This window comes from Aotus nancymaae, unplaced genomic scaffold (genome assembly GCF_030222135.1).
Source record: "Aotus nancymaae isolate 86718 unplaced genomic scaffold, 86718_ANA_hifiasm-v0.15.2.pri h1tg000067l, whole genome shotgun sequence".
In the NCBI taxonomy this organism is placed as follows: domain Eukaryota; kingdom Metazoa; phylum Chordata; class Mammalia; order Primates; family Aotidae; genus Aotus; species Aotus nancymaae.
In genome coordinates this window covers 19,193,846-19,455,027 of record NW_026988482.1, presented here as the reverse complement: position 1 = coordinate 19,455,027, position 261,182 = coordinate 19,193,846, and the positions used below count along the sequence as shown (strand labels likewise).

Sequence of the window (261,182 nt, the reverse complement as noted above, 5' to 3'; positions counted from 1 at the left end):
GGAGGCCAAGGTGGGCAGATCATCTGAGGTCAGGAGTTTGAGACCAGCCTGAACATGGTGAAACCCCACCTCTAGTAAAAATCAAAAAATTAGCCAGGCATGGTAGCGGGCACCTGTAATCCCAGCTATTCGGGAGGCTGAGACAGGAGAATCACTTGAACCTGGGAGGCAGAGGTTGTGGTGAGCTGAGATCATGCCACTGCACACCAGCCTGGGCGACAGAGTGGAAAAAACAAAAAAAGAATGATGAGTCTTAGCATCCCAGGAAGCTTTGGGTGGTGAGAGATGGAGAGTATCACTTTCCTTCCTGTGGCACTTCAGTTTCCAGTCTCCTTATTAGAATGCTGCAAAGCTGGCCTGCTGAGGTCTTCTGTGATCTCCTGTGCTTCCTGCACTTCCACCTGAAAACGAGCCTGCTGCAGGGATGAATCCATGAGCAGAATTTTAATGAAAAGGAAGCAGGCATGAAGGAATCCATGGTGTATGACTCTACCAACTTAAAGTGAAGAACACACACGACAAGGAACAGGCACAATGCTGCTTTGCCAGCTGTTCCCTGTTGGGCTCTGCCACCCAGGGATGTAAGAGGGAAGCTGGGATGCTGCAGGACTGGAGTGTGAGGATTAATTTTAGGTGTCAACTTGGCTGAGCCACAAGGTGCCCAGGTATTTGGTCAAACGTTATGCTGGGTGTTTCTGTCAGGTTGCTTTGGGTGAGATTAACATTTAAATTTGTGGACTTGGAGGAAAGCAGATTGCCTGCTATCATGTGGGTGGGCTTCATCCAATCACCTGAAGACCTGAAGAGAACAAAAAGTCTGGCTGCCCTGGCAGGAGAGAATTCTTCCACAGACTCTGCCTTTGGAGTTCATGCGCACCATCCGCCAGTCCTGCTCCACAGCAGGTGCCACTGGACTCTCACTGGACTATGTATTCTGGGTCTCCAGCCTGCTGCTCCACCGTGAAGATTTGGGACTTGCCAGCCTCCATAATTCTATGAGCTAATTCCTTATCATAAATCTTTCTCTCTCCCTCCAAACACACACACAATACACACACACACACAACACACACACACACACAGAAAGAGAGAGAAACAAATGAGTGTAGATGTGTTCCAATAAAACTTCATTTAGGGACATTGAACTTTAAATTTCAAGGGCTGGACATGGTGGCTCATGCCTGTAATCTCAGCACTTTGGGAGGCTGAGGTAACCGGATCACTTGAGGCCAGGAGTTCAAGACCAGCCTGGCCAACATGGCAAAACCTCATCTCTACGATAAACACACACACAAAAAAAAAAGAAAAAGAAAAAGAAAAAGAAAAAAAATGTAGCCACGTGTGGTGGCTCATGGCTGTAATCAGCTGGGAGGCTGAGGTGGGAGAATCGCTTGAACATGGGAGGCAGAGTTTGCTGTGAGCTGAGACGGCACCTGAGCAACAGAGCAAGACCCTGTCTCAAAAAAATCAAAAATAAATAAATTTTATATAATCTTCATGTATACTCATTCATTTACATCTTGTCTGTGGTTGTTTTCACCCTTCAGGTCAGAAGTAGCCCACGACCTTTACACAGTGTTTACCAGTGTTATAGACATCTTTTTGTGTGTATGTGTGTTTTTTTATTGTACTTTAGGTTCTAGGGTACATGTGCAGATCATGCAGGATTGTTGCATAGGTACATACATGGCAAGGTGGTTTGCTGCCTCCATCCCCCGTCACCTATATCTAACATTTCTCCCCATGTTATCCCTCCCCAACCTCCCTACCCCCGACATCTTTATAGTTTACTTTCACGTGTTTTTATATTTTATATAAATGAAATAATATTGTCTGTCTTGCATTTTTTTGCTCAAAATTATGTTTTTCAGTTTTATGCATGTCATTCATTGCATGTGGTGATGCTGTATTTTCATTATATTGTGGTATTCTGTGTATGATGATACACTGTGGAGCTCCAGCTCACTCTTTTTTTTTTTTTTTGAGATGGAGTCTCACTCTTTCATTCAAGCTGAAGTATAGTGGTACCATCTCAGCTCACTGCAACCTCCGCCTTCCAGGTTCAGGCAATTCTCCCGTCTCAGCCTCCTGAATAGCTGGAATTACAGACATGTACCACCACATCCGGCTAATTTTTGTATTTTTAGTAGAGACAAGGTTTCACCACGTTGGCCAGGCTGGTCTTGAACTCCTGACCTCAGGCGATCCACCAGCCTCGGCCTTCCAAAGTGCTGGGGTTACAGGCTGAGCCACTGCGCTCAGCCATCCAGCCCACTCTCTATGGACAGTGGGCTCTGCCTAGTTTTTGCCTGGCTCACTGGGGATGGCCTATGTCCAGCTCTATGAAGTAATGCCAAATTGCAGCAGGCCTTTGAGTTCCTTTTAGCAATGCTTGATTGTGTCAGAGCTCTCCATGTTCCCTAATATCACAGGCTTGCTATGAAAAGCGACGCCTGGAATCTTGTCTTTGCTAGCAGCACCAGGGTTGTCTCCTTCAAAGACTGTCTCTGAAGAGCCACAGCTCACAATGGCCTTGGCTGAGATGTATGAAGTGGCTGGTGTTTTCAGACTTGCAAGTTACCAAATTATTCAACTGTTGTGTGTGGCGGGCCAGTCAGGGGCCACCTTCATCAGCAACACTCTGGGTCCTTCCAGCTGTCCTTGCGCACTGGCCAGCTCCAGCCAGAGACTGCCTTTCCCACAGGACTTTGTTAAAGGTGGCCAAGAATGAGCCAACAAAACCACCATTCTGGATTCTCATCGTTTTCCTACTGCCCCAGATTTGGTTAAATTGGAGGGTTAAACCCTCCAAGCTAAAGCAGGCTGCAACCTGACCAAACATTTCACATGAGGTGCCAGCCTCCCGTCTCGAGGACAGAGATCGTGCTAAACATTCCACACTGCCCAGCCCTGTCCCAACAGCAAGGAATTATCCAGTCCCACATGTCAAGAGTGCCAACGTTAAGGAACACAGCTTTATTTTATTTTATTTTTTTTGAGGAAGAGTCTTGCCCTGTCGCCCTGGCTAAAGTGCAGTGATGCTATCCTAACTCACTGCAGCCTCAAACTCCTAGCCTCAAGTCATCCTCCCACCTTAGCCTCCTGAATAGCTAGTGCTACAGGTGTGTAACACCACACCCAGCTAATTGTTTTAAAAAACTTATTTTGTAGAGATGGGGGTCTTGCTGGGCAGGTCTTGAACTCCTGGACTCAAGTGATCCTTCTGTCTCAGCCTCCCAAAATGCTGGAATTACAGGCATGAGCCACAGTGCCAGCCAGAAACCGTGCTTTAGAAAGACATTCCTTTAGTCCAGGTCTGCTTCTGGTAAACTTTTTATCTGGAAAGTCTTCATAGTTCCCTAATTGTTGAATAATTAGCTGAATGTACAAATCTGAGGTGTCTGATTTTTTTTCAGTATGTTAAATATATTATTCCATTAAACTTTATCATTTTTAATCTCAAGTCATCAGTTAGGCATTTTCTCTAGCAGTTTTCAAGGTTTGTCTTCAGTGTTTCATGGCTTTGCTGCAATGTACCTAAGTGTGGATGTTTTCCATTATCCTCTGTGGGATTCAGTGGCTTCCCTCACTCTGAGAATTCCTGTCTTCCATCAATTTTGGGGAATCCTCAGCTTTATCTCTTGGATGTAGCCTCCCCTTTCCCTGCGTGATGCCCTAAAGCCTTGTCTGTGCTCTGTTGGAACTTTTCCTTAAGGAAGATTGCACTTCGGATCTTGTTCGAGTTCACTTGGCCCCTCTGCTGCTTGCATCGTGTGTGTGTGTGTGTGTGTGTGTGTGTGTGTGTGTGTGATGATGTTTTGCTCTGTCGCCCAGGCTGGAGTGGCGCGATCTCAGCTCACTGCAACCTGGAGGTTGCACCCGGCCTGCTACCTGCATCCTATCTGATGTTTAATCTGTCCATTGGGTTTTTATTTCTAATGGTATTGTTCATCTCCAAAACAGGAAAAGCACATGTTAGCACAAAAAATGGAACACTGGATATTGTTTTCTAAGACATTTATTTGAAAGAATTGTATCTATGGAAAATGATAAACATTTCAAAAAAACTCTGAATTTTAGATGTTGAGACATTTCAAAGGTCAAACCAGTGGGTCTGGGAGAAGGAAGGAAGGCAGTGAAGGGAAGGACCACGAGGAGGAGTGGCGGAACACTGGGAGTCCCTTCTCTACCCCACAGACCTGTGCTTCATTCTCCTGCAGCTGCCCCTGACCTTTGTGATATCGAGGTCCCAGCCAATCACAGCACTCACTCCTGCTTTCCCAACAGCCTTCAAGGCAAATCCCTGGAGACTCCACCCACTGAGCCCCTCCCCTGGGGTTCGCTAAGCACTGAATTCGTTGACAAAAGGCCCTTTACTATCAGCATAACTACATACTTCACTTTCACAAGTTGGAATGCCTGGGTGAGGACAATTATTTTAGTCATATGAGCTTCGATTTCTGAGAGATTTAAGTCAATTCAGTTTTTGAGAGTGCTCTATATTTTAAGGGTGAATTTACTTGTGCTATTTCATTTTATTTTATTTATTTTTGAGACAGGATCTCGCTGTCACTCAGGCTGGAGTGCAGTGGCACGATCTTGGCTCACTGCAGCCTCCGCCTCCCAGGTTCAAGTGATTCTCGTACCTCAGTCTCCCTAGTAGCTGAGACTACTGGCGTGCGCCACCACACCCAGCTAAGTTTTGTATTTTTGGTGTAGAGACTGGGTTTCACTATATTGGCCAGGCTGGTCTTGAACTCCTGACCTGAAGTGATCCACCTGCTTCGGCCTGCCAAAGTTCTGAGATTACAGGCATAAGCCACTATGCTCTGACAAAATTTTTAATTTTAAGTAAGTTATGGAAATGATGAAAAGATTTCATTTATAAAATCAATGTAGGCTGGGGTGGTATACATTTATAAAATAAATGTAGCCAGGCATGGTGGCACATGGCTGTAATCCTAGGTACTCGGGAGGCTGAGGCAGGAGAATTGCTTGAACCTGAGAGACGGAGGTTGCAGTGAGCTGAGATTGTGCCACTGCACTCCAGCCTGGGCAACAGAGGGAGGCTCCATCTCAAAAAAAAAATTAATAATAAATAAAATGAATATAGGAAATTTAGGAAGTCTGAATTATGAGAAATCTAATTTTGGTCTTGAACAAGCCAAAATATTGTACTAACATTTTTAAAAATGATAAATTAATAATTAAAGAGTGAATCATGCTAAGGTTTTCCTTTCTTTTGAAGTTGATGTCTTTTTTTATGTTATAGAGAGTTTAAAAAGTTATTAGGGAAATACACTTTCTAGTGTCCATAAAAAGAAACATAGTTTAATAACCTTTTTCTTTAGACAATTTAGACTTTATCTGAACTAAAAATTCCTAGAATATATGGATAACAGCTGAATGCAATTTTTGTTAATTCTTTCAAGTTTTCAAAAGAGGAAAAAAGAGAGGAAGTGAGATAGAAAAAAATGAGAGGGAGCTGGCTTTAGACAAATGATCATTTTTCTCTGCAAAAAGAGGCATGAAAGTTTAAACATCTGCACAATACATACACGAGAGTGTCCTATATCTGGCTTCAACATAAGTTCAGTTTGTGACAATTCTATCAAGCCATATGACTTTTTAAAAGCCAGAATGTATTAATCTCCAATGTATGGAAAGGAATGATGCCTCCCCTGTGAAACAAAATGATCTGCCATTTAGGCAAAGCAGACAAAGATTTTCCTCATGAGGGTTCTTTTATTCTTGGTATCCAGAGTCTCCGTAAGATGTTTAGCTAAATGTTGATGTTTGTACAATAGAGTGATTTGCCAGCCAACATTTTTGTTCACCTGACATAGCGACAGTTTTGAACTTGAAGCCTTCCATAAAATGTGGAAATGTCAGCATCTAAACACTAGTGCTTGGGCGCCGTGGCTCACGCGTGTAATCTCAGCATTTTGTGAGGCTGAGTTGGGTGGATCACTTGAGGTCAGGAGTTTGAGACCAGCCTGGCCAACATGGTGAAACCCTGTCTCTACTAAAAATACAGAAATTAGCTGGGCGTGGTTGTGCATGCCTGTAATCCCAACTACTCAGGAGGCTGAGGCGGGAGAAAATCGCTTGAACCCGGGAGGCAGAGGTTGCAGTGAGCCGAGATCAGACCACTGCACTCTAGCCTGGGCGACAGAGTGAGACTCCATCTAAAAAAAAACCAACAAAACCCAAAAAACAATAAAAAACAAAAAACAGATGCTCCTGAGAAAAAAGATGCTCCGATTTCTTATTAGTGATAGCTTAAGAATATTTTAGAGAGGCATTTTTTGAGTTCAGATCATACCAGTTGAAGACAGTAGACCACTGGACATTCAGAATTTTGCTTTGTTTTTGTTTTGTCTAAATCAGAGTTTCCCCAAAGTAATCACTATAATTCTAAATTATCCTTGGGGAAATTGTGCCAGTTAGAAAGTTATGCACAGGCATTAGTGTTAGAAAAAATGTAAAGGGGGCCAGTGTTTGGCCTGAAAGAAAAGACTCCATGGGAACTTCACCATGTCCACAGGTTGGTGCTTGTGTGACACTGCGTCTTGGAGCCAACCGAAGACTAATCAGTGTTCAGGGTTGTCCAAGGCTTGGAAGACAAAGCCCTCAGAACACACTGATCACGAGCTGGATGCCATGGTGGGAGCGATAAGTTGTCAAGCTTGCCAATATTCACAGCAAGGGGATTTCCAAGATCAAGTGGGGGAAGGTAATGGAATGAGTTACAGCTTCCTGGGGAAACTGCCCCTGTGTGGACCCAGCTGGAGAGGCCTTGGGGAGGAGGGGAAGAAGCACAACCAGCCTTACCAAGCGCAGTGCTGGAGCAGGCCAGCTGAGCCAGGGAGGGTCTCCTTCGCCTTAGCAATGGCCTCATGCTGAGGACAGGCCTGCCGCAGTCTCTGGGAAGGCCCAAGGCTGGTAGCGCCAACGCGGGAAGGCTGCTGGGGGAGCGCCTAGGGGCCGGGAAGGGATTCATTTCTCACTCAGCTCCAGCAGCGCTGTGGGCTGCCCCACATTGGGTAGGCACCACCAGGCAGGTAAGGAGAGGAAAAGCCTGCTTGGTTGACCTGGGGCCAGCCCAGGAGGACGCCGTTCCATCTTCTGCCAGCACCGTGGGCCGGATCCATGGGACACACAGCAGCTGCTGGGTCCACAGGTTGGGGAACCTGGTGAGGATTCAAGGTGTGCCTGGGCTGGGCGGTCCCAGTGAGCAGTGGCGACATGGGGGGCAGCATCTAATTCTCAGGGACATCAGGGTATGAAGAGGGTGTGAGGCCCAGCAAGCCAGACCCAGGGGAGTAGGGAGCAGATCGAGAGATGTTCCCAATCCAGGAAGCCCTGGCTTCCATCATGCTGAACACAAACCTACCCTCTCAGAGGACATCGCCCCTTGTTTGTAAATTCATGTTCTAGAAAATCCCCGATGCTGTTTTTGGAGCCATGTGATGGGACTGCCAGAAATCAGGCAGGGAAGGCAATGGCAGGCACACTTCCAGGTTGGGGGTGTCAGGCGCTGTGACAGAGAGAGGACGGGGCAGGGGCCAGAGTGGAGCTTCCCTGCAGGGTTCTGCGATCGCCAGGCAGAAGCTAGGCTGGGATAGGGTGGGACACGCTTTATACAATAAAGATTAGATTGCTAGGAACCTCAGCCTTCTAATGTTCTCCGTGCTCTCTGAAGCTCCCTCCACAGACTCCTCCACCCCAGAACCTTCCAACAGGTAATCTTCAAACCCTTCCTACCTGTCCAGTTCCTTAGCTCCTGGCCAGCCCCTCACTGTTGAGCCCCTCAAGCCCCTGTTTCCAACCACCCTGACTCTGGGCCTTGTGGCCACCAGGGGATGCTGGGAAATCGTCTCTGCCTGAGCAAATCAGAACTTCCTGTAGGATGCAGGTGTCAGGATCCGCTTCTGGTTGAGCTGGTTGATATTCTGGGTAGAGCACATTGAAGTTCCTCAGGATTGACAGTCGTTGTGTCCATTCTAAAGAAGATAAAGGAATTTGATGGAAAGAAAGTAGGAAGGGTCACCCAGACTTGCAGGCTGCCTCCTGTGCTGATCCTGAGAACTTGCTCACATGGCATATATGTTTCCTTTTGTGGCCATTTGTAAGAATAGGAAATGACCTATTCTTACAAATGACTGCAGGTGTGCTGCTTGATACAACACCCTTATTTATTTATTTAGAGACGCGTTCTCCCTCTGACATCCAGGCTGGATGGAGCATAGTGCTGCAATTTTGGCTCACTGCAGCCTTGACTGCCCTGGGCTTAAGTGACTCTCCCACCTCAGCCTCCCGAGTAGCTAGGACCACAGGTGCATGCCACCACCTGCAGCTAATTTATTTCTATTATTATTATTATTATTATTATTTTTGAGATGGAGTTTCGCTCTTATTACCCAGGCTGGAGTGCAGTGGCGTGATCTCGGCTCACCGCAACCTCCGCCTCCTGGGTTCAGGCAATTCTCCTGCCTCAGCCTCCTGAGTAGCTGGGATTACAGGCAAGCGCCACCATGCCCAGCTAATTTTTCGTATTTTTAGTAGAGACGGGGTTTCACCATGTTGACCAGGATGGTCTTGATCTCTTGACCTCGTGATCCACCCGCCTCGGCCTCCCAAGGTGCTGTGATTACAGGCGTGAGCCACCGTGCCCGGCCTATTATTATTATTTATAGAGATGAGTTCGCCCTATGTTGCCCAAGCTGGTCTGGAATTCCTGGGCTCAAGTGATCCTCCCACCTCCCAAATTGTTGGGATTACAGATATGAACCACCAAACCCAGCCACAACACCCATTCACTCTCATACAACTGAATTCCCTAAGTCAGCAAGCATGGCTTGGTACTCCACTTAGGGTCTCATAAGATCAATATCAAGGTTTTGTCTACCTTCAGCTTATATCGGGAGCTCTGGGAAAATCCACTTCCAGGCTCATTTTGTTGACACAGTTTCCATTAAGCCCTTTCCATTGTCAAGCCAGCAACAGTGGGTTGAGTCCTTCTCATGCTTAGAATCTCTCTCACTTCTCCTGCTGCATCTCCGTGATGCCTGTCAGAGAAAGCTCTCTGCTTTTTAGGGCTTAAGTGTTTAGATTGGGCCACTTGGATAATCCAGCATAATATTCCTAGTTTAAGGTCCATAATTTTAATTAATCTGCAGAATACCCTTTTGCCATATAATGAAACACAGTATGGGTTCCAAGGATTAGGGCAGGGCCATCTCTTTGGGGACCATTGTGCTGACCACACATGGTCATGTTTCTGTAAAATTTGCAAGAGTGATTTTTTTGGTCTTCTTTTGTATCAGATTCTCCATCCTTCTCTTAGTTGAAGACTATGTTTTTCAAGCTATGGTTCATCATTGTTGCTTTCCTTACGAAATGAATTTGAATGGCAATCATCATTTTATTAAGGAATATAGTAAATTTAATTACATAAAAAAGAGTGGAAAATATCAGAGACGATATCAGAGACAGTACATAACTATTCACATTCCATGTAATTGTTAGTATACACATACATCTCTGCACTAGGTCAGGACATAAGTATACTTAGCATACTTGGTTAAAATTAAAATATTTTGAAAAGACCATTTAAGGAAATGATCCTAGAATTCATCTGGAGCCTCCAGTTAGGCCTGTCCCTGTCCCAGGAAGGCTTAGAGCTCCTGGGGGAGAGAGAGCAAGTCCCCTGGTGAGAGGTTCAGGCTGAGGGAAGCCCCGGCCCCGCAGGTCCCTCTGACCCTCCACCCCACATGTGGAGACTGGAAGGCTCACCCGTGTTGTCTCACTTTTTTCCCTTTTAGGTATGTCTAGAAGTCAGTTTGGACAGGGGCAGAAACCTCTAGACACGTTTTTCTGGGTGAATGAGTTAAGTGGAGAAATCACCTACCCCCTGCGGAAGGCAGATGCAGCTGCGGTTTCTCCCGAGAGACACAAGAGAAGCCCCCATCTCGGCCCAGGAGTGCGCCGGGGGCTCCTTGCAGTCCCCAGGGCCTGCCTGAACAGAGGCCTGCCCCTGCACCTCCACCTAAGGCTTCTCTGAAAGACTCGGGCGCAAGAAACCCCACCCATCTGCGCCGACCTGGGGCCAGGCCAAAGCCGGAGGAGGGAGGAGCCCCCCACCGTTCTCAGCAATCCCTGTCACCATCTCATGACCAGGAGGGACTCTGCCCATACTCGGGCCCCGGGGACCAGCCCCTTAGCCACCAGTCTCCACCTTTCCTCTCAGCCCTTCTGCCCCCTGGGCCTTCACCTGTGAGCTGAAAAATGTCCCTACTAAGAATAACTGGTTTCGTTTTGAATCTTAAGAGAATTTGGCCATAGTCTTTAAGCACCTTCCTGAGTCACCTGTGGACAGAGTGGCCCCACCTGTACACCAGGCTCTGCAGGCCCCATCTGCCCTCCCCGGAAGCGCAGGCCTCACCCCAGGGGGCTCGCAGAAGTGCCCAGTGCTTTCAAGTCCAATACAGCTTTACTTCGATTTTGACATAACGTTCTCTAGAGCTTCCTTTCCCTTCCTTTAAAATAGCAAGCTGTCCTGGTATTTCACTCTTAATTCTTTGGGCTTCTGACGTTGGTGTCAAAGCAATATGCTTAGTTTCCAGCCAGCGCTTGGGGACCTCCTTGAGTGGGGATGGAAACAAGCCAGGATGACTGGGACCTGCAGGCCCAGGGTCCCTGGGGCCCAGCCTCGGGCTTCCAGGCTTGGGGACAGCTCTCAGGGCAGGGAGGGGCTGGGGACCTGCATGGAGCTCCCTTCTGAGGCAGCCTGAGGCTGGAGGAAGCCAGCAGGGGACACCGCCCTTTTAGGCAGAGTCACCCCCTTCCCCAGCTCTGTGCTTTCTCTGGGCACTGCCTCTCAGCCCTCCAGGCATGGAGTGACTCAGGCAATGTGGGAAGTGGCCCCCTCACAGACCTGGCCCTCCTGGATCAGGCTGGCCGAGGGCTGCAGGAAGCCCCAGGGGTGCAGGAATGCGTCCTGGAGGAAGGGCAGGCTTGGCCTGGGCACACAGAGTGACCTGGTTTGAGGAGGAGCTGCTGGAGAAGCTACTGGTGTCCCTGAACAGGTGCCAGGTGGCTCCAAGTTGTACCAGAGCATCTTCAGGTGAAATGTGTCATCAGGATGGACTATGAGTATCCCAGGAACACCAGAGAGGAGTGGTGCACACAGAGCAACATCAGGTCAGAAGCTGAAGCGCAGCCTGGCCAGCACCTCGGCGCCTTAGCCAGACTTGCAGCACGTTCTTGGCCTTGCCAGTGGGGCACTGTGCTCAGCCACATGGAGCTTGAGGTGCTGGGTATCAAGGAAGTGGACTTCCCAGGGCAAGGAAGAGCAGAGCTACCCAAAAGAGGAGACCCTGGTGCTCCCGGCTCATGGGTGTCTAACCACGGAGTCCTGGAGGAGAAACACCTCCCCTGCCCCTCAGCAGGCTGCACTAGCCCAGCCCTGGAATCATCACACCCAGGTGCCTCCCAGGTCTCATCTGATTCTTGGTGGGACCCAGGCCTCCAGGGCCCTTCATCCTAGGTGGGGCAGGTCAGAGGTCAAAGGTTAGGGTGGCTCTGTGTCTCTTTCTGACTAGGGCTTCCAAGTTATTCCAGGAAATGGGTCTATGGAGGACTCTGACCCTTCTGAGAGTTCTCTGAGCTGGGGACACGGGCCTGGGGTCCAGTCTCAAGTCGACCATTATGTTCTGTGACCACGACAGGATTCTGCCTATCTTGGCCTCATTCTCCCTCCCTGCACAGTATGGGAGTGAGCGAGCCAGTCTGTCAAGCCTGCAACCTACAATCTGTGACAAAACACTGGGTACAAGAGGTGGCATGGAGGTCAGGCCCATGCTGGGGTCAGCTGTCCCGAGCCTGGCTGCTTCTGAGGGTGGCAGAGGCCCTGCCCATCAGCTCCACAGGGTGGTGGGTGCTCTGCCCTTGGGCCATCAGCTCCACGGGGTGGGGGTGGGAGGACTGGTGTGCACTCCCTGTGCCCCGTGCAGGGCGGCCTTAATGAGTCCTTGGTGTCACTGCTGGTGGTGCTCCAGGACATCCACCTGTGTGTGGCAATGCAGCCAGCAAACAATGGAGAGCAGGCCAGGCTGAAGGGCAGAGGGAGGGCCGGAGCCTGCGAAGTCATCTGGACCCTGGGCCTTGCAGGGAAAGGTTGCCAGGGCAGGGGCTGTGGGTCTCTTGGGCAAGTGACTGGGACCAGGGCCTCCAATCCTAGAGCCCCAGCAAGTGTCATAGAGGCGCCCAGAGAGATATAAGCCCGGCCTGCAGTAGGAATCTGAGTTCACCTTGCGGTGGGGATCAGGGCTCAGTGTACACCAGCAGAGTCCCCAGGGCAACAAATCCCCTGCACAAGCCACCCAGAGCCCTTTTGGGACAGCATGGCTCAGTGCTCTGCCCTGGTGCCTGGCAGGGCCCCTTCTGCTGACAGTGGATGTATGAAAATGCCTGGGCAGCAGTTTCCACCCATTTCCAAGACAGTTATCAGTTTGAGCCCTCAGGGTCTCTAATCTGGAAAGGCAACTGGCAGTGGGCATGGACCCCCTCACGTGGGCTTGGTGCCCTGTGTTGGATGACAAGGGCCTTGCAGTTAATAAAATCAGTAACTTCACCCCAGGCTAGGATATGTGTGTGTGTGGTAGAGAGAGGGTAGGGGAGATGGAAGTGGGATGAGTAGGGATCTGTGAGTGATCTCATTCTTCCACTTTCTGAAAGATGAGGAGACTGAGGGTCAGAGTGGAGAGACCCTTTAGTCACACAACTGTGGAGAAAGGGGCTATTTGGTCATGGAATGCACATTCTGTCCCCAGTGGTAGGAGGAGTGGGAATTGGAGGGGATCTTGGGAAGTGTCCTTGGGGATCATAGACCATAGAGACAAAAGCTGTCAGGCCTGGGCAGGGAGAGTGCCCAGGCCACGCATTCAGCAGCCTTGCTTCTGGGGGTTTGTTTTGAGACTCCACTCAGGTGAGCTAAACTTGCTGCATTGTGGCTCTGATAGGGTGACGTTTTGAGTAAAGCCCAAATCTCAGGTTTTCATGTCTCCCAGGCAGAATTCGCGTTAGGGGGTGGTGTCCTGTTTGGGGCAGAGATGAGGGAAGGGTGAGGGGGTTCTAGGTCTATATTAGTCCATTTTCATGCTGTGATAAAGACATATCCAAGATTAGGTAATTTATAAAGAGAAAGAGGTTTGTTGGACTCAGTTCCATGTGGCTGGGGAGGCCTCACAATCATGGCGGAAGGGAAAAGGTATGCCTTACATGGTGGCAGGCAGAGAGAAAGAGTCAAGTGAAAAGGGAAACCCTTTATAAAAACATCAGATCTTGTGAGACTTACTCACTACCACAGAGCAGTATGGGGGAAACTGCTCCCGTGATGCAATTGTCTCCCACCTGGCCCCTCCCACAACACATGGGGATTATGGGAGTGACAATTCAAGATGAGATTTGGTTGGGGACACAGCCAGACCATATCAAGGGCATCTGAGGGTTGGGCCCTAAGGAGGTGATTCCTGGGGAAGAACTGAGTGTCCTGAGGCTGCCAGGTCTGGAGGAGGAGACACAGGTTCCGGCAGGGGCTATCCCGCAGGGACCATGGGGCCATCCCGCAGGGACCATGGGGCCAGTGGGGGCTCAGTGGGGAGCCCCAGGAGCAGATTTCAGTTCCATTTGGAAGAGGTTTTGTTTGTTCAGAACTGCACCCCACCTTGTGAGCTGCCTGTTAAGTGAGCTCTCTCTATCACTGCAGGCATGCAAGCAGAGTCTGGGCAAGCCCTGCTAGGGCCTCCCAGGCTGCAGATGGCCACGGGTCCTACAGATCACACACTCCTACCAGGGCTGGGGGTGGCCTGAGCTAAGCACCCTCCCATCCAAGGGTGTCCAGGTGCTGTCCCCCCACCCAACAGCTGCTGGGTACGTGTTTTCAGGTGTGGCTAAAGGATGGGGCTTTTAGGGAGAGACCCAGTCCTCTGCCCCTGGCCACACTATCTGCTCCCTCACCATCTCTAGTGCCTTCTGACTCAAGGACTGCTCACACATCTGCTCTTTCCCAACTCCGCGCCTCTCCCCCAGCCACTCACGTGGCTTATCCTGTGTGAAATACTCCCTCTTGCTCTCCTTTGCAGGCGTGGAGCCAAGGACAAGTCCCCCTGGGTCGGAGCTCCATGCAATGCAATTGCAGAGTTTGTGTGCCTGGCTCTGAGGGCCAAGGTGGGGCACAGGAGGAGCCACTGGCTCCTGAGGCATAGGGAGGGCACCCTGGAAGGCAGGAATAGCCTGAGCAAAGCTATGGAGGCCGGAAACTGAAACAGAGCAGGTCAGAGTGCTGGCTGGCCCAGCAGGCCCAGCTGCAGATATAGGCAGGAAGAGGTGAGGTGGGAGTGGGAGGGCTTTAAGAGACCCATTGAGGAGCTGCAACTGCTTCTTCTGTCCTGGGGAGCCACAGAGGGTCTTTGAGCAGGGAGTGCAGTTCTGAAGGTGTGAAGGGTGAGCAGGGGAGCGCTCTGTGGTCTGGGGCTGAGATGGTGTAGATATCTGCAGGGACAGGCCATTGCACAGGTAGATAGAGTAGGGGAGAGAGGACGGGACGCTGGGGCAGGGCTGACATGGAGGCCTGGAGTGCCTCCAGGGAGCAGGATGGAGAGGGCTGGGGAGAGTCTCCTTGGCCTCTGTCTCCACACTTTTCTTGAACAGGCCTTCTAGCAGCTCCTTTGACACTGGGGCTCTGGCAGAGGAAAATATTGGTGTGGTTAGAACCTGATCTGGTCCTGGTCCTCCAAACACCTGTAGCCTACAGTGGGCCACAGACCATAGGCCTTGAAGTGGTCTTTGCCGTGGGAGGGGGCTTTGCTACGAAGCTGGTGTTCGGGTGCCTAATGGTGGCCAGAGAGGGGCCCTGGGACAGTCGGCCAGGAGCCAAAGACAAGCACCCTCAGCTTGGAACTGGGTCTTGCTCCCCCAGAAAATAAACTCAGCAGGGCAGGGAAGCTCACTTCCTGGTGGTCTGCTAGAAACTGAAGGTGCCCATGACCCTCCCATGACCCCTCCCCAGTGTGGCTTCCAATGCCTGCTGGGCCAAGCCAAGAGAAGACATTCAGAGGGCCCTCGACAAAGGATGTTAAGGCCCTCCAGAGGGAGTGACTCCCCTTTGATCCCCAGGGCCCCTGTTCCTGCACTGTGCCAGGTCCCTGTGGGCTAGAGGTTGCTTTAGTGATGGCTTGATGCTGAGTCATGCTCCCTGGGCCTGTGTGTCCCCAACGGTGATCTACATGGATGGGAGCCTGGGGTGAGGGGAGGGGAACCCATGAACCCGGGTTACTCGGATACCATCCTCATGAACAAAGGCAAGTGGCCCTTGGGAGCCTGTCACAGCTCTCAGGCACACTGAGTGTGTGAGCAATAAGGCCAGAGACAGCCTCATGTGCTCAGCTGGGTGGTCATCGAGGTCCTGAGATGTATTATGGTGACTTATTCACTTCCCAAGTGATGGAATTATCCATATTCTAACTCTGATGAGGCCTCTGATATCCAGAAAATTCTTTCTGTCTTACCACTGCCTTGCCTGCTTTGGCTTAAACCAATATGGGTGCAGCTGGCCAACCATTCAGGATGAAGGACATTCTAACCTTGGGCTGTTAGGGGGAAGGTGGCTTCATGGACATCCAACTTCTCTGCTGTCCCATTGCGGAGCTCACCTTTCCTCAAGGAAGTGGTTCTGGTCAGAACAGAGGGTTCCAGCCAACCCAGGTGAGGGCTTGAGACAGAGGTCCCCAGTGAGCCCCAGACCTGGATGGGCTGGCCCTACAGATCAGGCAGTGGGGAGGGCCCTGGGCTGGGACACACCAGATGGCCCTGGCTGGCTCCTCTTACAATGATCCCTGGCCCTGGGTTTGAGGGATGTGGGAAGTACACACAACCCTGGCTCTGTCCAGTCCCTGTCACATGTGCGACGTCGCCTTGCTGGTCTGGTACACAGGGCCCTCTGCGCGGTTTCCCTGAACATGTGGCCTCCATCCTGTGGTGACCTCCATGCCTGGGCTGTGCTGGGTGTGCAGTCATTAGTGAGCACAGCACAGCATCGAGTTCTGGAGCCAGTAGGCCTTGATTTGGCGTCTTCACTTCACTTCACTGGCAAGCGAAGCTGAAGATGGGGATCCTGCACTTCTGGGTGGGGATAAAAGTGAGGCACCAGGGCTGGTACCCACACAGATTATCCCTGCCTCCCAATCACACTGCCCCTCCTGAGGCGTGTCTGCTGTCCTGCTGACCTAGACGTCTCTGGCTCATGCAGGCCACCAATAGTTCTAGGCCAGTGCCCATGCTAGTGACAAATGAGAAAGTAAGAAATACCAAACACCAGGTTGTAGTAGCTGAGACTTGGGGAAAGTGGGGTCCCACAGCACCGACGCAGGTCTCATCTATCTGGGGCACTGGCTGCTCCATTTCTGTCTTCTTGTGCTTGCCCAACTGCTATGGAATAAGGGGTACCCAGGCTGGTGGCCGAGGACCGCCATGTGAGCAGTCTGGCTTCCTGAGGCCGACTTGCTCAGGGTGGCAAGAACCTCCAGGAACATGCCTTGGTGCCTCCTTTTATAGGTAAGGAGACTGAGGCCAACTGAGGGGTGGGCCTTGCACCTGGGGCCACTCAGCATGTGCAGCCACTGGGACTCCATATCAGGGTCATGTTTTCCCCATGGGATGGAACCTGTTGTAACCCTGCCATGTCAGAGGGCCCGCTGTTGGGGTCTTTGGCCAGGTGGCACAGGTAGGGGGGTGGTCTTGGAACAGGGTGGGCACTTCATGGTTAGGCAGTTGCCAGGCCTCACTGAATGCCTCTGTGGCTCCTGTACCCTGGCCTGTGGGTGGGAAGCTGCCAGGACCATGGTCCCCTACAGAGGAGCCTGAAGCCTTGGGGCCCATCAGCCTCCATGGGACTCATTTGATCTGCTTGGTTTACTCCAGGGAAGCCTGGGCAGAATTCTCCAGGGAAGCTGGGGGTGGGGCAGCAGGCTCCATGAAAGAGGCCAAGTTAGTAAGGGGACGCAGGGGCATCAGGTTGCTGGGACAGTGACCTGAGCTGGAGGGGTTAGCTCCAGGGACCTCTGTCTGGGATGTATACTTAAGATGCCAAAGGTGAGCTGGCCTTGGAGATACCCCTGGCCCCTCTTATCCCACCTGCCCACTTCTGAAAGCCCAACACCCTCTCATTAGCTCAGGGAGGCTGCCTGGAGGTGGAGTCCTTTAAGAGAAGGAGGAAGTAGGGCCTGGGAAGAACCTGTCCTGGGGACACATACGCCTTCCTGCCAGGATAGCCTGGGCAGGGGAGGGCAGGCCTGTTTCTTCCTTGGGACAGGCCGAGTCCTGAGCTGGAGCTCAGGTCCCTTTGGAGACCACTTCTCACCTGAGGCTTTGTAGAAACAGTGAGAGGGGTCTGCTCCTGTGCCAGCTTTCAGTGGGGGACAGAATTTTCTCTTTCACGTTAGAGTGGGAGAGGAAGTCAAGTAGGCATATACAAGTACCAATTTCTTCTAATTTCCTGTTACACTGGAATACTTCTAAAACTACTAATAGTTGGGTAACAGACAAAAGTTATCTGGTTGATGTAGGTATTATTTATTATGTAACAATTAGTTCTGAGACAAAATCCAATTCAAAACATATTACTGAGGATTCTATATTACTATATTTTAGAAATGCTATAATACAAACCTAATTTTCCAATACATTTTCTTACATAACATTTAAGGAATTTTTCACTATCATTATTTGGCTCTGGAAAATCTTTACAGGAGACATTTGTTACACTAGAAAACAAAATTGAAGTATAGTTGTTACGCACGGTTAAAAGGGATGATACGCACAAACTATAATAATTACAAATCAGTGCTTCTTTTGAATACACATTTGAATGTAAACTTTTAAAATAATCAGTGTTTTAGATAAATATAAAACATACTTCAAGAACTGATTTTAACATCTCCTTTACTTTCTAATGCTCTTTAGAAAAAATTCCTTTCTGATTCATTCAGCAGCAAGAGCCCAAAAATGGTGTTCCAAACCAGGATTCACCTTGTCCTCTTCCGAAATGATCTGAAGAGGTTTTGGATTGGTTAAAGATATTGCCCAAAGGAATCGTAGGGTAAATCTGAGCTAGAAACACTGAATCCAGAGATCAGGTCTCTCGACCATGCCAGAGTCACCATCAACCACTTGGGGTTAAATTGCATTGCTATGAATGGAAGGTGACTCTGAGGGGCTTTAACCATGCCGGGGCTGATGAAAGGGTTTCAAACATCAGTAAGAACAGTAAGATCGTGGCTGAGAAGGGTGACAAGAAATCCTGAATGGTATGAACCATTTTACACTTGATTCTATTTCCTAGAGCTCTTTGGGAAACAAGCAAGAATTTTCCTGGATGGTGTTGGCCATGAAACAAATGAGTCACCTCATTAAATGATTTAAAAACATTTCCTGTTGATTTCATACTACCAACAGTTGAAATATTTTAATGGATAGGAGAAATTACAGGTTTAAAATTAAACTCTCCGTCACTGAAGATGTTTTAATAAACTGGTTATCAGACTGCTTATGACAATGTCAGTACCATATATTCAACTGCTTTTAGTCCTTCTAGTCTTTCTCTTGGCAAAATTTGTGGTTGTCTACTTTTTGCTACCTATCAATCACCTGTTTTGGACATTAACTGTCAATTACTGGCTGCAAAATATATATGTGTGTATTTACATGAGATGTAACTATACAGATGCATGTTGAATTGTAGACATGAGTTCTATTATTTCGGAGTTATACTCTATGAGACCTGTTTATATTTACACACATATACCTGTCCAGCCCCAACTCAACATTCATTCATATAAAAATATATGACTATTGTAGAATCTTTCATTTACCTATCACTAAAAATATGCTATTTCGTTCTAGCATCTTTTTATCTAGCCTCGCCAATCAACATTGTAAGACTGGAATATAAAATATTTTGATTTATTTAAAATTATTATTATTATTTTTTGAGACAGGGTCTTGCTCTGTCGCTCAGGCTGGCGGGCAGTGGCTCACCGTAGCCTTGGCATCATGGGCTCAAGTGATCCTCCTATCTTAGCCTCCCTAAGTAGTTGGGGACCACAGGCATGAGCCACCAAGTCTGGCTTATAAAACCTTTTTTAAAATACATTTCCTAGCAGAAATTATTTTATTTTAAAAGTCTACTTTTAAAGCAGCAGTTAGAAACTTTGTTCTTATAATATGTAAATAATACTGTTATATCAAATTGTGGATTTAAATATTTTTAATTTAAGTTCCTTTCTTATCTCTTAAAAAAATAAAACAGATTTCTGTGTTACTTAATGGCTTCTCCATTCTTCCAATTCCAAGGAATACAAAGGTCTCCGTCTTGCATAACAGAGTAAAAATGTGAAACGCAGAGGTGCATCCCATGTAGGTAAGGCAGTGATTGTTCTAGAAGTCTCTTACAACAATCCACCATTTGTATACTAGAAATGCTGGGCTCTTTATATAACTTCTCCAGAGAAAATTTCTTTGTTGACTCCTGTATCAATTCATTTTCAATAACCTTTAACCTATTATATAGAGAATAAAAATATTGCCATAAGCTATAACCAAATAAATTAACACACAATGTAAATATAGTCTTACATACTGGGGCTATAACTGCACTCACAACACTGAAAATGCCACCCACAAAGGCCACATTAAACATTTGGAAGGCATGTCGAAAATCATCATGCATTAAATCTTTTGAGTTACTGCCACGTGGATCTCTAAAAGTATTTGTTAATCTTTTTAGCAGTAAAGGGCTAAAAATAACATAAAATTTAAAAAGCTCTTATATTGCCTTACCTAGAAGCTGTTAGTGACCGAAGAAAGCAGAAAACGAAGAATATAAAACCTCTAGCTTTAGGAGCCACCTGAAGTTTTACCCTTGGGCAGTAATGCCATCTAAAGATTTCCCAGATAAACAGCAGGCTCACAGCAAACCAGGACCTGAGGAGGACAGGTTCTCTTCACTCTGACTCTCCTATCTCACCAGCCCCCTGTCTCTTTCTTCCCTCCCCTCTGCCTGAGGTTACAACTCTCTTATTCCATCAGGGGCTTCAGTTCAGGTCTACAAAGTATACAACTCTAGACAGAACTCAGTTTCTCAAATACTTTCTCCCACAGGTGGCAAGTGCCTAGGGATATGGTGCTTTGGTAAGTGAATTCAATGTGCTATATCTAGACCAACACATGAGTTACTCAGCAAGTCCATTTAACAAAGTGAGTCAAGCAAAACTGCCATGGTCATGTCCCTGAACCAGTCTATTTTAAATACTTCATTGGTTTAAGATGTCCAAATAGCTTATATTTAATCACTCTTAAACTCTGCATAGAAAATTAGGTACTATAAAATTTCCATGAACTAGACAGTAAAAAACAGAAATGGTCATAGCAGTTAGTTATCCTGGCCTATAATACTGAATCGCTTTCTCTAACAATACCCTGATCACTTCTCAAGTGCTGTTTGCTTTTTTTGTAAGATTACTCCCCTACGCAGTGCTGCTTAGAGATTTAAGACAGACAGACAGCAGTCAGGGCTGACGGTTCTGAAAATGCTCCAGCTGGGTCTGCTTCTCATCTCTCCAGGATTAGACAGGAATAACTCAAACTTCTATCAATAGAAGGGGATGAGTAACTTTTTCTGTAAAGGGATTTTTCACTTGTCAAGAAAAGAGATACTAACAACTAGGCTTAGAAATGAAAAGCCTTGCAGTGTGACCATGTTGCTACATAGTTCTCTAACAGTACATCTTTAAAATCTGGGCAAGACTCTCATTCTCATTCCTTTCAGGAGAAGCCTACAGTCTCATCCCCGGGTTTCCCAGACTCATGGGTCACAAGCTTTATATCAGGAGAATCCATCAGTTCTTCTGGGGTACAATCTTAGAGAAGCATCTAGTCCTGAGAAGGCAGCCCTTGGTAAGGTTCCCCAGGGCTGTCCTCTCAACAGGAAAATAACGTGTACCAGCCTCTCCTCATCCTTGGGTGCCTCTGCAGTCTGCAGGAGATTAAAAAATTTTTTTTTTTTTTTTCTGAGACACAGTCGCACTCTGTCACCCAGGCTGGAGTGCTGGATCTTGGCTCACTGCAACCTCTGTCTCCCAGGTTCAAGTGAGTCTCCTGCCTCAGCCTCCCAAGTAGCTGGCATTACATGCATGCACCACCATGCCAGATATTTTTGTATTTTTAGTAGGGATGGGGTTTCGCCATGTTGGCCATGCTGGTCTTCAACTCCTGACCTCAGGTGATCCGCCCACCTTGGCCCCCAAAAAGTGCTGGGATTACAGGCGTGAACCACTGTGCCCAGTTTAGGAAATATTTAAAATACTTTTAAAAATTATTTTTTGATTTTCCTTATAATTTTTTTGCTTTATTATATTAATACTTGAGAGAGAGAGAAGAGACAGGCTGAGAACACACAAGAGAAACACTGTAACGTGGGTGTCTGTGTGAGTACAGGGATTGTGGAACAGGCCTGGAACCAGAACAGAACTTCTGTTCTGTTGGTGAGAAGTTTTCTTCCAATGTTAAAAAATAGGCCACACATTTCCTAGGGGGAAATAAACCTCCTTTCTCTTAACAAAAGTTATATTTTATTTTATTTATTTTTTTATCTGTAGCTCAAAATCTTTTTTTTTTTGAAGAAAGAAAGAGAGAAAGAAAAAAAAAGAATGAAGAAGAGGAAGAAAAAGGAAGAGAAAGAGGGAGAGAGAACGGGAGTATTGCTTTATTGCCCAGGCTAGAATGCAGTCTAAAAATGGGAATTGAAAACCTCTTTTATGCCAATAATTGTGCTTAACAATGGAGACAGGAAGGAATAAGGGAAGAAAATAACAAACAAGCAGCCAACCAATATTTCATTGAAACCTATGAAATGCTATGCAATTATTGAGGAGTGATTTACTTCCAATTATGTAGTCACTTTTGGAATAGGTGTGCTATGGTACTGATAAGAATGTGTGTTTTGTGTATTTGAAGTGGAGAGTTCTATAAATGTTTTTTAAGTTTACTTGTTCCGGGTCTGAGTTCAAGTCCTGGATATCCTTGTTAATTTTCTATCTCATTGATCAGTCTAATATTGACAATGTGATGTTACAGTCTCCCACTATTATTGTGTGGGAGGCTAACTCTCTTTATAAGTCATTAAGAACTTGTCTTATGTATCTGGGTGCTCCTGTATTGGGTACGTGTATATATAGGATTGTTAGCTCTTCTTGTTGCATTGATCCTTTTACCACTATGTAATGTCCTCCTTTGCCTCTTTTGATCTTTGTTGCTTTAAAGTCTATTTTATCAGAGGTGAGAATTGCAACTCCTGCTTTTTATTTATTTATTTATGTTTGCTCTCCATTTGGTTAGTAAATCTTCCTCTGTCCCTTTGTTTTGAGTCTTTGTGTATCGTTGCATGTGAGATGGGTCTGGATACGGCATACCGATGGGTTTTGGCTTTTTATCCAGTTAATAATATATAGGAGTTTAATACTGCCATTTGATGCTAGCTGGATATATTTTTGGAAAGGCTGATACTGGTTGCTCCTTTATATGTATAGTGCTTCTTTCAGAAGATTCTGCAAAGCAGGCCTGGTGATGGTGAAATCTCTAAGTACTTGTTTGTTTGCAAAAAATTTTATTTTTCCTTCGCTTTTGGAAGCTCAGTTTGGCTGGATATGAAATTCTGGGTTGAAAGTTCTTTTCTTTAAGGATGTTGAGCCGGGCGCGGTGGCTCACGCCTGTAATCCCAGCACTTTGGGAGGCCGAGGCGGGTGGATCACGAGGTCAAGAGATCGAGACCATCCTGGTCAACAAGGTGAAACCCCGTCTCTACTAAAAATACAAAAAATTAGCTGGGCATGGTGGCGCGTACCTGTAATCCCAGCTACTCAGGAGGCTGAGGTAGGAGAATTGCCTGAACCCAGGAGGCGGAGGTTGTGGTGAGCCGAGATTGCACCATTGCACTCCAGCCTGGGTAACAAGAGCGAAACTCCGTCTCAAAAAAAAAAAAAAGGTCACTTTCTTTGGCCGGGCGCGGTGGCTCAAGCCTGTAATCTCAGCACTTTGGGAGGCCGAGGCGGGTGGATCATGAGGTCAAGAGATCGAGACCATCCTGGTCAACATGGTGAAACCCCGTCTCTACTAATACAAAAAATTAGCTGGGCATGGTGGCGCATGCCTGTAATCCCGGCTACCCAGGAGGCTGAGGCAGGAGAATTGCCTGAACCCAGGAGGCAGAGGTTGCAGTGAGCCGAGATCGTGCCATTGCACTCCAGCCTGGGTAACAAGAGTGAAACTCCGTCTCAAAAAAAAAAAAAAAAAAAAAAGGATATTGAATATTGGCCCCCACTCTTTTCTGGCTTGTAGGGTTTCTGCTGAGAGATTTGCTGTAAGTCTGATAGGCTACCCTTTGTGGGTAACCTGACCTTTCTCTCTGGCTGCTCTTAGTATTTTCTCCTTCATTTCAACTCTAATAAATCTGACGATTATGTGCCTTGGGGTTGGTCTTCTTGAGGAATATCTTTGTGGTGTTCTCTGTATTACCTGGAGTTGAATATTGTCCTGTCTTACTAGGCTGGGAAAGTTTTCCTAAATAATCTCCTGAAGAGTATTTTCCAACTTGGATTCATTCTCTTCGTCACATTCAGGTACACCTACCAAACGTAGATTAGGTATTTTCACATAGTCCCGTATTTCTTGGAGACTTTGCTCATTCTTTTTTATCCTTTTTTCTCTAATCTTGACTTCTCGTTTTATTTCATTAAGTTGGTCTTCGAACTCTGATATCCTTTCTTCTGCTTGATCAATTCGACTGTTAAAACTTGTGCATACTTTGCGAAGTTCTCGTGTTGTGTTTCTCAGTTCCATTAATTCACCTATATTCCTCTCCAAATTGTTTATTCGCATTAGCATTTCGTCAAACCTTTTTTCAAAGTTCTTAGTTTCTTCGCATTGGGTTAGAACAAGTTCTTTTAATTCACAGAAGTTTCTTATCATCCACCTTCTGAAGCCTACTTCTGTTAATGGAACGCACTCGTTCTCCATCAGGGCTTGTTCCGTTGCTGATGAGGAACTGTGATCCCCTGTAGAGGGAGAGGCATTCTGATTTTGGGTAGTCTCAGCCCCTCTATGCTGGCTTCCTCCCATCATTGTAAATTCATCCACCTGTCGTCTTTGTGATTTCGGACTTTCAAATTAGCTTTCTGAGTGGACGTCCAACCTGTTGATTCCCAGTGCCGAAATCTGAGCAATCCACTGCGCCGGCCAAAACAGTGGTGTTAAGATTGATGGTGCTTCCCTGCCCGGGAATTGGCCAAAAGGGGACCCAGTCCCACTCAGTCTGCACCAAGAACTGCTGCACTGAGGCGCCAGCAAAACCGCCGTGCCGGCCACAAGAGTCGTGCTGGCGACCCATGGGGCTCCTCCACTGGGAATCTCCTGGTCCGTGAGCAACAAAAATTCTTCTGAAAGTGTGGCGTCCTCTCGTTCTCTGCACTTCCACTGGGAGCTACAATCCCGAGCTGCTAGTGGTCAGCCATCTTGGATCTCTCTCCAGTTATATTTTAAAAATGTATTTATTACTTATTTATATTATTTTTACAGATATGGTCTTACTCTGTTGCCCAGGTTGGAGTGAAGTCATTGCAGCCTTGACCTCCTAGGCTCAAGCGAAGCTCTCACCTCAGCCTCCTGAGTAGCTGGGACCGCAGATGCAGACCAACATACTTAGCTAATTTTAAACTTGTCTGTAGAGACAGGGTTCCCCTGTTGCCCCGGCTGGTCTTGACCTCCTGGCCTCAACTACCTCAGCCTCCCAGAGTACTAAGATTACAGGTGTGAGCCACTGCACCCAGTCTATTTTCTAATATATATTTTTTAAAACACTAAGTTTAACGATTCTACCTTTAACATCAGAATGTGAGTTCCACAAGGGTATTTGTCCTGTTTGCCTGTATCAGCACTAGTGACTTTTTACGGTGCTTGGCAGGCATGTAAGTACTCATTAAATATTAGTTGAATGAATAAATGAACATTTTTTAAATGGTTGTTTTTTGTTTTTCTTTTTGAGACAGTCTCACTCTGTTGTCCAGGCTGGAGTGCAGTGGCATGATCTCTGCTCCTCTTCCGCCTCCTGGATCCAAGCAATTCTCCTACCTCAGCCTCCTGAGTAGCTGTGACTACAGGCGCCCGCCACCATGCCAGGCTAATTTGTGTATTTTTAATAAAGATGGGGTTTCACCATGTTGGCCAAGCTGGTCTCAAACTCCTGACCTCAGGTGATCCACCCACCTCAGCCTCCTAAAGTTCTGGGATTACAGGTGTGAGTCACTGCACCTGGCCTTGAGGTAGGGTCTTGCTGTTGCTCTGGCTGGAGTACAGGGGCATGACCATGGTTCACTGGAGTCTTGACCACCCAGGCTTAAGCAAACCTCCTGCCTCAGCTTCCCAAGTAGCTGAAACTACAGGTGCACACCACCATACCCAGCTAATTTTTAACTTTTTTGTAGAGATGAGGTCTCAACATATTGCCCAGGCTGATCTTCAACTCCAGGGCTCAAGTGATCCTCCTGCCTCAGTCTCCCAAAGTGCTGGGATTATAGGTGTGAGCCACCATGCCTGGTCTTTAGTCACTGTTTCTACTACATGCAAGTATCGGAACTACTTAAACATTCTTTTATTACTGTACATTTTGATTGTTTCCAACTTATCGAAGTGATTTTAAAATTTGAAATATATGATATAGAGTAAAAGGAAACATCTGAGTGGGTTACTATAAAAACATAAAGAAGTGTCCCTGCTAGAGAAAGGTGGTTGATTCTCAGGCACAGGTTACCCTGGGTTATTACTACCCTACAGAAAAACTATGAACTAGCTTATCACCAGCCTCCAAAGGACTAGGGGTTCCACAGGCAGCAAACACTGTCCACATGCCAGCCAGGCAATGCTAAGAGATAGGAGCTACAAGTCATACAGTCAGTCTTGGGATGGGCATGTGGGTTGTACATACTAGCTTAGAAGAGTGTGGGTTTTTTTCTCTTTTTTTAACTGTTCAGCAAGCTGAGGGTCCTGCAGAGCTACTCCGAGGGCCCTGTGAGTGTGGGTGGCCTCTAGTTCCTTTTCTCTTGAACTAGAACAGCTGAGAGCTTTAATCTTATCAGGCTGATGCAAAAGTAATTGTAGTTTTTGCCATTTTTTTAATGAACTGAAACTTAAGAATCCACCTTATAAGTTAAAAAGTATCTGAAAACTACTCTCTAGGAACATGCTTCATCAAAGGAAAGAAGTTAGTCTTCATCACTACCCTGCAAATATAATGAAGGTGTCTTACTAGGGCAGGGACAGCAGAGTAAAGGAAGGAAGGGGAGACTCCAAAGCAGAGGAGAGGCTCCTGGGCCCAGAGTCAGGGGCACCACGGTGATGACTGAGCAGGAAGGAAGGCTGGGACCAGCAACAAGTGCTTCCTCTTCTTGGGCACTAAATATAGGGATGAGGACTCTGGGGCCCAGAGCCAGAAAGAGGCTAAGGAAGCAAGTGAAAGGTCAAAGGGTATTTCCTGAAGGACCCCCTGTGTGCCAGGCACCCAACCCAGCTGGGCCTGGCACTGGAGGGCACAAAATAGACTGAATTCTGCCCTCAGCGGGTTTACCTTCTGTTGGGCGGGAAAGAGAGAGAGAATACATTAAGGAGGAAACAGCAAATTTGCCGAGGTGGACAGAGAAAGGCACGCCAGCTGAGGTGGAGAGGAAAGTACAGCAGAGGGTAGGGGCTCCATGCTGCGAGTTGTGTGGCCAGAGAAGGTGGAATGTGAGCAGGGCCTGAGGAAGCTGACATTTCTGAGGAAGGAGAGCCCCAGGCTGGGGGAAAGCACACAGGCCCAGGAGTGGATACACACCCAGAGTGCTCGAGGAGGGTAAAAACGATGGAGCAGAATGAGTGAGAGGAGAGTCCCAGTAGCTGAGCTGAGAGAAGCAGGGGAGTGGGCAGAGGGCCTTGTGGGCACCAGGCAGAGGAGTGGCAGCTCCAACTAGCTTCCCACTTCCGCTCTGAGAACAGTCCACTTCGGGTCGAGGAGGTGCTGAGTGTGGAAGCCTGAAGACCAGACAAGGGGCCATCAAAAAATGATGGAGGCTCAGACCAGGTACGGCAGGAAAGGAAAGCAGCGGTGAGTTTTTTTCCAGGTGTGCTCTGAAAGGTGGACTGGGGTCGGGAGTGAGATGGGAGATGAATCAAGATGACTCATGGGTTTATATTCGCCTGAGCAACTGACAGGATGGAACATTCAGAAATTGACCTATTTGAATTTTATTTCTTTTCACTTTCCTTTCTCAGTCTAATAGCATTACTCCAAAGCTATAAAATGGCCATAGAGAAAAAGAGGAAAAGCAGCCGATAGGTTACAGCAAACAAAATAATCAGTCTTAATGATGAACAGTTGGCTAGAATTGCCTTGAGGGTTAAAGCAGATGTAAAATTTAGAAAAGAAATAGCAGGAACAAATACTTAACAACCAATCAAGAGGTAGGTGTGATAGGATCCGGCCTACTGAGTTGTCATCAGTTCCATAAGGAAAAAAAAGGGATGCTGCTCCTTCATTTATTTTATACATAAAATTATCCCACTGTCTCGTGCTAAAAGGAGGGCTTTCACGGTTAGTTGCCATCTCTTCTCTCTCCTTACTTATTTATTTTTCAGAGATGGAGTCTCACTCTGTTGCCCAGGTTGGAGTGCAGTGGCTTGATCTCGGCTCATTGCAACCTCCGCCTGCTGAGTTCAAGTGTTTCTCCTGCCTCAGCCTCCTGAGTATCTGGGATTACAGGTGTGTGCCAGCACGCTCAGCTAAGTTTTGTATTTTTAGTGGAGACAGGGTTTTGCATGTTGGCCAGGCTGGTCTCAAACTCCTGACCTCAAGTGATCCTCCTGCCTCGGCCTCCCAAAGTGCTGGGATTACAGGTGTGAGCCACCGCACCCAGCCTCTCTCTATATTTAAAATTCCTGGCTTTTTAAATGAGCACTTTATGGAAACTGAGCCTCACATAAACAGTAAGGCAGAAGAACTGCTTTCACCAGCACTGTGCTAAAAAACCTGGTCCCATAACCCTGTCCTCTTCTCTCCTTGAAACATCCCTCCATGGACATGTGCAATGGCATCCTCTCCAGCTTCCATCCTGGTCCCATAACCCTGTCCTCTTCTCTCCTTGAAACGTCCCTCCATGGACACGTGCAATGGCATCCTCTCCAGCTTCCATCCTGTTCCCTGCTATTGCCTTCCCTTGTCCCCTGTGCTCCCAGGGTGTCAGCTTTAGCTCTTCCCACTCGACTGTGCTCCAGCGACCACTGACAAATTTACATCACTCACATTTCCTACTAGAAATAATTCCAGGAGGCAGAGACCATGTCTGAGTCTTTCTATCAATGGCACTGATCTCAGCTTTGGGTACATAACAGTCATAGTAAATGCTGGCTAAGTAAATGACCTCATTTCTTCACAGGTGATACATAAAATATTATCAAGCAATATCTTACCACCTACAAAATAGTAAACTGTTCGCTATAATAGCACTCCTTCAAAGATACAAACAACATAAAAACAACACTGCTTAGGAACTAAAATGATACATGTATTTTTTTGAGACAGGATTTTATTATGTCACCCAGGCTTGAGTGCAGGGGTGCGATCACAGCTCACTGCAGCCTTGACCACCTGGGCTCAATCAATCCTCCTACCTAGCTGGGATACAGGCATGTGCCACCATGCCTGGCTAATTTTTTTTTTCCGCATCATATTGCCCAGGGTTTCACCATGTTGCCTAGCCTGGTCTTGAACTCTTGGGCTCAAGTGATTCTCTCATCTCAGCCTCCCAAAGTGCTGAGATTACAGGCTTGAGCCACTGTGCTCGGCCTAAAATGCTTTTTAACTTTAAGTTTTCTTCTCAACATAACTAAAATGCAGATAAAGTTTTCTTTATATCAATAGTTAAAAGGTTTAGTTATTATTTATTATTTATTTTTTAAGAGACGGAGTCTAACTCTTTCGCCTAGGCTGGAGTGTAGTGGCGTGATCTTGGCTCACTGCAACCTCCCCACCTCCTGGGTTCTAGCAATTCTCCTGCCTCAGTCTCCCAAGTAGCTGGGACTATAGGCGCATGCTGCCAGCCTGGGTAATTTTTTTTTTTGTATTTTAGAGACAGGGTTTCACTGTGCTGCCAAGGCTGGCCTCAAACTCCTGTGCTCAGGCAATCCACCCACCTTGGCTTCCCAAAGTGCTAGGATTACAGGCATGAGCCACTGCGCCTGGCCTTTTTTTTTCTTTTTTTGAGACTGAGTCTCGCTCTGTCGTCCAGGCTAGAGTGCAGTGGCGTGATCTCTGCTCACTGCAACCTCCGCCTCCTGGGTTCAAGTCATTCTCCTGCCTCAGCCTCCTGAGTAGCTGGGGCTACAGGTGACTGCCACAACACCTGGATAATTTTTGTATTTTTAGTAGAGATGGGGTTTCACCATGTTAGCCAGGTTGATCTCAAACTCCTGACTTCAAGTGATCTGCCTATCTCGGCCTCCTGAAGTGCTGGGATTACAGGCGTGAGCCACTGCACCTGGCCTAAGATGATTTTTTACTTTAGGGTTTCTTCTCAACTTAATTAAGATACAGATAAAGTTCTGTTTTTTTTTTGAGACGGAGTTTCACTCTTGTTATCCAGGCTGGAGTGCAATGGTGCGATTTCGGCTCACCGCAACCTCCACCTTCTGGGTTCAGGCAATTCTCCTGCCTCAGCCTCCTGAGTAGCTGGGATTACAGGCACGCGCCACCATGCCCAGCTAATTTTTTGTATTTTTAGTAGAGATGGGGTTTCACCATATTGACCAGGATGGTCTCGATCTCTTGACCTCATGATCCACCCGCCTCAGCCTCCCAAAGTGCTGGGATTACAGGCGTGAGCCACCGCACCCAGCCCGATAAAGTTCTTTTTATATCAATAGTTAAAAAAAATTTAAACAATAAAGATTGCTGTTAATGAAGTAATAATCAGTATTTTTCCTTGTTGCCAGTCTTTTCCATCTGGAAAATTCCTTGCTGATATTCTTATTTTTCATTCTGTTCCTGAATTGACTTTTATATTAAGAAGCTGTCCTTCTCAAACTGAGGTCCATGGTGGTAACATAATTTACGTTATTATACTTATAAAACATGTAATCTCTTGCAGGTAGGGAATATGTAAATATGGAATATCTACAAATTAGTCAATTTCCTAAGCTTTACACAGTTTCCAAGTCCCATATTTATGAGTTCCAAATATCTGTCAGTTAGACTGAATGAAGTGACTTTACAGAGGACTGGCAGTACTTACTCTTCCTTTCTTTTCATGTTCTCTCTTGCCTGCTGAGCTTTGGTGAGAATAAACCACTGGAGATTTGCTGGATCGCAGAGTGTTGGAATATTAAAATGCCCGAGTTCATGCAAGCTTGGAGCATATCTGTCACTGCAATAAAATATACATTAAAGGAAAAACCGTTGACCCTCTCCTCTCCCCAACCAGGGAGAATTTTTATTAGTCTTTGGGAAAATTTAAAACAAAAATCATCAAGAAAAGTCACTTCGAAAGTATAGCAAACACTGATTAAAGCTTTGCTGCCCCCGAAGACACACTTCTTCAGGATTGTGACATGCTTGCAAGCCCTCTGATCTTTCTTATCTATCACATGCCAGGGGTGACCTGCTGCACAGTGAGGTTGTGAGAGTTAAAGACAGAATGCATGTAAATACCCAGCATAGTTCTCGGCAAACAGCGTATACACCACAAATGTTGGCTACCAATTTAATATTAGTTTAATCTTACAATGTTTTCCACTGGATTGACTTTGCCCAGTAAATCTGTTCAGCAATATATTCAAATAATGTTCTAGACATTAAATCCTTCAGTCCTCCCATGCTGGTATTTCTAGTATGTAGAAGAGGGTTGCTAACACAAGTAGTGGCATTCTTTTAATTCCTATGAACTACACATCAAAATACAAAACAATTTAATGCATTTGCACACACAACCCACCTAAGGGAAGGAATCGAATAATCCTTCTATCTTAGATATTTACCTGTTAAGGATCATTTGTAAACCACGCAAACTTCGAGGGTGAAAAAGTATTCTATTTTTCAACAGTCTATTATAAAACACATCAAGAAGAGAGTAATATTCTTCAAGTGTCAATACTGGTTGTAATTCTTCAATATAAACAACTTGTATGCCACCTAAAAGATAGCTTATTTGGTCTTCTAAAAGCATCAGCTTCCTCTGAAGGTCAAAGTAACTTGGCAATCTTTCAAAAAGCTACAGTATTAAAAAAAAGGAAATAAATAATTAATTTTATGTTACCATAATAATTTGATTTTAGAATTCCAATAAATGGCATTAAGACATTTTAACAAGAAAATTACTTTCACAGAAGGAAAGTTCAAGTAAGAGATTTAAAAAAAAAGACAATGTAATGCTGGAAATATTAATATTCAAAACAAGCCACTGTAAATCTTTTTTTTTTAAAAATTATTTGTTTTAGGTGAAATGTAAATCAAAACCACACTGAGATATCATCTCATGCCAGTTAGAATGGTGATCATTAAAAAATCTGGAGACAACAGATGCTGGAGAGGATGTGGAGAAATAGGAACACTCTTAGACAGTTGGTGGGAGTGTAAATTAGTTCAACCATTGTGGAAGACAGTCAGGCGATTTCTCAAGGATCTAGAAATAGAAATTCCATTTGACCCAGCAATCCCATTACTGGGTATATGCCCAAAGAACTATAAATCGTTCTACTATAAAGACACATGCACATGTATGTTCACTGAAGCCACTGTAAATCTTTGGGATTTTTAGATGGGAATTTGTGAGGTTCCAAAAAAATAACAATATGCTCCAAATAATGTAAGTCTTATTCCTAAGCACTAATATTTAAATATTTAGATAAGAATCTTAAATTGGTTTAGAATTATTAAATGGTATAATAAAGGTTTTAGAAATAAAGTGTATGTATTTCAACTCAGTGTATTCCTTGAAAATTTACTTTAAAGCAACTAAATGCAATAAACATGACTGTGCACCTACCATGTATGTAAGCACTGAGCTGGGCACTTGAAGTGTACAGAATATAAGAGTTTGTCCCTGTTTGGCTGGGACTCACAGTTGGGGTACAAGGACACAAAAATCCAAATTTAGCATACTAAATACCACATGAGGGTAAGTGGATACAGAGGAGGTTTAGGCAAAGGTTTCTAAGGGAGTCTAATTAGACCAATCTTAAACAGTAAGTAGGATTTAGAAATGGCGCATGAATGTGGGGGATGTTTTAGGGGAAGAAAAAAGAGCATGTGCAAATATGGAACCAAGAAAGGAACAGCCATGTTTGGAAACAATAAGGAGTTTGGTTTGGCTGGCATGTGACCTGCTGCAAGTGAGTGAAAAGAGAAGGGCTGAGGGAGGATGTAGAGGCTGGATCAGGGGAGGACCACTAAGGACTTAAGATTTTCTATTAAAAGCCAGGGCCTTTTAGAAGAGTTGGAAGGCATTAAAACCTCTGCTATAATAAACGCAATAGCTATGTAAAAATTCTACAAATTATTTATAATCTACTTTTAACATCTTGTGGAAAATAATTTTACTCCCTATTTTTCAATTTTTCTCTCTATGGGTTTTACTCATGTACATATGGTAACTACATTTTAAAAACTTTTTGAGATAATTGTAGATTCATATACCTTTCTCTCAACAGTACATCTTATACAATTATTGGTATAATACCACAACCAGGAAATTGACATTGATAGAATTCACTAATTTTACTCAGAGTTCATCAGTTTTACTTGCATGCATTTGTGTGTGTATTTAATTTTCACATGTGTATTCACTGTATTATATGTATATATAATATATAATTTTGACTGTGACACTGCCACAGTCAAAACACACATGAGTTCCATTACAGGGATCCCTTTTATAGCACCGACACCTCTGCTCCCCTGCTCTCTACCTCCTGGCAGCCACTAATCTGTTCTTTTCTATGATTTTATTATTCCAAGGATGTTATGTAAATAGAATCATACAGTTTGTAACTTTTTGAGACTTCTTCACTCACTGCAATGCCCTTGAGGTCCATCCAGTTGCTGCACGTATCAATAGCTCATTCCTTTTCACTGCTGAGTAGGATCCTATGGAATGGATGTACCAGTTTGTTCAGCTATTCACACACTGAACGACGTTCGTTTTTTTCCTAGTTTTTGGCTACCATGAACATTCATGTACAGGTGTTTGTGTGAACATAATTTTTCATTTCTCTGCTGTAAATGCCCAAGGGAAACTGCTGGGTCACATTTGGTTTTGTAAGAAACCATTATAGTCTTTTTTTCAGAATGCCTGTACCACTTTATATTCCCATCAGCAATGTATGAGTGACCCATATTTTTCTGCATTCTCACCAGCATGCCAACTATTTTTCATTTTAGCCATCCTGATAAGTGTGTAGTGATAATGCACTATAGTTTTAAATTGCATTTCCCTAATGGCTAATGATAAATATGTTTTGTTTTTTTTTTTTTGGGATGGAGTCTTGCTCTGTGGCTAGGCTGGAGTGCAGTGGCGCGACGTTGGCTCACTGCAACCTCTGCTTCCTGGATTCAAGTGAATCCCCTGCCTCAGCCTCTTTTTTTTTTGAGACGGAGTTTCGCTCTTGTTACCCAGGCTGGAGTGCAATGGCGCGGTCTCGGCTCACGGCAACCTCCGCCTCCTAGGTTCAAGTGATTCTGCCTCAGCCTCTTGAGTAGCTGGGACTACAGGCGTGCACCACCACACTGGCTTTTTTTTATTTTTTATTTTAGTAGAGACAGGGTTTCACCATGTTGGTCAGGATGGTCTCAATCTCCTGACCTCTTGATTTACCTGCCTCGGCCTCCAAAGATGGTGGGATTACAGGCGTAAGCCACTGTGCCTGGCTAATAAATGTTTTTATGTGCTTACATGTCATGTGTACATTCTCTTTGGTGACATGTCTTTTCATGTCACTTTTTTTGGTTGGATTGGTTTTTTTAGTTGTCCTTTTTGGTTGGATTTTTAACTGTTAAATTTTGAGAGTTTTACATTGCCCTTTTTTAGTTGGATTGGTTTTTTTTTTTTCCTGCTGAAATTTGAGAGTTTTAAAATATATTCTAGATACAATGTCTTTGTCAGATATGTGGTTTGCTAATATTTTCTACCAAATAAAGATTAGATTTGAACAGACACTTCACTAAAGAAGGTAGGTGGATGGCAAATAAGCACATGCAAAGACGTTCACTATTATTTATTATTAGAGAAATGCAAATTAAACTTACAATGAGATTGTACCACAATGAGATTGTACAATGAGATTGTACCACAATCTCATCGTAGGTTTAATTTGCATTAGACTGACTAAAATTAAAAAGATGACCATAGTAAGCGTTGGCAGTTTTTTAAAAAGTTAAAATACCATATGATTCAGCCATTCTATTCTAGGTATTAACCCAAGAGAAAGGAAATATATGTCCACATATTTGTACACAAATGTTCATAGCAGCTTTATTTATAATAGTCCCAAAGTGATACAACCCTATATCCATCAATAGGTGAATGAATAAACAAACTGTAGTATATTTATACAATAAAATAGTACATAGTAATAAAAAGGAATAAACTCCCAATACATGCAACAGCATGGATGAATCTCAAAATAAGTGAGTGAAAGAAACCAGACGCAAAAGTTTGCATGCCCTATGATTCCACTTACGTAAAACTCCAAAACTAATCCATAGTGACAGAAAACACACCAGTGGTTGCTTGGAGATGGGGGTGGTGGGATGGGAGGGAGAGCTTACAAAGGGCCATATGCTCACATATATGCCCAGGTGTTGGATACATTTGCTATCTTAACTTTAATAATGTCTTCATGGGCATACATATATGTCAAAACCTACCAAATAACACATAAGAAACATGTGCAGTTTACTAAATGCCAGTTATACCTCAATAAATCTGTTAAGAACAAGTAAAACAAAACAACAGAATATAAGCTTTCAGGCTGTGCTTCAGAAAAGAAGGCAACATTACCAGATAAAAACTGCCTTAAAAATCAGTCTTTCCTCTTAAGTATTTTAAGTACATGATACTTAAGCATCTAATCTGAAAACAGCTGACGCTATGATTAAAAACATTTTTTTTTTAGTTCACTGACATTATAGCATTGTTGGAAATGAAAGTATATGAGTGATAAGGAGTTTTTAATTTTAAGGCCCTTTCTTACCTTTGTCCAGTGATGATGGACATCCATAGTTCCTAGCATCACATGGCCCACTGCACTCATGCCGGAACGGTCTGTAAATATGACTGTACACCCTGATGATAAAACACAAAACCTTTGGTCATGGTCAAGGAGCTTCATTCTTTCAGCATTGTGCAAATAATTAAATTTAGTATATAAACTCAGGATTAAATTCAGTAGAAGCTTAAAGGTTAACTTTATGCCACTGCTTTATTCAAAGAACAGATTTAAAAGTTCAGCTGTGATAAAGTTACTTGGTTTTCCATTAAAATTTATAGATGTACATAGTAGCTAAGTGATATTTTAAAAGAAAGTGGAAAATGTTTACCTTTTGCTTTTTTAAGTGTTTCCAAATTCTGCTGTGCTAAGCGGCCTAAACTATGCAACTGGCTACAGCGGTGGGCAATGCCCCAGCTCCTCTGCCACCTAGACCAACAGAGCACACAGGAATGTTAACAAGTGGCACCCGAGGAACAACCGAGCACTCAGCACAACTGCCAGAGTCCTTGGGAAGTCAATGAGTTTCTTTCTGAAGCAGGCACGTAACACATTTTGATTGATCATATGCTTCTAAGCTAGCTACTTTTTAAAGAAGCAACCAAATGGAAAATGGATTGTTTACCAGAGGGCAGAAATATTACTACTATGTTCAGGTACTCAAGATTTAAAATAAGCAAATATACAATGTTTCTATTTAAAAATAAGATGATGAAATGGGAAACCTTTGAAAAAAATATTTTTCTTTTTCACATTGTTACAATGATAATGGTTTTGTTTTGTATTCAAGTTCCAAGTAGGAATTCCAGTTAGGTTTATCAGGTTCTCTTTATTGTTTTTGAGACAGGGTCTTGCTCTATCACTCAGGCAGGAGTGCAGTGGTGTAATCACGGCTCACTGCAGCCTTGACCTCCTCTACTCGAGCGATCCGCCTACCTCAGACTCACAAGTAGCTGGGACTACAGGTGTGCGCCACCATGGCTGGCTACTTTAAAAAAATTTCTTAGGCCAGGTGCGGTGGCTCATGTCTTTAATCCCAGCACTTTGGGAGGCCGAGGCAGGTGGATCACCAGGTCAAGAGATCGAGACCATCCTGGTCAACATGGTGAAACCCTGTCTCTACTAAAAATACAAAAATTAGCTGGGCATGGTGGCGCACGCCTGTAGTCCCAGCTACTCGGGAGGCTGAGGTAGGAGAATTGCTTGAACCCAGGAGGCGGAGGTTGCAGTGAACCGATACCGAGACATTGCACTCCAGCCTGGGTAACAAAAGCAAAACTCAGTCTCAAAAAAAAAAAATTTCTTGTAGAGACAGGGTTTCACCATGTTGCTCAGGCTGGTCTTGAACTCCTGGGTTGGGTCAAGCTATCTGCCCGCCTTGGCGTCCCAGAGTGTTGGGATTACAGGCATGAGCCACAGCGCCTGACCTCTGCTTCTTTTTATCTCATTCTAGAGAAAGTGATTTTGATGGAATCATGTAACCTGCTCATTTTATAAACTAATATTAAACCTCAGTAACACATGGAACCTGACAATGACATGATGACAGAGGCCCTGCTGTGTAACTGTGAAGAGTACTGGTCTCGAGTGATGTCAGAAAACCTACCTTGGAATTCTAATTCTGTGGTTTACCAGCTCTGTAACCTTGAACAAGCTGCTTTTAGCCTTCCTAAGGTTTTCACTTTCATGCATGCAAAGTGAGGATGTTTCCTGCTGCACAGGTAGTAGACATCAAATGAGGTAATGTGTGTGAAGGAGTCAGGCATTCAAAATGGGCTCTCAAGAAACTTAGGTTCTTCTTTTATCCTAATACTGATTTTGATGAATGTCATTTCTGATAAAATGAAAACTTGCTTAATAAATTGTTTTTTCTTTAAATTACAATTTAAAAAGTAATATAATTTCAAAGAATATTAATTTTTATTTGAAATTAAAAAATGTAAGTGATAAAGGTAGTAAATGCTGTTTTCATTAAAAATGGTTTATATAGGCTGTTTAGAATGAAAAACAATGCCATTAGTTAATGTTTCTGTTTGTTGGAGTTTTTGGCTAATTTTTTTTAGCAAGTAAAGAAGCCCTCATGCCTATGGTCCTCAAATGTTATGGTCTCAGGACCCTTTTATACCTTAAAAATGGAATACTCCAAAGAGCTTTTTTTTTTTTTTTGAGACAGAGTCTCACTCTGTCACACAGGTTGAAGTGCAGTCGCCTGATCTCAGCTCACTGCAACCTCCGCCTTTCAGGTTCAAGCGATTCTCCTGCCTCAGCCTCCTGAGTGGCTGGGATTATAGGCGTGTGCTACCACGCCTGGCTAATCTTTGTATTTTTAGTAGAGACAGGGTTCTACCATGTTGGTCAGGTTGGTCTCGAACTCCTGACCTCATGATTCACCTGCCTCAGCCTCCCAAAGTGCTGGGATTACAGGCGTGAGCCACCGCACCCGGCTGGGTTACATCTATTGACATTTACCATCATATAAATTAAAGCTGAGAAATTTCTCCATAATACTGTAAAATAATTCTTTTTATGTTTAAGAAATCCTTTCATTTTCCTTGCCCCAGTCCGCTCTGACAGATCTTTTAAAATTACTGTTAGAAAAAGTAATTTGCATGCACCTTGATTTATTTACCTTAAAAACTCTAAGAAATGATCTTACTATTTTGTTTTTAGTTAGAAAAGTTTATGCTAATAGACTATGAAATGGGAAGAACCCTCTATAATAAAAATTGAATCTGAAAATGATCAGGGTGACGATAAAATAACAGATAAATGCATACATACATTCAAACATTCCACACATGGAAGCCTAAAAGAATGCTTTGAAATTCTGAATTATCTTATAAAATGATGATTTGGCTATACAAGAATAGAACATGTAAATACCATCTGTACTCTGTAAACACAGGGAAAAAAGATGTTATTATGGTACACAAATAGTCATTTGGTTTAATATAAGAAAAAAAGTCCTAATAATGAGAACTGAAAACAACAAAACAGGCTATAGCAAAAAGTAACAAAGATGTTTAAACATGAAAACTGGATGATGATTTTTCTGAGTTCTAGAGATGGGAAGTCCATGACTGAATCACCTGATTCCTCCTATTCCCTCCTTACAGTTTTAAGAACTGTTAAATCTATTTTGCAATAAATTTCAGAATGGATCTTTATATAACTGCAATTTCCAAGTTTATGAATACTTACTGAAAAAGTTCTGCTATATAATATAGAACCAAGAATACAACATCCATTTTCTCTTTCCTCTCCTCTTTTTAAACTCAAATACCAATCTTTTAAAACACTTATAATTATTATTATTATTTAGAGATGGGGTCTTGCTGTGTTGTCCAGGCTGGTCTCAAACTCCTGGCCTCAAGTGATCCTCCCACGTTGGCCTCCCAAAGTGCTAGAATTACAGGTATGAGTCACTGTGTCTGGCCTTAATATCTTACAAGATGGGGGCATAATTACTTTTTATATATTACCTGTATATGGAAGAGGATATTTTTCTTACAAACTTATTATGTAAAAGTTTATTATACTAAAAAGTTTATTATGCTAAAAACTTAAACCTTACTTAAGTAACATACATATAATTTGAGATGAAGTCATGCTCTATCACCCAGGCTAGAGAGCAGTGATGCAATTATAGCTCGCTGCAGCCTCAAACTCCTGGGCTTAAGTGATCCTCTTGCCTCAGCCTCCCAAGTAGCTGAGACTACAGGTGCATGCCACAGTGCCTAGCTAATTTTTTAAGTTTTTGTAGAGATGGGGCCTCCATATGTTGCCTAGGCTAGTCTTGAACTCCTGGGCTCAAGTGATCCTCCCACCTTAGCCTCCCAAAATGCTGGGATTACAGGTAAGAGCCACTGTGCTCAGCCTTACTTCAATATTTAAAACAAGAAATTAATAAGAGTTTTCTTACATAGATGAACATTTCATTATGTTCATAAAGATAATTGAAGAGTACTCAGTTATCAGAATAACTGAAGTTAAAGATGCAAATATTTAGCTGCTGAAAAAGCTTATCAGTAGGTAATTCATATTCATTTTAATTTTTAAATTAGGTAATCTTTTCTATTACCTGATATCTGAGAGTTGCAATTGATGAGACAGCTCATCTTTTAAACGATCTAGTTCTTTTCTAAGTGGCAAACTGTTCTTCAGCTTTTTAACAGCACTTTTTCCATTGTTATCTAACCAGGATCTAGAAAGAAAAAGGAGAGAGATATATACTTTGCAATACTAACTATAATATAATATTTCTACTATTAAAAGACACATGCATGCACTTGAACATTCACAATATTAAAGATTTGGAATCAACCTAAATGACAATCAATGACAGATTGGGTAAAGAAAATGTGGTACATATATGCTATGAAATACTATGCAGCCATAAAAAAGAATGAGTTCATGTATTTCATGGGAACATGGATGGAGCTAGAGGCTATTATCCTTAGCAAATTAATACAGGAACAGAAAACCAAATACTGCATGTTCTCACCTATAAATGGGAGCTAAATGATGAGACCACATGGACACAAATGCGGGAACAAGAGACACTGGGGTTCACTTGAGGGTAGAGGATGGCAGGAGGGAGAGGATCAGTAAAAATAACTATTAGGTACTAGGGTTAGTACCTAGGTAATGAAATAAACAGCACAACAAACCCCTATGATGCGAGTTTATTTATATAACACACCTGCACATGTACCCCTGAACCTAAAAGTTAAAAAAAAAATTGTGGCCAAGTGCGATGGCTCATGCCTGTGATCCCAGCACTTTGGGAGGCTGAGGCAGGTGGATCATGAGGTCAAGAGATCAAGACCATCCTGGCCAACATGGTGAAACCCCATCTCTACTATAAATACCAAAATTAGCTGGGTGTGGTGGCACATGCCTGTAGTCCCAGCTACTCAGGATGCTGAGGCAGGAGAATCACTTGAACTGGGGAGGTGGAGGTTGCAGTGAGCTGAGATGGCGCCACTGCACTCCAGTCTGGGCAACAGAGCAAGACTCCATCTCAGAAAAAAAAAAAAAAATTGTACTCAGAAAAAAAAAGGACACATACATTATCTTAAAGCAGACCCAGTGCTAAACTGAGTTTTCAATCAAACCTTTACTTCTATGTATTCTTTCTTGGAACACCTACTTTTAAAATAAGTTGCTTGGAGAACTGCCAACACCTGTCAAATCATATTCTAGCTATGACAACTTCCTTCACATATTAAAAAATTAAATTTTAGTTACATCAAACCAGTCACTAGATTTATAGAGATAGAATAATTTTTTAAAAATTAAAAATACTTCAAAGAATGTTTATTACAACCTTCAGTAGGCTACACTAGATCTTCACTGATGTCAGTCATACACATAGGGGAGCATAGAACTGATACGAATTATGAAGCAAGTGAGGAAATGTAATGGAGCTAAACAGGTGTAAAAGTCAAACTTGACAGACATATCCGACGGGACTAGTGACAATTAAGAGGCAATGGGTCCTGATGAAGGAACATGAAGATTACTTTGTAGATTCTTGCTGGGTGGACTCCAGTTTCCCCTTTATTTTAGTTTTGGATATTACTACCCTGAGCTCCCAATGCTGATTCCCACATCCCTGTAACCTAGTCCCTCCACTGGTCAGACTTTGCCAATCCAGTCATTTGCCACAGTCTTCTTCCAGATGGGTCTCTTCACTGCCCTGGTGCTCACTGACACCTCCATTCCTTTCTACCCAACCAAATGTCCAGTTTCAGTCTCATCTCAACTGTATTAACTCTATAATAAGCTCAGCAGAAAGACGTTCTCTAAACCTGTATTTCTTAGAATGTTTACCTCAATTGTCTTACAAGAAGAAATAAATATTAAAAATGCTTTAAGGATTAGGAAGAATAGCTTTCAGAAAAGAGCTGAAAGCCTGTGTGGCCTTCTAGAGAGCAGCACTGCCTCTGTAGAAACTGTCTCTCACTTGGTGCTATAATCGTCATGACACAGGGGTGCTTGTTACTGCTCGGGGTCACTGGCTCCCCAAGGGGAGTCCAGAGAAATGAGTGACCTGGACGGAGTCCTGGGAGGCTGAAGAGCTGTTGCAGGAGTTGGGGGTGGGGGGTAGGATGGCAAAGTGACTCTGGGCTGAGGGGAACATTTCAGATTCCAAAACAAAGTGGTGGGGGTGGGCCCTAGGCATTACTATGCAAGAGAAAACTCCAAGAAAACCAGAGGCTCCCTTTCTTCTTCTTCTTTTTTTTTTAAATAGAGACTGGGTCTCATTTTGTTGCTGGGCTCAAACTTCTGGGCTCAAGTGATCCTCCTGCCTCAGCCTGCCAAAATGCTGGGACTACAGGCATGAGCCGCCGCGCCTGGCCACTTTTTCTTTAAGAAAATTTTTTTTTGGCCGGGTGTGGTAGCTCACGCCTGTAATCTCAGCACTTTGGGAGGCTGAGGCGGGTGGATCATGAGGTCAGGAGATTGAGACTATCCTGGCTAACACGGTAAAACCCCGTCTCTGCCAAAAATACAAAAAAAATTAGAGTCCCAGTCACTTGGGAGGCTGAGGCAGGAGAATCGCCTGAACCTAGGAAGTAGAGGTTTCAGTGAGCTGATAACACACGACTGCACTCCAACCTGGGTGACAGAGCGAGACTCCATCTCAAAAAACAAACAAGGGCCAGGCGCGGTGGCTCACGCCTGTAATCCCAGCACTTTGGGAGGCCGAGGCAGGTCGATCATGAGGTCAAGAGATTGAGACCATCCTGGTCAACATGGTGAAACCCCGTCTCTACTAAAAATACAAAAAATTAGCTGGGCATGGTGGTGCGTGCCTGTAATCCCAGCTACTCAGGAGGCTGAGGCAGGAGAATTGCCTGAACCGAGGAGGTGGAGGTTGCGGTGAGCCGGGATCGCGCCATTGCACTCCAGCCTGGGTAACAAGAGCGAAACTCCGTCTCAAACAAACAAACAAACAAACAAACAAAATTCATGGGCCATGCTAATCTTCTCTGTTTTGTTCTAATTTTTTTGAGATGGGGGTCTCCCTATGTTGCCCAGGCTGGTGTGATCATGGCTCACTGCAGCCTCGACCTCCTGGGCTCAAGCTATCCTCTAGCCTTAGCCTGGTGTGATCAATCTCCTGGGCTCAAGTGATTCTCTTGCCTTAGCCTCTCTACTAGCTGGGACTACAAGCATGTGCTACCATGGCCACCTAATTTTTTAAAGTTATTATTTGTAGAGATGAGGTCTTGCTATGTTGCTCAAACTGCTCTTGAGCTCCTGGGCTCAAGTGATGCCCCCACCTTGGCCTCCCAAAGTGCTGGCATTACAGACGTGACCCACTGTGCCTGGCCTCATTCCATTTTTAGTATATGTACTGCTGGAGCGAGCACTAGGTTTCTTAGTAGTCACTTTAAATGTTTTAGATGTTGTGATCTAAAGCATTTAAAAATTATAAGGTTAGAATATTGAAACTGACAAATCATTATGCAAGGAAGATAAAGTCCCTGTTTTAAAGGAAGACAGATCTAACAAGGAATATAGAAATAAGCAATTAGAATAGAATATAAGAACTACCATGAGAAAAGAAGAAGTAATTATTCCTGGAAGATTCTATAGAACAGGTAATATGTGATCTGGAACCTGAGAGATACATCAGATCTTTCCAGGTAGGTGAGAGAGAATGGCATGTCAATCATATTAGTACATAAGGATCTATGAGATGAACTCATATGCCCAGATGACAGGATGCTTAGAGGGAGAGAAGGGCATAGAAGAGACTGTAGAGGCACTGGGGGTGAAGTGTGGTCAGACCATGAAGGGTCTTGCACATTGAGAAATGGAATTGGAAGCTTATCCTCTAGGTGAAAGTGTTCAATTTTTTTTAATCCACTGACTTTGTGTAGCAATTAATAATCCTTCCTATATCCTCTTTAAGAATATTGGTAAAAATTTTGTCACTTCTGCATGGTGTGTAATCAAGTAGGTAAAAATACCTTAATTTACATTACTACTGTTGATATGGCATTACAATTTTCTAACTTTTCCTCACTCATTAATACATGTTACTCAACTTACTTTAAATCATGTAAGAGAAAGCATGATTTACTGACATACGAATTACTAAATGACACACCATGTTTGGTTTGGGGCCCAAATGTTCTACAACATAGATTCAAATATGATCTTATAATTACACAGTCATGAATTGATTTTTGGAATTCTTACACTTAATGTATAAAAATCACTGGTCTAGCTTAACAGTACTTGTGTTTTGTTTCTAAACACTGAAGTAAAAACAAAGGCTCTAAACATGGTTGTTAATATATACAGGTATAAAGATGAAGATACCTGTTTCCTAGCTTTGGCCACTGAGAGGATTAGTAGCAACTGAGCACACGTAGCACTGAGATGTTGGTGTTTACACACCATTCCCTACTAGAAAGAACCAGAGCTTCCTGGAAAAACTGCTGAATCAAACTTTGGGGCAGGAACAGTCCAGATGATTCTGGAACAATTTGGTGAACCAGAAAGTAAGGGAGTACTCAAGGGAGGATGGGGACATAGGCACCACCCTGAAGAGATGTGAAATGAGGAAATCAACATGTGGCAACCAGCAGAGTAATATGTCATTCAAGCAAGAATCATCAATGAATATTAAAGCGAGCAAGGGAGTAAAAATCTAATGAGTAAAAGGATATTTACATAGCCCTAAGTATCTCCTTAAAAGAAAATAATTAGAGTAAAAAACCTGTAACTTTCTAGAAGAAATTAGTATCACTGGTAATGGGTTACATATACATCACACGCCTCCTATATAATCCACTGAAAACAACACAACACCACTTCTGGGGTATGCCTGTAAAAAACTGAATAATCTGATTCTAATTATGAGGAAACATCAGATAAACAAATGGAAAGGCATTCTACAAAATAACTGGCTTGTATTCATCAAGGTAATGAAAGACAAAAAAACACTGAGGAACTGTTCCAGATTAAAGAAGACTAGAGATTTGACAATCAAATGTGGCTCATGATTTGGGATTTTCTTCTCCTAATAAAGGGCAGTGCTTAGAAAATGAGTGACATTTGAGGAACATCTAGGGGTTAGCTAATACTATTGTCATAAGTGTTAATTTCTTGATTTTTGTTATTTTCTTTTTTTTCTAACGGTTTAGAAAAGCAATTTTAAAAAATTATTTTCTTATATAAGAAAATGTTTTTATTTTAAAAAGTACAACCTAGGTATTTAAAGGGCTATTGTGGCTGCAACTTACTCAAATGATTCAGGGAAAAATGTGTGTGCGTGTGCATGCATATATATATATATACACACACATATATAGTTTCTATAGTTAAAATGAATATATAAGGCTGGGTGCAGTGGCTCACTCCTGTAATCCCAGCACTTTGGGAGGCTGAGGCAGGTGGATCACAAGGTCAGATCAAGACCATCCTGGCCAACATGGTGAAACACCGTCTCTACTAAAAATACAAAAATTAGCTGGGCATGGTGGTATGTGCCTGTAATCCCAGCTACTCGGGAGGCTGAGGCAGAAGAACTGCTTGAACCAGGGAGTAGAGGTTGCAGTGAGCCAAGACCACACCACTGCACTCCAGCCAGATGACAGAGCAAGACTCCGTCTCAAAAAAAAAAAGTATATTTATATAGAGAATGATAAAGCAAATGTGGTATAAAATTAACATCTGAGGAATCTGGGTGGATGTTACATGGGACTTCTTTATATTATTTCTGCAAATTTTCTCTATTTTAGAGTCAGGGACTTGCTCTGTTGCCCAGGCTGGAGTGCAACAGCACAATCATAGTGTCATGGGATCCTTGGGGTCACTTTTCCATTTGGAAACCTCTATGGTCAGTGGTGTCTTTGTCCAAGTTTTGCTTGTGCCCACTGGGCTCATTCTGCCCACCTGGCCTGGCAGGATGCACTCAGCTTACACTACTGACCCAGATTCCACATCTGCCAAGGGCCAGCCAGGTGCAGAGTGGCAAGGGGTGTGTGAACGAGCACAAGGTCCAGCCACTACGCACAGCCAGGCGTGCTGGCTGCAGCAGAGTGAGCAACTCCATGTGCTGGCACAGGTGCTAGCTCTATGCAAGACTGCAGCTAGACCAAGTGTACCATAAGCAGCTAATACTGTGGGAACCAAGGAACGTGGTGGTGCCCGGAAGCTTGGAGGCACTGGGAACTGCAGAGCCCCAAAGAGTGTGTCATAGCCCAGATTTGGGAAGCCCCTAGGTCTGGGCTCCTTGAAGGGCTGCAGTTTTTCTCTTCTTTTGCCCATAATGTGGTGAGCAGGGGGTGTGTTTCAGCCCTGTTCATGCTACAGCTCTTTAAGTCTTGCCATTAGGTGGTCCCAAGTTCTTGTCCCACGTCCAGGAAGAATGAGGTACGTGAACAACTGGAGGGGGAGCAAGTTGGAGAGGAGCTTCCTTGAGCGACAGAACAGTTCTCAGGAGACCTGAAGTGAGTAGCTCCTTTCTGCAGGCAGGTCGTCCCGAGTGTCCAACTCTCAGCAGAGAGAAGATCACAGTGGGTAGCTCCTTTCTGCAGGCAGGTTGCCTCAACATAATGGAGAACTGAAGTGGGTAACTCTTTCCCACAGCTGGTAGTCCTGATGTCTGAGTGTGTGTGAGTTCTGGGTTTTTATGGGCTCAGAAAGGTGCTTTTTCCTGGTGGGCCTGGAAAAAGCATCATCTGATTGGCTGAATGGTCGTCAATGAAGTCCTCACTTTGGGCCAAGGACTTCACCTAGAAGTGAAGTGTCTGAGCCTCAGGAGCTTTCCCCTCCCACTTCGCCCATCCCCTCCTCCTGCTTGAGCCTTGAGCCTTGACTGGGAGCTGAAAGGAGTTGCAGCTTTTGGCATGAGACCTCCTTCTCCCCGACTTGGGGAGGTGAGGACCAGCAGATAATCCCACCCTTCCTTGAGCTGTCACTGTACCCTGAAGCTCAGCCAGCTCAGATTTTATAAAAATGAATTAAAACCTCAAAAAAAAAAAAAACAAAAAAAAAACCTGGCAGCCCAAACCTGAAGCTTCAGGCTGTTTCTGGCTTGAAGGTGGGGTTTCATCGGGGATCTCCTGCCATCAATATGCCATCCATGGTGCCTAGGGTGTTTGTGCTGAGGGGTGCCTGCAGGCCTGGACCGATGCTGCCCTTAGCCACCCTCACCATGACTCCTTCCCATGCTCATCAGCACCCAAAGTCTGGAGGGGACCAAGACAGCAGGGGACTGGCATATCAGCGCCACTCTGAGTGTGCACGCACATGGCCAGGTTGCGATAGTGCCCAGGCTCTGCCGCAAGTTTGCTCTGCCCCTGAGCGGGCACTGGGAGTGGGGAGAGGCCAGGGAGTAGGAGCAGACACTTCCGAGTCAGTGGAGGCGGGGGTTCCCAGAACCCTGAGAGCCCAGAGATGTCCCAGTCCAGAGTAGGTGGCTGGGCAGCTGCAGCTGTGCTGGGGAGCATGGGGCTCCCACCCCAACAATTCAGTAGCGGGTGGGGCTCCTGACTGTTCCCAGCCCACACCAGCTCTGTGGAGCACACAGGCCCCACCAGGTCTCTCCTTCTGCAGCCAGTGTCTTGGCAGTGGCCACTCCAGATGGGCCACTGCTGCCATCAATAGCTCACTGTAACTTTTAACTCCTGGGCTCAAACAATCCTCCCACTCAGCCTCGGGAGTAGAAAGAACTACAGGTGTTGCTAATTTTTAAGTGTGTGCGTTTTTTTTTTTTTTTTTTTTTGCAAGATCTGGCTCTGTTGCCCAGGCTGAAGTGCAGTGGTGCAATCTCAGCTCACTGCAACCTTTGCCTCCTGGCTCAAGTGATTCTCTTGTCTCAACCTCTTGAGTAGCTGGGATTATAGGTGTGAGCCACTCTGCCTGGCCCTATTCCTGCAAATTTTATGTAGGTCTGAAATTATGTCAAAATTAAAATTAAAAAATAGCTTAAAAAAAAGAAAGTATAAGTTGCTGGCTAGTTTGTAAGCATTTCTCTAGAGAAAAAAAATTGTAGAGAATATCTTTATTCTTGAGTATGTGAAAAACAAAACCGAAAATAAAATCAGCAAAAGATTTTCTTTTTAGTTTTGGTGCTTATGTACAAGAGACACCATCATGTGCTTCTGAATTTTGATCAAATCAATGCAACTAACTGGTCAGGTGAAGGTAATCAGAGATAAATGTTCAGAATTATTTTTTATGCTCATTAGCTTTTTCAGGATCAGTAGTCCCTATATTTTCTTTAAAACAATTTAAATGCTGGGCGTGGTGGCGCGTGCCTGTAGTCCCAGCTACTCGGGAGGCTGAAGTGGGAGGATCGCTTGAGCCCAGGAGTTCTGGGCTGTAGTGCGCTATGCCAATCAGGTGTCTGCACTAAGTTTGGCATCAATAATGGTGACCTCCTGGGAGCGGGGGACCACCAGGTTGCCTAAGGAGGGGTGCACCGGCCCAGGTCGGAAACGGAGCAGGTCAAAACTTCCGTGCTGTTCAGTAGTGGGATCACGCCTGTGAATAGCCACTGCACTCCAGCCTGGGCAACATAGCAAGACCCCATCTCTTAAAAAACAAACAAACCAATTTAAATAAGTATATGGATCTACCTTTTTTTTTTTTAGGGTAAAAACACTCTGCACAAAAGTATTTAAAGTAAAGTGAGAGTCTCTTCTCAGCTCATATGCATCTGGACATTTTCTCAACCATGTTCTCCAATCTTCTGTAAATATGACCAGAGACTTGATATCCTTGCGGTTTTCTACTTACATTAGATAGAGCTGGTTTCTTTTGTTGGCAACCAAAAACTCTTGACTAATAAAATTCCCTTGGATTTTTTTTTTTTTTGCTTTTTTTGAGACAGAGTCTCACACTGTTGCCTGGGCTGGAGTTCAGTGGAGTGATCTTGGCTCACTGCAACCTCTGCCTCCTGGGTTCAAGCAATTTTCCTGCCTCAGCCTCCCAAGTAGCCATGCGTCACCATGCCTGGCTAATTTTGTATTTTTAGTAGAGACAAGGTTTCTCCATGTTGGTCAGGCTGGTCTCACTCCTGACCTCAAGTGATCCACCCGCCTTGGCCTCCCAAAGTGCTGGGATTACAGGGGTGAACCACTGTGCCCAGCCTTCCTTGGATTTTCTTACTGACAATTGTAAATAGTGTAAGTGTATCTCTGCCTTTCCAATATTTATATCTCCCATTTCTGTTTCTAATTATGCATTGGACAGACTCTCCAGGACAAATACATTATAGAAGTGATAGCAGGCATTCTAGCTGGCTTGTTTCTCCACAGTTCTGAACCCGTCTGCTTTCTATCTTTCAAAAATTCCCCAAAAATGTGTCTATTATTAGTATTTTCTTATTTATCAAGTTCCATGAAATTTAATAAATCACTGAGTATTTGCAGGCTACAACTGGGATCTCCTCTAAATAATGCATGTGCTATTAAGGGGAGTAATGTGATCAAAGCCTATGGTAAAGTTGGGAACATAGAGGGAATGTAGAATCCAGGTTGCAAGGAAGAGAAACTGGTGGCAGAAAGATCCTTAGCAAGTTATTCCAATAGTCTAGAGAAAAATGAATGTGGCGATGAGGATTCCCATTAAACAACTCTGAATTATCTTTTCCCACATGAAGCAAAAACTATGAAAAATGCAAGTAAGCCAAGAGCTATATTTACTTCAGACTCTTTCTGAGCTCCCAAATGTCCTGTGATTGGCTGTAATACTTGTTCAGTATTCCTTTTTGAGCCAATCATAGCTTGTTTGTATAATAATTTGTCTCCACATGATGTACCCCATTACCCTATTACCCCTATGAGGGAAAGATGAGTCCTTTATTATCTAATATGTACTTAATTTGAATGTCACCATAGTAAGATCACTAGATGGTATGCAATTTGACTACCCAAATTAAATCATAAGGTAAAGAGAAGAGCACCTTCCTGACCGATGTGGAAACACATGGTTACCTTGTCTAACCATACTTTAGGTCAGAGATAAAGTTCTAAATTACTCTCTAAATGAGAATACTCTATTGGATTTTAAAAGGATCATTACTGCCTGAATTTGCCACATAAATCATTTTAATTCTTAGCTTAAATTTTATAATCATAGACATTTAAAAATTCAGAGCCTCTGTTTTCAATGGTGAGAAGTCCAATTAATTACTATTGAGATAAAATAGAGAAATCGCATACTTATTCAATAGTAAAATACCAAGTAAGCTAGACTGTTTAACCTCTACTAAGCAATAACTTTTAAAAAATGCTAATTTTATTTAAAATGAAATTACCTATAAACAAGTAAATATTAGTAATCACTAATATATTTTTCCCAATCTTTTTTTTAAAGACAGGGTCTTACTTTGTTGTGGTGTGATCATGTCTGGCTAATTAGCTTGGCTAATTTAAAAGTTTTTTTCTTTTTTTTTTTTTTTAGAGACAGGGTCTTACTATGATGCCCATGCTGGTCTTGACCTCCTAAGCTCAAGTGATCCTCTCACCTCGGCCTTCCAAAGTGCTGGGATTACAGGCATAAGCCACTGCACCCAGCCCCTTAGTCATTTTCAAGTGTACAGTTCAGTGGTCTTAAGTACATTCACATTGTTGTGCAACTATCACCACCAGCAATCGTCACAACTCTTTTCATTTTGCACAACTCAACTCTGTACCCATTAAACACTAACACCCCTTCCCCTCCCTCCAGCCCCTGGCAACCACCATTCTATTTTCTGTCTCTATGAATTTGAATACTCCTTGTACTTCACATAAGTAGAATCATATACTCTTTGTCGTTTTGTGACTGGTTTATTTCATGTAGCATGAAGGTTCATGTGTTGTAGCCTGTGGCAGAATTTCTTCCTTTTTAAGGCTAACATTCCACTGTTAGAATATATCAAATTTTGCTGTAGTTTTAATTTGCATTTCCCTAATGATTAATGATGTTGAGTATCTTTTCATGGGCTTATTGGCCATTTATATACCTTCTTTGAAGAAATGTCTATTCAAGTCCTTTGCCCATTTTTTGAATTTGGCTGTTTGCTGGTTGTTGAGTTTTAAGAGTTCTCTATCTATTCTGGATATTAATTCCTTTATCAGATATATGAGTTGCAAATATTTTCTCCCATTCTGTGAACTGCCATTTCACTCTGTTGATAGTCTTTTAGTGCAGAAACTTTAAAAATGTTAATGAAGTCCAATTTGTCTATTTTTCTTTTGTTGCCTGTGCTTTAGATTTTATATCCTAGAAATCACTGGCAGATCCAATAAAATGAATCTTTTGCCCTAGGATTTCCTCTAAGAGTTTTATAGTTTAGGTATTACATTTAGGTCAAAGATCCATTCTGAGTTATTTTTAGTATATGGTACAAAGTTGGTGTCCAACTTCATTCTTTTGCGTGTGGCCTGTTTTCCCAGTACCTTTTATTGAAAATATTTTTTCCCCATTCAGTGGTCTTGGCATCCTTGTTGAAAATCAGTTGACCATACATGCAAGGATTTATTGCTGTATTCTCTATTCTATTCCATTAGCCTATATGTTTGTGTATTTTTCTTTTTATAGAGATGGGGTCTCACTATGGTGCCCAGGCTAGTCTCAAACTCCTGGACTCACGTAATCCTCCTGCTTCAGTCTCCCAAAGTCCTGGGATTACAGAATTGAGCCACACCATGCCTGGCCTATATGCCAGTATCACAATGCTTTGTTTACTATAGCTTTGTAGTAAGTTTTGAAATGAGGAAATGTGAATTCTCCAGCTTTGCTCTTCTTTTTCAGGATTGTTTTGGTTATTTGAGGTCCCCTGAGATTCTAATTTTAGAATGGGTTTTCTATTTGTGCAAAAAATGTCATTGGAATTTTGATAGGGAGTGCATTAAATCTGTACATTGCTTTGGGTATTGACATCTTAATAATATTATCTTCTGACCCAGGATCATAGAATGCCTTTCCATTTATTTGTATCATCTCTAATTTCTTTCAGAAATGTTTTATAGTTTTCATTGTACTACAAGTCTTTCATCTCTTCAGTCAATTCCTAAGCATTTAGTCCTCTGTGATGCTATTGTATATGGAATTGTTTTTGTAATTCCCTTTTTGGACACGTTGCTAGTATACAGAAATACAACTGATTTTTGTGTATTGATTTTGTATCTTGCTAATTTGCTGAATTTGCTTATTAGTTCTAATAGATTCTTCAGTGGAATCTTCAGAATTTTCTATGTATAAGACCATTATCATCTGTGAACAGGTAATTTTACCTCGTCCTTTCCAATTACATGACTTTAATTTCTTTTTCTTACCTAATTGCTCTGGCAAAGACTTCCAGTAGTATGTTGAATACAAGTGCTGAAAGTAGGCATCCTTGCCTACTTCCTTATGTTACATAAAAAATTTAAGTCTTTTACTATTGAGAATGATGTTTGCTGTGGGTTTTCATATATAGCTTTTATTATGTTGATGTAGTTTCCTTTATTTCTAGTTTGTTGAATGTCTTTAGGATGAAAGGATGTTAAATTTTGTCAAATGCTTTTCTCTGCATTATGATCATTCTGTATGATTTAAATGATCATGTGGGTTTTCTCCATTCTGTTAATGTGTTATCATACCAATCGATTTTGTATATTGAACCATCCTTGTACTCTAGGAATACATCCCACTTGGTTATGGCATAGGATCCTTTTAATATGCTGAATTCATTTTTCTAGGATTTTGTTGAAGCTTTTTGCATTAACATTCATAAAGGATATTGATTTGTGGTTTTTTCTTGCAGTGTCTTTGTCTGTCTTTGGTATCAGGGTAATGCTGGTCTCACAGAATGAGTTAGGGAGTGTTTTCTTCAGTTTCTTTTTGAAAAGATTGCGAAGTATGGCTGTTAATGTTTGGTAGAATTTGCCAGTGAAGCCATCCAGTTCAGGTCTTTCCTTTGTTGGGAAATTTAAAATTACTGACTCAGTCTCATTATTTTCTATTTCTTTGTGGTTTAGTTTTGGTAGATTTTGTGTTTCTAGAAATTTCTCCATTTTATCTAGGTTACCCAACTTGTTGGTGTACAACTGCCCACGGTACTCTTTTATAATTGTTATTTCTGTGGAATTGGTACTAATTGGTACTTTCATTTTTGATTTTAGTAATTTGAGTCTTCTTTCTTTCTTAGTCCATCTAGCTAAAGGTTTGTCAATTTTGTTGATCTTTTCAAAGAATCAATTTTTGGTTTTGTTGATTTTATCATTTTTTTTCTATTATCTGTTTATCTAATATCTATTTTGATTATCTGCTCTAATCTTTATTATTTCCCTCCTTCTACTAGTTTTGCATTTATTCTTCTTTCTCTAATCCCATAAGGTGTAAAGTTAGATTGCTGATTTGAGATCTTTCTTGTTTTTTAAATGTGTTACACTTAAAATAGATATACACTTCCCCCTTAGCACTGCTTGGCTGAATTTGCTGTGTCCCATAAGTTTTGGTATATTGTGTTTTTATTTTCATTCATCTGTATTTTCTTTTTTTTCCTCAAAATTGTTAATCAAACATTTTATTTTAAAAAATTTTCAGGGTACATTCAGTAATTTAATATTCATATGATTTGTAAAAATAAAATCAGTGTAATTGGTATATCCATCACCTTAAATATTTCTTTTTTATGCTAGACATTCCAATTATTCTCTTCTAGCTATTCTGAAATACACGACTGATGATAGTAAACTATAGTCACCTTACTGATCTATCAGACAGATCTTATTTTTTTCTGAGCTGAAGTCCCACTCTGTCTCCCAGGCTGGAGTGCAGTGGCACAATCTTGGCTCACTGCAACCCCCGACTCCTGGTTTCAAGTGATTCTCTTGCCTCAGCCTCCTGAGCAGCTGGGATTATAGGCACCTGCCACCATGCCTGGCTACTTTTTTTGTATTTTTAGTAGAGATGGCATTTCACCATGTTGGCCAGGCTGATCTCAAACTTCTGACCTCAGGTGATCTGCCCTCCTCGGCTTCCCAAAGTGCTGGGATTATAGGCGTGAGCCACCGTGCCTGGCAGATCTTATTTTTTTCTATCAAACTGTATATCTGGACCCATTAATCAACCTCTCTTCATATCCCCCCTGAAGATCTTCCCCTCCTTTTTCTTCTAAGAGTCTTAGTACTTTATGTTTTACATTTAAGTCTATGATCTGTTTTGAGTTAAAATTCTTAATTTTTTTAACTTGTATTTTAGGTCTGGGGCACATGGGCAGGTTAACATATGCAAACTTGTTAATGTAGGCAAACTCATGTCACGGGGATCTCATGTACAGACCATTTCATCACCCAGGTACTAAGCATAGTACCTGATGGTTATTGTTCCTGATCCTCTCCCTCCTCCCACTCTCCTCTCTCCTCCTCTCCTCCCTAGATATAATTTTGACTTTTATTTTAGATTCAGGAGTACATGTGCAGGTTTGTTACATGGGTATATTGCAACATGCTGGGGTTTGGTGTATGATTGATCCTGTCACCCAGGTATTGAGTGTAGCACCTGACAGTTACTGTTTCAACCCCTTCCCCTCTCTCTTCCTCCCCACCCTAGTTGTCCCCAGTGTCTGTTGTTTTCTTTGTTGTGCCCATTGGTTCTCATTAATTTGTTCCCACTTATAAGTGAGAACATGTAGTATTTGGTTTTCTGATGCTGCATTAGTTTGGTAAGGATAATGGCCTCCAGTTCCATCTATGTTCCTGCAAAGGACACAATCTCATTCCTTTTTATGGCCACATACTGTTCCATTATATATATGTACCACATTTTCTTTAACCAGTCCCAGTCCATTGATGTGCATTAGGTTGATTCCATGTCTTTGCTTTTGTGAACAGTGCTGCAATGAAGATATGACAGCATGTGTACTTATGGTAGAATGATTTGTATTTCTATGGGTATATACCCTGTCTTAAGATTGCTCAGTTGAATGGTAGTTGTTTTAAGTTGAGAAATTGCCACACTACTTTCCACAATGGTTTAACTAATATACACTCCTACCAACACTGAATAAGCATTCCCTTTTCTCTGCGACCTGACTACAGTATCTATTATTTATTAATTTTTTTTGAGACAGAGCCTTGCTCTGTCACCCAGACTGGAGTGCAATGGTACAATCTTGGTTCATTGCAACTTCTGCATCCCTCCTCCCTGCTGGCCCAGGCTCAAGCGATCCTCTTGCCTCAGCCTCCCCAACAGCTGGGACCATAGGTGTACACCACCAAGCCTCGTTATTTTTTTGTATTTATTTCTGGTAGAGACAGGGTCTTGTCATGTTGACCAGGCTGGTCATAAACTCTCCTGAGTTCAAGCAATCTGCCCACTTTGGCCTCCCAAAGTGCTGGGATTACAGGTGTGAGCAACTGTGCCTGGCCTGACTTTTTAATACTAGCCATTCTAACTGGTGTGAGATGGTAACTCATTGTGGTTTTAATTTGCATTTTTCTTATGATTAGTGATACTGAGCATTTTTTCATATAACCGTTGGCTTCATGTACATCTTCTTCTGAAAAGTGTCTGTTCATGTCTTTGCCCACTTTTTAATGGGGCTGTTTTTTGCTTGTAAAATTTTTTTTTTTTTGGGGGGGACAGAGTCTCACTGTCACCCAGGCTGCAGTGCAGTGGCATGATCTTGGCACACTGCAACCTTCACTTCCTGGGTTCAAGTGATTCTTGTGCCTCAGCCTCCCCTGAGCTGGGATTACAGGCATGTGCCACCATGTCCAGTGAATTTTTGTATTTTTAGTAGAGTTGGGGTTTCACCATGTTGGCCAGGCTGGTCTCAAACTGCGGACCTCAGGTGATGTGCCCACCTCAGCCTCCCAAAGTGCTGGGGTTACAGGTGTGAGTCACCGTGCCCAACAGTTTGTAAATCTTAAGTTCTTGATAGATTCTGTATATCAGACCTTTGTCAAATGTATAGTTTGCAAGTATTTTCTCTCATTCTGTAGGCTGTTTGCTCTATTGATACATTGTTTCTTTTGCTCTGCAGAAGCTCTAGTTTAATTAGATCACATTTGTCAATTTTTGCTTTTGTTGGAATTGCTTTTGGTGTCTTCAGCATGAAATCTTTGCCAGCCCCTATGTCCAGAATGGTATTTTATATATTCCCTTGTGATTTCTTTTTATTTTCAATTTTCATAGGTACATAGTAGGTATATATATTTATGTGGTACATGGCACCTTCTTTGATCTGCTGGTTAAGAGTGCTTTAATTTCCACAATTTTGTTAAATTTCCAGTTTTACTTCTGTTGTTGATTTCTAACTTCATCCCATTGTGGTCAGAGAAAATGCTTTGTGTGATATTTTTCTTTTAAAATCCATTGAGACTTTAGTTTGCAGCCTAAAATATGGTCCATCCTAAAAAATGTTCTATATAGACTCGAGAAGAATGTGTATGCTGTTCTTGTTAGGTAGAGTGTCTTATGTATGTCTGTTAGATCCAGCTGGTTAAATTGTGCTATGCAAGTCCTCTGTTTCCTTACTTATTCCTATTTGATTTTTCTAAACACTATTGAGAGTGGAGTTTTAAAGTGTCCAGCCATTACTGTAGAACTTTCAATTTCTCTCTTCAATTCAGTCCACTTTTGCTTCATATATTTTGAGGATCAGTTATTTGGTAGATAAATATTTATAGCTGCTATCTCTTGTTGCTGTATGGAGGCTTTTATTAATATGTGATGTCCTTCTTTATCTCTTATAATCTTTTTTGATTTAATGTCTATTTTGTCTGATTTTAGTATAACTCTCTTTTGGTTAATATTTGCATAGAATACTATCCTTTTCCATCCTTTCATTTTCAACTCTGGATCTAAAGTGAGTCTCCTGTAGACAGCATATAGTTGAATCATGTTTTTAAAATTCACTCTGCCAATATTTGTCTTTTGGAAAGTTTAATCCATTTATATTTAAAGTAATTACTTGAAAGAGGGGACTTAATGAGTGACTTCTCACTGTTAGTTTCCAAAAAATCTGATTGTTGAAAATAGCCTGGTGCCTCCTCCCCTCTTGCCACATGATGTTGTTCTTCTTTCCCTTCTACCATGACTGGAAGCTTTCTGAAGTCCTTACCAGAAGCAGATGCTGATGCCATACTTCTCGTACAGCCTGCAGAACCATGAGCTAAACAAATCTCTTTTCTTTATAAATTACCCAGCCTCTAGTATTCCTTTATATTATAGCAATGCAAAATGAACTAAGACAGGTTGGTTAAAAATGATTTCACTGTTTCTACAGCAAATATATATATATATATATATATATATAAAATACACATATTGCATGTATTATTATAAGATCCAAGTAAAAAGAAAAACCCCGATAATAAAATGAAGCCAAAAGAACATTAAAAGGTACATAAAAATGAATGCCAGAATGCCAGGTACAAGGACTAATGTTGGACTGTGCAATCATTTGGTTTAGTTTCTAGTGTCATGAAGTTTTTGAAATAAAATACTTTAGTAACTCAAGCAAGGCTCAGTTTTCCATGGATTTAAGAGAACAACAACAAAAAAAGAGCCATGATCTAAATTACAATAAAGTTAAAATTGCATAAATTTTACACTCCTAGGCCTCAAACTGTATAAAACAAAGTAAGGATTTTAGATCAATAATACCCTTTATTTTCACGGACCTGAAGCTAACAGAGCAATAGTTTTGTTTTCTTTTTGAGAGACAAGGTCTCACTCTGTCACCCAGGCTGGAGTGCAGTGGTGCGATCATGGATCACTGCAGCCTTGACCTCCTGGGATCAGGTTATCCTCCTGCCGTAGCCTCCTGAGTAGCTAAGAGTACAGGCACATGCTGTCACATCTGGTTAATTTTTTGATTTTTATTTTTCTAGAGACAGGGTCTTACTATGTTGCCCAAGCTGGTCTTAAACTCCTGGCCTCAAGCAATTCTCCTGCCTTGGCCTCCCAAAGTGCTGGGATTACAGTCTGGAGCCACTGTATCTGGCACCAAAAGCTTTTTCTACTTCTCTGATGGCAACCCATGGTGAGAAATACTTCACATAGTGAACCAGCATATGTACACGCACTTGTATTTATGTGTATGAAACTAAACCAAGTATTTTGAGAAATAATACTTAAACTTACTAGTAGAAATACGTTCACAATATATAGTTAAAATTATAAAAAAGAAACAAAGCAAAGCAAAATAACTTTGCTGGTCCTGAGTCACTAAACTGTGCATTATAACTTGTAATTTTAAAAACAATGACTTAGCTTATAAACAAGGGGAAGAGTAAACAAATGCATGACATGAGTTAAATCATGACTATCAAATCCCAAACATTCTATGAAATAGTTTCAATGTGTAGGTGTCCAATATGGTATTTCATGAACACAAAAATTGATTCTAAGTTTAGATACCGAAAGTGAAATATAAATATATTTGAGGTAAGGTCAAATAGAGAAAATGGAACTCTGACATTCACTGGTATCTTTGTGGCTGTAAGAATAGTAATTCAATGGTTTTTTTTTATAGTTCAATGACATGCTTGTTCAGTGAGATAGACATTTCATATGGAATTGTTTTGTTTATATAAAATGGATCTGGTTAGCTCCTCTCAAATACAAGCTATTTTTGTTTTAATATGATAATCTAAGACTATACCCAAAATATAGAACTACAAAAATTAACAACACAGAACAGAATTTCCTAATTTTTTAAAAAACTGGAACATTCCTTTTATAATTGTATATAATTTTCAAAAACTACTTAGGTATTAACATTTTCTTTTCTTTTCTTTTTTTAGACAGAGTCTCACTCTGTCACCCAGGATAGAGTACAGTGGCACAATCTTGGTTTATGCAGTCTCTGCCTCCGGGATTCAAGCAGTTCTCCTGCCTCAGCCACCCAAATAGCTGGGACTACAGGCATGTGCCATTACGCCTGGCTAATTTTTTTTTTTTTTTTTTTTTTTAGTAGAGATGGGGTTTCACTATGTTGGCCAGGCTAGTCTTGAACTCCTGACCTCAAGTGATCTGCCCACCTCAGCTTCCCAAAGTACTGAGATTACAGGTGTGAGCTACCACACCCGGCCTAAAACTTTTATTTTATCATCTTTATATGGTATATAACAAAGGAATGTTGAAGTAAGATAAAACACAATTTGCTGAGAAATTCAAAATTATAAAGCATGACCTAAAATATACATTAAAATGTAATTAATGAGTATAAAAGAAGATTAAATAGAGTTTTTATGACCTAATAAATCTCTCATTTTGTTTTTAAAAAATTCCTCTATCCTGGGCAACCAAATAAGACCCTGTTTCAAAAAATATTAAAAAATAAAAATAAGGCTGGGCATGGTGGCTCACACCTGTAATCCCAGGACTTTAGGAGGCTGAGGTGGGCAGATCATGAGGTCAGGAGATCGAGACCATCCTGGCTAACATGGTGAAATCCCATCTGTACTAAAAATACAAAAAATTAGCTGGGCATGGTAGCATGCACTTGTAGTCACAGCTACTTGGGAGGCTGAGGCAGGAGAATCGTTTGAACCTGGGAGGCAGAGGTTGCAGTGAGCCGAGATGGCACCACTGCACTCCAGCCTGGGTGACAGAGCGAGACTCTATCTCAAACAACAACAACAACAAACAAAACAAAAAAACTCAACTGATTTATTTTTATGATTTCTTATTTTAATTTAAAAATGCTAAGACAATTTTACCCTGCACTTCTTAGCAAAACCAAAAACAGATAAAATTATTTTGAAAGTTAAAAGTCTATACTAAATAATACTGTAATTATATTTTCTTGTTTCACATAGTGTTCAGAAACATTAAAACCATCTTAACTTCCTTTCAAGATTTAATTTAAAAGAAAATTTTGACCCAATGAATGCAATTTGTAAATCAGGAGATCAGACTGATACAAATTTGAAGAACTGTCACTTTTATGCTCCTTCTGAACTATAATTCAGCATATGCTCCTTATGATTTTTCTCTATAGTCTATATATGTAATGAAGATGAATTAAACAATACAAGAATAAAACTTAAACTCCATATGGCCAAAATGACCATGGTGGCTAACAGGTTTTAGTAGACTTACAGGCAGCCTGAATCTCCCTACTAGGCAGTCACTTGATTCACTTGATTTGAAAGCTCTGAAATGGTTAAAAAATTTTACAATTATTTGTAAAGTAATTACAGATATTTTAAAAAATCAGTACAGTGGTCTCTTGCTATACATGAGGCATTAGTTCCAAGCCCACCCATGGGTACCAAAATCTGTGTATACTCAGATCTTGTAGTTGGCCCTGCCAAACCTGCATATACCAAAAGTCGGCCTTCCCTATATATACGTTTCACATCTTGTTAATAGTATATTTTCTTTTATTATTATTTCAATAGTTTTGGGGGCGCAAATATGATATTTTCAATATGCTTTTGGTTGAAAAAAATCCTGTGAGAATGGACCTGCACAGTTCAAACACATATTCTTCATGGGTTAACTGTAATTGAAATGACCAATTGATAAGAGATACCATCTGGCTTTTATGATATAATCTCCTGGAACCCTTACTAGGAAAAACTACCATATACCAAAATGTTGAACAAATCCTCAGCACAGATTCCTTCAAACTGGGCAATGACCATGCTTTGGGAAAGGTCAAGGGGCTCTGGGCCTATGTGAACATGCTAGAACTGGGAAACCAGGTTATGTTAGGGAAATAAGAGACATGAAATCTTTCAGATGAGTACATGTGTTATAATGCTACATCAGCACTGTAAGATATGCTGGTAAAGGCATTTAGCCTACGCTGCAATTCACTCTACTCTAAGGGCCCAATGATCAGTATTACTTGTCTTGTCTTGTCTTTGTTCAGTGTAGTGCTCTTCTACCCAGCCTGGACTTTTGGCTCTAAAATTACGCATTCTTAAGCTAAACTCGTACTCCATGAGGTGTGATGATCTGGTTCAGGTAAATCAATAAGATGTCAATGCTTAAGAAATACAATCTGGCTGGGCACGGTGGCTCACGTCTGTAATCCCAGCACTTTGGGAGGCTGAGGCAGGAGGATCACTTGAGTTCAGGAGTTTGAGATCAGCCTAGGCAACACAGTGAGACCTTGTCTCTACTAAAAATTAAAAAATTAGCCAGGTATGGTGTCACATGCCTGCAGTCCCAGCTACTCCGAAGGCTGAGGTGGGAGGATCACTTGAGCCCAGGAGTTTTGAGGCTACAGTGAGCTGTAATCATGCCACTGTACTCTAGCCTGACAGAGTGACACCCTGTCTCAAAAAAAAAAAATAAAAAGAAATTAAAAAAGAAACACAATCTAAGGGCCTTCAATATAGGCATTAAAAACAAACAAACAAAAATACCTATTTACTGTAATGCTATGTCACTATTTCACTTTATGAAGCTAAATAAGGCTCTAACTGTTTAATAATGGGGTTTACTTTAATTTCTGTAAAGATAAAACAGGTATTGACAACAGGATTCGATAATAATAATCAATGAATTCGAAAGTTAAATTTCTACTGACTTCAATTTCTAAAACAGTGGTCTATTTTTAAATATAAGTTGTTATCCTCTTAAAAGGTTGACAAGTCAAAGTGACTTGTTTTTTTAGCCTGTCATCATAACTGTCAAAATGAGAGCTTGAATTTAAAACAAAGCTGACTTTCGAGGAAATCAAGAATTCATAGCAACATATCTATGCACAGAAAATTTCCTTAAGACAATGTATCTTTCACTAAAAATAGCAGATTTTTTTAGTTAACATTAATGAAATTAACAGAGGCACTTAAGAAAAAATAGCCCTCTAAATTCATTGCTAAGTCACTTCTATTACTACCCTATGTGTTATGTCACTCAGCGTTTCCATATTAAAGCCTGAGTTCTTTATACCGAGCCTCTAGCACGTCACATTCGGTTATTCAACAGTTCTTAAGTTCAGTTCAATGAAAATACCGGATGGGTTCTATGAATCTATGAAGTAGATTAGTAGACACAGAGATTACCAACACATATTCTCTACTCTTAAGAACTCATATAGTATAATGTAATACAAGAAAGTCTACTTTTACTAATGACTGAGGAGTTTTATTGGATGAATGACATACAAATAAAAAAATTATAAATACTGAGCTTAGACAAGGAACCCAGTTGAATATCACTTTATCTTGTTGAGTTGGCTTTCTATAGTTTCAATCTGTTTTCATTACTTTACCGAATGTCTAAGTCCAGATCTAGGTCCTTGGGGCACTCTTCATGATGGCTGTACATACAGCTCCAGATAAAAACTGTGCTCTATGAAATACTCAACTGAACCACAGACCAACTGCTTCTTGGAAATCCTTTAATACATTATTCTTAAACCCTTTAGCTAAAGTCCAACAACTGATATTTTTGCAGTTTTGGCTTGACTTATTCAATCTCATTGTTTTCTATACCATTTAGGCCAGTAATCCCCAACTTTTTGTTCATCTAGACACAGTGCAAGATGAGTACAACAATATCCTCCTGTGGGTGTAAGCAGTTTTATGTGCTGTATCCCACATAAAACTTGAATGCAAGGCTGAGAACCTCTCTTCCAGTCTGTGCTCAGAGAAATCAACTACCACCATAGCTGCTGGTGCAGTTAACCTTAAATGATCTCTTTTGTTTTTCTATACCAGATTTTCAATTCAGCAACCTCTATGCCACCACGACTCTGCCATTTATTTATTTATTTATTGGAGATAGGGTCTTACTTTGTCACCCAGGCTGGAGTGCAGTGGCACGATCATAGTTCACCACAGCCTCAAACTCCTGGGTTCAAGGGATCTTTCCACCTCAGCCTTCCAGGTAGCTAGAACTACAGATGTATACAACCATACCTGGCTAATTTTTGTATTTTTTGTAGAGATGGGGTCTCACTATGTGGCTCAGGCTGGACTTGAACTCCTGACCTCAAGCAATCCTTCCACTTTAGCCTCCCAAAATGCTGCTGGGATTATAGGCACAACCCACTGTACTGGGCTCTTCTTCATTTTTTATCCTACTTCTTACTGTGCCATTACTTCTGGCCCATCATTAAATTATCATTCCCAAACCCACATTTCCATCTCAGTTTTGTTTATAGAAGATAATCTGAACAATTAAAGCAAACATACTTAGGGAAGTGATTTATCCATCAGTTATGCATATAGACAAATACCACAGACTACCATATGTAGGTACGTACATACATGTCTTCAGACACATACTTCTGTCCTTTTCTGTACTGAACTCTGCTACCTCCCTATCTTTTCAGCCTTATTTGGAATCTAGCTAGGTAACAAGGGGAAGAATCCCTTCATATAGATAATCCACAAAGCAGATACTATGCCAGTGGATAATTAAGGATCATTTACTATGCCATAATGAGAGAATCCTCTTATAAGCCACTGGACTTTTTAGATACAATCATAGGAACAGAATGTGCTGGGTCTTTATGAAATCCAAAAATGACTTTAAAAACATTAAAGGTGGCTTTACAAGTAAGGTATGCCAAATAACAGAAAACATTTTACATATGGTTTTTATCATTAAAAAAATTACTCTTTAAAGAAGCTATTCTAGATGATATTTAATAATGTTGTCACTATGTGTTTTTCTTATGTATAGATTATTACACTAAAATACATTACTATTGAACTGCAAAAGAGTAAAAAATATTTGTATGGTCTTAGGTATAGACTTTCTCCATGTACTGGGTAACTTGAATAGAATTTTAAAAACTTAGACAAAACAATCTCCTGCATGTGTTTGGTATCAAAAGACCACAATTTTAAATACAGTTGGAAGTATTTTGGCAACTTTAAGAAACATGAAATATCTTTTTCATAATGGTTACTGGATTAACTAGATTGATAGTATTATTTTTCCTGGAAAATTAGGCTTTAATTTTAAACATGAACTACACTTTTTATTTATAAAAAAATGTTTTTGCCATCTAAATAAATCAGTGTCATAAACACCAACTACAAATAAGAGTTTAATTAAATAGAAAGTTTTACATACGTGAGAGTTGTTTCCATTCTCCAGACTTGTTCAAGGTCTTCATCAGGGTCCTTGAATCCAGTAAAGGAGTAATAAGACTTATTCCATTTGATGGGCCTGTCAGGCATCCTTTTAGCTTCTTTGAGAGGCTGGGTATGCACATTAGTATTCAAGCTTTGGATATGTTCAACAGATAAACTGCAGGAGTTGAGAATATATAATACTGTGCTTAGCAGATCTCTGGTGTGCAAAGTAAATTTGACTGCTCGAAATCCTAGAGAATATAATTCCCCCAAACAATTAATACAGGTGATTATTTGCTCTATTTCAACATTTATACAATCAAAATTTTTTAAAACATTCCATTACTGATTTAAATTTGTCCTATTGGCAAACCACCTGCAAATGGAAAATGACTTCCTTTTTCCGAAACTATACCACACTATTTTTACCTTCATGAATTCCTTCAATCATCAGCTCCATTTTCTAGTTTGGCCCCAGTGACCAAACCCATCCCAGCCCAAGGAGGGGATTCAGAATATTCTCAATTCTGTCGATAAATCTGGTCTCTTAAGAGAGAGAAAAGCTCTCCTATAAGCAGGTGTCCACCAAACATAGTCTCTAGTGGAGAGAGGACAGAGAATATAGGTATGTACTGTGACAGTGGGTTAGATAAGAGGGGCCATATAATCTAGTCTCAGTGGTCACAGAAACTGATCTTGAATTTTCTCTATGATTGAAGCAGATGGTCCTCATACTTGATCACTTAACTAGGTAGTAACTCAATATTTTCAGGAGTGATTTAAAATTCTCTAATTGTTTAAAAGTTATTGATTTTGATGTTGGGTAATCATTGGGCTAAGGTAAGTAATCTAAATTGTTAAGTCATCAGTAGAAAATCCACTGGTTTAGTTTTTTTTTTCTTTCTTTTCTGGGTGTTAGGCATGGTTCCAGCTGAATTTACATACCTTTTCAGTCAACACTACTACCAACTATGCCATTGTCATTTCTCTTATCAAAAGTGAAGAAACATAGATTAAGAATGAAACCAGGGCTTAAATCTGTGTTGACACTAAGCCAAATATTTTCTCCACTACAACATGCTGACTTCTTGCTTCTTAAAACACATTTTTAATTAGTTTTGGAAATTACACATGTATAAGTACATTCTTATTATAAAATTAGAGATACATATAGTAAAAGTGAAAGTCTCATGTTAACAGGCATATAACTTTACATCTTTACTTGAGGTAATCAATATTAACAGGTACATATTCTAAGATGGTAGCCACTAGCACATGGGGCAATTTAAAATTAAATTGACTGATATGAAGTAAAAATTCAAAATTAAGTTCTTTGGCCACATTGGTCACATTTCAAGTGCTCAATAAGCACATGGGGCTAGGGCCTGCCATATTAGATGATGCAGATATGGAACATTGCCCTCATCACAGAAAGTTCTCTTGGACAGCACTGTTCTTTGACCTTTTCCATCTATGTGCTTGCGTGTATCATGTATGATATATATGCATGTGCGTTTATATGAACACATACACAGTTTGAATTATTTCTTAATATATAAGTGGATTCTAGATATATTAGCTTGAACATGCTTTTGTCACTTAAACTGGGTGGCCCTTCCATATCTGTATGTATAGATCAACCTCATTCTTTTTAGCAGCTGCATACTAGTCTTTATTTTTTTGTCTTTGCGGATGACAGACATCACAATTTAAATCATTCTCAGAGATACACATTCTGCTTGCCAAACCAACTTATGAGATTCAGAACATGCCAATGAAGAAAGATTTTTTTTTTCAGTTCAATAATTTGGGTAAACAGAGAACTACCAGCAAGGGAATTATTCTAGTCAGTGAAGGAGGAAAGGAAAATCCAAATCGCTGCACTGGAGGTTAAGAAAAAATAGCTCATTCTCAGAATTGCAAAGTCAAGGAGTAAATCTATTTCTATCTCAATTTATCAGCTTCATTATTTAATCCAACATAAGAGCTGCTACACAGTGAGGACTGCCTGTACCACACTGCAAATATCCTTTACTGGTTCCTCGGGACATATTCCACGAAGAATTTTGTGGCTTTGGGAAGAGAATTCCAAGCTGCAGAGTTTGCACTAATTTATACACCCGTCAATAATGTGGGAAAATGCATTTGTACCATCTATGGGTATTACCAGCAAGAAAAAAAAATTAATAGGCAAAAAATAGTACCTAATTATTTCAGTTTGCATTCGAATACGGAGGCTAAAGATTTATTGATTTTTTATTTTAATTTTTTTAGACAGGGTCTCACTCTGTCACCCAGGCTGGAGGGCAATGGTGCCTGCCATCTTGGCTCACTGCAACCTCTACCTCCTGGGCTCAGGTGATTCTCCTACCTTAGCCTCCTGAGTAGCTGGGACTATAGGCACATGCCTCCATGCCTGATTAATTTTTTGCATTTTTTAGTAGAGATGGGGTTTCTCTATGTTTGCCAGGCTGGTCTGGAACTCCTGGACTCAAGCAATTTGCCTGCCTTGGCCTCTCAGAGTGCTGGGATTATAGGCATGAGCCACCATGTATGGCCTAAAGATTTTAATATACTTAACTGACCATTTATATGTATTATTTCCTGAACTGTGTATTCATCATCTTGACCCATTTTTGCAATGGAGCTACTCTGGTTTCTCTTTAATTTGTAAAAACTCTTTATATATTAGCATTATCTTTTTGTCATATATGCTATATCTTTTCTCCCATTTCTAGTTTAATTTTTTCTATAACCTTTACATTTTTGTTTTTAAAGACAGTCTCGGCCAGGGATAGTGGCTCACACCTGTAATCCCAGCACTTTGGGAAGCCCAGGTAGGTGGAACACAAGGTCAAGAGATCGAGACAATCCTGGCCAACATGGTGAAACCCCATCTCTACTAAAAATACAAAGATTAGCTGGGTGTGGTGGCATGTACCTGTAGTCCCAGCTACTCGGGAGGCTGAGGCAGGAGAACTGCTTGAACCTGGAAGGTGGAGGTGGCAGTGAGCTAAGATCACGCTATTGCACTCCAGCTTGGTGACAGAGCGAGACTCTAGCTCAAAAAAAAAAAAAAGACAGACAAGTCTCTCTGTGTTTTCCAGGCTAGCTTCAAACTCCTGGACTCGAGTGAATCTGCCATCTCTGTCTTCTGAGTAGCTGGGAGTACAGGCTTGTGTCACCATGCCCAGCTATAAGCTATTTTTGTGTAAAAAAAATCATTAAAAGTTCACCATTAACTGAAAGTAAAGGATTCTGTTTTTACTCAGCCAGAGCTGGCTACAGCTATTTGTCTTAGTGTTAATTCACAGAAAGTTCTTAGTAAATCTTTAACTTGTTTTAAAATTTATTCTAATAACAGCATTTATTTCCCCATGAACCACCAAAAAGATATGGAGCTGAAGAAATAATTTCAGCCTTTAATGATTTCAATGTATTAATAATGCCAAAGACTCATAAAATTTCATATTGAAAATCATTAGTAAATATTTAACCTTATCACCATCTTAATTACTGAAAGCTGATTAATGATTTCTAGTGTTCTAGAAATAAAAGTTTTTTAAAAACCTACTTGATTTTAATTTTATAAACAGGCAAAAATGTTACAGAAGTAAAAATGTTTTTAATCTTTGTCAGAGGGCCAATTTTTGTTATAAAGGCAAAAGGAAAAATGATTAACTGCAATATTTTAAAAGAAGAATAAATAAATATGCAGTATACAAGTAAAAACACTGGACTAGGGATAAGGAAACATTAGTTCTAGTACCGGCTCTGTCCCTAATTTGCTGTGTGAAACTGCCTAAGTTTTCCACTAAGCTTTCAAATTCAGTTTACTCTTTAACTCCATGTATATTCAATATTTAAGACAAATCCAGCTGACAGTGATAGTAGAAGTAGTAGTTGTAGCTGTAGGAATGAGCTTGACTCCCTCAACCACATACAAATAAAAACAGATTGATGATAATATTTTTATTTTAAAAACTATAAAGGATGTAATCTGCCTCTAAAAATTCCATCTGTCCTCCTGAAGAAATCAAGAAACCTAAGTAGACCACTACATATAAGTAAGGTTTTATTTAATTCCTAGCCTAACCTTGATCCTGAGTAACAGGCGCATATATATATTTAAAATATCCATGAATATTTGGTTTTACACAAGTAACAATGTATCTCAGTTGCTTATGAGACTCTTATGGCTACAAACAGCACATTCATAATGGATTTAAACTTTCAAACAGAATTGTGCCACTCAGAGTGATCAACATGCTTATTATTCATTATTTACAGCATTCTTCAGTACAGCTGTTCCTTCACAAAAGGGCTATGAGTTGACTTTCTGTTTTTAAGTATTGAAGAATAGGACTATTTTAATAAAAACTGTAAGTCAGAGGTAGATGGGGAAACTGCCAAAAAAAAAAGAATCTGTGACTCCCGATCTCCCATATTCAATTATGAGAGAATAAAAGGTAGGAGACTGTATATTATCAAATACTAGTCCCTGCAGAGACTGGGTGAGGAGTTGTCTTCAACATAAACATCCTACTTCAGCACTCTTCAGATCAAGCTCTTCCTCCTTCCATTTGAGGTCCTGAGAGCGGTGGGAGAGTAAGATGTAAGGTAGGGATCTTTCATGTGAGTGCCCTCTACACAGTTCTCCAACTCTTTCATTTTAATAAATGAAGACCCAAAAGTTAAGGTCACACAGCTAGGTCACTGGCAGAGCTAGAAATGGATTTTAGATTCCAAAGACCTATCAAATTCTGAGTTTTGTAATAGTTTGTTTCAAAAAAATTACAGTGTATCCTCTAACTGTTTTATCTTAACTCATAGAAAGCACTCAGCAAATATTTAAATCGTCTTAAGTTCATTCTAAAAATATAGTTATTTCCTCAAGGATCATCAAAAGCATGTATAATTAGAGAAATGATAGGCCTTTAGTGATCTTTACCTCAATATTTGTCCTTAATTTTAAATATGGGAAAGTAGTGACAAAAGGTAGTGAAAAAAAGGTTGTCTGCTAAGATCAAATGGATTTTAGAAGTAGCATTAGGTTGAAGTTAAAAGACCTGGGTTCAAGACCTATATTCTTTCTCTCTGGTCTTGGGAAAGGCATTGAACAAAACTAAGTTACAATTGGGTAAATACTGCCAGCCTCACAGTATTTGCAGGACTAAATAAGAGAATGCAAGCTATAGTTTTTAGAAATATATATTGTTATAGACATGTTTAACACTTAAAGTAACACTGAACTGGGAAAGGGACAAACAGGAACACTTCAGTTTTACACACAAAAAAGTTTAAACGTGCAAAAAAATTGTTGATTCAAACACAATATAGCTAGGAATAGAATCTAATTCTAAGAAAACAATCAATTAAATGCTATTATTTTTCTATGACCAAAGTTTTGATCCAAAGGCATTCTGACAATGTCAAAATTAATGAATACATTTAACATGAAGCTTGCAAGGGACACAGCAGAAATAAAAAACGTACCAGAAGTACTAAAAGGTTCCTGGCCATCAGAGGAACTCTGGTCTGTTTCTCTTACGTAAAACGTAAGCTGAGTTGGTTTCAAAGACTTGAAGCCTGGTTTCTGGAGGTTTTCTAAGTAGACACTTAACCTCTTAAGAGAATTTTCATTGACTTCCTGGAAAAAATCATTACGGGCATTTACACACAAAATAGAACAAGAAAATATCATAAATTATATCTATCTGACCTTTTAGACACATTACTGAATATTAAATAATTTAGTATTTAAAATGTTGGGACTTCATAGCTCTTTGGTAAAAGATAAAACTGGATCTACATCTCACAACATGTAATAGAATGAACTCCATATGGATAAGATGTAAAAAGATGTAACCACATAATAGAAGAAAACATGGTTGAATTCCTTTATAACCTAAATTCAGAAAACGTCAATGATTAAATATCCCAAAGTAATAAATGTTTGTTTAATTTATTATAATATGATGTTCTTAGCCGTATGAGTCCCGTAGGCAAGTGTGGTACATTTATCGCCAGTGTAAGACTAAATCGTCATCATTATTTTTTGATAAACATTTCTATTTTTGCTAAAAAGCAACAAAAGAAGGCTAAACGTGGTGGTTCACGTCTATAATCCCAGAACTCTTTGGGAGGCTGACGTGGGCAGATCGCCTGAACTCAGGATTCTAAGAACAGCCCGTGCAACATGGTGAAACTCCAACTCTACAAAAAATGCAAAAATTAGTTGGGCATGGTGATATGTGCTTGTAGTCCCAGCTACTCAGGAGGCTGAGGTAGGAGGATCACTTGAGCCCAGGAGTTCAATGTTGCTGTGAGCCCCTTGATGGTGCCACTGCACTCCCCACCCGAGTGACAGAGCAAGACTCTGTCTCCAAAAAAAATGAAATAAATAAATAAATAAATAATGATTATGTATAGGAATTGAATAGGAATTGGGTAAAGGAAATAGGAATATACAAGCAACTTCTCATTAAACTTGGTATTTAGTTTTAATTTTTTTTTCTTTGAAATCTACAACTGTTCTGCAGATTTTTAAGTTAAATCAAAGAGGATTTAAAAAGAAAAAAACTCTGTGCATCACTGTGAAACCCTGGACTTTTGAGTCCGATGCTATGAATAGATGGGACTTTAAGCCAGTCTTCCTTAGAAAAGGGCAAGGGTATTCTCTAATAGTGGGAAGAAGACTGAATTGAACATGTGGTGACAAGAAGAGTGAAAGGCCTTCATGGAGCTTGCAGTTTAGTGAGGGGAGAAAAATAAACAACAAACCTAAAAAATAAGGAAATAGGGTACATGGAAAGGAAAAAAAAAAAAAACCAGAAGTACTACAGGGTAAAGAGGAGAGGGAATGCTAGAGAAGGAAAGTAGAGATCGCAATTTAAAATAGGGTAGTTGGCCAGGTGTGGTAGCTCATGCCTGTAATCCCAGCACTTTGGAAGGCTGAGGTGGGCAGATCGCAAGGTCAAGAGATCGAGATCATCCTGGCTAACATGGTGAAACCCCATCTCTATTAAAATACAAAAATTAGCTGGGTGTGGTGGTGCATGCCTGTAGTTCCAGCTATTCGGGAGGCGAGGCAGAAGAATTGCTTGAACCAGGGAGGCGGAGGTTGCAGTGAGCTAAGATCACGCCACTGCACTCCAGCCTGGCGCCTGGCGACAAAGTGAGACTCTGTCTCAAAAAAATAAAAATAAAATAAAATAAAATAGGGTATTTTAAACAAAACAAAACAAATACAAGTAAAGTAGGATAGTCGGGGAGAGCCTCACTGAAAGGTGACACTTCAGTGAGAAAGTAAAGGACAAGCCATATCTGGGATATCTGGGAAAAGGATGCTCTAAGCAGAGGGAGCAGCTAGGGCAAAGGCTCAACACAGATGAGGAGCGTTAAAGGAACATGAAAATGTAAACTTATCAGAACCATTGAGCCCTAGGCACATTGTGTCAGGGGTCCCCAAAACCACTCTCAGGTTCAATGATTTACTAGAAGGATTCATAGAACTCAGACAAGCTGTTTTACTCACCGTTATGGTTTATTACAACAAAAAAATAATGCAGATTAAAATTAACAAAGGGAAAAGATATAGAGAGCAGAATCAGGAGAGACAGGTCCAAGTTTCTAGTTGTCACTTCGTGGTGGAATTTTATAGACAGTGCTTAATCCCCCCAGCAAAGGTGTGTGACAATATGTGAGAAGTGTTGCCAACAAGGCAATTTCATCCAAGTCTGGATGTTCAGAATTTTACTGGGGGTCAGTAAGGTAAGCATTTAGTGCTTATGTAACTCACTTTAGCTATTTAGTCTCAGCTCACCAAATCCCCCAGGTCAAAAGAATACAGTGCAGCCCAGGGCCGTAGACACAGGAAAACAGGTATTCACTATAAATCATATTGTTAGCATAAACTATCTGGCATGGTCCAAGGCCTCAGGCAAGCAGAAACAGTCCTATCAGGTAGGACATTCCAAGGACTCAGAGCTCATCTCCCAGGGGCCAGTCAAAGGTTAGCGGTGAGGTCAGACCTTTCTTTAGAATGTGCAAAGTTTAAGCAATCCAAGCTCGCTGAGTTAACCCTTTACCACACATAGAAGTTTTTGTTGTTTGTTTTTTAAATTTAAGAGATGAGGTCTCACTATTGCCCAGGCTCAAATTCCTGAGCTCGAGTAATCCTCTTGCCTCAGTCTCCCTAGTAGCTGGGACTACAAGTGTGCTACCATGTCCTGCTGCATACAGAAGTCTTAATTTTAAAAAATACATTGGTAGAAGAACATTAAAGTATTACTAAGCTTGATTTTTCCATACATGTTGAATATTAACATGTCAAATTATTAATGCATCCCCAAAGTAATGAGTATTTTTCTGTTGATTGAAGTTACTGATTACTTAGAAAAGTTCTGACTTTGAGTAACTAACATATGTACCAAATATCATAATCAGAATATTTTCCTAGAAACAAAAAAGCAAAATAGATTTATTTTCCATTGCAAGTAGAAAAATATAACAATGTTCTAATTTTCAAGATTTTAAGCTGGTTTTCATATTAAACTAGATATCAGTGTTAATAAAAATAAAAGGAATCAATGAAGTAATTGCAAAGCACATGGCTTTGTAATATATAGTAGTCCCTTGGTATCCATGGGGGATTTGTTCTGGGACCTTCTGTGGACACCAAAATCCACAAATGCTCAAGTGTCTCATATAAAATAGGGTAGTATTTGCAAATAACCTATGTATATCCTCCCATATACTTCAAATCATTTCTAGATTGCTTATAATACCTAAAATAATGTAAGTGCTATGGAAGTAGTTGTTATCCTGTGTTGTTCAGGGAATAATGACAAGAAGGAGAAGTCTGTTCATGTGTAGTACAGATGCTTTTTTTTTCCCCCTAATATTTTCAGCCTGAGGTTGGTTAAATCCATGGATGCAAAACCCATGGATATGAAGGGCTGACTGTATTTTCTAATGTTAAAATATATTGACTGTTTTAACTGCATCTACTGTAAGTCATTTTTCATTTCAGTTTGTATTTCTGGAGCACACATTAACTGATGTTGTAGGGAAGTGGTCCAGCAGCATGCATCATAAGGAAAAATCACTAGAGCACTGAAAACTCTTCCATGCATCATCCTTTAAAAAAAAAAAAAGAGATTGATCATGATAACAGAGGTCTCAGGTTTTCTTTCAAACCCTCAACTGTATTTCAAAAATTGGTACCAAAAACATGATTGCTAGTACTCTAAAGAGTTTAAATGACAGCTCTATTGCCTGCACAAAACAATGACAGCTTTCACAAAAAAAGCTATATTTTCAATTTTCAGTATCTACATTTCAAATTAGTTCAAAGCATTGATCATATCACCACAACAGAATAATCCAAATTTATAAAACTCTATGTATTCTACTGTATCAAAGGTAAATAAACTAAACAGAAATGTACACTAATGGTTAAAAAATAAATAGATGTTTACCCTTTCTATGGGGTGCTGTCCAAAGAAATCTGGATGTACTGCAAAATAGAAAGGCCTCAAGGCATTGACTGCTTCAGCTCCTGATAAAGCTCTTGAATAGGGAAACCAGTGTGGAAATATCTTCTCTAGACATAACCTTTTAAAAAGATGCGGACTGGTTATTCATTGAGGCACTCATACACACACAAATCCTCCATGTATAAAGTGAGAATAAAACTAAAAAGTACTATGCACAGCAGAAACAAGATAGATATTTTATGGTTTTCTGAAATCTATTAGTTTTACAAGTGGTGAGTGCCACATGGTTTCTAAAACCATGGTTATAAATTTTTCTGGTGGAATACGAGAAATATTAAATCTTCCTCTCAATACTCCACTTTGAAATTCAGCTAACTTCATTGCAAATAACAATTTTCTTTATAATTGTCTTATTCAGATAAAAAAATCTTAATATCCAATAGTGTATTCCTTTCCTTTTCACTTTCCTTTCTTTTTCTTTCCTCTTTTTGTTTCTTCCTTTTTTTCTCTCTCCCTCTCTCCCTCCCCTTCTCCCTCTTTCCCTCCCTCCAACCTCTCTCCCCCTTTCTGTCTTCTGTCCCTCCCTCCCTCTCTCCCTCCCTTCCTTCTCTCTCTCTCTCTCTCTCTCTCTCTTTCATTCTTTCTGACAGAGTCTTGCTTGTCACCTAGGCTGGAGTACAGCCATGCGATCAGGGATCGCTGCAGCCTTGACCTCTGGGGCTCAAGTGATCCACCCACTTAACCTTCAAGTAGCTGGGACTACAGGTGCATGCCACCACACTCAATTAGTTTTTTTGCTGATCTCAAACTGCTGGCCTCAAGGAGTCCTCCCGCCTTGCCCTCCAAAAGCAATGGGATTACAGTCATAAGCCACCATAACTGGCTCAAATTTTTTCTTTCTAGCAGCAAACATTTTGATAATTATTATACTTCAAAAGAGATACAGATGTCTATTAGTTCATTCCCTCATTATTAGCACACTAAAATTATACTAGTTGGATAACTTGATATTCTTTTTTTTGAGACAGAGTCTCACTCTGTCGCCCAGGCTAGAGTGCAATGGTGTGATCTCAGCTCACTGCAACCTCTGCCTCCTAGGTTCAAGCAATTCTCCTGCCTCAGCCTCCTGAGTAGCTGGGATTACAGGCATGCGCCACCATGCCTGGCTAATATTTTTATTTTCAGTAGAGATGGGTTTCATCATGGTCCGGTGAAACTCAAACTCCTGATTTCATGATCTGCCTGTCTCGGACTCTGAAAGTATTGGGATTACAGGCGTGAGCCACTGTGCCCAGCCTATTTGCAGTTTTTTGAAAGCACTTCCATGACACCTATTTTAAAACATTGTAATTTACCTTTTCCATCCTAAGCTTCTTTTTTTTTTTTGACACAGAATCTCACTCTGTCGCCCAGGCTGGAGTGCAGTGGCGCGATCTTGACTAAACCTCCGCCCCCTTCGCTCAAGCAATTCTCCTGCCTCACCCTCAGAAGTAGCTGGGATTACAGGCATGTGTCACCATGCCCGATTAATTGTTGTATTTTTAGGAGAGATGGGGTTTTGCCATGTTGGCCCTACTGGTCTTCAACTTCTGACCTCAGAAGATCTGCCCGCCTCCCAAAGTGCTGGGATTACAGGCATGAGCCACTGCACCTGGTCCAACCAAAGCTTTTTATAATGAAGTCTCCAGACATTGCACATGCTTTTGTTCTCATACATGAGGTGTGCCAAGTGTTTAGAAAAGTTTTATGTTTTTAAAATCGTAAAGATTGTGGAATCATTCCTGGTGATTTTTAAACAATCTGGAGGACCACTAACCTATTTTCAGATTATCTTTTGTTTTCCCCATACATCTGAACCTTTTATAAAGTCAGTATATGGATTTGTACATGAAGGAACAGAACAGGAGTTTAAAGTAAACAATCAGCCAAGATTAATAAATATGAGCTAGTCTAAGTAAACCACAGTGGCAACTCCGCTTATCCCTCTGAGCTTCTGTTCTCATTTCCCAACGTCTGACATATACTTAGCTCTCCTGCCAGCTGCTCAAATTTTATATATCTAAAAAAAAGGAGTACAGGTCATTATTATCTTTCTAAACTCAGCCTGGTTACTGAAGGCCAGGGAACAGTTAACAACTCAATCCAGGATTATCTTATTTTTGTTATTGTGGTACCACCTTTCTCAATGCGGCAAAGCACAAAACCCAGGTTAGTTCACTACCCTCATTCACTTTCAGTTAGTACAGTCTTCTCACTTTACAATGTTCAATGAAATAATTCCTTCTTTCTACTTTCTCTGCTATCAATTATTATCACTATAAAACTGGACAGTAGAGTCTCATAATTAGTCTACTCTGCTGTCCCTTTCTCTGACCATATTGGGTATCACCAACAGATTAACTTTCCTAAAATGCCACCATCACTGTATTCTTCACTCAAATAGCTTTGGTGGTGCCCTAATTCCTGCAGAATAAATCCACTCCTTAGTCTGGTATTTGAAGCCCTCTTTGATTGTTTCCCCATCAATCTTTCCAACTTGATCTCCAATCACTCTGTATAGAAACCCCCAGTTCCAGCTCCCAAGAAGCTTCCTCATTCTTCCCTTTTGGTCCTACATAATTTCTAAGCCCTAATGCACCCTCCCTGACCTGCGTTTTTACCTATCTAAACTGTACTGTCACTGAACAATTAACTGCACACCTCCATGTGCCAGGAGGCACTGTATCTGTTCCCCAGAACCTTTCCTTTTGTATTCTCATTAGTCTACCCCTCTTTTAAACTCTAAAGAAAAGAAACTGTGTGCCTGAGTGAACTGAAACGTAAGACCAAAAAGTGAATTGTGTTAAGAGGAAACTTGATCTATTTTTAGGCTTTTCACACCTAACTATTCTGAAAGACAGTATTATTTTTATCTTCTACCCTGAATGTACTCTTGGAGGACCTGTCTGCTCATTTAAATTTTCTTTCCTTTTTTGTTCTAGCTTTTGACCATAATATAACTTCAAAATTAGAAAAATAATAACACACTGAAATTAACCAAATGCATAACAGACCTCCCCCCACCAATACTAATTACAGATTGGACCATGATGCTTACCTCCTCATAGGTCTCAGGTGGCAAAACATTTCTGAATATATATGGACGTCAACTTCCAGGCATCCATTAATTGCTTAAAAGTTAAGCAGATACCACAAATGAACAAGTGGAATTTGAAATGTAAAACACATTATGATTTATATTATCACCCCAAAATATGAAATACTTTGTTATTAATCTTATAAAACATGTATAAGATCTAGATAAGGAAAACTACAAAACGCAGATGAAGGAAATAGGAAGGCTAAATAAATGCAGCGATACTCCATGTTCATGGATAGGAAGACTCAATATTGTCAAGATGTCATTCTTCCCAACTTGATCTATAGATTCAATGAAATTCCAATCAAAATCCCAGCAAGTTAATTTGTGGATATGACAAATGGATTCTAAAGTTTATAAGGAGAGGCAAAAGACCCAGAGAGTAGCCAACTTAATTAATAAGGAAGGAGAACAAAGGTGGGAAAACTGACACTACTTTATTTCAAGACTTACTCTAAAGCTAGAGTAATCAAGACGGCATGGTGTTGGTGAAAGAATGAATAGATCCACGGAACAGAATAGAGAGCCCAGAAATAAATTCATACAAATAAAGTCAACTAATCTTTGGCAAAGGAACAAAGGTAATCCAGTGGAGCAAAGACAGTTTGTTCAACAAATGACACTAAAACAACTGGACATCCACATGCAAAAAAATTAACCTGGACACAGATCTTATATTTTTCACAAAAATGAGATCAAAATGGGTCATAGACCTAAATATAAAATGCTATACAACTCCTAGAAGATAACAAAAGAGAAAATCTAGATGACCTTGGGGAAAGAGATGACTATTTGGATATAACACCAAAGGCACTATCCAGCTTAAGTGATAAGCTGGACTTCGTTAAAACTGAAAACTTCTTCTCTGTGAAACACAATGTTAAGAGAATGAGAAGACAAGCTGCACACTTGAAGAAAATATTTGCAAAATACTGTTAACCAAAGTATACAAAGAACTTCTAAAGCTTCACAATGAGAAAACAAGGAACCCAATTAAAAATGGTCAAAAAACCTTAACACTTTGGCATACAGATGGCAAATAAGCATATGAAATGCAGTTTAATATCATCAGACAATTGCAAATTAAAACAACGAGATGCCATTGCACATCTATTAGAATGGCCAAAATCCAAAACACTGACAGCAACACCTGCTGGTAAGGATGTACAGCCACAGCAACTCATTCACTGCTAGTGGAAAGTGGGCAGTTTCTTATGAAAGTAAACATACTATTACAATACTCTCCAGCAATAGTAGTCCTTCGTAATTTACAAAACAAACTGAAAACAATGTCTACACAAAAACCTGTGTACAGGTGTTTATAGAGGCTTTATTTACAACTGCTAAAACCTGGAAGCAACCAAGATGTCCTTTAGTTAAGTAAATGGATAAACTGTGGCACATCCAGACAATTGAATATTATTCAGGATTAAGAAAAAAGTCAGGGAGGAAACTTAACTGCATACTATTAAGTTAAAGAAGTTGGCCGGGCACAGTGGCTCACACCTGTAGTCCTAGCACTTTGGGAGGCCGAGGTGGGGGAATCACCTGAGGTCAGGAGTTTGAGAATAGTCTGGCCAATATGGTAAAACCTTGTCTCTACTAAAAATACAAAAATTAGCCGGGTATGGTGGTGGGCGACTGTAATCCCAGCTACTAGCGAGGCTGAGGCAGGAGAACTGCTTGAACCCAGGAGGCAGAGGTTGCAGTGAGCCGAGATCACGCCACTGCACTCCAGTTTGGGCAACATGAGCAAAAACTCCATCTCAAAAAAAAAGAAAAGAAGTCAATCTGAAAAGGCTGCATTCTCTATGATTCCAAGCATATGAACTAAGCAGTCTGGGAAAGGCAAAAGGTCTGAAGACAGTATAAAAAGATCTGTGGTTGCCATGGGTTAATCGGTAGGGAGGGAGGAACAGGCAGACAGCAGAGGATTTTTAGGGCAGTGAAACTATTCTGTATGAATACTACAGTGGTGGAAGCATCATTTGCCAACATTTGTCAAAATCCTTAGTATGTACACCGAGTGAATCCTAATGTAAAGCATGGATTTTGGGTGATAAGGATATGTCAATGTAGATCGACTGTAATAAAGATACCATTTTGGTGTGGATGCTGATAGTGAGGGAGGTTATGCGTCAGCAGGGATGGGAGTATATGAAACTCTCTTTACTTTCTGCTTAATTTTGCTGTGAACCTAAAATTGCTCTGAAAATTAAAGTCTATTTTTAAAACGAGCTATAGAGAGAAAAGTGGGGGAAAGGATTTGTATCATATGAACTTTTCCAACTTTTCTAGCAAGACATTGGAGTATACTGTGGTCTCCCTATCAACTGACCAAGTGATTTTTAAATCCTATGAGCAGTACCTTATTAAAGTCTTACAAGGCCATTTTATTCACATAACCACCAGGTAAAAAATTATTTTCTTCCCTATGTAATTGAGCTCTGAGCTTTTTCTATTATCCATTATTCCATTCTTGTAGAGATCTGTTGAGCAGCACATTCTCATCAAACAAATCACCATATGGCTAAAGTCCTATTCTGTAACATCTTAAGCACCGTGTGTGTGTGTGTGTGTGTGTGTGTGTGTGTGTGTGAGAAGCAGCCAATATAGGTGAAATAAAGTAACGTAATGAAACATAACTGTCATTAATAGAATGAGAGAAAATTTGAAATGAAAAATCAGAAATATCTTTTTAAAAAGTACATTCTCAAACAAAAACAGATAATTCATTTCTAGGTTGAATGATGTGGCAAAAGTTTCTTAGAAACAATGTGTTTATAGATATCTATTTAAATATTTAAAAGGTGGGCCAAGTGCAGTGGCTCACACCTGTAATCCCAGCACTTTGCGAGGCCGAGGCAGGAGGATCACCTGAGGTCAGGGGTTTGAGACCAGCCTGGCAAACACAGCAAAACCCCGTTTCTACTAAAAATATAAAAATTAGCCAGATGTGGTTGCAGGAGCCTGTAATCCAAGCTATTTGGGAGGCTGAGGCAGCAGAATCACTTGAACCCAGGAGGCAGAGGTTGCAGTGAGCCAAGATCACGCCACTGCACTCCAGCCTGGACAACAGAGCAAGACTGTCTCAAAAACTAAATAAAAATAAAATAAAATAAATATTAAAAGGTGATTTTATTTAACCATGCACATTGATATTTTGTTTGAGACAAATACACAGATAACAAAATACTTCTACCACTTCAAAGAGTTCTGAGATCAAATGGAGATACAATGAGAAAAAAAAATAAAAAACCATTTGGGGCCAGGCACAGTGGCTCATGCCTATAATCCCAGCACTTTGGGAGGCTGAGGCGGGCAGATCACCTGAGGTCAGGAGTTTGAGACCAGCCTGGCCAACATGGAGAAACTCTGTCTCTACCAAAAACACAAAAATTAGCTGGCCATGGTGGTGTGTGCCTGTAGTCCCAGCTCCTCGGGAGGCTGAGGCAAGAGAATGGCTTCAACCCGGGAGGCAGATGTTGCAGTGAGCCAAGATCACACCATTGCACTCCAGCCTGAGCGACAGAGTGAGATTCTGTCTCAAAAAACAAAACAAAACAAAACAAAATTTGGACTATTTGAAGTTTTAATGTTACCTGTGAGGAACTGAATTCTCACCAAACTTCATCATAAGGTAAACAAAATAATCTAGATTTAGTTAAGACAGCACAAGTGCAAGCCCTCAAGCTTGCAAAGAGAAAAAAGACTAGAAAAATATGCAATCTGTAACAATGGCTATCCCTAGGTTGTAGGATATTAAATATTTAATTTTGTTTCTTATTTCCTAGATTATTTACAACAAACATGTGAAATATGTTCTTTAAAAAAAATCGGGCCGGGTGTGGTGGCTCATGCCTGTAATCCAAGCACTTTGGAGGCCAAGGCAGGTGGATCACCTGAGGTTGGGAGTTCAAGACCAACCTGACCAACATGGTGAAACCCCGTCTTAAAAAAAAAAAAATCATCTGCATATGATGGTTCTCACTTGTAATCCCTGTAATTCAGGAGACTGCAGCAGGTGTATTGCTTGAGGCCAGGAGTTCAAGACCAGCCTCTGGGCAACATGGTGAGACCCTGTCTCTAAAAAACAAAAAAGTAGCTGGGTGGTGGTGTTGGTTTGTAGCCTCAGCTAACCGGGAAGCTGAAGTGAGGATGGCTTGACTCTGGGAAGTAGAGACTACAGTGAGCTACAGTTGTGCCACTGTACTCCAGCCTGGGAGTGAGACCAGTGTCTCAAAAAAAAAAAGAAAGAAAGAAAGAAAGAGAAGGAAATGGGGCCTTTGGGAGGTAATAAGGTCATTAGTGCCCTTATAAAAAGTCCTGTTCTCTGATCAGAGCTATCAAAAAAAGGTAAATTACAAAAAAGGAAAATGAAAAGAGCCCCAGAGAGCTGCCTTGCCACCTACCATGTGAAGTTACAGCAAGACAACAAATCCAACAAAAAATGCTGGATTTCCCAGACTCCAGAACTGCGAGAAATGTTTCTGTTGTTTTTAAGCTATCTGGTTTATGATAGTTTGACACAGCAGCTGAACAAAGATAGTATCCTTAACGACTTTTAATCATGGAGGATAAAGTCTGTTGTGTGTAAGATGGAATTATGTAGCATATCTGAGAAACATTTCTAAGGCTGAGTGTGGTGGCTCATGCCTGTAATCCTAGCACTTTGGGAGGCCAAGATGGGCAGATCACTTGAGGCCAGGAGTTCAAGACCAGCCTGGCCAACATGGCAAAACCCTATCTGCTAAAAATACAAAATTAGCTGGGTGTGGTGACGCATGCCTGTAATCCCAGACACTTGGGAGCAGCATGAGAATTGCTTGAGCCTGGGAGGTGGAGGCTACAGTGAGCCGAGATTGCACCACTGCACTCCAGCCTGGGCAATGGAGTGAGACTGTCTTTAAAAAAAAAAAAAAAAAGCATTTCCATTAAAAAGAATAAATAATAAAATTACAATTCTGCAAAGTACTAAGTCTTCAGTTATTCAGTTATCCAGAAAAAATAATTCATCTACTATTCACTTTGTAATCAAAGAGTATAAGTAAACTACTACTGAGCAATGATTAATAAAGGACATTAGACATGCTTGGACATGTGACAATAGATTTTCCCAACAAAAATAAAATGTTAAATACAAATCTAAACATTAAATCATGGTTTCCAGATTTCAAAAGAGAGCATTAAAAAAAATTACAGGTTGAGAATTAGGTGTTTTCTACATGCTTATTTTGTGAGTAAGCTATTTCCTAAAAAGTATTACATTGCAGTACAGTACTAGAATTAGAATTTAGGCCTTTTCCTGTCTAAAATGGTAGCCAGCCACTAGCCACATGTAGCTACTGAGCACTTGAAATGTGGTTAGTCTAACGTACCCACTGGATTTAAAAGATTTAGTACAAAAAATGGAAAGTATCTCAGCAATAATTTTTTTTATATGTGTTGAAATTATAATTTATTAATTTCAATTTTACTTTTTACAAAGTAAAACATTGCCGAGCACAGTGGCTCATGCCTGTAATCCCAGCATTTTGGAAGGCTGAGGCTGGCGGATCACTTGTAGTCAGGAGTTTGAGACCACCCTGGCCAACATGATGAAACCCCGTCTCTACTAAAAATACAAAAAAATTAGTTGAACATGGTGGTGCACACCTGTAATCCCAGCTAGTTGGGAGGCTGAGGCAGGAGAATCTCTTGAACCTGATAGGTAGAGGTTGCAGTGAGCCGAGAATATGCCATTGCACTCTAGCCTGGGTGGCTGAGCGAGACTCCGTTTCAAAAAATAAAAAAGTAAAACATCTAGTTTTAATTGTCTTTAGCAATATACTATTAGAAAATTTCAAATTATATCTGAGGCTTACATTCTATTTTTATTGGACTGTGCTGATCTAAACACTTTAAGTTAATGTAACTCTTAAAGTAGGTAGTTTGCACAATGGTTAAGAAAGGGAGGCTTGTAATCCCAGCACTTTGGGAGGCCGAGGCAGGTGGATCACGAGGTCAAGAGATCGAGACCATCCTGGTCAACATGGTGAAACCCCGTCTCTACTAATACAAAAAATTAGCTGGGCATGGTGGCGCATGCCTGTAATCCCAGCTACTCAGGAGGCTGAGGCAGGAGAATTGCCTGAACCCAGGAGGCGGAGGTTGCGGTGAGCTGAGATCGCGCCATTGCAATCCAGCCTGGGTAACAAGAGAGAAACTCTGTCTCAAAAAAAAAAAAAAAAAGAAAGGGAGGCTTAGGGAGCTTCAGATCTGTATTCAAATCTTGACATCTTCAGTGACTGTGTGAGCAAGGGCAAGTTACATTACCTTCTGGAGTCTGTTTCCTCATTTCTTAAATAACACAAATGGTTAAGAAAAGTCTGTTGTACTACCAAAAGATACATACATACATACATACATTCATTCCATTCATTTGGAGACACAGTCTTGCTCTGTCGCCCACGTTGCAGTACAGTGGCATGATCTCTGCTCACTGCAACCTCTGCCTCCCAGGTTCAAGTGATTCTCCTGTCTCAGCTTCCTGAGTAGCTGAGATTACTGTTGCCTGCCACCACGCCCAGCTATTTTTGCATAGTTAGCAGAGATGGCGTTTCCCCATATTTGCCAGGCTGGTCTCAAACTCCTGACCTCGGATGATCCATCCATCTCAGCCTCCCAAAATGGTGGGATTACAAGTGCGAGTCACTGTGTCTGGCCCCAAAACGTTTCTTTAATGTGAATTAGCTTATGTGCAATTGGTCAATAGGGGAAAGATATTATACATGCATTTCCCCCAACATATTACTGATTTGAAGTGATCAGAGGTGGGCTTTCCACAATTTAAAAAAAGGCTTTAGTGATATGTAAAAACTTTAAGGAAAAAAATAAAATGTCCCAGGTGTTCTTTCTTCTGGTTTAAGATGATGTTTAGTGGCTTCATGTCTGGCTGCATTTTCCACTTCATCAAACCATCTGGTAATGTGCTAGGATAAATAAAAAAGCTAGAGATTTCCAAGTCTTTTTTTAAAAAATGTGATTTATAAATCAGGCTACTCCTAGATTAGAATGTTAATTTTGATAAAACTGGTCTAAACTAGATTTAATTGTACTAGTATGTTTATTAGGGTTATGGTTTTTGTTAGGGCTCTTATAAAATTTTGTTAAGTTTTGAGTGGTGTGTGTTTTTTCTCCATAAACTGTTATTTTGCTTATTGTTTGGCAGAATATCAGGATTTCCAAAAATGCAAGTATGGCATTACAGCAGAAACATCTGGATATATATAAACATACTGTCCCCCTTCCAAACTGCCTTTTAATTCTGAACTTTAAGTTTTCATTAACTGAGAGAATACTTTGAGCTAACAACGCTACTCTGCTAGACAGGAGTACAGTTTAGTCAATGAAATTAGTGAATATTTTATTGAATTTTGTCTTTATTTAAAAAATTACAATTCTAGTACTAGTAATAAAGAATACAAAATTAAATACAAATAAGAAAACGGTATCTGTATTGCTATTTGGTCTGTATCTGATGCTCACTGGACAGATAAAATGCTAGAAATATTCAATAAGACTTTTCTAAAAGGTGAAATCTAATTTAGAACCTAATAATGATGTTTTACTTCTCTGGATGTGGAATCCCACATCTGACTTTGTGTACATGTCTTTGGGGGTACATTACTTATGAAAGTAGGGGCTATGTTTTTCATAGGATTTTTGTGAAGCTTAAGTGAAATAATATGCATAAGGGATTTAGCCACATTTGGTAAATAGAAAATTCATAAAAATGACAACTATTATTATGTCAGAGTGTATTAAAAAAATGGCATAATTATTTTTTCCGCCTAATGTCGGATCAGATGTAAAACATTCAGTTAAATACATTTTATCTGAAAACAAATTTTGAAAAACTTTCTTGAAAAACGCAGAATTATCACAATAAGGAGTCAATGTCTGAAAGTCTTAAAAAATACAAGGTAGTAGGCAATTTTGCCAAGGCTACATACAGTTCAAAAAGTATAAATGAATAATCTAATTTCATAAAATTTTCTCTAGAAAAATACTTTTAGTTCATCAGAATTAAAAAATTAATGATTGTTTATTTTTACTCTTTGAAAACAAAGTTAGCACTTGCTAATAAATAAAAACACAAGTTTTGATGGAAATAGCATTTATCTCTTCAAAATAAAAACCTAAAGTGAGTATAATAAAGTCATATTGTGCTGTGGGAATTACCTTTTTTATGAATTAATACTTTTTAAAGACAAGTGTTCCTGGGGCATGGAGAAACAACAAGAGCAATAGAGGAGAAATGACAGGGAATGTGACTTTTCTTTTTTCCAGCAATTCTCCTCTCTCCCACAATGGTAGCTAGTTCCTATTTCTAGAGGAAAATGCCTATATACATAAAATATATTTAGTTAATAATTCTGCGATCCATTCAACAAAATTATGGCTCTAAGATGATCACTTTCTATACAAATCATTGGAGAAAATTAAAAATATATTTTCTGGTTCTGTTCAAGAATAAGAATGAGGCCGGGCGTGGTGGCTCACACCTGTAATCCCAGCACTTTGGGAGGCCGAGGTGGGTGGATCACGAGGTCAAGAGATCGAGACCATCCTGGTCAACATGGTGAAACCCCGTCTCTACTAAAAATACAAAAAATTAGCTGGGCATGGTGGTGCGTGCCTGTAATCCTAGCTACTCAGGAAGCTGAGGCAGGAGAATTGCCTGAACCCAGGAGGCGGAGGTTGTGGTGAGCCGAGATCGCGCCATTGCACTCCAGCCTGGGTAACAAGAGCGAAACTCCGTCTCAAAAAATAAATAAATAAATAAATAAATAAATAAATAATAAGAATGAACAACCAATGTTTCCCTTTGGAGTCCTATGAGCTCTTTTTTAAGAACGGGCTCTGAAAACTAAGTGACAGATCAAGATCCAGTTTTCAGGAAAGGGATACGGTAGGAAAGAGAGAAAGAAACAACTCAGGGCAGTGGTTCTCAAAGCAGCAACAGCATGAGTAAGAAATGCAAATTATCAGGTCCCACCCTAGTTCTGCAGAATCAGAAACTGGGTGGGATTCAGGAATCTGTTTCAACACACTTGGGGGGATTCTGATGCGAACTCAAGTTTGAGAACCACTCTATTAGGGAATCCTGATTCTATTACCACACAGGATTCTGGGGCATCTGTTAATGTTTACCCTTTAATTCTTTAAAAATAATTTAATACGAACTTGGATTTTTAGATACCCAATTTATGATAAAAATCAAAGGAGGATTTCAAGTTTTTGCTTGAATTAGTTGTTTCCTGCATGGTTTATGTACTTTTCAGATTAAAAAATTAAAATTCTAAGTAAAGACAATGTTAGAGTCCAGCAGGTTGGCAGGCATGGCTGCTTACCTCTTCATAAAGCCCAGATCTTGGGTTAGTCTTCAACCCTGTAAGTCCAGAACCCAATTTTATCACTTCAAGGCAGAAATATGCGGGCCTTGGGAAAGCTAAATCAGAAGGCCTGACTGATAACTAGAAAGTCAACTTTTAAATTTACTTTGAGATTATAACTGCTAAAATGACTAGAAGATTCAGATCTAATGTTCTTCTTTCAGGGCTAGCTACACAGAAAATCAAATTACTATCGGCTGACTGAAGACACACTGCTTCAGAGTAGAGTTGGGTGCTCTCATTTAGACACTAGCTCCAAAAGCCTGGGGCATCCACATCAACTGCAGCCTCCTAGTCTTCAGGCAAATTCTTACATAGGTGGTTCCTGCCCATAGGGCACTTAACCTACTATACTTCCATTTGGAAAATGCTATAAAACAACTAAAGAGGTTGCACTCACTGTCTTATCAGACTTGGGAGGTACACTGAGTCCTTAACTCACCCATTCATTACCACTTATGGGCCAGGTCCTGCGTAAAGCATAGGGACTAGAAAAATATTAAGACAATTCTAACACTCAGAAGACTTTTAGGCCGGGCGCGGTGGCTCACGCCTATAATCCCAGCACTTTGGGAGGCCGAGGCGGGTGGATCACGAGGTCAAGAGATTGAGACCATCCTGGTCAACATGGTGAAACCCCGTCTCTACTAAAAATACAAAAAATTAGCTGGGCATGGTGGCCTGAGCCTGTAGTCCCAGCTACTCGGGAGGCTGAGGCAGGAGAATTGCTTGAACCCAGGAGGCGGAGGTTGCGGTGAGCCGAGATCGCTCCATTGCACTCCAGTATATATTACTTTGTAACTATAAAACAATGCAGTAAATGCAATAATACAAACATACACAGAATATGAGAAACTCCCAGATGCTACACTTAGAATGGGGCGGGGGACGCTCAGGAAGGTCTTCTCTAAGGAGATGGTGCCCTTCCCGGATGGGGGCAGAAGACCGGGAAAGATACAATTTATTTACCATTGTAATGATTACTTTGTAATGACTGTAAATGTAAACCATTGTAAATGATTACTTCAATGTACTTAATAGTGATAGTAGCTTTTTTCATAAAATGAAAATTTCTAATTTCTAAAATCTGTGCTAAGTGAGGCATTAAATCTTCTGTGCAGTTTCAAACTGAATTTGGTGGAAAGCTATGTAAATCGGCGAAAAATCCAAATTATGAAAGTACAAAACGGTTTTGTTTTGCTTAAATTACTTTCGACTAACAGAGAAAGAATCAAAGTGTGTGCCAAATAGAGCTCTCAGGATTGAGTTTTGACCATTTGGCACAATTTTTATTTGCAAGTAATTTATTTGAACAAAATTAATCTCATGCCACTCTCATTTGAACAGTGACTTCCCTTAGTGGCTATCTCGTAAGGTTTCTGAAAGCAGTTTGTTACATCAAGGAGGGATAAAAGCGGTAATTTTCATGGTTTTTCAGTTTAATATGTACTTCTTAGAGTAGGGGAAAAAGGCAAAGAAAAAGAGCAAAAGCAGGAAATACTATTAGATAAATTAGCTTAGATTCTGTGGCTTCGTTTTCTAAATCTCTTGCTATGAGATTTAGTTCGTAACAATTTCCTGTAAATAAAGACCTCGGTAAAACGTTAACTCGCAAACAATAAAACCTAAATCGTCTTTGCATTCTCATTTTCAAAGCGAGTGAAAACATAGATGCGATGCGGTTACTGCGGCCCCTGGCACTCTGCCTCAATTCAAAAGTTAGCACGTTGCGCTAAGGTGGCTCTCAGCACTCCCCTCAGACCCCGCTTCCCCCCGAGAGGAGCAAGGATGCACCACCGGAGCCCCTCCCCTCCTACTCCTTACAGTTCCAGCACCGGTCCGACGCGAGGGCTTTGTCCGACCTGTTCCACCTCCCACCCAGTACACCAGGAGGGTAGACAGTCGCTCCTCCCGCAGGGCTGCGCGGGCGCGCATGCGCACCGAGGCGCCAGCCGGCCAACCAGCGCGCGCCGCACTGTCCGGCTCTCCCACCTGCCCTCGCCCCGCTGGGCGACAGGTTCTAGCTTCAGTGCTCTCTGAGACCCTCCTAACCCTGAATTCTCAGCTGGGCACGCACAGCTCCACCCTCCCCCAACACCCTCCTCGCTCCGGCGGCGGCAGAACGCTGAAGGCAAGCCCGGGCAAGGGGACGGGCTGCAGCTGACGCCCTCTTTGGGCTGGAGCGTGCCAGGCCTTCCCCCTACAGCGCCTGCGCGCAGCCAGTGACCTTCGGTGGTGCCCTACCCCTAGCTGACGTCAGCACCCTGGTGACGGCTCCACCTTCCTCGCGCGCTCTGAGGACCCCGCTCCTCCGTGTTCCTACCGGCCACCCTGAGGGGTCTCGGCGTGCTCGGCTGAAAGCTTTAGGAGGCGCGAGCTAGCGCTCCAACTAGGCCTGAGGGAATCGGAAAATGATTGGCCAGCAGGGGATGGGTCCTGACCCAAGGCCGGCAGGGAACGGAGAAGGGCAACCGAACACGCGCTGGATCCTGGGGAAGAAAAGGAAAGCGGGTGCTGGAGGACGCGCGCACGCGCCATACGGTCCCTCGCCCCGGGCTCCCTAGGGGGCAAGCGAGGCTCTGCGGGACTCCTGGAGCTGGTGCCGGGGGACAACTCTCAGTGGAGAGCCTCAATTTTACATGTCTCATTTAAGTATCCCTTTTGGTTTTCATTGTATAAATATAGCTAACTTTTAAACATTTATTTTCCGGCCTACGTTGACTTTGGCCCTTTCAACACTTATTTTAAACGTTAAGCATTCTCCAGTCAGCATGAGCGTTTTACTGTTTTTATTTTGTTCCTGTAACTTTGATTTTACCCCCAGAAACTGCCACAGATAAAATCAAGCAAATAGAATTGAGAACTAAGATCGCCTGTGGCCATCAAGCAGACCATCCTTAGGCAAAAACTCCTTATTTGGGGAATTTAGAAGTAACTAAACTTCCCTGTTATCTAAAGCCAGCATCTGGTACCAGGTTTCTTCCCCCCAAATTTAAAAGTAACTAGAATTTCTAAACTAACTAGAATCTCCAGAATGCATGCGTGTCAAAACTCGTCATGCACCTCTGGCCATCTGCTCCATGCCCCAATCATCCCCCGCCCCCACCATCCAGATACGCTATCACCCTCACATACTTGCGCAGAAGTTACACATGCGCCACTAGTACAGAGTCCTCAGAAAATTCCCCCACATATTTTGCCTCTCCACAAGGTGGCAAATGGAGATTTGGGAACAATTCCAGTTCATGTCCCTTTTTCAATGTCTGATCTTTGGCAAATTCAATCCAAGTTGGGTTTAGTCAGGATCCCTCTAAGTTCATTCAAGAATGTTGGGCTTTATTGCCTTTGATTCAACCTGGCAAAACACATTTGTAGGTATTAATTATATGGTGTTCCCACGAAGAAAAATAACGCATATGGTCTTTAGCTCAAGCTTGAGCGGACAAAGCTCAGCTGGCAACCCTAATAATAGAGGCGGGGCAGAAGCTGTCCATGACACAGAACCCAATTGGCAATACCAGGCTGCCAATGCCAGTCCAAACAGAGATGGGCAGACAAGATTATGTAACTGGTTTGTTAGAAGGAAAAAGACTGTAATAAAACATGTTAATTTTTCTAAATTATGAGAGATCACTCAGGAGCCAAGAACCCTGCCCTTTTGTCTAAGCTATGCTGATGGAGACCATATATAAATATACAAATTTAGACCCTGAAAGCCCTGAGGGCCAATTCTTTCTGGCCATATATAAGTCAGCCTTCCCAGGACATCAGATAAAAACTCCAAAAATGAGAGCAAGGCCCATAAACTCCCTTTCGTACTTTATTAAAAGCAGCCTTTAGGGCCGGGCGCGGTGGCTCACGCCTGTAATCCCAGCACTTTGGGAGGCCGAGGCGGGTGGATCACGAGGTCAAGAGATCGAGACCATCCTGGTCAACATGGTGAAACCCCGTCTCTACTAAAAATACAAAAAATTAGCTGGGCATGGTGGCGCGTGCCTGTAATCCCAGCTACTCGGGAGGCTGAGGCAGGAGAATTGCCTGAACCCAGGAGGCGGAGGTTGCGGTGAGCCGAGATCGCGCCATTGCACTCCAGCCTGGGTAACAAGAGCGAAACTCCGTCTCAGAAGAAAAAAAAAAAAAAAGCTGCCTTTAAAGTTTTCAATAACCAGGAGGAAACATCAAAAAGAAAAAAAAAAGGCTCAATTAGAGGAGGAAAAATGCTGTCACCAAGCTAATTACAATGAGACAGCTAATGCTCATTCTTTTTCGTTAGCCAATAACCCCAAGGCTCATCCCCATAACACTAACAGAATGGGGAGGTCTGTCATTACTGCAGGAATCAAGGACACTGAAGTTGAGAATGTCCCAAACCTCCAGGTTACAAGCCATCCCTAGGACCCTGTCTTCACTGCAAACAGGACCCGTCCTCACTGCAGATTGGAAGAGTGTCCCTCCCTCCCTCATGAAGGCGGGCCACCTCTTCCTTCTAGGCTATGACAGCCTCAACCTCACCAACCTACCTGACAAGGGGGTCCTGCAGAATGAGGGTGAGGGCAAGGGCAAGCACCTCTAACTCTATTCCTGGATTATGATCAAGTCTCTGAAATGTCAGTCATCCATCCTCTAGATGACTGATGGGGCCTTGAAGCCATCCAGGCCCCTGTATTTTCCATCGCTATGGATGAGCACAGGGTAAATCTGATTGTGGCTGAATATGAGTAACAGGTAATGTTACTCATAGATACAAGGGCCAGTTATTCAGCTTTAAACATTTACTATGGCCCAATATGCCAGTCCTCCATTTTCCTCATGGGCATTGATGGAAAACCCCAATGAGGCTGTTTCACACAGGCACTTCCTGGTAAAATGAAAGGCTATTCCTTTACTCCTTTTTGGCCAAGCTGCTCTGTTCCATTATTAGGTTGTGACTTACAAAATGACAGGCTAATTTACAGCTAAGGCCCCACCATCTAACTGTATTAACACTTCACCAAAAGAGCTCCTGCAGCTTCTCCCAGATAGTAATCTACTTCAGTATGTGGATGACTTACTAATCTGTAGTCCTAACAAGGCTGTTCCAGACCAAAATACAGTATTAGTACTAAACAGACTTGCTAATTGTGGGTATGTGGGGATCGCTCCAGCGTAGAGACCCCTAAGTGTCTCCGCCATAATGGAGTTTGAGCCCAGACACATTTCTCCCCTCCTGGATGCAGTCGAGCTAAGGGAAAGAAGGAAGTGCAAGAAGCTTGATTTTGCAGAAGTTTTCTGGTTCACTGATCTAACAGCTTGGCTGGGTGAAGGCTGTGTGGTTTCACTGCACATGTTATTTCTTGAAGTTTCTGCTCTGGGCTTGTTTTATGACTCCGTTACCAGGTACTCACTGAAACTTGTGACTATTCATATGACATTTGAAATTGTTACCTCTAAGATTTATACCTTGGTTTGACCATTGTAAAATTGATCTTGTTTCTGTGTTTCTGATTATCGGATAAGTAGAAAAGGTCACCTGTTTGTTTTATGACTTCTTGATCAATCTTTATGACAGTTGATTGTATGCTTCTCCTTTTGCTAGTTTTAACTTGAACCCTAGGCTTGTAATGTTGTGATTTTCCCTTCTCCTTTGTTGTAGTTACCTCACTAAGTAACCTGATGTCAGCCACTGCAGGCTAAAGGGTATATAATGAGACCCTGTGCACAAAATAAATCGCTGACTTGGGCAATCCTCGTCAGTCCTCCAGACCCCAAAACTTTCCTGTCGTTCCTTTCTTCTGCGCACTCTCTCTTCCAGGTATTGGGACCCTCTTGCTGGTCAAGAGACCCCCGGCAGACGTGCCGATCTCACGGACCACAACATCTGGCGACCACGACGTGGGGCCTGGACACGGGAGATCAAAGTGACGCTCAATTCAATTAAGAGTGAGGTGCCGGCTGTTCAGTAAGTGAGTTTTTGGTTAATTTTTAATCTTGTATATATAAGTTTTGATTTTTAATTCAAGTCTTCAATCTGGAGTAAAACCATGGGGAATATTGAGTCAAAGGAGCATAACATGTTTATTCAATTGTTACAGTCTATGATTAAGTCTCATGGTCATAATGTTAAACAGAAAACTGTGGAGGAATTTGTGCACATTGTTCGTGAAATTTGTCCATGGGTCCCTGAGGGTGGATTTTTGGACGAGGCTACTTGGCTTGTCATTGGTGAAAAGATTGATCAGTTTTGTCTCTTTAATAAGTCTCTACCTCAGTGTGAAGTTTTACTTTCTGTTTGGTCTAAATTGCGTGACTGTGTTTGTAAATCTTCTACTGCTACTGCTGTTCCTGATACTTCTCTATCTTTTTCTGCACTGCATTCCCCACCCCCTGCATCTTCCCCACCCGATCCTCATGATCTTGCTGAAAGAGGTTCGGTTTCTCTTGGCCCTTGCACTTCGCTCCTTGATAATGAGCCTCTTACGGAGGTTCTGGTGGATACCACACACCAGCAACAACTCCCTCAATGGTCCCCTGGCCCTGTTACCTTTACAATGCCACCTGATCTTGCCAAACAGTTTCATGATGTGCTGTCACTTTGTTCAAGGGCACTCACGGCTCAACAGCCACAATCCTGCTACCCGGTTACATGTCAGGCTTCTTTGCCTGCCTCTCCCGGTTCCTTGGTTCCTGTCCCTCTGAGATCAACAGCTGCTTCCCCAATCTCTCCCTTATCACATGCCTTAATGGCTATGGACAGAGGCTTTACCGAATCTGATAATTTATTCCCAGTTCTGTATCCTATTCTTGAGGTTGTGGATAATCAAGGTAATGCTGTCCGGAATTATGAGCCCATTGCTCCAAAAACCTTAAGGGAGCTTAAGGAGGCCGTTGCCCAGTATGGCCCTACAGCACCTTACACTTTAACTCTCCTTGATAATCTTTCTTTTCTTGCACTGCCACCTACTGATTGGACTCGCTTGGCCAGAGCTTGTTTGTCTGGTGGAGATTTTTTACTGTGGAAAGCTTATTATGAGGAAGCTGCTTTTGACCAGGCACAGCGTAATCGCCAACAACAATCTCCTGTTACTCTTGAGATGCTTATGGGTCGTGGCAATCACGAAGACCTCAACAACTCGGGCAATCTCCCACTCACCAAAATCCGTTTCTCAGCTCTTCCGAGCAACGCCAAACAGTGCAGGACTTGACCTCTGTCCCTCCACCACACAAATATTAACTCCTGATATGGGACCACAGGCTATATCTACTGGTGTCTTTGGCCCTTTGCCTTCTAATCACGTGGGTCTTATTTTGGGTCGCAGTAGTTGCTCTTTGAATGGTCTTCATGTTCTCCCTGGTGTTATTGATTTTGACTATACAGGTGAAATTAAAGTTATGATCTGGTCTCCTGCTGGTGTTTATACTCTCACCCCTGATCAACCCTTTGCTCAACTTTTACTCATACCTGTTAATTTGCGGATTGGCTCCCCACTTGTAACTGATCCCAGAGGAGATCGTGGTTTTGGATCTTCCTCTTATGCTTATTGGGTACAATCAATTTCTACCACTAGGCCTGAATTGTGTCTCACAATTAATGGCAAATTTTTTAGAGGCCTTTTGGATACTGGGGCTGATGTGTCTGTAATTTCTTCCAAATTTTGGCCTTCTTCTTGGCCAGCCACCCCTACCATGACAGCCCTACAAGGTATAGGTATGAGTAATCATCCCTTACAATCTGCTGACTTACTTTCCTGGACAGATCATGAGGGCCATTCTGGCTCTTTTCGCCCGTACATTGTTGCTGGAATTCCTCTCAACCTCTGGGGCCGTGATGTCTTGGAGGCTATGGGAGCTCATTTGGTTACTGGCAGTAAGGCTTTAAACATGATGTTACAACAAGGATATCAGCCTTCTAAGGGACTAGGAAAATGTTTGCAAGGCATGCCTGAGCCGCTTTCCTTGCCACAAAAATCTGACCGCTCTGGACTAGGTTATTTTTCCTAGGGACCACTGTGATTCCCGATGCTCATGCTGACGCCATCACATGGAAATCTGATGTCCCAGTATGGGTAGAACAGTGGCCCCTGTCCTCTGAAAAGATTTCTGCAGCTCGTGAGTTGGTTCGGGAACAACTTGCTGCCGGACATATTCGTCCTACTAACAGTCCTTGGAATTCTCCTGTTTTTGTCATTAAGAAAAAATCTGGTAAATGGCGCTTGCTGCAGGACCTTAGAAAGGTCAATGAAACTATGGAAATTATGGGACCTTTACAACCTGGTTTGCCTTCACCTGTTGTTGTTCCACAACACTGGCATTTGATTGTCATTGATTTAAAGGACTGCTTTTTTACTATTCCTTTGTCACCTGCTGATTGCAAGCGGTTTGCTTTTAGTGTTCCTTCAACCAATTTTGAACGTCCTTACGATCGATATGAGTGGGTCGTTCTTCCGCAAGGCATGGCTAATAGTCCCACCTTATGTCAGTCCTATGTGGCTAAAGCCATTTCCCCTGTACGCCAGGAATTTCCTGATGTCCTTCTTTTACATTATATGGATGATCTATTATTGGCAGCTTCATCACAATTTTTGTTGTCTCAGGCATTTCTGTCTTTACAGCAATGCCTCAACAAAGCTCATCTTGTCATTGCCCCTGAGAAAATTCAAACTGTTACTCCTTACCATTATCTTGGTCGTTTAATTGAACATAATCACGTGTCATTTAAAACCCCAGTTTTATCTACAACCAACCTTAAAACGTTAAATGATTTTCAAAAATTTCTAGGAGACATTAATTGGATTCGTCCTAGCTTGAGGCTTACTACAGGTCAACTAAAACCTTTATTTGATACTCTTAAAGGCTCCTCCAATCCAACATCCCCTAGAATCTTGTCACTGCAAGCTTCAGAAGCCTTACAGTTAGTTCATCAGGCTTTGTCACAACAAAAGTTGTCTAGAATTAAACATAATGTCTCATGGTGTTACTGTGTCCTTCGTACTTCCTATACCCCTACTGGTGTTTTTTGGCAACAGGGTGTCTTGGAATGGATACATCTTCCTGCCACCCGCTCTAAAGTTATTTCTCCATATTTTGACCTTGTGGCTATTTTAATTACCAAAGGCAGACAGCGTGCTCTTACTTTGTTTGGTTTTGAGCCACCTGTTATTATTATTCCTTATTCTGCTGCACAACAGCAATGGCTTTGGCACTTTTGTGATTCTTGGCAATTGGCATTTGCAGGATATCCTGGTCAGATCTCCTGCCATTATCCAGCTGACAAGATTTTACATTTTTATTCTCAATGTTCTCTCATTTTCCCTCAAAATTGTGTTACAGCTCCTTTGCCTTCAGCAGTCCTAGCTTTCACTGATGGCTCTTCTACCGGTCTCGCTGCTGGCATGGTTAATCAACAACCCTTTTCTTTTCAGACTAATGAAACATCTGCCCAGCGCGTGGAATTACTTGCGGTTCAACACGTTCTTACTGAATGGGATGTGCCTTTAAACTTATATTCTGACAGTCAATATGTAGTTAATTTAGTTCAGCATCTTGAAACTGCTCCCCTTTCTCTTTCAGATTCTTCTTCCATAATTCATCTTCTTCTTCCTTTACAGCAGGCCATCCGGCAACGTCTCTCTCCATTTTTTATAGGACATATCAGAGCTCACTCTTCCCTCCCAGGACCTCTGGCTGAAGGCAATGCCTTCGCTGATCAACTTACCCAACAAGTTTTTCCTGTTTTAACATCTATTCAGCATGCACAGGCCTCTCATGCTATCCATCATCAAAATGCTCGCAGTCTCAGGTTACAGTTTAAGATTTCCAGAGAACAAGCTCGTCACATAGTTAAATCTTGTGCGACTTGTGCTCCACATTTGCCTGTTACTCATCACTTGGGAATTAACCCTCGAGGCCTCTTGCCTGCTCATATTTTTCAGATGGACGTTACTCATTTTCCTCCCTTTGGCAAACTGCAATTTGTTCATGTTACCATTGACACTTATTCTCATTTTGCTGTTGCCTCTGCCCATACTGGGGAGGCTGTTAAAGATGTTGTTGCTCACTGCTTACGAGTCTTTTCCATTTTAGGTGTTCCTAAAATTCTGAAGACAGATAATGCACCAGCTTATGCCAGCAAGTCTTTTGCCTCTTTCTGTTCTCAATTTCAAATTTCTCATCGTACAGGTATTCCATACAATCCACAGGGCCAAGGAATCATTGAGCGTTTCCATTCTGTTTTGAAGATTCTTTTACAGAAATTACAGCATGAACCTTCCTCTGCCCTTTTACTTAAGTCATCTCACAATTGGCTGAACCATGCCCTATATGTTCTTAATTTTTTGACTTTAGATGCTGACGGACGTTCTGCAGCTGACCGTTTTTGGCATCCTCAGCATACAGCTACAGCTGAGGTTTTGTGGAAAGATTCTCTTTCTAACCAGTGGCATGGCCCTGATCCCGTCCTCATTTGGGGACGAGGACATGTTTGTGTTTTTCCTAGGTCTGCAAGCTCTCCCATCTGGGTTCCTGAACGCCTGGTGAAGCATGGCCCACCGCGGCAACACACACAGCCTCATCCCTCACCTTCGCCGTCTTTACCTGACGTCTCAGCCACCACGCAGACGCCGTCGCCCCCGTCACCGCTCCCTGTCTCTGACGCCACCTCGAGGAGCGCCTCTCCCGACGTGGGCCCACATGAGGCGTCTCAGTGCTGAGGCCTCCCGACTACTTGCTGAAAATGGACAATCTCGAACACCTTCTGTTTTGTTCCTTGCCATGTTAGCCATTTTATCATGCCAACCCAATGCCCATGCTCAACTACCAACTGATTCTCAGGTTCTTTGGGCTTATGTCCCTGATCCTCCTGTTCTTCGTCCTGTCACTTGGAATGATCCTGCCTTCCCTGTTTATCTCAATGACACCTCTATTCTTGGTTTTCCTTCCTCTACTCATATCACTCCTCAATCTGCCACTTACTCTTATATGGCTCAAGCTGCCAGTCCTCCCATGTGTTTTCATGCCCCTGCCCTTTCAGATACTCCTCCATCTACTTCTTTACCTGTTACCCCTTTCAAAACCTCTCCTTACTGCTTTGATTTGGCCTTAAAACGACTTTCTACCTATGAAGGTCCTTCTCATTTACTCCCTGGTGAATCCTCTTTTACTCGGGATTGGTCTTTGATTTATTATGGCATTAAGGAATCCTGGAATCTTACTTCTCCTAATTTCCCTGATAAGGATAGACCCCGTTGCAAACCTACTAATCACTCTTTTGATCCTTCTCCTCCATGGAGAACCTGTTTCACAAAGCGTCAGGCTTTACGGTATACCTTGTCTACTGGTTTTACTTTATATGATTGGTCTATCCCCATTCCTCTTAGTAACTCTGCTTCTCATTATCAAGTTCCCGGTGGCTGGAGCACTCCCCTTGTCTCCACTCCATCTGGCCGCCTGTTCCCCTCCCTGTGGCGACTCTTCCCTGCTTTGGTGCCTACTTATCGTACAGTTGGCTCCCGTAGCCCTGCCTTCATGTACTCCTCCCCTTCTTATCACCATGTTAAGGCCTGTGTGGCCGCCCCATATGCCCTTCTCTGTGGCTCTATTAATGTTACTGTTGTCTCTGGACAATATTTTATTTCTTGTTCCTCCTGCACCCTTACCAATTGTTTGGATTCCTCTGTGTTTCTGACTTCCACCATCCTTGTTGTTCACCAACCACCTTATGTGATGCTCCCTGTTAATATTTCTGGTTCTTGGTATGATGAACAAAGCATGCAAATTCTCCATCAAATTCGGGACCTCATTGTCCGTCCTAAACGTTTTATTGGTCTTCTCATTGCTAGTATTTTGGCTATTGTTTCTATTGTAGCTACTGCTGCTACAGCTGCAGTTAGTCTAGCTCACAGTGTTCAAACTGCTACCTATGTTAACCATTTGGCTCAAAACATTTCTGTTTCCATGGGTACTCAAATTGATATTGATCAAAAATTGGAAGCCAAACTTAATGCTTTGGAACAAACAGTTACCGTTTTGGGAGATAAAGTGTATAATATGCAATCTCGCCTGCTACTACGCTGTCATGTTGATTTTAAATATATCTGTGTTACCAATACACCTTATAATGACACTGAATGGAGTTGGCCTTTAGTCAAGGCCCACTTACAAGGTATTTGGAGTCATAATAACTTGTCCCTTGATGTTCTCAAACTTCAACACCAAATTCATGCTATTGATTTTTCACGCCAGGATCTTCCGCGGGATGATACTATTGCCCGTGATATTGTTAATACTTTGTTTTCCTGGACCCGTGGTTTTCACCTGCCATCCTTTTCCACCATTCTGGCCGTTGCTGGCTGTGTCCTTCTGCTTGTCATCCTTCTGCCGTTTTTCTTTCGCCTTGTGTTCTCCTCCCTCCAGCGTTTGCAGCTCAAAATATTTGAACTGCATTTAAAAAATAAATCGGGGGGAGATGTGGGGATCGCTCCAGCGTAGAGACCCCTAAGTGTCTCCGCCATAATGGAGTTTGAGCCCAGACACATTTCTCCCCTCCTGGATGCAGTCGAGCTAAGGGAAAGAAGGAAGTGCAAGAAGCTTGATTTTGCAGAAGTTTTCTGGTTCACTGATCTAACAGCTTGGCTGGGTGAAGGCTGTGTGGTTTCACTGCACATGTTATTTCTTGAAGTTTCTGCTCTGGGCTTGTTTTATGACTCCGTTACCAGGTACTCACTGAAACTTGTGACTATTCATATGACATTTGAAATTGTTACCTCTAAGATTTATACCTTGGTTTGACCATTGTAAAATTGATCTTGTTTCTGTGTTTCTGATTATCGGATAAGTAGAAAAGGTCACCTGTTTGTTTTATGACTTCTTGATCAATCTTTATGACAGTTGATTGTATGCTTCTCCTTTTGCTAGTTTTAACTTGAACCCTAGGCTTGTAATGTTGTGATTTTCTCTTCTCCTTTGTTGTAGTTACCTCACTAAGTAACCTGATGTCAGCCACTGCAGGCTAAAGGGTATATAATGAGACCCTGTGCACAAAATAAATCGCTGACTTGGGCAATCCTCGTCAGTCCTCCAGACCCCAAAACTTTCCTGTCGTTCCTTTCTTCTGCGCACTCTCTCTTCCAGGTATTGGGACCCTCTTGCTGGTCAAGAGACCCCCGGCAGACGTGCCGATCTCACGGACCACAACATGGGTACAAAGTATCTCCTTCTAAAGCACAAATATCCACACACAGAGTTCAATTTTGGGGTCTTATTTTAATCCCCAGTGAAAAAGCCTTTGTAGTGCTTGTAAATATCTTAAACATGACAACTGTGGCAACTAAACAGCTTCAGTCATTTTTGGGTAAGGCTAGGTTTTGCAGAATATGGATTCCTTCCTTTGGGTTCATAGCAAAACCTTTATATGAAGCCCTCAAGGGAACTGAGGAATAGCCTCTATTCTGGACTAATGATATGAAGCATGCTCTAAACACTTTAAAACAGGCTTTAAAATTACCCTTAAGCTCCTGCTTTAAGGTCTACAAATACTCCTAAGGAAAAATCCACTGAGGCGAGCTCAGTCCTCTCTTGCTGAAGCACCCTGCTGCATCTTTCTGCAGCATTCTATCTAATGAAACTTCCTTTTCAAACCTATACTGTTGTCAGTAAATTCTTCTTACTACCCGAGAGCCTACACTTTTTGTTGCCGGGGCTCTGACACCTCACCCAGCAATTAACGCTCCTTTCCCTTTTCTATCATTTGGCACTGCTGATAGGCAAAAATGCCTCTATTTGTTCCAGCAGTAAGCCTCTTATCATTAGAAACCAGTCTAGTCACTTGTGATCCATTCCATCCAATCCCATTTTTCCTAAAAGCTTAATTTATCATCCCTTCCCTCCTGCATCTTCATCCTAACACATCTTTGCCACCAGCATTTCAGCAGTCACTTATTTCTCTAATTCCTTTCTTAGGGTTTCAGTTATCATTTGTAGAAATGACTAATTACAAATTGCCCACTTTCTATTCTCCCCTTGCTTTCAAAGGTGCCTCAAAATGATCTCTAAACCTAATTCATTTCCTAGGGGCTCCACTGAAGTAATGGCAGGTTATAGTCACCCAGCTCCTTCATACTAAATAACTGGGTATCTTTCTAGACGTCTCTTGCCTCACTTCCCCATATCCCATTTGTGATAATATTCATTCCACATTTCATCCATAGTTATCAGGCATTCTGGCAAGAGCTAGGATTTAACTTTCCTAGTATTGTGATGTTGCAGACTTACTCCAATGATGCTGCTATTTACCATATTTTGAGAACTCTCTTAAGAAATACTTTTGGTCCAGGCAGGCATGGTAGTCCACGCCTATAATCCCAGCACTTTGGGAGGCCAAGGTGGGCAGATCGCTTGAGTCCAGGAGTTCAAGACCAGCCTGGGCAACCAGATAGCAAAACCCCATCTCAAAAAAAAAACCAAAAAACAAAAAAACTCAAAACCCACAAAAATTAGCCGGGCATGGTGGCGCATACCTGTAGTCTCAGCTACCTGGGAAGCTGAGATGTGAGAATCGTTTGAGCCCAGGAGGTTGAGTCAGCAGTGAACCGTGATCATGCCACTGCGCTCCAACCTGGGCACAGAGTAAGACACTTTCTCAAGGGGGAAAAAAAAAAAAAAGAAAGAAATACTTTCAGTCCGCTTAGTCACAACTTGTTACTCACCTTATTCATACTTTTTTCTCTAAACAATTTTAAATTACGGTTTAAAGTATCAAATTAAAGATGAAGACTACCACCTTGGAGAATTTGCTACAGATTCTGAATATGACTTCTAAAGAGGAGTTTTAACTTCCTAAATTGGTTTGAAAGGAATAATCTTTGTTTAACTAATTAAGTTCTGGGTATATTTGTTTAAAATAATTGCTTTTAGTCATATCTACTGTAATGTACATACATTTTCAAAACTCATCTAGTATTCTAAGATACACTAAAGGAAAACCATTTTGAGGGTAATTTAAACTTTTTTGGTATAATTCAGAAAGCATTCTGAATTTTAGTGTTCATTTTCACTATTATTCTCTATTACAGATGTAGTATAGCTTCAGAGACTGGACTGAAAACATCTAAACCTATTTTACACCTCTAAATGTTTTTCTGAAAACTTCAGTTACCTGCTTGCATATTTTCCCAGTTATGTTTCCCACTTATTAAATGCTGCACAGTATTCAGTTTTGGATTTCAGAATAAATAGGGATTTATCATACTTAGTTTCTCTGAAAGTCAAAAAGTAACCTGAAAAGTCACTTTTCAGTGTGAATAAAATCACTGAAAATTAAATATCAATAACAATTTTTAGTGCTTTAAAACTATTAACTTGCTATAAGTCAAAGTCGAAAAGCTGAATATAGTGAAACTGTCTTTATTTTTATTGTCTTTTATTTTCAACAATGATTACTTGAACTTAAAAAAAAAAAAAAAGAGCAGACTTTATTAACTAATGGTTACTGAAAAGCCAAACCTTTCCAGCCCACTTCATATTCTCTTTTAACCATTTCAGGGCAGAACAATGTTCCAAACTATAAACCTGTTCCTTATTAACATTGACAGTCATGTGTTTGATGAAAAGCTTTGGATCCGATATACGAGCAGCCATAATTAACCTTTCTACTGCGGCTTGATAATCATCATTCCTCTGAGACTGGTTGTTTTCACACCTATAAAATGAATACCTCATAAAGTCAGAAACTCTTTAAACAGATACGCTATATAGTTCCTTCAAAAGATAGTCATTTACATTTATTGGTACTAAGCTATGATAGTCTTTTCACTATATTCTTCTAAAAGTGGCTTTCAAACTTTTTTGATCATGACCCACAGTAAGAAAGGCATTTTGCCCAAGGGTGGTGGTATAATCCCAGCGCTTGGAGGCTCAGGTTGCGGGGGATCGCTTGAGGTCAGCAGTTCAAGACCAGCCTGAGCAACATAGTGAGACCTTCATCTCTACAAAAAATTTAAAAACTAGCTGGGTATGATGATGTGGGCCTGTAGTCTCAGCTGCTCAGGAGGTTGAGGTGGGAGGATGGCTTGAGCCCTGGAAGTTAAGGTTGCAGTTAGCTATGATTGCACCACTGCACTCCAGCCTGAGTGACAGAGCAAGACTCTTAAAAAAAAGACATATTATGACCCAGTATATACCTTCATACATAAACAATAAAAAGTTTCACAAAACAAGACTTACCCTGATGACAAAAACCCTGATTTAAAAAATAATGCTGGTTGTAAAACCCTAAATTGATTTCACCACACAAATAGTCTGCAACCCAGTTTGAAAAATACTGATCTAGAACACAGCTAATTACCTATATCTTTGTATTCTGAAAGTTAATAACTGCATAATTATTCATGAGAATGCATAAAATACTAAATGTAATCCGGTTTAGAATTAACATTCACATGTTAGTTTTACTTTGACACTGACTAATTTTAGTTATAAGCAAATACTTAATATGTAGCTAACGTTTGGTAATAAATTGTATAGCTATAGGGCCTTTATTACATTTCTGGTTATTTTCTTCAATCCTGATTTAAAGTGCTTTCTTAAGTGCTATAATTTATTTTTCTAATAATTATTCTACCAGCTCTATCTGCAATCAATTGTGACTGCACTGACTTGCATAAAATTCACACCTTATGTTGGTTTTTCTTCTGGGGCAGGGAGTGGGAACTATTTAAAATAGAGATGTGGCTGTTACATTAAGCATCACTTTCTTTGTGTTCACTGCTTCCTACTCTTGGTACCTATGTGGTCCAGAGTGACAGCAGTAAGGACTTGCACTTGAAACAGGAACCAGTGGTTACAGGGAGGAAAGACTGGTCAGGTGCCTTCTAGTACATTTTAGCTTAGAAAGAGGTACCCAGGAATCTGGTAGGTGGTACAGATGCCAACCATGTGTAGTTTTAAAAGTCTAAAGATGAATAACATTATCATAGAGGTAAATGTAACAAGGCAGGGCTCAGCATGATTATAACAATAGAGAAAATATATTGGCTTGGACAAAATCAAAGATTAATTAGGCATGTCACTAGTTATGCACTACAGTTACAAATACCTTCCAAATTCAAAAGATAAATAAAGAAGTTATATGTGTGTGGGGAATAGAAAGCTATGAGGAAAAACATGACCTAATTAGGATGATGAGGAGCTTAGATGCCTTAGCCACCATAGTGCATGGTGGTAAATAAGGAAGCCCTCGGGGGGTGGGGAGTAGACATCTATAAGAAAAAAGGAGAATTTTAGTTTTTTTTTTGAAGGTAGAATAAAAATAATTTAATTCCTAATTCTCCTCTCCTTAAGTGTGGGTTGGACCAAAAGACTCACCTACACCAAACAAAGGAGAGCAGAAGTGACAGGATGTAACTTTGGATACTAGGTTGTTGGATGACAACTCTCCATAGGTCTTCTGAGTTTGTGAAGTTTTCCAAGAGTCACTGCCTACCCTTTGTTCTAAATTACAAGGATTATACAGTGAACAACCTTGAAAGATTAAGATAGTTTCTTCTTCTGGAGCAAAGGGCAGGTATGCTCACAGTCTTAGAAGATGGAGATAGTACCTCCCTGCAAAGCAAAGGGCAGGCATGCTTATTACTCATAAAAGATTTGGGTCTCCTAAGTTGGGCACTCCTCTCCTGTTACAGAACTCATGGCATATGTAGGTATCCATGTGGGCCCATCTATGGGACGTAGGAGCAAGAGGAAATGATGCAAATATGTAGATAATCATGCTGTTTGCTGTACCACAAGTAATAAAATCCTCTGTTTCCAACACAGGAGTCTTATGTCTTATACTACCATCTATGAAACTGTGGCAGGTTAGCTTGTAGCTTGCAATTAGGGTAAAATCTCAAACTCTTTGAAGTTTTTGTTTGATATAGGTCACAAAAGACCTTGTAGCTTCCTCCTTGCTTTTTCTTTCTTGGATCACTCATTCTGGGAGAAATTAGCTGTCAGTAATGTCACTTAACACTTAACCAACCTATGGAGAGGCCCATGTGGTGAACTGTGGCTTCCACCCAACAAGTAGGGAAGGATCCTCTAGCTCCAGCGAGCTATCACGTAGGTGACTGAAGTTTCTGACAACATCCTGACTCCAACTATGTGCAAAAACTGAGTCATATGAAAATCCCTGAGCCAGTACCATCCAGCTAAACCTCTCTGAAATTTCTGACCGACAGATACTAAGATACCATTTGCTGTTTTAAGCCATTGGGGCCAGGGATAATTTATTCCACAGCAATAGATAACTAATGTAATTTTCAACCAGAGGATCTGGTTTGTCACACCAGTAAACTGAAGCAAAATTCTTGTCAAAAATCTCTAAAACAGGATTCCCAGGAGATCTTTATATTGCAAGTTTCCTGGATAAAGCTGACAAGAAATCATATGGCATACCACCACTTAGGCACACCATCTACTGTATGCCTAAATTATAGGACTCCAAACAAAATTATGTGAAAGGGTGTCACTCTGGTACAGTACCTACTTTATAATATTTATGCATATATAGCATTATAAAATGTAGAAACTAGGCTGATGGCTTTATTTTCAATGGTATTCGTAACTGAACCTGATAAATGATCACGTATTTCCCTTTTAGATCCTAGTTCTTTGATCTTTTGAGATGACCAGAGATAAAGATTTTTATAGGTACTGATCTCTAAACACAAGAAAGGTTGGTACCTAAAAGGATCCATCTCTTTGAACATCTTTATCTTTGAAGTTGCTAAAGTGTTTACCGAATGCTACTAACTTGTTTGGTTTTAAGCCTCAAACAGGTCTAATCCTTTCTCAATTTAAATGATAACAGAGTTTGCAATATGTGCGCGCGCACACACACACACACACACATACACAAAGTACATATATAAATATACACATAAATAAATATATATGTATATATAAAAATACATAAAACATTTGCATCCTAGGGTGGGTGTGGGGAGCCATGATCTACATTCAGAATGCAGTTAAAGCTATGTCAACCAACCTTTTCAAAACTATCTGTAGTATCTGTGTAGAAGTTCCAGGACTCTGAATACTACTAGCATTAGACACCATGAAGATTTCAATTGCTAAAAGCATTTCAATCTCAGATAAATAAGATGGAATTAGAAGAAGTTTTCGGTATAAATTTCCTTCCAGTCGTGGGTAGCAACCCAAGGAAAGAGCACCTGAAAAATCAAATAATAGGTCAAATTTTACTAAAACCCAATAGGAAAAAACTAGATTTCTGAAATACCTACAGGTGATAATTATTTACACAGAATAAACCTTCACATTAGAAGTAGATTAACAAATTACATGATAGTGAGAGCTTATACTCGTATATCTGACATTATTCTTTGTAAAGTGCTTTTGAAATATTAAATAAAAAGTGAGAAGGGCTGGGCGGGTGACTCATGCCTGTAATCCCAGCACTTTGGGAGGCTGAGGTGGGCAGATCACAAGGTCAAGAGATCGAGACCATCCTGGCCAACATGGTGAAACCCCATCTCTACCAAAAATACAAAAATTAGCTGGGCGTGCTGGTGCGTGCCTGTAGCCCCAGCTACTTGGGAGGCTGAGGCAGGAGAACTGCTTGAACCTGGGAGATGGAGGCTGCAGTGAGCCGAGACTGCACCATTGCACTCCAGCCTGGGCAACAAGAGCGAAACTCTGTTTCAGAAAAAAAAAAAATGTTTTGTTAGGATAAGTTTCTTGAAGGAATCTTTCTAATGTGGGTAATGGCTAATGTTTGAATACCTGCTATGATGTGCCAGGTACATGTGCTAAACACATAGGTTTTACCCCATTTTAACCTGACAATCTGCTACCTTTGAAATTAGGTACAATTACTCCCATGTTATAGATGAGGTACTGTGGTAAGCACTCAGGCTCTCCAAGCCTTCATTGGTGCCCACTTTCTGGCTCCAGATTTTGGATTCCTAACCACTAGGTATTCCTACCTCACTAGGTCACTGGCAGGAGCAACAAACTGTTAACTCATTAATTTTACTAGTTTTTGGTAAGTATAATTTACATATATTCTTATTTAAATTTTCTTACCAGAATTTAAAAATAGAAAATAACAAATTAAGTAGAAATCTACCAATATGATTTTTTTCACTTGAAATGTGAAAAGAAAAATACATTTGATTTTGGGGATGGGAAGTAATGGAAAGACACACTAATAACATCTCTCTCCTCATTTCTCAGTTCTGAGAGAAAAGCAGTATTTTTAGGACAAGGGAGAACAAATCAGGAACATGGGGAAGGCAACTTTGCTGTCCCTGGACAATCTCCTCCTGATTAGTCTGGCATAAAAGCAAGGCAAAGCCATCAAGAAAGTAACAGACAACTCAGAGGATGGACAAAATATCTGTAATTCATATATCTGAAAAGGGATTTGTATCCAGAGTGTATATAAATGCATATGTACACATGTATGTATGTATGAATACAGTCTTACAACCAAAAGAACCCAATCAAAAAAGCGCAAAGGATTTCATAGACACTCTTTTTTTTTTTTGAGATGGAGTTTCGCTCTTGTTACCCAGGCTGGAGTGCAACGGCGCGATCTCGGCTCACTGCAACCTCCGCCTCCTGGGTTCAGGCAATTCTCCTGCCTCAGCCTCCTGAGTAGCTGGGATTACAGGCACGCGCCACCATGCCCAGCTAATTTTTTGTATTTTTAGTAGAGATGGGGTTTCACCATGTTGACCAGGATGGTCTCGATCTCTTGACCTCGTGATCCACCCGCCTCGGCCTCCCAAAGTGCTGGGATTACAGGCGTGAGCCACCGTGCCCGGTCAACACTCTTAAAAGAAAATATACGAATGACCAATAACTGTATGAAAAGGTCCTCAACATCATTAGTCATTAAGGATATGAAAACCAAAACCATACTGATATATTACTTAGCACCCACTAGGAGGAAGGCTAAAATAAAAAACACAGTAACAACTGTTGGTGAAGATATAAAGAAACAGGAAATCCCATACATGGCTGGTGGGAGTATAAATACAAAATGGTGCAGCTTCTTCGGGAAACAGTTTGGGAGTTTGGCAAAAAGCTAAATATAGATTTACTGTATTAGTCAGCAATTCTCCCAAGAGAAATGAATGCATATATAACCAAAAACTTAGTGTAAATATTCAAAGTAGCACAATTCACAATAGCCAAAAAGTGAAAACAACTCAAATGTTCATCAACCAAAGAATAAACAAATTCTATTCTATAGAATATTGTCTAGCAATAAAAAGGAATACAGTATTGATACATGCTACAACATTGAAATTTGAAAATACTAGTCTAAGAAGCCAGTCACAGCTAGGTGTGGTGGCTCACCCACGTAATTGCAGCACTTTGGGAGGCTGAGGCAGGAGGATCACCTGAGCTCAGGAGTTCGAGATCAGCCTGGCTAACATGGTGAAACCTTGTCTCTACTAAAAATACAAAATTAGCTAGGCATGGTGGTGCGCATCTGTAATCCCAGCTGCTCGGGAGGCTGAAGCAGGAGAATCTCTTGAACCTGGGAGGCGGAGGTTGCAGTGAGTGGAGATTGCACCACTGTACTTCAGCCTGGGTGACAGAGTGAGACTGGGTCTCCAAAAATAAAAATAAAAAAGCCTGTCACTAAAACCCATGTATTGAATGAGTCCATTATGTGATCTGTCTAGAATGGGCAAATTCATGAAGACAGAGAATAAATTAGTTGTTGTAGGACTAGGGTGGAAGAGGAGACAACCAGGGAATGGAGAAGAAATGCTTATACAAAGTTTATTTTTCTGGAGGTGTTAAAGATGTTTTAAACTTAAATGGTGGCGATGGCTGCATGACTCTGTGACTATACAAAAACAATGTATTGTATACTTTAAGTGAATGAATTTCATTATATGTGAAATTATCTCAATAAAGCCATAAAAAATACTAAAAGAAAAAAAGTTCTAAAAAAGTCAAAACAAAGGCACCGGCACCAAGTCTTAACAGTGTCTTGAAGAAAGCCAGCCTTAAGCCCCAAATAAAGTACTACTAGACATTATTATATGCCATTGAAAGGCTCTTCTTGCAAGTGTTAAGCTGTCTGAAGTAAATCCAAAAGGAGTTCCAATACCATTTTAATGTCAATGTTGTTAGGAAATGAGACATTTTGAAGACTGATCGGTGGCTATACATTACTCATTTGGCTATAAATTACTCATTTTTATTCATGGTATATAATTCAGGTACATTCTTTAAAAAACAAAAAGACTTTTTGCTCTGTAACCTCACTTGCATAAGTCTCAGATGTTATACTGCATATGAAATAAGAAACCTGAGTGATTAGATAAAAGAAAAAGTTCCTTTGGGAGGCCGAGGCAGGTGGATAACGAGGTGAGGAGATCGAGACCATCCTGGCCAACACTGTGAAACTCCATCTCTGTGCATTTCACAATGTTGTGAATTAGCTGGGTGGGGTGGCACATGCCTGTAATCTCAGCTACTTGGGAGGCTGAGGTAGGATAATCGCGTTTGAAACAGGGAGTTGGAGGCTGCAGTGAGCCGACAACAGAGTCTGGCAACAGAGCAAGACTCCGTCTCAAAAAAAGAAAAAAAAAAAGTTCCAATAACAAAGGTACTGTATTGTACATAGACATTAATTGCTTTAACATTGCTAAAAAAAAATCTTTAAAAGTAATTCTTACTAGGACTGAACAGATTTGCAGGAATGAGGAATGACAGCTAATGGATATGAGGTTTCTTTCTGGTGTGAAGAAAATATTCTAAAATTGATTATGGTGATGGTTAAACAACTCTGTAAATACAATAAAACTATTGACTTGTATACATTAAATGGGTGAGTTATATGGCATTTGAATTATACTTCTATAAAGTTGTTAAAATTTTTTAAAATAAATGATTGTTAGGATCCTTTAATATAAAATTTTATTTCCAACTACAAAATAGAAATATGTATAGAAATCTCATTTAAATGTCTGAGCTTATACTTGTTCCTGTGGCATATAAACACCTTCTGATGGCATCTCCCCCAAGTTGCACAGTTATATAAAAAATAAATTATTCTCATTAACTTCAATTCTAGAAACTAAAATCACATACACACACGTGTACATACACACACAGAAACATACACACACGTATATATGTGTGTGTATGGTTTCTAGAAGTCTGAAGGTAAATAGTATAACGAGTTGAAACATAACCACAAAACTGAAATTAGGTATCATGAACAAACAGTTTTATCTTTCCTCTAAATTTCGGATCACCCTTTTTAAAAAACTCAGCTTAAAACTTTTTTGATTATAACCTACAAGAAACACATTTTAGATAATGACCCAGCATACATATGTGCATATATGCAACTAAAGTGAAAATTTTATCAAACAATTAACCTTACTACTCATAATGTGCCCTAATATTTTCTTTCCCATTTCATTGGGGAAAAAAAGTTACCACGTGCTAAACTGATCACAGCTGGTTGTCTGAAAAACAGGTAGCAGTGGCTAGGATGTTTGAAACACCTGGTACAGGGTGACACAGAATAGGCACACAAATATTTGTTATATACATGAAAGTGGTAGAAATGGTAACTGAAGACAAATCAATGCATGAAGGCAAAAAAAAAACCAATTCTTTTCTAGCTCTAGAACCTACATGGAATTACTTTCTAATTAAAATACCTGCGAGGTGGCTTGGACTAGAGAAAGCACTAGTTTTCCAGGCTTATTTGTTAGAGAACAACAGCTGTCAATAGATTAACAAAGTTCTATTACTAAAAGCCATGTGAAAAACATACCATGTTGCATTGTTATGGCAGCCTTTGTGCTTCTGATGTGACCTGCTATTGAATATTCTTAGTTATAACAATTAGGGATATAGCAGAGATAAATGAAAACACAGATATTCTTTAAACTTCATTCTACCCAATTGTTTCACTCCTGTATTATTTATAAGGTATGACAAACTGGTTCAATCCTGTCATTTTTTCCCTTTGCTCGCCCTCTAGTGGAAAAGCTAGTGTGCAAGAAATAAAGATTAAAAATTGGAAAGACTGGAAACAAGGAAAACAACTGGAAACCAGAGAAACAATAGGTTTCAAAAGAGAGCACAGATCTGTTGAGACCACTACATTTGAATACGTATTAATGCTCTTTTAATATATATAAATATATAATCTTAAATATTATAAATTCTGTCAGATAATAAAATTATAAACCAATATATCAAAACATTTTAAAAGTAACTTACTTTTGTAGTGGGCTCTGGCTTTGAGCCATAAACAACTCCTTCCTAAAGAAGTAATTAATCTTCTAAGAAAGGAAAAATCAATAGGTATGCTCTTTGAAATCATGAATTCTGCCACAGAGGATGACATACCAAGACTGTTGCTTTCTATACAGGAATCTAGAAGCTTATTAAAAAGAATGCTATATTGTGAGACTTCCACAGTTTCTGAAATGAAAAAAATGATATAATAAAATTGATTTATCTTAGTATCTCAAACTTTCATCTTATACTCCTTTTTCTTTCTCCTCTCCTTGACCTTTTCTTACCCATTATAGGAGTCACAGTCACTAAAATACAATCATCTTATATATTCTCTTTAGTTTTCTCCTCCTTTTCTGAGATAGGGTCTCGCTTTGTTGGCCAGGCTGGAGTGCAGTGGCATGATCTTGGTTCACTGCAATCTTCACCTCCTGGGCTCAAGTCATCCCCTAGCCTTAGTCTCCTAAGTAAGTTGGGTCTACAGGTGCACACCACCAGGCTTGGCTAATTTTTATATTTTTTGTAGAGACAGGCTTTCACCATGTTGCCCAGACTAGTTTCAAATTCCTGGGCTAAAGTGAACTGCCTGCCTTGGCCTCCCAAAGTGCTGGGATTACAGCCATGAGCCACCATGCCCAACCTACCTTACATATTCTCTAAGTAAGAAACAAAAAAGCATTTGACAAAAGCAAAACCATTAACTTCCTTTGCAATGGAGAAGAGAAAAAGAAATTTGACAAAAATTTCAGAGGCTGCATTAAGACCTCTGTATTTGATCCCCACATGTGACTGTATCCATAGTGTCTTGAATAATTTCTCGACTCTGTTTGCATTGTATACAGTTCAGGCCTTAAAGCCTTATATATCCCTTGACTAAAAATAAATCATCCTCTAATAAATATTTACTCTCAAATTTAAAACAATCCTTTAATGGGTTTTCTATTCCTTTAGTCACTCTTAAAGAGAAGTCATCTTAGAGACTTTTTTTGTATTCCCTATATTCAGTCAGCTGTGTTTGTGAGCTAGACTGTAGTTCTTTATAGTTTTAGAATCCTTTAGTTATCCAGGCCTTATCAGGAAGTTAATCTCTCTACTTTAAGTCTTTCCCTGAACACTATTGCCAGAGGAACTTTCCTGAAACACCAACTTCATTATCTCACTCCCTAGACCCAAAACTCTAGTGATCCCTTTTTATTATACACAAAAGAAGAAAACTCCTTTAGGTCTTCCAAAATCTGGCACAACTATCTGTCTAATCTCCCTATTACTACTTTGTTTTATTACCAACTAATTGTATATTAAGAGATTGCTAGATAGCAGCCATTAGGCCAGGAATGCCAAGGTAAAGAAAATATTACCACCTTGATTGAGCTCACTCTGTAGAAGGAGAAACAGATAAGAATGCTAATTACAATACAGGAGCATAGTGGAATTAAGTGGAAAAATGAAAATTTATAAATAATATGATGAAAGTATTGAGGGGAGGCCCTGAAGTTAATGTTTTCATCATCCTCTGAACCTATCACACAGCTCATTCTTGACCCAAAGCTTTTGCTCACGGATACCCAACATTCAACAGTACTAACTACCATAGCCTACACTGGTATTTTTTTGAGCTTGGCATCTGTTTCATTTCCTCCATTTCATTCTGGTTTACCTGTGTTCCTGGTTAATGTAAACTAAGTTCTGTATTTATTCAGTGATGAGAGAAAAAACTTGCTCAGGGCATTTAAACATATTGTTTGCCGATGACTTGACAGAAGTAGGAAAAAAGGAATGAAAAAAATGCTTGTCTTAGGAACTGCTGGCAAACAATCCAAAGATAAGCATCTCTGATTTTTTTAAACATCAGGAAAACGTATTCAATTTGCAGAGAACACATTGTACAGAAAACTACTTCATTAAAAAATATGCTGGAATAGAAAACTCAATAAAAAAAGGTGGACAACTGTTTCTTATTAACAGTTAAACACCAGATGGGCAAACAGATAATTAAGTTAGACTTTTAAAAAACATACCTTGAGAATTCTGAAAAGCTGGTAGATTCCGCAAAACTTCAAATGCCTGTCTAAAAAGGCTCTTGGCTAAGATGTCATGTGCAATTGTACAGAGCAAATTATGTCGATTAAGCACATCCAGCCTATCACAAGGCCACAGAGGCGTATTGATTATCCATTCTGACTCTTACAAAAAGAAAAAAATATGAATATTTTATACCATTAAAATGACACTTAACAGTATAATCACAACTAATATTTCAAAATATCTTTTGGAGAAATAGGCAAAACTTAAATATGTGTACTCAGAGAAGATAACCATGGCTCAAATTTATTAGAAATAACTGATATAGTGATAATCATCATTGGAAGAAGATGCAAACTAATGGCCACTTTCTTATACTTATTTTTAATTAATTCTTCTTCTAAGTGTACTAGCCAATTACAAATTTTAAAGGTAATGTTTATTTTTATACAAAAAGTTCAGATTATCATATTTGCTTTAATATAAAATATTCATCTGGACAAGTTTAACAATTTCACAATAAATACATAATTTAGCTAGTTTTGGTGTTACTGGGGAATACATTTTTTTTTCTTTTTTTTGAGACAGAGTTTTGCTCTGTCACCCAGGCTAGAGTGCAGTGTAGTGGTGTGATCTTGGCTCACTTCAACCTCCGTCTCCCAGGTTCAAGTGATTCTCCTGTCTCAGTCTCCCGAGAGCTAGTACTACAGGCGCATGCCACCATGCCCAGCTAATTTTTTGTATTTTTAGTAGAGATGGTGTTTCACCGTGTTAGCTAGGATTGTCTCCATCTCCTGACCTTGTGATCCACCCACCTTGGCCTCCCAAAGTGGTGGGATTACCAGGCGTGAGGCACCACGCCTGTCCAGCCAGGGAATAGATTTTATTAACAATTTCTGTCTATTTTAAAAACAATTTCTATTATGAAATCATTGTTGTATATAGAAGAATATCTAATATATGTTATAAAAGCATAACAATAAAATTAACTCCTAAGTACCCATCACACCCATCCTAGGACTCTCAGACCAACAGATCTCAGAGCTTCTTTTAAAAAAGAGAATATTACCTATAATGCTGAAGTTCCTTAATTTCTGCCCTGATTTTCACATTGAGAAAAACAATGGGAGACTGTAGTACAGAACACTGAAGTGCGAAAATGTTAGAAATGTAAATATTTTATCGCTTAATTTACTCAATCATTCATTATACACACAATGAAACATTACTATACATAACATTCAAATCACATTTTGGTGCTCTTTTTCAACTGGACTAAGTATAGACGTAATCCTTTTCTTTTGTGGTCTTCCCAGCACAGTGAATATAAAAAGTATTGAAGAAAAAGTTGATAATTCAAATACATAATAACAAAAGAAAGCTTTCAGTATCCAGTTTATAAAGCTTTAAAAAGGAGCTTGTTTTTCAATTACTGGAGCTCACTTGATTGACTGATTGACTTAACAGAGTTTATACTATGTGTTAGGAATGTTCTAAGTGTTTTAAGAATATTAACTCACTTAGACACTTTCATTAATTTACTCCTACATTTGCTGAAATTTTAATATATGGAGAAATGTAAATGAACTTAATATCTTCAAAGACCGTATGATCATCTGTTAAACATAATTCCCATTAAAAGTAAAACTGTTAGTTCACTATTCCTTATAAAGTGAATTTTACTTTAAGTTCAATTCTTTTTTATCTGTTAGCTATATCCAACATACAAAAAGTAGACTATGTAAACCTTTTCTCATGAAAATTGCATCGTTTTTCTTTAATACTTATTTCTTATATTTAAGGTAGGGTAATGGTCACATTTTTTGACACATATATACGATATTTTATGAGATTCATTTAAAATTTTTTATCAAACTGTTTAGCTATATAAGAAAATCTGACCTTGCATGCTCTCTCCCCACATTGTCTCCCTGTCTGAGTTTTTGGGTTTTTCTGTGTTTTCTTTTTTTTTTTTTTAAACCTGTTCGGTGCTGCCAATCAACCGAGGATCTGTGAGTGGCAGCATGGGATCAGGCAGCAGGGTTTTCCCCACCCCTTGCCTTGGTTCCTTTGCAGGATTGAGCCATCTGGCCATGGGGGAAGGGGCCAAGCTGTATCCCAATGCGTGTAGGGTAAGGGTCCCTGCTGGCACATCTAGGTTGTGGGCCAAGTTGCACTGGGGAGAAGAGACCTGGACATGGAAGGGAATTGGTCCCCAAAAGTTTTCAGTTGCCTCTCCTCTTCCCCCTTTTGTCAGCAGATCAGTTTGTGGTTTCTGTACCCGCAAAAGCTTCAGGAATTATTAACAAAAGAAAAAAATATATATTTTTTCCCCAAGGAATGGGGTGGGGACAGTGGAAAGGTTGCTGGGAAATAAGTCCCCTGGGAGAGGGGGCACAGCCATGATGCTAAAATATCTCAGGCTTCTGAAGGGCTGGATTTTCCTAGGACCCTCAGATCCATAGGCCTCAGACCCTCAGACCTGCCCCGGGGCCTGGTGGGGAAATTGAGGCTCATACAAGGCAGTGGAATTCTGAGTTGTTGGGGCTAAGTCTGACCCCCTCTCTATGCTAATCCCCCAGCCCCACCGTGGCTTTCAATAGGTTTTTTTTGAGATGGAGTCTCGCTCTATCGCCCAGGTTGGAGTGCAGTGGCGCGATCCCAGCTCACTGCAACCTCTGCCTCCCAGGTTCAAGCAATTCTCCTGCCTCAGCCTCCTGAGTAGCTGAGACTACAGGCATGCACCACCACGCCCAGCTCATTTTTGTATTTTTAGTAGAGGCCGGGTTTCCCCATGTTGGTCAGGCTGGTCTCGAACTCCTGACGTTAAGTGATCTGCCTGCCTCAGCCTCCCAAAGTGCTGGGATTACAGGCGTGAGCCATCATGCCTGGCCCCTCAGTAGGTTTTAAGGAGCCCCCAGCCCTCCTTCTCCCCTTCTGGGCCTGACCAGCTATACTGCTTTGTCACCCCCAGCCACACGCCCCACCAAGTACTGCACAGGGACTCCCATTTCAGGGGCCATGTACCATGAAATAATGTGAAATACCGACTGTGGACCAAACACAATAAAACCGCTGCTTTTAAGAAGAAAAAAAATCTGAGTAAGCTGATTATTCTATGTATCAAAGTTAACTGATAACTGAGAAGTCACTTGGAAATTAATAGCTTTAAATTTAATCCAGCTAGTTCACAATTTTACCAACATAAATACTATTATGAATATTTTATGACAATTCTTATGAGAATTAAATTCCCAAGAATAAGAAACAGTTTACTAGTGGACTTAATACTAGTTTTACAGCAATAAAAGTTAATACTGCATTCATCTTCATGCTTCTCTCTATTTCATATTTGGGAAATATTTTCTATTTGTCTGAAGTCTTAGAATCAAAGGGAGAGCATATTTTCTATAATAGCCTGTCTTTTTATCCACTTACTTTCCAACAGATGCACATTCAATCATTATTCATGCAAGATTTTGAACACACACACTGGCAACATTAAAACTACTAAATGAATTTTCAGATTAGTCAGTGAGACTATCAAACAATTATCCTTTACAATAGTGAACACTAAAATGTGGGACTATGTAAAGATACCTATTCTTCCCTTAAGGTATACATTTATTTTATTTTCTTGAGACTCAGTCTTGCTCTATTGTCCAGGTTGAAGTGCAGTGGTGCAATTTCGGCTTACTGCAACCTCCTGCTCCCGAGTTTAAGTGATTCTCATGCCTCAGACTCCCAAGTAGCTGGGATTACAGATGCCCGCCACAACACTCTGCTAATTTTTGTATTTTTAGTAGAGATGGGATTTCACAACATTGGCCAGGCTGGTCTCAAACTCCTGACCTCAAGTGATCTGCCCGCCTCGGCCTCCCAAAGTGCTGGGATTACAGGCATGAGCCACCAAGCCCAGCCAAGGTATACATTTAATATAATCCCAATCAAATTTCCTACAGAACTGGATTAAAACATGATTCAGTAATTCTGAAATTCATTCGAAGAATGAACACTTGAGAATAGCAAAGAATAATTTAGAAGAAGAGTGAAAGTGGTCTTGCCTAAATAGACAGATATCGCATATTCTAGGATTATATTAAATGAAAAGAGCATCATGTTAGCATAGAAACACAGAGATTCTTGGGAGAAAGGTGCAGAAACAGACCCAACAGAATCAAGATTCTAATATATGATAAAAATGGCATTTCAAGTAAGTGATTAAAAGATGAAATGCGAAAACATTTGGGGGAAATAAATAAAATTAAGTTCCTATCTCATACCAAAACTTAAACTAACAAGAAATGAAAAAATTGAAAGAACGTATAGATGAATATGTAACTTTGAGATGATTAAGGACTGCCTAAAAGCATGATACAAAACAGAAATTATTAAATATTTAAAAAGCAGTTTATATTAAGTAGAAAAAACATCAGTGGGCAAAAGAAAACAAACAAAAATGCAAAAAACATCATAAAATTAAAGAAAAATGAAAAGGTAGGAAAAATATTTGTAAATACCCAAGAGATCAAGGATTAGTATCTTTAATATGTAAAACTACTGCAATATAAAAGGGACATTATTGTACAGTGTGATATTTCCTAAGTGTAATATACACATCACTGATAGTACCTGAAAATTTCAAGTATTACATTATAATTTTAATAATTTAATTGTATATTTAAAAATTATAAAGATCACATTAAATATGAAAATCACAGTGAATCTGTGATTTCACAAATATTTCGATGAGGCCAAGTTGCTTGATCTACTTAAAAAAAAAAAAAAAGTTTTTTTTTTTTGAGACAGGGTCTCACTCTGTTGCCCAGGCTGGAGTGTAGTGGCGTGATCACTGCTCACTGCAGACTTGACCTCTGGGGCTCAAGCAGCCCTCCCACCTCAGCCTCCTGAGTAGCTGAGACTGTGCCACCACACCTGACTAATCAAAAAAAAATTTTTTTTTTGGAGAAGAGTCTCGCTCTGTTGCCAGGCGCCAGGCTGGAGTGCAGTGGCATGATCTTGGCTTACTGCAACCTCCACCTCCCAGGTTCAAGCAATTCTCCTGCCTCAGTCTCTTGAGTAGCTGGGACTACAGGCGTGTGCCACCACACCCAGCTAATTTTTGTATTTTAGTAGAGACAGGGTTTCACTATGTTGCCCAGCTGGTCTCCTGAGCCCAAGTTATCCAACTGCCTTGGCCTCCCAAAGTGCTGGGATTACAGGCATGAGCCACTATGCTTGGCGTTAAGTATTTATTTTTAAAATATAAATGTTTACTATAAAAAAACTCAAGCAAAATAGAAAAGTACAAAGAAGAATTCTAGAAATAACTGAAAATCTCATGATTGTAAATGATTAGGATTCACATCTGGTAAAAATTATTCGAGAAAGAGGTGTTAATAATTTAAGCAGTAGGTCTTGATGAGTAGATATAAGTGGAACGGTGGTATTAAATCAGAGACTGAAGATGGCCTGGCCTAACACAGCTTTGTGCTGGGGAGATCCATCCACTGATTGAAAATGAAGACAACACATTTTTTCTTAAATATTAACATTGTTTATATGCTTATATTAGTACTGTAATCATAGGCACTGGTCCACATGTGTGAGCTAATCTTTATGCTAAATTTCATAGTATAAACAAAAAAAAAAAACCACACACACACTTTCAAAACCTCTATTTCCTCCTTGGAAGGTATAAAGATACATAAATGAAGAAAATCCATCCATCAATCCATCTACTCACCTCAACTAATATTTACTAAATATTTACTCTGTGCCAGGTACTACCACAGGTGAAATACTCTAAATGTAATTAACTTAAAAAATAATAAAAATGGTAGTGTTTATAACAGTGGTTAATAAAGGCGGGGGAGTGACTTGAGTGAGTATGGTTTAAGAACACAGGTAAGGAATGAGAAAATGTCACTGTGAGAGTGCTGTAGGGCAGTGGTCCTCAAAGTGAGGTCACCAGATCAGCAGCATCAATAACATTTAAAAACTTCACAGACATGCAAATTTTTAGGACCCACCCCAGACTTAATGAATCAGAAAATCTGGAGGTGGGCCCAGTAATAAGCGTTTTAACAAGCCCTCTAGAAAATTCTGATGGTCAAGCTTGAGAACCACTGTCTTAGATTTACCAAAACAAGCTCAGTATCACCATTTTGCTCAGGAAGCTGACTATCTTAGATCTGGATTTATTTGTGTAGTTTGTGCTTCTGCTCTAGTTGCAATTTTATGAAGTCTATTTAGAGGAGAAACTAGGAAAATAATAGTACTGGTGTAGTAATTAAAAATATGGACTTTGGGGCCAGGCGCGGTGGCTCACGCCTGTAATCCCAGCACTTTGGGAGGCTGAGGCGGGTGGATAACAAGGTCAAGAGATTGAGACCATCCTGGTCAACATGGTGAAACCCCGTCTCTACTAAAAATACAAAAAATTAGCTGGGCATGTTGTCGCATGCCTGTAATCCCAGCTACTCAAGAGGCTGGGGCAGGAGAATTGCCTGAACCCAGGAGGCAGAGGTTGCGGTGAGCCGAGATCGCGCCATTGCACTCCAGCCTGGGTAACAAGAGTGAAACGCCGTCTCAAAAAAAAAAAAAAAAAAAAAAAATATGGACTTTGCAGTCAGACAGACCTGGATTGGAATTCCTGGTCTACACTTATTTGTTGTGTGATGTTCTCTGAACCTCAGCGTCCTCATCTTGGGATACCATTACCTACATTATGGGGTTAGTATTGATTAGACAAGAAGACACAAGTAATACATTTAACACAATGCTTGGTAGGCAGTGAATACTCACATTATTATGAAACCAGTAATGAACAGAAATGTTAAATTCAGAAAACAGACCAAGAATATAAACTGGCAATTCACAAAAAAATAAGGTATAGATGGGCAAAAAATTAATAATTAAATGCAAAGTAAAGCTGTGAATATAACTTTTGCCCTATTAAATTAGCACAGAAATAAGAAAAATAATAGGCCGGGCGCGGTGGCTCAAGCCTGTAATCCCAGCACTTTGGGAGGCCGAGGTGGGTAGATCACGAGGTCAAGAGATCGAGACCATCCTGGTCAACACGGTGAAACCCGGTCTCTACTAATACAAAAAAAATTAGCTGGGCATGGTGGCGCATGCCTGTAATCCCAGCTACTCAGGAGGCTGAGGCAGGAGAATTGCCTGAACCCAGGAGGCGGAGGTTGTGGTGAGCCGAGATCACGCCAGTGCACTCCAGCCTGGGTAACAAGAGCGAAACTCCGTCTCAAAAAAAAAAAAAAAAGAAAAATACTACTACTCATTGTTGGCAAGGGCATTTCATAAGCTGCATCTTCATACACTGCTAAGAAGACTATAATTACTATAACCTAACTGAAGGTGTAGAGGACTTTTATACACTATTCACAGAGAAAAAACCTGGAATGGAATGTACTAAATAGGTAGATTAGGGTTTGCATAACCTGTAATGTACCAGTCTGCCTGTCTGATAAACAAAAACCATAATATCAGGCACTAACATCTGGAACTGACAACTAACATCTGCACCTGTGATCCCTAAAGGCTATGTATGTATAGAAACTATACTTAAATGCAATAGCTTTCTAGTAATTTCTCATAAAGGAGAGACTTTCTAATAAACCTGAAATAACATCTGCAAATCTGAATAGCAATGAGGGAAAATTTGCTGACATTTACCAAAAAGCTTTAAAATACCTTTACCCTTTAACACAGCAATTCCATCAGAATTTATCCTTAAGGAAAGTAAGATTTAGCAGTGATGTTTAGCAGGGATTATTGTTTATAAGTAACATCTAAAAACAAGCCAGTTCAGTAAAAGTGGATTCACGAATCAAAAGATGGATCTATCCAACTGTCTGTTTATAAGATAGAAAACCATGCAGCCCATTAAGTGATGCTGTAGAAGAAATTTTCATCGAAAGGCTACTGCCTGAAAAAAAATGCACAGTATAAAAGAGTCTATATAACAACATTAAAGTGGATAATGGCAATTTCTGGGTGATCAAATGATATGGGATTTTTATCATTAGTTTTGCTTATCTACCTTTTCATATTTATTAATATGTATTATTTATATAAAGGCAATAAGTTATGTCAAAATTCAAAGTCAGTTTCTCAATAAATGGCATTTTTTTTTTTTTTTTTTTTTTTTTTTACAAAATTTATATTATAGAGAGCCAAGATACTTATTTTTCAGCCTCTGAACAAAGATTATAAAACGATGGTTTTAAGACTTTTTAGGTTGGTATGGGAGAAGGCATGGTAGGAATCTGTTGCTCATTTGCAGGATAAAAAGCACTAGTGCTAAGAGTTTGAAATGTCAAAGTGAAATGCCAAAACAATAGACTTCTTTTTGCCATCAAGTCTGCCACCCACCAAACAAAAAAATGTGTGAGATATTCTGCATTTCTCAAACTTGAGTAATGTATATAACCCCATCTTTTACAAATTCAGTAGGTAATAAAGATATATTTTTAAAAAGATAAAATATATGCAAAAAGTTAACTGGTTGCCCTGTCCTCCAAGCACTCAATTTCTCCTCCCACAGGCAGAGGCAGCGGCAGCCACTATTACTAGTTTCTTGTGCATCCTTCTAAAAATATTTTAAGGGATATAAGCAAATATGTATTTATCTATTGTATTATTATTTTTATTCAAATGGTAGTAACTGCTCTGTACATTCTTTTTTTTTTTTTTTTTTTTTTTGCTTTGCAATAGATCTTGGAGATCATTCCAAATGAGCACCTACAGATCCGCCTCATTCTACTTTATCATTTAGCTATAACACAGTTCAACTGGTATGAGGATTTAAGCTACCTGGAATCCTTTGTTACCATTGTTGGTGAAACAAAAAGATTCCAGATAATTTAATATGCATACCTTTGTATACAGGTATAAATGTATATGCAGTACAAATTCCTAGAAATGGAATTAGTAAATGAAAAAAATGCATTTTAAACTTCTGATATTTATTTTGCCAAAAAGCTCCTACAGACAACCTCTGTGAATGTCTATTTCTCTATAACCTCATGAAAAGCATATCACCAAACTTTGATCTTTGATAAGTCTAATGGGTTCAAAAATGGTATTTGTAATTGTAATGTACATTTCTCTTATTACCAGTGAGTATTAATCTCACTTATTATCAGTGAGATTGGGCCATTTGTATTTCCTTTCTTGGGAATGGCCTGTTCGTTACAGAACCCTTTTAAGAATTAAAAAATTCTAGGAACAACAGAGCATACTTCTGTGGGCTCTTCTTTTGTAGAAATAAAATTTTACTTATGAAAATTACTTTTAGTTGAAACTGTCACTGCAAAAAAAAGAATTGATAGAAGTTTAAAGTTAGTCTAAAAATGGCAACATTGAAATGTAAAACAAAATCTCCACAGATCACTCCACATCCCTCCTAAAACTCCCCCAGTTTCTAGTTTGAGAAAGACTGGTTTTACTACAAACTTTTAGGCAGGTGGTTCCTATTGTAAGGTGACTGAAGCTCATTTTTATCTACTATTTTCCCCTTCCCATTTCCTGCCACATTGCTTCTTTCCTCACAAAGTTTGTGAGCTCTGGCTTATATTTCACTAATTTATATTTCTGTATTTTGGCACTCTTCCCACTTAGGAAACCTCACTAATCATGTTTAAGTTGAAGAATACCTTTCCAAACAATCTTTTGAATAAAGCCTACTCACAATCTCTGTATTAAACTCACAGCACTGAACATATACAAGGTATTTTATACACATATATTTCCCATATATGAATCATGTGTTCATATATGTGCCTATGTGAATTACATGTATTCATACATATGTGCTAGTATGTGTGTTAGTGTGTTTTAAAGTTCTCCATTTGCTTTATTTATTGATTCTATCTTCCCACCTAAACTCTTGTTATCCTTGAAGTTTCTTCGTTCTTATCCCACTTTATCAAATAAAATCTGCCTGATGGTCCGAATAGCCAGAGCTATCATTAGCTTCATTAGTGTCATAATACTATTGTGCTCTTTTATTTTTCTCATACCAAACTAACCTTATTTGTTCCTGCTGGCTTAATGTCATTGTAATTTCTGCTTAGAAAAATTGCCTTACCAAGGAAAGTAAGCTCTACTCATCTTGGTTTGAAGTCCTGTATGTGTGAAGACAGAGTTTATGCATACTACAATCAGGATTTCTGTTTTACATAGCTGCTGAAGCCTGGGCTCCAAAGCTGGATTGTCTGGGTTTGAATCTGGCCTCCATTCCTTACTTGTTATGTCATTTTGGGCAAGTTGGTCAATATCTTTGGCAACATTTTCTTATCAATAAAATGGGGATTTTAATAGTTCCAAACTCAGTGTTCTACGAAAATTAATTAGGATAATTCAGGGCAAGCAGTTAGTATGGTGCCCAGGCCATAGAAAGAACTAGTTTCTAAATCCACAAAGGCTCAATAATTTCTTCTTTAAGGCTAACTTTTCCCTTTCAGTTTACATAACAACCTTTCCTACCCCGTATCTTCACTAGGGTTTAGACCAAACTATTAACCACAGTTCAATAGCAACTTAAACTAATTACATAGACAAAAATGCATAACAAGTCTAACAAATTATTTTATGCTTACATATATCAGAACTTACCCCTCATTACCCAAATGGCACCATCTAGGCTTCCACTTTTTAGAAAAATTTCTGCTGCAACATTCACAATCTGACATCTTGATGCTAACATCTCAGGCCCTGTAAGTCCTTTTAAACTTGTAAAGTGTATTTTTAATTCATATAGTTTATCTAAGACCTTCCTTCCCTAGAATAAAAACAAAGAATGCTAATTGGGTATCAATCAATTATAGACACACAAAGCCACTGATAATTATTCACAAGCCAGTTATCCAGTTTCAATCAACATTCTAGACTGCTGAACTGCTCCAAGACTCTTTCCTTAAGCCCCTTACTGTTCACAGATGAAAGGTAAAGAGGAACAAGCAAGGTTATTACTCATATTAACCACCCTTCCCACCAATATCACAAGACCCCCTTTATCAGCAGCCTCCTTTTTGTTTTATACACTGTACTTCTCCTTAAGATTTCATTTGACAAAAGGATTCCATTTAACATTAGAAAACTACTGATTATATGTTTTTGCTTCTCTTCTGTTGGTCAATCTGGGATCTAAGAGGGAGAGACAATAAAAATGAAAATAATTTGTTATTAAATTTAGACACACTTAGGAGGAGGCTGAAATAGGATGATCACTAGATCCCAGAAGTTCGAGACCAGCCTGGGCAGTGTGGTAAAACCCCTGCCCTACCTCCCAAAAAATTTAGAAAAAGAATGATAGTGAAAAGTAAAATAAAATTATTAGCTAAAATTATTAATTGAGTAGATTAATTATTTCATGTATTCTACATGAAAATTACCTTTGGTTTAGACATCAGAAATTGGACATATATAATTATTTTATACCATGGGTCAGCAAGCTTTTCCTGTAAATGGCCAGATAGTAAACAGTTTAGGCTTTGCAGGCCACATTTAGTCTGCTGTATATTCTTTTTGATTGTTGTTTTTTAAATTTATAACTCTTTAAAAACGTAAAAAAATTCTTAGTTTGAGGACTGTATAAAAACAGGCTTTGGGTAAATTCCGGCCCATGGGCCTTAGTATATAGACCCTTGTTTTATATCCTATACTATTTGAATCAAATGCTTATTATGACGTGAAGGTACTTTCAAGGTGACTGTATAAATGAGTACATTTTTAAAGGGATACGTTTAAATTTCAATGATTTTACTTTTACATTAAAAAAGGAATAGCTTTCATTAAAAAATTCATACTAAGGTGATAAAATACTTTTCTAAATAAATTGGCTAAAATTTTAATTAAAATAGATAAAATTCACCAATCTACTGTCTTAAGAAATAATAACCAAATAAAATTTAAAAATACTCTAAAATTTCAGCAAAATTAGTCTTTCTTTTTTTTTTTTTAACTTGAGATGGAGTCTCACTCTGTCACCCAGGCTGGAATGCAGTGGTGTGATCTCGGTTCACTGCAACCTCCGCCTCCCAGGTTCAAGCAATTCTCCTGCCTCAGCCTCCCAAGTAGCTGGGATTACAGGCATGCACAACCATGCCCAGCTAATTTTTGTATGTTTTAGTAGAGATGGGGTTTCATGTTGGCCAGGCTGGTCTTGAACTCCTGACCTCAAGTGATCTGCCCACCTCGGCCTCCCAAAATGCTGGGATTACAGGCATGAGCCACCACTCCTGGCCCAGTCTGAGTTTTTATAAAGGATCTTCTTGTTAGGTAGTCCTTAAATTCCCAAGCATTAAATAGTCAGGATATTAATGCTATGACCAACCTTAAGTTCGATTATGAGAGCAGACACAAGGTACACCTTGCCCACTCCAGGCCTACCACACAATAAAAGCAAAGGCTCCTGGAGACTTTTGAGCCTGAAGACTTTCTATTTAACCATTCTAGGTTAAAAAAATTTTTTTTTAATTCATGAATTTTGTAGGTATACAAGTGACCATGTACTTAAATGGTATTGAACCTATTCAATTGTGAAATAACCTCTTTATAAAAGTAGCAAGTAACAAAAGATATACTTTAATAGTTAAATCAATAGTGACTACAATCTCTACTCCACTCTCTATATAACTCCATCCCTGAGCACTTCCTCCCTATTTTGGATTTCCCTGTCCTCTACTTGAACTCTATTGAGTCTATAACTCCACCTGCCACCTCAGGAATATCTAAAGAATGGTAATACAATATGGTCTTGAGTCACTAAACCACCTCTATCTATGGTAAGCTAAGCCTCAAAGACATCAAGATATATTGTATATAGTGTTCTGGGGTATTCTAAGAGGTGAATTTTAAGAAGTTCTGTTAATTGTGAGTATTCTGAGTTCATCTTAAGAAATGTGTCTTAGCTGGGTGCAGTGGCTCACAACTGTAATCCCAGCATTTTGGGAGGCTGAAGCAGGTGGATCACCTGAGGTTGGGAGTTCGAGACCAGCCTGACCAACATGGAGAAACCCTGTCTCTACTAAAAATACAAAATTAGCTGAATGTAGTGGCACATGCCTGTAACCCCAGCTACTTGGGAGGCTGAGGCAGGAGAATTGCTTGAACCCAGGAGGCAGAGGTTCTGGTGAGCCAAGATCGTGCCATTACACTCTAGTCTGGGCAGCAAGAGTGAAACTCCATCACAAAGGAAAAAAAGAAATGTATCTTGAACTCTTCTAAAATTACAATATAACTGATACTCATGTGTTGGTAAAATAATATGAGTTGAAAGTTACTTCAAATAAATATGACATTTAGCATGGGTTCTTAATCCATTTATGCCTAGTGTTAAGTTTGTGGGAGTTATTTACATCCTACTGCTCAAGGTCATCACCAAGGTCTGATTTTTTCCACAAAAAAATTTGCAACTTCCGGCATAAATGGGTTAAGTGTTCTCTATACTGAGATTTTATCTATTTTTATAATAACAACTATTTTTAAAGACAGGAATCTGTCCATGCTGCCCAGGCTGGCCTTGAACTCAGCTTCCTGAGTAGCTGGAACTATAGGTACACGCCACTGCATCCAGTTTGAGATTTTAAATAGTAGCTATTTGCTTAATATACCATCTAATAAAGCACTCACTAGTCTGGGTCCCATTTTATCAATTGTAATGAATATTAGCAAGCTCCTAATTTGCAGGGTTAACTTATATTCTGTTCATAATTTTAAAGCTAATGCTCTTTATACCAAGCTAAGACAAAAGTTCAATGAAGTACCTTGGACCACTGCAACAGCTTGTGATAGAAGTACAAAGCACTGATTCCGATTCTTCCCAGCACACTTTTATCTACTTTACTCTTTTGGGGATCTTTGCTAACTGAAACAAAAAGTAGGCATACAAAAGAAAACAAAGTAGTCACTTAAAATGATGGAAGAGGCAAACTAATGCAGAATTATTGATACTACCACAAAGACCAGGTGTTGGCAAACTGTGCCCTGCTTTTGTATAGCCTATGAGCCAACCATGGTTTTCCTGTTTTCAAAGCATCGTTTAAAAAGAAAATAAAACAATGTGATAGAGATCACATGTGGTGTGTTCAAAGCCTAAAATATTTACTATATGGCTTTTTACAGAAAAAGTTTGCCAACCCCTGATAAAGGCTACAGTAGTAAAGAACTCAGGTCAAAAACAAAATAAATTCAAAACTATATAAATTCTGTTTACTTGTAATAGTAAAGAGAATAACAACTTAAATAATTAAAAAATTCAGGTGCTCCAGTATAATTTGCTAGCAATAGTTTTACCAATTTTAGTGAAAAGAAAAATAAGAATATAAAACATCTGATACTAAAACACCAATTCCTCACCTTTTATCATTATAATCTAACTTAACAATAAATAGATGGAAAACTTCAGAAACAGAAGGAAGAGTATCTGAAACCTGCATTAATTTATTCACAACCTGGAAAATATTAAAGAGTTTTACATTCTTGTTAAGAACACTGCCACTGGCCAAGCTGTGCCTTATGTCTACAATACCAGTGCTTTGAGAGGCTGAGGTGGGAGGATCCCTTAAGCGCAAGAGTTTGAGACTAGCCTGGGCAATGAAGCAAGACCCTGTCTCTACAAAAAATAAAAAAATTAGCTGGGTATAGTGACATGTGCTTGTAGTCCCAGCTCCTTGGGAGGCTGAGGCAGTAGAATTTCTTGAGCCCAGGAGTTTGGGGCTGCAGTGAGCTATGACTGCACTCCTGTACTCCAGCCTGGGTAAGAGAGGAAGACCCTGTCTCTAAAAAACAAAAAAGAACACCACATCATCCTCATACACAATATTCAGGCCAAAAATTACATTTTACCTGTTTCAGCAAATTCACAAAAGGGAACATCTGGTCTTTCTTCTTCATGGTTTTTTGTGAGTGTTTTAGCAATGCAAACACAAAATGTCTCAAAATCTGCAAATTTTTCACAGCCCATTTTTACGTTAAGGTATAATTTTCCCAATGTGGTCCAGTCACCTTTTGCTTTACAATACTATCAAAATTATTAAAAACAAAACAAAAAAGGAAAAAAAGAATGAAAACTATGTCATTTATGCAAACATGGTTTTAGGGTCAAGCATGTTTATGCATTAGATATACATATATTAGTAAGACAAATTTGCAGATCTTATAAACTTATTGACAAGCACCACATCAATAATACACTATTGTAATTTTGCTTTTCTGGCTATACTAAAGCCTCTATAAATTCCAAATAGCAATGCGCATTTGTTTTAATTATCCAGGTCTTAAAGTGTTTAACTATATTCACCCCCAAACCTGAACTTGACAGTGGAGATGGATTTTATGGAAAACAGATGATGAGTAGCATGATTTGAGCTATCTCCAGGGCAATGCATTATTTCACCACTTTTAGAAATTGCATTTTAATGTTATGTGGGCCCAAATTATAAATGGCCAAATATCATTTTGGACATTACATTCTACAAAAGTGGCTACAAAGTAAATTTCAGTAAACTTATTATCTTTCTATAATTTCTGTTAAAAACTAAAAAAGGTTTTCACACCAACAAAAAAGTAGTCTAAAGGATATAAAAGTACTAATTAAAACCAGAGCAACGATTACTACATAAATACAAAAATGATATTAAATTTAAAAGTAATAATCATCCTTAAGGTCCTCATTTCTTATACTCTAAATGGTTGGAGAGTTCTGTGTGATCTGGGCTTTCTTCCACCATTTCATGTACTGTAGCCATCGATGACAAGTACCTCAGCTTTCTTGTGAACTGAGTGAGTCTGCCCACCCTCAAGAATTAAAGGCTAAGTTTTGAATTATTATTTTACTTTAATGTAAGTTAATTTTGAAACTAAACAATTATTTTTAGAATTATTTTTAAAACAGTCTACAACTCTAGAAATTAAAATGTTTGCATTTCAAAATATTAACTTGGAAGAAAAATAAAACTTCCTTTTCTTGAGCATTTTCTCTGTATAACAGCCACATTTCTAAAACTTTTCATAAAATGGAGTTATTACTCAAAACTATTTGGTTGCTATTGATTTTCAGAGATCCCAGCGATGTATTTAAAATAATAAATGTCTTTTTTTTTCTTTTCTCCTAGACAGAACTGTGGTTCAGAAGGATAAAATAATAAATGTCATACCTCTAATTTATTCAAGGCTGAATCTAAATCACACTTCCAGTTCTTTTTAAATTGCCTCATCTGTAACCTTTAACAACAGAAAAGGGTTAATTATACTATATTCAACCCTTAAAAGTCACTGCCGCTTCTAATTAATCTTTTCTGTAGTTTATACCTAAGAAACCAGAGGAAAAAAAATCAATGTATATAATATGCTATAAACATTCTTCAGAGCTTAAAAAAAAAGGCAGCGATATAGATACCTACTTCATACTATTTCCTCCCCAAAACAATAAGAAGGAAAAAGCAAATTTCACATGAAATCATACCTTCAGCCTAACTTGAAGACAGAAGATGCCGAAACTTCAAAATAACTGTGACTAAAAGGAGAAAAAAAAAGACCAATACATGATCTCTATTGCTCCTACCCTACCCTTACTGCTCCACGGGATTTGTGGCAAGCAAAGACAGACCAAAACAAAAACAGAGCAAGTAAACACATAAAACCTGATGGGGAGAACTGAAGAGGAAACTACCAGAAAGATCTAACATTGATTTAAAATACTGACACAAAGACTTAAGTCCACATTAAATCTGAAAATGCTAAAAAACAAAAAGCATCTGGGTAGATCAGAACACAGACCACAAGGAATGATCTTAAAAGTCTGTGTGAGGCCGGGCGCGGTGGCTCACGCCTGTAATCCCAGCACTTTGGGAGGCCAAGGCGGGTGGATCACGAGGTCAAGAGATCGAGACCATCCTGGTCAACACAGTGAAACCCTGTCTCTACTAAAAATACAAAAAATTAGCTGGGCACGGTGGCGCGTGCCTGTAATCCCAGCTACTCAGGAGGCTGAGGCAGGAGAATTGCCTGAACCCAGGAGGCGGAGGTTGCGGTGAGCCGAGATCGTGCCATTGCATTCCAGCCTGGGTAATAAAAGCGAAACTCCGTCTCAAAAAAAAAAAAAAAAAAAAAAAGTCTGTATGATTTAAAGGAAGCAATTTTTGAAATGCATAGTTTTTGGAAAAGAAAAAAAGACAAAAATGAAATAAACACCCTTTGGCAATTAGAAAAGAAAAAAAGGCAGAAGGAGTAAGAAGGTACCATTGAACTAGGAGTATTATGTAATACCCAACTACGGGTTCATCAATTTTGGCAATTTGTCTAGAGCATTAAGAAGGAAGAACGTGGAGTGATCCAAGATGGCTGATCACTAGCAGCTTGGGATCATAGCTCCCAGTGAAAACGCAGAGAACGAGAGGACGCCACACTTTCAGATGAATTTTTGTTGCTCACGGACCAAGAGATTCCCAGTGGAGGAGTCCCATGGGTCGCCAGGGCAACTCTTGTGGCTGGTGCGGCAGTTTTGCTGGCGCCTCAGCGCGGCAGTTCTTGGTGCGAGTCCGGAGATTCCCGGGCAGAAAAGCACCATCAATGTTAACACCGCTGTTTTGGCCGGCGCAGTGGATTACTCAGATTTCGGCACTGGGAACCAACAAGTTGGACGTCCGCTCAGAGACCTAGTTAGAAAGTCGGTAATTACAAAGACGACAGAGGGATAAATATATAATGAAGGGAAGAAACCATACTAAAAAGGCAGAGAATACTCAAAATCAGAATGCCTCTCCCTCTACACGGGATTATATTATCAGAAGCATGTTTCAAAAGGTGGGTGATAAGAAACTTCTGTGAATTAAAAGAACTTGTTCTAACCCAATGCAAAGAAACTAAGAACCTTGAAAAAAGGTTTGACGAAATGCTAACGAGAATGGACAATTTAGAGAGGAATATAAGTGAATTGATGGAGCTAAAAAACACAACACGAGAACTTCGCGAAGTGTGCACAAGTTTAAACAGTCGAATTGATCAAGCAGAAGAAAGGATATCAGAAGTCGAGGACCGGCTCAGTGAAATGAAATGAGAAGACAAGATTGTAGAAAAAAGGATAAAAAGGAATGAGCAAAGTCTCCAGGAAATATGAGACTATGTGAAAAGACCTAATTTACGTTTGATAGGTGAACCTGAATGTGACAAAGAGAATGAATCCAAGTTGGAAAATACTCTTCAGGATATCATTCAGGAAAACTTTCCCAACCTAGCAAGGTAGGGTAATATTCAACTCCAGGTAATACAGAGAACACCACAAAGATATTCTTCAAGAAGACCAGCCCCAAGGCACATAATCGCCAGATTTATCAGGGTTGAAATGAAGGAGAAAATACTAAGGGCAGCCAGAGAGAAAGGTCAGGTTACCCACAAAGGGAAACCTATCAGACTTACAGCAGATCTCTCAGCAGAAACCCTACAAGCCAGAAAAGAGTGGGGACCAATATTTAACATCCTTAAAGAAAAGAACTTTCAACCCAGAATTTCATATCCAGCCAAACTAAGCTTTACAAGCGAAGGAAAAATTAAATCTTTTGCGAACAAGCAAGTACTTAGAGACTTCACCACCACCAGGCCTATTTTACAAGAGCTTCTGAAAGAAGCACTATACATATAAAGGAACAACCAATATCAGCCTTTCCAAAAATATATCAAAAAGCAAAGAGCATCAACACAATGAAAAATTTACACCAACTAATGGGCAAAACAGCCAGCTAGCATCAAATGGCAGTATTAAACTCATATATATTAAAATTGGACAAAAAGCCAAAACCCATTGGTATGCTGCATCCAGATCCATCTCACATGCAACGATACACAAAGACTCAAAATAAAGGGATGGAGGAAGATTTATCAACCAAACAGAGAGTAAAAATGAACAAATAAATAAAAAGTAGGAGATGCAATTTTCGCCTCTGATAAAATAGACTTTAAAGCAACAGAGATCAAAAGAGGCAAAGAAGGACATTACATAATGGCAAAAGGATCAATGCAACAAGAAGAACTAACGATTCTATAGATCAACGAGACAGAAAATTAACAAGGACATCCAGGACTTGAACTCAGACCCGGAACAAGTAAACTTAATAAACCTTTATAGAACTCTCCACTTTAAATACACAAAACACACATTACCACCTCACACCTATTCCAAAAGAGACTACATAATTGGAAGTAAATCACTCCTCAGCAATTGCATAGCATTTCATAGGTTTAAATGAAATATTGGTTGGCTGCTTGTTTGTTATTTTCTTCCCTTATTACTTCCTGTCTACATCATTAGTGTAATTATTGGTATAAAAGAGGTTTTCAATACCCATTTCTAAAATGCATTCTAGCCTGGGCAAGAAAGCAATACTCTCATTCTCTCTCTCTCTTTCTCTTCCTTTTTATTCCTCTTCTTCATTCTTTTTTCTTTCTTCCTTTCTTCCTAAAAAAAAACCAAAAAACAAAAAAACTCTGTCTCGAAAAAAAAAAAAAGAAGGAAGAACATACTGTTACATTTGGGATTAAGAAAAAAAATGAAAAACAATGTTCTAACTCCTTTTACAAAGCAAGTATAACTGATATTTAAACTAGATAGACAGGCTGTGTGAGGTGGCTCACACCAGAAATCTCAGCACTCTGGAAGGCTGAGGTGGGCAGATCCCTTGAGCCCAGTAGTTTGAGACAGCCTGGTCAATATGGTGAATCCTACCTCTGCAAAAAGTAGCCAGGCATGGTGGCAAGCACCTGTAATACCAGCTACCTGGGAGACTGAGGTGGGAGGATTACCTGAGCCCTGGTAATCCTGGGCTGCAGTGAGCTGTAACTGCACCACTGTACTCCAGCCTGGGAAACAGAGCAAGATCCTGCCTCAATCGATCAACAGTCAAACAAAAAACAATAGTTTTTATAAATACAAAAAACAATACATAAAATGATACAGAAAACCTCATTTATAATGGCACCCAAAATATTAAGTACTATTATAAAACACTCCTGAAAGACACATTACTACTACATGGAGTTAGGAAGTTGACACTAAATATATGGAAAAGCATACATGCAAGAAGATCCAGGAAAACACTGAAAAACTATGAAAAAGAATTATCCCTACCAAACATTAAAATATACTATTAAAACTTCTATAGTTACTACAGTGTGGTTCCAGTGCAGGAGTAGGCAAACAGTTCAGTGGAATAAAATACAAAGTCGAGAAACAGACACCATCATATACAGAATTTAGAATATGATAAAGGTGGCATCTCAAATAACTGGAGGTAAAGATGAACACTTTAATACATGTTGTTGGGAAAGGTGGATAATCATTAGAAAAAGCTATAACTGGATCCATATCATACAACATACCTAAGAGAAAAAACTTCACGTAGATTAAAAACCTAACTGTAAAAATGAAATCATACAAATAGTAGAGGAAAACATGTGCCAGTCTGCCTAAAACATTCGTGTAGAGAAATGATGACCCAAAATCCACATGCAATAAAATATAACCTTGACTCAAAACTGAGAAAAAGATTGAAATATAAGATTGCGTAAAAATAAAACCTTTTGCATGGTAAAAAACGCCAGAAGGTCAAAAGACAACTGACAAACTGGAAGAAAAATTACAATATTTACTACAAAAGCCTAATACCTGTAATATGTTAAGAACTCTAAACGTTTAAGGACTGAAGAACAAAAACCTAATAGAAAGAGGGGAAAAAGAGCGAACAGTTCATACAAAACATGTAAAAATAGTCCTCAAGTATATGAACAGAAAATGCTCAAATTCATTCATGAGAGAAATGCAAACTAAAAGACCATTTGTCACCTAATAGATTAGCAAACATTAAAAAGTATTATAACACGTTATGTTAGAAAGCTGGGCTGAAATAGGCAGTCTCATATTTCTGATGGGAACACAAATGGGTACAACTGTTCTGGAGGGAAATTTGGCAATACCTAACCAAAGTTATATACACTTACCTTTAAAAGTTATAAACTTATCTTTAAAAATTGTTGATTTTTAAATAAGCTCACAGGAATTTCCAAAAATAGTACATAATGTCCTGTGTATGCTTCACCTAGCTTTTTCTAATAGTGACATCTTATATACTACCAGGAAACTGACATTGGTACAATATTGTTTACTACAGGCCTTATTCAGTTTTTGCCAATTTTTACATATATTTGTGTGTGCGTGTATGTAACCACAACTGTTCCATTTCCACAAAGGAATTTTCTCATGCTACCCTTTTATACTCATCCCCTCTCCACTGTCCCTGTCCCCTGGCAACCACTAATCAGTTCTCCACTTCTTAGTTTTGTCATTTTGGGGATATTACCTAAATGAAATGTATGCATTGTGCAGCATGTAGCCTTTTGAGATTAGCTTTTAAAATTCAACATAATTCCCTTGAGATCAATACAATCTGTTGCACATTTCAATAGTTTCTCCCTCTTTTTCCTGAATAGTATTCCATGGTATGTACCACAGTTTAACTATAACTATTCATTCACCTATTGAAGGATATATGAGTTTCTTTCCAGTTTCTGGTTATTACAATTTAAAGCTGCTAAGAACATTTATGTATAAGTTTTGATGTGATCACAAGTTTTCATTTCTCTAGGATAATGCCCAGCAGTTCAATAGCTGTTTTTGGTATGTGCATGTTTAGTTTGTAGAGAAACTGTTGAACTGCTTTTTGGAGTGGCTCTATCATTTTATATTCTCACCAACAGCATATGATCCAGTTTATCCATACCCTCCCCAGCATTTGGTGTTACCTATTAAAAAAAAAATTTCTGTCATTCTGATAGGTGTGTGGTGATACCTCATATGGTTTTATTTTACATTTCTCTTGTGGCTAACAATGTTGAACTTATTTTCATGTGCTTAGCTGCCATCTGCATACCCTCAATGGTGAAACATGTTTATGTCTTTAGCCTGTTTTCTTTTTGGAGACCTTCTCACTCTGTCACTCAGGCTGGAATGCAGTGGCACGATCTCGGTTCACTGCAACCTCCACTTCCTGCATTCATGTGATTCTCCTGTCTCAGCCTCTCATGTAGCTGGGACTAGAGGTATGCGCCACCACACCTAATTTTTCTATTTTTAGTAGAGTCGGGGTTTCACCATGTTGGCCAGGCTGCTTTCAAACTCCTGACCTCAAGTGATCTGCCCACCTTGGCCTCCCTAAGTGCTGGGATTACAGATGTAAGCCACCATGGCTGGCACCCATTTTCTAATAGTATCATTTGTTTGTTTACTATTGAATTTTGAGACTTTTAAAATATATTCTCGGCTGGGTACGAGAATATATTTTAAAATATATTCACAGTGTCTCATGCCTGCAATCCCAGTATTTTGGGAGGCTGAGGCAGGTGGATCATGAGGTCAGGAGTTCAAGACTAGCCTGGCCAACATGGTAAAACCCCATCTCTATTAAAAATACAAAAATTAGCTGGGTGTGGTGGTGTGCATCTGTAAGTCTAGCTACTCAGGAGACTGAGACAGAAAAATTGCTTGAACCCAGGAGGTGGAGGATGCAGTGAGCTGAGACTGTGCCACTGCACTCCAGCCTGGGTGACAGAGCAAGACTCCATTTTGAAAAAAAAAATGTATATATATATATTTACATATATGTCGTATCTAGAATTGTGTGTATATATATACACATACATATATATTCTAGATACAACATACCTTGTGAAAATGTTGTTTACAAATATTTTTCCCTAGTCTATGGCTTATCAACACTTTATTTGATAGGTTGCTTTTGGTGTCATCCCTTAGTCTTCTTCATTCAGCCCTGGGTCTCCAAATTTTCCCCTATTTTTCCTAAAAGTTTTATAGTTTTATGTTTAAATTCATGATTCATTTTGAATTAATTTTTGTATAAGTGTCAGGTTTGGGTCAGTTTTTTTATTTTTTTACTATGGAGGTTTAGTTGTTTCTGCATCATTTGTTTAAAAACTAGCTTTCTTCCACAGAATTGCTTTTGTACCTTATAAAATCAATTGAACATCTAGTAGTGTTGTTTATTTCTGGATTCTCTCTTTTCCTTTGATCTATATGTCTCTCCCTTCGTCCAATAACAGTGTCTTAATTACTTGATTACTGTAAGTCTTAACATTAAATAGAGTGAATCCTTTTACTTTATCCTAATTTTTTTTTTTTTGGGACAGGGTCTCAATCTGTCATCCAGGCTGGAGTGCAGTGGTGCAATCACAGCTCACTGCAGCCTCTATCTCTGGGGCTCAAGTGATCCTCCCACCTCGGCCTCCCAAGTAGCTGGAACTACAGATGTGTGCCACCATGCCCAGCTAATTTTTTATATTGTTCTGTAGACATGGGGTTTTGCCACATTGTCCAGGCTAGTCTTGAATTCCTGGGCTTAAGTAATCTGCCTGCCTCACTCTCCCAAAGTGTTGTGATTACAGGTGTGAGCCACTGCACCCAGCCTATTCTTTTCTAAAAGTTGTCTTAGCTATTCTAGTTCTTTTATCTTTGCACATAAATTTTAGAATAAATCTTTTTATACCTACAAAAAAATCCTGCCAAAGGGATTCTGATAGGAATTAAGTTAAACCAATAATGAAATTTTGGGGGACTGATACCCTTACTATGTTGAGTCTCCCAATCCATGAACATAGTATGTCTCTCCATTTATTTAATCTTTTGATTTCTTTCATCAACATTTTGTAACTTCCAACATACAAGTTTAGCATGTGTTCAGTCAGATTTCTACCTAATTTTTAAATTATTGTAACTTTACAAATTGTTTTTAAACTTTTTGACTTTTGTAATAACATCCAGCTTAAAACATAAGCACACTGTATATCTCTACAAAAACATGTTCTCTATATCCTTATTCTATAAGCTTTTTTCTATTTTTAAAAATTTTTATTTTTATCTTTTTTTTACTTTTTAAACTGTTTTGCTAAAAATGAAGACACAAATACACACATTAGCCTAGGCCTACAGATAATAATGATCATTAATATCACTGTCTTCCACCTCCACATCTTGTCTCACTGGAAGGTCTTTGGGTCAATCACACATATAGAGGTGTCATCTCCTCGGATAACAATGCCTACTTCTGGAATACCTTCTGGAGGACCTGCCTGAGTCTGTTTCACACTTAACTTTTTAAAAATATAAGTAGGAATACACTGTAAAATAATAATAAAGTATAGTAAACACATAAACCAGTAACAGTAATATATTATCATTACCAAATATTATATACTGTACAGTTGTATATGCTATACTTTTATATGACTGGCAGCGCAGTAAGTTTGTTTACATGAGTACCACTACAAACATACCAGTAGTGCATTGTGCTTTGACATTACAACAGCTAAGATGTCACTAGGAGACAGGAATTTTTCAGCTCCATTAACGCAATTTCTATGGGATCACCATGGTATATGGTATATGTCCATGGTTAACCAAAACATCATTATGGGGCACATAACTATAATGGTTTTGAAGTGGGAGCACAGAAGGGGCAGAGGGTATAAAGACCCAATTTTCAAAGTTATATGCTGTAAAACAGACTAAGAATATTTGTGATTGTGTTGCTTGTGTTTGAAAGCACAGTAGAGCAACTGTAGTTAACAGGAATGTACAGTATATTTCAAACAGCCAGAAAAGAAGATCTGGAAGGTCCCTAATACAAAGAAATGATAAATGTTTGAAATGATGAATATCCCAGTTACCCGGATTTGATCATTATACATTGTATCCACATATCATTAAAACTCATGTACTCCATAAATACATACAATTATTATGCATCAATAAAAAAATGTGAAAAGCTGGTTTGTTCCGGAGTCTGCCTATATACTAACAAGGTCTGCCATCAATCATTGCCTGAAGGGTGAAGTTCAGTAGCTGTTTAGGGCACAAGATACTGCTATTCTCTTGACCCTTGATGCATATGCTTTTTCTCTGTGCCTACTGCTACTGAATCTGGTGGGAGATTAACATCTGCTAGTCACGTGAGCTCTCTGCCATAGCTGCCACTGCCCAAAATGGGAAAAGTTTTTCACATATCACTCTGGAGAAGAATGAACTCAATGTTTGGAAGACAATATCAATGCACCCTACTTAAAAACAAATAGACTCCAGGACTATATGCTGGATGAATTATACTTTTCTTGCAAAAATTTGTTTCCTAGGTAGTCCCAAAAATCTATTTAGTCTATACAGTGTTACAATTTTCATGGAAAACATGAATATTGTTAATTATCAGTAATTAAATTAAAAAAATCATAAAACTTGGAAAACTCTAATTTCAATGCTAGTGATTGAAGAGAAGTAGTACTACTTAGAGCTGCAGTTCTTTTAACTGCACCAAGCCATCTAGGACACAATGGCAAACTCACCAGGACACCACAGGTTATTTTAAATTTTCAGGCTGACATCTGTCAGACACTGAACAAATTACTACTATTAATTGTTTGGACTTAACTAATAAATGGGACTGTTAAGATCTTTCCTTTGGCCTATGGACACAGAAAGAAGAAAGTCTGGGAACCTCTGCATTACAGGGTAATGAGAAATGAGATAAAAATAGTGATGGAAGCTCCATATTGGAGATTTCTGGGTATTCTGAAGGATCTCAGTGGTTGATTTGCTGTTTATAAAATCTATACATTTAAAAAGTTACAAGCCATTTAAGCATATAATTTATATTTTTATGTATGTTATACTTCAATAATTTTTTTAAAGTCATGTATATTTTGGTACTACTTGTTAAAGGTCTTTGGAGGCCCATAAGCTGAATACGGAAAGTAAATAAAGGAGGGGCACAAAAGTATTTTATTAAGCTAACAACAAAAAGTGAGTCAAAGAGAAAAAACGATGAAGGTAATTTGTACAGATATAAGAAAATACATTAAGTGTAATTAAGTAGTGAAACAGAAGATAAAAAGACACTCTTTTTATACTTGATGAGCAGGACATTGAGAGTAAATGACGTACTAAGAAAATGAGGTGAGGCTGGCTAGAGGCAGCCTGACTAGAGTAGGATTTAGCCAAGAATTGGGAGAAGGTTTTATGACGGGAAACTACCTAAATGTTTGAGCATGTAAACAGTTATTAGGGCTTTGCCTTCAGCTTTTATAAGTCCCCACCAAGACACATATATTTTGGCTTAAATAATAATGATGTTTCTCACCTGGATTTCATTTCCAGAACTGCAGTTATTTCTTGTTTGGAAGCTTGTACTTGGTATAAGAGCTTAACAATATAGTTAAAGTGCTCTGGGTCAAGCACCATCCCAGCTTCAATAAGCTGTAGAAGAGAAAAGAGTGGTTATTCTTATAAAAATGTGACAGAATTGAGGAGCCCTGTGTGAAATGTGTGTGAAACGACCTAGACACTGATGGAAGAAGTGAAACATGGAGACAAGTGGAATAAAACTCATTTAAAAAGTTTGAGGCACAGAACCACAAAAGGATATCCTACTTTAAGAATTTAAAGCAAAAAAGGAAAATATTAAGTTTTTTAATTTTCTTCCTGTTGTCTAAGTTATCTCAACCACTTTATCATTTATACCTCTTATTTGGTACTCAGTCTATCTTCTAGTCTAAGACTGGTGTTCATACCTTATCCCTGTACTCAGTCTATCTTCTAGTCTAAGACTGGTGTTCATACCTTATCCCTGATTGCAAACTTCCTGAGAAATACTGTTCCTGTGCCTCGCACAGAGTCATGGCCAGAGAAGAGTCAGTGATTCCTTGATAAATTAATAACTCAGGTTGACTAACTGCCCACATGTAATACAGCACTTAATTAAAAAAAATTAACACAAAGGTTTTATCCATCATTCACATATGACTCATTTCCTGTCTTCTTCATGAGCCCCAGCTCTAATGAAGAGGGCCAACAAGGGAATATCTGGATACTTCTAGTGTGAGAATGGATGAATGAGAGGCAGGCCTTCTCTGACAGCTCTTTTGCATGACATTATCCTGGAAGAGTGGAAAGGTATAAGGTTGTGAGCTAGCAGTCTTCTTAGTTGCCCCAGCTCAAATGACCCTCTTAATCTTTATTTGAAGGTATTATGACTAGGTCCTTCAATGCTACCCTGGACAAAGGTTTAGAGAGTTAAGAATGACTCAACTGAGTGGTGTTTGAAATTCTGTGAGCAGTATTTTTGCTGAGATTTTTCTGTGGTTCTATTCTGGTTTTCAGAAAAATTCCCCCTTTAAAAAATTACTGAAATATCAAAATATTTTTTGAATGTTTGGGAGAATGTATGCTTTATGTCTCCAGTATAGATTTGAAGGGAGTACTAGGAAATAAGAATTTGGGGTAGGATAACAAAACAATACCAGGGGAAAGTGGAAAAGCTACCTGTTCCAAGGTATAATGTGAAATGTTGTAATTTGGCTGTTAGAACTTACAATTATATATTTTGAGACAAAATTTCTTTTAGCGAAAGGTAAGAGTAATAAGCTGCTGAGAGATTTTCCCCCACTTTGAACTCCAAGGAAAACTGTCGCAAATTTAGTGGTACTAGGCCGCCGTTGAATGGGTCATAGAAATGCTACCCTAAGCCATGTGATTAAACAACTTAAACTAAAAATAGTTTTGGTGAAAAATTCTGTAAAAATGACTATTTGAAGCCTATTCTAAAGATTAGGCTCTAATCCTTAAGCTCTATTAGCTCCTCTTGATTCAAAGCATGTTCAAATTTATTTTAAAAGAGGAAGACAGCTCCTCTCCTAAACCTACCAATCCACTACCTTAACAAATAGTTTTCCAAACATTATGAAGTAAAGGAGTGGGCATCATGACTTTTTTACTGTTATGCTCTATAACATTTGAAAGGACCATTGGTGGTCTAACTGTATTTACTGACCTTGCAGTGATTTTTGACTAAATAGATAAGGCCAACTATAAATAAACCTGCAAGAGAACAAATCAGTTATCTGGTAACTGACATGCTTTAAAAACTCTGCCCTTTAACACTACTTAAAAACCAGGGTAAATATAATTGTTTTGTAACAGAGTAGGTAACAATCTAATGCAGTATAAAAATAAGATGTTAATGATCTTTTCTCAGTGATATTTATGTTAAATACATGAAGTATGGTACACTGCTAAAATAAAGAGGAGGAAAAGCATATTTCTCCATGATGATATTATGGTGTTATCACCGAACCTGAAATAGTCTTAACAGGGAAAATTGGTACTGGTTTTAAACAACTTCCAGAATGGATGGCTCCATATTAGCCATGCAAAGATGAAAATTATTGTCTTTGTTAGACATTCTCCACTAAGGGTAATTTTATTTGGACAGTCACTGGGATACATTTTGCAGAAAGCCAAGTTATTAAGTATTAAACAATTTATGGGATCCTTACTGAGATTTTCTACAACCACTATGGGTTATCAGTAACTTTTGATTCAAAAAAAATTTCTAGACAAGCAATTGTTAAGTTTTGTAATGTGAAACCTAAGGTATTTACTCAAATGTCTGTTTATCTGCTAGAATTCTTCCAATGTTGCTTCTGAAAGAAAATTGGCAGTTTTCCTTTCAGGCCTATTCTGAAATAGATGACTGAGTAGTCTCAAATATTAGGAAGCATTTAACAAAAGTTGAATTTGACATTTTTGTGAGTCTTTTTTGGTTTGTTTTTTAAAATTTCTGTTATAAATGATCTCAATTCTTTTAGAGAAAGAAAATTTTATTTAATCATCCTTATGGAGTAGAGACAAAGACAATTCATACATCAAAAAGCAATCACCTGAGTGCTTGAAACTATTTAAGGGGAAGACTTAACGGCCACTGGAGTCTTTTTTCAAAAACCTATTTCAAGAGAAAAGGAATACTTCTGGAAATAGAATTCTTTGGCATCCAGAATGTGAATAAAAGGCAGCTCAAGGGTATACATGGAAACAAAATTATTTTCTTGGTTACTCGGCATCAGAGAATAAAAGAGAGAAAATAAAATCATACCTTGCAAAATATATCAGTTAAAGCAGGTACAGCATTCCTTAATTTCATAGTTGCCACATGCTCAAACACGTTTAGTAATATTTTCAGAGAAGGCTAGATAAAACAAAAAAATTACACTCATTTTCAGATCTTCTTTAGTACAACTTAAATTTCTCAAATTCATTTATGTTGAAAAACACAGGTGGCCTCTAGGAAGTATACAGAAATACAACAAATACAGAAATTCAACTGCTAAATTCAAACAATGAATATGACAGAGAAATTAACATAAAACATTAAATAACATATATTTTCAGGCTACTTACCCGTATTTTAACCATTATGCTGAGGTTCACTATTTGAAATACTTCTTTCAATAAGCAATGTTTAAGTAAAGAATTTAGAAGGTCATTTAGCACTTGTAAATCAAAGTGTATACCTGGGGGAAACTTTCTGTAGTATTCCATAAATATGTTTACTGCAAATGAAAATATATATAATAAAGTCATTTGCTGCTTTAGATAGTCATATTTCTTAAATTAGATAATTTTTCTATATTTAAAGATAAAACAGTATGAATTCGATATAAATTCTTGAAAGGTACAGTTCTAGTATTAGAAATATTTGATGGAAATTAAAACAAAAGTCAAAATGGCAACAATATGTGAAGTCAACCAAGCATGTTTAGCATGGAGTAACTCACTTGCTACCTACAAAAAATAGGTCCAAACTGCCATTCCCATACATCATAATGTCAATACGAACTCCTAGGGAGTCAAGCTCCAAGGCGGTCTTGAGGTGGTGGCCTTGGTACACATATGAAGTTGTTTAGTTTGGTATTGGATGCAGACTGTTTTGACACATACCCATTCTTGTTGCTTTAAACCAACCAACATGTTGACATTGAGTATTTTTTTTAAACCTCTCCCTGCCATGTCATGGATGGGAATGTTTTTGATTTCAGTTTGTGGTTGTGAAAATTCTACTAAAAATTACAATGCTGATTAGTTTTCTTTGAGGAAGTACTTTCTCTTTTTTTTTTTGAGATGGAGTCTTGCTCTGTTGCCCACGCTGGAGTGCAGTGGCGCGATCTTGGCTCACTGCCACCTCCGACTCCCTCATTCAAGCGATTCTTCTGCCTCAGCCTCCTGAGTAGCTGGGATTACAGGCAGGCACTACCACACCCAGCTAATTTTTGTATTTTTAGTAGAGACAGGGTTTCACCATGTTGACCAGGATGGTCTCGATCTCCTGATCTTGTGATCTGCCCACCTCAGCCTTCCACAGTGTTGGGATTATAGGCATGAGCCACCACGCCTGGCCTAAATCCTTAATTTTCTATGTAACATGATATTTCCAATTTTTCCCCATTACTTTTACTAAAATTATTTAAATTGGGATTCTTTCATTGATCATTTTTTCCTCATTTCAAAATTTCCCAAATTAAAATCTGTATACCTTAACTGCCTTAGTAAAAATACTTTTGGTTTTATTTTGTGTTGATTATTTCTCCTAGAAATACTCATTACTAGCTGGATTACCTGGTGTTGTTTGGGAAAACCAGTAGCTACTGACAAAGTTCAGTGGCACAAGTGAAAAATTAAAGCATCCAGATACATAAAGCAAGTTCTTAATGACCTACAAAGAGACTTAGACTCCCACACAGTAACAGTGGGAGACTTTAACATCCCACTGTCAATATTAGACGGATCAACAAGACAGAAAATTAACAAGGATATCCAGGACTTGAACTCAGTTCTGGACCAAGCACCTGGGCACATACAAATACATTCTTGCTGCTATACATTTTTTTTTTTTTTTGAGACAGAGTCTCTCTGTGTCGCCAGGCTGGAGTGCAGTGGCGCAATCTCCAACCTCCGTCTCCCGGGTTCAAGTAATTCTGCCTCAGCCTGCTGCGATACTTTTGGCAGTATTTATACAGCTGCCTGTACAGAAGCAGATTGACTGATAAAATAGTAAACCCAGAGTATAATAAGCTATAATAATAGCTTATTAATACAACTGAAATTATAGACATTCAAAAAAGGTGCAGTTAAATCTATGTTAGCCAGTGTGTAGTCTACTAATTGACATGCAACCTTCCTCCTTTTTGTCATTATTTATTTATTTATTTGAGATAGAGTCTTGCTCTGTCACCCAGGCCGGAGTGCAGTGGCACGATCTCAGCTCACAACCTCTGCCTTTCTGGTTCAAGTGGCTCTCCTGCCTCAGTCTCCCAAGTAGCTGGGATTACAGGTGTGTGCCACCATGCCTGGCTGTTTTTCTTGTATTCTGAGTAGAGATAGGGTTTCACCATGTGGGCCAGGTTGGTCTTGAACTCCTGACCTCAGGTGATCTGCCTGCCTCAGCCTCCCAAATGCTGAAATTACAGGCGTGAGGCATCACACCTGAACTCATTATTTTTAAAATATTAATATATTTTCTGCATTGAAAATAATAATCCTCTTGTTCAGGTGTGGTGGCTCAGGCCTATAATCCTAGCACTTTGGGAGGTTGAGGTGGGTGGACCACCTGAGGTCAAGAGTTTGAGACCAGCCTGGCCAACATGGTGAAACCTCATCTCTACTAAAAATGCAAAAAAATTAGCCAGACATGGTGGTTCACGCCTGTAGTCACAGCTACTTGGGGAGGTACTGAGGCAGGAGAATTGCTTGAACCCAGGAGGCAGAGGTTGCAGTGAGCCAAGATCGAGCCACTGCACTCCAGCCTGGGGGACAGAGGGAGACTCCGTCTCAAAACAAAACCAAAAACAAATAACGATCCTCTCTTGTTAAACTGCTGGGTAGAAACTGTCTGAATATTTTAATAAATTTTAACACAAACTGCCATATTGTCTTTTATTTCATTTTTTTTTTTGAGACATGGCCTTGTTTTGTCACCCAGGGCTGGAGTGCAGTGTTGTGATCTTGGCTCACAGCAACCTCTACTTCCCGGGCTCAAGTGACCTTCCCACCTCAGCTTCCAAGTAGTTGGGACTACAGGTGTGCACCACCATGCCTGGATAATTTTTTAAATTTATTTTTGTAGAGATGGGGTTTTGCCATTTTGCCCAGGCTGGTTTAAACTCCTGGGCTCAAGCAATCCACCTACCTTAGCCTCCCAAAGTGCTGAGATTACAGGTGTGAGCCACTACCCCCAGCCTACCTTGCTTTTTAAAAAGGTTTGTCAATTCATAATGCTACTTTACCAATTACTCACCAGAATCAGGTACCTTTACTCCTTTCTTTGGTTAGGAATGCATAATTCTAGTGAATCATTAACCACTGGATTTTCCTCTTGAAATGTTTCTAATTTTCACAAGAAGAAACAATATTCATGCCTTTCTAAACAGCTGATAGAACTCATTATTCTTATATATTGAAATATTTTTATATATTACCAGTGGTAAATCTAAAATATTGAAGATAATAGCTCTTTAGTTCAAATTTATGTGATCAAATTTCTATCTTTTATATTCCCTTTGATTACTTTAAACCACAGAAATCTTCATCTTTCTAAAAATCTGATTTAAAAAATTTTTCTACTGAATTGCTAATATACTTCATTGATTCATTCTGGTATAAGCTAAATAGCAGCTGTTTTAAAACGTCTTTGGCCATAAAACTTCTGGAAAGGAAATTTTTATGTGGAAATTCAAATATAAAACAGATAAAAAGGACCTATATTTTTACTCTTAGATATATACCCAAAAGAACTGAAAAGAAGAACTCAAATAGAGACTTATATGTCAAGGTTCTTGGCAACATTACTCTAATACCCAAAAGGAGAAAACAACCCAAGTGCCCATCAACAGATGAATATATAAACAAAATGTGATATACATCCATAATAGGACATTATTCAGCCTTAAAAAGGAAGGAAATTCTGATACATGTTATAATATAGACAAACCTTAAGGACATTATACTAAGTGAAATAATCCAGACACAAAAGGACAAATATTGTATGATTTTACTTATATGAAATACCTAGAAATAGACAAATTCATAGAGTCAGAAAGTAGATTAGAGATTATCAAGGGCTGAGAATGAGGGTAATGAGGGTTATTGTTTAATGGGTACAGAATTTCTGTTTGGGATGAGAAAGTTCTGGGAATGGATATGGTGATGGTTATACAACACTGAATGTACTTAATGCCAGTGAATTTTACACTTAAAAATGTTTAAAATGGTAAATTTTATGTATATTTAATCACACACATGCTCCCAAAATGTCCAAGATAGACTGTGGAAATGTTCTAGATTAAAGGAAGCTACAGAGTCATGACAACTAAATGCACACCTGATCTTGGACTGGATCCCAAACTAGAGGGAAAAATGCTATAAAAGGCCATTATTGGGTCAACTGACAAAATCTGAATATAAATAATAGATTAGACAAAACTATTGTACTCATGTTAAATTTACTAATGTGGATAAATGTACCATGGTTATATAAAAGGATAGCCTGTTTTTCAGAAATATGCATTAAAGTATTTAGTGATAAAGGGCCATGATGTGTGCAACTTAACTTTAAGTGGTTCAGGAAAAAATGTGTGTGTATGGCCATGCACATATGTGCACAAGTGTGTACACACACACATACATGGAAAGGAGGAGAGAGAACAAATCCAAATGATAAAGTAAGCATATGACTATTGTTTGTATTATTTTTATTTTAACAGATTTTTGTAAATTTAAAATTATTTCTAAATCATAACTTAAAATTTAAAAACTTCTCAAAAGAATTTTATGTGGAAAGTCAAATATAAAATAGATAAACAAGAAACTATGGTTAAACAGGGGGTGGGGGGGTCCGCTAACTCAGCTCCCTTCCCTTGTGCACCAAAATGGTTCCTGAGGCCTCTCTGTAGAGCCTGAGCAGCTAAATCCATACCTTATACTATGGTATTCATAGTTTCTTTAAGTTGCTATCTAGTTAGCATTTTTAAAGTGATTCCTCTTGTCTCAAATCCTATGGTCTTTCTAAACACTAAACCCCTCATATATATCAGGTCTATTCTGAGCTGTCTATTCTTTCCTACTGATCTAAGTTTTTATTTTTGTTTTACACCAAAAAATTTCCACAGGTCCTTGACAACTTTCTACATTTATTCTTTGCTACAGGCTCTTATTTTCGTTCTGTATTAATTGTTTTAAAGCAAAATTCAGATGTATTTCTCCTGTGGCCATATTGGATCTTTACACAGTCAGAATTATATTGTGGGGAGTTTTGCATCTTTTTCATGACATCCTCTTTTCTACCACATCTCATATGTTATGGAATTATTTCTGGAATTTAAAAGTTCATCCACATCTAACCTATAAAGTTTCTCCTCCTTGGCTATCAAAATCCCTCAGGTCACAAGTACGTTCCCATATAGGCTCCTATTACTTCCCCTTAACTACTACTTCTTTGTTATAGTTAGATGAAGTTCATACTAGCAATTCCCTTAGGTGTTTCCTTTAATCCTTGGGGAGATGATATCACCAGCCAAACAAAACAATAAACCGGTCAGAGACTTTTTTTTTTTTTCTTTTTTTTTTTTTAGCAGAATGAGATCTCAAACAGAAATATATGAAATAAAGGTGCTCTATTACCACATCTATGTGGCTTTGGTGGTTGTGTGAGGGTGACAAATACAAATTAAGCATGGTCTCCATCCTCTTGCAGCTTACTATTAGTATGAAGAGAAGGTAGCAAAGAATGGGATGGGGTTGTGGAATCAGATAAGGGCCTAATAGAGGAGGTAATCCTATTTCCTATGTCTTAGCCTCAGAGTCTGAATAGTTCTTTGCCATGAGGAAAGGGGATGGAACTAGAAGCATCCCTGACAGAGAGAAGTGGTAATAGTAGCCTTGAAGTTTTAACACAGCCTGGCATGTATAGAGAACTGCAGAGAACTCACTGGATGGTGCACTGGCCACAAGAGGTAAATGTAAAAAGAGAAGAAGGATGAAGAAGTAGGAAAGATTTAGCTTCTGAAAAATCCCTTTAGATAGAGTTAAAGACTAATTAACAATACCATTCTATCTTACACTTGTAAATAAAATTTCTAAGTCATGAAAATATTAGTGTGCAAGGGAATTACAGTGTTAGGTCGTTTATCATTTTTTTAAATTAATCAAAATATCTCATTTATTTTCAATCCTTTCTTAGGCCAACAGAGCCATTCTTGGGTAAGGCATTCAGTTTTCAAAGTTACAAATTATTGAATTTAAACTATTTTCAAACAACAGCACATTACTTAATATCTCCACATTAATAGCTTTATACTAATCATTTAATTGTTTCATACCTGCACGCTGTAGCAAACACAGTTCATTGATATTTATATATTTCTTAAACACATCCATGCAAACCTGCAAAAGTCATGAAAAATGTAAAATAACCTTTTAAAAATATTTTGTAAGAACTACACAAATTTCAATCCAATCTTTTTACTTATACTGAAATTTTTAAATGATCTCAAAGCATTGGAGTAAAGATGCTGATGTTTGGTTAACTCACAGATATGAAGTACATACATATTGAATTCATTAAAAAATCTTATGTTATTTTTTAAATAACCATTTCCTGGTGCAAGGATAAACACACTGACCAACATATTAGAACAGAGAGCCCAGAAACAGACCCACTCATACAGAGTCAGCTGATTTATAACATGGTGTCACTGTAGTGCACTGGGGAATAGATGGTCTTTTTGATAAACGGTAATGTGTCACCTGAAGATCCACATGGGAAAAAATTGTATCTTGATTCTCTTCTTATATCATAAACAAAAATCAATTCTAGCTGATTTGATTCTGCAAGAGGTAAAACAAACTTTTAAAGGAAAAACACAGAAGAACATCTTCATGCTCGTGGCAATCTTCGACAGGACACAAAAAGTTACCACCACAAAAGAAAACTGACAAATTGGACTATAAAAATGAAGAAATTCTATTTTTCAAAAGATACTTTAAAGAGGGTAAAAAGGGGTTTCTGACTACCATAGCACTGCAGTGAGGATCCAATGCCTGAAGACTTGGCCTTGGACCAGCCATTTCAGTGGAGAAGTGATGGCATGGTGAGCCAAATGGATGAAAGCATTTCAGTGGGATTTTGCTAGAAAGTGGAAGAAAATGCATTTGTTTAGTTTGTATTACACAGAGAAAGACTCTCATCAGTATTAAAACCTACTAGTGGAGTTAGAGAGTCTCCCTAATACAGGGAAAGGGTAAATGAGAGACCTCCAGTGGTCCACACTCTGGCTGCAGACTCCTACAATCCCAGCCATGAGAGAGTCCCTCAGCCCTTGTGGGTCCTGAGACTATCATAGGACACTGCCTGGAAAAGCATTGCTCCAGAGAAGAAGAGCTCATGTTGAGTCCCACAAACTCCTAAGTCCTAAGCAGCTGCTAAAAAAGCTGCTAATTAACAATACTCTGGTGCCATCTCGGAAGCCCAGCCCCCAGAGACTGTGCCCTGCCCTGGGGCCCAGTGGAAAATCCCTGGAGCCCCACTGACACTCCTGGCCTGAAGCTGCTGCTGCCAGGGCTAAGGTGGGAGTCAATAGCAGTGACCTAGCCCCTCAGCAGAAAGATGGCTGTGCATTTTCATATGCCAGAAGGACAAATTTTACTGTTTGTACCCATCACTGCTGTGAGCTGCTAAAACAACTTTTGAAAAAGAAGAATAGGCTGGGCACAGTGGCTCACATCTGTAATCCCAGCACTTTGGAAGGCCAAGGTGGGTGGATTGCTTGAGTCTAGGGGCTCAAGACCAGCCTGGGCAACATGGTGAAACCCTATCTCTACTAAAAATATAAAAATTAGCTGGGCATGGTGGCATGCACCGGTAGTCCCAGCTACTTGGAGGCTGAAGTGGGAGGATCACCTGAGCCCAGGAGGCAGAAGTTGCAGCGAGTTGAAATCATGCCACTGCACTCCAGCCTGGGTGACAGATCAAGAGGGGAGAGGAGGAGAGTGGAGGGGAGAGGAGGAGAGTGGAGGGGAGGGGAGGGAAAAGGAGAAGGAAAGAAAAAGGAAAGGGAAGGGAAAAAGAAGGGGAAAGGAAAAGGAAAGGGAAGGAAAAAGGGAAGACAAGGAAAAATGGAAGGGAAGAAAAAAGGGAAAGGAAGGGAAAAAGGTAGGGAAGGGAAGGGGAAAGGAAAGGAAAGGAGAAAAGGAAAGGAAAGGAAAGGAAAAAAAAAGCATCTAGTTACTTATAAAGATATCTTCATCAGACTAACAGTGGATTTCTCAGCAGAAACCTTAAGAGAATAGGATGATGTATCTTAAGTGTGCTAAGAGAAAAGATGGATATTAATTGATATTATACTCAGCAAAGTTATTCTTTATAAATGACAAGAAATAAAGCCTTTCCCAGACAAGCAAAAGCTGAGGGAGTTCACTACCACTACACCAGCCCTACAAGAAATGCTTAAGGGAATCCTACACCTAGAAGTGAAAAGAATGATATCTACCATCATGCAAATATAAATGCCACCGATAAAGCAAAACATACAAACAAGAAAGAGAAAAGAATCAAATGTTAGCACTACAGATAAGCAATAAGAGAGAAAGAAAGGAATACAGAATATACAAAACAACCAGATATCAATTAATAAGATGACAGGAATAAGCCCTCACACATCAATAATAACGTTGAATGTAAAGGAGTTAAACTTTTCACTTAAAAGATACAGACTGGCTAAATGAATTAAACAAACATGATCCAATTATATGCTACTTACCAGAAACTCATCTCACCTGTAAAGACACATACAAATTGAAAGTAAAGGGATGGAAAAAGATATTCCATGCAAACAAAAGCCAAAAGCAAGCAGGAGCAGTTATACTTATCAGATGAAACAGACTTTAAGTAAAAAACAACAACAACAACAAAAAAAAGATAAAGAAAGCCATTATTTAAAGACAAATGGATCAATTCAACAACAGGATATAACAACTTAAAACACGTGCATGTATCAATGGAGCACCCAGACACATAAAGCAAACATTATCACATAAAGCAACTATTATTATATCTAAAGGGAGAGACAGACTCCAATATAATAATAGTTGGAGACTTCAACACCTTACTCTACGCATTAGACAGAAAGTATAGACAGAAAATTAACAAAGAAACATTGGACTTAAACTGCACATTAAATCAAAGGACCTAACAGACATTTACAGAACATTTCATCCAACAGCTACAGAACACACATTTTTCTCATCAGCATATGTAACATTTTTTAGAACATATGTTAGAATACAAAACGTATCAGCAATTTTTTAAAAAAATCAAAATCGTATCAAATATCTTCTCAGACACAATAAAATTGAACTAGAAATCAGTAACAAGAGGAACTCTGGCAACTGTGCAAATATATGGAAACTAAACAACATGCTCCTGAATGACCATCAGGTCAAGAAAGAAATTAAGAAAATACAAAAATTTATTGAAGCAAATGAGAAAACAAAATACCAAAATACATGAGATACAGCAAAAACTGTTCTAAAAGGGAAATTTATAGCATTAAATGCCTACATTAAAAAGGTATCAAATTAAATTAAAAGATATCAAATAATCAATCTAATAATGTATCTCAAGAAACTAGAAAAGCAAGAACAAACCAAATTCAAGACTAGTAGAAGGAAAGAAATAAGATCAGAGCAGGGCTAAACAAAATAGAGATTAAAAAAAAAAAAAAGAAGGATCAACACGTTGAAAAGTTGGTTTCTCAAAATGATAAACAAAACTGATAAACTGCTAGCTAGACTAATCAAGGAAAAGACCCAAATAAACAAAATCTGAAATGAGAAAGCAGACTTTACAATGGATACTATGGAAATACAAAAGATCATCAGAGATTATTATGAACAACTAACTATGTAAAAGTAGAAAATCTAGAGGAAATGGATAAATTCCTAGATACATACAACCCACTGAGATTTAATCAGGAAGAAACAGAAAACAGGACCAAAAACAAGTATGAGATTGCATTTGTAATAAAAACTCTCTGAACAAAAAAAAGTCCAGGACCAGATGGCTTCATTGCTGAATTCCAAACCTTCAAAGAAGAACTAATACCAATTCTCCTCAAACTATTCCAAAAAATAGAAGAGAAAGGAATTGTTCCTAACTCATACTATAAGGCCAGCATTACCCTGATAACAAAACCAGACAAGGCTACAACAACAACAGAAAAAACTGTAGGCCAATATCCCTGATAACACAGACTCAAAAATTCTCAAAATATTAGCAAACGAAATCTAACATAGCACATCAAAACAAAACAAAACAACAAAACATCATGATCAAGTGATGTATTCTAGGAATATAAATTTGGCACAACACACACAAATAAATAAACATACATCACATTAACAGAATGAAGGACAAAAATTATATGATCATCTCAATAAATGCAGAAAAAGCATTTAATAAAACTCAATATCCCTTCATGATAAAAACTCTCAATAAACTAGGCACAGGAGGAATATCCCTCAATATAATAAAGGCCACTGTATTATTAGGTTATTCTTGCACTGCTATAAAGAAATATCTGAGATTGGGTAATTTATAAAGGAAAGAGGTTTAATTGGCCCATGGTTCTGCAGGCTTTAAAGGAGGCATGGTGTTGGCATCTGCTCAACTTCTAGGGAGGCCTCAGAAAGTTTACAATCTTGGCAGAAGGTAAAGGTGGAGCAGGCACATCACATGGTGAAAGCAGGAACAAGAGAGCAAGAGAGAGTGCAGCAGAAGGTGCCACACACTTTTAAATGACTAGATCTCATGAGAACTCACTTACTATAGTTAAGAATCCACCCCCATCACCCAAACACCTCCCACCACCCCCTACCTCCAGAATAGATTACAATTCAATGTGAGATTTGGGCAGGGACAAATATCCAAACTCTATCATCCATATAAGGCAAATCTGCAGTTAACATCATACCGAATGACCAAGACAAAAATGCCTACTTTGACCACTCTTATTCAACATAGTACCAGACGTTCTGGCCAGAGCAAGCAAGCAAGAAAAAGAAATAACAGGCATCCAAGTTGGAGAGGTCAAATTGTCACTCTTTTCTGATAATATAATTTTATATTTAAAAATGACTAAAGAATATACCAGAAAACTCTTAGATCTGAGAAATAAATCAGTACATTTTTGCAGGACAAAAATCAAAATACAAAAATTAATAGTGTTCCTATACGCCAATAAAGAACTAGCTAAGAGAGAAATCAAGAAGGCACTTCCATTTATAAAAGTTACCAAAAAAAAAAACAACCTAGAAATAAATTTACTCAAGGAGATAAAAGATCTCTACAAGGAAAACCACAAGGCACTGATGAAAGATACTGAAGATGACATAAACAAATGGAAAGACATCCCAAGCTTATAAATTAGAAGGATTAATGTCATTAAAATGACCATACTGGGCAGGGCTTGGTGGCTCATGCCTGTAATCCCAGCACTTTGGGAGGCTGAGACAGGTGGATCACAAGGTCAGGAGACGGAGACCATCCTGGCCAACATGGTGAAACTCGTCTTTACTAAAAATACAAAAAAATTAGCTGGGCATGGTGGTGCACACTTGTAGTTCCAGTGACTCGGAAGGCTGAGGCAGGAGAATCGCTTGAACCTGGGAGGCGAAGGTTGCAGTGAGCCAAGATTGTGCCACTGCACTGCAGCCAGGTGACAGAGTGAGACTCTGTCTCAAAATACAAACAAACAAAAAAATCCAACATATTGCCCAAAGCAATCTACAGATTCAATGCAATCTCTATTAAAATACCAATGTCATTTTTCACAGACATAGAAAAAAAAAAATCCTAAAATTTACGTGGAACCAAGAAAGAGCCAGAATAGGCAAAGCAATTCTGAGAAATGGAACAAAGCTAGAGGTATTACACTACCTCACTTTAACCTACATTATAAGGATACAGTAAACCAAAAAGTATGGCATTAATATAAAAACAGACATTGATATAAAAACAGACCAATGGAACAGAACAGAGAATCCAGAAATAAATTTATGTATTTACAGCCAATTTATTTTTGACAAAGGTGCCAAGAATGTACATTAAGGAAAGAACCCTCTTCAATAAATGGTGCTGGGAAAATTAAGCTATCTATATCCAGAAGAATAAAACTGGACTTCTCTCTCTCACCATACACAAAACAACTCAAGATGGATTAAAACTTAACACCTAAAACCATAAAACCACTAGAATAAAACATATAGGAGATACTATAGGACATTGGTCTAGGCAAAGATTCTATGGCAAAAACTGCAAAAACAGACAACAAAACAAAAAATAGACAAATGGGACTATATTAAACCAGAAAGCTTCTGCATAGCAAACAACAGAGTGAGGAGAATCTGTTGACTGAAAGAAAATATTTGTAAACTATTCATGTGACAAAGGACTAATATGCAGAATGTATAAGGAACTCAAACAATTCAACAATAAAAAAGGAAATAATCTCATTAAAAAGTGGGCAAAGAACATGAACAGACATTTCTCAAAAGAAGACAAACAAATGGCTAACAGATATATGAAAGAATGCTCAACAGTACTATGTAAGAAGGAAATGCAAATCTAAACCACAGTAAGATATCATCTTACCCCAGTTAGAGTGCCTATTACTAAGAAGACAGAAAATAACAAATGTCGGTGAGGATGCAGAGAAAAAAGAACTGTTACACACTGTTGGTGCAAATGTAAATTGGTACATCCTCTATGGAAAACAGTATGGAGATTTCTTAAAAAACTAAAACTACCATATGATCCAGCAATCCCACTACTGGGTATTTATCCAAAGAAAAGAAATCAGTAAATCAAAGGGATACCTGTACTCACATGTTTATTCCAGCACTATTCACAATAGCAAAGATATGGAATCAACCCAAGTGTCTGTCAATAGATCAATGAATAAAGAAAATGTGGTATATACATGCAATGGAATATTATTTGGTCATAAGAGAATTAAATCATGTAATCTGCAGCAATATGGATGAACTGTAGGTCATTACGTTAAGTGGTAATAAGCCAGGCACAAAGACACATATACCATATTCTGACTCTTACTGGGAGCTAAAAAAGTTGGGGTAGAGAGAAGAATGATAGATACAGATGCTGGGAAGAATGGGTAAGTAGGAGGGGTATAAAGAGTGGTTGGTCAAATACTATAAACATACAGTTAGATAGAAGGCATAAATTTTAATGTTTGATAGCAATGTAGGATGACTATAGTTAGCAAGAATGTATTATGTATTTCAAAGTAGCTAGAAAGAATTTGAAATGTTCTCAATATACAGAAATGCTAAACACTCAAGGCAATGGATACACCAAATATCCTTTGATTGATCATTATGATCTTGATTCATAATATTTTACATATTTATGGGGTATATGTGATATTTTGCTATATCTATGCATGTAAGCTGTGTAGATGTATAATATATAAATTTTACGTATTTATGAGGTATATGTGACATTTTGCTACATGCATAGATATACAAAAGATCACATGCATAGATGTAACAAAATATCACATATACCCCATAAATATGTAAAATATTATGAATCAAGAGCAATTAAAAAAAAAACCTACCAGTGGAGGCATGAAATAAGAACTGCCATCTCTCACTTAAAAAAATAAAGGCTTATTCCTTCTGAAACAATTCCAAATAATTGAAAAAGAGGGAATCCTCCCTAACTCATTTTAAGAGGCCTACATCATCCTGATTCCAAAACCTGGCAGAGACACAACTGAAAAAGAAAATTTCAGGCCAATATCCCCGATGAACACTGAGGCGAAAATCCTCAATAAAATACTGGCAAACCGAATCCAACAGCACATCAAGGAGTTTATCCATCATGATCAAGTTGGCTTCATCCCTGAGATGCAAGGCTGGTTCGGCTCACCCGAATCAATAAATGTAATCCATCACATAAACAGAACCAAAGACAAAAACCACATGATTATCTCAATAGATGCAGAGAAGGCCTTCGACAAAATTCCACAGCCCTTCATGCTAAAAACTATTCATGTGACAATAAACTAGGTACTGATGGAATGTACCTCAAAATAATAAGCGCTATTTATGACAAACCCACAGCCAATGTCATACTGAATGGGCCCAAACTGGAAGCATTCCCTTTGAAAACCAGCACGAGACAAGGATGTCCTCTCTCACCACTCCTATTCAACATAGTATTGGAAGTTCTGGCCAGGGCAATCAGGCAAGAGAAAGAAATAAAGGGTATTCAAATAGGTAAAAAAGAAGTCAAATTGTCTCTATTTGCAGACAACATGATTCTATATTTAGAAGACCCCATGGTCTCAGCCCCAAATCTCCTTAAGCTGATAAGCAGGTTCAGCAAAGTCTCAGAATACAAAATCAATTGCAAAAATCACAAGTATTCCTATACACCAATAACAGACAAGCAGCCAAATCATGCGTGAACTCCCATTCACAAAGAGAAGAGAATTAAATACCTAGGGATACAACTAACAAGGGAATTAAATACCTAGGAATACAACTAACAAGGGGTGTGAAGGACCTCTTCAAGGAGAACTACAAACCACTGCTCAAGGAAGTAAGAGAGGACACAAACAGAAGGAAAAACATTCCATGCTCATGGTTAGGAAGAATCAATATCGTGAAAATGGCCATACTGCCCAAAATAATCTATAGATTCGATGCTATCCCCATCTGATAGCACTGATTTTCTTTACAGAATTGGAAAAAAACGCCTTAAATTTCATATGGAATCAAAAAAGAGCCTGCATAGCCAAGACAATTCTAAGCAAAAAAACAAAAACAAAACAAAACAAACAAACAAAAAAAACAAAGCTGGAGGCATCATCATGCTACCTGACTTCAAACTATACTATAAGGCTACAGTAATCAAAACAGCATGGTATTGGTACTAAAACAGAGATGAAGACCAATGGAACACAACAGAGGCCTCAGAAATCATGCCACACATCTACAACCATCTGATCTTTGACAAATCTGACAAAAACATGCAATGGGGAAAGGATTCCCTATTTAATAAGTGGTGGGAAAACTGGCTAGCCATATGCAGAAAGCTGAAACTGGATCCCTTCCCTACACTTATATAAAAATTAACTCAAGATGGATTAAAGATTTAAATGTAAGACCTAAAACCATAAAAACCCTAGAAGTAAACCTAGGCAATAGCATTTAGGACAGAGGCATAGGCAAGGACTTCATGACTAAAACACCAAAAGCAACGGCAACAAAAGCCAAAATAGACAAATGGGATCTAATTAGACTAAAGGGCTTCTGCACAGCAAAAGAAACTATCATCAGAATGAACAGGCAACCTACAGAATGGGAGAAAATGTTTGCAGTCTACCCATCTGACAAAGGGCTGATATACAGAATCTACAAAGAACTTACACAAATTTACAGGAAAAAAACAACCCCATCAGAAAGTGGGCAAAGGATACGAACAGATACTTCTCAAAAGAAGACATTTATGCAGCCAACAAACATATGACAAAAAGCTCATCACCACTGGTCATTAGAGAAATGCAAATCAAAACCATAGAAATATACCATCTCACACCAGTTAGAATGACAATCATTAAAAAGTCAGGAAAAAAACAGATGCTGGAGAGGATGTGGAGAAATAGGAATGCTTTTACACTGTTGGTGGAAGTGTAAATTAGTTCAACCATTGTGGAAGACTGTGTGGCAATTCCTCAAGGATCTAGAACCAAAAATACCATTTGACCCAGCAATCCCATTACTGGGTATATACCCAAAGGATTATAAATCATTCTATTATAAAGACACATGCACACGTATGTTTATTGCAGCACTGTTAACAATAGCAAAGACTTGGAACCAACCCAAATGTCCATCAATGATAGGCTGGATAAGGAAAATGTGGCACATATATACCATGGAATACTATGAAGCCATAAAAAAGATGAGTTCATGTCCTTTGCAGGGACATGGATGAAGCTAGAAACCATCATTCTCAGCAAACTAACACAAGAACAGAAAAACCACACACTGCATGTTCTCACCCATAAGTGAGAGCTGAACAAGGAGAACACATGGTCACAGGGAGGGGAACATCACACACCGGGGACTGTCGGTGTGGGGTTAGCATTAGGAGAAATACCTAATGTAGATGACGAGGTGATGGATCCAGACAACCACCATGGCATGTGTATATCTATGTTAACAAACCTGCATGCTCTGCACATGTACCGCAGAATTTAAAGTATAATAAAAAAAGTGATTGAAGGCTTTACTTCCATTTTGTTCCTTTTCAGTGCTTAGCACAGTGCCTGGTATGTTGTAAATAAATGGTAGTTATTATTATGTTTCTTTTTATTAAACTCTTTTTGTCTCTCATTTTCATCATCAAAGAAAATGGGGATAAAATCATTAATATACGTAAAGCATTTCAAACAGAAACTGGCATATATGGTAAGTGTTGACTATTATTCTTTCACCCATGAATATCTTTTAATTTTTTTCTGATCTTGTTGCCTATATGTACTCTCCTTGTATTTTATACCACATCCTTTATATTAAATAACATTGATTTGTTTGCTTGTGTGTCTCTCTGCCAAATGTGGTTCTTGATAGCTGGGACCTATCACTTATCTCAGTGGTCTTAGTGCATAGTCTTTTCTTGCCACATATTATTGTGGCTTTGAGCTGGGTTTTAAAGGATGAAAATGATGGTGTGACTGGAGCATGGGGGGTGGTACATCAGTGAGAACTCAAATTTGACAAATATACTGACACATGATTGTAAGTTGTTGAATGCCAAACTAAAGAATTTGAATTTATTTCGTATACTGAAGGGAGATATATTTTTTAAAATTATTGACCAGATTAATTCCATATTTAAGGAAGATAATTCTGAATGCAGAGTAGAAGATACAATGTAAAGAGGAAAAGAGATTAAAAACAAAAAGAAGATATAAGAAACTCTGGCTCTTGCTGTATTAGAGAGTTCTTATTTTAGCTGAGGTCTTCTAGCACATAGCCTTTTACAATCATGTAACCTTTTAAGCCTTATCACAGAAAGACTTCAGTGTGTCCCTGCTAACTTTGTTTTGACTTCTGTTAAAAGAAACACTTCAGAAAATATAAATCTAAGAGTTTATTTGAGCATTAAAAGATTCACAAATGGGGAAGCACCCCAAACTAGAGAAGTTCAGAGAGTTCTATTTTAACAGTATGAACAGTGGGCTTTCTTATAGACTGAATGTGGAAGCAAAGTAGAGAAATTACGTGATTGGCTATAGCTAGGTGTTTGCCTTATCTGGGCATAATCTGGTGTTAAGTCCCTCATTAGAGGATAGTGGTTGATTTGATTAAGTTTTGACAATCTATATATTGGGAGAAAATATTTGTAAGCCATATATTTGATAAGGGGTTAGTATCCAAAATATATAAGGAATTCAAATAACTTTATAGAAAGAATACAAGTAATCCAATTTGAAAATGGGCAAGGGAGTTGAACAAACATTCCTCAAAAGAAGACATACAAATGGCTAATAAATGTACAAAAAAGTCTCAACATCACTAATTAGAGAAATGCAAATTATAAACCTCAATGAGCTATCACTTGACATCTGTCAGAATGACAATTATCAAAAAGACAAATGATAACAAGTGCTGGCGAAGATGTGGAGAAAGGAATCTTTGTATACTGCTGTGGTGATGTAAATTAGTATAGCCATTATGGAAAACTGTATGGTCACTCCTCAAACTAAAAACAGAATCACCATATGATCCAGCAATCTCACTTCTTGGTATTTACCCAAAGGATATGAAATCAGTACGTTGAAGAGATCCTGCAATTCCATGTTCACTGCAGCACTATTCACAATAGCCAAGGTATGGAATTAACCTAAGTGCCACCGACGGATGAATGGATTAAGAAAAGATTAAGAAAATGTGGTACATATACACAGTGAAATACTTATTCAGCCTCAAAAAAAGAAAGAAGTTTTGTCGCTATAACATGGATAGACTGGAGAACATGCTAAGTGAAATAAGCCAAGTACAGAAAGACAAATGCTATATATGTTCTCACTTATGTATGGAATATAAAACAATCAAACTCAAAGAAGCAGAGAGTAGAACAGCGGTTACCAGAAGACAGGGGTCGGGGGGTGGTTAGGGGAACTGGGAGATGATGATCAAAGGGTACAAAATCTCAATTAAACAGGAAGAAAAAGTGTTTTTTTCTTTGATATCTATTATATGGTGTGGTGACTACAGCAAATAATAATGTACACTTCATAAATGCTAAGAGTAAATTTCAAATATTCTCACCACAAAAAAATGATAGTATCTTATGTGACAGATATGTTATTAGCTTAATTATTCCATACCATATTCATAAATCAAAACATCACACTGCACCCCATATCATTTTCAATTTATAATTTAAAAATGAAAATTAAAAAACAAAATAAAAAAGGTGCAAAGGCAACTTCTAATATAGTGAATGATTTTATATAGATAGATATATATACACACAAACAGAACCAAGAACTTGTATACAGATTATATGAGTTATTGTAGACAGAGAAGAATCCCATAGAATATAGGGAAAATATCTGCATACTTCCAAAAAGAGCATATCCCACTAATGCCCAATAAACATTCTGAAAAGTGCTCAATTTCATCAGTCATCAGGGGAAGTATCACTACCCCCACCAGAATGGCTAAATGCAAAGGGCCAATAATATTGAGAGCTGGGTAGGGTATGAAACAACCAGAACTCTCAGACATTGCTGGTGAGAGTGTAATTTGGTAAAACCCCTCTGGAAACCTGTTTGGCTGTTACCTACTAAGGCTGAATATACGCAAACCCTATGACACAGCAGTTCCAGTTTTAAGTATAACCTATCAGAATGTATACATATGTTCACCAAGAGACATGTAGAACACTGATAGTATCACAATTGAAATATCCAGATCTGCTCTACCCAATATTCCATTTTGATATACTCACAAAATGGTATATTAACTATTATATAACAATGAGAAACATCTAAAATAGGTGTTTCCTCAAAAATATTGAGCAAAACAAGACAGACAAAAAAATACACGTATGATTCCATTTATATAAAGAACAGAAGCAAGCAAAACTCCCATCTACGCTATTACAAGTCAATGAAAATCTAAATTAAAATGTGTGACTGAGATAGTTATTAAAACAATCTCTACTTTAAAGACTTTATGTGTTTTACCTTTTCATCCCCTTGTTCAGGCACATGAACAAACTTGCACAGTGGACGCTCACAGCCACGTAACGTATTAAAATGAAATTTGCAATATTTATAGGGTATCATCAACCCCAGGGACTTCTGGAACACCTAGAAAATTAGAAAGATTCCCTTTCTGTATTAACTGTAAAGCACTTACATAGTCAAGCAAGAGAGCATTTGAAGCAACACAAATAACATATATTCCAAAGAGTATCAAGATAACTTGTTTGATAATTTGATAAGAAAAAATAAAACTTCAAACAATTTATATTTTTAAAAATAATAAAAAATCAATTCAGAGTGATTTGTCCAGATTTAAAAAAATTTATCTTTATGTAAAATATTCCATCAAGGTTATTCTCTTTTGTGTCTCATCTTTAAGACTATTTTTTTAGAGCAGCTTTAGGTTCACAGAAAAATTAAGGAACAGAGATATCCTATGGACTCCCTGCCCCCACATACTTTACATATTTCAAAAAACGTACACATTCATCCTCCCTTTCATGCACCTGCTTCTGCTTTTACAAAAAGTTAATTCTATTATAATATGCACTATACTTCAGATACATTTATTAGAACCAAAATTCTTAGTTTTTCTGATTAATAGAAAAAAGCAAATGACAGAGTCAAAGTTTCTTACAACAAACTTTCCCCATAAAACTGCTTTATATCAGCAGCTTTCTCTTTCATCACAGGAAACTATTCATCCTGTATTTTCTGTTTTGGATGCTCTCCCTCTGATGTTTTCTTTTCTTTTTTTTTTTTGAGAGGGAGTCTCACTCTGTTACAGCCCAGGCTGGTCAATTAACTGCCTCAGCCTCCTGAGTAGCTGGGATTACAGGCACCTGCCACCATGCCTGGCTAATTTTTGTATTTTTAGTAGAGACGGGGGTTGGTCAGGCTAGTCTTGAATGCCTGACCTTGTGATCCACCCACCTTGGCCTCCCAAAGTGCTGGGATTACAGGTATGAGCCACCAAGGCGGCTCCCTCTGCTGTTTTCAACCTCTTATGCTATTTGTGATTATCCTCTAAGTCACTACTTACCCATTACCACCAGCCTTTATTCAAAATCCATATAATATCTGGAACTGCTTAAAAAATGATGATACTCAAGGAAATATAATCAGAAGGTCCAAAGTACTGGTTTTATGAGATGATTTTTTTTTAAGGGGAGGGTAAGGGAAGGAGTGAAGGTAGGTGAGGAACAGGAGGGAGGAGAAGGAGGAAGAGGGGGAAGAGAAAGAAACAGATAATTTTTTAAAGTAGACTTACCCCCACATTTTTTTCCCTCTTAAATATTTCACAAGTTGCAGGATTCTGCAGGTTTAGGACAGAATGTTTTCCCAAAAATCTGAAATCTAGAAATGATTTAGAGTGACATTACAAACCAATATGTTACAACTTAGTCTCTTCATAACAATGAAATAGATGATCACTACTATCTGCTTTAAAGTTTCACTTTAGAATATTCATGTTCAGTTCAATTCACAGACTGTGCTGCCATGTGTGTTCCTGTGAAATACAGTATGATTTACATCTTAGGTACTCTCAAGTATTTCTAGACCTGAATTTAAAATTTTAAACTCACTATAAGCTGCAGACAACTTTCTTAAAAACCTCACATAGGAGCATTGGGCACTGCATTCAAATGATATGTCTCTAAGTAAAACATACAAATTTTATACACAATAAACATTTTTAAGAGAAGAAAACTAGTGACAAATCCAGGTGCAATGGACTGAACTGTGTCCTCACAAAATTCACGTTGAAGCCCTAACCCTCAACATATGACTATATTTGGAGATAGGATTTATAGAAGTTAATAAGGTTAAATGAGGTCATAAAGGTGGAGTCCTGAGTCAACAGAATTAATGTCCTTATAAGAATAGGTACTGGCCTGGCACAGTGGTTCATGCCTGTAATCTCAGCAGTTTGGGCAGCCTGGTGGGTGGATTGCCTGAGGTCAGGAGTTTGAGATGAGCCTGGCCAACATGGTAAAACCCCGTCTCTACTAAAAATACAAAAATTAGCTGGGCATGGTGGTATGTGCCTGTAATCCCAGCTACCTGGGAGGCTGAAGCAGGGGAATCGCCTGAACCCAGGAGGCAGAGGTTGCAGTAAGCTGAGATTGTGCCACTGTACTCCAGTGTGGGCTACAGAGCAAGACTCTGTCTCAAAAAAAAAAAAAAAAAAGAATAGGCACCACAGAGCTTACACTCTTTCCAAGAACACACCAAGGAAAAGTTATGTGAGGGCTAAGCAAGAAGGTAGCCATCTGCAAGCCAGAAACAGAGCCCACATCAGAAAATGAACCCTTCTAGAACCTTAGTCTTAAACTTCCAGCACTGTGCAAAATACATTTCTGTTGTTTGAGCCCTCTAATCTTTGGCATTTTGTTATGGCAGCCCAAGCAGAATAATACACCAGGCATCATATCCTTTAATGTTGGTCTTTAAAAAAGATAACTAGGGCATTTAAAAATGTTCTTTTCTAAAGATAAAAATAACAAATAAATATAAAAGTATTTTTAATTTTAAATCATTTATTTTTTACTTTGGCAGCATCCAGCTACAATCTGAAACAAGCTGAAGTTTTTGCTGCACAGCTTTGCAGTAATTTACATTATGAAAACTGTAAGACTTTTTAAGATAAAACACATGACCAACATGGGCTTGCTGTTATAGTACACAACATGAGGCAGCATGAAGTAAGTACCGGGTAGGTATAGAAAAGTTAGGTGTGTGCTATAACATGATTTTATAGATTCTAAATTCATCCTCTAATGTAGTTTATTTTGTTCAAAGTATTGTTAATTATCAAAAAACTGACACAATTTCTAAAATACATATACAAATACACTCCATCAAAATATATTTTAAATATAATCTGTAATTTATTTGGACTACCACTATCACATAAATACAGATATTTCACACATTGTTCTATCAAAAGTACTAAGTAGGCCAGGTACAGTGGCTCACACTGGTAATCTCAGCACTTTTGGAGGCCAAGGCGGTCGGATCATGAGGTCAGGAGTTCAAGACCAGCCTAGCCAAAATAGTGAAATCCTGTCTCTACTAAAAATACAAAAAATTAGCCAGGCATGGTAGTGGGCACCTATAATCTCAGCTACTCGGGAGGCTGAGGCAGGAGAATCGCTTGAACCCAGGAGGCGGAGGTTGCAGTGAGCTGAGATTGTGCCACTGCACTCAAACCTGGGAGACAGTGTGAGACTCCATCTCAAAAAAAAAAAAAAAAAAACTAAGTAAAGGTGCACAAATCTTCTAATTTTAACATATTCTACATGTTTCCATTTTTCCTAATCTTTTTTTTTTTTTGGTAGAAAAATCTCCTAGTTTCTATTTTACCAAAAGCTAACAGGATTTCATTAAGAAAACCAATAGTACCATTTGTCCAGGTATTCAGTATTGTTTCTTCTTGATGACCACTTAGATTCAAAGGAGGTACTAATAAGCACAGAGGTTTCGGGACTGGTGCTGCAAACTGACATTCATCAACCATAATGTCTGCATTTCTAGAATCTTTGCTGTGTGAACAAAAATACTAACATCAGAATTTAAATGCATTTTTACACATTAAAGCAATGCTTTGCAGATATTTTTCTTATTTAAAATTTTTATTTTTTATTTTATAAATTGAAGGACTGTGGCAACCCTGAGTTGAACAAGTCTAATTCGTGCCATTTTTAAACAGCATATGCTCACCTACATCTCTGTGTCACATTTTGGTAATTCTCACAATATTTCAAATTTTTTCATTATTATTTTATCTGTTATGGTGATCTGTGAACCCATAACAACGTTACTACTGATATTGTTTTGGGGCATCATGAAAACTAAGCCCTTATAAGAGGGTGAACTTAATCAATGAATGATGTTTGTGTTCTGACTGCTCCACCAACTGGCTGTTCCCCTATCTTTCTCCCTCTTCTTAGGCCTCCCTATTTCCTGAGACAAAACAATACTGAAATTAGACAGTTAATGATCCTACAATGTCCTCTAAGTAGTCAAGTGAAAGAAGGAGTCTCACATCCCTCACTTTAAATCAAAAGCTAGAAATGATTAAACTTAGTGAGGAAGGCATGTTGACGGATAAGACAGACCAAAAGGTAGGCCTCTTGTACCAAATAGTTAACCAAGCCGTCAATGCAAAGGAAAAGTTCTTCAAGGAAATTAAAAGTGCTACTCCAGTAAACATACAAATGAAAAGAAAGTGAAATAGCCTTATGGCAGAAATGGAGAAAGTTTGAGTGATCTAGATGGAAGATCAAACCAGTCACAACATTCCCTTAAGCCAAAGCCTATTACAGAGCAAGGCCCTAACTCTTAAATTCTGTGAGGACTGAGAGAGATAAGAAAGCTACAGAAGAAAGTTTGAAGCTAGCAAAATTGGTTCACAAGGTTTAATGAAACAAGCCATCTCTGTAACATAGAAGTGCGAGGTCAGATAGGAAGTGCTAATAGAAAAGTTGCAGCAAGTTATCTGGAAGATCTGGTTAGGATAACTGATAAAAGAAGCTATACCAACCTGATTTTTAATGTAGACAAAACTGCCTTATACTGGAAGAAGATGCCATCTAGGACTCTCATAGCTAGAGAAAAGTTAATGCCTGGCTTCAAAGATTCAAAGAATAGACTGGCTCTCTTGTTAGAGGATAATGCAGCTGGCAACTTTAACCATTTCAAAAATCCTAGGGCCCTTAAGAATTATGCTAAATCTATTCTTTCTGTGCTCCATAAATGAAACATCAAAGCCTGCATGACAGCACATCTGTTTAAAGCATGGTTTACTGAGTATTTTAAGCCTTCTGTTGAGACCTACCGCTCAAAAAAAGATTCCTTTCAAAACACTACTGCTCATTGACAATGTATTTTGTCACCTAAGAACTCTGCTGGACATGTTCAAGGAGATAAATGTTGTTTTCATGCCTGCTAACACATCTATTCTGCAATCTATGAATCAAGAAGTAGTTTTGACTTTTAAGCCTTATTATTTAAGAAATACATTTCATTAGGCTCTGTCTGCCACAGTGATTTCTCTGATGGATCTGGGAAAAGTGAATTGAAAACATTCTAGAAAGAATCCACCATTCTAGATGCCATTAAAAACATTTGTGATTTATAGGAGGTCAACATATCAACATTAACAGTCTGGAAGAAGTTGATTCCAACCCTCATAGTGACTTTCAGCGGTTAAATACTTTAGTGGTGGAAGTCACTGCAAATGTGGAAGACATGGCAAGACAACTAGAACTAGAAGTGGAGCCTAAAGTTGTAACTGAATTGCTGCAATCTCACGATAAAACTTGAACAGATGAAGAGTTGCTTCTTAGGCATGAGAAAAGAAAGTAGTTTCTTTCTTTCTTTCTTTTTTTTTTTTTTGAGATGTAGTTTTGCTCTTGTTGCCCAAGCTGGAATGCAATAGTGTGAACTCAGCTCACTGCAACCTCCACCTCCCAGTTCAAGCAATTCTCCTGCCTCAGCCTCCCAAGATGGGATTACAGGCATGTGCCACCAAGCCAGGCTATTTTTTAATTTTTAGTAGAGACGGGGTTTCTTCATGTTGGTAAGGCTGGCCAAGAAAGTGATATTTTGAGATGAAATCTACTCCTGATGAAGAAGCCATGAATATTGTTTAAGTGACAAAAGACTCAGAATATCAAACTAGTTGATAAAGCAGAGGTAGGGTTTGAGAGGATTGACTCCGATTTTGAAAGTTGTTCTACTGTCTGTAAAATGCTGTCACATAGTATCACATGCTACAGAGAAATCTTTTGTGAAAAGAAGTGTCAACTGATGTAGCAAACTTCACTGTTGTCTTATTTTAAGAAATTGCCACAACCACCTCAACCTTCAACCTTCACCCCAATCTTCAACCACCCTATTCAGTAAGCAGCCACCTGGATGTTGATCCAGGTGAGACTATGACTCACGGAGGGCTCAGATGATATAATCACTTTTTGGCAATAAAATATTTTAAAATGAACGTATGTACATTTTAAAAAGACATAATGCTATTGCAGACAATAAAGTATAGTGTAAGCATAACTTTTATACACACTGGAAAACAAAAAAATTTGTATGACTCATTTTATCGCAATATTTGCTTTACAGTGGTTGTCTGAACTTAAACCTGCAATATCTACAAGGTATACCTGTATATATTACAATTCTTCAATATCTCCAATAGGTTGTTCCTGCCTTCTTAACTAGAAAACCAAAACTTCTTAAGTGGCTGGAGTAAAGGAAGGAATGGGGTGGAATGAGCAAAATATTTTTGACCATGCCAAACAAAAGATATGAGGAAAAGTCAGGCTAGTTTCTAATCCAGAAGAGGTCATTCAATTATTCTACTGATAATGCAATTAAATGAATTTTAAGTTATTCTTCAGGAAAAGTATATACAATAAACCTATAAAGGTCTCTGAGAGCTTTCCTGGGGAAAAGGTGTTAAAAATGTTATTGTTCCAGGGTGGCTGATTTAAACAGCTTAAATTGTATTCTAATATGCAAGATCTTACATAACCAATTTTACAAAAATATAATTTGGACACTACTTATGTAGAAAAATAACTTAAGCAAGGGGAGGGAAAGAAGTATTTCAGAGAATACTAGTAAATACAAATGCATTTACTTTTTAGGAGAAAGGTTTACACCAACATTCAGATACTATAATCTTTTGCCTTAAAAATAATTCTAATATGTTTTATCAGCTTGGGTTTTCTGGGCCAGAGGACAGTAAAATTAGCAAGAAGAGGGACCCATACTTACAAGAGTTGAAATTTAGTGGCATTAATAGAATTTAAGATTTCCATACAAAATAAAGATATTCACTTCTCTCTCCAACTTGGGATGTCATTGATATGTATAATCCCTATGTCCCCCGCCAAATAAAACAAAAATGGCAACATAAAGAAATAGAAATTATGAATTTTTATAGACAGAAGAGATTATCTTTTATTTTTGATCAGATGACTGAGTAATGACTTAACCAATCAATGTCACACTGGTGATTGCTATGATAGAGTCAAGTTGATAAACCTTTGCAGGCTGCAATTACATTATCTTAGTTTGTAAGCAAAATGCTTTCAACAGGAAAAAAAATAGTTAACCTTGTTACTCTTGCTTTTTCTTTAGTATCTCCAAATGGTCATGAACCATAATGAAACTTCTGTGGCAATAATCTAATTGTTGTCTAGCCTTCCCCTTAACACAGTAGTCCTCAAACTTGAGCATGCATCAAAATCAGCTGGTGGCCTTGTTAAAAACAGATTGATAGGCCCATCCCCAAAGTTTGATTCAGTAGGTCTCAGATGAGACCTACTAATTTCCATTTCTGACAAGTTCCTACATGATGCTGCTTCTCCAAGGATCACCACTTTGAAAATTAGTGCCTTAACATTAAAGAACTCAAATATATCCATCACCTGCCCTGGGTAAGCCTTGCCTCAAATGCAAAATGAGGGTGGTGGATGATGGATCAGATGATTTCTAAGGTGGATCAGATGATCTCCAATTCTAAATGTGGTGATTTTATATGTTCCAGCGAGTGTGCTATAACTTTCAGTACGAATCACTGCATCCATGTAAGATCCTTGCAAAGTGCAATGTGAATCTGATTTCAGCCACCTTTATCTTCATGAAAGTGAAACACACATTATTTTTTCTTTTTATCACTACTCCTTATCTTTCCTCAACAAAATATTTTAATGGCTCAAAAAACTTAGTGACAGCTTTACAGTAACTTACAACATCCCTTACACCTGAATACACCTGACACATTAATTAAATGATACCTATATATGGCTTATGGCATATAGCCCAAGCATATACACAGCAGAGAATAAAAAACATACTCAAGATACAAATTAGATGAGTGACTATTTTAAGTTATGTAATTAAAAATTATGTTACAGACCTTTTGCACACTTCATAAATGTTTTCTTTTTCTTCTTTGGTAATCACTTTGCCTGTAAATCTATGCTGTGAAGAGATTATGGTTAAATAAGTACAAGTGAATGTCTGTGTAATACATATTAAGCTATGAGGCTTACTGGATTTATTATAATGTATTAGATGTTAATTAAACAACTAGTTTATGGCCAATCCTTAAAAACAATTATATTCTACATAATTTAAAATACTGAATACTGACTTAAAAATTTCCACTGCTGCTTAAGAGAAAAATTAAATAGCCAAAATATTTGTCCAGTTTTTGATATCACTTTTAATTACACAAGTCACTATTTCAAATTATTAGGGAAAACTAAATTTGAGCTTCTTTTTATTCAGAAAAAAGCTTGAGCTTTGAGTTATTTTTAAATGGTATTTATGAATATAAAATTTATCTTTTATAAGAAATATTTAAATGTGTTTTAAATATAACTACACTTACATTTCACAAGTAGCTGTTTGGAAATAGTGATTTTCTTTTTTTTTTTTTTTTTTTGAGATGGAGTTTCGCTCGTTACCCAGGCTGGAGTGCAATGGCGCGATCTCGGCTCACTGCAACCTCCGCCTCCTGGGTTCAGGCAATTCTCCTGCCTCAGCCTCCTGAGTAGCTGGGATTACAGGCACGTGCCACCATGCCCAGCTAATTTTTGTATTTTTGGTAGAGACGGGGTTTCACCATGTTGACCAGGATGGTCTCGATCTCTTGACCTCGTGATCCACCCGCCTCGGCCTCCCAAAGTGCTAGGATTACAGGCTTGAGCCACCGCGCCCGGCCGGAAATAGTGATTTTCTATTCATAAGGTTATACATGTTTAAATATTAAACTTTTGAAAAAACAGGCATCCACTAAAAGAATTAAAAAAACAGGCATCCACTAAAAGAATAAAATACCTAGGAATACAGCTAACCAGAGAAGTGAAAGATCTCTATGATGAGAATTATAAAACACTGCTCAAAGAAATCAGAGATGACATCAACAAATGAAAAACATTCCATGATCATGGATAGGAAGAAGGAATATCATTAAATTGGGCATACTGCCCAAAGCAATTTATGGATTTAATGTTATTCCTATCAAGCTTCCGATGATATTCTTCACGGAACTAGAACAACTATTTTAAAATTTATATGAAACCAAAAAGAGCTCAAATAGACAAGGCAATCCTAAGCAAAAAGAACAAAGCTGGAGGCATGATGTTACTGACTTCAAATTACACTACAGGACTACAGTAACCAAAATTGCATGGTACTGGTACAAAAACAGATACATAGACCAATAGAACATAATACATAGCCCAGGAATAAGGCTGCACACCTATAACCATCCGATCTTCAACAAAGCTGACAAAAGCAATGGGGAAAGGACTTTCTATTCAATAAATGGTGCTGGGTAACTGGCTAGCCACATGCAGAAAACTGAAACTGGACCCCTTCCTTATACCATATACAAAAATCAGCTCAAGATCGATTAAATACTTAAATGTAAAACCCAAAAATATAAAAGCCTTGGAAGTCAACCTAGAACTCTTAGGGAACTACAAAAATCAACTGAGAAACATAAAACATAACAAACTGAAGGACCTACCATGTTCCTGGATAAGACTACTCGAGTTAAAGATGTTAATTCTCCCCAAATTAATTTATACATTAAAAAACTACAATGTGAGTTTAAAGCACTCTTTAAAAAAATACATGAGAGAGAACCATCAAAAATATTTTAGATTTATAATACATCTTAGTATCTTTAAAAGCAAGCCTTCCTATTATTTCTTCCTTACTATTTTCCAAATAATTGACAATATGCTATGGGTACAAGGACTAGAACTCAATGAAACAAAAGAGAAGAAACAGATCTATACACAAAATTCTGAAAACATTAGATATGGCACTTGAAACTTATGAGGAAATGATTCAACAAATGGAAGAACTGGCTAGTTAACTGGAACAACAGATCTATACATAAAATTTTGAAAACATTAGATATGGCACTTGAAACTTATGAGGAAATGATTCAACAAATGGAAGAACCGGCTAGTTAACTGGATGGAAGGTAAGTGTGCTCCCAACTCACCATATGCCAAAATACCTTTTAGGATCATTAAATTAAAAATGAATTCTAAAAGTAGCAAAAGAAAATAAAATAGCAAAACAATCAAATATATAAAGGAGTATATAATTTGGAGGGTTGGGAAAGCCTAAGCATGACACCAAAGGCAGAAACCATGAAGTATGATATCAATAGGTTTGATCACAGATATTTTAAATATTTTCATGTTAAGAGAATAAAAAGTACAAAGTGCAATCTGCTAAAATAAAGTTACATTGTTTCTATATTCCTTCTATTAAGATAAATTTTAGTTTGATAAAAAAATTTAAACATAATAAACACCACCACAAAACCCTAAAAGAAAATATGGGAGAAAAATTTAAATCTTGAGATGGGGAAGGGTTTCTCCAAATGTGACTTGTAACTCCTATTATAAAAGAAAACTGACATATTTGATTAAATAAAAATAAAAGGCTTTTACAAGGTGAAAAGCTCCTAAACTAAGTCAAAACAAATGAAATCCAGAAAAAAGTATAGTCATATATGACAAGGAACAGATATGTTTATTACATGAAAAGTTCCTACAAGCAAAAAAGATAAAATCTGGAAGACAATGGGCAAAGGAGCATGTATTAGTCCATTTTCACACTACTATAAAGAACTGCCCAAGACTGAGTAATTTATAAAGGAAAGAGGTTTAATTGACTCGCAGTTCAGCACAGCTGGGGAGGCAACAGGAAACTTAAAAGTCATGGTGGAAGGTGAAGGGGAAGCTAGGCACCTTCTTCACAAGGTGGCAGGAAGGACAGAGAATGAATGAATACCAAACACTAATAAAACTAACAGATTTCATGAGAACTCACTATCACAAAACAGCATGGGGGAACTGCCTCCATGATTCAATTACCTCCATCTGGTCTCTCCCTTGACATACAGGAATTATGGGGATTATGTGGATTCCAGATGAGATTTTGGGTGGGGACAGAGCCGAACCCTATCAGGACATAAATAGGAAGTTCACAGAAAACAATGTAAATGGCTTCTAAAGATGTTTAACTAGACTTATAAAAGAAATTCATAATAAAACTAAAAGTCATTTGTAAAAATAAGCAGATGGACAAAAAATTAATAATGAATTAGTGTGTGGGGAGAAAATGGCACTCTCACACAATGTTGTTGAAAGTATAAATCAAAGCAATCTCTATGAAGGACAATTTGACAACTCCACTTCTAGGAATTAATCCAAAAATGCGTGCACATATGCAAAATGCCTTATGCTCAAGGATGCATAATGCAGAAATATTTAAATAGCAAAAAAATGGAAACAAACCAAGTGTCCATCAATAGTGGGACTTGTTAGAGTATATTCGTATAGTAGATAATTATACAACTACAAAAACAAGACATCATTACATACATTGAAAGGAAAAACATCTCAAGCAAGGTAAAGAACAGTATGCTACCATCTGGATGAAATTCAAAAGAATATCACAATGGGTCTACTTTGGGAAATGGGAGACTCTTCTATTGGGCTAACTCTTTTGCAGATAACAACCATAAACTTTGGATAAAATATTTTTAAATTACCTGAAAACCCTGTAGAGATATGAAAAGCAGGCAGAACCTAGAGGGAAGTCTACACTCAGAAAAACAGAATGCCACTGGGTAACTGTCTTGCTTTTATGGCTGTATAGTTGGAACCACTTAGGGAGGACAACAATTTGCCCTACTGACAAAGAACCTGAAAAACAGAGTTTGGGGCAAAATCAGAAATTGGAAAGTGAGGTGAGGAATCTGGGAGAAAGCATAACAAAGTCCTCAAATCTACTTATAACTTGGCCCAAATCTCTAGCTGATCTTTGAACTACATGTATGTAACATGGACTCTAAACAGCCCCGCTAAGACTCAAAGAACTGAACAAACATGTCCACTGACTCCAACCACAGGAGGGTAATCTGGAGGTTGAGTTCACCCAAGTTAAAACCTAACAATTAACTACTATAGAGCTCAGCAGTTACAGCCCATTTATCCCAGAAAAATTGAGACAACATAGTTACACAAAAACCTGTACATGAATGTTTGTAGATAGCAGCTTTATCCTGTAACAGTCCCAAACTAGACACAATCTAGATATCCATCAATGAGCAAATACCTAAACAAACTGTGGTACATTCATACCATGGAGTATTACTAAACAGTAAAAATGAATGAACTATTGATATATGCAATGACTTGGTTGAATATCCACAGGATTATGCCAGGTGGAAAAAAAAAGAGAAACCAATCTGAAGAGGTTACATACTCTATGATTCCATTTATATAATATTCTTGAAATGACAGAATTACAGAAATGCAGAATAGATTAGTGGTTGTCCAGAGTTAAGGAATAGGTGATGGAGGAAAGAGAGAAGAAAGCAGGTTGCCCTATAAAAGGCCAACATGAGGGATCAATGTGGTGATGGAAATGTTCTGTAATATCTTGACTGTATTAATGTCAATATTCTGGTTGTGATATTGTAGTATGATTTTGCAATACATTACAATTGGGAGAAACTGGGTAAAGGGTGCATAGTTATCTACGTATTATTTCTTATAACTGCATGTGAATCCACAATTATTTTAACAAAAAGTGGGATGCTGCTGAAACAGTATTTATGGATAAATTATAGCACTAACTGCTTCTATTAGAAAATAATAAAGGTTTCCAATCAATGACTTCAGCTGCCATTTTAGGAAACTACAAAAAGAACAACAAATTAATCCAAAGTAAGTATATAAAAAACAAGAAATAACCAGAGCAGACTCAGTGAAACTGAAAACAAAAAAGCAACATAGGAAAAAAAATCAGTAAAACTAAAGCTGCCTTTTTTTTTTTTTTTTTTTTTTTTAGAATTATCAGTTAGTAATCCTCTTAGAGAAATTACTGGGGGAGGGAGAAAGGTATGACTGAAGAGGTAGCATAAGGGAGATCTTTGTGGTGATGAAACAGCTCTTTGACTGCAGTGGTGGTCACATAAATCTGCATATTTGATAAAATACACTGAACTTCATAAATATATTCTATCACTATAAAATTCCTGCTTCTTATATTTTAAGATGTAATTATAGGAGAAAACTAGGTGAAGGCAACATGGGTCCTCTCTGTACTACCTTTGTAACTTCCTATGAATCTCTATTTCAAAATAAAGTTTAAAAAAGTAGTCTAGTACTTTATCAGGGGCCCAAAAGTAGAATCATCAAGCAATTACTACTATGATAAGCCTAAAAATTGACAAGTGATACACAGGAGAAAAGTAAAGGTCTCTGGAAAAGAATCATTCACACACACACACACACAAACACTTCTTTTTTTTTTTGAGACAGGATCTTGCTTTGTTGCCCAGGCTGGAGTGCAGTGGCCCAACATGGCTCACTGCAGACCTGACCTCCCAGGCTCAAACTATCTTCCCACCTACACCCTGCCAAGTAGCTGGGACTACAGGTGGACACCAGCACACCTGGCTAATTAAAAAAAAATTTTTTTGTAGAGACAGGGTCTCACTATGTTGCTTAGGCTGGTCTCAAATTCCTGGCCTCAAGTAATCCTCCCACCTCTGCCTCCCAAAGTGCTGGGATAACAGGCCTGAGTCGCTGCACCTGGCATATTGATCTTTTATTTCCCACTATATATGTATATACTTATATATACATACATACTTGTATATACATACACATATAGTGGGAAGTAAAAGATCAATAAGGAAGCATTTCTAAAAATTTACAGCCAGCCATATACAAGATCTGAAAAGAAGTAGGCCAGGAATATGTCCCATAAGTCAATCTATTTACCCTCTAATGTTCCTAAAATGTAAGATGAGAGAGATGAAAAAAGTTTGTTAATTCCCAAATTTGGGGGCCAGATATCTTAAGAGCAAATATTACTAAGTTTCATATTTTATAAAGGGTTAGTATTTTGAAGTCTACCATGGTATTAGAAGGATAAATATATAATTCCTCTTCCCTCAAACAAAACAAATAAATCATCCCATACTAGGAAGCATGGCCCTCAGGTACTATGTTATTTGAAAATTAAGGCAGATCACAAGTTTTCCAGTACTTGCTGTTTTCTAAGGCCGAAAAATATGTAATATTTTATTTAGAAAGACTTTCATAGGTTTGTGACAAACTTCAGATACTAAAAAGCTAACTACAGTATGTAATTAAACAGTACGTCCCATTTTCCCAGGCAAGGAAAACCTTGTTTATACTATGCTTACACCAAGTATCAAGGATACATCCCACGGCTAGAGTGCCTTGATTCTTTTACTCAATAAAGGGAGTTATACTTGCTACCCAATAGCACTGTTAAGATGGATTTATGCATTACCACTATCTAAGAAATTTAAAAAAAAAATGCAAAAGATTCTCTACTACCTTTTCATCCAAGTTTGAACCTTTTATTTGTTCACTGAAGTCTCCCAGTGTTTCACTTTCAGAGGTCTCATTAGCAACTTTTCCTAAGGAAGTGTTTGCATCTTTGGAATCATGTCTTATTTCACTTGCTGAAAAGAAATAATATTCAACTATAGAAACTTTATAGACAAAATGAGTTATTCAAAGGCTGTTCTAAAAAATGACTTGGAATTCAGAGGCTCTCTTAAGGTCTAATGTGACAAATATGAAGCAGAGTTTTGAGCAAATTATACAATCATTCCTCTCTATCAAAATAACTCCATTATGTTGTATAAAAAAAATTAAAGATATTTAAGAATTTTTCTTGATCATCTCAAGCTATTTTAAATATACTTATAAAACTTGAAAGTCAAAGTAAAATTAACTTTCATACTAAGTTACATCCTGTGAAATAAAGATTCAGATATTTAAACTTGTGACTAGCTGTTAACTACAAATTTTTAAGCAACTCAGATTTAAAATGTGATAAAGTTTAAATACTCATTTCAATTTCAAAATAAGATGACAAAAACTGCTGAGGTCAATTACCTATCTTTTATAGACAAAGCCTAACAAGGTTATTTATTAAATAATCAAACAAAATATCTCAATCTGATCTTCCAACCAATCAATTAAAACAGGAGAATTGACAAACTATAAAACATATGGTTAATAGACCCTAACATGAAAAGCTTCTTGTTCTAATGAATTCATTTTGACTAGGCCTGAATGCAGATATAAAGAGATGCTTCAATATTGCATATTCTAAAAATGTCAAATTTTACCTGCTGAGTTGGAAGCACAGGTCTCTGACTTTATCGATCCACAGTCCAGTACAGAAAGTTCTCTATTATAAAGCAAACAGAGCTTAAACATTATAACAGATTCTAAGTAGAACTGTCCACTTCTGCAAACATTATATAATCATCACTGTAGCTGCTGGTGAACATCAGCTCAAGTCCTCCAGGGCAGAGCATACTATAGTGAGACTCAGAACCCAGTACACCTGTGCAGACTCTTCATTCGGCTCTTTAATCACATATGCCTCAACTGTTAAGGAAGGTGCTGCCACTCAAACTTTGTTACTGAGAGCTTGACAAGATATACCAAGCATGTAAAATTTGAAAAAATATTACTCCAATACAAGACAGTGTTTAATTTCTACTTTTTTTTTTTTTTTTTTTTGAGACGGAGTTTTGCTCTTGTTGCCCAGGCTGATGTGCAGTGCTGTGATCCTGGCTTACTGTAACCTCTGCCTCCCAGGTTCAAGTGATTCTCCTACCTCAGCCTCATGAGTAGCTGGGATTACAGGCATGTACCACCATGCCCAGATAATTTTGTATTTTTAGTAGAGACGGGGTTTTGCCATGTTGGTCAGGGTGGTCTTGAACTCCTCCTGATCTCAGGTGATCTACCAGCCTCGGCCTCCCAAAGTGCTGGGATTACAGGCGTGAGCCACTGTGCCTGGCCAACGTCTACTCTTAAGCGTGTATGTGTACATCATATGGTCAATGTCACAGGAAGACAGATTGAAAGCAGCTTAATTTTTTTGGTAGTCTCTAAAGACAACTTAGAGTCTAAAGATTAAGAATATGTAGATCAGATTTAGACCAATCTGGGTTCAAATACTGTTCTGCCACTTGTGTAAACTGTGGCAAAACTACTTAACATATTTAAGTTTAACCATATCAGTAAAATGAGAATACCACCTACCACAAGGTATTGTGAGGATTAAATGAGATAAGATGTCCTTAAAGCCAATAGCATAGGCCCAGCAGATGAAAACTACATTTATAGGAGCCACTCAGATACAAATGGCCAAACACTATTCCATTTTTAATCACTTAGACAAAAATTTAAAACACATAAAAGTACACAGAACGAAATAAACACTCATAATCCCACCATTTGTTCATTTAACAAGTGGTAAGCATATCCTTCAGCACTGCGCCTGCTCACTGGTTCAGAATTACTTCCTAGCCAAGAAAGAGGAAATCTAAACATAACATTTTGTTTTTACCATTCTTTGAAGTTTGCAAAACAAAGTATTTTTTCCCAACACAAACCCTAGAAACAATAAATATAAAGGATGGGGAAATAATACAAACAGAAAATATACACAAATGCAAATCTTTCTCTAACTCAGATCTTTCTGGATTCACAACTAGCTATCTACTAGAACATTTTCATCTCAATAACTCAAAATGTCTAAGTTTGACCTCCCCAACACAGCTCTTTTGCATGGGAGATGGATGGTAAAGCTCTTCTCTGAGATAAGAAAGAAACCAGGTATCAACCTTAACACCTCCCTCTGCCTCACCCCCATCTGATGAACCAATATTCACTTCTTAAACCTTCCTCAAATTTACTCCCACTTCTGTGTAAAGTCATCACGTTCTTTCAGTTTATTACAATAGCTCCCTGCCAGCTCATCCTCCACACGAGAGCTATAATGATTTTTAAAAGGTAAATGTGATCAAATTACCTCTCTTATTTAAAAGTCTTTCTGTGAATTCCTATATGCTTAGCATAAAGTTCAAACTCACCAGAAATTCTAGTTTGCCTAGGATGGTCTGTTTACGCTTGTTGTCCTGGCGTATTATTAACAGCTTCCCGTTTCCTTCTTAAAAGCTTTGCAATCCAGAAGGTAAATTCTATGGTCATTTTACTCTCACAGCCCTTCATGACAGCTTTTGCATATTCTGTAGCTTCATTTCTTGCCATGTGAACACCAAGCCATGGGACATTATTTTGGTATCTCAGTTTTCCTTAACCATCAGTTAATTCCTACTTATCTTTTAGCAATCATTTTAAATGCCACTTTCACCAGGAAGCATTTAACATCTTGCACTTCTCCTATTATTTTATTGTACATGCTTATCTGCTATCTTAAAAGCACTGTGAGGACAAGGCTTGTATATGTCTAGCTGTTCTCTACACCTGCAGCACCTAACATATTCCTGGCACACAGTGCCAGATACTAAGGAGACCTAAATGAAGATGCCTCTCTCCTTTCTAGCAATTCCAGTACAAGGTGAGGCTCACATACAAGCGACAAACTGAGATATGTCCAAGAAAACTACTGGAACAAATGACAAATAACATCTCATATGTGATTTGACGGGTAAGTGAATGCAAAGAAAAGGACTTTCAGATAAACACATGCAAAAGGCCTAAACTACACAGTGCATTGTAGAACAGTGAGCCGCTTGCTATGTTTATCTTTCATTAGCCTTTCATCCCACTTTTCTCCCTCCAATACCATAATTGTCAAAGAGGGAATGGATACAGATCCACTAAAGAGCCTTAAAAAGTCATGCCAAGCAATTTACCATAGTTGTCAAAGAGGGAATGGATACAGATCCATTAAAGAGCCTTTAAAAGCCATGCCAAGCAATTTAGACTATCCCCAGGTGGCTGAAAGCCAGTGAAACACTCTCAACAGTTACTGGCAGATCAATTTCTATTTTGAATATCACTATGACAAAAGATACATCAAGAGAGTTTAGGAAGATTAACCAGGAGCTAATTACAATAATCTAAGAGAAAAATAAGTAAGAACATAGAGAGAATTGAGAGGAAGGAACAGCCACGAGAGAGAGATATTGAGGTAATAACATGAACAGAGTTAAGTTACTCAACAGAGAACTAAGGGATGCTTCTGTGGCCTCTAATTATCCTGAAAGTTATATTCATAAGTAGGTGCAGTACATAATTAGTTTAATTTCCAAGTATTAAGATAGTTTTTACAATACTGCTAGTATAATTAATATAGGTATGGGAAACTTTTTACTATGAAAATAGCTAACTTACAAGGAAGGTAAAATTACGTATACAACTATTTTAAGAAATAGTTTAGTTTTGTCTGGAATTTGAGAGACAGAAAAGTTAAATTCACTTAAGTGAAAAAAAATCATAATGTGAGAAAAATTGTAATTTACATGAATATTTTATAGTTTTGCATTGGTGGAGTATAGTTCCAGTTCTGAATTGGTGGACTAGAAAAGGTAAAAACGAAGGTAAGAACAACGAAAGAGAGAAAAGAGATTTGGATGAGGCTATAGAAATACAGATAAGCGAGAAGATCTGAATAAAAAGGAGAGGAGAGAGTAAGATAGGTTTAAGCCAACTCTGACAGATTACATCAAGCTTATCCTCTATTTTTCATGTGGGTAATAAAATGTATTTGCTGGGTCCCAGCCAATAATTTTTTAATGAAATTGAATATGAAATATGAGACTATATCAGTTATGGTAAGGAAAATAATTGTTTTTGTAAATCTATAATTTCATATATTTATAAATATATACCAGATTGCAATATAAAACAGATCTTTATTGTGGGTAATTGACAAAATGGCTGGAAAATGATTGCTTTAGAATAATTACTATTTTAAAAATATTTTTTAAAAATTGAAAAAGTTTGAAAACTATTGCCCAAGGAAAAAGTTTAGAGCTGAGCATACTAGCTCACACCTAAAATCCCTACAATTTGGGAGGCTGATGTGGGAGGACTGCTAGAGTCCAGGAATTCAAGACCAGGTTGGGCAACTGGTGAGACTCAGTCTCTACAAAAAGAGAAAAACATTAGCCAGGTGTGGTGGCATTCACCTGTAGCCCCAGCTACTTGGGAGGATGAGGTGTGAGGATTGTTTGAGCCTGGTAGGTAGAGGCTGCAGTGAGCCATGATAACATCACTGCACTCCAGGCTGGGCAAAAGAGCAAGACCCTCTTTCTCAAAGGAAAAAAAAAAAAAGAAAAAAATTCAGAATGTTACTGCTTTTTTTGAGATGCTAACTAATTGTGGTCAGTATTCATTTATTTACAAATAACCATATTCTGTTTCTGGATAGGACTGCCACAAATATACTGGGGCAATTATTATGCAAATAGTAGTGGCCCTAAGCAGAGAAATATTACAGTATTCAATTCAAGGCAGAGGTTCCCTAGCCTGATGCCAAACTATAATGTGTTAGGTCTCTTGATATTCCAAATGTTCAATCAGGTACAGTATTGTTTATTCCAGCAAAGACAAAGAATAGTTTATGTAGCCTGAAAGAAAAAAGAAAAAAATCAGAATAATGTTTCTTCATAGTCCCTCCCCACTTGCTACTTTAAAGAGGAAGCAGAGATGAGAGGAAAGGGACCTAAAGTAAAATAATGTTCTGTGGTAGTATGCAGAGTAACTGAATTAAATACATGGAAGAAGCAAAATGCCACTCTTCCAGCATGCTGTTTTGCGGAGCGGGGACAGACTTTGGAGCAGGTTGCCTTGAGTTCAGATGTCAACTCTGATACTTGTAAGCCGGGTCCTTTGGAAAGTTTATCACTTTGATTTAAATATAAAAATAGGGTGAATTTCAACCTCAGCACTGTGTCACTAAATAAAATAAGTAATGTATCTAGCACAGGGCAGATATTAAATATCAGTTCTTATAATTAAGTATAAAAGTTTGCAGTAAAGTTACAGCACATTAGATACTCAGTGGAATGGGACAATGAAGAAAAGTAAGTTTCGTAAAAGACAAGGAATCTCAATATATAAGGGATAGAAAAAATGATCTTTATTTTTGGTGGAAATCTTTTTTTTCTTTTTTCTTTTTTGTCATGTGATGGTAAAATTGATAATAAGACTACTCCATTCTAGAAGTTCTCTCTTGGGGAACAAACTAGGATTAAGTCAGACTCTGAGAAAGTAAGTTACTTGAGACAGGATATAATTTGCCCAGTATAGATCCAGGCTAGGCATAGGTCTAATGAGACTCAAATGCCTGGGCAAAAGTGGTATGCTTTTATTTTCTGTGCATTGGTATCAGATATTTATCCCTCAGAAGTTTGTGTTTATTATTTACTGGTTCCAGAATCTACAATGGCTGCCTATGCATTTGAGACCAAGTTGTGAAGGTGGTAAATAACTGATCCCTGCTGACCGCCACCATCAATTTCATACTGAATTCAAATTTGTGAGCCTAACTTTCCCACCTCATTAATCAAGCATCACCCTACTTATAAAATCTTATTTCCCACTATTCTTCAATGTCTACTTGCTTAAGAAAGAAAGGATTCACTGTCTCCATTTACATATAATCTAATTCAAGTGTTTGAGAAGTGGTCTGCAATATTCTCAAAGAGTAATTGAAACCTTAATTTTCTTCCCTATCTCAATATATGAGGGACTGGACTTGCAAAGAAAGGTAAATAAGACATGAACAATTCCTACTGTCAAGAAATCCAACAGTTTAGCAAGTGAGAGATTAAATTATACTATCAGGAAATCAGTGCCACAACTGAGGTAGCATAAGATGCTATGGGAATGCATAAGGGATTCTGCCTCTGCCTGACAGAGTCAGGAAAACCTTTAACCTTCCCTACACAATCATGTTTATATGTACTTTTACCTTTCTGCCCATATATTCCTCATTATTTCTCCTTCTCTACCAAACTTCGTTCCTTCTTCTCCTTTGTTAATCTAAACAAATCCAAACTTCAAGGAGCAATATACAGTTTTGCTTTTCCAAGATATCTTTGTATTCTTCTCTTTTCACTTAGATACTTTACAAATTCCCCCCAGTCAGGTCTGAGAATACTTGCCCTAGTGATTAAATCAGCTCAGGTTTGTCTACTTGTTTTACCAAGAAGGGGCAGTCCAGAGTTTCTGACAATATATGGGTCTAGCCCTTTTATCTTCTACTTTTATTTCTGTAAAATAAAAACTCACTCTAGCAGGCTTCAGCTTCTCAGTATCTTAGAGGGGAGAAAAGGGAGTGTATGAACTAGTAAATGACTGGTAAAAGGTACATAGCTGAAATTTGAAATTATATTTTAGCTTCATTTAGTTCTGGAACCATTAACAACTTTCTGTGCAACTACTGATAGATACTCTGGTTATCAGGTCCTAATTTTTCCCTGTTAAGGTTTATCCTAGCACTGTGGATGACTACAAAACTAGTATTTCCACTGCAGAACAAATATAAAACTATTAAAATAATACTCAGAAAATGTTCAATTTTATTTAAAAACAGAAACATTAGAAGTAGAGGAAAGGCAAAGAAGAGCCAATAACAGCATAACTGGTGCTTTTGAAGTGAAGAAAAATGAAGTTCAAAGTTAATAACAAAAATGTTATCTGAAATAAACACTTGATACTGCAAACCAAAATGGCTAACCTTATCTCAGGAAAAACTGATATATAATTACCACTCCCAAGGTGGAAAGCAAGAAGAAAAAATAAAGACAGTTTAGAGCAGAGCTATGGGAGTATTAGTTTGGCCTCAAGGTTTTTTACTCTAATACATAATGCCAGAAAGCAGGAGAACAATGTCTACATAGTTGTGAGGGGGAAATAGGTAAACTAAGAATTTTACACACAGACAACCTGCCCTTAGACAAATCATTCTCATGCACCCAAGATTTTAGGGAACACAGTAATCATGAACCCTTCTTAAAAAATTTATTTGCTGTGAAATCTAGCCAACTAAGCAATGAATCAAAATAGTTAAGATTAGGCCAGGCATGGTGCCTCACACCTGTAATCCTGACACTTTGGGAGGTCGAGGCAGGTGGATCACTTGAGATCAGGAGGAGAGCAGCCTCGCCAACACGGTGAAATGCCATCTACTAAAAATACAAAAAAATTAGCCAGGCGTAGCGGCACATGCCTGTAATACCTACTACTCGGGAGGCTGAGACAGAAGAACTGCTTGAACTCAGGAGGCGTAGGTTGCAGTAAGCCAAGATCCACCACTGTACTCCAGCCAGGGTGACACAGCGAGACTCCCTCTCAAAAAAATAAAATTGTCAAGATTAGAGGAAAGTAAAAAGGACTGGTCGTAGGGACTGAATCAATTTAAATAGAGAATTAATAATAAGAATCTTTGGTGTTCAGGTTATTCAAGAGAATGTTAATGGCACAAGGCTTAGTAATATAAAATAAACTTTTAACAAAAATGTGGAGTAGGTAAGATTAGGAGTAAACGTGTGTACAAATATGTTCATCTTTCATATTAGGAAAGCAAATACTGTTGTCTAAAGTTGGAAAACAATTTTTAAAAGTGAAGATGAAACTCAAACTTTTAAGTAGTTTTCCTTATTAACTTGAGAGAGAACTTCGAGAAACTAATTTCTTGTGGTAAAGAAGTATAAATTGTCTCTATTTGCAGAAGACATGATTGTATATTTAGAAGACCTCCCCATCTCAGGCCAAAATCTCCTTAAGCTGAGAAGCAAATTCAGCAAAGTCTCAGGATACAAAATCAATGTGCAAAAATCACAAGTATTCCTATACACCAATATCAGACAAACAGCCAAATCATGAGGGAACTCCCATTCACAATCGCTACAAAGAGAACAAAATACCTAGGAATACAACTAACAAGGGATGTGAAGGACCTCTTCAAGGAGAACTATAAACCACTGCTCAAGGAAATAAGAGAGGACACAAACAGATGGAAAAACATTCCATGCTCATGGTTAGGAAGAATCAGTATCATGAAAATGACCACACTGTCCAAAGTAATTTATAGATTCAATGCTATCCCCATCAAGCTACCATTGACTTTCCTCACAGAATTGGAAAAAGCCACCTTAAATTTCATATGGAACCAAAAAAGAGCCTGCATAGTCAAGACAATCCTAAGGAAACAAACAAACAAAGAAAGCTGGAGGCATCATGCTACCTGACTACAAACTATACTACAAGGCTACAGTAATCAAAACAGCATGGTACTGGTACCAAAACAGTGATATAGACCAATGGAACAGAACGGAGGCCTCAGAAATCATGCCACACATCTACAACCATCTGATCTTTGACAAACCTGACAAAAGCAATGGGGAAAGGATTACCTATTTAATAAATGGTGTTGGGAAAACTGGCTAGCCATATACAGAAAGCTGAAACTGGATCCCTTCCTTAGACCTTATATAAAAATTAACTCCAGTCAGATTAAAGATTTACACATAACACCTAAAACCATAAAAACCCTAGAAGCAAACCTAGGCAATACTTTTCAGGACATAGGCATAGGCAAGGACTTCATGACTAAAACACCAAAAGCAATGGCAACAAAAGTCAAAATAGACAAATGGGATCTAATTAGACTAAAGGGCTTCTGCACAGCAAAAGAAACTATCATCAGAGTGAACTGGCAACCAACATAATGGGAAAAAATGTTTGCAATCTACCCACCTGACAAAGGGCTGATATACAGAATCTACAAAGAACTTAAACAAATTTACAAGAAAAAAACAACCCCATCAAAAAGTGAGCAAAGGATATGAACAGACACTTCTCAAAAGGAGACATTTATGCAGCCAAAAAAATATGAAAAAAAGCTCATCATCACTGGTCATTAGAGAAATGCAGATCAAAACCACATAGAGATACCATCTCATGTCAGTTAGAACAGTGATCATTAAAAAGTCAGGAAAAAACAGATGCTAGAGAGGATATGGAGAAATAAGAATGCTTTTACACTCTTGGTGGGAGTGTAAATTAGTTCAACCATTATGGAAGAGAGTGTGGCAATTCCTCAAGGATCTAGAACCAGAAATATCATTTGATCCAGCAATCCTATTACCCAGTACTAGGATTATAAATTATTCTATTATAAAGACACATGCACACGTATGTTTATTGTAGCACTGTTCACAATAGCAAAAACTTGGAACCAGCCCAAATGCCCATCAATGATAGACTGGATAAAGAAAATGTGGCACATATATACCATGGAATACTATGCAGCCATAAAAAAGGATGAGTTCATGTCTTTTGCAGGGACATGGATAAAGCTGGAAACCATCATTCTCAGCAAACTGGCAAAGAACAGAAAACCAAACACTGCATGTTCTCACTCATAAGTGGGTGTTGAACAATGAGAACAAATGGACATAGGGAGGGAAACATCACACACGGGGGCCTGTCGGGGGATGGGGGGCCAGGAGAGGGCTAGCAGGCAGTGGGGGGCTAGGGGAGGGATAGCATTAGGAGAAATACCTAATGTAGATGACACGGTGATGGATGCAGCAAGCCACCATGGCATGTGTATAACTATGTAACAAATCTGCATGTTCTGCACATGTACTCCAGAACTTAAAGTATAATAATAATAATAATAAAAAAGAAGTATATTAACTCAGCAATTCGTTTCATTCCACTTTCATTTCTCTGCCTCTTCTGGTTAAGTATAAATAAAATTATCTTTAGTGTTTTTACTAAAAATGGCATGATCCAATTTATCTAATATTAATCTACTTATAAGTATAGATAAATGTCTGGAATGATGCATACAAATAGCAATTAATTTGTTATTTGGGGTGGTGGAATCTCCCCCACCCCAACATTGCTTTTTACTTTAATGAACATGTATCATTTTTCAAAATCAGCCATTATTCTTTAAAAAAAGAATGAAGAACAAATGTCCTACACTTTAATTCATGACATTTATCTCTTTTTACCTTTGGCTTAGCTCACTGTCAACCTCTTGTCAGTCAACAGAGATGTTTGCTCTTGAATGCAGAATTTACTCTAATTTTCTTTTGTATTCCTCAAAGGAAGTGTGGTATAACAGTTAAAAATGCTAAAACCTGAGGGGGGATGCACAAGATGGCCGCTTAGGAGGAAGTCGGGATTGCAGCTCCGAGAGAAGGCGCAGAGGGTGAGTGGATGCCGCATTTCCAGACAGACTTTTACTGCCCACAGACCAGGAGATTCACAGGAGGAAAAGCCCCACGGGTCGCCAGCACCGCAGGTTTGAGCGGAGTGGCCGCTCAGCCTACGCCCTGGAGCGGGGGGCAGTGGCTTCTTATGCAGAGCGAGAGAGACAGAGTTCCCTCTGAGCCAGAAAGGGGAGCTGAAGCAGGGAGCCAAGCCAGGAGACCCCCGGGCAAGGGAGTGCCAGGAATCTCAGAGTCGCTGCTTCAGCTGACGCAGCGGCACACAGGGCAGCAGATTTTAACTGCCCACAGACCAGGAGATTCACAGGCGGTAAAGCTCCCCGGGTTCCCAGCGCCGCTGGTTGGATCGGAGCAGCCGCTCGGCCTGCACGGGGGGCGGGGAGCAGCGGCTCCTTGAACAAAGCGAACGAGACTGTGTCCCCTCTGGGCCAGCAAGGGGAGCTGTGGCAAGGAGGCAAGCCAAGAGATTACCGGACAAAGAGGGCCCCTCTGGAAACACGGCTGAACCCGGGACGGTCCAGCTCTGTGGGGGAGGGGCGTCCTCCATCGGGAAACACCCTGCAGTTCCGGGGCAATTTTCCGTAACCAAGACAACCCGCCACTACAGAGACTTCGTCACTACAGGGGCGGGCCAGCATAGCGGAAGCAGTTCTAACTACACTCACAGGACTGCAGGGAAGCTCACACGGAAGCTGGGCGGAGCCCACAGCAGCTCAGCAAAGCCTCTGCAGGCTGAGTGTGACTAGACTGCCACCTTGTGGGCAGGGAAAACGGTAGCAACACAGCTGAAAAACATAAAGTGCTAAACCCCTGGGCCAGAACACCTGGGGAGAAGAAAAGGCGGTTTATGAGTTCAGCTGCTGCAGACTTAAAATTACCAAAATCAGAAAGACAGCAACTACAAAGTCAATAGGCAGATAAATCCACAAAGATGGGAAGAAACCAGCGCAAAAAGGATGAAAACACCCAAAAACAGAACACCTCTCCCCCTACAAGGCAGCATAACTCCTCACCAGCATGGGAACAAGACTGGACGGAGAATGAGTGTGATGAAATGACAGAATCAGCTTTCAGAAAATGGATAATAAGAAACTTCTGTGAGCTAAAAGAACATGTTCTAACCCAATGCAAAGAAACTAAGAACCTTGAAAAAAGACTTGATGAAATGCTAACAAGAATGGATAACTTAGAGAGGAATATGAATGAATTGATGGAGCTGAAAAACACAACACGAGAACTTCGCGAAGCATGTACAAGTTTCAACAGCAGAATTGACCAAGCAGAAGAAAGGATATCAGAAGTTGAAGATCAACTCAATGAAATAAAACGAGAAGGGAAGATTAGAGAAAACAAGGTAAAAAGGAATGAACAGAGTCAACAAGAAATATGGGACTACGTGAAAAGACCTAATCTACGTTTGATAGGTGTACCTGAATGTGACGAAGAGAATGCATCCAAGCTGGAAAATACTCTTCAGGATATTATCCAGGAAAACTTCCCCAACCTAGCAAGGCAGGCCAAGATTCAAGTCCAGGAAATACAGAGAACACCACAAAGATATTCCTCTAGAAGAGCAACCCCAAGGCACATAATCATCAGATTCACCAGGGTTGAAATGAAGGAGAAAATACTAAGGGCAGCCAGAGAGAAAGGTCGGGTTACCCACAAAGGGAAACCCATCAGACTCACAGCAGATCTCTCAGCAGAAACCCTACAGGCCAGAAGAGAGTGGGGGCCGATATTCAACATCCTTAAAGAAAAGAACTTTCAACCCAGAATTTCATATCCAGCCAAACTAAGCTTCATAAGTGAAGGAAAAATAAAATCCTTTGTGAACAAGCAAGTACTCACAGATTTCATCACCACCAGACCAGCTTTACAAGAGCTCCTGAAGGAGACACTACACATAGAAAAAAACAACCAGCACCAGTCACTCCAAAAACGCACGAAATGGTAAAGAGCAGCAACACAATGAAGAATCTGCATCAACCAATGGGCAAAACAGCCAGCTAGCATCAAAATGACAGGACTAAACTCACACATAACAATACTAACCCTAAATGTAAATGGACTAAATGCCCCAATCAAAAGACACAGACTGGCAAATTGGATAAAAAGCCAAAACCCATCAGTGTGCTGTATCCAGGAAACCCACCTCACATGCAAGGATACACAAAGGCTCAAAATAAAGGGATGGAGGAAGATTTACCAAGCAAATGGAGAGCAAAAAAAAGCAGGAGTTGCAATTCTCATCTCTGATAAAATAGACTTTAAAGCAACAAAGATCAAAAGAGACAAAGAAGGACATTACATAATGGTAAAAGGATCAATACAACAAGAAGAGCTAACGATCCTAAATATATATGCACCTAATACAGGAGCACCCAGATACATAAGGCAAGTTCTTAAAGACTTACAAAAAGACATAGACTCCCACACATTAATATTGGGAGACTTCAACACACCATTGTCAATATTAGACAGATCAACGAGACAGAAAATTAATAAGGATATCCAGGACTTGAACTCAGACCTGGAACAAGCAAACCTAATAGACATTTACAGAACTCTCCAGCCCAAATCCACAGAATATACATTCTTCTCAGCACCACATCACACCTACTCTAAAATTGACCACATAATTGGAAGTAAATCACTCTTCAGCAAATGCAAAAGAACAGAAACCATAACAAACAATCTCTCAGACCACAGTGCAATCAAGTTAGAACTCAGAATTCAGAAGCCAACCCAGAACCGCACATCCTCATGGAAATTGAACAACTTTCTCCTGAATGTTGACTGGATAAACACTGAAATGAAGGCAGAAATAAAGATGTTCTTCGAAACCAACGAGAATGAAGACACCACATACCAGAATCTCTGGGACACATTTAAAGCAGTCTCTAGAGGAAAATATATAGCAATAAGTGCCCACATGAGAAGAAATGAGAGAACTAAAATTGACACCCTATCATCAAAATTGAAAGAGCTAGAGGAGCAAGATCAAAAAAACTCAAAACCTAGCAGAAGACAAGAAATAACTAAGATCAAAGCAGAAATGAAGGAGATAGAGACACGAAAAACCCTACAAAAAATCAATAAATCCAGGAGCTGGTTTTTTGAAAAGATCAACAAAATAGACAGACCACTAGCCAAACTAATAAAAAAGAAAAGAGAGAATAATCAAATAGATGCAATAAAAAATGATAAAGGGGATATCACCACAGATGCCACAGAAATTCAAACCATCATCAGAGATTATTACAAACAACTCTATGCACATAAATTAGAAAACCTGGAAGAAATGGATAAATTCCTGGACAGTAGTCTCCTCCCATGCCTAAACCAGGAAGAAGTCGAAACCCTGAATAGACCAATAACAAGGTCTGAAGTCGAGGCAGCAATTAAGAGCCTACCACCCAAAAAAAGCCCAGGCCCAGATGGTTTCACAGCCGAATTCTACCAGACATACAAAGAGGAACTGGTACCATTCCTACTGAAATTATTCCAAATAATCCAAAAAGAGGGAATCCTTCCCAAATCATTTTATGAGACCAACATCATCCTAATACCAAAGCCTGGCAGAGACTCAACAAGAAAAGAAAACTACAGGCCAATATCCATGATGAACATAGATGCAAAAATCTTCAATAAAATACTGGCAAGCCGACTACAACAGCACATCAAAAAGCTTATACACCATGATCAAGTAGGATTCATCCCGGGGATGCAAGGCTGGTTCAATATACGCAAGTCTATAAATGTAATTCACCACATAAACAGAACCAAAAACAAAAACCACATGATTATCTCAATTGATGCAGAGAAGGCCTTCGACAAAATTCAACAGCCCTTTATGCTAAAAACCCTCGATAAACTAGGTATCGACGGAACGTATCTCAAAATAATAAAAGCTATTTATGACAAACCGACAGCCAATATCATACTGAATGGGCAAAAACTGGAAGCATTCCCTTTGAAATCTGGCACTAGACAAGGATGCCCTCTCTCACCACTCCTATTCAATATAGTACTGGAAGTTCTAGCCAGAGCAATCAGGCAAGAAAAAGAAATAAAGGGTATTCGATTAGGAAAGGAGGAAGTCAAATTGTCTCTATTTGCAGATGACATGATTGTATATCTAGAAGACCCTATCGCCTCAGCCCAAAATCTCCTGAAACTGATAAGCAACTTCAGCAAAGTCTCAGGATACAAAATCAATGTGCAAAAATCACAAGCATTCCTATACACCAATAACAGACTTAAAGAGAGCCAAACCAAGAACGAACTGCCATTCACAATTGCTACAAAGAGAATAAAACACCTAGGAATACAACTAACAAGGAACGTAAAGGACCTCTTCAAGGAGAACTACAAATCACTGCTCAACGAAATAAGAGAGGACACAAACAGATGGAGAAACATTCCATGTTCATGGTTAGGAAGAATTAATATCGTGAAAATGGCCATACTGCCCAAAGTAATTTACAGATTCAACGCTATCCCCATCAAGCTACCAATGACCTTCCTCACAGAACTGGAAAAAACCACCTTAAACTTCATATGGAACCAAAAGAGAGCCCGCATAGCCAAGTCAATTCTAAGCAAAAAGAACAAAGCGGGAGGCATGACACTACCGGACATCAAACTCTACTACAAGGCTACAGTAATCAAAACAGCATGGTACTGGTACCAAAACAGAGATATAGACCAATGGAACAGAACAGAGGCGTCGGAGGCGACACAACATATCTACAACCACCTGATCTTTGACAAACCTGAAAAAAACAATCAATGGGGAAAGGATTCCATGTTCAATAAGTGGTGTTGGGAAAACTGGCTAGCCATATGCAGAAAGCAGAAACTGGACCCCTTCCTGACACCTTACAGTAAAATTGACTCCAGATGGATTAAAGACTTAAACATAAGACGTAACACCATAAAAACACTAGAAGGAAACCTAGGCAAAACCATTCAGGACATAGGCGTAGGCAAGGACTTTATGACCAAAACACCAAAAGCATCGGCAACAAAAGCCAAAATAGACAAATGGGACCTAATCAAACTCCACAGCTTTTGCACAGCAAAAGAAACAGTCAATAGAGTGAATCGGCAACCAACAGAATGGGAAAAAATTTTTGCAGCCTACCTGTCTGACAAAGGGCTGATATCCAGAATTTACAATGAACTAAAAAAGATTTACAAGAAAAAAACAAACAAGCCCATTCAAAAATGGGCGAAGGATATGAACAGATACTTTACAAAAGAAGACATACATGAGGCCAACAAACATATGAAAAAATGCTCATCATCACTGGTCATCAGAGAAATGCAAATCAAAACTACATTGAGATACCATCTCACGCCAGTTAGAATGGCGATCATTAAAAAATCTGGAGAAAACAGATGCTGGAGAGGATGTGGAGAAATAGGAACACTTTTACACCGTTGGTGGGAGTGTAAATTAGTTCAACCACTGTGGAAAACAGTGTGGCGATTCCTCAAGGACCTAGAAATAGAAATTCCATTTGACCCAGCAATCCCATTACTGGGCATATATCCAAAGGATTATAAATCGTTCTACTATAAGGACACATGCACACGAATGTTCACTGCAGCACAGTTTACAATAGCAAAGACCTGGAACCAGCCCAAATGCCCATCGATGATAGACTGGACAGGAAAAATGTGGCACATATACACCATGGAATATTATGCAGCCATTAAAAAGGAGGAGTTCACATCCTTCGTAGGGACATGGATGAACCTGGAAAACATCATTCTCAGCAAACTGACACAAGAACACAAAATCAAACACCACATGTTCTCACTCATAGGCGGGTGTTGAACAAGGAGAACATATGGACACATGGAGGGGAGCACTATACACGGGGGTCTGTTGGGGGGGGGAGGGGGGATAGTAGGGGGGTGGGGAGTTGGGGAGGGATAGCATGGGGAGAAATGCCAGATATAGGTGAAGGGGAGGGAGGCAGCAAATCATACTGCCACGTGTGCACCTGTGCAACAACCTTGCATGTTATTCACATGTACCCCAAAACCTAAAATGCAATTAAAAAAAAAATAAATAAATAAAAAAATAAAAAAATAAAAACTAAAGGAAAAAATAAAAACAAAGGAAAAAATGCAAAAAAAAAAAATGCTAAAACCTTTTCTATTCATTATTTGATTTAATCCTCACAACCCTGAGGCAAGGACTTCCCCTTTTTACAGAAAGATGAAATAATTTGCCTAAAAGGTCACAAAGTTATCAGGTGGTAACAACAAGATTCAAAAACCAAGGTCAGACTACAAAGACGAAGCTCTTAACCACAGGTTTAGAGTAAGATAGGCCTTGGTTCACATCCAGATTCTGTTAGTAGGAGTGTGATCTTGGGTAAGTGACAAGCTTATCTTCATTTTTTTCCATCTTCAAAATAGGCAGATTACCATGCTACCTCATTACATGGTTAAAAAAATCAATAAAACTCTTGGTTCGCCATTTGGCACATAGAAAGCATTCTATTTGGTGATAAATTACAAGTTCTTGCAACAATAAGAACATCAAGAAGAGTTATGATGCCACAAAGGTAATTAAAAATAAATGCCAGAGAAACTTAAGTCACACACCACTGAATCCTAATGAAAAGTGTTTTCATTTTTTTGAGTCTGTTCACAAAATATTAGGATATTCAAGTAGTATAACATATAAATAACAGCTTGAGGAATTACAAAAGTTAAGTAAAATATGACATAATATTAAATCAAATTGGGGCCAACCAGAATAGATTAAGTTCCTGAGCATGACGTTTACTACTTGACCCCATTTAAAGTTGCATTGGGCAAACAGTTCTATTTGGGGAAAAAAATCATTATTTAAAACCATTGCCTTAAAAGTAAAACAATAAAAAAAATTTATGCTGCTTATCTCTGAAAATTAGTTTAACTTTTGATTCTACTTTCAAGCCCTAATTGCTTCGAATGAAAATTTCCAAGGCTTCTCTGTCCCCTGAAAAATGAACTATTAATCAAACAAGGAAGCCACAGAAAATGGATTAAAATAGGTAGCACTGATCTTAATAAGTAGCCTGGCTGAAATAAAAGTTTATCTGCCTATTTATAATAATTAAAGAACATTTGAAAGTAAACTTAATTGACTTTTGAAAGAAGCAATCTCTATCATTCAAAAAGTCCTTTTATGAACCATAATTTTAAATTCTGAAAAGCTAATCTTTTCTATCTTCCAAGATATATATAATTCATTATTTTGACTCTAAGTTTTAGCATAATGACATTTCCAGGTATCAGCAGTAATAAATACATTTAATAAATGAGTTAAAAAATAATGGAGCTTCAATGATCACTGAACACATTAGTGAAACCTAAGAGTAGAAACTGCTTTTCTAACACCAAACAATCTACACTAAAAGGCATACTTGAACATGCATACCTCAAGTCATCACTTGGTTCTTTTTTTACTGGAGTTTCCATGTACTTGAAGTCTGTTGATTGGTGCTCTCCAGCAACATTGGGCTCCTGGCTTATCCTGGGGACCTCTGAAGTAAATGAGAGCTCTCCTTCATTGGAGGCTCCAAAGAGGTCTGGGTCATCTTGAATTACATCAATTAAGAGGACATCATCTTCATATGCTTTAAGAATATCTGGAAATGCTACTTTGATTTCTGAAAAATTCTTAGTTATTTTTCTACCACTAACTTCACTGGAAACTGGTTGGAATGTTTCTTGTTCATTACAGCTGAAGGAAGGATATTTCTGTACATACCCAGGATCACAAGAAAAAGCATTATTTTCAACTGTGAGAGAAGCAACTTCTTTATTAGACACAATATTGCCTCGTTCAGAGATGTGATTAGATGGTTTGTTATTGTTACCTTGCTTTGTAAACCTTGGATAAATACTACAGGAATTCTTACTGTAGAATGAATCAGAACTAGCTTGTGCTGGAGTTACGCTATTTCGTATGCTCAAAGTTTGAGGTCCTAATGTTGTCATGGAGACATTTTCTTTACTCCTATTCTGTCTTACCTCCGCTCCAGATAAATTGTCCAGAAGTTCTAGAGGACTGTAAGCTTCTCTCTCTGATGACTTGGCATTTATTTCTTTTCCTTTTTCTGTTTTATTCTTAAGTAAAGGAATTTTAAAATTAGTTAGCCTTCCTGTGTTCAATATTTTAACCAAGTCTGGAACTACAAGTGTTTGTTTAGCAATGCATGCTTTTCGATGAATAGTTTTGCCTGTAGAGTTATTTGCTTCCTGACCATCTTTGGAAGTCGCTGTCAAATTTAGTTTTGTTAAATTTCCTCTACCTTTTTTTTTATTTCCTGTTAAGATTTGAGTCTCACTGGTTAATTGAGTATCTTCAGTAGTGTTAGAAATTATCTCTGACCCACTTCTGCTCAGTTCCTCTGATTTTATCTTTTTATCATCCTTGATTATAGGTTCCTTCATAACCATTAAAGTAGGTTCTATTGCAGAAACTGAAGACAAACAATTCGAATTAGAATCTAGTTTTTCTTTACTTGAAGATTCAGTGTTTGTTTCTGTTAAGGAACTTTGTAATAATAATTTGGAGTCAGTTAAGTGGGTCTGGTTTGTTTGGTGTTTAAGAACATCATCCTGCCTACAACTTTTCTGAGACCCAGGAAGAAAGTAACTTGATTCTGGCAAGGAAGCCTTTTTCGAACACCAGGCAGATATTCTAGCACATGAATAATAAGGCCAAATTCTTTTACCAGTCATAGGTATTGTTCTCTGACAGCTTAACTTCAATTCTTCAGATTCCCTTCTCAACTCTTCCCGTGAAGATCTCTTTTCAATATGGTACTTACTAGGTGATTTCCCTATGGAGCTTTTCATCGATTTAAAATCCTCTGTCTGTGCCATGCTTTCATATCCTAAGGGCTCTGAAGCATACTCTGTTTCTTCTTTCAAAAGTGGTTCAATGGTTTTCTGACAAACAGCATTTACATGATGTTCAGGACTTGTTTCTTTTCCTACCATTTCTGGGACACTTAATAAATGATCCATCAGAGAGACTGTATTATGGCTTACTTTTATCAAAACATTTAAAGGACTTTTAGTATCTGCTTCTTTCCCATCAGCAATCATTTTATTTTCTTCCAACATCGACTCAGACTTGTTATACTCAGAAAAGTTCATCTCAGTAACTGTTTCACCTGCTTTTTCAGACTTCATTCTTTTCCTGGATTTTCGCCCAACACTGCTCTCCTCTATTGAGTATTTATTTTTTTCACGTTGAAGGCAGGAAAGCAAGTCATTGGTTTTACTTTGGCATAAATCACTCTCTTCTAGTAGTAACTTATTTACTCCCATTACACTTTCTTGGGTTTGTAAAAGCCGAGGAATACTATTTGTGTCACTCTTCTCTGCAAGACTCCTAAGGTTTTCTTTCTTTAACTTTGAGGAATTTTCTGCTACATGCATACATCCACCATCAGGCTTATATGGCAGGTTGTTTTCATCATTACAACCCTTGGAATGGGGGAAACAATTGCAATCATGCAATTTCAAAATGGAATTATTTTCTACTTCAGGTGACAAGATGTTACAAGAATATTTTGGAGTATTCTTGTACAGTTCATCTTGGAATTCAACCTTAATATTTTGTGTAGTCTCATTTTCTGTTATTTTGAGAAGTGGGTTTTCTAAGCTTTTAAGTTTTTTATTTCGAATTCTTCTTTTAATGCCTTCCACTATACCTTCCTTACCCAAAGACTGCAAGCATTCCACTGTTTGAAAAGATTCCAAACTGGTTAATGATTCCTTTCTTATCAGGTCAATCCCTGGCTGAGGATCATCACTTGAGGCTTCAGTAACTTTTCTTTTTTCCTTGGCTGATCAAAACAATAAAACATACCAGAAAAGATTTTATATTGAGGATGAAAATGCAATACCACTGAAATTAAAAACCGTGAGGCTATCATTTTTATTTCCCTTCAGAGCTGTATGTAAACACGCGTTTGTTTTTAAATGAAAACCTTAATTTCTGTTAAGGAATTACATATAAACCTGTATAAATTCTAAGGCAACTGAATAACCCTTACAGCATCGTCATCTCATACTAGCCAAAATGTACCATAAGAATTCCTCCTAACGTAATTCTGACCAAGGACTTTTAATGGGGAACACCCTTTTAAGAAAACCCATTTTTCCCGTTTCCTGGTCAAGCATGTGTTTCAGAAATAACCATGCAGATTCCAGTTAAAGACTAGCGGTAAAACAAACGTGGAGCACGCTGAGGTGCAAAGGCTAAACCTAAGTGATCGTGGGTGCTTTCTTACTGTGTCTTTCCGTTTGCAAGCGGAGTTCAGCCTCCTTTGCTGCTTGTATGCCTCGCCGGTCTGACGGGCTCACCTGGCCCCTGGGCCGCTCCACTCGACGCCTTGCGGCCTTTTCAGCCCCTGATGCCGCAACCGACTTGTCTTTTTCCACCTTGTCTTTCCCAGAGGTGGCCTGGGCCACCATTCTCCTCTTTCGCCTATTTTCCCTGCGCCCCCCGGCCTCAGGGCCGCAGCCTCTCGCTGCGCCTGACCCTGGCGCCTGCCGTTTCCGCAGGCTTCTCACATTGCCTTCAGGACCCGGGGCCCTCGTGCGGCCCAGGGGTGGAGGTCGTTGCATGTGCCCCGGGGCCGGCCCGCCGGGGCTCCTCCGCACCAGCTCGCAGGAACCCACCGCCGCGCAAAGACTGCACCCGCCTCCGCCTCCAGCACCTACTGCCTTCCGACCCAGGCCACACCGCTAGTCACCACAGTCTAGGGCCGGAAGCGGAAGTGGGGCGCGGAAGCGGAGGTGGGCCGAGTGGCTGGGGCCCGGACTGCTGCTTCGGGATCCAACGGGCTGGAGAGCTGCGAGTTCCTTGCTAGCGTCTTTCTGGAGGGCCTCTCGCGGCGCCCTGAGGGTGGCAGTGTCCAAGACCGGTTTCATTGCGAGGGACTGTAGTGGGGCTGATCACATCACAGGCCTCCGTTTACCTTCCACTAGGCTGAGCCTCGCGGAACTGCTCAGGGCTCATTCTCCCAGCTGCTGCTCCTCACGCCTTGCCTGCTCGCCAAGACCACTGACAGCCAGTGGCTTCTAACTCCACACCAAGTCTCCTTGAAGCCCCTGTCTAACTGCCTTCCTGCTGTATTTACCTGGGTATTCCACAGGTACCTCACACTCAGATGGGCAAAACAGCTCATCGCTCCTCACAAGCTTGCTTCTTTCACATTCGTGGATGCGCCACCATGCGCCTGCCAGAAACCTAGAAACCATCAGAGACAGCCTTCTATCTACTTCATCCCTCACATCTGCATTCACTAAATCTGCTTAACTGTGTTTTGTTTGTCAGCCACTCTCCTGCTTGCCATTACCGTGGCTCTGGCCCTCAGACTTTCTTGACTGACCTACTGCATTATGCCTCTGAATCCATTCATGACCTATTCCAATCAAACTTCCAGCTCCTTGTCAGGCCATGCCTCTCCAATCAAAGGGGATCCTCGCACTCCTCAGTTTGACCCTTCTTGAACTTCTTTTGCTCAAACACTAAAACAGAAGTCCAAACTCTAGTGTGGTATCTGTGACTCTGTCTGATGTGGCCTCTGAAAATTTAGCTAGTTTTCTCTTACTGCCACTGTAGGGTAAAAGTTGTGCTTTGATGGAAGACTGAACAGAAGTCACCCTAACGAATTATCTGACTCTAATTCTATGGGAGTTACTTTACAGCTCTGTAAATTACAGATAAGTGACAGCAACCAAAATAATGGTCCATAGACATCCAAATTCTGTCCAATAGAAGTTTAATTGGCTTCCCAGCTGGGCACCGTGGCTCATGTCTGTAATCCCAGCACTTTGGGAGGCTGAGGTGGGTGGATTACCTGAGGTGAGGAGTTCAAAGCTAGTCTGGGTAACATGGTGAAACCCCATCTCTACAAAAATACAAAAATTAGCCAGGCATGATGGCAGGTGCCTGCAATCCCAGCTAGTTGGGAGGCTGAGGCAGGAGAATCGCGTGAACCTGGGAGGTGGAGGTTGCAGTGAGTGGAAATTGTACCATTGCACTCCAGCCTGGATAACTGAGTGAGACACTGTTGCCAAAAAAAAAAAAAAAAAAAAAGTTTAATTGATTTCTCATTTCCACCGTGAAATAAGCCAGTTTTTGCCTCCATTTCCACATACATTTCATTCCTAGTCTAGAATGTTTGTTGTTAGAATTATCCTTTGAACCAATGGTTATAAAATCTGCCTGATGAGAGAATATAATCTTTAATACATGTTCATCTATGACTCCCATTATTTTCTCTTTTTTGAAAATTATCTCTTATCACCACACATAGCCTGCACTTAAGCCACACTGGACTACTACTGAGGTTCCCCAGATTTCATATACTTTTGTCATGCTTGTGCTTCTGTACCTAACAGTCCTGGAAAGTCTTCCTTTGCTTGTCTTCCTGGTGAACTATATATTTCCCCTTCAAGATTCAGTGCAAAGATCACCCATCAAGGAATCTTTCCTGCCACTGTTCTTACACTTTGAGGGGTAAAGTGTTCCTACCTGTATACAAACACACTGTTCAGCTTTTTACTTGTGTTTCTCCCTTAGTAGGGTAGGAAATTCCAAATCAAGGGCAGATATCTTCCATTACTCTTTGCTTTCTGTGTGTTTAAAGAAGGACCTGGAGAATTCGAATACAATGCATCAAAGAATGGTAGGCATGAAGCATAGAGTGTGACTAATATGACAGTTTGGATGAGCAGCTCAGGTGGAGTACTCTGAGGAGCTTTTAGAAAACAGAATTTAAGTGAAAGAGTTGTAAAAGATACAGAAATTTTCCTTGTTTCTTTCTCCTTGTAATTACCCTTAATAAAAGGGAAATCAGTTTAAGACTAGCAGAATTTATAAAAAGTTATCATAAGCATTTCAGGCTCATTCCATGTTCACTTTATGCCTCACTTTATGTCTCAGTTTCCTCATCTGTAAAATGAAATAGCATCTCCTCAGAGTTCTCATGAAAATTAAATGTGCCAATATTTGTAAAGCAGTTAGAACAATGCCTAGTCAATTACAAACATTAAACAGATTTGTTAAGTAAAAACCTCATTACACACACACGTGCGCGCGCGCACACACACACACACACACACACTCTGAGTCAGAGTCTCACTCTGTTACCCAGGCAGGAGTGTAGTGATATGGACATGGCTCACTGCAGTCTTGACCTCCTGGGCTCAAGTGATGTTCCTACTGCAGCCTCAGGAGTAGCTGGGACTACAGGTGTGTGCATCACCATGCCCAGCTCATTTTTTTATAAAATAGAGATAGAGTCTCCCTATGTTGCCCAGGTAGGCCTTGAACTCCTGGCCTAAAGTGATCCTCCCACCTCAGCCTCCTAAAGTGTAGGGATTACAGGTGTGAGCCACTGGGCCTGGCCTCAATATATATTAAAAGGTAGACTCTATAGAATTCTGACATTTACTGCCTTCAAAATAAACATTGCTACTAGGATGTTAGTAAAACAAGATAAAAGTTCAAGAGTCTGGCCTCTGGTCTGAAGCTGGAGCCCACTGGCTTTGCAAAGGCTGTTCCTGCCACCAGGTACCCACTGCCTTTGGCCCACTTTAAGGACAGATGGTGTTAAAGTTGGTTATAGGCCTAGGAATTCAGAAACTTTTATGACCCACAACTGTTGAGCAATATGTAGAACAGGAATGAGAAGAACTTAGTAGCATAGGAAATTCCAAAATCAAATGCAGTCGTCCCTCCATGTCTGTGGGTTCTGCATCCACAGATTCAACCAACTGGGTATCAGAAATATTTGGAAAAAAAGCAATGAATAAAAAATGCAAAATTAAAAACCAATGTAACAATCATTTACATTGCATGAGGTATTATAAGTAATCTAGAGATGATTTAAAGTATACAGAAGGATGTGCATAGGTTATATGTAAATACAATGTCATTTTATGTAAGGAACTGAATCACAGATTTGGTATTGAGAGAAGTCCTGGAACTAATCCTCTGTGGACATTGAGGAAGTACTGTATACTGAGGGTTCTGCATAAGAAAATTATGATCTTTATTACAGCTAGCTTTTAAAATCCTCATACCAAACTGCTTTCACAGAAAACTTGAGGCTAGATGTCTACATAAACAATTTCCATGGATCTTCTGTTCTCTTCTGTGAAATGATTATCATGATTCTACTTAATATTCGTGGCAGTGTCTGGAAAGGGAGGGGATTATCATTTATCAAAAAAGACTGCCTTCCTAGTGGGAGATCTTACATACTTGGGAATCCAGGACATGGAACAGAATATTTACTCATAGCTATTGGGTTTCATTTCAGTCCACACAGAGATGACCTTCTGTGGGTGCCTAGGAGTCCCTTCTCTTTTAGTCCTTTCCTTTTTCCCTTTCTACCCATGTGCTCTTGCCTCTGCATCCTGGCTGACAATATTGTTCAGCCCTTGAAGTCAACTTCAGGTCACCAAGTCCCCAGTGAACTAGTTCTATTCAGGAAAGAGGACAGCAGAGCCACATTCTCTGCATTCCACAACTCTAAATTGTAGATTAGTAATCCTCTGGATGGGCTACATAATTTATGGGCTCCAGTTCAAAATAAAAACTCACACAGCCCTTTGTTCAAAAATTTAAAAGTTACCCCATTTCTTGGGGGGTCTTCATTTCTGAAGGCTCCTGTTCATATAAAACTTAAGGAAGTTTGTGAGCTTTTGGCCAGGCATGGTGGCTCACACCTGTAATCCCAGCACTTTGTGGGGCTGAAGCAGGAGGATCGCTTGAGCCTAGATATTCAATATAAGCCTGGGCAACACAGTGAGACCCTGTCTCAAAAAAAAAAAAATTAAAAACTTTCCAGATACTGACAGCGAGCATGAAACCAAGTATGGAGCCCTGTGCAGCTACACAGGTCATGTGCCCATAAAGCTGACCCTACAGATTCGTGTTCTATTTATACAAACATCTATAAGACTAACAGTCTATAGTTAGTCTTATAACTTCTATAAGTTCTCTTCTTATAACAGTCTATAACTTCTCTATTGCTAATATTTGCCAACTCTAACATGATAACTTCTATCCTTTATTGTGCCAGTCCTTGGCCAGTTTGCAGTTAGAGCAATTCCATACTTCTGCCCTGCTATGACTCACAGGGGCCATCTCCTAAATCTATATTTTCCGCATTCCTGGGTCAGCTGGCTTTGGGTGAACCTTGGCCAATAGAGAACCCTGGCAGAGTAAAGAAGGGAGAGTTTTCCCACATTGCTTTCTGCCTTGAACTGCCTAGCAGACCACTGCTACATCTCCCCTGGGACTCCATCTCTTGCTTGAGGGGCTCCCCGTGGGGCAGCTTCGGTCATGTGCCTTGAGGTCCTTTTTCCCCTCCAGTCTAGAAATGGTAGTTGTTTTCTGCTGTTATTAATATCTGGGCATCACAAACCTTATTCAGTTTCTCGGTTCTTCTATCCCATTCCCTGAAGTACACTCTTGTTTTGTTGGGAGTGATGAGGTTCAGGACATGCTACCCCCAAATATGGCACCTTGGCATTTGAGAAGACAGGAGAAGCAAGGTCACTTTCATCCTCCCCCTGCCCTTCTCCCCTGAAACAGGCCATAAAATCTAGCTGACTTTTTCTTGAAGGAGGCCATAGCCCTCATTCCAGAGGTACCCTTCCTACTCCCAGAAGAATGCAATATCTTTATCTCTGAAGACACAGGGACACAGAGAAGAACCTGAACAAACAAGTCTTGTTAAGTTCTCCCCAGTTTATTACCATTAGATCATACCCGCTTTGTCCAATCATAATTCTGTACAACTGTCCACTCTTTAAGCATAAAAATACACAAGTTTCCCCATTTCTTTGAGTCTTCATTTCAGAAGCCTCCTGTGTCATATAAAACTTAAGTTTGTGAGCTTGTCACTTGTTAATATGTGTTTATTATAGGTGCCTCAGTCATGAACCTAGTGATGATTACCAAAATAAGTATCTTCTCCCCATGGGAAGAAATATTTTTTCCTCCTTCAATTTGGGTCCAGTGTTTGGAGGTCTAAAAATTAATTGACAATAGACAATAGGAGAAAAAACAAAATTTGTATATTCACTCTGGATCCTTTAGATGAAATGGCTACTCCATTAGCCAAAGATAGAAGTTTCTGTATCCACTGAATAGGAGGAAGGAGGGAGAGAACGGGCTTCTATGGAAGAACCAGTGGAAAGTTTGGTTCAGATAAAGTCTAAGCAATTACTAATTCCAGTGATAATAGTCTTTTTTTCTGGCTGTAGATCATTCAGAGAGGGAATTATGGTGGTTGGTATTTTCTGGGCGGTCCTGCTTAACTTAGCAACAGAAGCCAAGATAAGGTAACCGCCCTGCCCTTGCGGCTGCTGTTTGTTCAGATGGTTTTAGCTTAAAATAATCTTTATGCCACTTCATGAAGGGCATTCTAGATGCCTACAGTTTAAAATACTTAATTTCTTTTTTCCTTGTAAAAGACCCCCCTCTGTAACTAAAGGAAGCTGGATTGTTGAGTCACAGTGGCAGATGTTCTTTCACTGTCTTGAAATTAATGTTTAAATAATGCAAGAATAAATTTTGTGTTTTCCCAAAACATGGTCACTTATCTTTTCTGCTAAACATATCCCATATTTTTCTCCAAATTTGGCTTCTTGTTCAATTTCTGATTGTAAATCATCTGCCTAGGAATATCACCCAATCCAGTATTCAGCAGGCAATAACATATCGACATCTCTCAAATGTTAAAAAAAAATTAATGATCCTACTTTAACTTGGGAAAAAATGAAAGGTTTCAAAATCTGCCACTTGTCTCAAGTAATTTTACATCTTAGTCTAGACTTGGGAACTCAATTAACTTTTTATCCACTAGAGGGCCCTAGATCAGCGCTGCCAACGATGACTCACCCTCTTTTCTCAGGCTCCAGGAACTCCAGGCTCTTTAATCTTCACAGCTTCTCTGATTGTGTCACTGAGTCGGAAGAACGCAATTACTCAATGTAATAAGTCCAAAATGGAACACAATAGGAATTTGTGAGCAGAATAGGACCTTGAAATAATCTAGTCTAAACTCTCTGTTTTTTTTTTTTTTTTTTCCTGATACAGAGTCTTGCTCTGTCACCAGGCTGGAGTGCAGTGGCGCAATCTCGGCTCACTGCAACCTCCGCCTCCTGGGTTCAAGCGATTCTTCCGCCTCAGCCTCCCGAGTAGCTGGGATCACAGGTGCGTGCCACCACGCCCGGCTAATTGTTGTATTTTTAGTAGAGACGGGGTTTCACCATGTTGGCCAGGATGGCCTCGATCTCTTGACCTCGTGATCCGTCTGCCTCGGCCCCACAAAGTGCCAGGATTACAGGCGTGAGCCACCGCGCCCGGCCTAACCTCTCCGTTTTACTCCTGAGAGGCAAGAGCAGCTAAGTAATTTAAAAGCTCGGCGAATCAATCATTTCCTAAGCGTTTCCTCTTGGTTGCTGCCTAGCCGCCTGTGCTTCCAAAGTGACCATTGTCCAGCAGGCAAGAACCGCTGGTCTGAAAGAGAGATGGAAGCAAGCACACATTTATTCTGCTACTTCTGCACCGGTCGCACACCTAAGAAGCCTAAGGTGGATGTGCTCATACTCTGGCGTCTCCGGAAAGGATCTTATATTATTTCTCTCAAATTTTCAAGTTGGGGCCAGGCTTGGTGGCTCAGGCTTGTAATCCCAGTACTTTGGAAGGCCGAGGTGGTGGATTACCTGAGGTCAAAAGTTCGAGACCAGCCTGGCCAACATAGTGAAACCCCACCTCTACTAAAAATATGAAAATTAGGCCGGGCGTGGTGGCGGGTGCCTGTAGTTCCAGCTACTCCGGAGGCTGAGGCCAGAGAATTGCTTGAGCCTGGGAGGCGGAGGTTGCAGTGAGCAGAGATAGTGCCACTGCACTCCAGCCTGGGTGACAGCGAGACTCTGTCTCAAAAAAAAAACCAAAAAACAACAACAACAAAAAAAACTTTGATTAGGGCCATCATTTCAGTGTATTATTTTGTTTGTTTGTAGAGGAGAGAAATGCCATCTCACTATCCCATATGGGATAACCTCAGAAGGGCAAAGAGGGCTATGTCAGTAGCTATGATGTCAACATCAAGTTTGTCAATAGATAGACAGTTGTCTAAATGGTTTGAAGTGAGACAGGGAAAATTCCTTCTATATGGTCTCTTTCTTACTAAAGAGAACATTGTATGTATTTTTATATATACTGATGACTTTTAAAGTTGTATCTCCAGCCCCATGTCCTGTTTTGTGTCCTCTTGGCCATGTTTCCTGGGATAACTACTTCCTTACTGGCTTTGACTCACTTGGCAGGGTTTATTCACCAGGACTCTTCCCTTTCTGCCCCAGGGATTCCCCAAATGCCTAAGAGCAGACAGCTGGCTTCCTTCAGGGCTTGGGCAACTATAAAGTGCAATGGTGCTAGCATGCCTGTAGAAACCTTCAGCAAGCAGGGGAGGGGAGCTGGTGGATAAATGCTCCTGCTTCCTGTTCCACAGACAGTCCTGGAAGCATTCGGCACATTTTGTCAGTTACCTCTGAAAAGCTGAACTCATTGCACAAGGCAGCAACCTTAACAACATATCCTTTGATTAGATTTTGCTCCTTCCTAGTCTCACTCTTCCTATTCCCTCTCTTCTGGTGCCTGTACTTACCAAATAACCTACTTACCTATAGGTCCTTGCCTTGGGCTCTATCCAAGCTAAGACAATATCTAATCAACATTTAAAATATGCTCAGATATAACTTTATTCCCCCACAATTTCCCCAGCTCAGCAAATGGCAAATCTGTAATTCTGTTTACTTAGGTCAAAACTTTTAGACTCCTTCTGAAATCCTCTTTCCCAACTCCCATCCAATCCATCAGCAAACTCTGTTTACTCTACTTTAAAAACATATCCAAGATCTCACTATTTCGTATCACCTCCATCGCTTCCACCTTCTAGTCAGGCCATCATCCTTCCTGATCTGAACTATTTAAAAAATCTCCTAATGGTTTTTCTATTTATAACTTTACTGAACTATCCTCTACACAGTTGATATGTTAAAATTCAAGTTGCTTCTGCCCAGAAACTCTCCAATGGCTGCTCATCCCATTTAGAATAAAATTCAAAGTCCTCTGATCATCTGCATAATAATGGCTCTGGAATCCCTCTGCCCTAGTATTCTACCACTGCCCTCCTCCTTGTGAGGCTCCACCCCACTGACCTCATTCTCAGCACTTGAACTGCTAAGCAAGCTCCCCTTCTCAGATCTTTTGCATTTACTGTTTCTCTGCCTGGAATGTTTCTTCCCTCCAGAATCCACATTCTCCTCTTCCTGATTTCCTTTAGCTCTCTGCTCAAATGCTCCTGTATAGAGCAGACTTCCCTAATTACTGTTAACATTTTAAAATCTGGAGTTAGCAATATATTAGTCTATTTGCATGCTGCTGATAAAGGCAGATCTGAAACTGGGTAATTTATAAAGAAAAAGAAGTTTAATGGGCTCACAGTTCCACATGGTTGAGGAGGCCTTATAATCATGGTAGAAGACAAAAGACACATCTTACATGGCAGCAGACAAGAGAGAACTTGTGCAGGGAAACTTCCTGTTATAAAACCACCAGATCTCATGAGACTTATTTATTACCATGAGAACAGTATGGGGGAAACCACTCCCATGATTCAATTATCTCTCACTGGGTCTCGCCCACAACAAGCGGGAATTATGGGAGCTACAATTCAAGATGGGATTTAAGTGGGAACACAGCTAAACTTTATCAAGCAAGGAGAGAACTTTATTCAAAAAGATCATTGCAAGAGGGGTGGAAAAAGACTATTGCAATAAAAGAATGGCATGACCATAAGGTCTGCAGGGGCCTCCAGAGATAGGTAAGAAGCATTTTTCTTTATAGAGAGGAGTAAATAAAGCTAGAAAGGATGAAGTATGGGGTAGTGAAGTGTTCCAAAGAGTGGTGTGTTCCAACAGGAGATCACAGAATGTTTGACCCTGAGGCCAGCCTCTTCTCAGGAGGGGCTGTATACTGAGCCAAAGTTCAGGGATCTGGAGGAAGGAGAGAAGCTGGACCAAAGTGCGAAATATGCATTTTGTTCCAACTGGTCAGTGGAGACAAGTAGTTCAGCTAATGATTCATGAGGCAAAGAAAGGTCAGTGTCTGGCCTTGTCATAGATAATTAAGGTTAGTATCTGTGAGTCTTATCTCATTTACATGGGGAAAGGTGGTTCTTTGCGGTAAACTGTTTTTTGGAACCCAAAGGGCAGGGAGGTCTCTTAACCTTCAGTTTTCCAGGGTCACAGTGCACAAGTAAAATTCAACATTGCTACCACTCTACAGTGGAAGTTCCCTCTCATGCACTTTCCTGGTCTGATTTTCCTCACGACACTTTCAACAGTGCCATATTGTGTATTTGTTCATTGTTAGTCTTCCCCAACCCTCTGCTAGAACAGGGCCTTTTTTCATGCCTTGCTGTATCTCTATTAATGAAAATAGTGCCTGGCACACAGGTGCCAAGTAAACATTCGTTGGCTGTGTGGGGCTTGTAATTTTTTTGGAGGGGTTTTGGAATAGCAGGACTGTCAGGGTCATGGCTCAGGAAGCTGATCTGGAAGGGATGTGCAGCACTGAAGGAAGAAACCAACTTCCTTCAGGGACCCTCTCCATAGTCTACGTGGGAAGGATGAGGCCTGTGACGAAGGGAAACACGAACAAATGAGGTTACAGATTCAAGGGATCCTTAGGAAGAAAAAACTCTCTTTGAGAGCCAAGAGAGTCTTATTTTAATCTCTTAAAAATTGATAAATAATAATTGTACATACTTATGGGGTACAATGTGATATTTTGACATATGTATACATTGCAGCATGATTAAGTTAAATCAAGCCTACTTATCGCTTCATTTTTTTTTTTTGTGGTATGAAATCTACTCTTTGCAATTTTGAAATATACATTTTTACTAACTATAGTCACCATGTAGAGCAAAGGATCTAAAAAACATACTCCTCTCAACTAAAACTTGGTGCTTTTTGACCAACATTTTCTCCATCACCAATCCCCTAGCCTATGATTCACCATTCTAATCTTTGCTTCTATAAGTTTGACTTTTTTAGATTTCCCATATAAATGAGATCATGTGGTATTTGTTTTTCAAGAGTGTCATATTGATCTCTCTTCTCTTGGCACCTAGCATGATGCCTTGCCACTGGTCAGTCCTTAAAAATAAATGTCACGGTGTCTCCATGGATATTCAGAGAAGCATTGGGAAGAGTTTATATATATCTATGTTGAAGAACATCAAGACTGTGAAAACAAGAGCAAATGTGAATCTTAAAAAGGGTATAAAAAGAAAAGAATTCCCAGCCCTGGCATTGTCTTCAATACTTTCCTTTGAAGGACAAGTCAGTACAGTTGTATTGACAGAAGAACATCACATACTTGGTGGCACCAAAGAGCTAGATTGCTTTCTTCTGTTTCCCTAAGATCTATCCTTCAATAGCCACTGCCCATGTACCTACCCTCACCCTCACAGCCTAGTCAAAAGCACTGACACTGTCAGGCAACCTACAGTCATAGGCCTCATTTGTCACCCCTCAGGCTATATGCCTTCAGCAGTAATGGTTGTCTTAGACTTGGTACACATGGAAGTAGTGTAGACAGACTGTAGTCTCTGGTGCCAAACAGCCTGGGTTCAAATTCTGGCTCCAGCATTTACCAGCTCTGCGACCTTGTGTTAGGTATATAATTTCTATGCCCTAGTTTCCGCCACAGTGACAGTAATACTTGCTTCATCCAATTGTCCTGAAGATTAAATGTCAATGGAACAATGTTTGGTATGAAGAAAGCACTAAATGAATCGTTAGCTTTAGGAAATCTTCTTTTAATGATTGTACTGTATATTTCTGATTTACTAATGAAGTTCTATTTATATTCAGCACTCTGATCCATGTGCATGCCAAGAGAGTCAGCAAAGGGCTGAGAGAAAACACTATCTTGTATGCATCAGTTTCTAAGATTTTACATGATGTGCCACCATCCATACCTTGACACACTGTAAAATGCATCCTTGTGCCCCCCCGACCTTGGCCCCTGACAACATTCCCTGGTCCTTTTTTTTGTCAGTCATTCTATCCTTTTTTTTCTTTTTTTTACTTTAAGTTCTGGGGTACATGTGCAGATCTTGCAGGATTGTTACATAGGTATACACATGCTATGTGGTGGTTTGCTGCCTCCATCCCCCCATCACCTACACTGGGTATTTTCCTGAGGTTATCCCTTCCAACCTCCCAACCCCCTGCTATCCCTTCCCTAGTCCCCCACCCCACAACAGACCCCAGTGTGTGATGTTCCCCTCCCTGTGTCCATGTGTTTTCATTGTTCAACACCCACTTGTGAGTGAGAACATGTGGGGTTTGGTTTTCTGTTCTTGTGTCAGTTTGCTGAGAATGATGGTTTCCAGATTCATCCATGTCCCTGCAAAGGACATGAACTCATCCTTTTTCATGGCTGCATAGTATTCCATGGTGTATATGTGCCACGTTTTCTTTATCCAGTCTGTCATTGATGGGCATTTGGGTTGGTTCCAAGTCTTTGCTATTGTAAATAGTGCCACAATGAACATACGTGTGCATGTGTCTTTATAATAGAACGATTTATAATCCTTTGGGTATATACCCAGTAATGGGATTGCTGGGTCAAATGGTGTTTCTATTTCTATATCCTTGAGGGATTGCCACACTGTCTTCCACAATGGTTGCACTAATTTATACTCCCACCAACAGTGTAAAAGCGTTCCTATTTCTCCACATCATTTCCAGCATCTGTTGTCTCCAGATTCTTTTAATGATTGCCATGCTAACTGGCATGAGATGGATTCACACTCTTTGGTATGTGCTTTTTGCATGAAACACAAGTCATAAGTCAATGGATGCTGACTTGGTGGGAGGGGGAGCTTACTACTTCTCAACACTTAAAACCTGAAACACCCAGTGATGTCAGAAATTTGTCCTTTCAGTCAAAAGATACTTATTAAGCAGCCAATATGTTCTAGCTCCTGTGCCCAGCCTAACCCTTAATGCAACATAGTTCCATAAAGAAAACAGATTAATGCAATATTGAAAGTGAATAACATAAAAAACAAAAAAGAAACAGATAACAAATAACTTCACGAGGTTACATTCCAGATAGAGTGTTGAAAAGAAGGCTTGCAGGCTTATACAGCACTTTTTGTCACATACTGCCTGGCACCTAGAGATATAATGTGACTTTGGTTTAGCCAGGAAGTGGCTAACCCAGCATTAAGTTCAAAAGAGTGACATGTGCGTGAGACAATTCAAACTGTACAAAGGCACATAAATTAAATTAAAAAGTGAAAGTCTTTCCTCCAATAGCTTTTCCCAGAGGTAATTACTCTTAGGTTGGGTGTCCATTTCTCCAGATTTTTTGTAGATGTACAATTAACATATATATATATATGAAATATGTACGACATTTTGTTTGGATATAAACTTTCCTCACAACAAAGCAGTTTGTATTGTTGCTCTTGTCTCAATTTATTTTTCCCTTTGTGATTTTTTTTTCAGATATTGATTTAAATGGTTTTCATAGAAATTGTAGCCCTCTGTTCCATGACCCAAGCAAGTGCTATGTGGAATAGTGGCACCTAAATAAAGATTTTTTTGATAACCAAGGGAATGAAAGGAGTGGGGAAGATACACAGCATTTTTACTATTTTTTTCTCATTGCAGGGATGACTAAGTTGGAAATAAAATTAAAATAGGATCAAGTTTGAATTCATACTTAATGAGTATGTTCCTGATATTTTAATTTTCAGTTTTATCCATTTTTATTATTAATTGTTTAGGATTCCTATATCTTCCTACGGAATTTGCCATTGTATCTTTATGAAACACCTTCTTTTATTTCTGGCACTCTCTGCCTTGATTCTACATAAATTTTTAAAAACAGCCACCCTGGCATTCTCAAGGTTGGTGTTGGTATATAGTTTATCTTTTATTCTATTTGTTTCTATCATTTCCCTTTAACCTGTCTGCAGGCCTCCTGTAATAACATATAGTTGGGTGTTGGTAGTTTATTTATTTATTTTTACTTAGTTTGACATTCTCTTAATCTCTTGAGAATTTGGCCTTTATTTATTTATTTATTTATTTATATTTATTTATGTATTATTTTTTAGATGGAGTCTTGCTCTGTCATCTAGGCTGGAGTGCAGTGGCGCAATCTTAGCTCACTACACCCTCCACCTCTCAGGTTCAAGTGATCCTCCTGCTTCAGCCTCCTGAGTAGCTGGGATTACAGGTATGTGCCACCACATCTGGCAAATTTTTGTAGTTTTAGTAGAGACAGGGTTTCACCATTTTGACCAGGGTGGCTTTGAACTCCTGACCTCAAGTGATCCACCCACTTCAGCCTCCCAAGTGCTGGGATTACAGGCATGAGCCTCTGTGCCCAGTTTTAGCCATTAATATTTAATATAATTACCGATATGGTTGGATTAAGCCCACTGTCTTGCTATTTGCTTTCTATTTGTCCCATCTGTTTTTTTGTGTTCCTTTCCTGACTTAAAAAAAAGTTTTTTTAGGAAGTTAGATATATTTTATTATATTATATCCTTTTTGCAGTGGTGGGGGGGCGTTAAACAGTAACTTGTTGTCTTATATTTTTAGTAATGAGAAATTATAATATGTATCCTTAACTCATTACATCTGCCTTAAATTGGTACTTTACCATTTCCTGAATCGTATAAGAACCTTTAACAATGTAATTCCATTTACCCTCTCTTGCTCTTTATAACATTGTCATATTTTACTTACACATGTTATAACCCCTTACAATGTGTTGTTGTTATTGTCGCTCTAAATAGCTGGCAATCTTTCATAACATTTTAAACAGTGTTTATATTTGCCCACATATTTCTTCACATTTTTTTTGTACTGAGAGTACATGGGGGGATGAATTCTTGTGGTTTTATTTGTTGAAGAATGTCTTTATTTCACTTTATTTTATAGAATATGCTTTCATTGGGCATAGAATTACAGGCTAGCTTTTATTTTATGTTTTTCCCCTTTAAGCACTTTCAAGAAATCGTTCCATTGTTTCTGGCTTCCATTTTTTGTTGTTGTTGTTGTTGAAAAGTCACTGTTGGCCAGGTGCAGTGGCTCACATCTGTAATCCCAGCACTTTGGGAGGCTGAGGTGGTTGGATCACGAGGTCAGGAGTTTGAGACCAGCCTGACCAACATGATGAAACCTCGTCTCTACTAAAAATGCAAAAAAATTAGCTAGGCGTGGTGGTATGCATCTGTAATCCCAGCTACTCTGGAGGCTGAGGCAGAGAATTGCTTGAACCAGGAAGTGGAGGCTGCAGTGAGCCAAGATCGCACCACTGCACTCCAGCCTGCACGACAGAGTGAGACTCCGACTCGGAAAAAAAAAAAAAAAGAAAAGAAAAAAAAGAAAAGTCACTGTTATTCTTATTGCTGTTCCCTTGAATGTAATGTGTCTTTTTTTTTTTTCTGGCAGTTTGAGATTTTTCCCATTATTTTTGATGTACCGTAGTTTAGATGTAATTTTCTTTGTATTTGTCTGCTTGGGGTTCACTGAGCATTTTGAATCTCGGAAGGACTTTTTCCCTTCTCTGGTATTTCCTCTAGATTTTTTCTCCATTGTCTTTAAAAATATTAAAAACTTTTTTTTGGTTATTATCATAAGAGCAGTGATTTATTGCAACTCTCTAGGATGAAAGCTGAGTGCTCTGCCTCTGATATTTAATTCATCTATTCACAAGATAATTTAATGGGTAGTCAACTAAGCTTCTTTCACTATATTGATTCAAACCTGTCAAAGTAAAACAATGCTCCTTCACCTGAATCAATAGCACACCTGCACATATACACATATACACACATTAATCTTTCAGTTCTAGAGTATATAGCTGGTTATTTGCTTCTTTGCAGATTTTATTTTATTATCACTTTTTGAGACAGGGTCTCTAACTCTTTTGCCCAGGCTAGAGTGCAGTAGTGTGATCATGGTTCACTGTAGCCTCCAACTCCTAGGCTCAAGTGATCCTCCCACCTTAGCCTCTTGAGTAACTGGGGCTACAGTAACTGCTCTACCATGCTCACCTAATTGTAAAAAATTTTTTAGTAGAGGTGAGGTCTCACTATGTTGCCCAAGCTGGTTTTGAACTCCTGGCCTCAAGTGGTTTTTCCACTTCAGCCCCACAAAGTGCTGGGATTACAGGTGTGAGCCACTGTGCCCAACCTTCTTTGCAGATTTTAAAACGTCACTTTTTGTTTCAGGTAACTGACTGAAATTTGTTTGTCTTTAATCTGCATGAGCATAGGTGCCTGTACATTCATCTGGTAACTCCACTATCTGTAGCAGTTGTGAATCTGTCTCTGTACTTGTTTCTTTTATCTGTGCTGGGTCTTGGTCACATTTCTTAGCTTCTTGTGTACCTGTTATGTTTGACTGTATTGATTGTTCATGAACATACTTGAAAAAATTATTTATAGATTTATAGAAATATGTAGGATTATATCATCTTCCTCCAGAGAAGATTTTCAATTGTTTGTTTCAGGCACTAGGGGCACTAGCAATGTGAGACCACCTGTATCCTGTAACACAGGATTTTCCTGGCCACCCAAATGAGTCCTGGCATTTATGTAAGGGCCAATTACTTATAATTCATTTTCATTTCTAGGGTTCAGCCTGTCAGGCTTACGATACTAAATGAGGAAATTTTTTGCTGCTGCTTCCCTCTCTCAATCAGCTCTCAACTTCACATTTAACCCCATAGCCTGGAGTGGCTGTCAAAGGTATGACTCAGACTCTCAGTTCCTCCACTTATGTTTTCTAGATTTAGCAAATAAAAATGCAGAACACCTAGTTAAATCTGAATTTCAGATTATCAACAAATAATTTTTTAGTACAGGTATATCTCCTAAAATATTTGGAACATACTTATACTAAAATTATTCACTGTTGGCTTGGCGCTGTGGCTCATGCCTATAATCCCAGCACTTTGGAAGGCTGAGGTGGGAGGATCATTTGAGCCCAGGAGTTCAAGACCAACTTGGGCAACATGGTAAGACCCCGTCTCTACAAAAAATACAAAAAAAAAAAAAAAAAAAAAAGAGCCGTGCGTGGTGGTACACACTTGTAGTCCCAGCTACTCGGAGGTTGAGGTGGGAGGATCACTTGAGCTTGGGAGGTAGAGGCTGCAGTGAGCCAAGATTGCACCACTGCCACTCCAGCCTGGGCAACAGAGGAAGACCCTGTCTCAAAAAAAAAAAATTCTGTAATTGAGATTGTCTATGGCTAAAAGCAATGGAGGGATTATCTGTGAGTGACTAGAAGAGTCTTTAGCTTGCCCAAGTCTTCATCCAGGATCAGGAGAATATTTTTCCTTACTACAGAAAATTTACAGGAATAGAGGAAGACAAAAAAAAAAAAGTTTAGTTTTGGTCCCACACCCATGTAATGCTTACTCATTTTACAGGTTATACATTTGTTAAAAAAAGCTACTATTAATATTTGAGTATGTTCTATAAGAGACATGGCATTTAGTCCTCCTACCAGCTCTACAAGAATGGGCTTGTTGCCAGGACACTCAGTTAGGGACACTGAGACTCAGAGGAGTGTCCCCTTCAGCAAATTGGGGCACGGTGGAGATTTGCACACATTTGCCCAACTCTGTAGCCTGTGAAGTTCCTCACTGCACTACGGTGCCTCCCATGAATATATTTCTCTAGTGTTTCCCGGGGGTTAAGGCATCAGTACATTTTATTTATCCTTCTGGTAATGCCATGAAGTGGGCCAGTGGGTGGTGATAGCCCCAGTTTTACAAAGGTAAGTCATTTGTAGAGATTCCAAGCCTTGCTCATGGCTACTGGTTCTGTGGTTTGTTTTTCGATTCTTGCTCTGCTGGTCTTTCTCTAGAGTGCCTTTCAGAAACTAACTTAGCTGAATCTGAGGGTTATGCTTGGAGACAATTTTCTATTGACTAACTTTGGAAAAGTTGTGAAATACACACATACAGAAAAATATATAGAACACGTTTGGCTTATGCAAAAGTCTGTGTAGCCATGACTCCAGCTCAAGAAGCAATATTTCAGCACCCCAGAAACCCCATGTGCCGTGACCACAATCCTGCATCTTCAAAGGTAGTGCTTGCTGTGTCTTTCATGACCTTTCTTTATAGTTTTATCACCTACATGTACTTGTATGTCTCTCAACACTATAGTACAGTATTATTTTCAAACTTTATATGAACTGAGTTGTATTGGTATACTATTTTGTGTTGAACTTTTTTCACTCAACATTGTTTTAAAGGTTCACCTATATTGCTATACGTAGCTCCAGCTTGCTCTTATTACTGTATGATAAATTTCACTGTATGAACATACCAAAGGAATGCATTCATTTGCTATTGGATAATAGGATTATTTCATGTTTTGACTGATTATAGACAATGTAATGTTTCTATATGTGCATATATGAAGACATTTCTGTAGGGTGGCATGGAATTTCTAGGTCATTGGGTGTGGCCATGGTGGTGTGTGTGCTGGAGCTTCCTCATGCTGTCCCTCAAGAGCCACTTGTTAAATTTTCTGAAATTTTATGAGCAAATTGTTAACAGAGCTATTAAAAGTTAAATTATATAAACCTACAATTAAATAAATTATGTCAAATATAAAGGTGACACATACTGAAGACTCGTCACTTTCTAGTTATTTTACAACATTTATATTATTATCTATACTTTTGAGATTCCTTCTGTTTATTGTATCTGTATGGTGGCACAGTAGTGTACCATTGTGCATCTTTTCTCAATTCTGCATTCACTGAATTGGTAGCTTGAAATTAGTCACAGTGGGAGTATTTACACCATGGAAATAAGAAAACACTACAAATCAAGGCTTTCCCTCTGGAGAGCTGGTTGCTAAAACATTTGGCAGCCCACCACTGGATATGTGTCGTCAAATTTATCAGAAAATTTCAAACTGTTTCCCCAAGTTGTACCAATTTGCATCCCTACCAGCAATTTCAGAGTTCCTGTAGATCCTTGCCAACACTTACATTTGATTCTGCTGGGCAAGTAGCAGTATCTAATTGTGGTTTTCATTTGCATTTCCCTTCAGCACTTGTCTTGTTTATTGGCTATTTGGATTTCCTCTTTCTGTGAAGTGCTTCTTCAAGTCTTCTGCTCATTTTTCTATTATGTTGGATGTCTTTCTTATCATTTTGTGGGAGATCTTTTCTCTTACAAAGGTTATGGACCCTTTGTTGATTACGTACATTGCAAATATCTCTTGTGACATTTCACTTTTTCCTTTCTTGTTGTAAAACAGGCCACAAAAACTACATGAACTGTAGCTTCATAAGTTAGCATAAAACAAATTCCTTGCAATGACTACCCAGGCTGAAAAACAGACCTTTGCTGACCACTTTGGTGGTAGTGTCTCTGTGCCAATCACAGCCTTTCTCAATCCATAAAGACTAACCAGATGTTGACAGTCATCATTTCCTCACGTTTCTTTGTAGTTCTAGCTACAAATGTGCATCTTTATGTGCAGTAGTCTAGTTTTGCTTTTTTAAAATTAAAAACATCTTAGAAGTCTCTTAATTTACAAGTTCCCTCCTCTCTTTCTTTTTGTGATTTGAAGACATTAAGTCGTTTGCCCTGTAAAGTTTCCCATAGACTGGATTTTGATGATTGAATCCCTATAATGTAAGCTATCATTTTCTGATATCTTCTGAATTTTCTGAGCTTTATCCTATTCAGGTTTTTCCCCCTAAGGTAAGTTTGTAGATGGCAATGTGTTTTTTAACTGGGAGGCACTTAATGTTTGTTCCTCTCTCCTTCTGTGATATTACTAGCCCCTGATGTTCAACACCTACATGCATGAATTCATTAGGGAGTGCAAAATGGGGAGATTCTAAATCTATTATTCTGTCATATATTTCTTCAATTTACTTTTAAAAAAGAGTTTGTTCTCTATTGTGCTCCAGAAGTGACTTTTTTCTTTTAGTAACATTTCACGATGCTTTTGTTTATGACCTCTGTATTTGAGTATCTGTATACCACCCTTATCTTTTTACTGTTCATTCCCTCATCTCTGGCTGGGGGAGCCTCATGAAGAAACACAACCCTATTAGTCTTTGATAGTGTCCCTTTTGTCTGTATAAAAAGATGTTATAGGCTCATCTTGGACATCTCCCATTCTGGCCCTGGAATCATTCATTTCTCCAAGGAGCCCTAGTTTCTTTTAATAGGAAGTGGTGTTTCAAGACCATAGTCTGGGTGCCAGGGTGCTCATTGCTTACAGGCTGCTCATTGTTTCTACATCTCTTCAGCAGACAGTGCTAGGAAGCTAAGTGAAAATAATGTGAGTTAATGCTGACACTTCTATTTCAAATTCATGACCACAGGATTTTTACTTCTTTTTCCTTATCTCTGTTATTTATATCCTTCCAAATAGAAGATCTTGGTTCTCAAGCATACAGGGAATAATAGATTAGACTATCCCATAATTACACATTTGCTCTCCTCCATCATAAACACTACACTCTCAGAGCTACAAAACCAGTGCCACCACCACAGAAGTTACTGAAGACAGCTACCTTTTCCACACACTCTCTTTATTTTCTTTCCCTCTTTTAATCCTGTGCTATATCTGTATTGCCAGAGTGCATAGCAATTACATGCTATATTTTCTCCCTTATAATCACAGTTCCTCATAAGCAGGAGTTTATACAGGGATGCTGAGGCAAAACTGACACTTGCAGCACATCTTTACGTATTTCAAAGAGCAGATTTTAAACAAAAAGAAGTATACTTGACCAAGGTCATATGTTATATATCTTCATATGTGAACATGTATACTCTTGCCTCCTTTTAACTGGTGTTTTTGGGTTATGCAGTTAATTCTAGCAATCTCACTAGATGATCTTTCAGCATAAAGAATAAGAGAGAATGTAACAGTTATGGCTGTTTCCAGATTTATGGGCGCAGAAAAAACAGATATACAAAAAGCTTCTGGCATTTGGAGGATTACAAAAGAAGGGCCATTCTTGGTGAAAGTACACAAAGTTTTGTTTTCAAAACTTTCTTTTCAAAGTTAGTATCTATATCTTTCTGGAAAAAAATACATGCCTTTGTTAAAAACTTCATCAATATAGAAACATATTTTAAAAGCCACCTTTAAAAAATCACTCAAACTCACATTACCCACAGGGAGTTCCAAAGTTGGAATTCCATATTGTCAATTAAAACTTTAGTTCTGATTATGTTACTTATCATAACTTCTGCCAGAACTTCCAACATTCTCAAAGTCACTTTAGATAAAGGGAAGAAACAAACAAGCTATACTTAGAATCATGAAAATGCAACTCAAATGTTTTGATAAATATAGTAGTACATCCCATAAGTTGAAGCTGTCAGGATATTACTGGTGTATTGTAAGTTGTACGATTGTGGTCATTAACTGCAAACTCTACCTGTAGAGTTGCAAAGCAGCAATTGCCCCACAATATACTTGGCTATGCAGGTGTAAGTGGTAGGAAAACAGGTAATCAGATTAAGGAAATGAGATTAATCATGCAAAACTTCTTTGTTTACCAAAGATATATTCAACTCCATGGTGCTGACATAAGTCCTTCAATCATATCATTAACACACTAATTAGACAAAGCAAACATCAGCTTAGTGGCTCTTATTTTTAAAGACTAGCTACAATGTCTTAAGTCCCTGCTCTGGCTTTCCCAAAAAGTTGTTTATCTAAAAGCTCGGCAATTCTAGTTGGAGGTTAATAAAGAACTTCTGATTTAAGGCAAACACAATCTTAACTTTCATCCAGTGCATTCACAATGAGGTTACAACCCAATTGGTTTACCTCTGGAGAACTAGATCTTTGTTAAACCTAAAGTCATCTACCTATTGTGAAGTCAGTGGATTCAGGCAATGTAATGGTCTTCACAGGCTCTAAAAATTGGTAGGAAACCTCTATTTACTTGCAGCCCTACCTAAAGCATTTCCTAAACTACTGCCCCTTCCTATGCATGGTATTTCTGCCAGGGAGAAACATCTAGAAACATCCCTGACCTGCAACATCAACTTCCCAAGAGAACTTATTAGAAATGCAAGTTCTTGGTCCCCACCCTAGATCTCCTGAATCAGAAATTAGTGTGGGGCCTTGTAGTCTGTATTAACAAGCCCTCCAGGGAATTCTGATGCAAGTTCAAGTTTGAGAACTGTCATCTAAGATTTGAGTGACAAATCACTATCTGCGTGCTTTGTGAAATTAAATAAGTCAGTATTCTTTGTGATGCTTGCCATAAATTATGTTCCATAAGCACTTGTTTACCTCTCTGAGCAGCATCCAGGGAGAGTTTTTTTAATCTACTGCATTGGGGTAAGATAATTCACACTTTGTGGATCTGTGTTTTTTTTCCTGAGATCGGCTTGGACCCCAGTCACAGCCACCCACTGCCCAATGATTCACCTTGAAGTCAACTGAGTCATGACTATAGGAAAACACGAGCCAACCTTAAATCATTTAGCAGCTGCTCCCCTTTTCATAGCTTGCCCACAGAGATAGGAGACCCCTGCTAAACTGTGTAACTCGGTTTCCCCCACAGACACTGCAACCAGTCACATCCCTCAGTGACTGTCTGCCACCTGATACAGCTGCCCCCAAAGCCCTGACAGCTCAGTATAACATGTCTAAGCCTCAGTTTCAAGTAGTGAGACAAGGAGCTTTCTAAGTTTGGGGGAACACTAATTATTGCCAGAAAGGCAAATTTAATGAGAAACCAGCAGAAGAGCACATCGTCTTACTGCTCTTCATACTCTGTTCATGAGCTACATCAGATGCTGTCCTTGAGCTCACCAGCTGTTCCTTCTCCCTGACCAATTTTCTTCTGGGCCACTTCAGGTGGGAAGCAGACCCAGCAGGGAAACAACTGCAAAGCTGTCATAATACGTGTGCTTTTCTTCTTGTCTCCTGTAATCCCGAAGTGGTTACCCTAAAGTTACTTTCATTGCCCTCTTTATCTTGCCAATAAGAGAATGGTAAAAATTTGGTGGAGGGCAGAGATGGATGGGAAGCTAGGAAGTTTTGTGAGCTGAATGCATCAGCGTTAAGTACATGTTCCTACAAGTCAACATCAGCTTTATATCCCAGCTTTCCAGCCTATGCCTGCCGTCTGTCTTTTCCACAGTCATCTGCCTTGTAGTCCTCTCTTCATTAGCACCTCCCAAAGAATGACAAGTTAGTATCCAAATGGGAATAACTTTGGGGTGCTCAGTTGCTCACCTTTTTCCTTCCTCTCCTTAGAAAGCCTGAGAAATGGTCTCTTTTGCCAGATTTGCCCTTTGGACTGCTGGGCTAGACTAGAGTTCACTGGCGGAGTAGCTGACCGCTTGAGGAAGGGAATCACTCTTGGTTCACTGTTTCCACCTGCCAATCTGCCTCACCTCTTCACCCCACCCCTACAGGTCTCTAACTGCTAGATTTCTTAGTCTCTGATTCAGCATAGCTTAGAGAGTACAACATTTCAGGTAGCCCTTTGCTTCTTTCTCCCTGGAAATCCCTGAATCAAGACAGTCTTCTCAGTAAGAATCACCTTTTCTTGCCCAGAAAAATGAAAGAAGAGTTCGGGCCTCTGGCTGTTTTGTGAAGGGAAACATTTTAGAAAAAAAAATAGTTAAAAAATACTGACTGTTATAAGCTTGGCAAATCTTACTTCCAAAGATATGATGAGGCTTTCAAATCTCCATGAACTTTTTCCCACTCTGTCACTTTTAAGAATGACTGCCTCTAACGAAGTGACACTATCATATAAACACAGTAAGCATAGAAGGGTAAAAATGGGACCCTGTCTACACCCATCACTGTCCAGGTATCCTTTTGAGAGAAGGTGAAGATCTTCAAGTCAAAAGGAACAATCAGTACTTTTAGAGCAAGAACACACGATCAGTGGGAGATAGGGCAGAAGGTGGCCTAGATAAATGATTCCCTGTGGTGCATAGAGCACTAGAGATGTCTGAAACGTAAGTCCTCACACTAGTGTTAGCTCTCCATTCAAAACAACTTGGTAGAGAGACGGCAAATTCTTAAGCCCAGTAGATTGCCAATACTCAGATCAAAATCGAGATTGATTTATTTTTGCTCACAAACTTTTGACCATTTTCTAGGCTTTTTAATAGACATCATCTGGGTCACTTACCACACTTGGAAGAAAAAGTCTCAGACTACTTCACAAAGTGCAAAGTCCATTAAAGGAAAGAAGTATTATTTATATTATAATAGCCCCACCAAGAAAACAGCTGGGCATTGTGAGCACTGATTGAAATGACTAAGAATGAAGGGAATGAGGGCTCTGTACCCAACCCCTTAGCACACAAAAAGCCTTGCAGTATAGCTAGGATCTCTCTAGAGCCACTAGGTTTCACCTAATGCACCACACCGTTTGTAAGGCTGCAGCCCCTTCCCCTTGCAGGCACTGAGAAGACTCCTTATTTCTGGTCTCAAGCTTCCTGGCTCCTCTCCCTGGCCCTGACCACACTACATGAACCCGTTCAAAAAACTTAACTTCTCTACAGCCCTACCTACCTACACCTCCATACTCTTGCACTCAGCCTTCCTCTTGTATCACCTTCCTGCTTGTTAGCCAAATCAGATCCCCTGGGTATATAGCAGCATGGCGCCTGTTAGCAATCTGGTGTCAGCTGAATTCTGAGTCAGTCTTTCTTTCCCCTTCTCCTGCCCTCAGCATTAATTACCCACAAAATTAAATTGTGTTCCATAGCTTAATATTGACATTCTCATAAAGGTAGAAGGACAGATTTCCACTTGTAATAAACAATTTCATGTAAACACCTAAATGTAAATTTCATTAACTAGTTTAGAATACAAAGGAGAACCAAATTTGTATTTTAAAAAATTGTAATAGTTTTTAATTGTAGGCTGGGCATGGTGGCTCATACCTGTATCCCAGCACTTCGGGAGGCTGAGGCAGGCAGATCGCTTGAGGCCAGGAGTTCGAGACCAACCTGGCCAACATAGTGAAACTGCCATCTCTACTAAAAATACAAAAATTAGCTGGATGTGGTGGTGGATGCCTGTAATCCAAACTATTCAGGAGGCTGAGACATGAGAATCACTTGAGCCTGGGAGGTGGAGATTGCAGTGAGCCGAGATCGTGCCATTGCACTGCAACCTTGGTAACAGAGTGAGACTCCGTCTCAAAAAAATAAGTTTTTATTGTAAAATATAGAATTCGTAGATAAAGCAAATATTTTCATACCTAATATTTAAAGCTATCACCTGTGTGATCACGACCATGTGGCAAGAAATGGAACATTGCCCGATTATGAGAAGCTTCCCCACTTCCATCCCTTCCTGCCTCTTGTGATAACCATTTTTGCTCTTCTTTGTAGTTTTACTACTTATACATCTAACCCTAAATGACCTAGTAAAGTTTTGGCTCTTTTGAGCTTCATTTAAATGGATCATACTGTATGAATTTAAAAAAAATCTTTCTCTTTTTGAGCTTCTGCACAGCTAAAGAAACTATCAACAGAGTGAAAAGACAAGCTACCAAATGAGAGAAAATATCTGCAAACTGCATCTGACAAAGATCTAATATCCAGCATCTATAAGGAACTTAAAACAAGTTTACGAGAAAAAAACGACCCCATTAAAAAGTGGGCAAAGGACATGAACAAGCACTTTTCAAAAGAAGATATACATATGGCCAAGAAGCATATGAAAAAAAACTCAACATAACTGATTATTAGAGAAATGCAAATCAAAACCACAGGAGATACCATCTCACACCAGTCAGAATGGCTATTAATAAAAGTAAAAAGTAACAGATGCTGACAAGGTTGAGGAATAAAGGAATGCTTATACACTGTTGGTGGGAGTGTAAATTACTTTAACCATTGTGGAAGACAGTGCGATGACTCCTCAAAGAGCTAAAAGCAGAACTACCATTTTACAAGCAATCCCATCACTGGGCATATACTCAGAGGAATATAAATAATTCTATCATAAAGACATACATGCATGTGTTCATCGTAGCACTAGTCACAATATCAGAGATATAGAATCAACTTAAATGTCCATCAGTGGTAGGCTGGATAAAGAAAATGTGGTATGTATACACCGTGGAATACTATGCAGCTATTAAAAAAACAAGATCATTTTATTTGCAAGAACATGGGTGGAGCTAGAGGCCATTATCTTTAGTAAACTAATGCAGAAATAGACAACTTACTACCACATGTTCTCACTTATAAGTGGGAGCTAAATGATGAAAACACATGGACACATGGAGGGGAGCAACATACACTGGGGCTTACTTGAAGGTGGAGGTGGGAGGAGGGAGAGGATCAGGAAAACTAACTAATGAGGACTACGCTTAATACCTGGATGATTAAATAATCTGTACAACAAACCCCCATGACACAAGTGTACCTATATAACAAACTTGGACAGGTACCCCTGAACTTAAAATAAAAGTAAAAAAAAATTCAAATCCAGATACATTATTTTAAAAATCTATCTCTTATTTATGTTGTTATTATTTATCTATTTTTCTGCTGGTCATTTTCATTGCTGCATAATATTTCATTGTATTAATGTATCCCAAGTTATCAATTTTTATTGTTGATTAGCATTTACATACAGTTTTGGGTTATTATAAATAATGTTTCTATGAACATGCTTCTGTGTGTATCATGGTGCACATATCTACAAATTTCTTTAGGGCCCAGGAGTGAAATTTCTGGGTCATCAGGTTTATATATTTTCCAGATTATCAGATAAGGCCAAACTTTAGGTGACTGTAAACAGAACAAAGTGGTTATGCCAATTTGAACTCCCACCCAAAGCGTATGAGTTTCCATCATAACACATGCTCAACAACATTTAGGATTGCAAGACTTCCCATGTTTTGGCAATCTGATGGGTTTACAATAGCATCTCATTGAGGTTTTAGTTTATATTTCCCTGATTATTAATGAAGTTAGGCACTTTTTTCTATTTATAAGGTCAGGTACTTTTTTCTATTTATTGTCTGTTTGAGTATCTTCTTTTGCATGTGCTTGTTTAAGTCTTTTGGCCATTTTTACCTTATTGGTTCGTAGGACTTGATATATTCTGAGCTTCAGTTTGTTGGCTTACCTTTTCATTCTCTTTTTGGTGTTTTCTGATAAACAAAAGTTGTCAAATTTAATATAGTAAATTTACTAAGCTTTTCCTTAAAAGTCACTGTACTTTGTATTGTTTAATAGATATTTTCCTTCCCCAAGGTCAGGACAATATTCTACATTATCCTCTGAAAACTTAGATTTGCCATTCACATTGAGGTTTATAATATATAGGTTTCAGTATCATTTTTTTCCATATGGGCACTCAGTTGTTTTAGAAGCATTTATTTCAAAACATATCCTTTCCCCAGTACTCTGTGATACACCTTCATTATAAAGTGTCCTCATTTTTGAGACCCTGTTTCTGGGATCTCTATTCTTTCCATTGTTTCTTTGTCTAGTTTTTGTATCAATACCACTTTCTTAATTATGACACTATTGTATAAATAATTGATATCTAGTAGAGCAAGTCCTCCCAACACATGGTTCTGCTTTAAGCCTGTCTTATATCTTCACGGTCTTTACATTTTCATACATTTTATAAGATCATTTATCCAATGCTTATTTACATCTATTGAAATGATTACATTTTTCTTCTTTAATCTATTAATGTGACCAGTTAAATTAATTGATTTTCAAATATTAAAACATACTTACATTTCTGGGATAAATCCAACTTGGGCATGAGGTAGTTTCATTTTTATATATTCTTTAATTTGTTTTGCTTGTATTTTATTTGAGATTTTTGTATCTATGTTTCACAAATGACTTGTAATTTTCCTCTTCTTTTCTTATATAGGCCTTGCCAAGTTTTGCTGTCAAGTTTATGCTTGCCTTATAAAATGAGTTAGGCACTTTCTTTTTTTTTATGCACTGGAATAATTAGGACTAGATTATAAAGATTTTTTCCATAAGATTAAAAAAATTTCATGGCTACATAGAAGGTGTATATATTTGTGGGCTCCATGAATTACTTTGATATAGGTATACAATGCATAATAATCACATCAGGGTGAATGGGGTATCCATCACCTCAAGCATTTATCCTTCCTATTACAAAGAATTCAATTATACTCTTAGTTATTTTGAAATTATGATAAATTATTGTTGACTATAGTCACCCTGTTGTGCTAGATTTTATTTTTGTATCCATTAACCACTCCCACTTTTCCCCCACCCCTCACTATTCTTCACAGCCTCTGGTAATCATCATTCTACTCTCTATTTCCAAGAGTTCAATTGCTTTAATTTTTAGCTCCCACAAATAAGTGAGAACATGTGAAGTTTGTCTTTCTGTGCCTGGCTTATTGAACTTAACATAATGACCCTCAGTTCCATCCATGTTGTTGCAAATGAATAGGATCTCATTCTTTTTTTGGCAAAAAGTACCACATTGTGTATATGTACCACATTTTAAAAAATCCATTCATCTGTTGATGAACACTTAGGTTGCTTCTAAATCTTGGCTATTGTGATGTTGCAATAAACATGGGAGTGCAGATATCTTTTTGGTATACTCATTTGCTTTGTTTTGGTTATAAACCTAGCGGTGGGATTTCTAGATTATATAGTAGTTCTATTTTTAGTTTTTTGAGGAACCTCCAAACTGTTCTCCATAGTGGTTGTACTAATGTACATTCTCACCAACAGTGTATGAGGGTTCCCTTTTCTCTACATCCTCATCAGCATTTGTTATTGCCTGTCTTTTGGATAAAAGCTGTTTTAACTGGGGTGAGATGATACCTCATTGTAGTTTTTATTTGCATTTATCTGATTATCAGTGATGTTGAGCCCCTTTTCATAAGTCTGTTTGCTATTTGTATGGCTTCTTTTGAGAAATGTCTATTCAGATCTTCTGCCCATTTTAAAATCAAATTATTAGATTTTTTTCTTACTGAATTGTGTGAGCTCTTTGTATATTCTGGTTTGAGCTCTTTATATATCCCTTGTCAAATGGTTAGTTTGCAAATATTTTCTCCCATTCTGTGGGTTGTCTCTTCACTTTGTTGATTGTTTCTTTTGCTGTGCAGAGGCTTTTTAACTTGATGTGATGCCATTTGCCCATTTTTGCTTTGGTTGCCTGTGCTTATGAGGTATTACTTAAGAAATCTTTGCCAAGACCAATGTCCTGGAGAGTTTCTTCAATGTTTTCTTGCAGTACTTTCATAGCTTGAGGTCTTAGATTTAAGTCACTAATTCATTTTGATTTGATTTTTGTATATGGTGAGAGATAGTGTTGTAGTTTCATTCTTTTATGGATATCCAGTTTTTCCAGTAACATTTATTGAAGAGTCTATCCTTTCCCCAATACATGTTCTTGGTCCCTTTGTTGAAAATAAGTTCACTGTAGATGTATGGATTTGTTTCTGGGTTCTTCATTCAGCTCCACTAATCAACATGTGTGTTTTGTTACCTGGCTTCAAGTAACAATATTTTTGCTAACAATATTTTTTACCAGTTTTGTTCTTTTTGCTCAAGATAGCTTTGAGCCGGTCTGGGTCTTCCATGGTTTCATGTAAATTTTAGGATTTTTTTTTTCTATTTCTGTGAAGAATGCCATTGGTATTGTGACAGGGATTGCACTGAATCTGTAGATTCCCTTGGATAGTATGGACGTTTTCACACTATTGATTCTTCCAATCCATGAACATGGAATATCCTCTTCAATTTCTTGGTGTCCTCTTCAATTTCTTGCATCGATGTTTACAGTTTTCATTGTAGAGATCTTTCTTTAGTTAAGTTTATTCCTAGGTATTTTTCTTTATTTGTAGCTATTGAAAATGGGATTACTTTCTTGATTTCTTTTTCAGATGGTTTGCTGTTGACATATAGAAATGCTACTGATTTTTGTTTGTTGGTTTTGTATCCTGTAACTTTACTGAATTTGTTTATCAGTTCAATTAGTTTTTTGGTGGAGTCTTTAGATTTTTTTCTTCCACAAATTTTTGGTAAAACTTGGTGAAGCTATTTGAACCTCGAATTTTTGTGTGTGGGGAAGGAATTTTTTTTTTTTTTTTTAACCACTGAGTCAATTCATTTAATGGTCATAGTACTATTCAGGTTTTCTGTTTATTCTTCAGTAGGTAAACTTCTAGCAATTTGTTCCTTTAATTCAGATGATTTGAAGCTGGGCTGCATATCCATGTGGTGCTGGTTCATTCTTGCCCCTACGGTGTAGACTATTTATATCAGTGTTTACAAGAAATTTTTGGAAGCACAAACATGAGAATAATTGGTTGGAGGCTTGTAGATTCTAGGATTTTATTCTTTTTATGACTGAACAGTATTCCATTGTGTATATATACTACATTTTCTTTCTTTCTTTTCTTCTTTTTAAAGACAGGGTCTCACTCTGTTGCCCAAGTATGAGTACAGTGGCATGACCATGGCTCACTGCATCCTTAACTTCTTGGTTTAAGTGATCCTTCTGCCTTAGCCTCCAAAGTAGCTGGGACTACAGGCAAGTGCCACCATGCCAGCTATGTGGTTTCTTTTTTGCACTTATTGTAGAGATGGGGCCTTGCTATGTTGCCCAGGCTGGTCTCAAATACCTTGCCTCAAGGCATCCTTCTGCTTTGGCCTCCTGAAGTGTTGGGATTACAGGCATGAGCCACTGGACCTGGCCCCACATTTTCTTTATTTAGTCATCTATTGATGGATGCTTAGCTTGATTCTATATCTTGGCTATTGTGAATAGTGCTGCAATAAACATGAGAGTACAGATCTCTCCTTTTTTTTCTCTCTCTCTTTTAAATAGAGACAAGGTCTTGCTCTGGCACCCAGGCTGGAGTGCAGTGGCATGATTAGAGCTCACTGCAGTCTTGACCTCCTGGGATCAAGTGATTCTCCTGCCTCAGCCTCTGGAGGAGCTAGGATTAGCCACTATACCTGGCTAAGTTTTTTTTGTAGAGGCAGGGTCTCACTATGTTGCCCAGGCTGGTCTTAAACTCATGGGCTCAAGTGATCCCCCTGCCGTGGCCTCCTGAAGCACTGGGATTACAGGTGTGAGCTTCCATGCCTGGCACAGATATCTCTTTGACATACTAATTTCATTTCATTTGAAAATGTACCCAACAATTGGATTGCTGGATCATATAGTGGTTTTATTTTTAATGTTTTGAGGACCCCCATACTGTTTTTCATAATGGCTGTTCTAATTTACATTCCCACCAACAGTGTATGAGTTCCTCTTTCTTGACATCTAGTTAGCATTTGTTAGGTTTTGTCTTTTTGATCATAGCCATTTAATTGGGGTGAGGTGATATTGTGATTTTGATGTGCATTTCCCTGATGATTAGTGATGTTGAACAATTTTTCATATACCTCTTGGCTGTTTGTATGTCTTTTTTTGAGAAATATCTATTCAGGTCTTTTGCTCATTTTAAATTTATTATTATTATTATTTTTGCTGTTGAATTGTTTGAGTTTCTTATGTGTTCTGGTTGTTAACCCTTTGTCAGATGCATAGTTTGCAATTATTTTCTCTCATCCTGTAGGTTGTCTTTTGACTCTGTTGATTGTTCCCTTTGCTGTGCAGAATGTTTTTGGTTTGACATGATCCCATTTGTCTAGTTTTGCTTCTGTTGCATATGCTTTTGGTGTCTTATACATAAAATTCTTACCCAGACCAATGCATGAAATGTTTCCCCTATTTTTTATTCTAGTAGTTTGATCATTTCAGGTAACAAAATGTGAAATTTCTTATTTCTGTCATTTCACTTTTTTTGGTAATTTTTTTTGGGAGGTCTCTGGCTGAATGTTCTTCTTCCCTTTTCTGCCTATATTATTTCAGCTCAGATTTACATGTTCTGCTCAAGTGCCAGCCCTTCTTGAGACTGTTTCCTGCTGGGATCCTTCTTTGATCTCCCAAATCTCTCTCATAACCTACTTCACTCTGCTTTGTATTCAGTTGGTTGCTTTTATGTTGCTCTCTCTCTTTCACTCTAGACTATATTTTAGGTGACTTTTTATTCATTTTGGTAGCCACTGTACTGTCTGGCACTTTTATTTGTCTCTAGTAGCACTTGGTAAATACTGGTTGAATAAATGAATAAATAAACTCATGAAAAGATTTTCAATTTCCTTTGTTTTAATGGGGATGAAAATTATAATATAATACTATGTTCTTAGTGTTATTATTAATATTTTTATTTTTTATCTTCTGATCAGCAAAAATAGCATATTCTAGATCTAACTTGTACTTCATTTGAAGTCCAGTATATTTCTGTGTATTTATTATTGTGTTTTTTTTTCTGTGCGTTTGTGTTTACATCCTTTGCCAATTTTGAGGCACCGTTATCCTTTTTCTATGGATTGCAGGCACTCTATATTATGGATATTATCCTTCTGATTATATACACATTACTAATATTTTCTCCCATTGTCTTTTAATTCTGCCTAGCATATCTTTCATTAAACAAAAGATTTGGATTTTTATGTGTTCAATCTGTCAGTGTTTTCCTTTCCACATTTTGTTTTAATAAGAGCTACAGTTCTACAAGAAGCAAGATCTTGAGGAAACAGATCCCCTTTCTAAGAGATAACCATTTTGTAGCTAATGAAGCGATCCTTAAGTAGCTTGGTGACATCTTCTGCATTTTAATTCAGAGGTCCAAGTTCTCATGTATGCTACAGACACACAATAGCACATCAAGGTTAATTTTTTAATGTTTCTATACATGATTTTAAAAACCATTGCCTGATATTAGCATTCATCATGTGGTTTTGCAGTTCACTGAATTTTTTAGATGGTTTAATAATTTCCTTGTGAATCAGTAAGAACTTCAGAAGTAACCCCTTGAGGATGTATATTCTATCAAATTCTCTCTGATGCTTCGACTTTCAGTCTACCCAAACTAATCAATATTTACAGAGAAATATATAGGGATTCATGATTATACTGCAGTCAGACTGGGAGTCCTACAATGGGGTGGGCTTTCATATGGGCTGTTGTCATTCAGTTTTTACAGGTAGAAATCATTGTTCCCAGGACCTGACAGCATAATGCCATGACATTTTAAAAAATAATCTTGCTGTCAAGCATACTCTTCTGCCTTCTCCCCAGTGGCCTTCTAGGTCAGGAATAGCTCAGCAGGACTTGAGCTCACAGCTCTGGTCCTGATGGACTGCATCTTAGTGATGTCCATCTTAACCACAGTAGGAATAGGTTATTGGGAAACCCTAATGGAAAAAACAGTAATCACTGAGCTGTTCTAAAAGTATGATTAATTGTTTTGTCATCAACTATAGCCTTCCCTACACATTCCTAACAAGTTTATTGCCATACTGGGAAGGGCACAAATTATATTCTTGTCCTGTGAATGCATGGATCATTGATGTGTTCCTGAAATCTGAATTTGCATAACGATATAACCACCTTGAATGATACCTTTTGGTTGTTTTCCTTTGTACTTAACTTGTTTAAATATTTAACCTGAAGTAGATACCAGGCTTTGAACTTAGGAAGGATCCTAAGGATTCTTATCCAGTGGCGAAGTCTACCTTGGCATAAGAGGGTAGGTCCAGCTTGTACTTGATGATCACCTTCCATTTGAGCTATTTTTTTTTCTTCTGCAGCAATTCAAATGAATAAGGAATTCTGATCATAAAGCCAGCAATAACTTTCATATTTTGAGTCTAACTTAATAATATCAGCAAATGCTTATGCAATGCATATTGTGTACCAAACTCTAAGACTTTATATGTAATAACTCACTTAATCCTCACAACAGCTCTTTAAGGTCACTACTACTATTATCCCCACTTAACAGACGGTAATACTGAGGCTTAGAGACATTATAGGGTAATAACAGAACCAAGTTTAAAATCTAGATGACTAACTCTAGAATCAGGTTCTTAACCACTAAATTATGCTGTTTAATGGTTATTTATTTAGAAAAATTACAGTATGACTTTGATCACGATAAGAATAGACCCTTAAGCTGGTGGCCAACATACTGGAGTGGACCTCTTTAAAATTTGTTCAAAGTAAAATCTAGGATGTGCTATAAAATCATAATAGTAATAGCAGTAAACACTATAATAATAGCAAAATATGAGCTAGAGTTCTAAAGCTCTTAGTATGTATTAATTCTTTTAATCCTCATACTAACTTCATTAAAAATATGCTTTTATTATTCCTACTTTACAAATAGATGAACTGAGGTGCAGAGAGGTGAAGTAATTAGCCTAAAACACACAGCTTAAAGTGCTTACTAATGATTTCCTAATTACTGTTAGCCATCTGTAGAGACAAAAGTGACTCCATCTTGGATGGGAATCCTCCATGTTAACTTCTGATTAGCCCTAGTTCCCCAATAAAACACCCTATACGGACAAACTGGATTTGCTTGCCCTTGTCTTTGGTTCCTCTGCTCCTTCAGCATTTGAGGGTTGCTTTCATGGAACACCATCAAACCATTTGTTCTCTATAAACATACAAGGTTTTCTCACCTGTGTTAGTCTTGTTTTATTCTCAAGATTATAGTGTACCAAGCTGTTCAGTAAGTCAGGTTTTAATTCTTTTAGCATTTAAGGTATTTTCTGTCTTAGGCCGTTAGAAGATAATTAAGAGTTCTCCAGCACTTGAGATAAAACTTAATATCATAATATTGAAATGGAATCATGGCAATCAGTTATTAGCAAGAATCACAATCCAGGGTTGCAGGACCTGGGAGGGAACAGATGGAGTCCCCAGATGATCAGTACGGACTCAGGAAGTAAGTAGAAATGCTTCAAACCCAACAGGGAGAGAAGCTGGGTTTCAGATCCATGGCTACCCATTCTGCTCCTTCTTTTGTGTGCCATGCATGTCAAAAAATTGTTTAGAGAATTTAGGTGATTTGAGCCATTTGAAGTGGGGGAAGAATTAGCAAAAATGAAGAATACAAATTCCATTCCATTAATAGAGCTGAGCTGCACCTTTGCAGGGCTCTTTGATTGTTGACCCAAAGAAGAGTAAAGGGTGCAGCTCAGCTCAATTGTCCCAGGCTGGAAAGCACATGGTCTGAGCTGGAGTTCTCCTTGGGCAGGGCTGCTATGTACTGCTGTGTAGATTGTTGAGTGTACCTGTCTGACAATACACAGTGACCTTGCTTGTATGAAATGCACTTGGAAGAATTCCTTATTGAATAGATTTAATTATAATCTAATCCACAAAAAATATTTTCAAAATACAGAAAAACTTTGTTCCCTTGGACTTTTTCTTGTTAGTTTTATTGCAATGGTTTCTTTTCTTAAAATAATAACTTCATTGAGATATAATTTATATACCATACAATTAACCCATTTGAAATGTATAATTCAATGGTTGTTAATGTATTCAAAGTTGTGCAACCATAACAATAATCAATTTTAGAACATTTCCTCATGCCCCAGAGAAACCCCATACTCATTAGCAATCACTTCCCATTTCCTCCGACCACCCAGCTCTAGGCAGCTACCAGTCTACTTCTGTCTCAATGGATTTGCCTATTGTGGACTTTTCATATTAATGGAATCACACAATATGTGGTTTTTGTGTCTGGCTTCTTTCACTTACCATGTTTTCAAGATTCATCCGTGTTGTAAGATGTATTAATCGTGTATTCTTTTTTATTGATAAATAATATTCTGTTTTTAGAATATACTACATTTTGTTTGTCCATTCATCAGTTGATGGACATTTGAGTTGTGTCCACTTTAGGACTGTGATGAATAATGCTGCTATGAACATTTGTGTACAAGTTTTTGTGTGAACATGTTTTCATTTCTCTTGAATATCTACGTAGGAGTGGGATTGATGGGTTATATGTAACTATATTTAACCTGTTGAGGAGCTGCCAGATTGTTTTACAGAGTGGTGGTACTGCAGTGTATGAGGGTCCCAATTTTTTCACATTCTCACCAATACTTCTCTGTCTTTTTGATTCTAGCCATACTAGTGGGTGTGAAGTGGAATCTCATTGTGGTTTTGATTTCATTTCTCCAGTGACTAATCGTGTTAGTCATCTTCCTGTGTGTATTGAACATTTGCATATCTTGTTTGGAGAAATATCTATTCAGACACTTTGCCCATTTAAAAAATTGGGTTATTTTTCTTCTTACTATTGAGGTCTAGAAGATCTCTAAAAAAAAATATTCCAGATATGTCTCTTATCAGATATATGATTTTCACAATTTTCTTTCGTTCTGTGGGTTGTCTTTTCATTTTCTAATAGTGTCCTTTGAAGCACAAAATTTTTAAATATCGAATAAGCCCAATTTTATTTCTTCTGTTTCCTGTGCTTTCAGTGGCATATCTAAGAAATCATTACTTAATCCTAGGTCATGAAGATTTATATCTCTGTTTCCTTCTAAGAATTTTGTGGTTCTAAACTCTTAGCATATATTAATTCTCTTATAGTTAAGCCTTTGATGGCTGCAATGTGAAAGACAACCTTTTCAATGTGGTATTTGCAATGCACATTCTGTGCAACCTTGTATGGTAGCTCTGACTTAGGAGAACTTATCAGATGAATTCTATAAATACTTGTTGTTTGCCTTCAACGAGCAAGACACTGCATATGTCTATGAGTGTTTAGGGGATGTGCAGTTGCAGCAATTAATTTTGGTAACTAGTTATTGAGCACCTTTTGTGTGGAGTCCTTGCTAAGGGCACTCAGGTGAATAACACAGTTCTTTTCCTCAATGGGCCTAGAAGCAAGTTGGCAAGGTGAATGCATTGACACATAACTAGTGTATAAGCCAACTATCTTTGTGGCTACTTGCATTTCAATGATAAAGTCAGGGTCCTTTGCCCAACAAACAGCATCACCTCTCCTCCCAAGCTGTCACTGCTTCCAGCACCCTAATCCCTGTCCTAGGGAGAGATTCTGGAATGACCACTGTTTACAGCATAGACACAGGTTTGACTGTACAGTGGCATCCCACATAACTCATATAGCAGACAGCCTGTTTTATTGAGTCATGGAGGAAATACCCTTGGAAATGCAAGGCCCACCTAGGATGCACAGGACTTAGGCTACTGGGTAAGGAGTTGCACGATGCTCCATCTGGTGTGTAGGTCATAGAACACTTACACTGTTATCAGCTGGGTGATTGATACAAATAGATTCACAGACCACTGACAGATCTCTTGGTGTGCGGCCCAGGAACTTGCACCTTACTAAGCTCCCAGGGGTGACCCATGTATAATGAGAGCCACTTACTTAACTTATTGTAAGGTACATTAATGTGCTTTGGTCAAGGAATAGGCCAAGGCAGACACCCAGGCCAGAGTGACTCAGCAAATTTAGGGTGCAAGTGCATACTCCACTTGTTACATAACCTGTTGTGTAAGTTCATACTTGACTCGGAGCCACTATTGTTTGGAAAAGGTGTAACTGCCCTGCTGATGCTGTACAGGGGCTTTTGGGCTCAACATGGCTCCTGGGCATGGCTCAACATGGCTCTTGTGCAAGTGCTAGTGCACAGAGAGCACTAGCACTAGCACTAGCACTACTGACCACTGTAAGGGAGGATGGCTGTCTGGCAAATAGACACAGGGGAGCCAGGATATGGCTTCGCTTGTGCTCAGAGGGAAGGAATTAAGTTGTTAACCCTAGAGCTGGCCTTGCAGGCTGCCTGTGCAGCTGTGTGTGGGAGCCAGCTACTGAGAGGAGCACAGAGCCGGAGCAGACAGCTGAGATAAAGGCAAACAGTGCAAAGAGCTAGGGTGAGAGAGCTGCTGATGAGAGAGTTGCTGAATAAAACCATATTCGCCTGCCTATGGGCCCCTGAGTATTCTTACAGTTATCTGCCCAACCACCCACTCACCTCGAACCTCGGCATGGGATGGAACCTAACCCTGAGCATGACATTGGGGGTAGGCGTGGCGCTGGTCTAACACCCATGCTTCCAAATGCTGTTTGGGCAGTAACTTCTCCCAATGGCACATCAGACTCTGGGGAATGACCCTGTACTTCCAGAAAAATATAGCCAACCCAAGTTTTTTTGAAAAATCTACTTAGCATGCTCTTTGTAGTCATAAGAAGTATTGACTGAAGCCTTGCTCATGTAAGGCAGCTGAGTGGAATCACAGTTTTCACCTGAGCAGGAGGCCCAGGCACAGACCATAAAAGCTCTAGACCAGCAACCTCTGCCCTTGCAGACAGTGTGGGAGTCAGCTTGTGTCTAGAGTCCTTTGTGAAACCTGCTGCTTGGGTAGCTGTGATGAGAGCTTTTTGACCTCTGGAATTTGAGCCCCTGGTGAGCAAACAGGTCCATAGGAAGAGCCAAGTCTCCAGGAGAGGAGGAGAACCAAAGTCAGCTACGTGTCTTCCTGTATTGATGGAGGTAAGTCCTCTACATTTAGTCTGCTCTCTGGGAAGTAAGGTCTCCAAGCTACCACTTCATCTATCTAACCTTTGCTCTGAAGAGCCATGGCTTTCTATGGAGCTAGGAACAGGGAGAATAGGATTGAGTCAACGGTTGTTTTGGTGGGGTGTCTGAGGAACACACTTTAGGGGTCGGTAATTCTAAAGTGGAGATTCTTTAGAATCTCAGTGGAGTAAATTTTGATTTCAAGCAATTCTTTTCAGTTTTAGCTTCAAGCTTTTCTAAAGTTACTATTAGGTTGAACTTTAGCTTTGTTTTTAAGTAGAGAGATATTCCTGCATCTAACAACAAGGCTATTCCCAGAAATGTGTAAGGCCTGGGGCAATTTAACCGTACAGCCTGCCCAAGACAAGGCAATAGAAAGGAGGCTGGGCTATTGGCATATTTCATGGATCCTTGAGACTTTGGTTAGATATGGAAGTTGGAACTGTGATGATCAGAACAAAAGGAATAAACTGCAGGATCACGTGGGGCTCCCAGGAACTGCCTTATTGCCCCTTCAAAGGATGGGCCAGTCTAAAATGGTAATAATTGGATCACTATGGCAACACCCAGTCATTTAAATGTTGGCTGTATCTATGAAGAGGCCAGATAGATCCTATTTTAGTTGATAACAAATTCCTGGGGTTCTGTTTTTAACTCAGTTCAGGTGTTGTCTCATTCTTTTTAGTGGCTGTAATTTACCTTGGCACAAGCCAGGTCTGAGTTCGTCAAGTGTGAGCAGTACTGAGTGTGAGCAGTACAAAGGATAATGCTGCCTTAGGTGCCTGCTCTGGTTTGTTAGCTCTTTCTTCAAGCTACCTCTTATTAGCCTGGAATACTTTCCTCATTAGCTACCCAGCTTAAGTCATCAATGTAGCCAGCCAAAGCATCAAGAACAAAATGGCACTATGCCTAGTGCAAATCTACCTAGCAGTTCTGTCTACACGTCAAGACCTCACTGATTCTTATTCCCTTCCATGGTAACTCACTGCTGCTTTGAGGAAAATGTCCAGGGATGGAACCTCATTGACTTTAACCTGCAGATGTCCTTGTGCTTCCTCCCCAGTAAGGGATTGGCTTATTAGGGTGCACCCCATCCAGGGAAGAGTGGGCGAGCATGAACAGCCAGAGAACTTGATTTTTCCCTTGTTTGCTTGGGATGGAGATCAAAACTCTTTAATGCCACATTTGTCTTTTGGTAAGAGGAATTATTTTTTAGTTTCTGAGCTATAGTTAATATCTTCACTGTGACTCTTCTATCAGATGGCCAAAAACACTCACTGATGGTAGAGAACAGGTCATGTGTTCTTGTGACTCACACTGAGTTAACTCAATGCCTAGTGGGAAGTAGGTACTTGACAACCGTTGGTTAGAAATAAGATGCAGATTCTCTGGCATTTGAAGGTCTTCACCAGCCAGGTACTTGAGATGCTAGAGAGAAATTGGACTGAAAAGAGCTTAGTAATTTGATCTACCCTGCCACTCTGACCCCAAACCTCCCACAAAATGATGAGTAACTCTATCCCCTTAGACTATATGGTTGAAACTGAGATATTCAAATTTTCCATAACTAGTTAATGGTAGGGCAGTATGGAGACTGGTCTGATATTGATCACATTGCTTGTCCCATCTCATCCACTTTCCGGTGACAGACAGCTGTGGTGAGTTCACTGAATGGGTCAGCGTGTCTGCTTCATGTCTTCCTTCAGGTGGTTGCTAGCCTGGACCCTGGGAACAGTGATCCTTTTTGTATTTCCCATGCTTAGTGTAGGTGCCCTTGAGTTCTTTAACAATCAGATGCTTTGTGCACAGATAGAGCTAGCAGGGGCCCAAGTAGCCAGTTTATTTTTCCAGTCTTTCCATCTTCAGAAGTAGTCATTTCCTTCCATCCATTCTCCAGCTGTGGCTCCATCTATCTCTCGTCTCCACCTGGCACAGATTCAGAGAACCCTACAAGACTCCTGTGCAATCCCAAAGACTGTGTTGATGGAAGTGCCCAGGTTGGTCTATCCTTCCATGTTGATTAAATTATTGCTTTTGGCAGAAAGCATTTGACCATGTTATTGGCATTGGTCCCCAAGAGCCAGCTGGCACACTTAAAGTTAGAGCAGAGTGGCACCTCCATGGGGAAATTCACTCTCCCTTCATCTCTTACTTATAATCTTATGAATTATGCATTCCTGAAGACAGTGAAGCAGTATGTGTGAGATGTATAGCTTTTCTCCATCCAATTTTTTGTAATACGGAACTACTAATGGCAGGGGTTCCTACCCTTCCTTGTTTTATTGGATTGACTCTTGGTATTTTTTTCTCGATGGCTCTAGCTATTGAAAAGGCCATTCTGAGTAGCTAGAGTAAGAAGACTATCAGAGGCAGGTTATGGAGGGGAACTCTTTGCTTACTACTTATTCTGTGCCAGTTATGTTAGACACAGTTTATTTAATCGTTGTAACCCTGTCTGAAATGTGTTCTTAATTAAGGGTCACAGAGATTTGAATCATTCAGACTCATTATTTTCATTGCATTTCTCTAGAACAATGTTTTCCTAAGTAATGTAATATATATTTTTTGTATATACATAGTCACTATATTTCTAAAACTAATTATGGGAAGATGTTGGGTTACTAGTATAGCACATAAAATAGAAGCCAATTTTTACATTTATCTCCTTTTACTTAAGAGGTACAATGTTAGGGTCACTGGCTTTAAGGTTGAGTTTATTGGAGCTCTGTCCACCAAAGAGTAGACTTAAAATTCTTAGCTGTGGCTATGTTGATCATGAAATAGAGTTTCAGGGCCTATATGTTCCATTTAGGTGAAGGCTGTAAGTTGAGTGAACCTTGAGGCTTGGCAATTGGTCAAAACTAGAATTGCCCATCTGTGGAGTAGAGGCCACTAGAGTTTGTAGTAAACTGATAAGTTGCTGATACCCTGGTTAGCTGAATTCATTATGCACTGGTTAGCTCATTTACTGAACACATATTTTGTGGGGAAGTCTGGAGGTATGAAATTAAGACCCTCTCGGCCAGGCACCGTGGCTTACACCTGTAGTCCCAGTACTTTGGAAGGCCGAGGACGGTGGATCACAAGGTCAGAAGATCGAGACCATCCTGGCTAACATGGTGAGACCCTGTCTCTACTAAAAAAAAAAAAAAAAAATAGCTGGGCATGGTGGTACACACCTGTAGTCCCAGCTACTTGGGAGGCTGAGGCAGGAGAATTGCTTGAACCCAGGAGACGGAGATTGCAGCGAGCCGAGATCATGCCACTACACTATAGCCTGGGCAACAGTGCAAGACTCTGTCTCAAAAAAAAAATAAAGAAATTAAGACCACCTGACCCTTAAGGTGTTGAAAGATGGATTTATAACCAAGCATACCCCAGAAATAGGTTGCATATTCACCTCTTCCTTTGTTCTCTTTCCTTCCTATTCTTCTCTTCTGCCAGTAGCACCCACACCAATTCTTTGGTTCTACAGGAAACCTTCAGGATAAGGACACTTGCTGAGTGGAAGTGCTCACATACCAGCAGTTACTGTGTCCTGGAGTGAGATCTGGCAGCTGATGCCAGAGAATAAAAAGTGACTTCCTTTCTCCTGTCCAGTGGGCAGGCTGCTATATTTCACTGCTAGCCAGCATTTTACTTTAGTCACTTTATCAGCAGCTTGCCTATGATTCCTTTAGATAGTATCAGAATTTATAGAACATGAGACTACATTTTGAGAATTTAAAAGGTAGGCCGGGCATGGTGGCTCACGCCTGTAATCCCAGCACTTTGGGAGGCAGAGGCAGGTGGGTCACCTGAGGTCAGGAGTTTGAGACCAACCTGGACAACATGGTGAAACTCCATCTCTACTAAAAATACAAAAATTAGCCTGGTGTGGTGGTGGACACCTGCAATTCCAGCTACTCGGTAGGCTGAGGCAAGAGAATTGCTTGAACTCAGGAGGTGGAGGTTGCAGTGAGCTGAATTCATGCCATTGCAGTCAAGCCTGGGTGATGAGAGCGAAACTCCATCTCAAAAAGAAAAAAAGGGTGTAGGCATCTATCAATGACTGAAATTTTATTTCATACCATCAGATTGTTTCTACATCCTTAGGGGTTTTGGATCTTTTCAATGCTCTTAAATCCAAATATGAATCACCTGTTCAGCAAATAAAACGTGTGGATATTTTCTGTGCACTGTTGACCACCATGGCCCTCGCCTTCCCCTATATGAGGAGACTAATCTAAGAAATGGATTAGAATAAACATCATTGTATCTGGTCTTCTTTCTTGGTTCCTCAATTCTTCAATCCTAGGAAAACAACCCCAGGGCCACAGTGGGATAGCAGGTGTCTCATTTTTCTAGAGTAAGTCATTTTCAGTCTTTAGGAATCAATAGGACTGCTTTTTATAAATTCTTGCAGGGGCCTTTCATTCAACAGATATGTTTATCCACCCAGAGCAAAGTCTATAGGAGTTAAGTAGTAGCAAATGTGGGAAGACTGCTTGCCTTATGAATAAGCTAGGTGATTTCTGTCAAGTCCAGATAAACAATGTGGGCTATTGGCCTCTCATGAAAAATCAACTGTAGACAAGTAAGAAAGAAAAGTGGCATCCGGGAACTTAAACAATTGAAGGCTCTGGTGAGAGGCAGCCCCAGCTGCAAGTATAGGGTAGCTGGGGGAGGTTATGGGAAGAAAGCTCTTTGGTTCTGTTCATGCCTCTCTGACATATTGCCCTAAGACAATCACTGGCTGTTCCTTCTCTGTTGGAATGGAGAACAAAATCCCAGCCCCCACTGAGGGCCAGGTAACATTTAGATAGCAAGCAAAATAGAAAAAAAAAAAAGCCCTACTGCTGTGAGGAGTTGAGGAAATAAGGAGGGGGCTGCCCAGTTACCCACAGGCAGTGCTGGGTCTACCCTTCCACCTCCAAGTCCCAGGGGCAAGGGCATTAGGTAGCTCATCCCAAGGCTGCATCCTAGAGTTGAAAGGTAGGAATTGCCTGGTGGAGAGATGGAAAGCAGTTCTCTGGAGCCTGCAGTTCAACCCATCCCTATCCCTTAGGCTCACCAGGACTGAGACAGAGGAAAGCCTGATTTCAGCCTTTCTCAGGTCCTATCACCAGGCAGAGGAGCTCAGACCCCCAAGGAATAGCTCACAGGCTCAATAACTAGACACTTGAAGAGTGCCACAAACTGAACAACACAGACCCTCTGAAACAATGATAGGAACAGATAGAACAAGGACTTAAAAAGGGATGATCAAAAAACTTGAAGTAAGGAATGGTGTTGGCAGCATGAAACAAGAAATCAAAAGACTAAGTGGAAGTATGAGAAGAATACAAATGAAGAATGTGTAGCATAAACAGTAGTAGACAAAGCAGAATAATAAATTGGTGAGGTGGAAGATCAAATGAAGACAACAGAAAAGTATAAAGCAAGCAGGAAAAAAGTACGATATGAAAGATGGCTCTGATGTCTGGGAGACCAAAGGGGAAAGGTGGAGACTATAGCTAATTTCAGGTGACCAGGCTTAGGGTCACACGGTCATCCACAAAGGCACTGTTTGGCTTGCACTGAATTTAGATAAATTTAGGCCAAAATTATAAAATGAAATTTAAGCTCCTCTTGGAGGAAAAAGGAAAATCAACATTCTTCTATTAAAACCAGGTTTCTTCTTCGTGCTTCAGCCAGCTGTCCACCTGGGTATGTGATATGCCTGGAAAAGACAGCATGCTTGACTATGCATATCCCTCATCCAGAACAGATAAAGTCTCTTTAAAATTATTGAACAATATAAAAAAGCTATATTAAATGATATCCGTACAATCACAGTGAACCATGCACAACTTCCAAGATTCCTGAAGGAATCCTACAATCCAACAAACAGCTGCCATAGTTCAAGAGTCGTGATGGAGTAGGGAAAGCCTTGTGGTTTCCAGGGAGCAGTAGCTTAGGTCACCCCCTAACATAGATACGTCTTTAGTAGAAGGTGTGACTTCATGAAGATAAGGGTAGCCAAATCTGCTGGCCCCCCTGGACAACTGTGTTGTGGTGGTGGTGGTGGTTGTTATTTAAAATTCTGAGTGGTCTGTCAGATGGCTGGAGTCTTTTGCTGTCAATGTATTTTACATGCCTGTCGTCTTCTGCTTGTAGCTGTATACCACCTGGGGCAGCCCCTATGTACCTCCTCCCATTTGGAGAAGGGAGATGGTCAAGCTTGAACTACCTCAAATGCTTCCATCTGCCTTTCCTCAGTGAGCGATGCCCTCTTCTCTGCAAATTGTAATCAGTTGTGCATGCAGCAATATGAACAAATGGTTTTGACCAATCAGGCCAGTTTGGAAGTGGGATGTGAACTCACTTTATTAAAATTCAAGGACACTGGTTTTCCTTACTAGGAATCTGCCCTTACTAGGACTTTCATATGGCAAAAAAAAAAAAAAAAAAAGAAGGCCTGTATTTGGATTTCCCTTCTCTGATATTTGGAAATTGCTTTGTGGCATGAAATGCTTTTCTTTGTGTCTGTTCTTGAAGTACTGAGTTACTTTGAATGAAAGTAGTGGCAAGCCCATCTCCCCTAGGGAAAAGATAAGAACATGTATATGAGGAGGCATGTTGACATGTATATGACATGTGTTCACATGTCACTTCCCCCAGTGCTGGAAGGGACTGAAAAAGGAGCTGGAGGGAAAATCCCTATGCCTGTTTCCAGATGACCTGCAGTGTCAGTATGAGGCAGCATTAGTCTTTCATTCATAGGAATAATCTTTAGGGGTTAGTGAGCCCCCAAGATCAAATGTAAGATTTCATGAGCACATTTTTTTTTGAGACAGGGTCTCACTCTGTTCCTCACGCTGGAGTGCAGCGGTGTGATTATGGCTTACTGCAGCCTTAACCTCTTGGGTTCGTGTGATCCACTTACCTTAGCTTCCTAAGACTACAGGCATGCATCACCATTGCCAGCTAGTTTTTGTATTTTTTTGTAGAGACAGAGTTTCACCATGTTGCCCAGGCTGGTCTTGAACTCCTGGGCTCAAGCGGTCTACCCACCTTGGCCTCCCAAAGTGCTGGGATTACAGGTGTGAGCCACCACACCTGGCTCATGTGCACTTTTCTAGGGAGCTCATATGTTTTACCAGACCCAAAGGTGTATGTGAAACAAAAAAAAAAATAAGAAAATAAATTTAAAAATTGAAAAAGGTTAAAAATGCAATTCTGATTGGAGGTCATGAAAAGAATAATGGTCCTAAAAATAGGGGAAAGAATGGAAGTCTCCTACTTAATAGACTTTTTGCTCATGCCCAGTGGAAATGCCACTGCCCCCGCCACTGCTTTTGGCCACCTACCTTTGTGGATCACTGAGGTCGGGCAGCCTGACAGGCGTAGATGGATTGGCTTAACTCTAAGGAGAGACAAGTGAGTTTTTAAATGTAGCAATGTCATTGGTTCTAACACTGGTTGGTGTAGATGTCTGAATGCTCACTCTACACCAGGCATGGTGGTTAGTGCTGCCAGTGTGAGTCACTTTTATCTTCACAATAACCTTAGGGATAGATGGTATTATCCTCACCCACGATGATGAAAGTTATCAGAATTCAGTCAAAAGAAAGCAGAATTCACTGCCATTATTAAAGTCCGGTGGGCGTTCTGCTCTTCAGCGAGGGCCTAGAATGCAGAAGAAGAGGTTCCAGACTGCAGAAGGGACTGGGTCTTCCTCTCCAATAAGTTTAGTGGGGGAAAAAAGTTTTGAGTTCTCCTTTGGTGCCACTAGATGGCGGTGTGCGAAAAGCTATTTCCTACCAGGATGTTAACCTCCAGAGAATGCACCCGTTTTTTTCTGGGGTGTAAAAAAAAAAATTGCCTAAGAGTTTGAAAGAAGAGTTCTAGGAGTGAGCTGGGAACCTCCCCTAACCTCTCCCTCCTACACATCCCCACCTTTTCCCCAGAACAATGTAAACCTAATGTTTCATAATTTGGTTAGATAGTGCATTTCTTAAATAATGCATCCTACCTGCCTCTGTGCCCTGGAGAAATTATGCATTTCCATCAGCAGAGCATCTGCAACTGGCATGATGACTGCATTCTCAACATGTCATAACTGTTCTGCAGTGATAAGACCTTTCATCTTGAGGTCTTCTCACAGAATTCTCCTTATAGTCCTGATTAGAATGCCTTGAATTCTTGAGATATACAGTAGAGCAAGGTCCCCAAGCATGTGTTGAAACATTTTGCTGCTGAAGCCAGTAATGACTCAAGAACACTATGGTCCTTTACATTTCTCCCATCATATACTTTGTCCTTGTAAATGAAATCCTGCTTGGATATTCTCTGATGTTATCAATACTTTCAGGCACCTTCTCAAATGTACACCTTTTTGCCAGTTGTAGGCAGTCAAAGATATTTTGTATCACTAGGAACTGGCCTTTTTGAAGCCATTTGTTAGTACTACAATGAGACCAAAGTAAGTTCATTCAATTAAGGGTTTTTCTTTAATCAGTAGTACAATTTTAATGGCTGTTGCTATTTCTGTAGGGCTGTAAATGTATTTTTATTGCACCCTTTCTAGCAGTTAGACACTGAGACAAGTCTCTTGTCTAAAGAGCTTCATCTAAAATCATATATAATTTACCTGCTAAATGGCTAAACTGGAACTGTGCCTCTTTTCTTACATAGGAATCTAAAACATAGAATTATTAAGCAGTAGGATCCTCTTCCTTCTCAGATGTGTTTGATGAAAATGTCCTACAGTCCTAAGCTGTTTGTTTCAGAAGAGACTTAGGAGTCAGGTAGGAATCATTGTATATGATGTATGTTCCGGGATCTTTGCAATTTCTTTTACAGATCCATAGCAAAGATTTTTTACTTAAATGGAAAATAATCTCAATTCTAACTAATCTATATGTTCTGTTTTGAGGCTCCCATTAAGAGCGCCTGCATTATCAGATTGCTCCATTTCTAACAACCTTTCTTCTGAAATACATAAACACTATTATGCCTTATAATATTTTTACATCTATCAGAAAACATATCCCATCTAATTTTGCTAGTGCTAAAATAAGTATCAAAGTTCTTTCCTTAAATACATCTTTATTTGCTATTTCTGTAAAGCAAACTGCCATTGGACTTCCCGTTAAACAATGTCTAGAATCTTTGCCGTTGCCTCTGTATGCTAGTCACACTTCTTACAGCATCTACTTCCAGACTCCCCGTCTTTCAAACTGTTGTCTCCTTGCAGTTGCTGGATTGAGTATCATTTGGGCTACATGTTCCCCCCTTGTCCCTAAAATTTCCTCCATTCCCTCCCAGCTATTTTAATACGTTTAATAATATGTCTTTAGATATGTATGATTTCTTTAATGTACAGTGGAATGTATTCCAATTTACATAAATAGTTCTGCTTTATTTTCTGTCATGGCCCCTCAATCAATGACCAAGTTTCACTTTATTGATCTCATTCTTTCTTTCCATTAAGTGCTTGCCTAAGATGTGTGCACAACTATGAATGCATCCTGTTCATGGCATTTAACTGCAGGATAGTGTTCTAGTATTCATCCACCTTTCCCTTATCTGATCTACTAGTGAGGGTCACTGTATCAGTTAAGGTAATGTTAGTTAATGGATCAAACATGATGAGTTTATTAATAGTATCAGTCATTTCTGGCTGGACACAGTAGCTCATGCATGTAATCCCAGTGCTTTGGGAGGCTGAGGCAGAGAGGATTGCTTGACCCCAGAGTTGGAGACCAGCCTGGGCAACATAATGAAACTCTATTTCTACAAAAAAAGTGAAAAATAATAGCTGGGCATGGTGGGGCACACTAGTATTCCCAGCTACTTGGGAGGCTGAGGCAGGAGTATCACTAGAGCCCAGGAGGTTGAGGCTGCAGTGAGCCATGATTCCACCACTTCAGCCTGGGCAACAGAGCAAGATCATGTTTTTTTTTTTTTTTTTTAATGACCCAGTCATTCCTGATAGAAGTGCTCTGGGGACCCAGATGTACCTATCTCGTGCCTCTGCCATCTTCGCACCAAGGTTTCCTATAATGATCAGGAAGGAGGAACTGAGAATTGCATCTGAGAGGATTTTCTGGGCCATGCTGAGAAGGGTACAGATCACCTCTATACACACTCCATTGACCAGAGCTTGGTCACAGTCCATGTCCATTGCTGGGAAGGCTGGAAAGCTATGGTTAGTGGTATGGCTTTTAAAATTTTTATTTTTCAATTAGTATATAGAACTACAATTGTTTTTTTTAAATGCTTACCATGTATCCTGTGACCTTACTACTTTTATTAGTTCTGGTAATTGACTTAAAATTTTCTCTATAAACAATCATGTCGCAGTGGCAATTTCTAGTATACCCTGTTAATAGATGTTGTGAGAGTAGATATCCTTGCTTTGCTACTGCCTGTGAGGGGAAAGCCTTCAACATTTCATCATTAACTATGATATTACCTATAGGTGTTTTGTTGATACCTTTCATCATATTGAAGAGTTTCTCTATTCCTAGTATGCTGAGAATTTTATCACGAATAGGTGTTGAATTTTGTCAAAGGCTTTTTCTGCATCTATTGAAAGAATCTTGTGAGATTTCCCTGCCCCCCATATTGTTAATATGGGAATTATACTTATTTTTCTCAAGCCATAAACCAACTTTGTATTCTAGCCATAAGCCCCACTTGTTCATAATGTATTAAGTTATTAATATTTTGCTAAGCATTTTTGTATGTATGTTCATGAACAATATTGGTCTGCAGTATTCTTGTATCATCTCTGTCTGGTGTTGGTATTAGGGAAGTGCTGGCCTTAAACTACTTTCTGAAAGTTTATATAAGACTATTGTTAACTTTTTTCTTGAATATATTAGTGAAACTATCTGGGTTTGGAGTCTTGTTCGTGGGAAGGATTTTAAAAACAGTCAATTTCTTTAATAGGTATAGGCATTTTTATTTCTAGATTTCTTGTTTTCTCTTATTTCTTTAATAAGTTGTATATTTCATGGAACTTGTCCATCTTATCTAAATTGCTTCATTTACTGTTGTTCAGTTGTTCATAATATTCTTTTATCCTCTTAATATCTTTCACTCCTGATGTATGTAATTTGTATTTTCTTGATTAGTATAGCCAGGAGTTTATCAGTTTTGTTGATCTTTTATTAGAACCAACTTTTGCCTTTAATTTTCTTTTTTCTCTATTTTATCAATTCTTATATTTATTCTACTTGGTTCTGGTTTACTCTACTCCTTGTTGGAGCTAATACATGGAACCTCAGATCCCTGATTTACTACATTCTTTTGTAAAGTGAACACTTAGGGCTATAATTTTCCTCTGAGCATTTAAGCTCTGGTTTAGCTGCATTCCACACATTTTAATGTCTTATTTTAGTTATACATCAGTTCAAAATGTTTTCTAATTTCCTTTGATTTACCTTTTGTCTTGTTAGAGGTGTATGGTTTAATTTCCAGATTTTTTTTTTCTAGAGCACTTATTGATCTCTAATTCCATTGTGGACAGAGAACATACACTGTATGATTTCAAACTTATGCGTTTATTGAGAGTTGATTTGTAGCCCAGCACATGATCTATCTTGACGAATGTATCATATATGTTCTGAAGTTTGTTGATGAAGTGTTCTATAAATGTCAACTTGGCCAAAAGTATTTTTTTCAAATCTGTCCTGTTTAAGTTTTAAAGCTGGTTTTCTATCAATAACTGAGTGAAGAGCATTTAAAAAATATCCAATTATAATTATGTATTTGTTTTTCTTCCTTATACTTCTATCCATTTTTGCTTCGTATACTTGTAAGTTCTGTTATTTGGCTTATATGTATCTATCATTGCTTTTTTTTTTTTTTAAGACGGGGTTTCACCATGTTGGTCAGGCTGGTCTTGAACACTTGACCTCCTGAGGAACTGACTCTTCTATAATTATAAATATCCTTTATTGATGGCAGATCTTTTTGTTTTAAAGAGTACCTTTATCTAGTCTTAATGTAGCCACTTGAGTTTTCTTATGCTTCCTATTTGCATGGTATATGTTCTTCCATAAATTTACTTTAAACCTATGTATAAATTTATACTTAAAACATTGTCTCCTGTAGATAGCATGTAGATATGTTTTGTTTTTCTTAACTAGTCTGACCATCACTGCCTTTAATTGGAGTGTTTAGTCCATTTACATTTAATGCAATTATTCCTATGCTTAGGTTTAGGCTTACCATTTTGCTATTTGTGTTCTGTCTTTCTTATTTATGTTTTGTTCCTCTGATTTTTCTTTCTTATCTTTTGTGTTTAAATATTCTTTAAAACTCCATTTTAGGCTGGGTGCGGTGGCTCATGCCTGTAATCCCAGCACTTTGGGATGATCATGAGGTCAGGAGTTCAAGACCAGCCTGCCAACATAGTGAAACCCCATCTCTACTAGAAATACAAAAAATTAGCTGGGTGTGGTGGTGAGTAACAGTAATCCCAGCTACTTGGGAGACTGAGGCAGGAGACTTGCTTAAACCTGGGAGGGTGGAGATTGCAGTGAGCAGGGATTGTGCCACTGAACTCCAGCCAGGGTATTGTATGAGACTCCATCTCAAAAAAATTAGCTGGGTATGGTGTCACATGCTTGTAATCCCAGCTACTTGGGAGGCTGAGGTGGGAGAATTGCTTGAACCTAGGAGATGGAGGTTGCAGTGAGCTGAGATGGTGCCAAAAACAACAGCAACAACAACAAAACAACTCCATTTTAACTTAGCTTTGTGTGTGTGTATGTGTGTGTGTATGTGTGTGTGGTTGTTCTAGGAATTACGATATATATATATATATATATAATATATATATATCCTTTTCAATTTACTTTGAGTTTATAGTAAACCATCTCACCTAAACTGTACTTTGTAGCCACCTACTTCCATACTATCTCATACTTTATATAATAGCTGTATGTATATATGATATTATCCACATATAAGCCCCACAATTCAGTGTAATAATTGTTGCTTTAAAAGTCATATTTTTTATTAAGAAAAATATACTTTATGTTTGCCCATATATTTTCTATTTTCAGTGCTCTTCATTCTTGAAAATCCAAGTTTCCACATGATATTTTCCTTCGTTATGAAGAACATTCTTTAGCATTTCTTGTATAATAGGTCTACTGGTGATAAGTTTTCTTAGGTTTTATTTATCTGAAAATGTCTTTATTTTGCCTTCATTCTTGAAAGATACTTTGGCTGTATATAGAACTCTGGGTTGACTGGGTTTTCCTCCCCACCAGAACCCCAGCACTTTAAAGATGTCATTACACTTGACTTTTTGCCTCCACTGTTTCTGATGACAAGCCAAAAACAATTCCTAATTTTGTTCTCCTACATATAAGATTTTTTTTTGTCTAGCTGCTTTCAAGATTTTATTTTCTCTTTAACTTGGATTTTTAGCAGCTGAATGTGGTGTGCTGAGGTGTGGTTTATTTGTATTTATCCTGCTTAGGATTCACTAAACTTCTTTAATCTGGAAATTCACATTTCTCATCAAGTTTGGAAAATTTAAAGTATTACTTACTTGAATATTTTGTGGTCTGTCTCCATCTTACCTCTTTCTGGGATTCCAGTTATACCTGTGTTAGATCTTTTGATATTTTCCCACAGGTCATTTTGTGGGGTGGGGGTGGGTCAAATCTGCTTTTAAGTCCACCCAGTGAAAAGCTTGAATTATTTTGATAGCCAAATCTTTCTAAAAAGTATCCTTACTATGTCAGTATTTTAAGAGTGTACAGGATGCATAAAATTTTTTTTTTTTTTTTGAGACGGAGTTTCGCTCTTGTTACCCAGGCTGGAGTGCAATGGCGCGATCTCGGCTCACTGCAACCTCCGCCTCCTGGGTTCAGGCAATTCTCCTGCCTCAGCCTCCTGAGTAGCTGGGATTACAGACACGCGCCACCATGCCCAGCTAATTTTTGTATTTTTAGTAGAGACGAGGTTTCACCATGTTGACCAGGATGGTCTCGATCTCTTGGCCTCGTGATCCACCCGCCTCGGCCTCCCAAAAATGATGTTTTTAATAAATATATAAATTTTAAAAAGCAGCGTTTTCTCCTGCCTATTGAATACCAACCAAGTTCTTTATCTTGGCACTCAAATCTTTCTGCAATAGCTATGTGTATTATTTGTATATGTAAATGATTGTTATGATTGGCAGGCAGTTCAGAGCTACATGGCTGAGGAGTGTGATGGAGTAATTATCAAGGAGAGGAGAGGGGTGATTACTTGTGACCAAATACTGACATCCACTGTTTCTTCCCTGACAATTGCCACATCGACTGGCCTGTCGATGCTTCTTGTAATATTCTTTTACATCACATGTTTGGGCTGTTATATAGAGTATGTCTGTGTCCTTTAAAGTCTGACATGAGAGCATCTTATTTCCTCCAATTTTTAATCTCTATGACAACAAGGTTATAAACATGGAGAACACCAACAAATCTTGGCACAGATATAAACCTGGGTGTTTCCTAACACTCATATCAAACCTAAAGTCAGATGCAAGATTTTTTGATGTGTATGGCTACTTGAAGACCTCTTTTCAGGGAAAAGAATAAAGGGAAGGAAAAAGTGTGCTTGGGTTGAAGTAAAGGGTGACCATGATGGGCAGTTTCTGACCCTAGTACTGGATTAGGCTGCTCATTCTGAGTTATTACCATGGTTTGTCAATGACAGTTCAGCAGTATATAGACCACATATAGACATACATATAGACATACACATATGTATATAAACATATGTCACCCATGCTGGTGACCAATGGATACGCATATATATGTATGTGTCTATGTCTATATACACATACATATATGTGTATATATGTCTATATACACATACATATACATGTGTGTGTGTGTGTATGTGTGTGTGTGTGTGTGTGTATATATAATACACTTTTTTTTTAAGGCAGGGTCTTGCTCTGTTACCCAGGCTGGAGTGTGGTGGCACAATCTCAGCTCACTGCAGCCTCCACCTCCCAGGCTCAAGTGACCCTTGCATTCAGTCTTCCAAGTAGCTGGGACTACAGGCGTGGGCCACCACACTTGGCTAGTTTTTGTATTTGAAGAGATGGGATTTTGTCATGCTTACCAGGCTGGTCTCAACTCCTGGGCTCAAGTGACCTGCCCATCCTTCTAAAGTGTTGAGGTTACAGATCTGAGCCACCACACCTAGCCTACCTTATAACTTTTGCAAATTCAAGGTGTATATGACACGGACATTACACTTTAATAGCTACCATCTTTAATGTCTTCAGACCCACTAGTGCTATTTGAATTACTATCCTCGTTCTTATAGAAAAAAATATTACAATAGCTCACCTTCACTTAATGGATTTGAGAAAAAAATTGGTTAACTGGGTAATGTTTCTTTTAAACTTATGGAAAAATTGTTAGATGCTAATGAAGTGTTTAGTGACTGTTAGAGTCAACACTGCGGGATCAGTAGGAGTGAATAACAAAATTAATGTAAACTTAAGTTTATAAGAAAAGAAACAAATGAGCCTCAAACTTTTTCATTCATAATTTATTTTCATGCTTTGTCAATGATAATACTTTCAGATATTGTTGCTTAAGTGTAGTCAACATTTCCCCTGGGCTGCTTTTGCTACTACTTCACATGCTGGCAATTTTGATAAAGGGCATTGCCCAGGAGAGGATGGGGAGATGTCTTCAAACCTATTTGGAAATAAAGTAAATAGTTCTGATAACTGTGCAGAGCTGAAACATATAAGGAAGCACTTCAGGTTATCAGCAGAATAAATGTGTCATTCATGCCTTTGCCCATGTAAATGTCATATGAACTTCAAATGAAGTTGGGAGCTTTGCTGCCATTAAGGTAGGGAGGGACCCTGTGTTGTGCCTTGGTTCAGCCACATCTTTCCTGGAGGGAGCTCCCCACACAAGGAACAATTGGACACAGGAGAGCAGCATGTCACTCTAGCTAAATCTGTGACACACACTCCCCAGCCCCCAATACAAAGTCTGAAAAAATTGGGCTAGAGCATGAGGTTTATGCTTGAGGCATAATAGAGTCTAACTACAAATAGCGTTTCTTCTCCTAAGCCCCAGCCCCAGATCTTGGGGCCTTGTTCCTTCTGCCCAGCCTTATGGCAATGAATTCAGATCAATGACCATATGCTAAAGAGTGTATACAAGGAAACCAAGGCATGGTGGGATCTGTGTCTTGTCTCCATAAGTGATGTAGTATGTATCCCAGAAATAACATCGAAAGTGACTAAATTTGGACAACAAATGTTAATACGTATGTAACATAGTACTAACCTTCTGAAAAGCAGGAAGTGCTGTGAGAGTGGCATTGGGAGTGATATGGGACACCTTGCATGCTGCCCCACCTGCCTTCGGTCTTGCTTCTGATTCCAGGCACAGCTAGAATGTGGTTAGCACCTTCTTGCTGACAGCACCACACCTGCACAGGGGCTATTCTTACATCCCAAGGGTGCCTGTGTGAAACCACATGGCATGGCTACACATGCAACCCAGATGTTGGGGGGAATTAGGGTCCCCTGGACCACCCTCAGCCAGTGGACAATAGGAGCCCATCAATAATGCTGCTCCCTTTAGTCCCTTAGGTGGACAATTCTGGGGAACACTTTACCCAGCTTCTAGGCCATGATGGGGCTCATCCCTAGTGGCCCATGCTGGTGACCAATGGATAACAATGATGTATCCTTGAGATGGCTTTCCCTCCTCCTTGTTTCATGTTCTTTTCCTTACTCCTAATCCCTGGTTGTCCTTGTCAAGTCAACTGCTATAAGCAAGTTTGGCCTCAGGCTCTGCTTTCAGAGAGAAGCACCCAAGGTAAGGAGCCATGTGAGACATTAATGCAGAAAACTGTTTCTGGATGGGAAACTATTCTGTATCATTCTTTTAAGTTTTATTAACTAGAAGTAGAGACTTATCTTTCACCTTCTCAGTTAGCATCTTAGGAGCATGGCTCTTCTGTACCTGGCTGAGCACCTCCTCCAGGCATGTCCCACACCCTTGAGACAGTTGTTATGGCTTGGATGGAAAGAACAACATACCAGACATGTACCCAAGCTGCCAGAGATGGAGGGTGCCAAACGGGTAGAAAGGGTTCGTGGAGTGGATGCATAATTCTGTTTGGGGGAATCATCTGAGTCTTTTGTTTTTTAATCGAAATTACTTTTTTCTTTGTCCATCTCTTGCTGGAGGCTGTAGAAAGTCAGGTGTTTTTTACTGACTGTGGCCAATTTAAGCAGAAAAGCATTTGTGGGAAACATGAAAAGCCGGAACTGGAGGCCACACAGCTAGAAACAATATCCCAAATAACATCACACAACTAGTCTCCTGAAAGGCACAAAAGTGGCAACATGTACAACCTCTGTGCCAGGTCCTGAGTTTTGTAGCCACCAAACCAACCACTCCTGCCATCATGAGCATCAGACTAGAGCTACAGGTTCCTGCTGGCCATTCCCTATGATGCTTCAGCTGGGCCCAGAAGCACCATTTCCTCCAAGCAGAGCTGAAGAGCCCCCTTCAATTGCCTATCATTCTACCAAAATGTATATCAGCACGGGCACCAATCCAAAGGGGACCTATTTGGTCACTTTCAAAGATACCATTTAATGTTACCACATGGTTTCTAATTTGGTTCAATGGGACTCTGAGCTCTGTGTCCCCTCACTTAATCAAATGTGCCACTTTTACCTGTTTTGTACATATAGGGTTCTTGTAACTTTGTCTTTAGAGTAAATTTAGAAACCATCTCTCTGAGGAAATGAGCATCTTCAAGTGTTGAGAGGCCTTGGAAAGAATATCAGAGGCCCTTGAAAGCATCTTTTTAGGTGTGTGGTTAGCCATGGAAGGAAGAGTCTCCCTGAGATATTATTACCAAGTACACCTTAGGTTGGAACATGACCTCTGACAGCATGGCTAAGTCTCCTGCTAACCTAGTGCCACCTCCCTCATCCCCATGATAACCTTAAAGAAACAATACAAATACCACACAAAATGATTGAAGGAAATGGAGAATCACACTTCCCAAACCTTATGATCCTAGGCTTACTCCAGTGACATGAAAACTTTCTATTTGTCTTCAAAGATGAGACAGAAACTAACTTTTTTCAGATCTTTTGCAATGATTCTAATTCTGAGTGGATCAGGACTCTAAAAAGATCAATGTGTATGAGTCTTAGATTGGATTCCATGGGAAGCAGATAGAGTTAAGGATGCAAATGGTTTCGGGAATTCCCCTCCCTTGAGGGACCCAAGCTGTACTCTGCTCTGCTGAGAATGACCTTCTCCAACAGCTGTGTTCCACTCTATTTCCTGGGCCCTGAAGCACCTATTTGTGTCCAGAGCGTCCTCAAGCTTCTCATGAGCCTCTTGTTGGTTTTTATGCCCCTATCCACAGGTGCTCAGGCCTGGTACAAGGGACCAAGAGAAAAGCTTTCTCCACACTGGCCCAAGCTCCCATCTTGGCCTACTTTCTCTTCACTCTTTCTTGCCTGCCCAAAACATCTTCCCTTTCTTACAGTTAGGAGGCAAAAGCCCGTATAAGTCAGCAGGTGCAAAGAGACTGAAGGTACTGAGAGACCTTGTCCATCAGTCCAGCTCAGCTCATCCACACACCCAGAGATAAGGGTCACTTGACATTCACATGGACCTTTAGGTAACCCTTGACAGAGGCCATTCATCACAAGGCCCTTCCCCTGATACCACAAGCTCACATTCAGTACTTCCTAGATTTCCAACTTCCAGGTAAGAGAATTTAAAAGCAAACTCAAGGCTGGGTGTGGTGGCTCATGCCTGTAATCCCAGCAGTTTGGGAGGTCAAGGTGGGCAGATCACGAGGTCAAGAGATTGAGACCATCCTGGCCAGCATGATGAAACCCCATCTCTACTAAAAACACAAAAATTAGCTGGGCATGGGGGTGTGTGCCTGTAGTCCCATCTACTTGGGAGGCTGAAGCAGAAGAATTGCTTGAACCTGGGAGTCATAGGTTGCAGTGAGCTGAGATCCCGCCACTGCACTCCAGCCTGGTGACAGAGTGAGACTCTGTCTTGAAAAAAAAAAAAAAAAACGGCAAACTCAGTCTCTCAGTCTTTGGTAAATGGATGCCTTGCCACAGGTTAAAATGAATCATCAGAGTGAAGGTGCTGTGAATTCTTAAGAGAAAGCCCTGTGCTATTGTAGAGATGTCTTTTTAGGTCTCAGGATCCAGAGTGAATTTATTTAGGATTATAAACTTTTCTAATGGAAATAGAGAATAGTGGCGTGCTTTAGGGAAGCCACTGGGATCATTCTCGAAGCCACCTCCCATGGGATGGCTCCCAAGACAGATGTGTCTGCATGGGCAGAGACTTAGGTAGTGAAAGGAAGATCAGGGAGATCTCTCTAGAGAGGGCTGGATTCCAGGCTTTCCCACCCTAGCTTTTCTCCTGGTCTCTAGGGACTCTGGGTTGTACCCACTAGCTTTGTAGACCACAGAGAGATAAAGCACCTTGGGTTAACCCAACGCTCCAGTTTATGATGGTTTCTGGCTTGTCCTCATAGTGAGTGTAGAGGTAAGTGATTAATGGCTACTTTGAAAATCAGCACCATGATGCTCAATTCTCAAATGACAAGGGGGCAGATGCTAAGGCTCTAGGCACTAAAAAAACAGCAAATGTTTCCCTTTTGTTGGGGGGAAAAAGAGTGAGAGGAAGAAGCGGCTTGCAAAGATTTGCTAGTCTTGAAAATTAGTTTTTACCTTATATCACCCAACTCAAGTTCCTGTGCTGCCCAACCTGTGGGTGGGGCTTTAGCTTGAAGCTGCCAGATGACCTGAGAACTCTTAGCTTCTCAACTGCTGTGAGCTGTCAGAAGAGGCAGAGCTCCCTCTTCTGACATATGATTTCTGTGCAAAGTTTGTTCTGTAATGCCCAGGAATGCCTAGTACAGAGGGTGACTCAGCACCTCTAGCTGACTATCTGCTTAACTCCTCTCTCCTGAATCAGTTCCTCTGGCAGAGAGTTGGTGGCATCATTTGACAGAAAAAGGGCAAAGCTTCTGGACTTTGCTCCTGACCAGTCCTCTTCTTAATTTACTAGGTTCAGTATCTCCTTCATGTACTGATGTGGGGGTGAATTCATTTTCTATTGCTATGTTATAAATTACCCCATAACAGCTTGAAACATCAAACATTTCTTATCTTACAGAGCTTCTGTGGGTCAGGAATCTGGGAGTGGCTTAGCTATGGGGTCTGGCTCAGAGCCTCTCATGAGGCTACAGCCACGCTGTCACCTGGTGCTGTACTCATCTCAAGGCTGGACTGAGAATGGAGTCTGCTTCCAAGTTCACTCAGCTTGGCATTAGCCCCAGTTACTTGCAGGCTGTTGGACTGCAGGCCTCAATTCCTTACTTGTTGTCTGGAGGCTTCAGTTCTTTACCACTGGAGCCTCTTCTAGAGCTGTTTACTGGAAAGAATATCAGAGGCCCTTGCTCTCACATGGAAGCTTGCTTCTCCCAGAGGAAGCGGCCCAAGAAAAAGAGTGAGAGACAGAAACCACAGTCTTTTTAGAACCTAGTCCCTTCTGCCATATGCTGTCAGTCACACGCAAACCAATCCTGGTATAATGTGGGAGGGGACTCTGCAAGGGTGTTAATACTAGGAGGTGGGAATTGTTGGGGACCATAACAGAGACTGCAATCCACAGTGGTCATTGGATGAAGAGCTTAGAATCAAGTTCAGACACTGCTGTTGACCTGTCTTCATCTTTGGTGCCTCTCTAAAGTAGCCAGTGAGAATCTCGGTCTACAAACCTAGGTGTATAAAAATGAAACAGCTTTCATTTTAGCCTTCATGCCACTGGGCTTTAGGAAACTATAACTTTCCTTTTCCTTGGGAGAGCCAAGGTATAGGGAGGATAGCTCTCCTTGGCTATGAGCATTTGTTAACCCATTTTCCTACTGTGATATTTATTGTCCTGGGGGCTTTCTTCAGCTTTCAGGCTGTAGCTGGGAATTTATCCGCATAGCCATGAAGTATCTCTTCTGCATGGATTTACCAAAGCCCTTTCCTTTCTGAGGTCTGGCTGCTTCTCAGGTGGTTCTTCCTGGGAAATGGGAAACAGGTTGTCTCCACATTGGGCCCCCCAGCTGTCTTTGCTTGTTTTTACTTCCATAGCCCAGAAAAATTCTTTGTACACTATTTGCATCATTTTCTGGCCAAAGTGTCTTTCTTGAGAATTCTACCCTGACCCCAGGGGGTTTAGACTTTAGAAATGAGCCCTGTAGAGTCCTAGGTTGCTGTGACTGCCTATGTTCTTGAAAGGCCAAAACACAGGAAGAAAAGAAGATGAAATATCCTGCCATGCCAGCATGCTCTCTGTCCTTCAGGTGACTGGCCTGCACATTGCCTGGAGTCTCACCGTCATGCCTTTACTGTGCTGGCCCCAGGTTTGGCAGGCATATACACACCTGCCTGCACTTCTGAGTCATGTGCTTTAGGCACTCTTTTGATCTTGAGACTTGTCTCCTTTCTGACACCTTTCTTCCCTGACCTGAAACTCCAGAGGTCATCATTCTTCATCCTGCATTTTATAGAACTCCCTTTCCCTCTTTGCTTATTCTCTTTAACCTGCTCAGTGTCAATTCAGAGATCACAATTTGACAGCCTATTTGCTGAATCTGTCCCAAAGATATAGTTTGACCCATGACACTTTTTGTCTTTAATTTGAGTTCATTGCCAGCATTAAAATGGGCATTTCACATAAACTTGGGCTTCTGGTTTGTGCTGAAAAATCATATCTAAGAACAATAGATCCATGCTCCCATGGAACAATAGTTGGCTGGTGCTGTGAGGCAGCTACCTCCTTAGCTGGGTCCCGCTGTCCCCAGCTTGCCACTGTCTGCACCTGCCTGCTTTGCTCTTCTACCTGCTAGACCTGAGTCTGAGCCTCCTGCTCTAGTTTCTTGTGTAGTCACCTTGCCTCTTACAGGCTGATTGTCCTGAATGCTGCCCCTTTCAATCTAATGATTGCCTACTATACTGGGCTGAACTGGATAAAAAAAAAAAAAGGAAGTGAAAACCATGTCATCTCTGTACTAAATACTAGAAAGGGCATTAAAAAGCAATTGGCCCTGTCAGCTAATTTCATCCAGAAACTTTCTGCTAGAAATTCAATTTACTCTCTAATATTTATCTGATTTAGGGAAGCAAGTGCAAAAGCCCTGGGACACGGGTGTAGGAGGAGGCAAAGTAAACGAGAGGGAAAGTAGGAGATGAACTCAGAGAGTTCACAGGAGGCTGGGGTGTGACTGCACAGGTGAAAGGAAGTGGTCAGATTCTGGTTTACCAGGAGATTGGCATTTCCGTGGGCTCTGGACTCCATAAAAATGAGGTCTCCCAATCCGTTCTGTGCTATGGAGCTGAACTTGGCTCCTGAAGTTCACTTTTGAGAACACTTGCAGGAGAAGATGTAAGCCCACCTTTGATTTCCTGTGCTTCCCAGTCACCCTTTTGCAGAACTTGTGATCCAAAGACTCAGGAAGCTGAGCAGCATGCCTGAGGCCATAGACAGTAGTGTCCAGGTTTAGGCCTTGGCATCCAGAATACAGAATTTCTGGACTCTCCAGGGATGACCTTTGCTCCAGACGCTGCCCAGGATCATTAGAGAGATGCCAGATCTCTGGGAGTTCTCCCCGTGGAGGCGGGTATTTCCCTATCTCTCTCTGGCTGTTCAGAGCAACCTGGCAATTGTGTAATAACCCATTTTCTTGACTCATAGCCCTAAATTTCCTCCTGCCCAGTTCTTTCTGTACCTCCTAGTTTCTCCTCGTGACATCCCTCTGTCTAGAATGGCTCCAGTATGAGCAGATTTGACTTTGGAGGCTGTTTTGCAAACCAAAATGAAGAGCCTGCTTTCACGTGGCTTGCAGAACACCCTGTGAGCGAGCTTCAGCAGCAGCCGTTGCTTCATTCAAACCTGGGATACAACAAATGCTCCAAACAGGGGCACACATGCCTAGCAGTGCAGCCCGTTTCTCAGAGCCACCCAGCAAGCAGCCATTTAATCTCAATTGCTCCCCAACAGCGTGTGCCAATTAAAGAGGAAGCCAGCAGGGCAAGGATCACTGGTGAATCTTTTGAGGGAAGGAGACCCCAGGGCTGTCTAGCCAAAGGCTCTCCCCCTCCATTCACACACTGTGCAAGAATGCAAACGGTGGGGCTGCCAGTTGGATCGAGGGCTGCCCCAGAAACGGGAGCTGAGATTCAGTCCAGATGGCAGCAAGAGTGGCAGCGCCACAGAATAGTATCCCCAGGGCTCGAAACTTCCAAAATGAGATTTACAGTTCTGGCCCGCCCCCTTTCGGGAGGAAACACCTGCTCCAGCAGCTTTGGGAACGGCCTCTTATTATCAGCTTCTGTGCAGGGATCACATTTTTGCAGCTAACTAGTGCCTGGTGTGAAATAAAAGCTATTTTGAGGTGGGAGGAGTTCTCAACCTTTCCTCTTGGAATTTTATGTCTTGATTAATTTCTCTCTCATCCATTATTTCTAGGTTTCCTTTCTTCCATAATTTTCCCTTCTCTAGCTGCTTTTCCTTTCTAAAATTTCAGAACCAGTGCTTTGGAGACAAAGCCAGGGCTTACTAGTAGTTTCCAATGCTTCCTGTCCATCAGAATCATCGAGGGCACACAAATAGTTATGCCTGGGCCACTTTCCAGCTCACTTAAGTCAGAATCTTTAGGGGTAGGTCCCTGGCATAGAAATGTAAGTTCTGTAGCAAATTCTAATATGTAGCCAAGGTTCAGAACTCCTGGCTACACAAATGATGCTAAGAAGTAAGACAGACTTGGACAGCCCTGATGAATTGAGGTTTAGCTTAATGTCTGCAGGCAAGTCTCTAGAAGCAGGATTTAGTCCCAAAGATGAGCTGTGAGGCGCTGGATTATTTTTTCTTGGCTTTTCTCTTGTTCTATGAATGATATATGTTCATTGAAGATTTAGAAAATGCAGAACCAGAAAAATCTATAACCATTCAGAACTACAGTTAATATTTTGGTATATATTTTAATGTATGTCTTTTTTAAGCTAATTTTTATGCACATGTACAGAGCTTCCTGAATGAAAAATGGGATCAAACTATATATAGCCTAGTAACTCTTTTAATATTATGAGTCATTTTCTGTGTGAGTAAATACAACATGGAATACAATCTTAATTGGTGGCATGGTATTGTTTAATCGGCCTTCCATTAATACATTTTAGGCTACCCTTCTCTTAAAATAAACACCATGATGTCTACTCTTGTAGCCAAATCTTGCCCACATATCCATGATATTTTTTCTGATCTTATCTCTCTGCTCATTCACTGGGTCATCTTGTCTAGTCCTGTAGCTTTAAATATACTCCAAATTCTAATATACCAAACTGTATGGACAATTCAAATTTATTTTCTTCAAAAGGAGTTATTATGATGCTCCTCTGGCTGCCTACACCTCATTTCCTATCTACTTCTTGTATGTTTATTTTCAAACCAGAAATCTAGCCATCACCCTCAATTCTTCCTTTACTCCCACAGCAGGATCTCTCTGTCAATCCCTACACAGGACTTGTTGGTTCAAGCTCCACATTGTTCCGAATCTATCTACATCTCTGTATCTTCTGTCGTCTCCTACTCTAAGCCACCCTCAACTCTCATTTGGACTAAAGTTTTCACTCTTGATCTTTTTATATCTTTTCTCCACATTGCTGCTGCTCCACAATGATCTCCTTTAGGCTTAAATCAAATAATAGCAGTTCCTACTTTGCAGAGTTTCACGGTTCTCCACCTTCTAGAATGAAATTCATGACTTCTTATGATCTACGGGCCCCACAGATCAGGCTACTGCTTACCTTGCTATTCTCATCATTCTACTTCTTCCTTTGATGACTAGGCTGTAGTCATACTTGTATTCTTTCCGTTCTTAAGCGTGCTAACTTTTTTCCCACCTTGGGACTTTGATACTTGCAGTGCAGCATCCACCTAGTGCAAGGGGAACCCGTGCAAACATGAAGCTCATGTTTCTTGTTGTTCCATGAGTAACTGAATCCTTTGATCTAGGAGTCTCATATCTTTGACCATGAAATGGTGGGAGGTTAATTTGTTAGCTTACAAGTAGGGTAACATCTTAGACCCTTCACAACTATCGACATTCACCATGTCAGTGTTCTTGGGAGGAAACCCTACCTCAGAGGAGGTCAAATGTACTTGGCTGCTTACTGAACACATTGCTTTTGAACAGACCTGGCAACTCACTTCTCTAGTACTGTAGCTTCCTCTATCCCCTTCCCAACTATACCCACTTTCAACCGACTATTAGACCATACTGCACTAAAAATTTCAGCTCTAATCAATGGAAGAAGCAGGAGTGATAATCTCTCAACTGTCATAGTAGTCCTATTCATCCTATGAGTAAAGTGGGTGGCTCTTGGGGACAAATGTTGGCAATCATGGCTTTTCACCAAACTAGACACAGTGAAAACTATTTAGGAAGTGCAACAGATTGAAAATGTGACAGATTTGACGAATGCTTGCTTTTCTATATGAATTTCAAAAGGAAGCCAGGCACAATTCATTTTCTTATGGGAAGAAATGCAGTATGCATTTCTGAATTCTCCAATGTATGCTCACAACCTGGTGAGAAGTGATGTGGATTTGATTACTATCAAAAGTAAATTGTTTTTCACGTTGATATGATGATGACCTCCTTTTCAGAAGAAGCAGGCAGGGAAGACTGGAGAACTCCAGTAGCACATACGACCAGCTGAAGATGGTTAATTCACTTGGTCCAATCAATTCAATTTGGGGGAATAATTTGGGCAAAGACTATGCAGACAGGAGACATTACTGCTCAGGGTACATTTGTTTCTTAGAATTTTATCATGCTTTTAAACAAAAACAACAAGTGTGGACTGGTGACTTCACCTCATGTGTCTAAACGAAGGCTGCCTCTAAGTGCTGCCCAGCTGCCTACGTGTACGGTTCCATAATCCTTGGCTTGTCTGACCCTCTGCTTCCTCTTTCCAGTGAATAGATAAAAAAGAATGATATGGCCAGCCTAACCCTGCTATCTGCTCTAGGGTTGGCAGTATGGCTGAATCCATGGATCTAAATTCATTATCTGATTTGAGACAGACAATGAATGGACAAAAGGGGAAATTGTGACAGATGGCGATGGAGCACACAAATAGATGGTGATGCTGGGAAAGGATGTCACTATCTTCTCAAGATTGTATCTTGAGCCAGGCATGGTGGCTTATGCCTGTAGCACTTTGGGAGGCTGGGGTGGGCGGATCATTTGAGCTCAAGAGTTTGAGACCAGCCTGGCCTACATAGTGAAACCCTATCTTTACTGAAAATACAAAATTAGCCAGGCATGATGGCAGGTGCCTGTAATTCCAGCTACCTGGGAGGCCAAGGTGGGAGAATTCTTTGACTTAGGAGGCAGAGGTTGCAGTGAGCCGAGATTGTGCCACTGCACTCCTGTCTGGGTGACAGAGTGAGACTCTGTCTCAAAAAAAAAAAAAAAAAAAAAAAAAAAAGATTGTATTGTATCCTGGAGCAAGAGAATAACACAGTTATGTGTTTGTGGTGCCAAACCATGGAAGATTCTAGGAGAAACCCCTGGGTTTGCTTTCCCTTGAGAAGAAAATTTGAACTGAAGCTAGAATACAAGGTATGCTTATTGTTTACTTGATTGATTGACAGGGTCTCACTCTGTTGTTCCAGGCTGGAATGCAGTGGCACAGTTAGTTCACTGCAGACTCAAACTCCTGGGCTCAAGCAATCCTTCCACCCCAGCCTCTCAAGTAGGTAGAACTACAGGTGCATGCCACCATGACGGGCTCACAGAATAGTTTGGAATTCTACTAGGTTGATTAGAGAAAATGCACCAATCAGTACCTCTTTGATCAACCTGAATGATAGCAGTCTGGATCATCATTTGAGTGGCTTTTGTTTGTTTTGGTTATGTTTGTAATATTCATTCTTTTGTAGCCCTTACCTTTGAACTTGCATGTGCCTGGCAGCTGATATACATTGTATTGTTGTGATTCAGGATGGCATCTAGGTAAGGGTATAAAAAGAGTTGCATCTTACTGCTTACACAGTGTCTCAGAATTCACTTTGCTTTTTAACTATACCAGATGTGAATGTGGATGAAAATCATGCAACCAAGCATTCAGGAATAAGAGGGGTGTCCAAGAGGGTGAATATCTATGTGATATGGTGGCCTCATCCCACTGACTCCCTTGGAACTTTGGGATGGCAGATGGGTGGTGCTGTATAGTGAAACCTGGAAGCTTGGGTTTGTGAGAACTTGTTTTTTGGTGGCTAGGGTATGGTCATGCCTGGGGCCAGTGGAACTCAGTTTACTGAGCAGGGGCTTTTAATGACCACCCCAAT

The 261,182-nt window shown here is 39.5% G+C and overlaps 3 protein-coding genes across 12 annotated transcripts; 1 reads left to right on the top strand and 2 right to left on the bottom strand.

The window, feature by feature from the left end:
- Nucleotides 1-17,610: 17,610 nt before the first annotated feature.
- On the bottom strand, nucleotides 17,611-87,487 carry TCAIM (T cell activation inhibitor, mitochondrial). Of its 8 annotated transcripts, none has more exons than XM_064366979.1 (11): nucleotides 87,470-87,487; nucleotides 75,999-76,071; nucleotides 72,884-73,019; nucleotides 68,898-69,051; nucleotides 63,400-63,652; nucleotides 39,482-39,604; nucleotides 35,732-35,829; nucleotides 35,386-35,477; nucleotides 31,174-31,406; nucleotides 30,432-30,563; nucleotides 17,611-19,619 (listed from the first exon to the last, which is right to left on the bottom strand). In XM_064366979.1, exons 2-11 carry the CDS (start codon nucleotides 76,025-76,027, stop codon nucleotides 19,379-19,381), a joined length of 1,491 nt encoding a protein of 496 aa, XP_064223049.1. In that variant the 5' UTR covers nucleotides 76,028-76,071; nucleotides 87,470-87,487; the 3' UTR covers nucleotides 17,611-19,378. The 8 variants fall into 8 exon arrangements, with proteins under 8 accessions (XP_064223049.1, XP_012326142.2, XP_064223046.1 ...); XM_012470719.2 differs by lacking the exon at nucleotides 87,470-87,487 and adding an exon at nucleotides 87,302-87,379; XM_064366976.1 differs by lacking the exon at nucleotides 87,470-87,487 and adding an exon at nucleotides 87,340-87,357.
- A 2,850-nt stretch (nucleotides 87,488-90,337) lies between these two features.
- Nucleotides 90,338-98,642, top strand: LOC135270814 (endogenous retrovirus group K member 21 Env polyprotein-like). 3 transcript variants are annotated; one of them, XM_064366975.1, is made up of 3 exons: nucleotides 90,338-90,853; nucleotides 91,269-91,415; nucleotides 95,949-98,532. In XM_064366975.1, exon 3 carries the CDS (start codon nucleotides 95,993-95,995, stop codon nucleotides 97,937-97,939), a length of 1,947 nt encoding a protein of 648 aa, XP_064223045.1. In that variant the 5' UTR covers nucleotides 90,338-90,853; nucleotides 91,269-91,415; nucleotides 95,949-95,992; the 3' UTR covers nucleotides 97,940-98,532. The 3 variants fall into 3 exon arrangements, 2 of the variants coding, with proteins under 2 accessions (XP_064223045.1, XP_064223044.1); XM_064366974.1 differs by having other exon boundaries at nucleotides 91,269-91,419; XR_010338964.1 differs by lacking the exons at nucleotides 90,338-90,853; nucleotides 91,269-91,415 and adding an exon at nucleotides 98,582-98,642 and having other exon boundaries at nucleotides 95,904-98,166.
- A 2,194-nt stretch (nucleotides 98,643-100,836) lies between these two features.
- TOPAZ1 (testis and ovary specific TOPAZ 1) lies at nucleotides 100,837-195,985 on the bottom strand. The gene is made up of 20 exons (XM_012470800.2): nucleotides 195,476-195,985; nucleotides 192,604-195,028; nucleotides 175,269-175,330; nucleotides 174,466-174,593; nucleotides 167,970-168,034; nucleotides 163,439-163,578; nucleotides 161,304-161,389; nucleotides 160,013-160,138; nucleotides 147,044-147,107; nucleotides 141,072-141,223; nucleotides 140,767-140,859; nucleotides 137,977-138,092; nucleotides 127,942-128,008; nucleotides 126,632-126,806; nucleotides 125,551-125,651; nucleotides 122,399-122,564; nucleotides 111,754-111,918; nucleotides 109,718-109,921; nucleotides 104,478-104,661; nucleotides 100,837-101,147 (listed from the first exon to the last, which is right to left on the bottom strand). The coding sequence occupies exons 1-20, from the start codon at nucleotides 195,810-195,812 to the stop codon at nucleotides 100,928-100,930; spliced, it is 5,076 nt and encodes a 1,691-aa protein (XP_012326223.2). The 5' UTR covers nucleotides 195,813-195,985; the 3' UTR covers nucleotides 100,837-100,927.
- Between the last annotated feature and the right edge of the window lie 65,197 nt (nucleotides 195,986-261,182).

Excerpts from the sequence above, each read along its gene's own strand:
- TCAIM (XM_064366979.1), bottom strand. The coding sequence starts at position 76,027 with ATGTTTTGCCACCTGAGACCTATGAGGAG. Across the intron at positions 63,653-68,897 it reads GGAACCTTTTAGTACTTCTG|GATTTCGAGCAGTCAAATTT; the intron begins GTACGTTTTTTA and ends TATATTCTCTAG. Across the intron at positions 39,605-63,399 it reads AGAATGGAAACAACTCTCAC|ATCCTGGTTAGATAACAATG; the intron begins GTATGTAAAACT and ends TTTTCTTTCTAG.
- LOC135270814 (XM_064366975.1), top strand. The coding sequence starts at position 95,993 with ATGGCCCACCGCGGCAACACACACAGCCTCATCCCTCACCTTCGCCGT.
- TOPAZ1 (XM_012470800.2), bottom strand. The coding sequence starts at position 195,812 with ATGCAACGACCTCCACCCCTGGGCCGCACGAGGGCCCCGGGTCCTGAA. Across the intron at positions 109,922-111,753 it reads AGCTTTTCAGAATTCTCAAG|AAACTGTGGAAGTCTCACAA; the intron begins GTATGTTTTTTA and ends TTTTCATTTCAG. Across the intron at positions 104,662-109,717 it reads AGCCAGAGCCCACTACAAAA|GTGCTCTTTCCTTGGGTTGC; the intron begins GTAAGTTACTTT and ends TTGATTTTTCAG.